Raw genomic sequence first — 288,358 nt, 5'->3', positions numbered from 1 at the left:
AGTTTTTCCCAGTCTCAAAAATGGTCCTAGAAGTAGTTCATTTGTGCAACAGGGATGAACGTCTTGCTACTACTGAAGGGCAAGTACGAAGTTTCCATGAGAATTTGGATATTGACTAATAAGAGCCGCTTTAGTTTCAAAACTAATAGGTAAATATCTTTAGTTTGAAAGATATGCCACAACTCTTGAAACTTTGATTCAAAAACAATTTCTGCCAACTCCTTTCAGCAAATTAGAAGCATAAATAAATTCACTTTCTTCACTATTCAAATTTACATGTTCATGTTTGTTGCATAAACCTCTCCTAATATTATTTGTTGGCCTCCCTTTAATTTGCTTCCTCATTATCAACATTTATCAAGTAATGCCATTACATGAATATTATGGGATTTATAACACTTTTATATTCATTCATTCATTCACCCACCCATTGTAAGGTATTGTAGATGCTGAAAAATTTACAGGCAGTCCCACATAAAATCACAAAAGGCTTCATCTTCTACTCTTCCAATACTGCTTTTCATTAGGAATATTATATCTTTTCTCTGAGATTTCCTTGCAAATAGAGAAGTTTATTTGTAGCTTAATCTGGTAAGGTTACTCAGAACCAATGAAGTCTTGTAATTGTGTATTTAGCAAGTGATTTTTGCTTACCAGCAGAGCAACACCCGCTCCCTTCACCAGCCATTGTTCCTGGACACCTCCTGGGAGGATTTTCATGGGCTTTCCTAAAGTGGGAAACAGACCAAGAATACAGACAGTTTATTTGTTAGTTTTTCATTCTGGCTACAGAAGCATAGACATTAAACAAACAAACAACAAAATCTTTAGATTTTCTAATTGCGACACTTCTCTTAAATACCTTACCCAATTTGCCACTTTTCTTACATCACTAGTCCCACAATTATTCATGCCCATTCCTATCTCAGAATAGCCAGGATATTTCAACACTCACACATGACTTCCTCTACATTCAATAGTAATGCAGATTGTTATTAGGCTGATATTACAATCCCATCATGAACACAGTCTTGATTGCATGAATGTTTGCAGTGTGTGAATAATATATGTTGTGAATCAAAGTGGATGTGTTGTTTTACTTCAAAGTAACATTTGCAAACACTTTCAGCATTATTTATTCATCTTTGCCTATAACATTTGGTAAATGTTGACTTCTAATATGCAACTACTGTAAATATTGATTTTTTTCTCACCTTCTTTAATAGTTTAAATTTACAAGGCAATGAGTAAAGTTACGTGGTTAACCTGAAAATCTGGTGTTGTTCTTAATTTCTTTTTACATTTTCTCTGGAAGATGCTTTTCTTGAGAATGAAGATCACAGAATCATAGAACCATAAAGGTTGGAAATACCTCCAAGATTATCAAGTCCAGCCATTGACCAAATACTTCTATGCCAACTAAATCATAGCACTAAGTGCATGTACTGCTGCTTCTTCAACACTTTCAGGGATGGTGGCTCCACCATCTCCCTGGACAAGATGCGTCAAAACAGTGGTGCTTACTTGTCCCAGTTTTTGGTGCTGTGTTTTATACTCTCTAAAGGAAAAAGGAAGACTAATAGAAAGCTAATTCATAGAAGTAATCAATTCAGCATTTTTCTTTTCCTATATCCATGGTATTTTGGAATATGGGACTTAATTTTTTCAAGAGAACCTAACTTTTCTACAACAATTGCTTAAGTGTGATACAGTCTTTTTTCCTGGTAGCTGTAGCTGGCAAAAAAAGGTTTTCTTCCATCTTCCTCTATTCCTTTCCACGCAAACAGGGGAGTGTCTGAGTTTGTCACTGAGATAGTACTGACTGCATGGGCTATATAAAATAATTCTTGTGCTCTCTCCTACTTCTAATTATGTTTTTTTCTTAAAACCTCCTTTGAGAATAAATTATTTAACCCCCCAAGCGACCTAGTGCCTCATGAATTGTGTTCACGCCTCACTTTTTGATTATGGTAATGCCACAGATAGCATCAGCACAATAATTAATAGCAGGTTTTGTCAATTTTCTGCTTGACAAATTCCTCCCCAAGCCTTACCTACATCTTACCACATCATACAGGATTACATTTCTTTCCTTCTCCTTTCAACCTCCTTTCACTTTTCTGGTCTGTAAGTGCATATCTTGAACTTGATTTTCAGTACTGTTTATTTCCTTCATCTTCAAGTGAAATAAAATGCGTATTCAGGGCTCCAGGTTGTTTCTGTTTTCTCATTCTCAGTGTTTAATAATGCCTTACTAGCAAATTCTTCTCAAAAGAAATAAGGATACCCTGAAACAGTTTGGTTCTCAGCTGCACCTTAAAACAGCCAGAGCACAATAGGTTAAACATAACTATTGACAATTTCAATTTACAGCTGGCAATAGAGAAATTATTAATAGAGAAAAACAGGAAATATCCACAGCAAGACCCCCATTATCTAGCAAATTATTTGCTTTCAAAATATATTAAAATCATGCAGATCTTAGCAGGACTGGCTGCAGCACAACACTTACCTGCCTCCTGGAAACACAGTTAAAAAGGAGAAGTGTGTCTCATTCCACTTGTGATTTTATAATGAGATGTGAGTCTACATTAAAGAGTAACATGTTTGTTTTCTGACTGAAATTCCCCAGGTATTCTGGGATGCCAGGCAGCCTTTCTATCTGTTTGTGCTACTGTTAACATGTTTCATAAATCTAATTCAAATGCAGCTGAATCTTTTCCATTGCAAAGAATCAGGTTTTGAAGCTAGACAGACATCACATGCATGAAGTGGTTAATTATGCTGTGGCTTTCAAAGGCAATCTTAGTCTAAATTATTTGCTGCTCTGTGAGAGAAGGGTCACCTATGCACCATAACTAGAAAGGAAAGAAGGCATTTCTGCTGCCTGTTCTGTCTCCATTTTGAGTGCAGGCTGCCTGCTGATTATTCTGCATTCACTTCACTAAAAAGCTTATTAATATGGTCTAGAGGGAGACTGTCAGAAATGGCAGACTGAATCAAGGGATTTTCCTTCAACATCCAAGTGACATGCCGCAGCAAGAGAATTAAACAGATGACTAACCAGTGCCCTTTTGTCTGCAGATGAAGATGGGTTTGCCAACTTGTAAACCAGCGACTGACATTTGGGTGGATTAAATCGTCCTGCTATTGTACTGCTAGTTTCTAATCACTGGTGCTTTCTTGATCTCAAGTGCCTCCTCTGAAAGCCTTCTCAGTTCTCTGAGACTTGTTTGCTGAAACCCTAGGCAGAGTTTTTGCTGTAAACATTTATCCATAGAGATGTACTGCTCTGACACTGACTGAGGAGAAGAGTTGGCTTATAGGTATTTAATTAAAACATTAAGCAGGAAAAAGCATTAGTGTCAACATTCACAAGTACTTTAGCATAGCTGTGGGTTGTAATAATTGAGTTTTCCTGCAAATGCTTTTCCCACCCCCCTTCCCCTCTCTAAGAGCTGGAATAGCTTGAGGTTCGCTTTGCCTCATGCTGTTAGTTGTGGCTTTGAGACTGTGCCCCATGCTGTCAGTCTCTGTTTCCTTTCAATCTGGTTGTTAGCTTTAATTTCTAAAATCAAGATTGGATAGCAAAAAAGACCTCTAATGAAAAGTGGGGGGAAAAATATCATTTGTTAAACAGCCTTAAAAATTCTTATGTGCAACAGGGTAGAATGTGGTCAAGTTGATTGTGTTCTGATTTTGTAAACTGTCAAATGCTTCTTACCTTGCAATTAATATTAAAAAAGAGAATACTCTGTTCAGGAGCCAAATGTACCATGACACCCGTAGAAGTTCTGTCCACTTTTCTATTTGTCACCATTATGATGTTTCTAATTAAAAAAAAAAAAAAAACTTCATAGGCTTCACTATTCCACAAACACTGATGTTACAATTTGTATTACGAAAGTAGGGGTGTCACACATTTATTTGCTCTCAGTCATTTCAACAGGATAATACTTACAAAAGTACTGCTTTATTTAAAATAATATAAACCTGTATCTCCTAGCTTGAAACTAATAAAACAGTACGAAACAATGCCCTTCAGAATACTTTACTGAATGAGATCTCTAAAAAACATGCTTTGCTTTCCACTCTCTGGGAAATCTGCCATTTCCACATTGCCTCTGGCATTCTGGACACGAAACTAGAGAAGGTGGCAGCTACCTAAATGACAGAAAATTTGTAAAAAAAACATTCTGGTCTCTTACATCTGTAATTATTATGGATTTATAATTTTAGCCTCACTGCCCTGCCTTTGACAAACAGAAGTTAAAGGGGAAATATCTAGTAGGATGTACTTAGAAAGTCAGCTATCTTAACTAAAAAAATATGTTTTAATATGGTATTTCCTCCAACTTTGCATGCCCTTCTTAGAAAGAAAATTCACATTTGTGCTAACACACAGCCATTGTGTGAAGATGCACTTGAGCATTTGGTTTCTTGGCCTCACCTTGGCCTCTCCTTCCCATCCATCAGCATGCCATGGACAGCTGCAGTCAAGAAACTCAGGCATTGCAGTTGGTACCAGATCCTCCTTGTTGCTGTTAGATGTTTCCTCTTGCTGCTCTTAATATAGGAAGACAAAGGATTTATTTATACTTCTTTCCAAAGTACTTGCAAGACACCCTGTACAGAGCACTGCTCTAATAAGAGGCACAGAGCTGTTATATAGATATGACATGAATGAGCATGAAAAATTAGAGCCCAAACTCAATTCCATGTGACCTTGAGCACTTTGTCACTTTGCTGCAGTGGTAGGGGTAGACAAATACAGGAATATCAGCAACTGTGCTACTCCCTCTGAAGTCAGGAGGTTATCCCTTTTCCATTGTATAATCACAACATCTGCCTTTCAAAATCAGTAGGGATGAATCTTTTCTTCTTGCTACTGTATTTAGGATGGGAATAACCACATTTCCCCAGTATCCCAAGCCTTTACTAGTCTGATTTGCATACCTGTGCAAAACATTGTAGATACTTTTTGAGCTTGTTTAAATAAGCTTTTGAAGTATTATTAGGAGATGAAAGTCACATGTACAGCTCAAACAAGAGCAAGCTTAGCATTACTGTTTAATTCTGTAAAAAAGCCCAAACCAAACTAGATGCCAATAATAGAATAGCTTGAGAGAAAAATATCTGAAACCTTTGAAAAGGTTTCTTCAGATGGTGAAAGAAAAAAACAAAAAACAACTCAATAGAACGAGTTTAATTACATTAATTCTATTTAACTTTATTTTTTCTCCCCTATCTGCGCACACACACACACACAGAGTTTATGCACATTGTATTTTCAGCAAAACATGCATCCTTTTGTGTATTAAGTCATTACCTAGCTTATTAAGATAGAAATCACTGAATAAACATTTCTTTTACCCTCCTCAGACATTCTAAGAAACTTTGTTTCTTTGGGGATTTTTTGGTCAAAGACTTAAAAGGGAAAAAGAAGGACACTTTAAGTAAAGACTGCATTTTTATTTTTTGTTGACTATATACTGTTTTTATTGACTATATATTGATATATTTTTTTAATAAAACCAAAAGTGTTCCACCTGTTATATGTACTTGAATATTTCTGCTCAAAAACATGAAGAGAAAATTCTGAAAAATCCTAATTCACATTATAATTTTTTTTCTACAATTTATTTTTCATTTAAGTGTTGAAATAATTAGGTGTGAAAATGTATTGGGCATTCCTAACACAATTTTTAAAGAAGTTATAATAATTTAAAAAACTTATGAGATGTTAATTGTTTTTTGATGAAAAGCTGTGGACTTACACACCAGTGACTAGTTTAATTAGGAAAGATACTTTAATTAGGAAGGAAATTGTTCTGATGTCATGTTCTCACCGCTTTCATTACAAGGTAATGCCTAAACTGTGGTAAAGCTATTAGAAATCTGTTAATGCAAAAGGATGATATCTCTTTAAAAATTGCATTAGCAAGCTGGGGAAGTCATTAGTATACAGCTGTAACCCTAAGAGTGTAAACTTGAAAGAACTGTTTATTTTCTGCCTTGCAGCTGTGTGTAAAACCCACTGAGAGAAACTTGTTACCAATTACTGGTTTAGAGGCTTCAAGTAAAGACAGCAGGTACCAAGAGAGTAAAACAGTCTAGCTCACAAATAACTATACAACAGTGAAATTCCTTAAGAACAGCTGTTAAAAGAAAGGAAATATAACTGCTGAGAATGGGGGAAAAAAAAAAAAAGAAAAAAGAAAAAAAGGAAAAAAAAAAAAAAAAAGAGTTCGTAAGTCAGGAATTAACTAAAGCAAAGCAAGATGTAGGGAAAAAAATTAGGTAGCTGAGAGAAGAAAGGTTTTTCACCATAAGATTCCAGTAACAAAGTTAGATCAATAGTTGCAATCCAGGAAACCAATCTATTTCAGTGTCTGAATACTTGTAGTATGGAATTGGAAAGTCACTTCTGTACATCATGTACTTTGAAGAAAATAATGCAAAAGGCAAGGACATTTTATAAGTGTAAGAGAAGCCATCAATATGAACCTGCAAACAAGAAATCTATCTCTGTATTGGAAGAAAGTCAGGTCAATCAGTGAAAAAAAATTGATGGCATTAAATGGGGAAAAAAAAATGAAGCATTTGGGTCATATCAAGAAAATAAGAAAATGAGCTCATAAATAAGTGACAATCCTTAGGTGAAAAGGCAAAAACCCCTAAACTCACCGAAGTATGGGTTATCTGCTGTACTCTGGAAGAAGGGCTTGAATACTAGGGACTTCCCTCACCCATAACCCCTTTCACACTGTAGTTCCTGAGTCATCAGCATCTCAGTACATTTCCCTCTCACTCTTTTCCCACTGAGTTCATGGCCCCATTGGAGGTGAGAGAAGAAAAACTCTTCCCTCACCCAAGCCCATCTCTGCCTGCATCCTGAGAAAAGGAGAGAGTGAGCACACGACCAGGTGCTGCACAGCCAGACTGGAGGGATTTATAGCACAAATACACTTTTGTACTGTCCAAAATCTTTACCACTCTCAGCTACGCAGAGCTTGTGTGAGTGCTTCTTATTTTTTCCCCTGCAAAATAAAACAGCTTAAGTAGAATTTGTGCGCTGAATTTCCTTCTAAAGCTGATCAAGAAATTTTCACAAAATCTATGGCCTTGGTTAGCTGTGTGAATAGTACTTCATGCAACAAGAGTAGCTTCTTTAACTACCTGTGTCGATTCACAGATGAACCTCAGACTTTCTTCTTAATATTTCGGTCTACTTCTTTCTTTGTTGTCACTGTCAAAATGGCTGGATGGCTACCACTTTAGTATAATCCTTGTATCCAGAGTAAGCAGAAGATAGATATTGCACTCAGAATTGGTACAATAGGGAGCTTGGTGGACATTCTCATGCTTCTTTTACATCCTCTCATCAGCAGGATGAAGTCCAGTTCATTGTGCTTTATGCTTTTACAGCATTTTTCAACAGAACTCAAAGTGCTGAACAAATATAAACCTGATAATAGCCCAGGGGGGAAAAAATGGGTTTGTGGTACTTTTGCTTTACTGAAAATAAGAAAAGGAAAGAAGTTTAAAGATAAAGTCTAATTCAGACAAATACTAAGGAGAAAGCGTGAAGAATGAGAACCAATAAAGACCTTAATCTCCTATAAATTGGGTACTAGAATGTCCATTCTTCAACTTGGAACCTCTGAATGCCTTAGAGTAGAATCTACAAAAGACAGTTATACATTTTATTCTCCACTATATTGTATAAGAAAATTACTTACATCAAAAGAATTGTCCCCAAAAATGGCATAGAGCTGTAAGCTTCCTAAAGGAAACAATAACCCCTGTCTGCCAGTGGTATTTGCTGGGCTAGTATTTAAAAAAATCTCAGAAGTGTGAGCATCACAGTCAAGACAAAAGAGACAACTATGGTAGGAGTGTTAGAAACTGAACACAGAATGGGATTAAATAAGAATCAGGTCAGATTCTTTAAAAGAGGTAGGGACACATAGGGCTTTGCATTAAAGCATAATGCTACAATAAGATTTTGGACAAGGCCAAAAGCTTCATTGCTAATAAAATGTCTGAAATTTTGTATCTACTGAAATCAGCAGCTAGGTATTCTAAGTAAAAACTAGCTTGAGCAAATAGAAAACTAACCCCCTGTCCTTTGGCATTGGTGGGCTTCCATCAAGCTCATTAAATGAAAATGTGACAGACTAAAAAACGTCTGTGTTCCTACTTTGGGTTTGTGTGGCCTGGTTTTTGGTAGTGGGGAAGCCAGAGAGGTGGCTTCTGTGAAAAGCTGCTGGAGGCTTCCACAACATCCAGCAGAGCCAATCCCTGATGGCTCTGATGATGAATGTGCCACTCGCCAAAGCTGCGCCAATTAGAAATGGTGGTAGCAACTCAGTGGTAACACATTTAAGAGGAAACCAAAACAAAGGTTGTGGCACAACTTTAATTCCAGCTAGCAAAGAGGTGAGAACATGTGAGTAGAGCAGCCCTGCAGACACCAAGGTCATTGCAGAAGGAGAGCAGGAGGTGCTCTAGGCATCAGAGCTGAGATTCCTCTGCAGCCCATGGTGCAGCCCATGGTGCAGCCCATGGTGAGGCAGCTGTGTCCCACAGTCCATGGGGATCCATGGGGATGCAGAGATCCACCCACAGCCCCTGGAGGAGGTGGCCACACCAGAGCATGTGGATGCCTGGAGGAGGCTGTGACCCTGTGGGGGACCCATGGGGAGAGGGGCCCTGCTCCCAGGCTGGAGCAGTCTGTCCTTGGAGGACTGCATCCTGTGGAGGAGTGACCAAAACCCAGCAGTTTGGGGAGCACTGATCCCATGGGATGGACTCACACTGCAGCAGTTTGGGGAGGGCTGTTCCCATGGGATGGACTCACACTGCAGCAGTTTGGGGAGGACTAATCCCATGGGATGGACTCACACTGCAGCAGTTTGGGGAGGACTAATCCCATGGGATGGACTCACACTGCAGCAGGTCACAGGGGGCTGTTGCTCCTGAGATGAGCTCACATTGCAGAAGTTCACAGAACTGTCTCCCATGGGATGAACCCCATGGTGCAGCAGGGGAATGACTCCTCTCCCTGAGCAGTGGGAGAAGCCTTGGGTGATGAACTGACCATAATCCCCATTCCCTGTCCCCTGGCACTGCTGGGGTAGGAGGTAGAACTGGAAGGAGGGAAGGTGGGGGGAAGGTGTTTATAAGGGCTTATTTTACTTCTCATTATCCTGCTCTGATTTTGTTAGCAATAAATTAACTTTGTATCTCTAAATTGAGCCTGTTTTGCCCTTGATGTTTTTTAATGTGAGATCTCTCTCCTGGCCCTAATCTCGACCCAGGAACCCTTCCTTTTATTCTCTCTCCTCTCTACAGTTGGGAAGGGCAGAGAGTGAGCTGCTTGGGTGGGTGCTTGGCATCTGGCCAGGGTCAACCCATGACACTACTACAACAGCACAGTGTTAAATTTCTGTTCTTATTGAGTCTTTGTTTTTTATAAAAATAAATTTATTTCTATAAAAATAAAAAGTTATTTTTTATGTATAATCCTTTAATGGCAAAAATTAGGCAATTACTGGATGGCAAATGGAAGTCGTCGTTGGGTTGTGCTATTAAAATATAGGTCACTGGTTACAGTATATCATAAGTACACATACACTCTCTTAACCATGAGTTAGTATTAATCTGACAGGAGGATATTACACCTGATTATGCATTGTAATGATTGTAATAGTAATTGAATTATTTCCAATTTTAAAGCAGTTTTCTGAAGATAGCTGTTGCTTACTCTAAGTGGTTTTTGTATGTTTTTCTTTGAAGTGACAATCGTGACTGCATTGGTTTTAAATGCACACTAAAAGGATATTCTAGCAAAAATTCCTTGTTTATTTGAGAGACACTGCTTAAATGTTTAATGACATTAGCTTCTTGCAAACCGTATTCATTTCCTGTATATGCAAATTTTCTTAATGTGAAACCCCCATAACAGGTAGAATGTAGAAAGTTAATGAAGCCATGTAATTACAATCACTATAGTGACTGCAGTCCCTGGAGAACAATAAAGTGATAATATACATGGGGTTTGACTTTCTTTGGAAACAACAGCTTATAATTTGAAAATAGATAGTAAAATATTTTCATTATCTTCTGCTGTCTCCTAAGGCAGATGGCAGGTACAAATAGATTATGCTTTTATTAACTTCAAAAATGGGAGATAATGCAATTAGGAAAAATTTAATTGTTTTGCATTTTCCAGGGCTGAAAGTGGACTAGGTTTAAATCCTTATTTTAACCATAGGGTAAAGCCAGGGTCAGTCTGGCTTTAGCCTACAACTTGTTTTAGTTCTAACATTGGAGAGCTTACATTTAAAGATAGCCAAGTATATGTCATGTTTATGATCACTTTAAAGATTATACAGAGAAATCAAAAGCTAGTTAGAAGCTTTGAATTCCTTTTAAGGGAAATATTTCAAAGGACCTACTTTGAATTTCAAAGATTTAAGTACAATTTTTAAAGTATTTTTGAAAAAAGTAGAAAACAATAGAAAAAGTATTTAATGCTTGTTCTTACATGGGTTTTTTATTGTTATTACTGTGAGCACTATGCAGAGAAGAGGGCACAGAGAAGCTCTCTTCTCCAGCAGCGCTCTGCTGTGGTGCAGCAGGACAAATTCTCCAGCATCAGGAAATCTGCCTGGCAGCTCTGGGCAAATCAAAACTGTGTCAGAGGCAGGCTTTCTACACTCTCACCTCTTACCCAACAGAAGCACCTAACCAAGGAACCTGGTCAGTCTGAGATCTCTGTAGGGTAAGCAAAAAGAAATAAATGGCATTAATCTCTGCTGGCAGTATGCAAAATTTTTTGTAAAGGTGCTTTTTTCTTTCTATTGAGTTGACCTTTAACTTGGGTTAAAGGCTGACAGAAAGACAACCAAGATTTGCTAGTATTCTTGTATTTTCACTTTACTTTTGCAATTAAGTTACTCCTGTGCTGTGGAGAAACCACAAAATTTTCCTGTCTGCATTCATTTTCTACTCTAAAGCACGCTTGTTTCTCATAATGCAAATTTTATATTTGGCTATTACAGAAGGTGGACTATTGCAGGGAGGTGTCCTTTTCTCCACCACAGAATGGAGAACTCTTCCTTAAATGATGAAATGCTCTCTTTAGCAAAATCTCATAGTATTACAATATTTCTACAGGTTCCACTGCAATATTCCCATTGTCCACAATGTAATTTTGTGGCAAGGAGCACAGAAGTTCTCATGACAAATTTATGAGCTGCCATGTACCCTTCCTACTTTACTTTACTCCATATATAACTCACCTGCTGTTTAAAGTGCTAGAAAAATGTATTATTTTTATGTTCTGTCAGCAGTGTGTTGCCTCCTTGGTTTTTTTTCTGACATTAACTTTTAAAATGGTAGTGCCAAACAAGCAGGAATAAGCTGAGTCAAAGCAGAGCAAGCAGCTGTAAATTACGTAGGTTGCTGTCAGCTGGGGCTCTCATGCAGCGTGTAACAGTCTGTAGCTGCAGTTCACGACATATAACCAGCAGCAGTAGCAGGAACAGCAGGTTTAAAAAGCATGGGCATCTCATCTTATTGATGAGGCTACAAATATTGAATACCAGCTGCTACCAGAGAATTTCCATGAGTGTTAAATCTGAGAGCTGTTAAATTGGGTGCTGTTCATTGCATATTGACTGAGGGTGAGCTGCACACCATGATGTGTTCTGGGTGAAAGTTTCCCAATCCTTCACACCCAAGACCAACTGGAAGTTTGTCACTGCTCCAATCCAAAGGTCTTTGTTCATTACTGAGGACCAGGCATGTATAAGATGTGTGTGGGGAGGCTGGGAGTGTTGCTGGTTCAAAAGCAGTGCAAATCAGACAGTTAATTTTGTGAAGCTTCTACATCAAACTCAACCATATTAAATAATTCCATTGATTGAATTACATTTGCATAAAATTTTAACTCAACTTTTATGAAGTACAAATGAGTGAGTAAAACTCCCTGTCTGTTCTTGAACACTTCACACCAAGGAAAATATATTTCCTAGATAAATCAATTGTTGTGAATTCTTCATCCACCTTAATTTATCAGCCACCTCATTGTGAGGATTAAGTAATATCAGCAAAGTACTTATGAAGATGAAAAATGCTGTAAAAGTATTTAGAAAGTATACGTATCTGTTCTGAATAAAATATTACTCTCATCAAAACATTTCGCATTCTGTCTCAGAAATACTCTGGTCTTATATGTATTCCAGCACTTTGGAAAGCATGGCTAGTTTGGGTTTTCTTCCACTAGGGATGTTCTCCATATATCTTTGATAGTGAAAGCAGAGATTCCTGATGGTACTTTTATGCCAGGATTTCAGTGTGTTTTGGATTTTTAAACTTCTTTAGTAACTCAAATTTTAGTTTGCAGGCATTGACAGGCACCCAACTGTCTCAGACACAGAGGTGTAATCACTGACTGTAAGGCAGCAAATCTCCAGTGTCCAGAACCAAATCACACTTTTTCATGAAGAACTTTAGAGAGAAACCCTAAGTTTAAAAGAGGTGCACGTAATATATTACTCGAACACACTTGGATACAGCAGTTTCCATCAAACTACTACCAATATTCTGAAATAAATTAATGTGGAAAATAGAAGAATACTTTCTGAGCAAATTTGTGATGTGCTAAATACTTCTTTTGAGAGAACTATCCACACAAATATTTTTCAGGTGATTTCAACATTTAGAGAGAATGTTGTTCTGCATTGATTTTTCTTTTGTCAAAGGGACAGAACAAAAATAGACTGTTTCTAGTAGTTACACTGAAAATCTTGTTTATCTTAGGCTATTCAGGAAGCTGCTTTTGCATAGACACAGCTCCAAATTGTATTGCAGGTGTTGCTTCTAAAAAGTGAACAGTTTCAAAATGTTTTGCAGTTGTATCTCAGAAGAAAGCACGCTCACCAGACAATCCAAGATTTCTTACAGGATTGTGATCAAATTATATTTATGACTATGCTAAAGTATAGCCATAGTCTTCACCCACCTGTGACAGCTGAATCTAAACTCCCCTGAAGATATCAGAGACATGCCCATGGATTTCAGTGAGATTTGGATTTTTGTGCACATATATTTTATTTTTCATGGATAACCCAGCTGACTACATTTCCATGCCTGGAAATATGTGAGGATTAATTTATACATAATAATATAAGTATCAGGCCACTATGATAAAATGGGAAAGCAAGGTCTCTATATTTGGACTTTTAAGAGAGGAAAATAATTTAGAAATGTGTAATTTCAAATTTGCAATGTTACAACCATTCATCTGCACAGCTAGAGATAATTAATGTTTAGCTTGTCATTTAAAAGATATTTTAAGTGCATATAATGATAATATAGACTATACTAACTTCTCCAAGCCCTGTAGAGAGATCCACAGAGATTTTACTTTGGAGACTAGCACCAAGAAGTTAGGTAGCACCAAACTTATGACCTTACTTGATGGATTTGACTATTAATCTAAAACCTGTAAGGCAGCCTCAGAACATCATTGGAAAAAAACAGAAAAAGAGTCAAGAGCAAAAAACCAAAATGGTTTTCATCTAAATGCTAAGCCATGTGTGAAAATTTCCTTCTAATTCTATGGACACTTGTTGTAGCACCTTTATTTATAACTATATGAGGCTGATTTGTCCCATGTGAAGTGTCTCACAAAAGAGCAATATAAAAGAATTAAAATTCATGCAGGGCTCATTTTGGTCACTACAGTCAGAAATATATGTTTTATTTTAGCAGTTTATTACTTTAAAATATAATTTGCAATATCCAAGTGATTGTCAACACCATCACTCTTCAATTTCACTGGCATAGGATGGGACAGAAGGTGAGGGCTTTTTGCAGTGCTTAGACAGTAACACAGGGGACTTACACCTGTGATTAATGCTGTGTTTTACCACTTCCATGGCATAATTCCTGTTTTACATGTAGAGTAAATGAGAGAAGAATGCGCAGTGAAAACTAACAGCTACTTACTAAAAGAAGGTTAACATTCACTGACTTTATTAAGGATTCATTTTTTGCATTTTTAAACCTTTTTTTAAACTAATTTTTGCCTATTTCTATATGAACAAAACCTGGAAACTTACGTATTAGAAAAGAGCAAAGAATAATTCTGTGGTTGATGCTGTTTTAAGGAAGAAAGCATTATTTTGTGTTGAGTTATATATGATGCATGACATCACATGGAAGATATTCAGATAATTTGGTAATACTGTCTTAGAACTGTAGTACAGGTAGTAAGCTCACATTTCAACACTCAATGTTCTGTTTAAATAGATTGTCCTGGGCTTAAATGGAGTCCAGCATCTTGAATAGGATTTATTGATACCAGAAGTTTTTGCCTGCTGTATCCTTGGGCAGCTCACTTAAACTCAGGTTTTTATTCTGCACACTGTTTGTAGTAATTCTTCCTTCTTAGAAGCCTGATGTTTTGTAAATTGTGCTTGAACAGTGTTTTAAGAAGTGAGAGCTGCTGGTACTGATTAGGTGGCAGGTTTAATATTAAAACAAATGCAAGCTGTTCATGTAATAAAAGAGTTCTAGGAGATTTTGGTCAAGTAGAGCTGTATTATCCAATAGTTTAAATTACATGTTGTTTTTAGTCAGAATTTTACAGATGTGTAAGGCAAGTGAAAGGATGCTACTCATTAAATATTTTATTTCTTAATTTTCCCTGAAAAGATTAATTTTGAGCATTTAAAGTAAAAGCCAATTCTGAAGCTGACATAAAGATTATTTTTTAAATCTGGAGTAGTAAATTTACATCAAACCTCCATAACAATAAATTACATTTTAAAATAATTATATATGTTAAACTGGCTTTGCTTTGAAGATTTTTGTCTGTGTTTGCAATGAGATCTGCTAATAAAATGCATAAGAATGTTACAGCCCTGTCTGTAAGAGCACCACTGTACATTAGATATACCCTGGTGTGAACAAATTAGGAAGAGCAAAGGATAGCAAAATATACTATACTGATAATCTTCTAGAAGATTACATTTATATATTAAGTATAGCATGAAACTTCAGGAATGTTTAAAGCAGCCAGTGTGAACTTTCACAGCATGATTTAATAAAATTGCAATATACGAGTGTACAAACTACTGGAAGAGTCATTACTTTCATTAAGAATATTACAGTGAATAAATTAACCTAAAACAATAAAAACCTGAGAAGCAGATATATGTAAGTCATTTACATCTTGTAGTAGACTCATTTGGTGTAAAAAAGAATGAATGTGTTATGGTAGAGGTTTCATTAGCACTTGCATTTCAATTGGCTTAGAAGCACACCATAAGAATACAAAGGCAATAAATATCATCTATAAACAAGAATACTGTAAAGGGCTTTTTCTATTTTTAAACAAGATGTTCTGTGCCATTACACTTTAATAGTCATTTTGCATTTTCAGTATGAAGAAGCTAAGAAAGCTTGTGTTGGTGTCATCAGTGGAACCAATGTTCATATTTTATATGACTATATTACACAACTCTCCATTAACCCTCTGAATGCATTGCCATTCAATGAGACAAGATTAGAAAGCAGATTATACCATATTCTGTTAAAGTCACAGTAACTTCACCTCTTCTAGATTAATTCTCCCTGTGTTTGCAAAGCATTTTATGCAGTGTAACTGAAATATCCCAAGAAGTCTAATTGTTTATGAGTACTGTTATTCACTGGCAACAGAAGACATTTTAGCATGATTTTATTAAAATTTTGGTAATACCTAGATAAGAAGGCTATGACAACTCTCTTGATCTCATTCTCAACAGGACAAGAAGACTGAAAGGATTTCCAGACACTTGACCCGGTGTCTGAATTGTTTCACACAGTGTCATTTTAAGGAATAAAATTCAGTATAGACTTAGCTATCAGTTTGAATGAGTTTTATTTTATTCTGCATCATAAATGATTGAGGAACCAGTATTATACCCTGTGCCTGCGTTTGATGCTCATCATCTGTGATCTATTGAAATATGTGAGGCATAATACCAGACAAGCAAAAAACCTCAGCTAGCTTCTGCCATCATATATGTATGACTGTACTGCATCTCAAAAAGAGAATTTTCATAAAAACAGCTAAACCGTTCAATGACTGTGAAAATATTTATACCTTTTCATACTCAAAAAAGGAATACAAACAGCCATTTTAAGTCAAAATAGTCTTTTTTAGCCACAAGTGACACTTGAAGAGAGGGTAGTAGTAATTCCTATAGAGAAATTATGTTTAAAAATGATAATCACTTTGATAAACCCACTCACTTTCCAAGGTTCATAAGTAATAGTTCATGACTGGTTCTAGTTTCCCTTAATACAATTATATTTTTGGCATCCAAAATCCTTTGATACAATATTTGAAACTTAATGAAATAGTTCATTACAAGTTTTCTATCAAATACCTCACCTTGTCCTGTCTCCTTTTCAAGTTGATTTCTAATTTGCTTCATCACTTCCCATGCAGCGATCATTCAATAACTCTAAATATACAGATTATACTTCTTTTTAAGGTATCAAATTCAATTATACTGCTTTTGAGAAGGGATTGACTAAAATATCATAATATTCATGCTAGCAGTTCATTACTAATTTCTTGAGTTTAAGAATTTCTGTTCCAGTCTCTGTAATTTCTTTTATGAACAGTAATATATATTTCTCTGTTGGAAAGAAAAATTCAGATGCACTCTGTGATGTGTTTAGCAAAAAAGAAGGTGAAGTCCACCATAATTCATGCATGTTCAGCATTCTGTTCTGCTTCAAGGTGATTGTTCTGCATTCAATAAATAAATTTTCTTCCATATTGGGACTCAGACATGCACAAGATTTTAATATTTGAAACTGGTGTTATATACCTGAAGAAACTGCATTGTTAACAAATTTCACCTTTTTTTTTTTTCAGATCACTTATGACTGTACTTAATATACAGTAGTTTCACGAATACAAGCCGCACGGATTATAAGCCGCACTTCCGGTGCCTCAACAATGTTGCTGTCTTTGTCAATAGATAAGCCGCACCCTGAATATTAGCCGCACTTTCGTTCGTCGCGAGAATCTGTGCGCAGCTTTCACAAATTGGCCAATTAGTAACAGGATCGCGGCATAGAGGGCTTTACTGGCTCGGGGCGGGGCCAGGAAGGCTCGGCCCGCTCATGGTTGCCGACGGGGCCGGCCGGGTGGTGCTGCAGCCACCGCCGGGCTCACTGGCCCCCCTCTCCCGTCAGCACCGCCTCGCCGCTGCGTTTACGTACTCGCCCTGCCGGCGGGCCGGCCACTGCCGCCGCCGCCGGGCTCGCTGGCCCCCCTCTCCCGTCAGCACCGCCCTGCTGCCGCGTTCCCTAGCCCTGCCGGCGGGCTGCCGCCGCCCGGCTCGCCGGCCACGCCGCGCCGCGTTCCCTAGCCCTGCCGGCAGGCTGCCGCCGCCCGGCTCGCCGGCCGCGCCGCGCCGCATTCCCTAGCCCTGCCCGCTGCCGCCCGGCTCGCCGGCCGCGCCGTGCCGCGTTCCCTAGCCCTGCCGGCGGGCTGCCGCCGCCCGGCTCGCCGGCCGCACCGCGTCCCCTAGCCCTGCCGGCGGGCTGCCGCCGCCCGGCTCGCCGGCCGCGCCGCGTTCCCTAGCCCTGCCGGCGGGCTGCCGCCGCCCGGCTTGCCGGCCGCGCCGCGTTCCCTAGCCCTGCCCGCCGCCACCCGGCTCGCCGGCCGCGCTGCGTTCCCTAGCCCTGCCGGCGGGCTGCCGCCGCCCGGCTCGCCGGTCGCGCCACGCCGCGTTCCCTAGCCCTGCCCGCCGCCGCCCGGCTCGCCGGTCGCGCCGCGCCGCGTTCCCTAGCCCTGCCGGCGGGCTGCCGCCGCCGCCGCCCGGCTCACCGGCCGCGCCGCGCCGCGTTCCCTAGCCCTGCCGGCGGGCTGCCGCCGCCGGGCTCGCCGGCCGCCCCCTCCCGTCTGCACCGCCGCCGCGTTTCCTCGCCCTGGCCGGCACTGCAGGCCCCCGCACCGCCGGGCTCCCCCATGCTGCTGGCCCCGATTCTGCTGGGCTTCCCCCGCTGCCAGGCAGCCCCACCCGCCGGCCTTCCTGCTTCTGCCATGCTCCCCTGCACTGCTAGCCCCAGTTCTCCCAGGCTTCCCCGCCCTACTGACCCGGCTCTGCCGCCCCCCTGCCCCGCCCTGCTGGCTCAGGCTCTGCCGCCCGCCCCCCACACTGCTGGCCCCGCCTCTGCCAGGCTTTCCCACCTCTGCCGGGGCCGGCCAGGCTCCAGCTTGGCTTGGGGCTGCCGCGGGCTCTCACTTCCGTGTTGGCAGCTTTTAGAATTTTGTTAATGTATTAGCCGCCCCGGAATATTAGCCGCACTTCCGGGTTTCCACCAAAATTTTGGTCAAATTGGTGCGGCTTGTATTCGTGAAATTACTGTAACTTGATCCAAAACATCTCTCTTTGGGATTCCTCTAATATTCTTCTTTCCCCAAAGCAAATGAAAATCCCCTCTTCTATATTTTGTTAATCCCTTGGAGCATTGCTTTTGTTCATGGCTGGTTAAGATTTGTTGCTAAGAAACATGTTAAGATTACTGAATATGAGTAAAACCAAATATTCTATTATGTGTTTTTTCATTTTTCAATGAACTCTTGGAGATTAATAAGTTTTTTTTTCCCTCTAGAAAAGCCATCTGATTCTTTATCACTATGTGAAGTATCTACTGGACCTATTTTTTACTGTAGTTTCAACTAATTTACTCATTAAAAGCTTCAGACTTACTAGCCTGCAGTTCCCTAAATTTTCCCATGAAACCTTTTAATCTGTTGCTGTTTTTGCAGCCTTGCTTCTTTTCTAGTGCAAAGTGGATATTCAGTAGATAAATTACCACATCTCATATTCTGGCATTTTTCACTTGATTTCTTCATAAAAAATATCTAGTTGTGGAGATATTGATGCTCATTCCATCAGTTCTTTCTAAAAGTTTAAATGGTGGCACCACAAGCTAAAATAATTCACCTGTCCTATCCCACCCAGAGGATAGGATCTAGATTGTCATAAGCCCCTCTAAACAGAACACTAAGTGAAAGAATTCATTCTTTTTTTCTGTGGTGTCCTCATTCTCCTTGAGAACTCATTTATCTTGATCTGTATATAAGTGCTACAGATTCTCTGGCAGTCTGCCAGGATTTCTTTTCTGTATTTGAAAAAACTTAAGGAACTTGGTTTTCAAAATCTCTTTTTATTTTGCCTTGTTATTGTTTACATCTATCTTTTCTATTTAATTTATTTTTTTTCTAGCCACAAGTTCTGCTTTTAGATTTTATAATCTAAAAGAACTTTTCTGTAATCTGTCATGTTTTTGGACCTGTTTTATATATATATCTATACACACACACATGCTTAAAGAGTACTTAAAGAATTTGTACCATGACCTTTGACAAAATTCATTCTCCCTCTCTTTATTTTATTCTTTTATCTGTTTAGCTTTTTTTTCCTAAATTGTGTTACATGCTGTCACAATATCATCTGAATTCCAAGACTAAGGGACTGAAACTGTATAAAAATTACTTCAGAGGCTTGTCATATTGTCTCAGTTTTGAAACACTGAGATTTTTATGTACCAATTTAAATATTTTGAAAGAATATTTCTCAAAATTTTAAGCAACTATAAATCAGAGCATTTGAGTACAGCACCAAAATTTTATTGGAGAGCATCATACCTTACTTATACTTTTTTGAAATGATGCTTCTATTCATAAGGGATGATCTTCAGCTCTTTATAACAATGGGTTTCCTTTCCAAGCAAAAACTAAGTATGGGTGATCACTGTCTTTCAGGCAATAAGTTGTCACTTTTAGAAGGGATCAGGAAAAATACACACCTTTTCTATTATAGGAGAGAAAGATGTTTCAAATTTTTTATACAGATACAGCATTTACTAGTTTGCTGAAGATTATTCTAATTCTTCAAAGTTAGTGGATTTTCAAAACAATGGACAGAGTAACTTTGCAATTAGCCTGGCAGTGCTCTACTGTTAATACACACCTACATGAAAGAAAGATGTATGTACACTATATGATATGTTTTCCATGACAAGGATTTATTTGTTCTTAATCAAAAAGTCTCCTAAGGAAATTTGCTTTTGGGTTTCTTGGGTTTTTTTTTTTTGTTTGGTTTGGTTTTGTGTTTGTTCTGGGCTTTTCTGCTTGTTTTTGTTTGGGTTTTGTTTGTTCATTTGCTTTATTTATTGCTTGGTTTGGGTTTAGGGTTTTTTGGTTTTTTTTTTACATTGGACTGTTAAAACAGATTGGCAGGCTAGTAACATTTAGGGAGAAGTCTGAGTAGGACTCTGGTTCACCTCACGTATCAGCAAGTGTAGAGTTATATCTCTAGATGTCCAGAATTCTGTCTATTTTGATCTTCTTTTAAGCAGAAGTTAATTCAAAAAGATAAATATATTTTAAATATTATTTTCTAGGGTTTTATAGCTCCAAAGTATTTTAACATTTTAACCATATATAGTCAAATCTCCATCCACTATAATATGAAATACACACATACATAGAGTGAGAGAATAACCTTGTACTTTGAGAAGGATCTATTGGTCTGACATCAACCCCAGACTCCACTTAACCATCCAGTTACACTTTGTAAGTATGACTGAAATTTCTTAAATTAAAAAGAAAGTACATAAAATAGATAACATGTTCTGGTTACAAAACAGAGAGTCAGCTTACAAATCATTCATTCTGAAACATAGAACCAGCCTAGGAGTAATAGGGAAAGGTCATTAAGCTGCAAAGATGTAAGTGGAGTCAACTCAAGAGTGTTTGGCAATTTAAATGTGTGTATTCATGGGAAAGTCTTTCTGCTTTGTCATAAAAAATATGAGTAAGAATTGCAACCAGTAAATCCACTGATGTGAAGGATATGAATTTTACTTCATACATCTCCCCAGTTATTTTATACTTAGGAATATTGTTAAGGTTTACGCCTGCCAGCATTAAAAATTCTGACGTAATTATATGAGTCTTCAAGGTTTCAGAAAGTGAAAAGATACTATAAAGCTCTAACCCAGCTTCAAATTATTAATGAGACCCCTCATAGACTCAACAAATTGGCTTGTATAAAGTACAGATTAAAATTAAATTGAGGCTTTTAGAAAAGCTTTTTCTTTGCATCCATGGTAGCTCCTCCTCATACAAAATAGAAAAGACCACATAGTGTAACAAGAGCTAAGGTTCCAAGTCTTTCATTTGTATTAATTGCATGGGCAGTCTGAGGCAGGGCTTTCCAGAATGAGAAGATGGAATGATCACCTAGTCTGAGACTTATCATCTCAGGTAACTTGTCAGTGTCTCATGAATTCTGGATAGGAGGATGAATACAAAGCCAGATATTCAGGCTAGAGAGACTCCAATTCTTCCATAGATTGGCAGTGGGATATATGAATCTAGTACAGCAGATACTTTTTACAGATTCTTACATTATTTTACCCTGTTTACACCATGACTTCCTTTATGATGACCAAGATAGCTGAAGACTATGTTTCTGATGGGTTGTCAATAAATAATTCTCCATCTGTCCTATAAATTTCTTCTTGTGTTTTCAAGAGGTAATTTCAAAAGGTTTTGCAGATACTATATTGAGTAGTCAGGGATTTATGATTGTCATCAAACAATTTCACAACTAAGATGCAGGGAAAACGTGCCATGAATTTTGAATTAAGAGATGAAACAAGAGGTAAAAAACTTCAGATGAAAGTCTTTCAGCAAAGGAGTACTGTGGAGTACTCCAAACTCGTGGAGTTTGTATTAGTTGTATATGTTTTTGTCATGGAATTACACACTTTTTTCCATTAACAAGGCAAATAATACATTTTATTTCAAAATCTGAGCTATATTTAAGCACTTTTGGGTTTGTTTTTTTTTATTACAAAATAAAAAGTTAGGACAAAGTTCATCAAAGAATGTGCAATTATTAAATAGACTCAGTTTGTCCCTGAAGTAAATTCATGTTTATTTATAGACTTACTGTCTGTGTTATGTACTATGCTGCAATTTTGACTGTTTCACTTTCCATGCTTTGATTGATTCAAATGCAAATCAAAAGCAGCAAACAGATTATATACTTCAGAAAAAAAAAAAAAAAAAAGCGACTTTGATAACTTTTGGTTGAACTGAAACATTCTGGAAAAATTTTACCTTGGATTTGATTTCCATTGGCTTCTCTAGACAATAAATTTGCTTTTGCCAGAGTTTTATCTAATCTTGTCAGTAGGATGCTTATATATAGTGAATATTAATGCAATGTTATCTCATGAGAGAAATTATATTATAAATATTTATATTTTTTTTTATAGCCTAGCATAATTTTCTTGGCCAAAACTCATGGTAGCAAACAGATTTCTAACTCACTGATACAGAATATGTTAAGCCAAAACCCACTGAAAGACTCCCATTAACTTCAGGGGAGCTCTTCAGTAGATTCAGTGCATATTTTTGACCTCCACATCTGCTGCCAGCAAATATGTTCTAAGCCATGACAAAGGCATCTAAAAGGCAGCCAGATAAACTGCCTGGAGCATGTTTCACTCTGCAGCCATTCCACAGCACCCTTCTGTTTCCCCATGGTCTGCTGGACCAGACAGCAACAATCCTTTGTGCCTCGTACCTACTGCTAAGAACCAATTGTTAGAGAGAGGTGTCCCTGCCTAAATTGAGGTGTAAACAAGGCCATATGACAAAGTCAAATGTACAGATTTTATTTAGCAGTAGATGTGAGGTAGAGAGAAAGAAGAAAAAATAGAGGAAATGGGGAGAGAGAAAGAGATTGACAGACACGTTAAGTAGAAAGATAATCACCAGCCATGGATCTAGACTTCATCCTGTTCATTCTCTTTATTCTCAGTAATGGGGATCCCACAAAACAAAGAATTCAGTGAGTTAATATATGTTCAGGTATACATGGGAATACCCAAGCACCTTCCTTGCAGGCACACATACTGAACAAATAGCCTGCTGATAAGCTGTTATCTGAAGCCCAGGTGGCTTGGCAGGGTAGGAGTAACATCCTCTAAAGGCTGACTTGGCCAGGGCCCCTCCTGGCTGACACAGCAGCTGGGGCAGCCTCCTGAGCTTTTTTCCCTCTTCTGACCCCACAACCAATGCTGGCTGGGGGGAGCTGATGAGGCACTTACCCATTACAAGAATCTTAGTGCATGAGATTTAACCAGCCTGTTAAATCTAGCTAATCTTACTGAGTTAGATAGAAAGGGATATATTTAAAGGGCTTTTTATTGCTTTAACTTTGGAGACTGAAAAAGAAGAAAAACAAGACCTTTTTCTAATATTCTGTCATTTCCGTGCTTACAGAAATACTGCAAATAATCTGCAACTGCTATAGTTTCAATGGCCTGCTGCAATTTGCCATTTGTGACAAAGTTCAATAAATAGAAAGTGTAAAGTGCATCAAAATTATATTTAAGGATCCTCTTCATCTGCAGAAGACCTGCTTATTAGCTATATTGCACATTTAGCTCCAAGGGTTCTGATTATAATCAATAACTAATCAGAAAGTAACTTACACAAATGAAGTCCTGAATAATATACAACTGAGTCATAACCTTCCCAAGTACATAAATACTAACCCTTTTATTGAAAATATATGCAGTTAGCACTTTTCCTCTTTTTATTCTGGCATCTGTTTCAGAAAAACAAATTTAAAAAGTGAATTTGCAGCAGTAGCCTCTGCTTTCAAGAGCTCTGTATCTACAGTAGTGTATCCACTTTAATCAGAAAAGTTGGAAAAGTGCCCTCTCAAAGACATGGTGCAGGAGAGAACATGCAGATGGAGCTGATTGGAATGGAAGATCCAGGGGTAGAAAACTTTTCTAAATAGGCAACCTCTGAAGTGGACAAAAAATGAAGCAAAAATCCATCCTCAGAACAAGCAAGCTAACACTTGTCTCAACTTGGGAACATAACTCAAATACTGTGGGAGAAAGTGTGGTGAATAGAGTTATTTATGGATGTCCAGGGATGAAAGCTTTGCCTGTAAAGAAAACCCACAGACAGACTAGTGAGGTAAGTACCAACAGTGTAATAAGATTTAATGTGACCATCAAAAGGGAAATAAAATGGAAAACTTTTTGATCACACTTTCTATAGAGAGGGCAAACTGCAGGAATGACCTTTACTGCTAATGCCAAAATATTGAGCCAAATTCACTCCTGGTGTGACAGTGCTGAATTCCAGTAAATTATGGCAGGGATGACCTTGGTCTATTCTGTTTACATACCTTAGCTATAGGCACCCAACAGCAGTCAGAGTATATTGTTTGAAGCAATGACTTTTAACAGTCCGGGGGTGAATTAAAAAAACCAAAACCCTAAAAACACAACCAGTTTTACTGACACCTCCATTCAGCTTAGGTTTAATTGAAATGACAGCAACAAACTGGGGGCAATTCCTGCTCAAAAAATGGCTTCAGTATCCACCCACAACACAATAGTATGAATCAAACATTTCACTACCAGAGAACAAAGCAAACCAGAAATATTTCTAATTTCTTATGAGTATCCTGAAGGTAAAATTCTACTACCTAACACCTTCTGAAATCTGCCTGGTTTATTTTTTTAGCACTTCCATGGAACAGCTTTTATTCCATTGCTTATTCAGCTTTTATCAGTGGATGTCTTGGTAGGAGAGATGGAAATTTGCAATTCATCAAAGTATCAAGACAGAGCAGATTTACCTCATTACCTGGTTCAAACTAACAGTAATGTACTGGTAGCAGGGCACATGTGGCAACTACTCAACCATTCTTTCCCTATATTGAACCAAAAAAATCAAAGGGGACCTACAAAAGGCAGCAGAAAAACATATTTTAGTTCACATATAAGTATACCATAGTACTTTACAAGGTTTTTGCCAGGATGAATGACTTCATCAAAGACAGACAGTGGCTTCAGTAAAGCAGCGTATGACTTGAGACGGTGCCAAATTGAAAACAAAATAGCTACAGTCACGCAGATTGTTGATCAGAATACTTCGTTAGTATTTTAGATAAGGCTCCCACTTTTCTAGCCTTTTCCTTCATCTGAGAAAGAAAACTTAGCTTGATGGCTTTCTAGTCAAAGTAAGAAGTTTGTCTGTTTGCTTTTTTGTTTGTTTTTAAATTCAGATAAACTGATTCTGCCTTATTTCTCCAAGAACCAAAAAACCTATATCAGTGAATGATCCATGGTATCTGGCTCCCCAGGAGCTAAAATGTGTGGTACAAATTTTTCCCTGGGGAGTCACAGGACCCAGCAGCAGCTCACAGTACTCTCACAGACCTACCAAGACCCCAATATTAGGAACAAGGTTCTGGGCAGCAATTCAAACCATAGTTCTCTGATACTCAGTGACTACAAAGCAGAAGGCAGAGAGCCAAGAAGCAACAAACACACCTGCTTCAAATTGCCCAGACTTTCAAGTCCTTCCTTTAGCAGGTTTCCTGTTCTTGTTCTGTAGGCACTCAGACACCAAAGGCTGTCCATAGAATAAGGCCACCACAGTGTTTTGGATCCCTTAGGAACCAGGAAAACCCTGTAAAAAAAGACCATGCAGGCTACTTCAAGGTTGGCCTATAACTTGCTGTGACTTCACCAAAGTCTTCCATAAGGTACTTGGACTTCATCAAAAATAAACCTTCTTATTCCAGAATAAACTTTTTTAATAGTCTATTAAATAAAATTCCAGTAATCACAACATAACACTAATGGCAAAGGAATGCATTTATCAGAAGTCTATTTCATCCAGTTTGTAGATAAGAAACCCCAAATAGGACCATTTTTAAGCATAATTTGTCTAGTAGTGTTCATTACTCTTATAGTACTGGATCCTTAGGTGCCAATACCTTATGCACAGTCTCCTCATTTAAGAAACATTTCAGTGTAAAATATGAGTTCTGTATTTATCCTACCCTTTTTACACACTAATGGTATCATTCTTAAAGGAATAATAAGAAAATAGTATTTCCAGAGGTTCTACAATCAGAACACAGGAACTCTGAGCTCCTAAACACCTTTGGTTTATATTTTTCAGCTGTCTTAAGTGCTGTGGTTTTGATCCACCAGTTTCAGCCTGTGATCCTACTTCTGCTTGTACATTATGATGTGAAATCATCACCTACTGAAGAGCGCGCACATCAAAAGAATCCTCAGGAAATGTACATAATTGTGTCAGGCAGAATATGTAATAGGGCAGAATGGAAAACTGATATCTCTGAAAGCAGTTTTCTGGATATTGAGTTTACTGAGATGTAAAACACAGATCTGTGAAAGGACAACACAAACTCTGCTCCCTGCTGTTTTATCTCATTTCACAAAGACATGTCTATCAAAAACCTCAGTAATTTATTAGATGTTCTGGTTAGAATGCAACAAAGATGTGTTAGACTTTATTACAATAGCAATTTCTGTGATAAAAGCAAACATCCACTAATAAAACAGGTCAAAACTACTTATAAAGGAAAAAATAATATCATTTCTGTTAGACAAATGATAAAAAGTGAAAGGAAAGGGTAAAAGGAACGTAAATTTTTCATCTTGTGAACACCATAAAATTTATAATAAAGCTAATCTAGAATTATGGTATGATAAACCAAAACTAATAATGGGTCATCTTCTTTGGATTTATTTCTGTTTAAAATTAAAGTTGTATAGGACTGTAAAGGTGTCCTTCCAAATAAGAATAGAATGCAAAAACCTCACCAAGGAGAGTAGCAAAACCAGACAGAGAATGTATGAGATGTCCCATTCACTTCCATAAAGAGTTAACACTGTAACCTGGAAGTGATGATATAAATACCAGTGGTGTTAATTGTTCCATTTTGACTGCATTGCTTCACACTAATCTCACTGGTGATGTTGTTATTTCATAAATGTATTTTCTCTGGCAGTTCCCATTGAGGTCAAATACCCCAGCCCTTACTCCAAAACAGGAACTGTTTGTTGGAGCCTGGTGTCTGCTCTGGCCTTCATGGTGTTGAGGCTAAGCTTAGCCCTAGTACAGAATCTCTGAATGTGGAAAACTGAAAGCATAGTCACAGAGCCAAAGTAGATGGTCGCCATAAAATAAATGTGGCAGGGATTCTCTATTATATATATATTTATTTCTGCAGAGCCATCAAATACGTGATTAAAAGAAGTTATAAACAAATGTTAAGGTGCTGGCAAAGTTTAACAGAAAATCAAAGAAACGTGTAGGAGGCTGTAAGATTTTCTTCATATTCTATTCCCAAAATATTTTCTGAAATATTTCTGGCCATGATTTGAATTAAAATTTCTCTTGATTTGAAACACATAATATTATATCTGAATTTTTCAGTGAGGCAAATTTCAGGTAATTGCATGGGAACAAAAAAGTTACCCATAAAAAATAAAGAGATCTTCCATTAAAAAATATATATAAAAATTGATGGTTCTATCAAGACTTTTGCACATAAATAACTAAGAATATCCTGTGAATTGGTAACAGAGGAAAAAGTCACCTTCAAAAGAATAATTAGCATGGAATTAGACACAGGATAAGAAAATAGAAAGGATTCTAAGCAATTACTTAAGCCCATCCTGTATAAATTAAATCAATGAACATTTGCTTACGTCAGAAATTAAGTTTAATGGGACAAAAAGAGAAGAAAATAGAAAGCATCTTGATAACAGAATTAATTATTATTAAAAGGTTTGAAATTTGCACAATTCTGTCACTCTAAGAGCAGAGTGTATACATTCAAGTCCAAGATCACTAAGAAGAGTTAGAAAACAGAATTTAGTGGATATTTTTATGAGTTTATTAAACCCAAGAGAGAAAACAAGAAAGGCTGAAATTTAGCCAACATCATTACTTACAGAAGTGCAGCATTACACTAGGAATTTTCACAAGTCCTGTCCCTAGATACATTTGTTTTAACAGATAATATAAAATAACTTAATTTTATGTTATTTAATTTCCTATGGAAACCTAAGTATTCAGTATGGCCAGAAACAGGAGGATTCACTTTCCTCAGGGTGGCAGTCTTTGTTGGTGCACATCAAATCATTACTACTGGCAAGCCACTCTGTTTTTCACATTCTTCAAGAAAGGGCATGGGAAAAGCATTCAGGAAGAAAATGAGAACTGCTGATTCCTGAAATAAGACTGGTTCTGGTATTGCAGCAAATTAACTAGTTGAGCTAACATGACTCCTCATTTACTAGTAGAATTTATTCCTTTCAAACTAACTGGTCCACAGCAGTTTGAGGTGAAACATCAGAGTTTTCACCAGGGTAGATATAAATTATGTTAGTGCTAACTTAGTGGTGGCATTTGCTTTTGTTAAATTCTTTATCTAAATATTCAGAACAAACTTGTGTGGGGGACTACAAATAACTCACCCTATCAATAACCAGCATTTTCAACCTTTCTACATTGCAAACTACAGAAATCTGAACCAGATTTTCGCAGGCTTATTCATACATGCAGAAGCAGAGTAGCTGCAACAGTGCAGAGTTCATTTGCAGTGAAGTCTGATCTACTGAAAAACTGCCTGAGAAGAAGGGTAATTTAGCCTCTGTGGTGTTCCCTGTTACCATGCCTAGACAGCTGCCAGTGCCATGGTAATTAACTTAAAAATGTCTCACCAGAGGTGTGTCTGCACTGCATGCTGGAGGAGAAGCATGCTAGTAACAATGTGCAAAACCCCTTTGCCGAATTAAAATGTGACTTGAGACAGTCTTGCACTTATGCTAAAGGAGCGTCTTCAAAAAGGAAAAATCATTTATCTTTCCTGATGTGAATTCTAACTACACATTAAAGCAAGTTGAAGAAAAGACTGTAGGTAAAACCTTGTCATGCTTAAAATTCATGAGCATACCAAAAGATTCATTTGATAAAAGCTATGCAACTATACATAAACAGAAACACAGCCTTTTTCCTATACTTTTTTTTTTTTCAGTGTTCAATAAAAGCCTGGATTGTGAGTGTAGAAAAATCTTCACAGAAATTTCCTATAGCAGTATTACTTTTATATGCAGATGTTTTGCTCTAGCAAAATGCAGACTCTGTTACCACAGATTAGAAATAGGAACCAGGAATGACACAAAATGTACTAGAAACCTATGGAAGACTGACTCTACAATTGATGAGACAGAGTAGAGATCAAAACTGAAAGCCATTTTCTACTCCAATGCCCAAAATACAAAAAGCAGAAGAAATATACTTCCACAAAATATCAGAACTAATGAAAGCTCTCATACAAAGAAGAAACAGGTGTAGAAGGATTAGGCTGAGTCTTAGAAAAATTATAGATGGCAGAAAAATAAATGAAAGGCATTGCAAGCAGCTCTGTGTTTGGAAATAAATAAGAATTCCAAATATATGTGCCAAAGAGGACAAACTTTATTTTTTTTAAATTTTTTTCTTATTCAGATATTGATTTGTTTGCTTGCTTACTGACTGTTCTATTTAGTCATGTCAAATATCCGGGCATGAAAATGTAATGAATTGTAATAATGGTGATGAGACTGATGAGACTGCAAATAAATAACCTTAAATACACTAAAATGAATCCTTAAATAAAGCAAAATACCTGGGCATATATAATGCTAATGTTTTTATATCGACACATGTACATTAGTAATTTCTTGAGAACTGTTTTTTTTCAGTAGACTTACATACTATAATTCAGCTTTGTCTCTGTGATTCATCATAAGGGATTATCAGGTGGTCATTGAAGTTTGCAGCTTCTTGATTTTTGTTGTATTTCACTGATTAATTTCATATATATATACTAATATAGTAAATAATTTAAGAAACTTGTATTTACAAATAATTTATAGCCATTATATAAAAATGTTTATTTTGTCAAGGTGATATTATAAATATTATATTAATTTTTTATATCAGATATTTACATTTTATGGTACTCATTGTGTAAAAGATATTTCTTTGGGCAAGAAAATTAAGGTTACAAGAACATATCTTACTATCTGCATATGTATTGTAACTGAACTATTTTATGTCAAAAGAAATTAATTCAACATATTCTGGCCTATATGAACACACAGGAAATTAAATATGAAGTCTCTAGTGATTTGGAAAAGATGGTATTAATTGGAAGAGGAGACAGGAAACAATGTATTAGGGGTCTAAAGGAATAAAGCTAGGTTATTTTTTTATCTTGTGTAAGGTCTAGTATGGTTGATTGTGTAAGATAGCCTGCCCATAAAGAAGAACAGTAGCTAATGAGGATGGATGTATCACCTAAGCATATCAGAAATGGCTGCAGCAAGAAGAGAATTGTGATGCATGTGGAGAGCTCTTTTTTGTTCAGCTCCCTCTTATATGACTGGCTTTGAAAACAGAGGAAATTCATTCTATATTTGCTGAAATGACATTACAGAAACAAATGTTAACCCGATTTAAATACTTATATTTCACAGCCTCTTTGTTTTCCAAAGGAAGTATTTCAAATAATATTCCCGCAATGCAGGCAGAAAATAAATCCTTCAGAAGAGAGTGAACTAGGCTTAGTGAATGAAGATGAGGTAAGATAAGGAAAGTATTATTTAAAGGGATACAGATTTACTTACAATTTAGGTGATGGTATTAGTCACACTGATAGTCAAAGTATATATGTTGTTCTAAGTATGAGATGAAAAAAACTAATTGAATTAAAAAATCATGTCTGTTTTTCCCTTGGAGAAATCAAAATATGCTAGTTAAATATTGAAAGAATTTTCTCAGTGTTGTTTCTATACAATCAACAACATAAAAGAATAGACAATTTGGCAATTGTTGCAGGCGTTTAGCTTGATATTTACTAAAAAATTACACATTCTAACGAGGCTAGCATTTTTATCTGGGAACATCAAAGCTGAGAAGGACTGGGATGCTAACCAACTCAAGGTGTTTCAGGACTGTAGAAGGATTCTTATCAGTCAGAGGATTTATTTATTTACTTACTTTAATGATGTGAAGAAACTGTCTTAACATAAAAACATAGAATATTCTGAGTTGGAAGGGACACATAAGGGTCATTGAGAGAAAGTCTTAGCAGAGCACAGAATGTCCTCAAAAGTCATACCATGTGTCTCAGAGCATTGCCTAAACCCTTCTTGAACTCTGTCAGGCTTGGTGCTGTGATCACTTCCCTGGGGAGCCTGATCCAGTGCACAAACACCCTCTGGGTGAAGAACCTTTTTCCTGATATCCAACCAAAATCTTGGCTGACTCAGCTTCCTGCTGTTTTCTTGGGTCCTGTCTCTGGTCACCACAGAGAAGAGATCAGTGCCTGCCCCTCCTGCTCTCTCAAGGAAGCTGTGACTGCAATGAGGTCCCTCTCAATGTCTTCCAGGCTGAACAAACAAAGTGACCTCAGTCGCATAAGATTTCTCCTCAAGGCTCTTCCTGTTAGAAAGAATACAAGAAAAAAAAGTAAATATAGGAAATAGGAGTTTTAGAGTCTGCTGTAACTTTAAATACAACATGCCACAGTACCTACACTCATCTGTGTCCTTGGTTACACTTTATTAGTTTTTGCAGTTATTTTCATTGCTAGTGTTCAATAGCAAAGTTAGTTTTATATAAAAATATAATCTACAACAATCTGTTTAGTCACTGGTAGTGTTTAAGTAAAGCCTAACACATCAATTGCCAAAACCAGTTTTAAGACCCATACAAATTAATTAGGTGCAAATTTTTAACTAGAAATATCCTTTTAGGCTAAAGGCCTAAATTTCAGCTGTTATAGGGGCTTTTATTCTCTACTCTTCTTGTACCTAAACAATATGGTTAATGTTAGAATTGGTTTTGATATATTTATAATCAAGATTAACACTACAGTTGATACTGTTGATTAAAAGAAAGCGACAAAATTGATGTGGCAGTGAAGGGAGTAATACAACTTTATAAACTTCAGACATTGTCAGGATGGGAGTAATTTTAAAAATGCAAACCATGGGCTCCTGGATTTTGTCCTTCAAAACTGTCAAAGAAGTTAAGAGAAGTTAACACTGGTTCAGTCTTTCACCCATAGCAATATTTTTTTACATTCAGAATGCTTTTAGTGACGATTCAATGTATTTGTTATAAAGAACTCTAGCTGTTCATTTTGAAGTGCTGTAGAGTATTGAAATATTGTACTATATTTAGGGGAAAAAAAGTGGGGAGCTGGTGCCTAACAAAAAATAGAAGTGAAGGCTCAAATGCACAACTACTCATGTTCTGGAGATTTAAATCTGGAGCTTCATGATAAAGCTGTTCCAGTAACCTTATCTACTGCTTCCATGAGCCTATCCTAAATACATCAGTGCATTTTTAAGAAACAGGAACAGATCAGCATCTCTACAAAAGACCAAAGCATACATAATCCCTCTGGGAAAACCAGGCATATAAGAGAAGTGCCTATTTCCACCCTTGCTTTATTGCTGTTTTCATCCTCTGTTGTGTGTCGGCATCATGTTATTTGTTTCCCAGTGTTAGAAAGCACTGTGAACATGGTACAAAATATGGCTGGGCGACTGTCAGACAGTATCCATCCAAGTAGAGTGCTCATTAATCTTGTGCTGTTCAGAGAGGCCATATCTTTTGTATTTTTCAATTTTGTGCCATACATAGGCATCAGAGCTATGTTGATTTTTAACAGACTAAAGTTAATAATTATTTGTAATATTAATTTCTGTTACCGCTGCTTTTAGTGCAAGAGCTTCTTTCAAGGCCCCTATATTTGTAATTAATTTCTGAGACCATCATGCATTCAAGATTAGTTTACTGCGTATGTAAACATATGCAACACATGTAACATATAATGTTACTTTAAAATAGATAAGATAAAGTACTAAAAGATGACACATATAAGACACAAATTTCTTTATTTTCTGATAAGATTGTGTTACTACTGTGTTTTTGAAAAAGACCATTCATTCTATCTACTCTTTAAAGTTTTTAGAAAAATGAAGCTTCATTTGGTTCAGGCCACCACCACTGTAAACATAATTAATGAAAATAATAAATGAATATTGCTCAAGAACTTCAAATATGGCTTTTTTGTTTGGGTACATTCTCATGGGTCCATTCTTTATGGCCATTATCTGCAAGTAATTCTTCTCACAAAGGAGAGGCCTATGGTTGAAAATTATTCAGTTGCCAATTGTGAAAAATTAATTCATAGCCTATAATTATGATGATAATGACACCATCAGTAATCATAAATCATCATTAAAACTCCATGATCACTGATTATCATAGCACTGGGCTTTTGCTTAGTACCCCATGATATTTTAGGAGCTACAAGGCAAACTGAAAACATTGGCAAAGTAAACTTTACTACAATGAGGCTGCTAATTTGCAAAGCAATGCTTCTTAAAATATTTTGTTTTCATCTGTTTTATCTGTTTTTTTATTAAAGTGTAGTCACACAGGCTGCTTGCAAATAATTCACTCTAAATTATTTAAATGTGATAGCATCATACATTCTAAGACGAAACTAATTATAAGGATGGACTGGAGTCTTCTATAATCTGGAATATTGTTTTTTAATCTAATTCTGCTCTGAGATAATTACTCAGAATCAATCACTGTCAGGATTACAGCAATAATCAGATTGGAGTTAGAAGCTGTTGATAATATCTCAGAGTCCAATTTCTCCCCACGATAAGGAGATCAAATCAATCCAGCAACTGAAAATTACATTATGATTATTCTAAACATAGCTTGTATGTTATCATTTTGCATTTTTTGGTCTTGGGCTTATGTTTACTTTATTTGGAATAAATATGTCCATACCAAACTTTAGACAGTATTTTTAAAATAAATCAGTCACAATTTATCAGAATAGCGGCTTTCAATGCAAGAACTACTGTATTCTTCCAATTCCAGTGCTGATTTATGGTTCAAAAGGAGGATAACCAAATATGCTTCAGTTGTTTGTTTCTTTTTGACTCCTGAAAGAGCACTAAGAAATCTGTTAAACCAGTCTGTCTGTTACACTGACTGTGTCAATGTAATTGATAATCCACTAAGACTATAACAACTATGTATCTAGTTATCTTCGTTTTAAAAAATGGCAAGGAGTATTCTATCTGAAACAGAATAAAAACATTTATTTGGCTTTGAATTTTAAGAAAAGGATCTATTTGGACTGCATTTTCCAATGAGAATAACAATTTATGTATTTGGAAGTCCAAGTTTTTCAGGAGAAAAATAATTAAACTGAGTGAACAGAATTGTATTAATGACATCACATTACTGAAATCAGTCTACAAAATTTGTTTCATATATTTTTCTCTGCTTTATTGGTAATGACTTGCACTTATTTACTGGACTCAGAAGTTATTTCTTCAGTCTCTTTATGTACTTTTCCAATGACTTTGTATCTCCCATTGCCCTACAAGAAATGAGTTAGCAATTCACTGCTGCATTATATACAGTCTTGAAAAGACAAGGAAGATATCTGGCCAATTGCAAATCTGCCTGAATATTGCAGGTTTATTTTTTTGACCAGGAACATTATTATTGGCAATCTTGCTGACCTTCACCTATGTCAATCATTTACTCTACATTGTCTCCTCAACAAATGTTTTCTTTTCACACAGAAAAGGAGACATAAAAAGAGGGTTGGGAAAGAAAAGGGAAAGTAAACAAAATATATAGATGTTCCAAGGGAGAGGGAGAGGGAGAGGGAGAGGGAGAGGGAGAGGGAGAGGGAGAGGGAGAGGGAGAGATCAAATATGCAGTCGCAGAGAAGAAACTTATGCCAGTGAGGCAAAAAGTCTAAAAACATACAAAAGACATCTCAGAAGCATATAAGCACAAAAAAATAGCCCATGCTATGTCAATTTTCACAACCCTCTGTGCTGTTTATAGGAGGTGTAGGAGCCCCATTATGCACATTAACATCTTGTCAGGTACCTGTCTCCCTTTTATGAATGCAAAGCCTTTGAAAATCCTGTCTAATAATATACTTCTGCATTTTTTATATTCAGAAAATCATGGAAAATTGCAAAATTATTTAGATCATATGTCAGCCCTTGTTGTATAAAATTCTTCTGATTGATCACCATCAGTATATTTTAAATCTGAATTTTAACATAAATAATTTAAAATATAAATTAAAATAACTTAAAAGAAAATATCATATTTCTTTCAAACAAAAAAATTGTTTAAACTTAAAATTCCCCTTTACATTTTATTGTTAAGAAAATTTGCTGCATTCTTGATAAAACCCACAATTCATTTTCCCCAGACATGCCACCAAAAATATATATATATAATAAAGGCATATTTAAATGAGTATATAAATATTACTGCTATTATTAGCATTAATTTATAGATGCAAGATTCTGAAGTAATACCTATATGACAGTACAATATTCTTACATTTTTAAGGAACGTTAAATTGGAAATAAATTACATTACATTTACCTCATTTGATGCTATGTTATATGGGCAGAGACATGTAAAAGGAGAAATAGGACTTCAATATAAAGAGATTTGGACTTTTAATATCTATCTAGTTATAAACCCTAGAACTGTTTGAAAGTCTGAGATGATGTAAAGTGAGAATACAGAATAACTTAGAAGTTGTTAGACTTTAAGCTTTCCAGCTTGTCTTCTGACATTCATTAATTATTAGATCATATCACATTTATGAGAGAAATTTCATATCCCACATAAAACCATTACACGTCTTTTCTCAAGGCAAGCAGACTTTCACAGACAGGAGGCTGAATGAATACACAAACAGCAGATGAATTCTTGGGGTTATTTTAACAAGTGTATTCCTAAAAGCAGCAAATATAAAATCTCCAGAATTGACTGGGAAAATATAATGAGGCTGAAGGCCATTTTTCCTTATGGACAATCATCAAACCACCTGAGACAAGGGTCTTGGACTTCATAATATATTTTATGGCTAGCACAAGCCATATACAAACAGAAAGTTCCCCACTGAAATCAATGAGAATTTTCTTGCAGACCTCATGAGAGCAACAAGAAGCTGTGATGTTTGACACATCTTTTTTTCACTTTTCTTCTCCACTTTCTGTATAAGCAAGGATTATTGGTAAAAGTCCCCAGGTACAATTTGCATAAAATTTATTCCTCATGCATGCTATAACTGGGACATTTTTCCTCTGGACCCCCACGTCAGATATCCTGACATGCAGTCAGCAAGGACACAAGCAGAGCCACAGATGCAGGGATTCATCCTGCTGCATCATGGCAGCAGTGATTCTGTCTGCCACAGCTGCCATTACTTCAAGGCTTGTGGGATTTTCTTTTGATAAAAGATCTTTTTGTGATCTTACGGACCCAGAAAACAAACTTCAGAAAAATTACTTTTATGTAGATTCAGACAGGTGTTAAAAGTCTCCAAGACTGAGCAAAATGAACAAAATTCAGCACCACACAGCAGCCATGAGTGGTGAGTAATAATGAGGCAGCATGTGAAAGAGAAATATATTCCTTGCATCCTGTAGTACCAGCACCCTGTAATGCTACTGTACCCACTCAAGGTGTAGGCCCTTGGAATTCACTGGGACATAGGACTTTTTGATGACACCATAGTTACACATAGTTTTTGCAAGTGTAAACTGAAGCCTCAACTCATCACCAGCTCATCTTGGTCTGTCCACCTTCCCACATTAGCAGCACCAGAGAGTTTTCAGCAGGGCATGTACAGCTCAGTTGTGCATCTGCACCTGTTGTGGCTGTAGACCAAGGCCTGAGCCCTGACCCAGTCAGCATTTTTCACTGCAATAGAACCACATTCCCTGAAAGCATATCTCCCTAGGTAGCTGGAAATCACCTCCAGCTGGCTGCAGTCTCCCTGAGCCTGCTGTAAAGCAGTACATTATCTGCTTGTCTTCTTACACTGCCTCCTCACCGGCCTCTTACAAAGCAGAAAATTGAAGGACTACAAAGAGCAATCAGAGTCTGGTTTAACCCCATTTTCTGCCCCAGGGGATTTACTGAAGCACACCTGGGGAGGCTGACAGTCAAGAGTACTGCTTGGCCCAGTGGGTCTAATTGTCTGCTCCAGGGACTTAGGCTAAAACAGTTAAGAAAGCTCTTAAATTCCCACATGCAAACTGTGAGTGTCATCATTTTGTGCCTTAATTCTCAGAAAATCAGCATTGCTACTAAGCAAAATGAGAAATCCATCACACATTTAAGGCAACAGCATCTCAAAATGCCAGTTCGTAAGTCCAATAATGTTTCTGTGGTTTTTGTTTTCTTTAAACATGGCACTCCAGCCATTTTCTTCCATCTCAGATGGAAAGGACACTAGAAAGGTTTTATATCAGTTCAAGTGAAATAAACATCTTTCTAATGACACTATAGATTTGACATATAGCTTTACCCTATTCAGTCACAGTGAAGGTAGAGCTATATTCAGACTAGGAGCATTTTGAAGATGACAAGATGAGATATATCAAAGATGTATATGGATATATTCTCAGAATTTGCCAAGAAGGTACTAATGAAGATTATATTGCTTCTCTCCTTGCCTTTAAAAGTGTTGCATACACCCTCCAAGTTACAGTAAACAGTAGTTTTCTCACTACGATGAGTATTGCCCCACAAATCGTAGCCCAGGGCCCACTTTCTGCAGTGGGTAGCACTTAATCAGGCAGCTGCTTCTGCTGACATCACATGTTACCCGTAATGTGCAGGGTTACACATGGCTGAGTAGAAATTACAAAGACAGGAGGGAAAGAACTGGCTCCACAGTCACTGTTCCCTTAGAGCATTCATTTATTCCTTGAGTAGCAGAGCAGGTCAAGCAGAATTTCTCATAAACAATTTGGTCTAGTTGGCTCCCCAAACTGGGATAAAATTAAAAAGTGGCCAATTCCTTCTCCTATAAATATGTTCAAACAAATGCTGCTTAAGGAAAGCTCCAGCATTCTTTTCAAGTTCACCTTATCACTTTCTATATATTGTGGCCCACTTCAGAAAAGAATTAACTGTTGAAGTGTCATACAATAAACCAATGAGATCACTCTAATCACATCAAAGCTAAAATCTTTGATTATTTTCTGGAATGATTGGCCAGTGAAATTGATATAGATATGTCAATTTTATTGAAAACATGACAGTTTTCCTACTGTCAAATTGTTCCATTAGAGGACTTTCTAACAATTGTTTAAAAACAGTTTTCTCTAGAAACACAGTACTTCAGCAAGTAGTAGTTCAGGGCAAGGAATGTGCTTCAAAACCTTGTGATGCAGTCTTAACCTTTTGCAGTTTAAAATGGGAATAATCCTTAAAACAGACAACATTAAAATATGTAACCCACTAGCTCTGTCCTATATATATAATTTCATTAGCTTTTCTGTATTGATTACATTAAACACAGATAAGTCTCTGAACACTGGGAGTACTGGATGGCTGGAGAGCATAAAAGAACTTTGCAATAGGTCAATACTGCATATGCAGCACATGCACTAAGTGCTGAGCTCATAAGGCAGTATTCAGAAGAACCAATAAGTTTGCATAGACAAACTGTGTTTCCACACTGTCACATCTCAGTGAAAAAGATCCTCTGAGACAATTATTCGTTTCAATCACTGCTTGTGGACCCAGGCTGGCTGACATGTCAGTTCCAGCACAAGAGTATCTCTGCTCTTCACTCATCTTCACAGGATTTTTTTTTTTCTGGTATCTGCATGGTCATGCTGTAGATACATTCTCTGCTAATTAATTTTTCTTTGATTTCTGATACCTGAGTGGCTGCTACCCAGGAACTCAAAAGCCATTCAGACTTGGCAATCTGCACATCTGTGATTGACACTTTCTTACTTTAATCTTCTGCATGTAGGAATGAAACCAAGTTTTAAAAGACACGGTGGGCTCTGTAATGCAGTAGACCATCTGTGTAAGCCATGAGAGCTGCCAACAACAGAGTACCCCTCCTGTGCTCTGCTTTTTAAATAGGCTCCTTGGGGAATAGCAGCTGAGTTTTACATTGTCTCAAAGCAGTCTGAGAATGAAAGAAATGGGATGCCCAATACTGTGATGGCAAATCCCTCAGGCTTTGTTGTTAGGTAGGATGGAGATGATGATGATGGTGACAGTACACTAATGAGGACAATGATGCTGTAGGCTGGGTAAGTTTCCCAGGATTCCTTAATTAGATGTGTCTAAAGCATATGACTAGCTCTTTTTTCTGCTTTCTGATAGTTCATATGCAGCTATTTACTTTATCTAAGACTTTTTGTCCCTAACCTTATCTAGACTCTTGAAAATCCATGTTAACTCTAATCTTAGCTCGAAATTATTTCATGTCCATGTTTTCTACAACCTTGACCCTTCCTTACAACAACAAAAATCACAAGATATTTGCAAGTTAAACTAGATTGTCTTCCGACTTTTAGTCATTTTCTGAAGTGAAAATTCATCTTTTTATAAAACATTCCTCAGAGCAGATGAGTTTTGTGTCTGGAAAAACCATGTGATGCCTTTGTAATTTATCAAATTTTTAGACTTTCCTGGACATCCAATGAAACTGAGGGAGTTTCAGACAGCAGTTCTAAAAGAATTTTCCTAAGACTGCAGAAAAAAAAAATTAAATCAGCAGATGTTATTCTAAGTGTACCAAAACCAAATAAATGTTTATATGGACCCCTACAAAGCAAAACTGTCAAACTGAACATTATTTCAAGGCAATAGAGTTGCTGTAATAAAAAACACAGTTAATACTTTCATATTTCCAAGACCCATATTACCATATGTTCAAAGATATATTCATCTTATCCTAATAGTTTTACATTTTCAAAGGACATGGTAACATATTTTCCTCTAAATAATGGCAAAATTATACTGCTTCTTTCAGATGAAAGAAAGTGTATTCAGACGGACAAAAGACAAAAGCCCAACAAAGAAGCCTAAATGAGCCTGTTTGTATTTCCATATGTTTTTTATCAGTGGTATTCTAGATCTCAGTGTCAATGTGGTACCATTAGCAAAATCTCGTTTGGACATGAAAATAAGACAAGACTCCTTCTGTTAGCAAACATCTAACTGATTCTCAGTGCAAATATGATGGGCGATATTATGGGTATTTACCGCTTATCACTCAGAGGTTGCTTATTTTATTGACAGGATGTAGCCTGTCGTAGTGTTGCAAGTGGTTTTGCCATTATTAAGATTTGTTTAAAAGCTTTTTATTTAGCACTGTCAGCTCTAATAGGGGACAGAATTGATCAGCTTATCTGACAGAAGTCTCCTCTTCAAAATTGTACCAAAGGTTCAAACATGGTGACAATCCATTCACTTATGCATTGAATTGCATATAAGGACTCAACCCAATTATGAAATTGCGGTCAAAGTTGTATTTTAAAAAATAAATATTCAGCTTATATTGTTTACACATTGCAAGTGCATGCATAGCAAGACACCGTGATACAAATTAAAGTCCCCAACCCGAAAGGAATGCAGAAAAGGTGAACCAATCTGATTTCAGTTATGTCCTCATGAATCCCCTGATCAGGATTCAATGCTCACTGATTACTTTGCAAACACTATTGTTTCTTCCTCTTTATGTTGGGGACAATTTTATTCTTAGGTGAATTACCACATTTTCTCCCTTCCTCCTTTGTTTTTTTCCTCCAGAGAACATTTGTAATAGGTCAATATCAAAAAATATTGACTTTGTATTTATGCAGTCATTGATTTGTATATTATTTTATCTATCTCATTAAAAGAACATTGGGCACATTAAAAAACTAAAACTTTATCAAACAAGATACAAATCATCCAGTATCTGATTTTGAGCAGTGGAACTTAGATGATCTTTAATGCTTATAGCCAAAATTTGGATAAAATATCCATTTACTTCTGAATGATATTCCCATATTACTTATGTTTCTTCTGATGGTTATGTCTAAATGCTTTGGAATGTTCAACTTGTAGGACTCAAAAGGGTTCCTCAATGGTACCCACAACCTAGGCATTCCTAACCTATCTCCTCTGAAGTATTTGTATACCTAAGTATGTTCATTGCATGATTGTCTCAACTTTGTCCTATTTAGCTCACTCACAACGTTATCTTGCTGTCCTTTTACAGTTTGTGGATCTAAAAATATTAGTTTGGATCTCTACACTTATAAACAGCCATTACTCTGGGCAGTCATAAATACAAGTCAGGACTGGAATGGACACTCTTTCATAGTCATCTCTCAGGGTATTCATTTGGGTTGTTTGACTTTTCCTATCTTCCCTTATCAAAACAAGCCATGCAAAAGGGTGTCCTGGTATCACTGAAACAGTTTCCCAAATCCTTCAATTTCCCCTTGCAAGTAAGTACCAGACCATGATACTATTTTTTTTTTTTTTTTTTAATCTAAACAGTATTCTCTATTTTGAAGCTTTATTAACCTGTATATCTGATAATCAGTGGAGAATGGTCAATATTATGCCGGTAACACATGAGGATTGAGGGTGGACAGAAATACTAAAAAGTAAATAAGGAAATAAAGGCATTTAAAAGAAAACCCTGAAAAACAAATGCATGCTGACATTCAGACACATCCACATTTTATTTCAAAAGCTAATTAGAATTATATTCTTTCTTATATCTACTATTCAGAGATGACAAGATGGAACAACTTTTTAGGACAGCTTTGAAAGTGGAAGAAGAAATTACTTTACATTACTTCACTCGAGTTTTGTTGAGTTTTTTTCACTGAAACTACTACAATGGAATGCATGGAATAAAAGCATTTTGAGTGAAGCAAGACTAATGAAAAAAAGCCAGACAAAAGAGTTCTTTGCATTTTACATCAGAATCCTTCCTGTCATATTGCAAATACCTTCCATGAACTCATCTGCTTCATCAAGTTTAGAAGCAATTTAGATTCCTCCATTGCTAAGCCTATCCAAATCTTTCCTTGTTGATTAGGAAACTATTTCTAATTTCTAGTTTAAATTTATATATTTGTATCCATTTAATTTTCTGTAAGTATGACCCTTCAGTATTTATGCCTTTGCAGCTATTTCCTGAATGTATTTATGAAAAATAATCATACCCTTCTCAACTTTTATTTTGCTAGGCTGAACAAATCAATTCCCTTTAATCTCTTTATATATGATAAGTCTTCCATTTCCCCTAGTTATACAAGGAGTCCTCCTTTGCTCCTGTTCCAGTCTCAGAGGATTTTGGTAGTTTTTTCTAAACACAGATTGCTTAACGGAGTATTACCGTATTTTAAACGTGCTCCTACTAATAGCTTTGTAAAGCAACAATGCAGTGCCTGGAATACTTCTCCTGAAAATATTCCACAAAACACATTGCAAGATTACCACCTTTTCCCATGGCTGAAATTTATCCATCATTTTTTTCATTTAGGTTTGTCCTTCCATCACATTAAGCTGATTAACAACTTTTGTTTATAAGAAGTATTATGCTATCCATTCCAAAATGCATCATCTTGACCATATGATAACCATCTGGTTCCTCATGCTAGTAGAAAGTTTTGGATTGGTATAAACTTGGCTTTTCTAAAACATCAAGACCATTAAGTAAAATATTGAACAGAGGTTTTAAAAACATCCAGCACCCAAAGAAAACAAGAAGTGATTGATCCACTTCCTTTGTAATTAGTATCAAGTAATTATCATCTTTTCTTACCCTACTTTTTATTCACCATACAACAAACTCCACGCACCCCATTGTCTTCATTACAATAATTACTTGGGGGCATTAAATCAAAAGAACTTCCTTAAACACAACTAAAGAAAGTTAATAAATATACCATTTTTTTTAAAAAAATCAGTTATCTTAGCAGTAATTAATTTATTAGAAATTACCCTTCATAAAAATATTGTAATTTTTAATTTACTTTCCGTTTATCCCTGCTTCTTACACATAACATTCTCAACAGGGAGCAGGTATTTCCTGACCACCTCCCCACTACTTCCTTTTTCAAAAGTAGATACTGTGTTTGTTATCTTATGTGTAGCTTTCTACATCTTAAGTTCAATTCACTAGAATAAATCTAACTGAAATAATCACTATTCGATTTGCAAATTATTTTTCCAATTGTTTTAGCGTTTTTAAGAGTTGGCGAGATTTTAAGCAATCAGTAGCCCAAATGTTGTCACAGAACCACAGAATCTTTTATTTGAAAGGACCTCCAAGATCATCAAGTCCAACTTTAGATTGATTAACCACTAGACCACGGCACTAAGTGCCCCATCCAATTGTTTCTTGGACAGTTCCAGGGACAGTGACTCCACAATCTCCATGGGCAATCCCTTCCAGTGCTTAATAACCCATTCCATGAAGAAAGTCCTCCTAATATTAAACCTAAACCTTGAGGCTTTGTCCACCTGCCTTGTTGGGATTAGAGGCTGACCCCTACCTGGCTAGAACCTACTTTCAGGCAGTTGTAGGAGGATGATGAGGCCTCCCCTGAGCTTCCTCTTCTCCAGGCTAAACACCCCCAGCTCCCTCAGACACTCCTCATATGAATTACTCTCCAGACTCTCTAGATGCATATTTTCATCCCAAGTTTGGCAGTTTTCATTATTCAATGTGCTGTTTCATGAGTACATACATATATACATTACATATATACATTATATACATTGTATACATTATATACATACATATCTATATTAAATATATACATTACATGTCTGCATTAAAACTGTAATTAAACTATTCATTTCCACTCTGGTTCACAGACTTGTTTTAGTCTTATACAAATCCCTTATATTATCATGTGTTGCATAGGCCTCCACATTTTATCTCATTATTTGTGTAACTGAAAGCTGTAGTTCTATTTTTATTTACAAAGTGAAAAAAATCCTCATCTTTTAGCTATTTTCACTGTATTCTTTATTTCCCTTAGTTTTGAGAATTAACTCTTTCGTTCATCATTCTTTTTCCCTGTACTTGGATATACCTGTCTTCTGGATGCCTGTGTGAGTTGTTTATTCTATACTCTTTATCCCTTATCACTATTATTTTCTGTCTGAAATATAAACTCTGTAAAATATTTGCATTTACTTAATGTAAAGTAAATAAATTCTCGGATGTTGAAATTCTTTGTGTCTTTACAGTAACTCACATTAGCAAGTTTCTTCTATTTTTTATGCTTTGATCTTCCCCCCAGGTCTACTTTCCTATAAGTAACATTTTCAGAAGTACTGAAGGAGCTCTAGAATTGTTCACTCCCAAGTTCTTTTTCTATGATCTCTTCCCAGTAAGATGGATGCCTCCATTAATTCTAAATAACTAATTAATAAATAAATTAAAATTTTGATCCTCAGTAATTTTACTACCTGTCTCCATGAAAGACATGAGCCTGTGACAGGAAGAATGAACTGGAAAGGACAAGAGGACAAGATGGTACATAAAAAAAAAAATACAAGATTTAGAAATGTGGACAGGACACAAAGGGGAAAAAAACCAAAATTCAGACTAATACAATTAGATGGGGACAAAATAACATAAACTATAAATTTTCCAGGCACAAAGAAACCTAGACAGTCTAGACAGGAGAGATAGTAGAAAGCAATTTAGACAGCAGTATGAAATACAGCAACAAAAGCAAGCCAATGCAATTTCAGTCTCTCTATGCGTTGATAACATAACATAGTGCAGCACTCCATCATCTGGGAAAAGGAAAAGTAACTCAAGAACTTAAGGATGCTTCTATTGCATACCTTATACAAGGAAAAGTGATTGCATCTTATACTACAAGCACCATAGAATCTCCTTCCAAACAACATAAGGGCTCAGACTACATTCAGTTGTCCAAATGCTGACTTTGTTGAAATATTATTTTTAGATGCACGGTGCGGATTCTGTACTGACTACAACATTGCTGGCCGCAGTACTCACAAATGGGAAAGCTGAGAAATGTAGTGCCTAGGTTCAGTCCTTCAAAAACATTATATTTGCATTGTTAATAAACTAAAACGAGTCATGAGCACTTCTCCGCCTGGGCTCTTAATTCAGCCCAGGAAGGCCATCAACTGCTTCTATAGACAGTGTTAATATTTTATTATTCTACCATTCCGTTCTTGTCATACAAAAGTCAGACTAATTTCAGTATGTTTGGGTCAGTCCTCCTTCCTATTTTCTAGGATTTCAATGTTACCACCTGCACTGATGTTTGAAAAACATGATTTGTCCAGTATCTCACCACTGCTCATCCCTCCTCATCTCAAGTTGTTGCCTTGGCCAATCATGTTTTAAAACATAAACACAATTTCTGTATTGTTTTAAAGCATTTTTTGTTATCATGGAGCAGAAAGCTAGTCTTCATGGTATGTACAAAGCAATGAGGTTGTTTTGTATACTTTACTAATTACTAAAGGAGATGACAGCATTGAACACATAATCATTAGTATTCCCTAAGTAAAAAATGTTATGTTGTGTAGTCTCAAAATCCTCCTCTCATCTTTTTCTCCAGCTTCCTCTGAATGACGATCAGCCTTTTGTTTACTGCAGAATCTCTCAGTAGTTTGTTAGCTCAGCCACCTAAGACAGCAAGCACAGAGTGACTTTGTGGCAGAGCACTAATACCATTTATCAGGTACTTGTAAATCGCTCTGTAAATACCTGCTCTGGTTTCCTCTCTTCCTTTTTTCTTTCAAGGAGACCTGCACCCACAAGTCCATTACAGGGAAATTCTGAGAGCTCTGGTTCAAGTTACATATGCAGTTTAAACACACCCAGAGCAGCAAACTGATATACCAAGTTGCCCCAACCACTGCAGTGCTGAAAGCCCTCGGTAAGATTGCTCTTTATACTCTGCTAGACATGAAATCTTATATGAAACAGACATGAAAATTGCAATTTGGCTGGAAACTTTTATGACAGGGATAGTATATGCTAGTGTTTCCTAGAATCGAAGAAAAAAACATATCTGGTATCAACCTACAGCTAGGAGAAATGCTTTGCATTTCATTTAATAGAGTCAACTGGCCTTTCTTGAGATATGAAAGTATTTTGAATTTGATTTGAGTCCAAGGTGAGAATGTGAATGGAGAATTTATCTTCGATAACAGGGACCAGAGGACATATCTGTTTGTTATTCCTATTTGCAAATCCTAAAATGATAGTTTTTGTTACAATAATATTTTTTACTGTTAGAACAGAGGATATTCCTATCACTTGCCTGCTTACAAATTAGGCAGCACATTTCTCTTCTTCTATATCCCTCCCCTATCATTTGTGTCATCAGCACATTTTAGTTACTTTGAAAATGTATTTTATTTCAATAACTGACTTCCTTCAACTACGCCCTACATGCTCAATTTCCAGATTAATCTTGAGTGGAATGCCCTGTGAATTCTAATCACTGAAATTATATTCAAACTCTGCTTCCACATTTATACCAAAGTCAATCTTAGGCCCACCTGTTTTAAGGATTAATTTTGAACTGCTGTGCTAGAATCTATAGATGTTTGAGTTCATATATTACTGAAGGATTTGGTAGAAAGAGAGATACAAAGGTTTAGTAACTTAAATCATCATCTGACCTGTACTTGGCGTTTCATTCCCACATCAACTATGTCTATAATCTCTAAAGCAAACATGGATTACAGCAGACTTAAATGAAAATTGATATTATAGTGTATATTGTCAGAGGAACTATTTCAGCAGCTCATTGGATTTTCAAGAAGTGTGATAGCATTAAAGACATCCCTTGTTTATCTTGATGTAATGTAAACAAAATTTTACCTTAGAAATTAATATTTATAGCCATTTAATGCCTAAGTACTATCATAAACTTAGAACTTTTTACTGTCTTGAGCTTTGAATCAACTTCATCTATTATGCAAAAATTAGTTTTCATTCAAGTGGTTGCTTTACATTAATCTCTAGAAAATGTAGTATTTATCTAGCTGGGAAAACAAAATGTCACCAGAAAACACATCCCTTGTATCCCTTTACACAGGGCCATGCAAATTTGGGTAGAGGTTGTATATAACCTTCTGCATCTACAAGGTGGAGACAACAAACATTTTTCTGAGATTTGGCAAAAATTAATCAGAAAATACTTCAGCCTTAGTTGCCTGAGATCTTAATATAAAGCATAGTTTTAATGGGTAATTGAACATGCAAGTATTCCTATAGTGAGTGTAGTGAAAGAGTGATTTTACTTTCCTCTTGGTGATACGGAAGCAAGGTCAGAATCTTGTCCTGCTTTTACTGACAAATCTGAATTTTAAATGAATTCCTAATCTTTTAGAGTGGCTTGCAAGTATTAGACTTGTCACTCTCTTTTTCACTACTGTGGAACTTTGTGTGTTTTAGCATACCCTCATTGAAGCTCTGCTGCTTAAAATGTGTTGGTCTGGGTGTTTCCTTACATACAAATAATAATTCTGGTAGAAATATCAGAAATAAGGTGCACAATAGGGATTTCTGAATCTGACTCTTTTGTTCCCAGACACCTGTACAAATTAGATTATTCTTGAAGAGATATAGCCATTCACATCAACTACATCCAACAGTTAGCAATGTAATAGTATGAGTAAAAAGGAGTTATTGCTTTTAAAGTATATTTTATAGTAAAATTTGTGAAGTCATTAAATTTCCTCTGAGATTTTTTTACTTTTATTTCTAAAGGCTTTAAATGTTTATTTGGAGATTTTTTTTTTAATTATTAATTTTTTTAAATCTACTTTTTCTCTGCAGTTGCTGTGAGGTGAGGATTTGCACTCACTCTTAAATCAAAGGAGATATACCTATACAAATCACCCATGATTAAAGCTCCATCATTTTACCATCCTTTTCAGATGTATTTACTGTTTGCAAGGTCTGTGTATTTTTAATATTCAAGTAGTGAAGCAACGTATTGCCTTAATTAAAAAAAGTCACATTAATTTATCAATCTCTGTTTGAAATTTGTCAAATAGTGATTAAGGTGTAATAGAAAGATGCAATCATAGCTACCAGGAATTCAGCAGTTGTCTCACAGTGAGAAACTCTTGACCTTACAACTCATTTACTCTTCGGCTTGGCCTGATAATCTCCAGAAAGAAACGATGTGGAACACATGAGGATTCAGGTCAGAACCTTGTTAGAATCAGTGTGAAAGAGCAAAATATTATTAGGATTCTCAATAAATTATGACTGAAAATTATTTAAAAGTCAAATTATGCTAGGATCCAAAAGGAGCAAGCAGAAATATAGCTAAACAATAAGCCTTTATTCTACTGAAATCGCATCAAACCTGATAATATATTGACACTATACCACTGTAGAAGATGCCTACCTATGTAGACTGATTTTCTCTGTTATATTGTAAATATTTTTGTTTTCAAAAATCTATTGTTATTTATGTTAATGAATGTCAAGAAATAGATACACAATTCTATTATGTGTATGTAGGTTTTTCCTATTTACTCTACTTCTTACACTGATAAAATCTTGTAGTAATTTATGCAAAAATATTTGGACAATAAACACAGTTTATTGTTCTCTCTAAAAATGCAATTAAACTCCCTTCACTCCCACATTCAGATACTGTCTTCATTCACAATTTTCTTTACTCCATATACCTGCAAACTTGTACACAAATTGGAAGCAGAACAATGTGTCCAAAAATATTTATTCAGCCTAAAATCATAACTGACAATATCTGAACAAACTATGTTCTTTGGCAGGTTGCAGTTATGTGGTTTTTCTTTCTGAATGTTTAGTACTACTCCCTGTCTGAGAGTGGTTAAATGTTATTTAGCATCATCTCATCATTATTTTCCCACTGCTTAGCTTCTGCCTTGAATCCAGATTTTACCTGAACTCCCCCAGCATGGAGAGGGCTATCGCACACTGTCCCATTCACATCTGTCTTACTGTTATTCCAAGCCTCTAACCTCAATGGTTAGTCCTTTGCATCCCCTGCAGGTTTCCAATAATACTAGATAAAGGCCTATTCTTGTTACATTGATTGTAAATCAATGATCTAGCTATGGCTTATCAGTTTTGTCCTCTAGTTACTGGCTACTAATGAACAATCCTCTTCAAGATCTCAGTCTTTCCTGAAGGATTTAAGGTCCAGTAAAATATTCAACTAAAGATTATGCTTTGGTTTTTAAATTACATATCAAGGCCTGACAACCTGCCCATATTGAAACAAGGATTTTCAATGGACCTTTGGCTTCATCATGTTCTTGAAGACTAGAAATGTGCCTGTCCTTTTCAATACCAACAGAGAAGGTAATCTCCACCAACAAAAGTCCTTCCTGCTCCCACGACACTTCCTGACAAAAGAGGAAAGGCTGTGCACTGTTATCCAGAAAGTAAATATAAGGGAATTGATCTTAACCAAACATCAACACTGAAAAAACCCCAAAAAACCCAGAAAAATATCTCCATAAAATGAAGGGGGCGGGGGAGGAAGGTAAGTAATATATTGAAACATTTTTCAAAGTCAGGCTTGTAAGAAGACTACGCTCTCTCAGATAGTAGTGAATATGCTGCGATTCCTCTATTGCTGCCACGTGTTTAACAGGAGAGAAATTCTAAGTGAGAACAACATCTTTGTTATAGATACATTAAAAAACACATTTTAGGATCGGTAGGTAGATGTTATTCTTTCATGTCTAGGACATACTCATGTCATGTTGGGATGCCAGTGAAATGCTCAAACCAATGCTCCTGACATTAGAACTGCCATTAAGAGATTCCTTTCCAAATTACTTGTCGTTGTACAGGAAACCACCAGATGGCGACTGGAAATGCAGATCATCATTTCCTGAGACTGAATAATGTTCTGTCTTCAGACATGGTTTGCTGGTGGCCTCAAAGGGCAGTCAACTTAGAGTCAATGAAAGGAAAGCATTTATCACCTTCTGCAGTTTACACCTGCCTGCCAGCCAAAATTTTTAGAGAGCTGCAAACAACTTAAACATGCACAGAGCTATTCATAATGTTTTTAATCATTTCAGCTATAAAATTTATTCTACAAGCTCTCCTTTGCCCCCAGCTTAGCAACACATACAGTCTCTGAATGTGGCAGAGATAAATCTTCTATTTCACTCAAGAAATTCTAGGTGACCTACCAGTTCAGTGTCTCGGAGCAAGTAATATTGTAACAGAGAACTGGAGCCCAATTGTTCTGAAAGATAAAGTATATTAACTACAGAAGAAAACCGAAATAAAAGGAAAAAGGCTGAGGGCAGAAGGGGGAAAGTTTTTCCACTATTATAATAATGCACATCTATTAATCTGTCTTAGTGTTCCTTTAGCCCTAAACTTCTGTGTATCAAATGAATGAGAATCTTCTTGTTGCCAATGTGTCAGCTTAACTGGGTTTATGATTTTCTTTGTTGCATCTGCTTCATTAATTTGCTTAAAATGACCTGAGAAACTGCTGGGAACATATTTTATTGCTAAATAATTTATGTGGACAGTAATAATATGTAGATCTTAGTGTGCAGTTGCCTTCCCTTGTACATGTTACAGTCCACTCTTCCAGACAACAAAGCTAATTACAAAACATCTATAGTTCTTGAATCTTCTAGTCTGACTCACTATGAACCTTCAGTAGCTAGTGGCACTCACATTTGCTCATGTTGCATTGTGAGTTCTCTCTGTCTTGCTCAAAAGAACATGTTTACCATACTTGCATTGTGTACATTGAATATTTGAATATGCAAACTATGGGTTAGAAGAATTTAAATTAATCTTTAGGCTCAACCTCTTAAGTTTATATGAGGGAAAATATAGCTCTGAATGGATCAGAATATTTTGATATATTCAGGAGCTAATCTTTCTTCTTTCACTTTTGGAATAAAGTGTTAAAGAGTTCTGGGTGTTTTAGTGGATGGGGGGTTTGTTTGTTTGTTTTGATACTTCCACATATCCTGAACATCTTTATCAAGGAACAAAGTAGGAATTCTTTTCAACTATCTCTTGATAAAAATGACAATGACTACTTTAAATTCAGTGGGAGAAGCGAATTGTCTTTTGTTAATATATTTTTTCAGTTTCAATCTGATTACAGTAATTTCACAATTATAAGCCACACCTGATTATAAGCCGCACTTTCGTTGGCAGCAAACTTTCACAGTTGTCAATTAGTAACACAGTCGTGGAATCGCAGGGTTTACTGGCAGGTGCCAACCTTGGAAACATTATTTCCAAGCGAAAAAAGATACAGACAGTAACTGCGGCAGTGTACCCTGCAAGTTTTATTTACAAGCGGAAAAAAGATATGAACAATAGTGTGGTCATTTTGCAAGCATTTCCAACAGATCCACGTTGCCTTTAAACAGCCACTCAGCCGCACGGGTGGCTGAGCTCCGAGTGGAGCCGCTCATCCACACGAGCATGGCCACCTGCTCATCCGTGCAAGCACGACCAACTGCGCAGTCGCATAAGACTGAAAACACCGAAAAAAATACAGAGAAATATCACACACTTTGATCAAACTTTTAAACAGTTTCATTTTTCATTCATCAGCTGCTTCATCAGCGGCTTCATCTTCCATGAAACCTTCAAACTCTTTGTCCTCCATACTGAAAATCAGCAGTTGGGCTATGGGGGCATCCAGCAAACCCGAACCCGTATCGCCCGTATCTTCACCATCAGAGTCATCAGTTTCAGTACTCTCAATGCTGTTGCTGGTCAGTCTAGGAATGATGTCGGCCTTTGTGAACCCTCGGATGATAGTTGTGGCTGTTACTTTACTCCAGGCATCCAGTATCCACTGGCAGACAGTAGTATAACTTGCTGGCACAGCCTTCCGGTGTTTGTGTAGGAGTGCTCTCCTTCCACCATCCAGTTTTCCCACAGAAGTCACAATTTCACCTTGAAGGAACGAATAATGCTTATGTCCAGAGGTTGCACTTCTTTGATCAGACCACTTGGTATCACATCAAGCTCTGAGTTCATCTTTTTCACCATGGCTTTCACGCTTTCAGTTTTGTGGGCACACATGGAATTGAAAATCAGCAGTCCCGGCAACAGATGAAAGAAGCCATCTGGTCTGCGAGCATAAACTTCCATTAGACAAGTCCGCATTTTGTGTTCATCCATCCAGCCTTTTGGATTCTCTGCAACAACTATTCCCTTTGGAAATTTGTCTTTAGGCAACACTTTTCTTTTAAAGATTACCAGTGGGGGTAATTTCTGCCCATTTGAAGAAACACCAAGGACGACTGTAAACGATGTCTTTTCCTTCCCTGTGGTTCTTATTGGAACCGTCAATGTTCTGGTTTTCTCCATGGTTCACATCAGTGGCATATCGAATGTCAGGGGGACTTTGTCCATGTTGATTATGCAATGTGGCTGTATTTTTTTTCAGAGATCTTTTCTTTTGCAGTAACTCCTGAAGGTGGCTAACTTTTCCTCATAGTCTGCCGGCAACTGCTGAGACACTGTCGTCCTTGTACGGATAGAGAACTGCTGTAGTTTCATGAAACGAAAGCACCAAGACAGTTCTGCTTTAAATTCTTTGATATGCAATTCATTTGCAATTGCTTTGGCTTGTATCCGAACAACGACAGTAGATAAGCTTCGACCACCTGCCTTTTGTTCAGAAATCCAGCAGTGAAGTCTATCTTCCAGCCCTGGCCACCTTGCTTTTCTACTGCGGAAACTCTTCTTTGTCTTTCTTGTAAGACGAAGTTCATTCTCCTGCTTTCTCCATCTATGTACCATGGATTCATTAATGCCGAATCGTCTAGCTGCAGATCTATTCCCATATTCTTTTGCATAGTTGATTGCTTTCAATTTAAACTCAGCATCGTAAGCTAGTCTCCTTTCCGTAGCCATACCAAGGTAACTCACCCCGATAATAACCCTCGCCCCACCAGTAACGCCTTCATCCACAAGCAGGTAAGAAGCTGTTCTCTGATTAGTTTATCGTCTGAACAATGGGAAATCATTGATTTCAACCCATTTTTGCTCAGGATAGGACTGGTGCAGTACAAGGTAAGGGCAGATCTCAGAATTTTGTTCATATATTGGCCACTCCGAATTACTAGCCGCACTTCCAGGTTGCAACCAAAGCTTTAGTCAAAATGGTGCGGCTTATAATCGTGAAATTACTGCAATTGGTTATGACCAAGAATATTCTTTCTTTTATCATCTTAAGAATTTTGCTTTAAATAAAGCCATCAAAATATTAAGCTAACATGTAAAAAGAGCTTGGAGAAGTTGAGGATTCACCACAAGTGGAACAAAACTTGCAATCAAGAAATGTTTTCTTTTGCAAATTTTGCCTTGCAATGAATAGGAAGGGGACTACTACTTCACCAAAGAACTAGATTCAGTACAGTTATGGTATCAAATATCAAGAATAGTTATAGTACCAAATAAAACATGTTTAATAGTTGAGGAATTAAACAAGGATTAACTACAGGTGTAGTTTGCAATGTATTACTACCATCCAGAAAACTCTCTTTGCCCTCCTCTTCAACAGGGAAGATTGTTCAATTGATTTAAATTTGAACTTGTCTTTTAGAAGTGCTAGAACCTGAGGATGTGCTTCTTGATGATAAGTGGAATTTGAGTTGTCAATTTCTTTGGTTTTCAGTCACCTTTTCAAATAAATGTTTGGAGCTGGACCTGGAGAGGATATCTAAAGCTGAAGGTACAGAAGTGTTCTGCATTGGAAAGTGGCCTAAACAGGTACATCATCTCAGGGACATCACTGAAATGAAAGGACTTCCAGAAAATATCCTGCTATTGTTACTAGTCCTTGCTACTCGTTTTGGTACTACAACATATATTCCCCACTCTTCCAGCAGCTCCACATGAGGTGTGTAAAGATGCAAAGGAACAAAGTAATTTCCCATTTTCTTAAATCATGCTTTAACATCAGCTCTATCATTCTCTTCAGATCCTTACAGTGGTTTCCAGGTGCCTTATAGCTTCCATGGAAAAATGAGATGACAACTAAAAATGTAGTGTTCTTACAACACCAGTCTAGCTCTTACTGTTCTGCAGGTGTTTACTATTGTCTGAATATATTTATTCAGTTACCTGAATTTGATGTTGAACATTCTGTATTCCATAATTTATAAAAATTATATTAGTGTATGTGTTATGTGTGTACATGATATATTATCCAGAATGTCAAATATATATTTTATAATATATTAATACTCTGAGCTTTGTCTTATCCCAAAATACTCATTTACCTGACCCTGACAACCAAAAAATGGTTTGACTGCAAAGTTTTATTTCTAATTTTTATAGATCACATGCAATAAGCATTCCCATTACAATTTAATTGAATTTAATCTCTTTAAGCACTGGTAAAAAACTACATATACCACAGTCTGTGATATAAAATATTGTTTTTTAAATGCAGTAGAAATGTACTAATACAAAGAAATTTTAAAAATTAAAGAAATAGAAATGTTCTTTAGAGTTCTTGTTAATAAACCTTTAACATGTATGTGTTCTGCCAATAAGATTTCACTTACTGTAGGTTTCATTTCATAAATAGGTAGAAAGCATGCATGAAAGTAATTTTTATACACCACCTATTTCCTTCAAAACCATAGCATATTCCAACTACTCTGGGTTTTTTTATATCTAGTAAATGGGAGTTGTGAGCAACAAAACAAGAAGCTAAAATAAAACTTGGGCATGCTTTTCTTACACTGTTCATTAATAAATCAAAAAAACCTATCAAAAATTCCACATGACCCTTTGCAGGACTATTACTCAGTCACCCAAATTTTGGTTGAACTCAGAAAGAGCTTTTTGCTTTTCTGTTGATATATGAGATGTACAAACAGCTGTGAGAACAAACATAAACTTCTGAAAACAGCCCTCTTCCCCTAACATTATTCTCGGGAAAAAGCCACCATCTGCTCCAACATACAGTGCTGAGTGCACTAGGCCATCCCTTCTTTGCAACATAAGATCAGATAAAGCCCCAATAAATTTAAAAGAAAACACCTCCATTAATAATGGAATCAAAGTACTTAACCAAAAAGCAAATTATTTTAATATTAAAACTTACCCTGATGCTGACTTTTTAGATTAGAACCAAAATGAGGACATCATAAGGAGCGAATGTACTACTTCAGGGGTGTTCTTTCTAGTCTGACTTTTCACTGAGCAGGGCAGGTCAGAAGATGGTAATTTCAAAGCCACATATTCACAATTCTTGTCCTTCACTGTATGTCAGAAATTTCAGGATCTGATAAGTTTTAAGAGGCATCAATGCTTGGTGTGATACAAGCAAAATATTTTAACACCTATCACAGGTGAGATTAGTGTAACTAAATGAAAAGTTTGTTTAAAAAATATATGAAAAAAGAGGATTTTGCTATAGAGACTCTTGTCTCTATACTTGTTCAACCAACATTTAACTGTAATGACAGTTGTAAGCAGTTTTTCACCTCCGATCACTTGCTATTTTCTATTGTAAACTTCCATGTTTACTTGCACAATTTATAGTAATATTTTCTATGTGAGGGAAAGTGTAGTCTCACACTACATTGAGGCAAAAGCATGGAGTTTCATTCTATAAATTTATTGTTTCTACCCGAAAGTCTTGTATCTACATTATCTGTGTAGTGTGGCAGGTTGTTCCTCATGAAAAAAATTATTTTAAAATCAGACACAAGAGGATTTCACACAATTTTCAGTGAGGCAGATTTCCTTTTATACTCGATTTATGAGCTTCATTCTACTTTGACACCAAGACAGTCAAGATGTCTGATTGGTAAATCTGAAATCTTTGAATACGCAATTGGAAAGTCCCAAATCCAGACTGAGTGGGAAAGTCTACTAATGCCCACTATTGTGGCTTCCAAAGTGTTTTGAGGTAAGGACATTTTCTCTGTTTTTAAAAACAACAATAATAAAGGTGTAGATGGGATGCCTAGAGAAGCTGTGAAATCCCTGTCTTTGGAGATTCCAGAAACCTGACAGTACAAGTTATCCTTATTTGGTTCACGGGTCACTAAGTTACAGTTCTCTACAGCTGACAAAGTTGATTGTCCAACCTTGGTCTCCCTATGACTGAGCAGCAGAAAGCCAAGAGACTAAGTAGTCTCTGCTACTTCTCCCACTGCTAGAATGGTAGCTGAAGGTTGCTTTGGACATTCAGCTCTGGCAAGACTGTGGGAGATTACGCTGTCCTGTCTTTCCATCAAACAACAGACATTTCTAGCCCTCAGTTCCTGGGTCATTCACTGTCAGAGTTTCTGATTTCTCAGATCTCAGCAAACAATCTTTTTTTACCTGCTCTCACCTTCTGTCCTCCTCCTCTACTACCCCTTCTTCTGTCCAAGCCTATGGATTAACCAAGAAAAGGAGGCATCATAGCCCATTATGGTCTTCACATTGTTATTACCTTAGAGGAAACAACAAATCTTTGAAGCCTGCCCCCTAAGTCTTTTCATTTAAAAACCACATCATCAAGTTGGACATCCCAGTGCCAAAGATTCTGTTGTCCCCTCTAGACAGAAATAACCCATTCCTGTCTGATAGGTTACATTAAACAAAAAATATCCTGTTGTTGTAAAAGCCAGTATACTCAAGACAGCACCAGCCACTAAGCCAGAGGTTTGTTTTTCTGACTGCACACTTCTATCTAACTGGTAAAATGCAAAAAAAGATAACTTGGATACCAATACTTTGGTTGTACATCCAGAGCTTTGTCCAGGTTCTGGCTTGCAGTGTCATTTATTCCCACATGAAAGGGTTTCAATGGACAGAAATCTGTGCTCTTGACAAGCTGTAGCACCCTCTTGACAACATCTTGGACCTTAACTCCCAAAAAGCACACACCTCTCATTACTCCCTATCTGATTGTTACATGGGCTCCTGAGTGCCCCTTAGCAGAGAATTGCCCCCTTATTGTTTCTTTTTGTGGTGTATACATCTGAAATATCTGCAAGGTAAGAAGCATTTTTGTCCCCATTTCTGAGCAGAGAACTGAAGCAGTGGGAGATTAAATGAATTGCCCAAATGATACAGGTAGTAAGGAATAAATCCTAGTCTCTGACACCAACTCAGTGCTTTAGTAATCCTCTCAGTTGCAGTTGCTATAAGAAAATAAGCCTGATCCCTTGTAAATATTGCCTAGACCTCCAGATGTGTAATCCTGCTTGAATGTGTAATGTCTATTTCATTGGCTGGAGAACAGAAAGCCAACTAACTACATGAAGACATCATTATAACACTTTAGGAGAGCCCATGACCGCATCAGATAGTACTCACACTCTGCTGCTGCTGCCCTGTACAGCCACAGTAAAGCCAGGTCAGAATCTGCCAAGATGTAATGTTATAAATTCTTCTTCTATCAAAATGTTAAATAATGGCTTTGAAATTTAATACACATATGAAAGATTGCTTTGTACATATACTAAACACAGTGCTCAGGGGTTTTTAATATTTTGAAATGACTACTTATTACACCTTAAAACACTGCCTTCATGAGCTAAAGGCAAAGGCCTGCACATTGGTCTGAACTTCTAGCAGGTCATGGATACCAGAGAAAAGCAAAAAATAATCAATTTTGCATAACTAAAATGTACATCTGGTATTCAAATTTGAGGTAAAGTAATTTCACGATCATACGGCGCACCGGACTATAAGGCGCACTTTTTTTTGCAGCGAGGATCCGTGCCGTGTGCAGCAAAGTAACTAATTAGTAACAGAATCCCACGATCATGGAGTTTACTGGCATGTGCTCAAATTGGAAATATTTTAACAGATTGGTGTAGCCTTTAAACGCAGTCCCAAGCATCCTCCCCATGCATGGGGCCCGGCACTGCCACCCGTCCCCGGTGCCAGCTGCCGAGGCGAGGTTCGGGGTTGCTGCAGTTCGAGGCAGCTCGGAGTGGCCGGGGCTTGCCGTGGCGCAGAGCAGGCATGGTGCGCTGCGGTACGAAGTGGGCGCAGCTTGGAGCGGCTCAGAGTGGACACGGCTCGGAGCAACCGGGGCTAGTGGCAGCACAGAGCAGGCACAGCGCACAGTGGTACAGAGTGGTCGGAGATCGCAGCGGCACGGAGCAGATGTGGTGTGCCGTGGCACGGAGTAGTCGGGGCTCGCCACGGCACGGAGCAGCTGGGGCTCACCACGGCACAGAGCAGGCGCATCTCACAACGGCATGGAGTGGCAGCGGCTCGGAGCAGCCGGGGCTCACGGCTTCTGTGGCAGCCCACTCCCTCCCTCCCCATGCTGCTCCGGCAGCACCGTGCAGCTCCAGGAGCCCCAGTCACCCCCGGATTTTTCCCCTGTGCCATCGCAGCCCTGATGCCACTGCCGGGTGGGCTCTGCTCGGCTCAGGACTGTTGCGGGCTCGCACTTCCAGGTTGGTGAATTTCGTAACTTTGTACATTATATAAGGCGCACCAGACTATAAGGCGCACTTCCGGTTTCAGGGGAAAATTTTAGTCAAAAGGGTGCACCTTATAGTAGTGAAATTACTGTATATAAATACACAGAGAATGCCCAAATTTTGTTCAGGTTATCACAGTAGAGACCACAAAAATACAGTAATTTCACAATTATAAGCCACACCTGATTATAAGCCGCACTTTTGTTCACAGCGAGGATCCACGTGCAACTTTCACAAAGTTGCCAATTAGTAAAAGAATTGTGGGATCGCGGGGTTTACTGCCGCCAGGGCCGGACGGGATCCGGCTTGGCTCGGGGCTGCTGAGGGCTCGCACTTCCAGGTTGGCAAATTTCTGAACTTCATCCATATGTTGGCTGCATCTGATTATAAGCCACACTTCTGGATTCGGACCAAAATTTTAGTCAAAATGGTGTGGCTTATAATCGTGAAATTACTATACTAATGAAGGTGAAATCAACAAAAGAAGAATTTTTTAAGTGCACCCACAAAGGAAATAAAAATACAAAACAAAAATAAGATAAGATTCAGTTAATACTTACAGGTATGTTCATGCATTTTGAGAATAGTGACAAAAGGAAAAAGTACCACAAATTTGAAAAGACTTTAAGTTTTTTTGAGTTTGATGTTTATAAGTGTTATTCAGTGGTAATGTTAGTTATTTGATCTCTAAGCTTTGCTAAACAGTTCACATTTAGCCAACCAGAATAAATCTCCAGTGGTTCAGAAAGGTTAACTATTCAATCCACTGTGACAGGATGTTTCACCACATATAAATAAAATCTCACTGTTTGCTTTCTCTTCCACCAAGTATTTTCATTTTAATTTCCAAAAGCTTCTGCTGTTTCTTTGTTGTTCCTTTTATCTCTGATTTACTCTGGAACACATCCTCAGTTTTAAGATGGGTTATTACAGCCACTGTTTTGCCCCCTAAGACGGGAGGAACACCATGCCAATGAACCTCTTCATGTCCTTCCTCCACATTTTATTGATTCAGATAAAATAGTGGAAAGTCACACAGCACAAAAACTCTTCTCATGATAAATAGGGGTTGCAAGGGTCTCAATGTCTTGCATTCCATACCGCTTTTTTTTTGCTGTTACACTCAATCTCTGCACGCCTTCTGTCCCACAGCTCACCACCACTATTGAAAGCTGAGCTCTTTATACATCCTCATTACCAATACTCCTTTCTCACATCTTCTCACCAAAAGCAGATAGCTGAACATGCCTGCCCCAGCTCCTTCAGACTGTCACAACCAACCCCACCTCATTACCAGCACAAACCAATAAATATTGAAGACTCAGGTGTGATTTTTGTCTGCTCCAGAGGAGTCCATCGGCCTGCTCAGAACTGCTCATATAGAATGAAAACAGAACAGACATATGAAAAGGTGAAACTAGGGGTAAAGAGAAGGCAAACCAAGGCAAATTTTAGGATAAAATAAGCAGTAGAATTACTGCTTTTTTAGGGCCATATACCAAAACAGACTAACTTCAAATATGCTAAGATTACCTGTAATCATGGAAAATATTAAACTGACTAGCAATTGAAATTTATCTTGAAATTTCTCTGGAAACTATTTCGTGATTCACTTTTCCACCAGTCATGCTGAAGGGTTGTCTTAGTTTGGAGGACAGGTGTCTGCTAAGAAAGGCAGGAGCCTCTCTTTGAAAATGGAATATGTAAATCCCCACCCTCCAAATTATTATAATTTGGAAATCAAGCAGGTCTCAGGCAAAGATATGGGAAATAGGAATAATAGTTCTTTTCTAGGGAAATTAAAATAGAAATACAGTACTACAAAGAAACAGACCCCAAGCCTTGACAGAGTACAACCTGACATCCCGTTAGGCAGGGTGTTGGCAACAGTTCGATTAAATGGTGGTTGCAGATGTGATTCAGTTGAAGCAGTGCTCCTGTAGAAGGTGCAGTTTCCTTCCGGAGGTCCAGTGGTGGTGTGGAGAAATCCAGTTTCCCTCTGGAGTCCAGTGGAGAAAGGGGCTCCCTTAGTGTCCCAAAACCTCTGTTTTATACTTGGTGAGGAATGTTGGGCCCTTCCCCCTGGCTGGAGCAACTTTCAATGGAATGCAGTAATTTTATCAGTCACACAGTGGGACTCAATGGGCCATTAGCAGAAAATGACTCGCTGGAGGAAGGATGGGTTGTGAAAAAGATAAAGAACAATGCCCTGCCTGGTTTCAATGGATGGCCCATTAGCAGAATATCTGCCTTGGAGATAAGGATCACTGCCCCCACCCTCAACAGATGGTGATAGAATAGATACCTTTTATCACACCCTGTATTGTAACCCAAGACAAGGGTTTAATATCTACCCTTTTTTACAAAGAGTTTAAGAATCGCTTAAAGATTTTCTCATTAAACCAAACCTTTGGAATAATAGAAATCTCTACCTGGGACTGCGTTACAGCAGAGAACCAAAATTAAAATGTTAAATACTGTTCTTTCAAAATCAACATAAACTGCAAAGTTAGAAAATATTCATTTTCATGGGAGAGAAAATTCCAAAAGATCCTAGAACTTTGTATGATAAGGTGTTAGAACTGACAGATAACTTTCCAGGTTTCGGTGCAGCAGACACAACTCTGCATTTAGCCTAATCTACTCAGTAGCATTTCCCTGAGCATGATGACCATGAAAGGTCATAGGCCTGGTCACAGGAGGTCAGTGCTGACTTGCTGACCCTGCACCTTTATAAGGGTCGGTCCAAAGGCTCCCTGATCTGCCTCACGAATATCATCAGAGACCCTGAGACCTGAGACCCTTGAGACCCCAGGACCACACCTCTCACTTTGGATGGGGGTTGCCGGGCCTGGTCGAGTGGATGCTTGCCAAGGGACTTTGTACAGGTGTGCTTGCCAGAGCTTGTTGCTTCCATGGTACACTCCTCTCAAGCAGAGTACTGGTTGTAGTGTTCTGTCTGTCCTGTACCTGTTTTGGAGCAACAATCTTCACACACAGGAGTCCACAAATCTCCCCACCTTTTGACCAGAGGCCACTCGCCTTGAAAAAAGGACTATAAAATGTTCACTTTCTGAAGTGACTCGAGATCTCTTTCTCCCCATGGATGGAAGACATCGACAGATGACCCGAGGACGTCCCATCTGCTGGTAGCTATTCCCCCCCATCCTCTCTCTCTCTCTCTCTCTCGCTTTCTCTCTCCCCTTTTATTTAGTTTCCTTTATCTCTCTCTCTTCCCCCCTCTGTCGCAAAACTGAGTTGCTGGCACTCCATAAACTGCATTGCTGCTTGTAGCTGAATAAAACTTTAGTCCCTTCTCATTTGTCTTTTGCACGCTGGGGTCAAACGAACCATCACGACCCCCGCTCAGGTTGTGCAGATCGTGACAACCTCCCTTTGCTGTATCTCCTCACAGCCAGGAATGTGACTAGGTACTTTTGTGATTAATTTTTTTTGTGCTTCTTTTGTTTCCACTGAATGGAAGTCTACAGTGTCCCTTCTCTCAGGGGTACTCCACTGGCAGGCAGGTTTTAACAAGGCAACATGGGGAAAAAGCTGGCAGGGAGATAAAATGTAGCTACCCTCTCCCATGGAGTTCTCTATGAAAAAAAATCTGAAAAGCTACCACCATTTATTCCCTTAAATCTCCATGATATGTAATTCTATGGCACTTTGCAAAGTGATGCCTGGACATTGAAGAAGCTGCATGTATTTATGCAAAATAAAATATGGCATAGAAACATGATATATATTTGAACATAATTGCACATGCTTTAGCATACTGCTGTCCTTGTGGGTTTGTGAATCTTCTGTCTGCTCACATTGGAAGTGTTCCGAAGAAAAGGGTGGCACCGTATCTTTATATAGTGCCTGTATCAGCACTTAACTGTATGAAAATTTTCAATAGGAGTTTTGAATATTAAGCTTTTCCCCAAAAGCAAAAATATCAATATGCCTTGAAAAATTTGGGACAGGAAAGCATTTGAAAATAAGTTGGCATTAGGACTTTGATCACAAATTTCTCTTCTGATATTCAGCTGAGAAGCAACTATCTTGAATTTAGTTTAAAGGAAGAGTAGAATCATTTTGCAATTGGAAATAGAAAAATTCCAGAAGCAAGGAATTAAGAATTTAGAGGAAATGTTTTCTATTTCTGAGAGAAGTGACTATAAAATAACAAACAAGACATTCTGCCTTCATCTGCTTCCTTACACCTGCTGTGAGGAGAAACGAGACCAAGAAAATAACAGAACAGTGGGAATTTTCTCTATGTAAAGAGGGGATTGTTATCATCAGCTATAGCTTGAAAGCAACAGGTTGAAAATTTTTCAACAGCCATCCTTCTGGGAGAAAATTATATTTCCCCTAAACTAAAATTTTCAAAATGAACACAACAGTAACTTGGCATTGAAAAGAGTGTTTAGGTTTATCGATTTTTTATCCACAACAGAAGAAAAGAGACCTCACCCAGAGCAGTCATAGCTCAGTAGTTGTGCAGTTACCTGCACAAATGGGTCCTTATTTTAAGGTCCTTTTTTTGCCAACTCAGAAAAGGACATTTTTACATCCCAGGTGAATATCTTGGCGATGGAAAAAGCCCTTGCTTCAGCATGGTGATATTCTATATAAATAATCCATTGGGCCAACTATTTAAAGACTGACCCATTGGTAGATGCATTTCCTTGAGAAGCAAGAAACAGAGACCCAAGACATCTATCTGATGTCTTAGTTCCACTAAGACAGCCTGGAAAAGAACACTATACTCTGCCAGTTACCATACATATCTAGTCAGCAGGTAAGACCTTATTTATCTTATTCCATCTATAGTTATACACCGAAGAAAGAAAAACATGGTAATGGACACCTTTTGCTTCTAGCATATTGCTTTGATCACCATAAAGGCTAAAAAGATTCCTATGGGAAATAAGGGGGAGGGTTTTAGCTAGAACTGTTTATTGATGACAGTGATAGATGCTTTTTCAACAATTTTTAAATTAAGATGTGGTCTAAGTTCAAGCAATTGTTATTCAGGGAACTCTCATGGTCAAGTCTGCCAGGAAGGCTTATTAGGTGGTTACAGTAATTTTTTGGGGCTCTGTAAATTTAGAGCTTATGAAGACGACACAATACAAGAAGACAAGTCAGCAGTGAAGGAAAATTAAGTAGTTGTGAGTGGCCTATTGAGCTGGTTGCATGGTTAGGCCATCAGTTCTGAACAAGACACATAGCAAACATTTGGACAGTGGCCACAGTACCTCCAGATTTCAGGATAAACATCTACAATGAACAATTATATGAGATTTTGGACAGAAAAGGATCTTGTGGGCTCCTCCACAAATCCAAAAGAGCAAATAGAAATCAATTCTTTTCTTCCAAGGATTTTTGCTATCTAGGCAGCCAGAGCTGCAATATAAAGTTCTACTCCTCTATGAAGTTTTTTGTAACCTGAATATTATTCTTAAATTGAAATTCTTAAATTGAAATTGACTCAATACTGTCGAGTCTCCAGTATTTCAACCAGATTTCATAGCAGAGAACAACAGCAGAGAGCATGAAATCCTTACTCTAGATATCTACCATCTAGCCTGTCCTAAGCAGACTTACTGTCTGAACTCCATTATATTCTTGTGGAGATAATCAATATAGTTAATGGAGTTTAAAGAAAAATTCATCTAATCAAATTTAGGACAAGATGAACTGCTCTCTAGATGCCATTGACTCTATTGGCTATATCTTCATTGACACTAATGGGATTTATATAATTAATTCAAATATGGCCAGGTGCATTACCTGTAACCAAGGCAAGATGAATCTTAGCTAGACCCTTTCCATTATGTGGGTAATGAAAATACGCACAGTTGCATTAGACAGTGTACATGATATGGCTGCACAAGATAGTTTTATGTTTAAATCTCTTTGTTTCATCTGAAATTGAACTGAAGACTGCCCTTACCCTTTATCATGGCTAAAAAGTTGAAAGCAAGCGGACATATTGCTAATAGTACTGTTCCCTGTGTGACGTGGTGTAAAATAACTGCTGTATCTTAGCAATGCTATGCTGGCTGGCCATCTTGGTTTGAGCAGATTACTGCCTTTGATCTGTGTGTGAATATGAATAAGTATGTATCCCTAGAAATTAAACTGTATACTTGTCTGCTTATAGCAATACGCCCAACTCAGTAACACAAGGGATAACTGGACTTCAGGATTGAAATTTTCAAACATTTGACTGTTCTAACCTACACAGATTAGAAATGAGAATTTTGGATCTTCAGTATTCTACTCTTACTTGCCTTAGATTATAAAATATGTTTAGTTATGTATGACATAACACAATTATTTCAACATAAATTCAAATCCAAATAGACGAGTACAAGAATCCAAATATAGAAAAAAAACCCCAGAAATAAAAACCTTATGGATCTTTTTAAAAGATCTACATGCCAAAATATTTTAAAGAATGCTAGAAGGTGAAAAGTTTATTGTAATAACTGTTCTCATAAAGTATATGCAAATGTTCACTATAATGAATAAAAGATTATTAAATTCTTTTGTACCCTGAATCCATGTTTGGCTCGACCTTATCTCATTAAGAACTTGGTGCTGAAATAATATCTGCCAGATGGCATTATAATTCTGGGTCCAAGGAGCATGGGCTAATTCCTTCAGGTGAAATGTTTTCAGCCAGGACATAACAGAAGTGGTCTCCTGCTACCTTTAAAATTTGTTTAACAGAGCCTCATAGCTTGTCTAAAAATACAGTCATAAAGTTCAGTCTAATTTCAATACTTTAACTGATAGGAACACAATTTCAAATTACCAGTTGGGACCTTCAGTTCCTGTGTGAGATGGTAGCAAGGAGATTCTTTGTAGCTTTACAATTGAATATATGGAACTTGTATATTCAGAGTATAAGATATGTCAGTTGGAAAGGGATTTATGTCGTTCTGGGCATGTAGTTATGAACCAGCACAGCTGCTGTAGGTCAATATGCAAACTAGAAGCGAAAGGATAAAGAAACTCCACTTGAGCTTTCAAAATCATAGGGAAGTAAAAAAAGTACGTACATCAAGCTATTAAAAATGATAAGATACAAAATTACAGACCTCATCAGTTTAATCTTTATTTGAGTCATGATACAGAGTTGTCATTGGTTTAGGAATGGTTTAGAGATTATATTCCCCAACTTGGTGCTCTAACTGCAAAGAAAACTACAAGCCCTCTCCCACTCTGGTGGGAGACAAAAGGCAGAGATAACAAGTTGAGATAAGAACGACTTACTGGAAAAAGCAATGAGATAAGAAAATGAACAGCAGCAGCAACAATACTAATAACAGAAAGTGTACGAAAGAGAAGGTGATTTACACAAAAAATGCTCACTCAGCCTGACCCAAGGCAGTTTGACTCAAGACAATGAACTGGGCTAAAGGGTTCCCAACCTTCCACACTGTTCCACCCCAAGCTATGCCCCTCTCCCCAGAGGAAGACTCCTTTCCTTCTGCCCCAGCGGTGATGGATCTGCTGTGGAATAACAAACCCAGAGATGCCCACAAGGCTCAAAGGCTCAGCCCACTCAGGCTAATGTGAAAAAAATTAACCCTGTCCTGGTTGAATCCAGAACAAGAAAAACAGAGACTGTCCTGAATAACGAAATTATGGAAAGAATTTAATTAAAAATAAAAATTAAATAAAAATAAAGGTAGACATGTAATTTTAAAAGTCCGTGTGGAAAGAAAAGTTGCCAAAAAAGTCCTGTATGAGCAACAATGGCAGTTGTGTTATCCCAGACAAACTCTTCTGCTTAAGAGTCAGCCCAAGGACACGAACACTGAAAACAGTTCCATGCAAATGCCAGGAAAGACTGAAGATGAAGACCTTTTTCTGGATGTCAACTCAGACACAGGGGCGAGTTGTGCAAGACTATAACTTGAACCAAGCCCTTGCTTATAGAAAGCATGTGTTTTAATATGGCAATAGGACTGTACAATATTTAGTGAAGGTATGGTCATCCTGAATGACTCACTCCAAACTTAGGCTTTTAAACAGTCTCGGGGACTGTTTAAAATGGACTGCATCCATTTTGACTCAGCAAAATTATTTTTGTTGTCAGACATCAGGTTCTCAGACAGAATGAAAATGCTCAGAAAGGAGCTTCACAGATTTGCTTTAAATACCAGAGAAACCCTGTAGCTTGATGTGGACTGAAATCACCACAAACTGAATTTATCTAGTAGTAGAGTATACAAACACTGCTACACAAATGATCCTGAATATCAGTGGAGCTTTACAGGATCAAAAACTAAACACGATAAATTCATTCAGGTCTTCTAAAGAATTATAGCCTACATTATCATGGTCAGGAAATAGGAGCAGTCAGACCATAGTCATTGGCTATAAAGATACATCAGCATCTTGTGTATTGTGGCTCCACGAGGTAAAACTATGCTGCTGTCCACATGTATGATCATGTAACACACACAAGCTCAACATCTCAATAATAGTAAGAGATTTGCACAAGTGCTTTATTTTCTCCTTTTTCTTTTTTGTAGTTGTCTGTCTGTATGTGTTTAACAGCATTGTGTTGCCTTTCAGTTTCATTCTTCATGCTTTGGGAGTAACACAAAGTAACCAGAACTGATAGTCAGCAAACAGCAGGGAAATGTTTTCAAAGCAGGAGAAACAGAGAAGATATTTTTGATCATGTTTTTGACCTGTCCCAGTGACCCTGTGGAGCACAGCACAAAATTTCATGAAAGGAAATATTTGTTTAAAAAAGTCTCTGAATCCCAGGATGTCACAGTAGAAATTGTAGGCTGTTTTTTTTTTTAACAAGTCTTTTTGTGATGTAAACTGTAGTCAAAATCTAGAGTTTAATCTTAGCATCAGTGTTTTATACTGATCTTAAGCATTATACTAATTTTAGTGCCTCACAGATCTTACCTACCAAAACTTAATTTTCAGCATGGTCACACAGAATTTGGTCAGCTTAGCATGTGGATGTTCTCTTAGTTTGATGATATTTCTTTAACGTTAGCTACATTACCAGAAAGTGCTGTGCATTTCTAAATGTTACGTTTCCACAGTTGTAAATGCCAAAATAATCAATTCCATGTGCAGAATTGCAGATTGAATAGTGGTATTAAATCACATTAATCCCTCTGCATTGATGTACACCTTCTTTATCCAGCAACAACAATCACACTAGCAAGGAAGACAGTAATAGCAGATCTTCTGACACTCAGAGGGTTCAGCCACAATCTATGAGGTTTAGCAGAGATCAACCCTTAAATCTCTGAAGCCAAATTAGAACATAAGACAAACTAGTTTTGTTTCAACTCTCAGCTTCCTGAGTTTTTCTCAGTTTTCTTTACAGCACTTATAGACACAGTCTTCCTGTGCCTAAGACCTTTCAATTCCATAATCCTCCCTCTAGCTGTGTGCTCTGTAACCTCTGAATGCAAATCAAGGGACCTCAGCTGGTGATTCTGGCTGGCTGCTAAATGGTCTTCTCACACTCCTGTTAAAGTCCAAATGTGTTACATAGAAAATGTTCCCTAATTCACTTACAGCTACCTTACACTTTAGAAAAAAACATGGTCCAAAGAATTTCCACAAAACCACTTCAGACTTGTCTATGTCTGCAGACATATTTAGGTTTGAATATATAAATAGCAATTTTATACATGGAGAAGAGCAAAGAGGAGTTCCATAGGACTTTGGATGTGATTCCTACCAGTTCATCTGATAGGCAAGAGAACACTCTCACGTCTGCCCCTCATTCCTGACCTCATATATGAGCATAGTCCAGCAGTAAATTTGAAAACTATTTTTAATTTTATGTGAAAAATTTTAGATTTGGTTCATTTTCACAAATCAAGCATAAATCCTCCACAATATCAGTTAATAAAGAAAAAGAACCAAGTAGAAACATTCAACAGCTGAGAGGACAGCTAATGGAATGCATCTATTGTGTAAGTCAAACCTTTACTGTAAAAAAATTCTGTATTCTGTGTTCTGTTAGTTTTGTTTGCAATTTTTCTCTCCTCTTTCTTGCATTTACTTGAGTCATATCCCTAGGGCAACAAAAAAGTTGATGAACATCAGTAATCTGAGTCCACACAGGCCATTTTGGAATAGCTCTCAGAAGACTAGGAAGAAGCAGATCCTAAGACTGGCTATGGACAGGGGAATTTGCACAGATGCCTATTTGCCAGAGGTGATTTTTCCAGTCTGAGTTTTCTGCTGCAAATGCTAAATGCTGTACTCAGCAGTTTATTGAAGTCAGAAGTTAGCAAGTTCTTTGCAGATCCTGCAAAATATTTTGAGCTTCTCTGGATAGTGCCATAGAATCCCTACAGAATGGATCTCTAGGTATTATTGATGACTGGCCTCATGCACTGTCAGAATGAAAGTGCAAAAACTACAGCTGAATATAGTTATCATATGATTGATTGGTTGGTTTGTTGGTGTGGGTTTTTTTCTTCCATATTCTATAAGATCTAAGACATTTTCCTCATTGAGGATTGTTGAGCCATTTTTAGTGCAATGTGAACAACGAAGCAGAGACATATTCCTCCCCAGAAGGAGGAAGTGTCATTTTCTTGAAGGTTAGAGGAGGTCAAATTTATGCCTTCACCAAGTATAATACAAGGTGGGGTTTATGGATATTTGAATACCTAAAAATTTTTCACAGAAGTGCCCATATTCTTTATGAACAAGTTGGTTTTGGAAATGATGACACTGTCTGTTGGGAGGTCTAGCTTGCAGACTACTAACCTCCACTCTTGGAGAAGGGAGATAATGCTACTCAGGGCTCTTTTGGTCTGTTGTCCCTGAATGATGGTGTCCAGATGAAGCCCCACCATGTAAAATCAGAACATAAATCAACATAATTCTGATAGGATGTCAAGAGCATTAATTTTTTGAGGGTGGTTTTCTGACTTGTTCCAGTGGGGGATGAGAAAGAGTGAACATCCCTGTCCAGTTGATCTTTATGGAAGGTCACCAAATTTCTTATTCTCAGCCTATTCTGCAGTGACTGCCTTTCCAGCTATCCTGGAGGGCAAAACAGTTACTTCTCATGGACATAAATGTCTTTAGAACTACCCCAAACTGAGTAGTCAAAGGACCCAAAAGCTATAAAAGACTATTGATAGGCAAAGGGATCATAGACACACATTTACACAATCCACACACAAGATACGAAGTATGAACACCTGAATTTTATTCTCATACAAGATCAGACTGAAATATATTAATATAAAATGTGTGGAGATATTTATTTAGTAACTAGCAAGCAGAATATTTTGATCTGCCTCATGTAGTCATTAGGACACACCAACTATACAGGTTGACATTCCCACAGGCAGCGAGAAAAGAGCTGCCCTTGTCAACAGCTTACATACATATGTCTTTTTGCATAGATGCATGGCTTTGTTTGTGGTGGGACCAAAAGGATGTGGAAGAAAAAGAGTGCATATATTTCAGAAGATTAAAGCAATGTATCCAAGTTCAACAACTATCTGCTTCTGATTTTTAAAAAATATTATCTTGATGTTTTCCTATGTCACCAAACAGCTCTTCATCCTTGCTTTTCTTCTGCTGCTTGCAAGACAAAACATCTCTTTTCTTACAGAGGTAAAGAAACAAGAATTTCACTGGTTTTAACCAGGGGAAAGGATGGACAAGTTATTGTATACTTGAAATTTCCAGTGAGAATTTTAGGAGAAAGAAGGAGAGGGTTAATTTCTCTGTATTGTCAGCAGGTTTCCTTCACCCCACAGTGAAAATTCCAGAAAAGAACAGTAAGACCCAAATAACAAGGCAAATCATAATAATGATAGCAGATAAATAACAGTGTTAAGACATATTCCAGTCATCCCTTCTGCCTTTTATTTTGCTAGAGGCATTCTACTTTTTTCTATTAAAATAAAACAAATAAAAAGCATCAACATTTTTTATCAGCTTTGAAAATACTACTTTAAAAAAATGGATTCCTCTCAGCAATTTTATTAAAACAAAGTAGAATATCTCCTGCTTTTAAAAGTGGAAATGATTCTGTGCTTTTAATTTCTTTCTGAAGTAACGAATTGCACAGCACCAGAATGCTGCTTACCATTACTGGTTCTGGCCTTAGGGAATGTTACTTTATTACCTTTCCAAACCATACTTCAGAGGAATTAATTAATTGATGCTCTTAGCAGCCTCATCCTGACAAAAACATATGATACTCAAATGTTAAACATGGAAGCTAAGATGAAACTGTCAGGAGAAGGCTGAAAGTGGTTATTAATATGGGTTTTGATAAATATCTTCTCAGGCTCACACTGTGCCTCGTCTACTTTCATCTTGGAAAGTAGTTAATCTGATTGATGAAGATCCTGTTTCAGATTGTCTCCATGCTGAGTTTAATAACTGCTTCTTTTTTTTCTCAAAAATAAAAAGTCCCTTATTGCAAGGCAAAAAAGCTTTGCACTGGCATGTTTTGCAATCATGTAAGAAGCCTAACAGTGAAACCCTTGGGTTTTTTCACATTCCATGCTTGAACAGTGTTACTTAATTACCACACCATTCCATACATGACAGTCCACTCCCTCCTCCCTGAGTGCTTTGCAAAGCAGTCTCTGATAAGAAAACTGTCAAATGCTGCTAATGTTAAGCCTTTAGGCTTAAAAGAGTAAGCTCATCATGGTATCCTATCAGGCCTCCAGCACAAAGGGGCAACACAGCAAGCCAGTTTTGTGTCATTACTAACATCCCAGTGTTGAAAACGAGCAAGCAGGGGGTTTTGTTATTATTTAAATTGTTCTGTTTTAAACACATAGTCAGAGTTATGGTTGCCAAGTGGAATAGAAAAGTGCACAGATTAGCATCTGCAGATGTATTGCAATACAGAAACAAAACTTCAAAATACAGTATATATTTTAGAAGAGAATTTCAAATATTTTCTAAGCAACTAATTCTACAGATAAACTTGGATAATACTGAGGACTAGTGAAATACTGAGGAACAGGTTGTATCCACAGTCTAGCCAAGTCTAGCCAAGTGTACAGCCCTTCAGGAAATTGCCTGGGAAATGTTATTTTGGGTGAAAATACTGGGTCATCAGAAAATAAATTTAGAAAGGTTCAGTTTCTGCTGCCTTTTGTTCCAAAAACTGTATAACATAATATTTTTCTTTTTGTGTGTGGGGTTTTTTTTTTTATGAAAGAGTTCTTTATTTATGATTTTAATTGCTTTTCCTAACTAAACACATGAAGGGAAAATATATCTAAGCAAATGTAAAAAAAAGTTCCAATTCACTGAAACTTCATTTTTATACTGGTACCATGCAAATATTTCTGAAAAGGCAGCAAAAATGTTTTCATTCTGTAAAGAATTACAATATATTAGGGCAGAGTTCCCTGAAGTCTTCTCTTAGCAATGTAGGCAAACTCAATTTTGTTTCTGCAAGACCAAGACCAGCAGCTGAGGCTGTAGCAGACTTCTGAGGAGGTAGAGAGTGTGTGAATCTGGTTTTCCAGGGCCTAAATACCAATAAAGGAAATAGGAAAGATACAACATCTACTGTTTGTCAGTTCCCCAACTCCAACAGAGCACTAAAACATAGAACTACCTGAATGCTTTATCAAAAATTAAAGAATGGAGGGGAGGGAGAAAGAAAAAGACTCACTTTCCTAAAAGTTAATGTCTTGATAGGCATATAATACAACATGGCTAAATGGTACTTTTATAGTATTATTTTACTAGATTATGCTGCTCATAACAATTTTAGATATCACACAAGTGCCTTGAGTGTTGCATCATTTTAGGTGTACTTTCCCAGGGGAACAGCATGCTGAGCCAACTGCCAGCAAATCTAGAACACAAACTGGTAATGCTCAGCTGACTATCTTCCTAGGACCAGCTGGAGGATTTTCACTTCAGATTGGTGTGGCTTGTTTTGTTTTGTTTTCTTTTGAGATAAGTTACAGACACTGCAAGAAAGAGAAGTCAACTGATCCCTAAAGCCAGAGACTATTTCATGTCAAAATGGAAATAAAATCACACTTGATTTTAAAAAAAGAAAAATGTCATAAAACAGTATTTTTATAATTATGCTGACTCCAATTTTCTCTTGCACTCTGACTTTTTTTATGGAGGACAATAAGAAATTGTATATCTGCCACTGGGAATTATGTTTGCATGGGTGTCCCAGTAGGAGAAAAGCAGATGTGGATTTTGTCATAATGGGTATTGTCACTCATTCCCATAGCAGGACTGATCCATTGTGTATCAATAGAGCAGCAGGAGAATTGAAATGATAGCCTCATTCATCCATAATTGTAAAGATGAATTGCTAAATAACAACATTTCATCCCCAAAAGTATACCCCAGAAACAACTGATTACATTATCTGAACTTTGCTCCCCAAAATCTTCATGGTCATCCTATTTTTGTTGACTACAAAACCAAATTTATTTTTCAGAAGGCTATTTAATAATCTGTACATAGTAAATATGCCCTGCTTGTCTGAGGTCTCCTCAGACATGCTGGAGTTAAGTCTCTCATTTTTAAGCATTCTTTAAAAAAAGAAGTAATTTAACTGTCTTTTGGTGGGAGTTTGATATCATCAAAAACAAAGATATGGTTTCTTCTATTGAAAAGCAGAACTATGAGTACTGTGAGTATTGAAGAGCATGCGAATAAGTGAGATTTCTCAGTAAGGCAGAGGCAGAAATCAGGGCTAAGTGAGAAAGGAAGGGGGAGGAAAAGGGAACTTCTAGGTGAGAAAGGAATTTTTGGTGGATGGAGATAATAAATTCCTTGGTAGAGCAAATCCAGGAAAAACTAGCAAAATAAGATATTCTGCATGCAAAATTAAACATTTTTATCTTTCATGGGTATAGAAGGTTTCTGTAGTTTCATTGAAATTTTCCTTCAAATTATGAACATTGTCTTTTGTGTGATGATGAGGAGGGGGAAGGAGAAATGGCAGAGGAATGCTGATTCTAGTCATGATGGTTCATAGTAAAGAAATTAGTACAAACATCTCTTTCTCCCCATTAGTTACCAGCATTGTTCTATCTCTTCCTATAGCATTAAAGGACATGTAGCAGAAGAAAGTTCAGTGGAGGAGATCTTAAAATTTCTTAACAATCCATATCACCAGTTGACTAGGTCTTCTCACTCCATCCACTTATCTCCTGATTTATGTATAATTCACTAGTTTTCCTCCCATACCAAGGCTGGTGGGTCTTATTGAACCTGGGAAAGTCATACAATGTGACTTAACTCCTCATCTTAAAATATAGTCTTTATCTGACAGGCCAGTGCTGAAGGGGCAAATTTGCATCCAGTTCTGGGCCCCCCAATTTAGGAAGGATTTTGAAATACTCAAAGGCGTCCATAGAAAGGCCACAAAGGCTGATGTCTAGACAAACAAGGGTCTAGAGCACAAGCCCTATAAGGAAGGATTGAGGGAGCTGGGGTTGTTTAGCCTGGAGAGGAGGATGCTCAGGGGAAACCTTTTCCCTCTCTACAACAGCCTGCAAGGAGGCTGTAGAGAGGTAAGGATTGATCTCTTCTCCCAGGCAACCACTGCCAGGACAGAAGGACGCCGTTTGAAGCTGCACCATGGGAAGTTTAGGCTGGACATGAAGAAAAAATTCTTCACAGAAAGAGTGATTGGACAGTGGAATGGGCTGCCCAGGAAGGTGGTGGAGTCACTGACCCTGGAGGTGTTTATAAAAAGACTGGATGTGGTACTCAGTGCCTTGGTCTAGTTGAAAAGGTGGTGCTACGTCATAGGTTGGACTTGATGATCTCAAATATCTTTCCCAACCTAATTAATTCTGTGATTCTTTGATTCTTTTGTAAATGAGCACATTTTATTAACATGGTTAAAACTTGTCTACCAACAGGAAATCTCAATTGGCTCATCAGTTTGTAGGGGGAGCGAGCAGGAGGGGACGGTCGTACCAAACGCTGTTCTTTTTTTTCTTTGCTATTACTATGTTTTAATACAAAGAAAACAATTACAGTAATTTCACGATTACAAGTCGCACTGACTATAAGCCACATCTCCGGGTGTTGGCAAACATTTCTTTCTTTGTCCGTACACAAGCCACACCCAATTATAAGCTGCTCTGTCGTTTGCAGCAAGGACCCACGTGCAACAAAGTTGCCAAATAGTAACAGAATCGCGGGGTGGCGGGGTTTACTGGCTCGGCCCTGCTCAGGGCAGCCACCAGGGAGCGGCTCCGGCCCCACTTGCCGCAACTGGCAGGAAGCGGGAGAGTGGCGTGCCCGGCCGCCACTGCCACCACGCTTGTCGGGGCTGGGCAGCACTGCTGCGCTTGTGGGGGCGAGTGGCTCTGCCGTGCTTGTCGGGAGCGGGCAGCACCACCGCACTTGCAGGCTCTCAACTTCCGGGTTTGGAAATTTCCTAAATTTGTTAATATATTAGCCGCTCCGGAGTGTACGCCACACTTCCAGGTTGGGAGCTAAATTTAAGTCAAAATGATGCGGCTGGTAATCATGAAATTACTGCAGTATTCTGGAAAAATGATAGCTGAGGTTTAATTTATTTGAGAGGAGAGAGGTGAAATTTCTACACCAACACAGTAGCTTAACAAAAAATACAGTATGTTGTTGGCAAATAATTGTTAAGAAATGCAGTTTTAAGCATGCAAATTGGTATCAGACTGGTGGCGGTTCTGAGAAGCTGTGAGGATACACATTAGTTACTTTAGCAGCTATGGAAGAAATTCTAGGCCCTAAGTGTCTTGCTTTTGTTTGTATCAATCTCTGTGACTGTTAAAGCACTAAGTATGTCTGACATGTTTCATTTCAAAGAAACCTCTTTGTGACTAACAATGAGTTGATCTCATTACCTGCTTCTTGTATCAGTCTGGTGAAAGAGTAAATCTGAAGTTCAATTTGTCAGTCTTTCTTCTTAATCAGTCTGGAAAAAAAGTCTTTAAACTAAAGTGACTAATTCAGAAAAAAAGAAATGGAAAACTAAATGTTCTTATCTTTTGAAATCTGGGCTCTAGCTGGAAGCTACATTTTTTTATTAAAATACCTTTTATAAGCCTAAGATATTAACTAGTCTAGAAAGAACATTTATCAAAGCTGCAGTTAGTCTCTGAAAAGCAGTTAGGCTTGAGGAAAATGAAATTTAATAAGAAAATTCAGTGCTGCTGTGGAACGATCCCAAAAACTGTGCATAGTAATATGAAAGTGCTGGTATCTTTTATAGTAGTTTAGCACATACCACACAGAACAAGTCATTACACAATTATAATTAAAGTTTTTTTAATTGTACTGCCAAGAATCAAGAAACCTTGACTCACATATGTGAGTCTCCTTCACTATGGCTTATTACCCTTGGGAATATAGGCAGCCACAGGAGAGAGAATATGAGCACCAGATACTCTCTTGGTTTGCTGCTATGTCCTCCCTATAATTCCACTTCATAAAATATGACCGTTTAAGAATGCAGTGTACACGAGCTAAACTTATTGTAAAGAATTTCAGCTTTAAATAAGAGAACAACAGTAATTTCACAACTATAAGCCGCACCATTTTGACTAAAATTTTGGTCCGAACCCAAAGTGCGGCTTATAATCAGGTGTGGCTTATATATGGACAAAGAACAAAAAGTTGCTGTTTTAGTTTGGAGGACAGGTGTCTGCTGAGCAAGGCAGGAGCTTCTCTTTGAAATGGAGAATGTAAACTCCCTCCCTCCAAATTATTATAAGTTTGAAATCAAGGGGCTTTCAGGCAAAGATATGGGAATTAGGAATAACACATACAGTACTACAAAGAAACAAACCCCAAGCCCTGACAAAGTCAGAGTACAACCTGACACCCCGTCAGGCAGGGTGTTGGTAGCAGTCCCATTAAATGGTGGTTGCAGTCCTCTTGCAGTGACAGATGTGATTCAGTTGAAGCAGTGTTCCTGTAGAAGGTGTAGTTTACTTCTAAAGGTCCAGTGGTGATGTGGAGAAATCTGGTTTTCCTCTGGAGTCCAGTGGAAAAAGGGACTCCCTTAGTGTCCCAAAACCTCTGTTTTTATCTTGGTAAGAAATGTCGGGCTCTTCCCCCTGGCTGGAGCAACTTCCAATGGGATGAAGTAATTTTATCAGTCACACAGTGGGATTCAATGGGCCATTAGCAGAAAATGACTCGCTGGAGGAAAGATGGATTGTGAAAAGATAAGGAACAATGACCCGCCTGGTTTCAATGGATGGCTCATTAGCAGAATATCTGCCATGGAGATCAGGATCACTGCCCCCACCCTCAACAGATGGTGATAGAATAGATACCTTTACCACACTCTGTATTGTAACGTGCGGCTTATAATCAGGTGTGGCTTATATACAGACAAAGAACGAAAAGTTGCCGACACTCGGAAGTGCGGCTTACAATCAGGTGCGGCTTATAATCGTGAAATTACCGCTCTCAAGACTAGGACACTACTCAAGCAGGAGAATATACAGGTATTATCAAAATAGCAATATTCAAACTCAATCATTGAGTCAGGAACAGGGCAAGATGGAGTGACTTGAATGAATATAACAGCAAAAGATAGTAGACAAATTGAGAGGGGAAAAAAGGGGTACAGTAATTTCACGAATACAAGCCGCACCAATTTGACCAAAATTTTGGTGGAAACCCAGAAGTGCGGCTAATATTCCGGGGCGGCTAATCTATTAACAAAATTCTAAAAGCTGCCAACACGGAAGTGAGAGCCCGCGGCAGCCCCAAGCCAAGCTGGAGCCCGGCCAGCCCCGGCTGAGGTGGGAAAGCCTGGCAGAGGCGGGGCCAGCAGTGTGGGGGGCGGGCGGCAGAGCCCGGGCCAGCAGGGCGGGGGAGCCCGGGAGAACTGGGGCTAGCAGTGCAGGGGAGCATGGCAGAAGCAGGAAGGCCGGCGGGTGGGGCTGCCTGGCAGCAGGGGAAGCCCAGCAGAATCGGGGCCAGCAGCGTGGGGGAGCCCGGTGGTGCGGGGGCCTGCAGTGCTGGTCAGGGCGAGGAAACGCGGCGGCGGTGCAGATGGGAGGGGGCGGCCGGCGAGCCTGGCGGCGGCGGCAGCGGCTGGCCCGCCGGCAGGGCGACTACGTTAACGCAGCGGCGACGCGGCCGGCGTGCCTGCCAGCGGCGGCAGTGCCTGGGCCGCCGGCAGGGCGACTACGTTAACGCAGCGGCGACGCGGCCGGCGTGCCTGCCAGCGGCGGCAGTGCCTGGGCCGCCGGCAGGGCGACTACGTTAACGCAGCGGCGACGCGGCCGGCGTGCCTGCCAGCGGCGGCAGTGCCTGGGCCGCCGGCAGGGCGACTACGTTAACGCAGCGGCGACGCGGCCGGCGTGCCTGCCAGCGGCGGCAGTGCCTGGGCCGCCGGCAGGGCGACTACGTTAACGCAGCGGCGACGCGGCCGGCGTGCCTGCCAGCGGCGGCAGTGCCTGGGCCGCCGGCAGGGCGACTACGTTAACGCAGCGGCGACGCGGCCGGCGTGCCTGCCAGCGGCGGCAGTGCCTGGGCCGCCGGCAGGGCGACTACGTTAACGCAGCGGCGGGGCGGTGCTGACGGGAGAGGGGGGCCAGTGAGCCCGGCGGCGGCTGCAGCACCACCCGGCCGGCCCCGTCAGCAACCATGAGCGGGCCGAGCCTGCCTGGCCCCGCCCCGAGCCAGTAAAGCCCGCTATGCCGCGATCCTGTTACTAATTGGCCAATTTGTGAAAGCTGCGCACGGATTCTCGCGACGAACGAAAGTGCGGCTAATATTCGGGGTGCGGCTTATCTATTGACAAAGACAGCAACATTGTCGAGGCACTGGGGGTGCGGTTTATAATCCGTGCGGCTTGTATTCGTGAAACTACTGTAATTTATAGCATCTGTTGAAAGAAAAGAAAAGCCCAAGAGTCATCAAGATGACCTCAAAGACACTCAGTCAAGAAAGGACCTGAAATGGGAAGAGACTAAAAGTATCTAAGTACAAGAAGTCTCTCAAGGACTACCAAAGAGTTCAAGATGAGATTAATCAAACAATATGAGCTAGAAATAGAAAACACAATATTTAATATAGAAGTAAAATTTCAAGTGTTCAAACATGCTTATATAGAATTTAAGTTCAAGTTTTGACTAAAAGAAACAAATATACATTTTTTCCTACTTTATATTATTATATATAGGATATGTTTGAGTCAACTATTTACAGTAATTTCACGACTATAAGGCGCACCCTTTTGACTAAAATTTTTCACCGAACCCAGAAGTGCACCTTATAGTCCAGTGTACCTTATCTGATCTACAAAGTTGTGAAATTTGCCAAACCGGAAGTGTGAGCCACAATGAGGGGGCGGTGCCACGGGAGTGCCGAGTCGCAAGGAGGGGGCGGGAGCGGGCGGCCGCAGCCAGTAGAAGCCACGCAGAGAGGGAGGGAGGGAGGGAGGGGGCGCCGGCCCCGGCCCGGGTGGAACAAGAAACCGGGCGGCGCCACCCCAGGCACGGGGGGAACAAGAAGCCAGGCGGTGCTGGCCCCAGTCCGGGCGTGGGGGAAATGAGAAACTGGGCCGCCCCAGCCCGGTTGCGGGGGGAATGAGAATTGCAAGCCCGCAACAGCCCCAAGCTGAGCAGAGCCCACTGGGCGGTGGCATCGGGGCAGCGGAGGCGCGACTTGGGCGGCCGGGGGAGAGCGGCGGCGGTGCGGCCCCTGTGGCCGGGTGAAAGCGGCGGCGGCGCAGCCGCTGCAGCTGCCGGAGGGATGAGAAGGTGGACAGTGCCGGGCATGAGAGGAACGAGAAACCGGGCACCATCGGGCGAGGGTGGAACGGGAAGTCGGGCAGTGCCGAGCACGGGAGGAATGAGAAGCCGGGCAGCGCCGGGTGTGGGAGGAACGAGAAACTGGGCAGCACTGGGCGGGGGAGGGACAAGAAGCCGGGCAGCGCCATGCATGGGAGGAACGAGAAGCCCGCCGGCGCTGGGCGTGGGATGAATGAGAAACCAGACAGCGCCAGGCAGGGGAGGAATGAGAAGGCAGGCAGTGCCAGGCGGAACAAGAAGCCGGGCAGAACGAGAAGCCGGGCAGCACCGGGCACAGGCAGAATGAGAAGCTTGGGGGTGCCGGGCAGAAAGAGAAGCTGGGCGGAACGAGAAGCCGGTTGGCGCCAGTCCCGGCCCGGGCGCAGGAGGAAGAAGAAATCAAGCTGTGCTAGCCAGCGCCAGGCAGGAGTGCCTGGGCCCATGCCAGCTGCAGCCGTTGGGCAGGGGAAGCCAGGACCTGCGGCTGCGCAGTGGGAGCCAGGAGCCGCACCAGCCAGGGGCAGGCCAGAGTGCCGGGGCCCACAGCACTGGGAGGGCACCTGGGGCTGCGTTTAAAGGCTACACCAATCTGTGAAAAATGTTTGCAAACTGAGTATCTGCCAGTAATTTGTTACTTTGTTGCATGTGGTGCAGCTCCTCACTGCAAAAAAAAAGCGCGAGCCGTGAGCTGAGCTGTGAGGTGGGGCGGTGCCACAGGAGCGCCGAGCTGCGAGGGGGGGCGGGAGCGGGCAGCCCCCAGCCAGCAGTCGCCGCATAGGGAGAGAGGGAGCGGGCAGTGCCGTGCCGCCCCGAGCCACGGACAGTCCCGAGCCACCATGAACCACAGCAACCCCGAGATGTGAACCGTGGCCGCCTCAAACTGCGGCAGCCACAAGCCACTGCTGCCCCAAGTCCCGCCTTGCCAGCCAGGGGCGGGCGGGAGTGTCGGGCCCTGCGCACGGGGAGGGCGCTTGGGACTGCATTTAAAGGCTACACCAATCTAGTGTTTGAATGTTTCCAATCTAACACATGCCAGTAAACTCCACCATCGCGGGATTCCGTTACTAATTCGTTACTTTGTTGCACACGGCACGGATCTTCGCGGCAAAAAAAGTGCGCCTTATAGTGTGGTGTGCCTTATCTGATCTACAAAGTTGTGAATTTTGCCGACTCCCGGGGGGTGCGCCTTATAGTCCGATGTGCCTTATGGTCGTGAAATTACTGTAATCTTCACTTCACTGCCACGATCCACAAGAGAAGCTTTTCAGAAATGAAAGTTGAAATGCACATATTTTTATAAGAACTCAAAGGAAAATATCAGCTTATTCAATTTTTTAAAAAATTGTTTTTAAAAAATGGCTTTGCATTCTGTAATGATCTAAAGGAGCATAAGGAAGAAATCTGTGAAAATGAGTGATGAGTAAAAATTCCCTACAACAAAAAGAAGTCCACATTTGGTGAGAAAGGTTTGCTAAATACAGAATTGAACAGTACCCTTCTGCCCCCTGGCATGGCCACTGAGCTGGGTGGGGCTGTGTAGCACAGGATTCAACCTGGTACATTTGATATATCTCACTTGTCTTCAGTAAACCCTGCTTTCAGTTTCTGCCACCCCATCACTTCACTGCCTGTGCTTCACTTAGCAAGCAAATTTGGGCCCTGCCCATGGCATATGTCAGTGAGGAATTTCTTCTGGATTTGTTCTTTCCTGCCCTATCTTTGGCACTTTCCCCATCTTTTTTATGTTACATCCTGAGACCTGCTTGCAAAAAGTTATTAGGCATTTTGATTTGGATGCCAAATTATATTTTCTTCTAAAACTTTGGCTTATAGACCAAGTTTAGGATTTCCAGCATATTCCTGGAAATGAGGCAAGGATGAGGCTGGGATATAATAAGAGAAATGCAGCCTGTACAGCGAACTTAAACCATCAGAAAGAAAAGAAATAGAAAACCCTAGGACTGTAATTGGAGTGCAGTTATTGCTGTTCCAAAATAAAATTTCTTCATTGCATTTAAAAGAGAAGATATTCCAGTTCAGAACAGCTTTAATTGTGATATTCTTAAATTGGAAACAAAAATGTTCAAGCAGTATCCTATCTTCACACTGACAATATATTTTCATGTAGCTACCCTATGCCAGAAAGTATTTTGACAGAAAATTGCCTTTGAGGATAGAAATAAAAAACATCTACAACAAAACAAAAAGAATAATAATATCAATAGAAAACTGGTTTAAATGTATAATGTCACAATTTTACTAAAAATATGTTTACATCAAAGACATGAGATTGAGAGAGACCAGTGGAGGTCATTTAGTCCCGCCTCAAATTCAAACTCAAAGCAAAGCAAGTGGTGCTGGTTACAGAATTTCTTTCTTTGCCAGGACGAGAATGGTGTTGACTCTTTCTTCCCCCACATGGGGAAGATAGAGGATTCATTCTTCCCCTGTGTCTTAACATTTTCCAACATGCTTTCATGCACTCTCTCCATTGATCTTCAGTTCAATGTTACATGCAAACATAGTGGTGCAAACATGTACCAGAGTGCCAGAGATATGATGGATATTTTTTCTTTGTTTTATTTTTCATTAAAACTACTTTTTTCCTTGCTCACAAGGTTGCATTCCATCAAATGACCAGTGGTTTATGGAATTAATATGTTCATTATCAGCTCCTGCCACTGCAGGCAATGTGTGCATTCTTCTCTCCTTCACCCTGTCTTTATCTTACCTGCTCTTTGTCTTCAGATACCAGGTTCTTGCTAACTGGTGATAGCAGCTTCTTTAATTAGTATTATCATTATTATTATTATTATTATTATTATTATGACAATATAATTTTCCTGAGAATTGTAAACAATATCGTCATATAACTACCTAGTTTTCCTACACACCTTAAAAGGCTAGATGCTTGTATTTATTTTCTGACAGAATAATGGAAAATAAAAAAGAGTTTTTTTCAGTATTAGATCAGTAACCTGATCTCAGAGAAAAGGGAGGCTGAGTCATGATTTCTGAATGCTGAACTCCTGAGATTGGCCATACTGGTGATTAGGAGAAATGCTCCTCAAAGGCAATAGCAAAAAAGAAAAGAAATGATTGTATGTGGTTGATTTACAAGTCTGAGAATGAAACAAAGAGGCAGATGGTGGAGAAATATAAGGGCAGGAGAAACTGGATGAACATCAGTATTTACAGGAATGGTGATGAGGGAGAAAGAAACAAGGGCAGTAATGGTAAGTGAGGAACATTGTCTGTGACAGTCAATACTCAATGCGAGCGCTGTTCAATCAATATGCAAAGAAGCAGCTAAAGTGGCTGCAGCAAAAGGCTCTGGGAAGAAGTGAAAATGGCTGCAGCACATACAGTGCACATTTGTTAATCAACAAACAGCTGGAGTCGTGCCATCTACTGCAACATGCAAAAGAGCAAAAGAGGCAGGGAGCAGGCAAACAAAGGTTAAGTGACTAAAATGTGATTGATTATAACGAGGCCAGCAAGCAGGTGAGAAGCAAAGGCAGTTAAGACTGAAGAATGAAAGGCAGAGTTCTTTGTAACGACAACAGAAAATGCTTAACACACACACACACATACACACACACACGCACGCACACACGCATGCATATACACTCTCATCTGAAGTGCTGCTCTGCTCAGAACCCTTCCAGCCTCATGCACAGCAGAGGAGGTAGCTCTGGGAGGCTGGAAATTTCCCACAATACCCTATCTTTTTTGTCTCTAACTGCTAAAGAGAATTTCCTAGTGCAAATTCTGTCTTATTCCATGTGTAACCTCAACATTCAAACAACAACCCCATTCTAGTCCTATATTATAGTAAGTAGGAGCTATGATTGCTTGCTATCACCATATACATTTTATGCTGCTAGCAATAATGTACACCCCACTCTTTCCATTCCTTTCAATATTCAATGCTTTGCTATTTCTTTGGCCTTTTACCTGTCCAGATGTTTTCTTTCCATTGTTAAATTCACTCATGGAGCTTATTTTTATTGTAACATATGATGAAATAAATACAACTTGCCAATGGAACAGAGGACACATACAGACATCACATTGCAATCAGTCTAAAAACAGAGATGAGTATAAACATTTAGTTAAAACCTTTAGAGACAAGAAGGACAGACACTACTGTGACATTTTTCTCTTATGGTTTGTCTTTGTTTGTTTAGGTTTTTTTGCATATGGGGTAGAGTTAGGGTTTTTTCAGTTAATGAATATAGTGAAATGATACCCAAAGGAGATATGTTATAAGCAAAGGTGAACAGGTTCAATCAATTATGTCAGTATTCAGCAACAGGATCTATCAAGAAATGTGTGACCCATAAGTAATGTACCTTGTTTGTTTAACAAGACTGCCCAGAACGGCTGTTCAGGGGCAGTTTCTCAGCATAATCAGGACTTTGAATATTACCCTTATAGCAGCTGAACAGGTCATGAAATTATCCACTTTGAGAAGAAGGATATAGACTGTGATGGACATAGCTATTATGAGCTTACAGTACCATTGTCTGCCAGGATGATGAAATTCCACAGCACATTACACATCTTAGGTGAAAAATATTCAAAACTAATAAAAGGCTCTGAGTCCTTAGCAAATCTGGCTTAGGTTTCCCATAGTAATTTGAAGTGGAAGACTTTTAGCATAGGAAAAATACCATATGTATTTCTAAGAATGACTCATGCAAAACTTGCTGTCTCAGGCCTGAGATAATTTTACACCATGGTAGTATAGAGTTAGATATTATAATTACATGTCACTCTGCTTACACTCCTGTAAGAGTTAAACAGTAAAGGGCACAATACAGAATCACATATTTTTCACAGGTATGGTATGCTCGAAAATACGATTCAGGTGGAAACACTAGGACAATGCTTTCCAAGTTTCTTTTTTGATGATAAAACAATGAATTATTTTTGATTAAGAAATGAATATGAAACTATGTTTCTACAGACCCTCAAAATACATTATTTTCTTAAAATGCATAATTTGAAAAAAAATTCATTAAATCTACATGCAATCATGTTCTCAAGCACCTTTTCTGGAATTGGCATTTTCCTGGAGGAATCTCTGTGAAACATATAAACTACATCTTACTCTCAAAAAGCTTTTAGTATAAAGAAAGAAAAAATGAGCTGTTTTTCTGTGTTGTTTCGTACAGCTACTCTCAGATATCATTATCAACTAAAACAGTTATTCCACATAATAGATTTATCAATAGACATATGGAGTCTGCATACAGCTCCATGACTACCATAAAAAATAGACATCAACATTCAGACAGATCAACATTATTATATCCTCTTTCACCTGCAAATGAAGAAAAAAATAGAGTGTATAACTTAGAAGAATAAACATTAGCAATAATGTTCAGATACCACAAGTTTACCATTGAAATTTATATTTTCTATAATATAAACAGTGATAGTCTAAGCTTGTTCATAAATGAAGGGGGAACAGCACTCTATCACAATAGGTGCACATTGTGTTAAGTTAAGGGGAAAAAAACTTTTACAAATGACAAGGAAATTCACACATCTTAAGGAGCTGTTTAGCAGAGTTCCATACAGGTGTGTCTACATCTCCAGAAGTTTGGGAGCCCCGAGTAACGATTTTCAAATCTATTTGTTAATCTCACCCTGACTGGACAGACGGTAAAACCCTCTAAGATATCTAAGAGAAGAGAAAGACAGCATCAATGAATAGTGATGGAGGACTTAGGACTCTTTTGATGTTCAGCTGTTGCTGGTCGCTGGGATTTGGTTCATCTGATGGCTGTTACAAGCTTCACAATTGTAGAAAGGATACAGTACACATTTTCACCCTAGTAAACATCACAAAATACAACTGCTAAATCCAAACCCAAAGGAAATTGAATTGGATTATTCACACTTACAGAGCAAGTTTTCAAAGGAGATCACTACTTTTTCTTTGTCAACATAACTATGAATTTCTGCAGCCTGAGCAGAAGTAACTTCTTAAGTAATATGGTGCAGCAGCAGTGACTTTACAATGCCATGTGGAGGTGAAGAGATCTACACAGAGGATTTGTAGGACACTACCACAAAGGGGAGCCTTTCCCAAAGGAAATGTTACTGGAAAAGGACTCTGAGAAGGACAGATCACCTAGTCAATTTAACTCCCATAAGGTAAAGTTCTCAAGTGAATGGGAAATATAACATAGCCTCAGTGAGAAATCTTTACAGAAGGAAAAATGCTATTTACTGGAGGAGGATTTCCTTCATATAATTATACATATCTGCGTAATTGTAAATTCAGTTTACCTAGTTTCTCTGATATGTATTAAGGTACTGGAGTTTAAGGGTTTAGACTTTATTCAATATTAGACCACTGTGTTTCAACAGGGAAAAAGTTGTATGTTGGAAAGGGAGTGGGGAGAGGTAGTTTCATGCCAGCTGCTTTGATACAGAAAGGGCTGAGAGGGAGTTTCCCATGCTCATCTGCACAGGTCTGAACCTTCTATACAAAGTGAGAAGGTGACATTAAAAAGACATTTGTGTGGGCTGACAAGAATTACGAAAACAGACAGAGGTCTGGAGATATAATGCATGGATAGATAAGCAATAATCAGCTATGGCAAGCTGAGTTCATTACAGAAGACATAAATCAAAAAAACCTGATTCAGTCAGGACATATGGAGATGCCATGTAGTACAGGAAAAAGGCTAATGCTGTGACCTGTCATAATGTCAGATTTATTTTAAGGTAGAAAACATCGGGCTGACTTTGAAGAGTTCTTCATGACACATGCAGGTAGGTTTGCTAAATTCAGGCACTGAGGTATACAAAAGGAAGTCCTGTCAGAGCACCCCTAAGGACACTGCACTCATTATTGATCCTACGCAAAATTTACCTCTGTAACAATTTGAGAAACTTAATCTTGTCTTCCTTTCCCCACCTCTAACTTTCCCAAACACAAAATGCTTTGTAAATTATATTCTAACTACTCCAATTCAATAGTTCCTGAATGTTTTTTCCCAACATCGTGTTCTTGCAAGCATATAGTATATACATGTTGAAGAATGCTATATAGATAGGACAATATAATTTCCTCAGACTCTAAGGGGATTTGTCAGTTATCCCCAGAGCACCAATATTGAGAATGGGGAGGCATGTTTCCTTGCCATTCCCTTCCCCTAGGGAAGACTTAAGCATATTTCAGGTAGGATTTTCTGTGAAAGCCATATTTATATGTGCTATGTAGGCACCTAAAGAATAGTAAGAATCACAGTGAGGTTTATAAAAGCATCCAATTTAACGGTGGATTAAAATTTCAAACCTAGGGTGAAAAGAAAAAAAAAAAGAGAAAATAAGACTCACAGTATTTAAACACTAAAAATTCTCAACTAAATCAAATTTAAAAGCATGCAGCACATAAAAAACCCAATAGGCCTTCCTAAGTTACCTATGAGCTTATGAAAATTCCACCTTTAACAGCTGCCACTTTTTGATTTTGAGAAAAAATAAAAGCGTCTAAGTTCTAGAAATAAATGCAACGTCATCTTATGTTTTCTGTGTTAAGCACAAAAATAATTAGGCATATAACACTATTCATCTGGTCACTCAGGAGCAGTGGCTGCCAAACATTTTATGAAGTCAGTGAATTGACTGGACTGTTCCAATGATCATTGAGGGTTGCTACCTATTTCAATGTCTGTAGTTGCTGCAAAAATTATGAGTCTAACTAACACAAAAATAATGTTAATATCCCAGAATTCTGTTGCAAAGTAAAATGACTGAAGAGCCAGCTTTATGTTTGGATCCTATTTGAAGCGTTATTCATGACATTTTCCAACAAAAGTTGCAATTAGTGTCATGGACGTTGCTGTCATTACAATGCAAACACTTTGTTTCTTGTCTGTCAAAATCAGAGCAGCTGTCACAATTTAACTAACTTAAAAAGAATTGTAATTAGAAATCTCTACATTAAAAAATTTCTCCTATAGCTTAGCTAAAGTCAAAGTAGTAATTAGACAAATTCCAGTCAAAAATGCAATCTTCAAACTTTTAAAATAGAAAATATTGCCTTTTTTGCTTTTCCAAATGCCAAGAAAAATTAGAAAAAATGGAGGTTAACTGAAATTAAAATATTATATATCGTCAGTATGAGAAAGTAATACTGTGAAAAAACATTAAATTGCTTAGATTGTATATAATTATCTATCCTTTAAGTGTTTCCTGTATAGAAAATTGATGCACCCTAGAACTAATAACATGTAATGGACACAATATAGAGGCATTTAGAATTAAAGACTGAGTTTGCATAATATTTTTCATGTACCCAGAGAGACAGATTCCACCAGAAAGTTCTTGTTATTTAAAACTAGTAAATGATGCAGAAAAGTATCTGATGTATCTATAGCTCCAACACAGTTGCTGGCTTGGGCAGAATAAGAAGGGAGAGTTAGTTTTAAACATCTCATCCAACTCAGATCTCTACAGGACTGTTGTTATACTGAGGGTAGTGTGGTATCATACATTTATGAAAAACTTTGCAGTTGTGACTGGTTTTATTAATTCATTAAGAGGTATTTTAATTAGTCTAAACATCATTGTAACTGTACAGCCATTAATTCTTTAAAATAAAATGTTTCTCAGCAAATTCCTTTACTCTTTTTTGCAATAATTTGCAAATATTTCTACTTCTTAAAAATATTTTTAAAACTTACCCTTTGTTGTTCAATGGAGTCATTATTCAGACAATTTTTATTGCTATTTGCTTGCCTTTAATCTAAACAAATTCACCAGCATTTCTTAAAGAATAAGAAATAGACTCAGCAAAATAGTAACAGTCAGGCCTCTGTCCCAAAATTTCTGCAAGGATAACAAGGCAGCTGAATAATGAGGGAGTAAAACTTCTTCTTGAACAGACATAAATGTTTGAGTTTGTTGAATAAAATAATAGCTGCTAATCACTTTTTTTTATTTCCAGGTATCTTTGATTTATTTCCCATTTTAATGGCCATTTAATATTTTAAAATATATTTTTGTCTCCCTTTATGCAAAAGCCCATATTTTCAGAGTTAAGCATATGAAATAAGAGCACACTGAGCTATCAAAGTAAGTGACCTGATTTTTGGAAATGTTGAGACTCAGCTCCCAGTGTGATCAATACATATTGATTCTACATACTACATTCTCTTTATGCAGTTGAAAACACACCAATATTGCCATCCAGTATTTCATCAGGAAGCTATAAAAATTTCTTAGATATCTGTATTATTGACAAACTAACTGTCAAACTATAATTCCAGTGGTTTATAATCTTAGTAATGCTCAACATTGATTTGTAGAGTTTGAATTAGAGACCTCATTTATGTAGTCTCTGAAATGCAACAAAAGTTTTCAAACAAAATGCTTTTGAAAGTGCCTCTTACCTCTCGGACAGCTCACTTGAAATCTTTATTCTTAGAGATGTAGCTATTAACAGTATATATTCATATTCCACATTTTATGTAAGAACAGTTCTGTGAAGTCAAGCCACTGCTCCTAAAAGGTTTGTTATGTTTTGCTCATTCCATTCTTACCATCCTGAAAATGCCATAACTTCCCTTACCTTATAGCTCCTACTGGATTATAAACTGGAAAAATCGACATCCTATCTCTGTTAACCTTTGGCAAAGCTTGAGGAACTATTTCTTGCTCATGAAAAAGCCATCTAATTGCTAATCTATAATCCTTTTAATATGCTCTACGTTGTGGATTGATCTATTGCCAGCTGACCCAGCAGTGCCCATGGCTATATTAATCCTATTATTCACATGTTCCAATGGAACTCTTTAATGAAGTCTGAAAGGCTTGCATACTACTGATATTAAGGATGGTTACACTTGTATTGCACCTAATTATGGAACACTGTATTGTATCACCTAATTGTGCAAATTACTTTTTTTCCCAAGGCATAATTTATTTTGACAACGAGTTTTATCATATTGTTTTCATCTGTGTTCTTCTTTTTTGTTTTTTTTTTTGGAGGCAATGACTTATTTACAATTTCAATGGTATGTTTTTAATATCCTAATAAGTGTTACATTGCTTGACCAGACTGAAAATAAAATTAGCAAGGTAAAGAAAGATGTTTTGAAAAACAGGAGTCATAAATAGTAATAGTATCTTGCATAATTAGAATTTAACTAGAGGATTTAAAGCTACTCAAAAAACAATGACAAATTGTTAGACTTTAAAATACTCTCTTATGAAAACAGATTTAACAATATTATAAATCTGTAGAGAAAGAAATTAATGAAACTTTACTAGCAATCACACTCTACTGTCACCTGCCACAATACTTCAGTCTTGATTCTTTGACTTTGCTCCTCATAGAAAATACAGTAACAGTATGGTTTGTTTTGCCTTCTCCTTTAGGAGTTTGAAGCAATTCACAGCTGTTGTGGCTGATGTAATCACTTTCAGTGTCCCATACTAAAGAACAAATCTGTCTTTCCACTTCATGCATTACACAGCAACTAAGTACATCATCTGTAAGTACAGCATCAGGAAAAAGGTTTCTAATCCAGCCATCTGTAATCCAGTGCAACTTTGAAAATAAAGGTCCCTATTCCCTTCACTGATGCCCTTCACTGAGTCTTATTATGGTTTGGGTCATGTATCTCCACAAAACCTGCCCTGCAGTTACAAGAGAAATCACTTATCCTTCATGATGCCATAAGAAAAATAATAGCCTGCTCACTCAAAAAATCACTCAAACCAATTGTCACATGTTTCCCTGTCAACTGTCCCAAGAAATAAAAATATCAAGAACACAACCTGTGTATTCTAAACTGCATCTCTGGTATGTTATCTAGTCCCAACTTGGCAGTAGCCTTTATTTGCATTGTATTGGAAATTAACATTTTATTATTAACCCTTAATGATTACAGAATTGTAAGCATGCTGTAATGTCTCAGCTATTGAATGATCAGCAGAACACATATGCTCCTCACTTGGTAAAAGAGAAATATCAAAGCCTCAACTGAATAGCAACCCTCAGTTACCTGAGCTTTTTATCTTTGGTCTGTTTCAAAATATTAAATCTATCCCAAGCAATGTAACAGTGGAGTATTGATTACTTTCTTACACTTGATAAGGTTTATGTATTTATACACAAATACAGATTCACAACAAAATATACTTATGATAGCCAGCTTATACTACGCAATGTTGTGCAACTGCCTTTTGCTTGTGCTTCCTAACACCAGAAAAAATTAGGATGAATGCATGTTGTCTCTGAAACACTTCATTAAGATTGTCTAATTAGAATGCTACTTAATTATCCAATATAATGGCTACAAGTGCTTGTAAGACATGCAAATACTCATAGACACATCTAATTCACGATAATATTTTAAAATGCACTGCATTGGTGAATTTGGATGTCATAACTGCAAATAAAACTGCAGCAGTTGCACATTACTCAACATATATGAGTTTTCTTGACAAAATACTGGTCACACAAACCTCATTGTCATTCCATGGAACCTCTGAATAAGGTGAGATTCAGCATGGACAACAATGGAACAAGCTGGGAAAGAGAGTAGGTAAGGGAGATAAGTGAAAAAATAAGTAGTTCAGCTAAGGGAAATCAATACATTTTTCAACCCTTGGCAATACGTGTGATTAACATAAATGTGTTCATTAGACTGCTAATAGATTTACCAGCCAAAAGAATTCTTCCCTTTAGAAGCATGAACACCACAGAATAACGGTCTCTGATTCCTAAAAGAAGAGAACCATGCTCATGTTGGTTGTATTTCCTTTGACAAACACTAGCAAACACTCACCAAACTGGAAAAAAATACCAAAATAAAGCAACAAAAAATAAACCACCCCAAAATCAACAATCCAACCAACCAAAAAAACAAACAAAAAAATCCAACCAGTTATGCAGGACATCAACATTGCTCTGGTGATACCTTAGTTAGAAGTTGCTCACCCAACTGACACAGGCGACCATTAAAGCAGACAGTAAGAACCAAGTTAGGACAATGTTATCAGTCATGTAGGCTGAGAAAAAGGATATGAAAGGCCCAGAAGATCATGGATTGCATGCAGAAATTAAAATCATCTGGGAAAATATATGTATAAACTGATTATTTTTTTCTATTTCAGATTCCTGAGATCCTGCCCAAATCCTTTATGTTCTCTTTTATTACAATTTCAATTTGTTATCAGCTCATTTTTTAATATCTTATCTTTGGAAAAAGTAAACCAAGGTGGCTAAGATTTTAGTTTTGGAGGGAAGAAAAGGGAAGAAATTACGTGTGTTATCTTAGATTTTGACCGAATGACATTGATAGTCCCTATCAATTTGTTTCCACATTATTTCTAAGATATCTCTGATAGTTTATACTTAGTAGTTGTATGTGTGTATCACTTATCTGGTATATTCTCTAGGACCTGTTGAAGTAAATTGGCACAAATTAATTTGAGTCTAAAGGTACTAGGTTTTTGTTTTGATTTGGTTTTTTTTCAATAATTTTTTTCAACCCATTTTAATTGTCATTAAAAAATCTTCATTTACTTTCATAAAAAGTAGTAATATTTTCCTCATTTTTTAAAGTTAAAGATTAGATGATCTTTTCCTTCTGGAAATTAATTAATTTTCAACTCTGCATGTTGTCGATTTTTAGCTGGAATGCTGCTGACTTTGAACACCCTTGCAAGAAGGTTTCATAAAGTTTCTGTTGTTGATGATATAATTAGAGAATCTGAAAGAGTGAAAGCAATTGAGATACTTCTGCTAATATATTGATGAGCTCTCTTAAAACTATCAGAATCACAGGTGTGTTTGACATGCTATGCTATTTGGCTGACTTTGCGTTGGGAGCAGGCTAGTAGAGCTCAGCACAGCCATTAGCTCCTGGACTCCTACCTTGCAGTCTCTTTGAAATTTTGAAAGAAGTTTCACATATATAAGATTAGTAAATCGTTTATCTGTTGTTTGCTGGATTACATCTGTTATTTACTTTCTCCAGAAATATGTATTAGAATTAACATCTCACTGGTACATCACAAGGATTTAATTCATCATAAGAATTTGCAAGTGCCATATGTGATGCTTCTCTGTACAAAGTACAGCACAAATTAAGTTCCCAAAAATGAAACTGACTGGTCACTGTGTCTTTTTTCTGGTAGCATACTGTGTTCTTAATTTCTACCAAAATATCATGAAGAAGTCAATATTCAGAAAACGTGACAGTAAATTTACAGATTAAGCACCAATTACAAAGAACAGTTCAACTATATTTAAAAGTCCAATATAAAAGTTAACTGTAAATTGTCATAACTATCTGATTTGGGAGTTGATTGATCAAACAAACTTAAGCAACAATATATTTCAGGAAATTGTGAGAACCTTGTGGCTAAGACATCAAAGAGAAACAGCAATATTAATCAAAAATGGCTCACTGCAATAAGTGAAGGTTTATTAAGTATAAATTTACTGAAGCAAAACATATAGCTAACCCTACATGGTCTGCTGAATCAGCAGACTACACCACAGGTTGTTCTAGTAAAGCATGTTTGTGTCATAGAATAATTGAAGGGATCAGTTCCTGTGACACCACCAGTATTTGTGAAGAAAATTTTAGTGTGGAAGAAGAGAAAGTAGGAGACTGTTTATTTGCTGCAGATAAAAATAAATATTTTGTTTATGCTAAGTGAGTGGAAAATATATTACCTGAGAATAAATTAAAATATTTTCAGGAAAATGTTATATTTTTTCTTAAAATCTGACCAAAAAATGCAAATGCAGGTTCTAGGTAAATGCTGCCATAAAGGTTGAAAAACTTTAACTACAGTAATTTCACAACTATAAGGCGCACCCTTTTGACTAAGATTTAACCCAGAAGTGCGCCTTATAGTGCGGTGCGCCTTTTATGATATACAAAGTTCAGAAATTTGCAAACCCGGAAGTGAGAGCTGCAAGCCAAGGGGGGAGCCAGCAGGGCCACGACTGCCAGGTGGAGGCGGGGTGGCCCCCCCACAGGCATGCCCCGGCCCAGTGCAGGCGGGGCAGAGTGGCGGTGGCCATGCCCCGGCCCCTCTGGGTACAGCCGGGCCTGGGGGCCTACAGCACCCCTCCTGCCAGGTAGAGGAGGGCCTGGGGGCCAATGGCTGCCAGGTTGAGGCGGGGCCTTGGCCAGCAACCCCATGGGGGGAGCTGGGGGTGGAGCCTCGCTGCAAAAAACTTTGCGCCTTATAGTTCAGTGCACCTTATGGTCGTGAAATTACTGTATTTTTTGAGGGGATGTATTTTCATGTCCTTGTTTTACACTGATGCAGACTTGGTTTTTGTTTGGTTTTTTTCCCCCAGGCTAATTCTAGAGAATATTTCTAAACAGTCTAGTTATTCTGAAACACAGTTAGTGCTCTCAGTGGACTATAATGAGTTACGCTGTGCAAAATCTATCCATGAGTAAAAGTTCACACAGAGGAAAGAAAAAATCAACATCTTTAAAATGAGTCAGTTTGGAAGCTTATGTCTTTACTTCAAGACATACTTCATTAACTGAGTCAAGGGTTTTTTCCTCCTTCTGGTTACATTTAAGCTCCATATAACTCATCAAGAAAAAATATGGTACAATGGAAAAGAATTTTTCCCCACACAATAGTGATGCGTTTTCCCGGTCTCAGGAAATTGAAAGCCAGACACAATTAAGGGATAAGGGTATTTTAAATACCTCAGTATTTTAACAATAATCCTCATTGGTGTTGCACTTCACCAAGGTGGGAAGCACCCCGATGCACGCACACGATAGATCGGGTATACAATTTATAGACCTTACAAATTGGCATTTCTAGCAAGGATGCCCCAATGGAAGGCCTGGATGAATGGTGTGATATTCTCCCATTCAAGGAACTCCTCTCTGGATGATCCAAATCTCTAGATACAGGACATATTCTAGAGAGGACTTTGGTTTCCCAAGATAATGTAGGGTTTCCTGGCCTCCTGCTATGGGACCTTTAGGATGTTTGGTCTCCTGGCCTAACAGAATAATAGGACTATGCTGTTTTCAGACTTAAGGAATTGCAAGTATTGCAAGAATGCATGCTAAGAATACGGAGGATACATTAAAATTATATGAAAGGTATATAAAAGAAAAGGCAAAGAATCATCTTGGCATCGATAGAAATAGATAACATAAATTCAACCTCAAGAACAATTCCTTCAATGCCTTAATATAAACTTGATAAAGTCTGTGTACAGTTCAGCCTGTAATGCACACTGAACCAGGCAGAGGACATACAGCTAATCCAGGCCATGAAGTCTGTGATATTTTTCTTAAAGAACAATGGCTGAATAAACATAAGAGTTAAGATTATCAGAGTATCTGGAAGGACATCACGAAAATATGGATAATAAATTTAAAAATCTACTGAAGATGGACACTGGGTCTGGAGGGTTGCTACTCAGTCCAGAAAAAGTTGAGAAACAAAGGAGCTGTGCAAAGAGTGTGAGCTATGGAGAAAAGTGGAAAAATTTTTTCCATCTTCTAAGCTTCTGAAATAGCATCCAGAAGAACTTTTAAGCATGCACTATGCCAAAACCATGTACTGCAGTAAGGTATAGGCAATCCTCAGATGAATCTCCTCCCACTTCCAATTCATCCCACCAATTTCAGGGTCCTGTGGAGACTACTGCTGCTATGAGTTAAAACTTCTGGCACAGGGCATTGTCTCATTTCATTTCTACCCACAGGTTTTGAACAGCTCCCAATGCCAGCAACAGTGTGGGAGAAAAAGCCTTTTGACTCAGATAGTAATATAATAAATAATTTTTTTTCTTTTTTGTCTCTTCCTCTTCCACAGTAGGCTTCTATTAAACTCTTCAAAGTATTGCAAAGACAAATGATGCAAATACAGTTAGAAATTTACTTATTGGATCAAATATTTAAATCCTGGGAGACTTGAACTGAAACTATTTCAGAATTCAGAACAGGGACTTGCGTATCTTTTTTCATATTACAAGAGTACTCTGACAAATTGTCTGCTGGCTGGGATCCAACAGATGTTTCATGTTATCTCAATTTTGAATTGTTAGAGAGACAAAATAGCTTCCAGTACTTTAAAAACTCTGCATAATGCATATAATATACATATGTCAGGTAAGAATTTTAGAAGAAAGTGTATCGGATGAAGCAGATGGAAATAAAAGACTTAAAAATAAGTTAAAATAAGCAATTTCCTGATCCTTAACAAAATAGAGGCAAATTTTTAAAAATAAGAAAATATTTCAAACAACAAATTTACCCAAAACAATTATATTTAGTCATCTGCAAGGACGAGCTAGTTAGCTAGTTAAAAATCATGAATCATCAACCAGGGAAGAAAAGAGTCTGTAATATGTCTGAAAAGTAGTATTACAATTAAACACATAAACCTAAGTCAGAGTTCTAATTTTAATTGAAAGATTTACCTTTGCAGCTTTTTTGTACTTCTCTGATGAGTGCCAGAACTAACAGATTGGGAAATAGCCATTTTGTAGAAAATTTTCTCCCAGTCTGAGCTGACCAAGTGAATCCATTTTGACACAAAGTGATTGCTTTGCTTCACCTGCATAGTTTCAGTGTAGCATTGGGCACAGAAGTTCCACTGGAAGGATACCTATGAATTTTGATGTTCCCTTTGGGACTCTGGAGGAAGAGCTGGGGACTGTGCTGGCTCCAATGGACAGGTTTGTCAGCTGTTGCTCTGATAAGGTTGGTTATATATGATCTTAGCTTGGTGGATGTTTGGTTCTTGTGGAGAATTGGCAACCTCAGAATGTTCAAATCAACAGAATTTTCTGCATTAGAGGGAGATATTAAAGAAGATATTTTAAAATTCAGTGTTCCAGTACCAGTTGCTATCATTCAATGATTTTCATATAGATTAGTTTATGTGATACCATGTGTAAGCTAGAACTACAGAGTTTATGGTACTTGTAATGTGTTTGGTCTCTGCTTTCTGCTTTAAATTTGTACAAGATATTAAAGCATTGAGAAACTGGAAAATACATACATTAGAGCTGCTACCTAGTGTGATGCTTTGTGCTTTATGATAAAGTTCTTAATTGCTTGGTCTCAAATTTCTGTGAAATATGTAGTGATTCAGAATGTCTTTTTACTACATGCATATAAACACTTGTATTCACCAAATTTCTTCTGGAGAGAGATACCAAACTGAAAACTTTTTAATACTAATGAGAATTCTAATTAATTCTAATTCTAACTCTAATTCTATCATAAGAATTTATTGAAAGCTTTTGTTGGAAGATGCTAGACTGGACACTAAAATTCACTGTCTCAATGCCATGACATGAACCACAGTGTTAATTATTTTATAGAAGACCTGGAACAAAGTTCTCAAATCTTATTCCATTTTTTTATTCTATTTGTCATTGTGGCTTAAGTCTCTAATTTTTATTTACTACCATATTTAGATCCAAAGAATCTTTATGCACACTTGTAAACTTTTTACTGAGTAAGGTTTTACTGATCAAGACAGAAAGCTGTACGTACTTCTAACTGCACATTAATTGATCACTATTTGTAAACACTGCTTTATACTTTAAAGACTGTAAGTCGTACTCATGCATGAAAAATAAAACCTTATGTTTCTGCCAGTTCCTTGACAAATGTTTTATGGACTAGTCAAAGAAATTAATTAAATAGCTAAATATAAATTCTTGCATTTTCCTGTCTTTAATTCGGTCCATATTCCAAGAGTAGGTTAGGTTTTTTTTCAAAGTTGGTACAATAATAATAAATTTAAAAAGAAAACACATGCATATGCACACAGAGAAAAAACCTCAAAATAAAACCCTCAAAACCTCAAATACTTGAAACACAGAAACATTTCAAAATATCACAAGTACTTTCTCTCCTGCAATTTCTTACCTGTTAAAGGGCGTCAGCTTTATGACAGCACCTGCTAAATCACACTTATATGTGTAAACTTTGTGATAGAAAAATGCTTAATGGCAAAATACAGAATTTGGTTTGACATGGAAACAGAATATTGATTCCTCATAATACGGAGTACTTTGGCAACTGAAAGCAGATCAAGACCTAGTCCACTGAAGGAAAAAGATAATTGATTTCTTGTGTTTCACATATTTTAAATAAATACGTAAACATATTCTTTTGTAATTGTACCATAGGCATTTAAAGAAAGCTTCTGAATTAAATATAGAACTTTTGTTTAGGAAAAGCCAAGTATTCATCCTGCTATTTTCCAAGACAAACATTATTGCAAATAGTGAAAATTAGCAGAAAATATCATTTGAGCATGAAAACAACCTTAAATAGAAAAAAAAAGCCAAAACCTTTTCTATTTCAGAATATTTCTCATCTTCTTATTAAACATTATCCACCTTCTCTAATGCAGAATTCAATTTCCAGCACAAAAGAGATAAAACACTGATAATGTTAATGGATATTAATCTGAAATGGAATGAAGAAAAAAAAAAGAAGCATGCATTAATATATGCTAATGTTAGTGTTTGCAAAGTATCCATAATATCATGTTTTTTAATGTACTTAGGCAAACTGAAAGCAACTGACATTAACAGTGGATTACAAATCCCTTTATTTTGTACATCCTCATATAATTTACGTGCTGAGATCATTATGTTTCTTGACACACATTTGAAATTATAATAACAATTAAATAAATTGAATTGGCACTACTAAAGTGGGCAGTACAGTATCTCTCAGGTTTTGAGACTCAAGTATACCCCAAACATAGTAGGACATACAGTATCATATATCTTAGCTTACACCATAGAGTTCTCTTAACATACAGAGAAACTGCCAATATGCCCTTGTAAAATATATTGCATTAAACATGTCAATAGCAAACACTATCATCTTAATGAAACAGATGTTCAGGATTCCAAGCCAATTGAATGACACTGATAGCTTCATTCACAAGTAATAGTCAATATAAAATATGATTTTCTTAATAGAGCAGAGCACAGTATTGATAATTAAATAAACTTTTAATAATGAATCTGTCACAGAGCAAGAAGTGCCATGAATCATTCATAGTTATATGCTTGAGGCAAAAAGTGAAAAATGACTGATTTTTCTCACTTTTTTTTTCTGGACAGATTTGCTTTTCCAAATTAGTTGGCCAAACAAGCTGAATAATGAGGTCAAAATTTTTGACAGGGTTAAAACATCATGGGTTTACATATTTTAAATAAGGTGGCAGTACAGCTTTAATGTTCAGTAAATTATTCAAGATTATTTAAAACAAGAAGTTATGATAGAATTTACATGAAGTTTCCATTGCAAAGCTGTAGCAAACAATAGGTGTTCTTAATATTTCATTGTATTTACTTCATGTGAGTATGTCTTCAATCCAGTCTGGAAGTGTCTGACGTGACTTGGGGTAAGAACTGAAACACAGCACAGCTGTGTTTTACAAGGAAAGCTCTGAGGTTTCTAAAAAGGTGGCCTGCTAAAGAGCCCTCAGACAGGCACATCACACAAAGCTGTGTAAAGAGACAGAATTTACTTGAAAGAAAGAATACTGGAGGAAGATGAAAAGTTGTGTCAAGCTTGCAGATGACACCAAGTTGGAGAAGGCAGTCACCAGGCTCAGGAGCAGACCTGCCACCCAGAGGGACCTGCAGAGTCTGGAGGAATGGGCCACAGGAGCCTGATGAAATTCAAGGACAAATGCTGAGGTCCACACGTGGGAAGGGAAATTGCCTTGTAATGATATTGGCTGGGAAGAAGCTCTGCTTAAAGGTCCTAGAGCAGTTTGCAGAAAGTTAGGTGAGCATGAACTCAGTGGTAGTTATTGATACTGAAAAGTTACAAACTGGTCCCAGTATTTTTTGTTCAGTGCGACTCTAATGAGTTTTGTGTAGATGAAAACAGACCAGGCAGAATAAAACTACTCAGTTAAATAGTGAGTGAAGACTGGAAACAGTTCTAGGGACCTTCTTGGATAAGGCACTGCCCAAAGGATCTTGAATGCTCCAGACTCTTCAGTTATTCTGTTCTCATCGACATCTTCCTGAGGGTCAAACAACAGCACAAAACATTTCTATGCTGCAGACTATGTAGCATAGATTTATATCTGACATAAATTTAAAACTAATTATCTTAAATTACAAAATTAGATAAATTAGCTTGCATTTTGCTCCATTCTGCTGAGACTAGTTTTCTTCCATGTAACTCACTGACAACTTACTTTCCCATAGCGACACAATGCTGCAAACTGCAAGAGAAAAACAACTCAGGAGAGAAACTACCCAGCAGATAATTGGTGACCTCTAGTATCGGTTCATCAGTGATGTGTCAAACATCACTGCTGTGCAGCACAACTCTTTTTGTGTTCCTAGAGGACTGTACACTTTGTTTTCTGCAGGACTGCAAGGCGGGGTTAACAGCTTTGCAAAGACATTTTCTAGTTTGTCTCATATTCTTTGTCTGCTGTACCATATTTCTTCAGTTTCTTCATTCAAAAGGATTTCCTTCCTTACATATGGTGAGTAATGCAAGTAGCTCTGTATTATACCCACGTTCTCAATTAGTTCCTCCCTATTGAAGAAGTAGATCCAGGACAGTTTCTCCTCTGGTTGCATTTTCTGTTTTCTGGATCATAAAGCTGTCTTCTCAGTATTCTTAGAACTACTTTCATGTTTTATTGTCTTCATTACCTAATGGGTTTCAAAATGGTTATTGTTAAGTCCCTCATGAACATAGTAGCTTTTGCATTTTAACACTTCATGGGTTGATGTACGAATTTTCCATTCCGAGTCAGGTGATCTATAACACACACACACATTCTTATCTTCATCATATCCATTTATTTTTTCCAAAATATACATTATGTCTTGCTGCTTCTGGTTTTTTCCTCTTATTTTTTATTCAATTATTCAAATAGTTTACATTATATAGCTGTATGATCATATTTTTTTTAATTTTGTATATTAATTCTCCCCTAGGAATGTGTTGGTTTATATTTTCTCCTCTTTTGATGTCTTAGCACTTTTCTTGCCCTTACTTTCTCCTGACACATGTTGCATCTTTCTTTTCTACTGTTTAATCCAAATAGCCTAGAGCAACTAAAAAATTTCTTATTTCTTTCAACTCAAAATTAAGCATTTTACCCTATGGGCTTTGCCAGAAAAGATAAAGATCTTTGTAATCTATTTGTATACATTCCTTTAAGAAAGCATGTTCTGTATATCAGCTAACAGATACACTAAGGCACAGTAGTTGCTAGGAGAATTTTTCACTACAATAACAGAACAAATAGTGATTTGTCTGAATATAATTTATAGCTTCCCTAAGGCTGCAGTAAATTATGCATCTTCTTTTACTCACAGAATGTCTTACAAATGTCTACTGAAGACACCTCTTTTTTCTACCTGTGTTTTCTTCTTACAATGCTTCATATTTTTAATGCAGAACAATATGGTCATAAGAATGCATAACATTTTGTTGTTTTTTTTTTTTTTAAAGCTAACATCCACAATAAGTATGAGTTCCTAATAAGTATGCTCCCTAAAGTAGCCAGCTTCTAATGACATATAGCAATTGTTAATTTTGAATCATTATGGAACATAGAATTGGTAGAATGTCCACTCCTTCTTCCTTCTCACCAGAGGTATTAGAACATTTTGCAAGCAACTGAAGTATTTAGGAGAATCACAGAATGGCTCACGTTGAAAGGGGGTCATCTGATCTAATCTCCCTGCTCAAGCACAGCCATCCTAGAATATGGGTGCTAAGTTTTCAGCAATACTTCTAACTTCTTTGGGAAATTTTAAAACATGCCCTTTGAGATGCCGAAAACCAAGCCAGAGTAATTTCTTTTTTTTAAAATTGGTTTCCTTTTACAGAGAAGATTTCTAGACTTCCTAGAAAGAGAGCTCTAATTTTATGTTGTTCATCTTGGTCATAGAGTGCAGCATCAGCAACTGACACTTGCTTCTTTTTGTTTTTCAGAACTGACTTACTGACATCACATACCTCTACTAAAATTTCTGGGAAGTTTCCCATCCTTAAGATAACAGATTGCAAAATTATTTACAGAATAGTGTTATAATCCTCCTATGGAATAAATTTGTTCCAAAGGAACTGCTAATTACCTGAATTTAAATTAAGTCTTACATGAATCACAGTTACAGCTTCCAACAAGTGTTTTCAAAACAAAAGAGCATTGAGAAAGTAAACTCACAAATAAAGAAATGGAAGTTTGAGCTCTCTAGAATATAATTTGTTCAGTGTCCAAAAGTTAAGAATAGTCATATTCTTTAACTGGAATAATTTCAATATTTTTAATTATAGTTTGCTTTCATGGTATTCATTTTAAAGATGCAGGTAGTTGCATTCAATGAAAATGTAACTGCATGTTATACACTGAGACAATGTGGAGTCTGAAGGCAGTGGTATATTTGATGAACGTAAAATATAAAGTCTAAGAAGATGAGTGCCAAAAATTACATTAAAAACCATGATAAAAACTTACAGTAAGAAAATTTCTTCTTTAAATGATCAAAGAATTTGCTATTTATGGAAAAATGCACTTTTGACCTTATACTTCTAAGCTTACGTTATCCTCAACTCATGGCAAGGAATAAAAGGCTGAACAAATCCAAGAGCTTATGTGAATTAAATGATTCATTTCAGTCATAGAGCAAGTGCAGCATATTATGCTAAATGCAGAGCAAGACAGTAGACAAAGCAAATAGCTCAGGAAACTGACTCTTATTTAAGAAGGCAAAATGATCTTAAAATTGCACAGCAAATCTTGAAAAAAATTCATTACAATATTGTGATCGATATTATTCCTTTGTTTGACTCTGGCTGGATATTGGTGCCCACAAAGCTGTTCTACCACTCTCCATCTCAGCTAGGTAACAGAGAGAAAATATAAGGAATACCTCATGCATCAAAATAAGGACAGGATGAGTAACTCAGCAGTTACCATCTTGCAAAACAGACTGGACTTCAGGAAATTAGATATTTATTTTATGCATCAAAATCGGAATAAATTAATGAGAAAACAAAATCTAAATCTTAAAACACCATTCCTCTACTCCTCTCTTCTTCCTGGGCTCTACTGTACTCCAAATTTTGTCTGCCTCCTTCTGCTATGGAAAACCAAATCCTCATTTATCTTTTCAGGATATGTTTATTCTCTTAGGCCTGTGACATTTGGTTTTAAATTCAACAATATTCCAAATTACTCTGGGATTTTTTGACTTGCTATGCAAGAATTTTGCAAATATTAGCTAGCTTTTAAGGAAACATACTGACAAATATTACTCAAAGGTAAGGGCACTGAAGAACTGTGTAGAAAATAATTTCTTAGCCTATGGTAAGTCTGCATCAAGACAAAACTGAGACTTCTGAAGGGTTTTATGGGAAAAAAATAGAGAGCATCTGTTAAGAAGAGGCAGTAGCTCCCATGAGAGATGAGAACTGCAAATTCAAAACATTCATTTCAAATGAGTCAGGGCAAAGATGTAAAGTCTGTTTTTTCATACTATTGGTGAATGGCTATCTGTTTGCAATGACAGGATTGGGTGTTTTTTCTAGTTTTGACAGAAATCAAGTGCTGAATAAGAGAAATCTTTCCTTAATTAAAGAAAAATAAAAATTCTGTATATTCATGCGCATAGCTCCTTTCCAGTAGCTCAGTATTTTCTACTGAAAATGTCTCAACTTCTAGTATAATTTTATAAGCTCTGTTACCAAATTCCTGGCTTTTTCAGATTACTAAAATTTGGCATAGTACATTGCAAAGATCTTCTTTAACACAAGGGAAAAAAATAGCCTAGAGTTAGTGATAAAAGATACTTCAGCTGTAGCTGTGCAAACTAAACCATTGTAAGAGCTCAGTATTGCCAATAAATTTTAGCTTTTACTAAGCAAATCTGCCTGGTCTCTAGTTCTTTCTGCATTTCTAAGTTATAGCCAGTCTTTAATTCCTGAATTTGAGAGAGTGATATATTGTGCATAATTTGTCCTCTATTGTATCTCAAAGTTAATTTTCTACTATGATAATTTTTTTCATGTTTCCCACATTCAAGGAACTCAGGAGGTTCAGAAGAGTTTAGTGACAAATGTTTTAGAATATATGGGGGTTTGAAGTTTCTGCTGATTTGAAACCTATGATCTCATACTACAATGTCCAAGATGATTCAAGGGAAAAATTTCAGATATTTTCAAGCTTCCCAAGTTAGTGGTTGACCTGCCCTAGTGCATAGGAAAATTTTAAGCACAAACTGAGACACTTCACCTTGATCCCTGACTCAAGAAGAAGAAGGGGGAAGGATTTGACTGTCAGCTGCCAAGGAATGTAAATGAAGATTGCTGTTTTATTATTAACTTGATTGATATATTCCAGCTAAAAGCACTCCGGAGCACTCCTGTTAGGTAGTGATATTGGGTAAAATAGCTGTTTTGCATCTCCCCAGTTATCATTATGTTAATTAAGTTAATAAAGTTGCAGCCTCTAGCAGTAATATATTCTTATGTGTGAATCTTATTTGCCTGAGGTGTTTAAATCAACACACAGGTCTTATCAAGCTTGAAAAAAATCCATATTTTGTTACATGATTACCAGTTTAAAAAGAAATGTTGGGGGTTTGGGATGTATTCAGTTACTGGTACATTGACATTTTTCCATTTTTAGGAAATATACCAGGGGGATATATACATAACTTTCAAAGTACAACTGCATCGCACACATACAAGCTCAGGTTGCATCAATGAGAACTTTTAATGAGTCCAGGGTAGTGTAGATAATCATATTTCTTTTTTAACGCTATTTTTATAGGTCATTATGTCAAATGGATTAACCTCTACCTATTTAAATTCTTTGCATCTAATTGGATGAGATTTTTCCAAATATCCTAAAATTTCTAATTTCCACAGAGTTTTCAGAGCAATTTTTGAATTTATAATTAAGACAGCTGTTTTCTGATCTTGCTCTTAATAATGATAGTCTAATTCGATTTTAAACTAAAATAAAAGTGAGAGAAGAAAATTCACTTAAAATGAAGTCAAATAAACATTTATCATTCTTATCATTTAGCAGTTGTAAATTCACCTATGGTATCCAAAAGACATGATGCAAACCTAAGGATAAACCAACTTCATCACAGTTTGACTTGCTATAGCTTGAAAAAAATTGATAATGAAATAAAAACATCTGTATAAAAAAACAGAAACTATGTTTAGACATAAAAAAAAATTGAGACATCTGAAAGAAAAGACTTGATGAACAGGTTAAGCCTGATTATTTCTACAATGAACCACATCCACCCCATTGAGGAATCCAGTTTCAGCTGCTATCTGAGAAAACCTTTAAAGCAGATATTCCTTCGATTCTACTGAGGAATATCATTATTTGAGACCAACTGAATTAAAAGAATTTTGAACATTTAAGGATTACTTCCTGATTTGTTTTTTCACCCCACTATAACCGTCCAGTATAAATGCAAAATAGAAAAAAACAGCAGGAGATATCACAACCAGGAGTTGTGACAAGATGCACTCAGCACAAGGTTAATCTGTAGGCTTGCACACCATTCTGGAAGACTCTTCAGGCTTTTTAGTGTGGAAGGCAAGTGGATTGATGGGGTTGACACCCCTGAAGGATGGGATGCCATTCAAGTGGACCTGGACAGGCTTGAGAAGTGGCCCCTAGGAACTCAAGAGGACAAATTCCTGCACCTGGCTCAGGACAATCCCCATTATCAATACAGGTGGGGTATGGTGGGGCTGAGAGCAGCACTGCCCAGAAGAACCTTGGGATGCTGGTGGATGAAAGGTTGGACATGACCCAGAAATGTCCACTTGTATCCCAGAAAGCCTAATGTGTCCTGGGCTGCATCCAAAGCAGTGCAACCAGCAGAGCAAGGGAGGTTTTTCCTCTGCCCTGCTCTGGTGAGAGACCCCCACCTGCAGTGCTCCATCCAGCTCTGGGGTCCCCAGCTCAGAACGGACATGGACGTGTCAGAGCAATTCCAGGGGAAGCCAAGAAGATTATCAGAGGGATGGAGCATCTCACCTCTCCTAGGTATTTTTCAGCCAGCAGAAGACAAGGCTTATTAAGAGGAGATCTTATTTAAGCCTTTCAGGAAGCCTTGAAGGAAGCCTATAAGAAATATGGGGACAAACTTTTCAGCAGGGTCTGTAGTGACAGGACAAGGGGAAATGATTTCAAACTAAAGGACAGTCAATTTAGATTAGATATCAGAGAGAAGCTTTTTACAACAAGGGTTGTGAGACACTGGAACAGGTTGCCCAGAGGGGTGGTAGATGCCCCCTCCCTGGAAAAAAGCAGGTCAGACAGGGTTCTGATCCACCTGACCTAGTTGAAGATGTCCATTGCAGAGAGGTTGGAATAGGTGATCTTTAAAAGGTTTTCCCACTCAAACTATTCTATGATTCTATGATAAAGCAATGAAAAACTCTAAGTGAAAGTCTGGGTCAGAATGTGACTAGATGCTGCTTCAGGGTAAGGTCAGATATGGGAGTTTCTGTGGAACCCTTTGAGTCCAGAACTGATTTGGCAGTTTGGGGAAAGAATATAGAAAAGGAGTTATTGGTGAGAGGGACATTGTTTAAATAAGTTCTGGAAATTCAACAACATTAGGTACTTCATACCACAGCTGACAAAATTCAGAAACCAAAAGAAAAACACACTCAAAATGTATTCATTACAGAAAAATGGTCTTATTATTTTTGAACTAAAGTCAAACTCATGAGTCTCTGATTGGAAAACTTATGTTGGCTGGGGTTTTGGGTTTTTTCCATAGTGTCCAGTAGAATTTCTATGGTGATATTCAGTGAAGCTCTTCCATGTTCATATGTGAAACTGGTGAATACAACAGAACAATCAGTGGACAGACTTCCAGTTGCAATGAGACTTTCCCTTGCAATGAGATGAGGCGTCAGCCCCACTGATATCATAAATAAAAGTCTTTCTCTCTATAGAAACTGGCAAAGTAAGGAGAAATCTTACCTGATACAACACCCTGGCCTTGCCCCGCTGCTCAAATACTCTGCAGAGCTGGCCTGGGGTGCTATCATGTAGAACAGATGAGATATTAGAGGCTCTTAATCTCAGCAGTTTAATTCTTAGGCTTCCATGAGGGCAGAGCAGGAGAAAAAGAGAGAGAGATAAGGGGTTCAGGGGTTTTTCAAGGGTCAGGAAAGGGGAGGGGATATTTGGCTTCTTGCCAATCCCTCGCAGGGGTCAGTCCATAGATTTTGCAGGGGTTACAGGGTTAAAGGGACATACCATTCTTAAAGCATCAGGGTATAGGGTTACAACACTTACCGTCTTTGTTTAAAATACATTGGGTTCTAATAATTAATTTCAGACCTAATCTGAGATATCTTAAGGTCAATATAAAAGCTCCCAACATTTATCAGGGATTTTGACCATGTTTATGGTTTTAGGGTTCTTTTTGGAAAGGGAAATGACATAATACGTCATATAACTCTGAAAGGAGTTAAAATAAGATGGTTGTTACACTTGATTTGATGATGTCTGTAGAAGTTGGACAATGTCTTTTTCAAAGCTAGTGCCTTTTCCCCCCTCCTACAACTACAGCCAGTTCTAGTTCACCTATATTCAACAATGTAACGCCTATATCTTTCAAACTTTGCCCTGAAATTTCATTATCAAAAAACAAATCAAATCAAAACAAAACAAAACAACCAAAAAAAAAAAAAAACCCAAAAAACCAAACTAAAAAATCACAAAAACAAAACAAGAACAATGACAACAAAATCTGTCATATTCTAATGTATGATTAATATGATCATTTGATTAAACTGTGTGTGCTTAATTTCAATCAGCAATGCTAACATGTCAGGAAAGATTATCTCAGTCTAGCCCATTTTCAAAACTGTCACTGGTTCATAAATTGTTTATGTTGACACATGAAGTCAATGGGCATTTTCTCTTGAATGGCAGCTGGGACAGCCATCACATGCATAGTGTTGGTATCAGCGCTTCCATAGTGTGCAGTCTGTTCAGATTTTACTATAAATGCTTTTTCCTGCATCTGATTCACCTAAAACCCTCACATATCATCAAACAATATATGATAGCTATTTTTAGAGCCATAATTTTAAAAAATACTGATCAAAAATACCAATTTTACAGAGGCTGTATTCCCCTCTAGATTTAGAGAACATACTTACATCATGTTTGGATTTAGTTTTCACGTTTCTTTTTCTTTTGGTTGGAGAATTTAGAGTGGAGTTCTTTTCTGGTTCTCTCTAGTTCAGACAAATTTGCAATGCTGGTTCTAGTACAAATCTCAAAGTTTTGGTATTGATTTCACAGACACCTCAAACAAGATTTTGTAAAGGAAAACCTGTTAGGAAACTTAATCATTTGTAGTAAAATTATGTTAGCTACTACTTGGCAAGATTGCTTTAGAGCTAAGGCTTTGAAGCCTGTCACAGGTCTTAAAAATAAAATTGCTTGAGTAGTTGAGGAGAACTGTATTAAAATGCAAATTTCCAGCTGCTAATATTTCTTCAAAAACCAATAATCCCTCAAGGCCACCAATATGTCAAATACTTAATGGAAAAATATCCCTTAGGCAGAATGGCCTTTCTAAGTTGACTTTTGATTAAACTTAAAATACTATATAGCAAAAAAACTTAAAATCAAAAAGAGGATATAAATATACTACTAGACTAAAATGTCATAAAGAATGCAATTGGAGGGGCAAATTTAAGTTCTCTAATTTTTAAGTAATTTTCTACCCTTTCTGAGGATTAGTCAAGGAAATAATTATTAATATAAGGTATACCTTATAACACACACTCACAAAAGGACCTTGGAGGAGCAGAAACTAGTATTTTTTCAAAGTAGTATTGATGTAAACAAAAAGTTCTGACATAGTTGATGTGTATAGCACACAAGTCAAAGTCTCCTCTGCCAAATGCTTCTGCTTCTACTCTGTTGTACAAAACCTCAAACTTAAGGCTCAAAATTATCAATTGAGAATGCAATGGATCATATTTTCCCTGGCTACAGAATTTCAAGGCTCTGTGCATATCTGTCAAACACAGGAGAGAATTTTCCTTTGAGAAGGAATGACTCAATAAAAAACCGAACCTTGTTCCCAGTAAAAGCAGTGACAAAACATTCATGTGAGGAGAACTGGGATATTGGTTTGCTCAAGCTGCAGTACACTTTGACTGAGTACATCAAAATTTTGAGGAAATGAAATTGTTGTTTAACCATTAAATCAACCAATAGCTGCTAGCATATTAAATTCTATCATTCTTAAGTGTTGTCCAATAAAACAGATTTGTGGAAATCACAAGATGTCTGTTTACCGATTAGCATACTCTGGGAAAGTGTGCTGTTGCAATATCACCTTTTGCAATGAAAACTTTTTGGCAGCAAGATAAAAAACCATGTGATACATACAGTTTGTAATGTTACTGAGTGAAGAGACTATTTAGTAGCAAGAAAATGCAACACCAGTTGTCAGATGAATAATCCAGGCTCAGCTAATTTCTAATGTGCAGCACAATTGTTTTTTAGTAGGAATTGGACAAGTGTTTTGGCCAGATAAGAAAATCTTATGTGATCATGAGGAAACAGCAGCTGGATTCTCAGCTGGGGTGAAGCAGAATAGTCTGACTAAAGTATCTTGAACATACAAAGATCTGTATCAGTTAAAGACGTGATATTGCATTTGATCTTCAAAAGATGTGTTATGTTCTTAATCTGTAATAGAAATCCAACGAACATGTTTTCAGTACTAAAGGGATCTTCTAGTCCTTGGAAATATAGTAATCTGTATAGCTTCACTTTACCTTTTGAGGCTTCAGTCACCAATGCATTCATCTAGTGAATGTGAGCCAAGCAAAAGGAATGAAATTACCCTGAGGAAAAAGTGTGATGTGGAAGCAATATCAGGCCCCTGCTTTTAAATAGTTCTAGTTTTTTAGCAGCACAGATCCATAGCTTCCCTGAAGAGTTACAGAGGCACCCTGAAATCTGTATTCCTCTCAATCAGTTCCTTACATCTAAGAAAATGAACTGTCAGCTCTCACCTGCAGATGTCTGACCACCTTCCCGTATAACCTACACCTATGATACAGGATGATAAATTTTAACCTTTGAGTTAACAGAATAAAATGTTTTTTTCTCTCAGTAGTCAATAATCTGATCTAGTAACTTTTAAAGTCTCTTCAAAAGAAAAATACCCATCCTTTTGAAACCCCATGGGTTTAGTTTCTGGATGAGCAGATAAAGTAGAATCAGACATGGACACTTCATGCGATCAGCAGGTTTCCAGTTTACCAAGTACTCAGTTCTCTTTGTAAAAAGAAATTGAAATCTAAAGAAACTTTAATTTTTTTTTTCTCAATCACAAGGAGGTCACTTACTGAGTGTTGTGGACACCATGTTAAAGGCAATGACCAGTGATCACATTCAAATCTTGGCTGTGATCAATGATCAAAATATACTTGTTGATAAAATGTGTCACAGTAGCATTTCTCACAGGGTCAAAATAGCTATACAAACTGCTTCATTTACACTGGGTGGAGGATGAAGAGTAGTACTCTATATTTTCAGTGTGACAGTTATATGCTTAAGAGAGGGTGGAAAACAAAAATGAAGTATAGTTAGAAGTACAATAAACAAAGATCACTTACAGTATTTGGTGTCAACAACTTTAAATAAATAATATTTCAAGTGCATTTCAGTCTAACTCCCTGAACTTGACTTTAGAATTAATTGGTCTTGGCTGCATTTCCAGCCAAAGTACATGTCATCAAAACCATATAAGAACGGTCATTTTGCTATCCCAGATTTACATGGCATTTAACAATGCTTCATTCTAAACTCATTTCTGGTTGTTTTTGAGCAAGACTTCACAGCAAAAAGTAGTTGTGATGTGTATTGTTAAACCAAAGATGGAACCAGTGCTCTGTATGAAGTTCAGAGAGACCTAGACCCCTTTCTCTCAGTAACTGCAGGGAAGAAGAAATGAAATGTTCTTTCAGTCTTTTTGAGATTCAGAATTAAGTACTGTCAGGCTTTCACTTGTTTAATACTCTTTTGGGTTGCATTGTTAGCAATTCAAGCTCACAAACAAGTGATCTATGTGATAGGGTTATAGCTTTCTTTCAATATCAGCTATTTGGCCTTTGTTTATCTATCAGGATCTTCTGACAATCTTTTGAAAGTCAGCAGTCTTACCCTTTTATTTAGTCTATTTCCTGGTACTTGCCTCTATTGTCCCCCAGGTCCTTACGAGTTAAATTTTAGTTTTGAACAACTTCAAACGTCTTTATTTCTCTGTTCACTAAATAGGTGTTTTGTTTTGGGTTGTTTTTTGTTGGTTTTTTGTTTTTTTGGGTTTTTGTTGTTGTTGTTGTTTTGGGTTTTTTTGTTTTTGTTTTTCTTTTTCTTTTTTAAATCCAGTTATTCTTAAGGGGCATTTTTACATTTTAACTGAGACAATTGAGAAGGCATTTATTTTTCTTGTTTACCTTTCATCTTTGAAAGACTGTGGTGGGTTGACCTTGGCTGGTTGCCAGGTGGCCACTCCCAGCTGGACAAGGTAGAGAAGATAAGATGGAAAACAATTTATAGGTTGATATAAGGTACTTTACTAAAGTGAAAGCAAAAGTTTGCCCATGCATAAACAAAAAAGTCTTGTTCTCTACATCCCACGAGCAGGTGATGTTCAGCCACTTCCTGGGAAGCAGGATTTCAGCACATGTAGGGCTGGTCCAGAAGGCAAATACTGTAAACAATGAATACACCCCACTCCATTCCTCCTCCTTCCATTAGGTTTTATATCTGAGATGACATCATATGGTATGGAATATCCCTTTGGTAAATTTGGGTCAGCTGCCTGGTTGAGTCCTCTCCCAAGATCCACTTCCAGCCCCTTTGATGAGGGCAGGATGTTGAGGGAAAGAGCTAATGTCATGCCAGCACTTCCCAGCAGTAGCCAAAACTCTGGTGTGGTATCAACATCTTCCAAATTACCAATACACAACACAGCACTGTGAGGGCTGCTAAAGGAAAGTGAACTTAATCTCAGTCAGACCAAAACCAAAGACGTATTTTGTCTTTTAGTTTGGTAAGGAAGTTGCTTTAGCATTGTCAGATTTCTAATTAATTCCCCAAATGATAGTGGTTTTTTGTGACTCATTTTGGAGGTTTTGGTTTTTTACATTTAAATCGCTTTTTACTTTCTTATCCAGTTACAGCATCAGACAGCCTTGTTATATTGTAGGTAATTTTTTCAGTATTCACATAACAATGGAATCAGGAAGGGATTATGCAATGGTTTACATTTAGACACATGGTATTTTTAACTACAAATTTTAAAAGAGCCTTATCTTAAATAGTTGAGAAACAATTAAAGTTTCCATCAGAGAAAGAACATGAATAAGTTAAAAGTAATGAGTTTCTATAAAACATATCCCAACAATCAGTGTTGTCTAAAAATTAAATCCTTTGGCATTCTTATAAAAATTGCTTAAACTAAGAGCTATATTATGTTGTAAAATGAGGGTTTATCATCAAAGAAAGACAAAAGTAAGAAACAAAAAGTCTGATAACTGACTTGGATTTACTGCCCAGCAATAATGCTTATTCTGAATGGTCTCCTTGAATCACCATAAGTAATGGAATTTTCCCTGTTGCGTCTGTTGAGTAACTGTCATTTTGTTGGGTGGGCAAGATTAAACTTATCTGTAAGGTTGACTGGTATCTTCAAAGGTGAATTATTTTCCTTGTCATGAACGTATGATTTGCTTGTCTTTTGACCAAAATGGATGTATAACCTGTCATTTCCTACTATAGTGGCTTGAACTTGGCCAGGTGACAGATTCCCACCCAGCCCCTTCTTTTCACTCCTCTCACAAACCTGAGAGGCAAAAGATGAAAAGAGCTTGCAGGTTTGAACAACACCTTCCTTCTACCTCTCCTTCTTCCCAGGCTCAACCTCACTCCTTCATTCCCAACTTCTCTACTTTCTCCCCATTCCAAGCAGTGCAGGAGGATGAGGAATGATGGAGTCACAGTCAGTCCATAGCAGCTCCTTTCTGCTGCTTCATCCTGTTTCTCTTTTCCAGTGTGGGCATCTCCATGGACTGCATGTGAAAACCTGCTCCAACATAGGCTCTCCATGGACCACAAATCATTTAGGAAATATCCACTGCTCCATTGTAGAGTCCTCTCTGCACAGTGGATGTCTTCTTCAGCATGTTCCTCCCATGGGTTGCAAGACAATACCTGCTCAATCACAGCCTCTTCCACAGGTTGCAGAGGATTTTCTGCTTTGTTCCTCCTCCTCTTCCATTTAGGCTGCATATGTCAATAAACTGGCAAAGACGCACGATCATAATATATATCATTATATTCATGTTCTTTAAGTATTGTCTGTAGAGCCATGTCTCTTTAAGTCAGAAAGAACACAAGCAAAAGTTTAATAGCACAAATTCCCCACAAAAAATTTTGAATTATTTTACTGAAAAGTATTTTTGCGTCTCTATTAAGATTTACTTCCTATAATGTTTTTGCAAAAGCATTCAAAGCAAGCAGCAGTTTCTTGTTGTAAATGAAAATAGAGCAAATTATACCATATGGATGAGGAGAAAAGGGGTCAAATTAACCATAAACTCAACTGTCAGAAGAAATCTGATTAATTTTCAATTTGTGGGTAAATGAATAAGGCCCCATCATTCAATTTTCAGCCAAGACAGTGGCAGTAATACTGCAATACTACAGACAGGCAATCACTGCATTTTTCATTGGTATGTGGGCATTGTGACACTAAAGGTGCGAAGATGTGCGTGGTTTAATGTAGAAGGGATCCAGGTAAAAACAAATTAAAGAACAAAATAAGTACAAGAGCCTGAAAATAGGTAGAATATAATGCCAAAAACATTAGAAGGATACTCATATATGAAACAATTATTAAAACTAGCAGCCATGTAGATGCAGGGATGATAGCTAATAACTTGTGGAGGTTTTAATTAAGGAATTTGGTAATATACAGTAATTTCACGATTATAAGCCGCACTGATTATAAGCCGCACTTCTGGGTTTCAGCAACTTTTTGGTTTTTGTCCATATATAAGCCGCACCTGATTATAAGCCGCATGTTACAATACAGAGTGTGATCAAAGGTATCTGTTCTATCACCATCTGTTGAGGGTGGGGACAGTGATCCTTATCTCAATGGCAGATAATCTGCTAATGGGCCATCCATTGAAACCAGGTTGGGCATTGTTCTTTATCTTTTCACACCCCATCCTTCCTCCAGCGAGTCATTTTCTGCTAATGGCCCATTGAGTCCCACTGCGTGACTGATAAAATTACTGCATCCCATTGGGAGTTGCTCCAGCCAGGGGGAAGAGCCCAACATTTCTTACCAAGATAAAAACAGAGGCTTTGGGACACTAAGGTAGCCCCTTTCTCCACTGGATTCCAGAGGAAAACCGGATTTCTGCACATCACCACTGGACCTCCAGAGGGAAACTGCACCTTCTGCAGGAACACTGCTCCAACTGAGCCACATCTGTCACTGCAGGAGGATGCAACCACCATTTAATGGGACTGCTACCAACACCCTGCCTGACGGTGTCAGGTTGTACTCTGACTTTGTCAGGGTTTGGAGTTTGTTTCTTTGTAGTACTGTATTTCTATTTTAATTTCCCTAGAAAAGAACTGTTATTCCTAATTCCCATGTTTTTGCCTGAAAGCCCCTTGATTTCAAAATTATAATAATTTGGAGAGAGGGGGTTTGCATTCTCCATTTCAAAGAGAAACTCCTGCCTTTCTCAGCAGACACCTGTCCTCCAAACTAAAACAGCAACTTTTCGTTCTTTGTCCATATATAAGCCGCACCTGATTATAAGCCGCACTTTGGGTTCGGACCAAAATTTTAGTCAAAATGGTGCGGCTTATAATCGTGAAATTACTGTATTTTTTTAAACCTCAGAAAGCTGTTCTGATTTGTCAGTATCTTAAGCACCCCCATCAAATTAGTCTCCAACTCCCTAAATTTTATCTTTATCTACATATATCTGTGCATGTAATAAACTTGATGGCATTTCTCCATCAGCATTTTTACACATGAAAATTTTAAAATTTTCACATCCAACCATTTCCAAAATGCCAAAGAATTACCTAGTCATCACTGCACAAACTCATAACAAGTCTGCTGAGAGAGGAAAACCAAAATTATTTTAGAAGTATTTCCTTAAACACACTTGCCAAGAATATCTTTCAAGCTAAGCTAATCTACCAAGTCAGCAAAACCAAGTCAACAAAAGGAACTTAAACAAGGGATGTTTCTTTCTCTCTTTACCCTAAACTGGTGCACTAAATACCTGCACTACCAAATACTAGTTCCCCAGTGGCAGAGAAGCTTGAGATACCAAGTCTCCTCAGAGCTCCTTCTCTACTGGGAGAAGCAATGTACCTTGGATCCATCAAATGTGTAAAGTCTAAGGCATGAGGCAGGCAATAGGAAATCTGGGAGGGACGTGTGGTAAAAGTTTGATCACCAGCCTTAGTCTGCTCAGATCTCTCAGGGGCTACTGAAAAAACTCATTTATATAGGACACCTTGAGGAGTCTTCAAGAGCTGGTTTTGACACAAAATTCATCAATCCCTTTAATTTCTTTAATGACGTTGGCACTTACTGATGATGACAGAGATTGTCTGCATCCCATGTAAGGAGTTAGGGTTCGGTCTCCAGTAATCAAAAAGTTTCTGCATGACATTTTGGACTCTGTAGAAAACATTCCCTAGTAAACATATATAATGCACTCTTAATGTCTTCTCAATAGTCACCCCTTTCTGGGGAAAAAAATAATTGAACAACAAGATGACCATATTACAAATGCAATGAGTTTTGCTGTATGGGCCAGACAAGAAACCTGATACATCCTGGATTTTGAGATCTGTCCACAGAATGTATATCAGCCATACATCACTCCAAAAAGCAATCACAGGAGGGGGAGGCTGGGTGTCTTATTTACTATTATCCCCAAACCTAATGCATAGGTGGCTTTGTTAATCTATGTGTTGAGTAGTACTTGGAAGGAAAAAAAAATGGCAGCATAAGAATATACTTCTGCAGTATGTAGCTTGTTATGTAGAGAAACTTTCATGTAAGAAAGTTCTGTAACCTTAATTTTTCTTTTGAAATACCTTACTTTGATTTGCTGTTCATTCAAGTGACTGAAAGTTTCTTCTGAGAGCAGATTTAATAGAATGTGGAAAACAAAGTGTGGAAAAAAAAAAAAAAAAGAAGGAAAAGAGAAAGCTAATGAATATGATGTTTAGTATGCTGTCAGCTATTTAAGGCTTATGCTGCCACAACTCCAGTTAGCTGAGCACAGCGGTAGTTATGAGGAGTAATGAGTTTGCCAGACATTTTGAAATTCCTCTCCTGCTGTGTTCTGTCAGTTGAGAAAGAGGGAGACAGTGATGGCCAACAATTTAAACACAACGGATTGACCGTAACTGGCACCTAAAGAACAATAAAGCAAAGACCAAATGACAGGATCTGACCAGCTAAGTTTCCTGAATTGGTACATTTTTTGTTTTGCTTGAAAAGAAAAATGCAGTTATAGATTCAGTAGCCGGAAAACATTTAATTAGAAATAACCATATTCTATTGGAAAAACAAGATAATTTATGACATAATACTGACTATTAAAAATGGTTACACATCTTTTCTCCTTTTTTCTGCCCAATTTAAAGTAGGGATGCATTTCTTGATAATTTTGAGTAATAGATAAGAAAAAGATGCACACCCAATATATTTTTCCAGTAGTATTCTAGTAATGTGCCTGGGAAAGACCAGAGATTACTTTCCTTCTACATTTCTCCTCAGAAAGATTGAAGCCTGGATTTTAAAAAAAACAAAGCAGATCTTCATAGCTGTCACCATGCTGCACAGTTAGAGTATTCATTATTTTCTAGCAAAAGAGGATTTGGACATCAGATTTTCCACTCAAAAAGAATATGCTTCTGCTAAGTTATTTAGATCAGATATATATGAACAATTTTTCTTGCTAGAACTTTATTTCAGAAATAATATTTTAGCATTGATAAGAAATTGAAAAAAAAAAGAAAAAAAAAGAAGAAAAAGAAAAAAATCTCAAACTCACATCAAATGGCTTCTCAGTTCTATTATTTAGCTGGAGCAAGTCAATCTGGAGAGGGCTGTGAAGCTGTTCCCTCTTCCAGAATAAAATAGAAGGAGGGGGTTTTCAATTCTCCTGCTAAGGAACCCAGACCTTAGTTTATGGGGTTGAGCTAGTCACCCCATGATTCTGCTATCATGCTAGAGAAAATGGAAGGCACATCTAGACAATTATTTATCTCCCTAACATGACGGATCAGATTAATTGTATCTATTTTTGCTTATATTTTCTAGTAATGGAGTCTCAAGCATTTAATTCTGAATTAAATATCCAGTTTTTAAACACCTAAAATCTGTGCAAATCTCTTTTTGCCACCAATGTGGCTTATTTGGTTATTTTTCTATAAATATTCTATTTCACTACTTTTGAAATTAAAAAGACAAGGCTCTTTTCCCTAAAATCCAGTTCTTCACTATTCCAACAGTCCGTATTTTCAAAGGGCAAAACCTTCAGACTAAATATATGAAATTGGTATCATGTGATATCAATTAAGTTATGGAAAGTAAATAAAGGTAATATTGATCATGCCTGATAATGCATGTGACACAAGAAATAACAACCATTCATTTTTTTACAGACCACGGCAGTGACTTGTTGCGGGGCATGTTTGGACAACTGTAAGTTCACAGCATTACAAGCTGATCTGGGAGCCCCCAGTGCCTGAATCTATAATTGAGCCACTCTGGAGTTCATCAGAATACTGCTTAGTTCACAGATCATTAGTTTGATGGAATAGTTATCTTAAATGCCTAACTAATTTCCTTTTATTCTAAATATTTAAAAAATGATGGGATAGGTTTATTTCAAACTAAGAAAACAAAGATTGGGCATGCTAAGCTCAGAGCTTCATCTGCTTTGTCTCCATCAAGCATCCTGACTGTAGAAGAGTTATGTAAAGAAGCGTCTGGACTACCTGGATAGTGTATGGAGCTCTGCCATGTTTACTGAAGGAAGGTAGTGCTGGGTCACAGGGTTCAAATGTCTGTGTCCAAAAGAAGCACAGAGACACAGAGTCAATGTAATTACTAAAATTTTCAGTTCCACACCACTGGATGTAACTGTATTCTCGCCTTTGTCAAAAAAGGAGAATCATGGTTTTGTCACATTACCTGGCAGACACACAGCTTGGTGTCACATCACATTCCCAGGAGAGCTCGTTCTGGGCATGCAGCAGTGCTGCTTAGGTGTGCAGGAGGAAAGGAGCTGCAGCTGTGTATTGGCTACATGAAAGCTCTCAGCACTGAAGCAAACGCAGGCATTTGACTTCCCTAAATAATTCCCAGCCTGCTTAACACACTAAGCACCACGGAAGGACTGCTGCTTTTACCACTAGATAAGGAGAGCAGCTTACAGCAAGAATGGCAATAGGCTTAGGTACCATAATCCACAGCCATGGCTGTAGCCTTGACAGAGTGTTGTGAACTGCATATAAACCTATCCTGGTCTCACAGAGTGTTCGTGCTATTCAAAAACCATTTCAAAAATTGCTTTTACATGTAGCTCTGTCACCCACTGTAAGAGCTGAACTGTATCATCTTTTCTGCTACATGATTATTTTTCATCCAGGATTCCCAGTATACTTCCTGCTCCTTGGATGGACAACACAGAAGTTTAAGCAGGGAACTCACAAGTGAAAATAGAAAAGACTAACTCTCTTCAAATATAAAAAAGAATATTCCTGTTGAAATTTCTCCCAGTTTTTATATTTGGCAAGACTTTATGGGGAAAATATGATTTTTTAAATGATAATACTAAAAAACACAGTAGAGGGAAACAGACATAGCAACAATTCACAAAGATATTTCAAACCTATTTTTCATACAAAGGCAAATCTCTTTTTCACAACCTTATTTTATCATTCAGAGAATAGTATCTCTTATTAAACAAGGGAATCCAGGGTATTTCCAGCAAATGGAATCCAGGGTGCTTCCAGCAGCTGTAAGTCACAACTGAGTCCTTGAAATAATTTTCTCTATTTGGAACAATAAGAACAAAACACTGAGTGTTAGAAGGAGGCTCGATCTTAATGCTCCAGTTTTTGAAAGCAAGTATTTGTGAGGTTAATCAAATTTGAAATTAGTTAAGAATTTTACTGTTAAATGAATGTAATGTCCATACCCACATAGATGTCAGCAGCACAATAAACTCATATAGTCTGACTTAGCTGACAGGAGCTGTTGGTTTATTCTAGGCTGGGGACTCAGTTCCTGTTCTGACATTGATCCTAATCATGTTTTGAAAGCAGTAAAGCTTCGGGAAACTATTGTTTTCCACAACTGCCAGTGTAGGGCTGATATTTTATTCTTAAAGCTGAATAGGAAAGCAACATGGTCTGTGTTCTTACGGTCTTCAGAAGGGTCTGACTTTTACTCTGGTCTTACCTTTTTCTGGTATGTAACAAGATGCCTCTCACTTGTCTGTGCTGCCTTAGTCTGTCACAGATTCTAGCACTGTCAGGGAAATTCTTTTAACTATAAATTCACAGATTCATTCCAAATTTTCGTGCCTTGGGTGAGAGGCTAAATCTTAGAGCATATTGACTGCATAGTCAGTCATCGCACTACAGACACCTAATCTGAATCTTTATTCAGTTTGATCCATGGGAATTCTTTCCTGTGTTACAGAAATGTCTCCACACAATAAAAAGTGTTTATTAAAAATCTGTCTGAAAGTCAATAGCAATAATTTTGTTGTCTGAACCAGGTTATCATCTTCCACTTTAAAGCAGAGATACGGGAAGATTTCTGAAAGATGTACTCACTGTCACAAGATACAAGGCAATATCAAAGTTCAGAAAAAGGGCACAATCCATGTCAAGTAGGAGACATAGGAGTCAGTTTCTTCCTTTGTCACTAACTGTGTTTATGTCCTTAGACATAATAATCAGTTTTCATTTCTTTTTTCTGTGTAGGTCTTCCTAAAAGGGTTAATAATATCTCCCTATCGCACAATATTTGGCAGATAATCCACACAGAACTTTGAAGTGTTTGTAAACAAGGCTAACAGTACTAGTCTACAAAAGGGCATTCAATAGACATTTAACACCAGACTCCTACTATGGGCTCCTCTTCGACACCTTCACTTTTGGCTTTTCATTTCCATCAGCCCAATTCCGCCCTGCACAGCTGCACAAAGTGCAACCACCCAGTGATCAAGATCAAGACCAAGACCAGCTTCCAAACTTCAGTTCATACAACCAACTAGACCAGTGTTGAAACCTTATTATATTTTATTCTCAAATTTCTCTTATATGTTTTCATTTCTTTCCTTTGTTGTTCCTCCTCCCACATTTCTTTCCCATTTCTGATCCTGAATCACACTGAGTTACCTCTTGTAACAAGGGTTTCTCAGTCCTTTCCTAATTGGCAAAACCCTCCCGAGAGGATGACTTTTTAGCATTTCAACATCTCATATTATTGCTGTGATCTTTTGAGTAAGAGCTGCCAGACAAAAATTATTCCAAATGAGATGACTAATGGGAGTAGACAATGGATTTGCAGATGGACCTGTTTGTCTCATTCTACCCCATGAATGTGCAGATACATCACCATTTAGATGACTGACATTTTGGGGGGTTTGCAGGAGTTATTTATAACATCTTTACACATTCAAACTAGAAAATAATCCTCCTATTTTCAAAACCATTATCTCTTAGAGATTACATAGCCTCAAAGTCATATTAAATCCTAGTGTTGGATATAAAGACTTTTTCTAATTAATTCAATTTGGTTATGCAGATTTGGCTCTGTCTACATAATTTTTTCATATAGCATTTTTAATATTACCTCTTTTACAAAGAGATTAGACTTCAGAAATTAAAATAAAAATCTATGTGAAAACCAGGATGACATTGGTCTGCCTTTAACCCTAGCATCTACTTCTTCTGTAAGATAATGGCTGCTGAGCAGACTAAAGTTCTTAAGTTAAAATGTGACTGCATAAATCATGCAAAATAATTCAAAGTTTCTAGGCATGAAGAGGCTTGCAGACTTGAGGTGTGATTGAAGAGTAATAATGTGCATTTGTCAGTGAGTTAGCCTGTATCTGAAAAATAGACTAGCTGATTGAAGGACTTGACCTAATGATCTCATTCTTCCATCTCTACTCTGTCCTTGTTTCCAGTCCACTCTAGATTTTTGTTCCCCATTTCTTAGTAGACGAAAATCTTCCCCCCATTCCACTTATGCAAATGAATTTCACTGAGTCTGTTAGTTTTGGTGAGATGACTCTTTATGGTACCCTTACTATTTTCAGCTGATCTGACAGACTCAGCAATAAGTAATGACAATAACTGGCACAGAAATCACAGACTTTTTTCCCAGAAAATTCCACATTACCTAGACACAAATCTATTTAACTAGAATTGCACTTTAGGTAAATATAGGCAAGATTTAAAAAGAAAAAAAGGTTGGAAAAAATACCAAGAAGCATGAAAAAATATACCTACTTAAGTATGACTTTAGATTTACCTTGATTACATCTGTGTTGGTTTTGCAGGGCCTGGTTTTCGGTAGCAGGTTGGACCACAGAGATGGTTCCTGTGAGAAGCTGCTGGAAGCTTCCACCATGCCCAGCAGAGACAATCCCTGATGGTTCCAAAGATGGACATACTGCTGGTGAAGGGTGGGCCAATTAAAGATACTGATAATGCCTCTGTGATAACATATTTAAGAAAAATCAAAACTAGGAATCCTCCATTATATTCTCTCCTCTGTCTAGTTGCGGTGGGGAGTGAACAAGAGAGGGTATTTGGCATTTGGGCAGTGTCAAACCACAAAAACACCATTTGATATAAAGTTTAGTGTGCTTTATAGTCTTAAATCACTCGCCATCTAGACAAGATTGTTATGGGTTTACAGTACTTTTCCCAGATCATACCAATTATTTCACAAATAATACTATTATGTTAAATCTGTGCTAAAGGACTACCTGAGATTTTTTTTATTACCTACACGAGATTGTACTCACCTTGTTACAGCACAGAAAAAAAAACCTCCAAGTTTGAAACCTGAAATAAACAGTTTTCTTAATTTCACACAAAATTCTGTATATTTCCGATGCAGGAAAAGAATATTTAACATTCTAATAAATACTGGAAATAAAAGGTAATTTAAGGAACCAAAAATTCAGTTTGCATTTCTTACACCTTTCATAAGTTACCTTATCCATAGTTGTCATCTTTGTCATCAGAGCAGAATGATATCCACATTTTAATAAAATTTATGTGAATGGCGGTATAATAATTCACAGGTGATTTCAGATTTTGGTGTTCCTGAAGAAAAATGCAGGTTTAATTTTGAATGGTTAACAGGGAAATTAATGAAGATGCATGATTTAATTTAGATATAACTGAAAATGGCTGCTATTAGATGCTTTCCAAAAACACATTCCTTCTAAGCTGCTCTATCACAGAAAATAAAGAGATCACTTTAAGATATCTTTCCGTTATCTTGATCATCAATCATTTACCATGTGCTTCGGCTGTTTAAAAAAAAGAACAAAATCATTAAACTATTCTTGCTAAAGATAATTCTGCTTGAAATTAAAGAAATAGTTTTTCTTTGTGTTATAATTTTCAGAATGAAATGAACAACCAATTTATTTCAATATGTACTCATAAAGTAGTGCTGCACTTTCATAAACGCTATTTCTCTGTCTTATGCCAATATTATATCTGTGCCACTTCCCACACAAGAAGGCATCCATAATGGGAAAAAAAAAAGTTTCACTTTGCTTATTTTTATAGCTGATTTATTGTTTCTGGGGATTTAATCAAAGTTTCCCCTCACAAGCCTAATTTTTGAAACCAATTTACATCTTACCAGCTATTCTGAAATGCAACTAATCATCAGAAGACCCATTTTTATGTTTAATTCTTTAGCTGAGAGGAGGACTTTTAAAGGAAAATTCATCCAGTATGAAAAGGTTTGCAAAAGTTTTGCACTCATTTATGCACTCCGTTCAGGCTATATGTGAAACTCTCAGTGCTGCTTGCTCAGGAGAGTTTAACCCAATTAAAAAGCCCTTGACAAAATAGGCTACTGCATTTCAGGCTCAGTTAGCCTCAGGAGAAAACATCAGGGATAGGGACATGACAACATGGTCAATTAACATGACTTCAGATATGTTAGCCGAGCTCTGCAATGCCATTAACTAAAATCAAGTGCACTAATACAATTAAACAGAAGAAGCTCTTTATCCATCCAAATATGCCCCAAAGACTAACAAAGATGACCCAATGCCTGCCAGATCTTTTCAGGGAAGACACAGTTAAATTTCCGTCTGAAGCACCATTGCAACCTTAGGTACAGCCACATATTCAAGTCAAACTAGAGATTGGTCGCAAATTTTGCACTTATCCTCTGTCTCTCTTGTATAGACACCATTCAAATGCCTTTTAGAGGCAGTGAAGTATCATCTCTGTCCTTTTTTTCTTCTGTGATCCATCCACACTCAACAGGCTAGCACTGTTACAGAGCCTGCACAGCTTTGTGTTCCTCTACCTGTTATAATGACCCCTTCCAGGAAGGGCTTACATGGAGTTTTTTCCGACATTTACTCTGTCCATTATTGTAGTTTGATGGTAGGAATAGCCATCTTTTCTGATCAAATGTACATTTTCAGCTTTCTGATAAAGGGTGACATTGACGTACAAGCCAAAAATCTTATCACTACCTTTGGAAGTTTATTTGACCATGATTAGTCGTTCTACAAAAATTTCATTAAGATATAAAAGCAAAAGTGGAATATTATTTTTAAATGTATTGACAGAACAAAGATACAAAACTAATTTAATGTATCTTGAGTGTAAAAGTCTCATAAATTGCATAGACCATAAAGAATAAATCCTAGCAAATTTTAAATAGAAAAATAGAGACAAACCCAAGGACTGCATTGAGCTGTGACTTGACAGTGGGATACTGATATTAAAAATAAAGTTGTCCAACTTAACAGATGACTAAAATAATGCAGATGGAAAGAGAGAAAAATGCAAATAATTTCACAGCACTACATAAATTCTCTAGCTTCTATTAAATACTAACACTCAGAACTTCTACAGGGCTTCACTTAAGTCAGAATTTTATTGAAAAAAAACTGTAGTTGCACAGTTCATGTCAGGAAATACCTTTCTCACAGCTGCAGTCCAGAGCCTCTGGATCAACATATCACTTTTACCTGCACCGCTTTGTTTACATATTGACTTGAAATGAAGCTGCTAGTCAGGGACATAAAACAAAGCAAAACTTCTACATTATTTGCAACTACCAAGCCCTGTGCATGTCAGTGTGGCAGGTCATGAAAATATTACACCTTTTTTATCTCTATCCTTTCAATTTTTTTCTTCTCCCTGCCTTGTTGTTTAGTGCATTCATTGTGACCCATTTTCAATTTGATCCTGACTTCTTCAAGGGAGACATTTTTTCCTCTAGGTACTTTGCACAGTGATTTTTTTTTTTAAATCAAATAAACTGTTACAAATAATATTTGAAAGAACTATTAATGGGTTTAATTAATCAATTTTAGTTTTCTTGTTATTGAATCTGAAAAAAAACCCATATTTGCTGAATAATAATTTCAAATTAGAATCTAAAAATATTTGGAAAGTAATTTGACCAGCTTAAATATTCTGAAATTTGTCTCAAAATTCTCCTGGAGGACCCTCATAGACAAACAGTGGTAAATGTTGTCTGTTGTATCTAAGACTTTTTCCATCATAAAGTAGATTTTACAGACCTGTAATGGCTTTCAATCATACAGGCACGGATTACATCTCTTTCCTTTAAATATCCTTTTGTTGTTTCTGTGTGGTAATCATTGCTGTCAGTCATGATACTCTGTAATTTCATGGTTTTCATAACTATGAGAAACAATAAAGCAATAGTTCTCCATTCTCGCCATTCTAAATTTTTCCCTCAGGTCTCCTTTTAATTCAAAATAAAATTAAGATAAATATTTATTTTAGCAGTGTTTGACCTTCTAACACATTACGTTGAACGGGAGTATGAACCACACAGTGATCAGACAACACAGACTCAACAAAAACTGAAGTAGTATAAAAAATATATTGTCTGTGGGGATTTGTGCAAGATTGTCATGGCTATTCATAAAAATTTAGCTTACTGCCACAGAAGGAACTGGGTTTGCTCAGTCTGGAGAAGAGATAACTTCTCAGGGAACATGAATGCCAGAACCTGCAAGGAGGGCATCAGGAATGGCTCTTCACAGAGATGCACAGTTGGAGGATGACATGGACATAAGTTGAAGTAACAGAGGTTCAGACTAAAGGCAAGGAAAATAAAATTTTGCCGTGGAAACCACTTGAATGAAACAGTTTTCCTGAAGAGTTTAGGTAGTCTCTGTCCTTGGAGATTTTGAAGACTGGATGAAGCCATGAGTGTCTTGTGCTGAACTCATAGTTAACCAAGAACAGAAGACACCTTCCATTCTGAATTTTCCCATGATCCTTTAATCTTATATCTAACAGAAATGTGGAATATGATAATGAGTTATTTGTGTGGTTGTGTTGCACTTAGAATTGTATGGAGACACTAACACAGCACTCTTCTTTTTAGCCATGGAGAACCACTACTGTCAGTATACAGGCAGAATTCAGCTGGTTTCGTGGTTTGCACAATACTTAATACAGTAGGGTACAGGTTGGGGGAGTTCAAGTGCTCAGGTAGCACAGATCACAAATAATGATATTAAGCATACAGTACCAAGTATTTAAGCATTATGACTTACTTGTAATAAGTCAGGGCATTCATTCATTTTAAATATACTGCTAATCAAAAGTATTTCCATGTGTATTTACAAATATTTCTGTATGGTCTTATATACCTACACATATATAGCATATATAATACATATATAACACACAGCATATTATAAAAAATAAAAAAAGTAACTATATATAACTCACAATATAGTCACAGGATTATCCACATACACATGAAGCTAGAATTGCTTATAGATATAAATTTCAGCCTTGACTTCATTGGAGAGAATTAGCATAAACAGCATTTACAGAATGTGTCAGCACTGTTGAAAGCTATTTCATAAACCTGGTTATCATTTCTTTTCAGGCTGCAGAGAAAAACCTCTTCACCATCTTCCTCATATGCACTTGCCTAGGTTGCCCTGTTTCAGTGAAGAAAAAGGAATCACCCCTTCTCTGTGAGTGTGTGTGAATAATTTCTCTCGGTATCTATGCATGTGGTTAACAGAAATAATAACTGGAAAAAAGCAGACTGAAGAGATTAAAAGGACATAGCACGTGACAGTCTTCAAGGAACTGATATCCTCCAGGGACCAGATGTCCTACGGAATCTATATGAAATGAAGATCTGAAAAGCCAAGAGTTGGACAAATCTGTGCAAGGGCAGTAGCACGCAGGGAGATCAGCTACAGACTGTGCATCTTGGACCACTTCCACAGAGGTGATGACTGCAAAGACTAGAGGACTGTGCACAAACCTCATAAAAGAAGGGACCTTGAGGGACTTTCCAAACACCTAGCTACAAACCACTGGTCCAGCAGGTTGCAACATTTAAAATAGCTGGAATCTGGGATTCCAGCAGGAAGCTAAAATTACTTAACTTATCTCAAATAAAGGCAGCAATGAGAATTAAGTATCTTGAATCTACTGTGATTGGTAATGCCGAAGAACATACTTTAAGAAACGTTACTTTTGTTCTAGATTTCTTCATAGGTTTATTAAGTCTAACAGTACCCAAAAAAAAAAAAGGAAAACGTTCTTCAAGATCTTGATATTTAATGCACAATTTTGTCTTGCCCTGGGAGTCTTATTTTATTTACTGTTCCCATAAATAGGACCTGACCTCTCCTGTCAGTTAGAGACAAGCTATAACTTTTAAGTGCCAAGACAGGCACAAATTGCTATTTTGCTTTACTCTGATTTTGTATTATTTCTGTGATTTGTAATGTACTGCAATTTCATTTGCAGTCTATATTGTCTTTCTAGGGAGATCAATTAAAGATAACAAGACAAATTCTTGATTATATTCAGGGAGTCAATTTTAATATTACTTACAAGAGGGGATTGTAATCTTATCAAGGATGTAATCTCTCCAGTTTTGCTTTTGCTTACTGGGAGGTTTGAGCATAATAATTCAAACCAATATGATATGGAATACAAGCAAAGTCCAATTTAACAGTGCTCCATCACATAAGTTAAATAAATAACAGTGTAATGAAGAGAAATCAAAGCTAAAAAAAAACTGCCCAGAAATGTAGTAACATTTCTGATGGCAAATTCTAAGAGTCAGTGAATCTCAAAGCCACTGCAGAACGTGAGGGAAGTATCTAATACCAATTTCAGAGAAAAATACAACCTCTTACTATATTCAGAATTACTTTAGACCATCTTTGTATTCAAAAGATAGCATAGTATCCTTGAAAGAAAACAATGAGGTAGCTTGACTACACTAACTACTGCCTTCACTGAATATGGAAACGTCAGGTCCTGCTTTTCATGCAGGACTTCATTAATTGTTAATAACAGAACACTGATTATGAGGTGGGTGTGAGATCTCGTCTTATTGAAAATCAGAACTGATATCAGAACGTATCATTTTAGATATATAACTTGAGACTTCTGTAAACAAACTGTTGAGATACATAGATTATATTTCTATCAAACTTTCATTTTGCATGTATACCAGAGGCACTGAAAGTCCAAAGAGTTTGCTATTGAACAGATGTAGAATTTTAGCTGAAATGGGTCAAATATTTTGCAAACTAAAATATTGGTGTGAATAGGATTCAAATAATAATTTAACAACTATCAAAATACTTTCCTAGTCATTTGCTCATATGTGTAGGTAAAGACGCCCGAGAGAGGATGAAGTAATTTCATGTATTCTGGAGCCCTTATCCATACAAGGTTGATCCTATTTAAGTTAATGGAACTACCGTGACATATAAAGGTCCACCAGAGTGCAGTACCATCTCTGGTACAACACAGCTTTTGATTTCTGCTTGATCTTCACTGTGCAAGACCTAGTTCATCTCATTTGAAATTCAAAAATAAATTTATGCACAGCTATATTTAATTATTTGGGTTTGGAAGATTAGGCAAGAAATAAAAAACATATTATTTTGTGTTACTTTCATTACGTTTTTGTAACAATGTGATGGACCTTAAACCAAAGAAGGTAAGTGTCCTGAGCTTAGGAGGAGTATTGCATCATGCAGGTCGAGAAATGTGATCCTTCCCCTCTGCTCAGCACTGGTAAGGCCATACCTGGACTAATGAGTCCAGTTCTGGTTTCCGCAGAATAAGAAGACATGCTGGAGACCATCCACTGAAGGGTCACAGAGAACATTTAGGGGTTGGAGCATCCTTCGTATGAATGGAGCTGTATTGAGCTTGACTAGGGGGGCAACCCCGACAAAGTGCAGGAATGTCTGAATGGAGGCAGTAGGGAAGATGAAGCCAGGCTACTTTCAGTGGTGATCTGTGACAGAACAGGAGTCAGTGGACACTGAAGGTTTCATCTGAACTGTGAGGACAATGGAACATTGGCACAGGTTGCACACTCTACATCCTTGGAGATACTTAAAAGCCATCTGGGCCTGGTGCTGGAGTACTTGCCCTAGGTGACCCTGCTTGAAGATGACATGGAAAGGTCTCTTTCAACCTCAATAATTTGGTAAATCTGATTCTGTGGCTCTTGTATCTCACATTGCTTTTGGAAAGTATCAGAAATATGGTCTTGGGTTTGCTCTCACAGGAGCAGAGCCTAGACCTGTGTGGACGTGGCTGAATTTCTGTTCTATACCACCCACTGCATTGCTCAGGGCATGGCTTTGAGGGAATTAAAGACAACCTCAGGACAGAAGGGCAGTTTTGTTCCATTTCTTCCTTGGGGAAGCTGCAAGGACCAGCACTGAGGACTCTGTACCTCCCCTGCTGCTGCCCTTCCTGTCCCTCAGAGAATGCAGCTCCAGGCAGTGAGCACATCTGATCCATGGCACATCTCCAAAAAACAACAAACTCAGCCAAGACTCAGCTCTGAAGTGGCAGAGAGATGAGCCTGAGCTGAGCCCCAGCCGAGTACAGTGGAGCCAAGTAGACGTCCTAAGCAGCAGCACCACACAGAATTAAACCAGTGGAGTGGAGCAGTCTGGAGGTGGGCACTGCAGTGCTGTGCAGATGATTCAGTTTTTGGGGGGTTGTCCATCAGCATTTTTCACTGTGTTGGGCATAGAGATGGGGAACACTGGCTGTGGAGAACCTCTGCCAACTTGTCTTTGTCTTGGCAGCCATGTGGAATTGAGATGGTGAACATACTTTGTGTGTAAAGCACCTTTTGTTTTGTATACTTTTGTTTTTAATATTGTTGCTGTTACTGTGTATTTCTTATTCCGGTGCTATTTTTTTTTCAGTAAATTGTTATCTCAACCCATAGCTTCTGCTCTCTGTTTCTCTCACCGGAGAGGGACTGGGGGAAGGGGGGGTGGCTTATTTGGAGTTCAATTTCCAGCTGTTTTTTTTTTTAATCACCACAAGTATATAAGGGCTTTCAAGATCAGTTTTGGCAAATAGGGGTTTGTGAAACCAGGTGAGTATGAGAAATGAAAAAACAGCAGACACTAGGAACTGAACTCACAGTTCAGCACTACCATCCTTCTGCGGGCCTGCAAAGCCCAAATTCAGCTAGATTCTACAACACAGGCACAACTTGACTTCTTAGGACTTCGTGATGCTGCAAGGTCTGTATTCACTGTGCACCACTTCTACGAACTGAGCCAACCTGAAAGTCTAGCATGCCCTGCAGGCCACACATTTATCTGAAATGACATCCACAGGAACAGCTGGGGGCACATGCATCTACATCACCACGGCCCCATTTTAGAAGTGTTTCGGGGTCTTTTAGCTGATCAGACTCCTGGTGGTGCTAAGCAGATTTGAATGAGCTGCTGTGTGGGCATCTAGGATCCACCACAGTGGAGAGGCAGAGAAGAAAGTGGAAGGAGCTGGATTTGATAGCACCAAGTCTGATAACCTGTTCCACTGTGCATCTCACATGAAATTAGGCTCCCCAGTCTCTTTTCCCATTTATGGTACCTCTTTCAGACACAGCTGGTGTCACTTGACTGTTTATGCAGATGTTCCAGCTGTTAAGGACCTTAATCTGGCCCTTCTGCTGCAAGGTTTACAGGATAGAAAGTGTTAGGCACTTTGTGTGAATTATATATCATTTACAAACTAGATGATCCCAGCTTCTGTAATAGTCCATCTTCAAGGCCTCAAGGCTGGAGCTAGTGCTCCAAGCAGCTAATCAGTAGGGAAAGTTGCAGCAGTGCTTTAGATGCTGTGAAGCTGCCAGTTGCAAGAGACTGTACACATAACTGAATTGGACACCTGGGAGGTTGGGCTGTAGTTATAGCTGTGAAAACAGCAGCCTTGCCAATACTATGAATCTAAGCACCAATCTGTTGTTTTGGGAGCCTGAATTATTTTGAAAGACCTAGCAAATGACTGTCAAGGAGACTTAGAGCTACAGCCATAACTAGTGATGGGATGTTTCACAGGTATTAGGTCCTGAGGTAGTCACATCAGGCCAGGTCCACTACAGTATGTGTATTTACTTTCTCAAAATGGGATGATTGCTTGGACTAAGAACCCTGCAGAGACTAGTGCAGCTGGTGACTGGGAGAAAATTCAATTAGGTAAGAGCTACCTTTTCTGCTCACAGCAGTATAGGGTGGATATCCCAAAACTCCAACACCCCTCTGTGACTTATACTGGACTTCAAAATCCCAAGTCATTTTATACTGGCATTTCACATCTCTTTCTTAATTTCTAGAACAAAAATAATTACTATTTCACCAATGAGGAATAGAAGGCAATAGTGAAATTAAATATGGTGCATTCAGGGTTTATGTTCCCATGAAACATCTGTCTCATGAATATGTCTTTCAGTTTGCTGAGCAAAGACAGAAAAAATCTTTTTTAAAGTAGCACTGTTGAAGAAACAGATTTCTCATTACATAGAGTGTTGACCATTACCTTCTCATAGTTGCTTGTGTTCCTCCTAGTTTTAGTAAAACTAATTCTATAGTTGTAGCAGTATTTAATGAAAAAACAGTACAAAAATTTTCTAACACACAACAAAAAGAGTTCTGCCTACCTAATCACCCATTCCATTTGATGCATTTTAAACTATCTTTGAGATAACATTGAATGTTCTAAATATAGTTAGCAATGTTAAATACAAATTACAAGTCAACAGGGCTAGTTACAAAGCATAAGGCTTACTGACACATTTTTTTCCTTCATAAAATGAGACTTGTAATTCAATTATGCACTCATAGGGGGAGAAAATGGTGCATGTTCCAGCCAGCAGTTCCCATTGTCCACATGTGCATTCTCAGATCAAACAGATCTAATAATTCCTTGTTAAAGTCATCATTTCCTATTAGATGAGCAACTGTGACTGGTAAAAGGTAATGGTTACAGCGTGTTACACAATTAACACAGTGTGAAATGAACTGAAATATGTTTTCTAAAGAAGATTTTCAATGGAAATTGAGTATTTAGACTGTATATATCAAAAATACATACCCAAATGTGGATTGTACTGAATATTTTTACAAAACTGACATTGTGCTCAGTCACAGTAGCTCTTATACCATAAATAAAATTAGTATGCTGTCAAAAGCATAGCAAACATTCTTTAGGGATATGAAAGAGAAAACTTGCATTAGAAGAAAATCACTTCAAGTTGTCTGGAAATACATAAATGATGGAAATATTTCCAACCTTTGTAATGGTTTTTGCCACAAAAAGTACTGAAATTTCAGATAATCAGAGGAACTGCAATAGATAATAGACAGCAAGTTTAGCGTAAGTAGAATGAATTCAGAAAAGAAAATTATATGAGTCTGGTGATTAAAAAAAAAAAAACCAAAACAAAAAAAAAAAAACCCCGAAAAAAACCCCTAGCAAACTCATAAGTGAGCAGTTTATTGTGTTGTCTACATGATAGGTTTCAAACTACCCCAGAATAACTCATGTAGTCAGTGAACCACAATATCCAGCAGTTCTGAAGTTCTGAAGTTTCTTACCAATTCATGCAGTTTCTGCCTATCAATACAGGGAACAGGTTTCGTAGTAGATATCTGATCTGAATTTAAAAAAGTAAAAATCCATACATCCTTTCATGTTGTAGAACATTTTTACTACCTGCAGGCTAAATGCAATTCCATGGAATTTAGCACGATGACCCATTTTATATGTCACCTGGGTAGTGACATACTGCTGGATTTTGACAAAACGTGCTCCAGAAGACAATGATGTGAAATTTGTTTTTCAAGTGCTTAAATCATTACCAAAACTAACTGAGACCGTAGAGCCTTTTAGAGAGGTCTGCATGTGACTGTGTTCCTGCTAATAATTCTTGCTCCTCAAATGGGTTTATTGGTATAAGGCAGTCAGACCGGGTTAGAGCACTGAGCAGGTTAATGTACAAGTGGCAGCCTCTGACTATTTAGAAAATTCCTGGGGTATTGTTGTGCTCAACAAAGCAAATATCTAACCCTCAGGGGGCCCTTAGGAGCCTTTGGTGTTAAGAAGCCCCACATCAGAATTATAAGATCACAAAATTGCTTGGCCTAGAATAGAACTAGAATAATGGAATCATAAAATCATAGCATATGTTGAGATGGAAGAGATCTGTCAGGATCAACTCCTGACCCTACAAGGATCATGCACTGTCCAAATCCTTCTTGAACTTAGACAGTCTTGGTGCTGTGACCACTTCCCTGGGTAGCCTGTTCAATCACTCTAGGGGTAAAAACCTTTTCCTGATATTCAACCTAAACTTCCCCAGTTTAGCTTGATTATAGGAGCAGAAAATCCCAAGACACACCCAGTAGTGCTGTTATGGTGGAGATTCCTATCATAGAGTCATTGATTAATAGAATCATCACAGAACCATAAAATGGTTTGGGTTGGAAGTGTCCCTAAAGAGCATCTAGTTTCAAGCCTCCTGAAATGAGCACCAGACCAGTTATCTAAGAGCCCCATCCAACCTGGCCTGGAATGCTTCCAAGGATGGGACATGCACAACTCTGGCCAACCTGTTCCAGTGCTGTCACCACCTTCACAGTGAAAAAATTTCTTCCTAATATCTTATCTAAATGTATCCTTTTGACTTGAAGCCATTCCTCCTTGACCTGTCACTCCATGCTCTTTTGAATAGTCTCTTTCCATCTTTCTTGTAGGATCCCTTCAGATGGCAGAAGACTGCAATCAGGGCACCCTGAAGCCTTCTATTTCCAGGCTGAATAATCCCAGTTCTCTCAGCCTTTCCTCTTAGAAAAGGTGCTCTACCACTCTAATCATTTTCATGTTCCTCCTCTGGACTTTCTCCAACAGATCCCCATCCTTCCTGTGCTGGGACCCCAGAGCTGGATGCAGCACTGCAAATGGGATCTCTTTCCGCAGAGCAGAGCAGAGGAGAGGAGCAGAATCTATCCCTTGCCCTGCCACCCATGCTGCTCTTGATGCAGCCCAGTATATGGTTAGCCAGGTGCACAGATATGGGTAAGCATCTCAGAAAAGGATTTCAGAACACTGGAACATAATATATTAGAGAAAATCTGGCTGACTCTCAAACACAGGCAATATTCTGCAGGTCCCTTACTGCAAAAAGATAAAGTTCAGCTTCAGGATGAGATCAGGCCATTAGTAATTAAGTTACAGTAATTTCACGATTATAAGCCGCACTGAGTATAAGTCGCACTTCCAGGTGCCAGCAATTTTTCATTCTTTGTCCGTACATAAGCCGCACCTGATTATAAGCCTCACGTTACAATACAGAGTGTGAGAAAAGGTATCTATTCTATCACCATCTGTTGCGGGTGGGGGCTGTTATCCTTATCTCCACTGGAGATATTCTGCTAATGGGCCATCCATTGAAACCAGGCAGGGCATTGTTCTTTATCTTTTCACAACCCATCCTTCCTCCAGCGAGTCATTTTCTGCTAATGGCCATTGAGTCCCACTGTGTGACTGATAAAATTACTGCATCCCATTGGGAGTTGCTCCAGCCAGGGGGAAGGGCCCAACATTTCTTACCAAGATAAAAACAGAGGTTTTGGGACACTAAGGGAGCCCTTTCTCCACTGGACTCCAGAGGAAAACCAGATTTCTCCACATTACCACTGCACCTCCAGAGGGAAACTACACCTTCTGCAGGAGCACCAACTGAATCACATCTGTCACTGCAGGAGGATGCAACCACCATTTGATGAGACTGCTACCAACACCCTACCTGACAGGGTGTCAGGTTGTACTCTGACTTTGTCAGGGTTTGGAGTTTGTTTCTTTGTAGTACTGTATTTCTATTTTAATTTCCTTAGTAAAGAACTGTTATTCCTAATTCCCATATTTTTGCCTGAAAGCCTCTTGATTTCAAAATTATAATAATTTGGAGGGAGGGGGTTTACATTCTCCATTTCAAAGAGAAGTTCCTGCCTTTCTCAGCAGACACCTCTCCTCCAAACTAAAACAGCAACTTTTCATTCTTTGTCCATATATAAGCTGCGCCTGATTATAAGCCGCACTTTGGGTTCGGACCAAAATTTTAGTCAAAATGGTGCGGCTTATAATCATGAAATTACTGTACACAAAAAAAACCCAAAAACAAAAACAAAAAAACCCAAACCAAAACACAAACAAACAGAAAACCCCAAACTGATAGACTTATATGTGTCTTCCTTCTTTTGGGTCAGAAATATGTCTCAGGCGAAGAGATACAGAGACTAGATGTGGAAAAGAAATATACTTAAAACCAGGGGTCTATCTATACTACATGATAGAGCACAGTACAGCAATCCCACCTGTAACTACTGAAATAGCATGGCAGGTTTTATTATCAATTTTTCCTATGTTGCTCTCATGCTAGATTTCTTTTTCATTATTATTCTATTGCTCTTCTCTTGAGTGTTTCTTTACTCTATACCACCATACTTGTCCTTCAGGCTTTCATTTTACAAGACTACCAGGTATCAGGTGTTTGATGAGACCAGTTAAGAGAATAATTAGGAGATGGACATTTTATGCTATCAGTAGGATACAGTAGCACTAAGATAGTTTCGAGGCACCATGCAGTATCTCTTTTTCCTTGTCTTTATCCCTAACCTTCATTTTTATCCTCCATAATGTACGCCTTTAAACTCCCATCTCTGTTTAACTGGGTTTTGGGACGACAGTCTGTTTCTGGCTGCACAGTGGGATCACATACCCCATTATGCAAACAGTAAGTAATAAATAGCAAGCAATAAATAAATAATCATATGGCAAACAAAAAACCCCAATAGTTTTATTCTTCTGTTTGCAATCCTTTGAAGGGAGACAACTTTTTGTGGGATAACTCCCTTTGCAGTATCGAGATCACACTCTGGGAATGGGATGAAGGGGTGTTTCGTTTCAAAGATGAGAAAGAAAAGCCACCACCAAAACATCTACTGACTAGATCTTGTCTCTCAAAAATAGGGAAAGATTTATTCAGCTACCCTGTCTCATTGAGAAGATTCAGTTACATTAGTCTATGACACAATTACGACTTTATATATAGGCATGATGCCTTTGGTTGTAGTAGTATTAATTAAAATTATGGCAGAAAATCCAGAGACTCCAAACTGAATCTTGTCACAGATTTTGGTGGGTTTGAAGTTGTATATTACATGAACACTCTGATATGCATTTGAGACTGAGTACTTCAAATAATGTCAGTATTTTTGTATAAGCAAAGAACATCAGAAATTATAGACCAAAACTTGACCCAATAAAAATACTCAGAAGACTTGATTCTCTCATAGTGTAAATCTGACCTTGTAACTATGCCCTCTGTGAAAAGGGTGTAATGCAACTTGCCTGAACAGTGAAATGCTGGAGCATGATATCTCCTTCTGTAGTTGAAAATACACACAAAAGAATAAATCTGCTCTTAAACCAAACACATTGTACCCATTTTCAGATGATGTACAGATAGGTTACTTCAAATGATTGGCAGACAGAGTTTATAGCCAAATCTCTTAGAAACCAACCAGCAATTTATTTTCAGTCCACAGACCTTCAAAACTACTCTTCATGACTCAGATTGCCCCAACATGATTTTTTCAATACACTGAGGGCATTTGACAGTTCAAACTTACAAAGAAATTGGCAATAATGATGCTCTTCAATAGCTCTTTTCAGAAACTCCAAGACAATGACCTGTAATTGTAGGTGAAAAAAATATTGTCATGTCTCAGCAGAATAACTTTTGTTCAAGTGGAATATGTGCAATAAAAAGCCCTTACATAATTGTCTAGAGTAGTGAAGGGGACAGAGGGAAGTGTGAGGTCCTTCATGCAGGTCATGCAGAAATATTTTTAGGTAGGTAAAGGAGGCAGATGTATCTTCTTACTTCAAACAGCAGGAAACAGTTAGTGAGGAGAGACCACATGGATGCAAGACCTGATGCAGTTCCACATGGAAAAGCTGTTCCACAGTTGTAGCCTCCTCACAGAAGCAGAGTCCTTGGAAAATAGAGGTTTTCAACACTGTCTCTCCTATTTAGGATGATGTTATGCAGGAGTATTAACACCAGAAATATAACTAAGTGAAGAGTGGAAAGACCCTCTTCTGACAGAATTTCTGCAGGAAATGGGTTAATTTATGCCTATCGGGGTGTTAGGCAATTGAGAATAACTGGTATTTTAGTTCCAATAGTGAACAACACGGCAAATAAATTCTGAGTATATTGATTAATCAGTGAACAAGTAAATAGACAGATACTCTCCTCCACTAGAATGCAAATGGTCTTTCATTTGTTTTTTGATTAAGCTGTAGAGGTTAGATTCCTAGAAGGACAAACACACCTTGAAGCCCATCAAGCTTGTCCCTATGATACTGAACCCAAAATTTTTTGCTATTTTTTCCTAGCTGACTGAATATCTAGAATATCTGGATATTCTTCCCAAAAAAATGCAGGCCAAAATTGCCCTTCTTAAGTTGCTGTCTATCAGGAGAGAAGGTAAAGCCTACACTTCTTACAATTTCAAACAATAAAACTCCAGGATATTTGAAAGCTTCTATTCTGCTTAAGTGCTGAAAATGAATACCTAACATCTGTCTAAACCTTGCACTTTTCTCTTCTTGAAACCTTGGAGGTTGTTCAGAATGGTAGGTTTTTTCAGAGCATATAAAACAGAAAAGAAGAGAAATCATAGCTTTAGAGAATGCAGGTATAGTGGATAATTTTTCAGAGTAGGGAACACTGAATTTTGAACTAGAATTCATGGCTTCCCCTTTCTAGGCAAGTGATGTAACCAGATGGTTCTCATAGAAATGGTGAAGATGAAACCTGTATATTTTAAAAGGGAAACCTTTTTTCATTGCTCTGAATGAAATACGGGTCTGAGGACTGATTCGATATATACTGCAGGTGTTATGAGATTTGATTCAAACAAAAAGACAAGTCTGAATATTTGGAGACAATATCCCAGGAGAGGAAGAAACAGAAAAATTCTTTTACCAGCAAACTGCAGAAATTAGACTGGTGTTAAATGAAATCACTTCCTCAGTTTCAGTCCAGAATACACAAATTTGTTCATGCACTTTTTCACAGCTGGATGTGAGCTGACTTCACTTATCCTGTGAACTTACCCCTCTTCAGCCTGAAAGCTGTGCATATTTATCACCTCAGTGATATTCTCACGTTTAAACCCATCACAGAGGTCTATTAGCATAGGAGAGTGTGTTAACACAGCTTCTTCCTCACACTCATTTTGATCAGAGCACTGGCAAAGTCTCTGCCTGCAAGTAATCAAAGAGACCTGGACCTTTGTTTTCACACTCTATATGTTCTGATAACCGCTTTAGAACCAGAGGTAAACAGATAGCTGATGACTAATAGTAAAACAGCGCAAAGAGTAGACATAGGTAAGTTTTGTTTTGCAAATATTTGTAATTAAATTTTTACAAAGAAGGATCAAATTCAGGTTATAAATAAATGATGAAAATTTAGTGGTGAGAAAACTGAAATAATATTTATACACCTAAAGTCCCTGTTTTTATGAGAAGATACCATCAACATTTCTGAGACATCAGATGTCCATTAAAATGTGTGAGTTTGTCATGTAAAAGTCATTTTCCCAAACTATAACCTCTGATCTAGGCAAAGTTTTTATTTGTGACACATACATACTAACAGGCCAGAGGTAACAGGTACCTCTGCTTTATTTTAAAAAAGTCAGCATAAATCCCAAAGAAACTATGAATAGCATTCTCCAAGGAGCTATTTCACTCATTAATATGAGAAGGAATTAGCCTCTTATTAACTGCCACTGGTTCCAAGAGATTTATTTTTCTGCTTTGACTTTACGTGCAAGAATCTACTTAAAGTTTATGACCTTTCTTCTTTCCAAAAGCAGATAAATTATAAAAGTAGCTCATTCCCTCAACACATTAAAAGTATCTCTTCTGGTGAATACTTTTTTCAGTCTCCTGTTTAGTCCTCAGTTAATCATTGCTTTAAACTTGTGTGATTGTAGTCTAAAAACTGTAACTGTAAAAATGCCATCTTGGTTGCTCTCACAATGTTGACTTCACCTGTACCATCTTGCAATGATTTATAATATCATTAAAGACTACAAAGACTATGAAGAGTTGATGTAACTTTGAAAGGAAAAAAAGGGGGAGGAGAGAAGTACTTTATTGAATACCAAAGTTATCTTGATAAATGGGGGGATTGGTCTGAAATCAATAACAAGAAATTCAATAGAGACAAGTGCAGAGTACTACACTTGGGGCTTGTCTACACAAACAGATTAGTACAGCAAAGTAAAGCATGAATTTACAGTACACTTGCTACTGCATACTAACTTGTCATGCTGACACATTGCTGAGCAGTAAGTATAGCTCTCTGTGATGTCTTCTACTTCATGTTTTGCACAAAGACATCATTAGTGCAGGCTACAAGTACCCACAGGGGAATCTGGCATGGAGAAGCTAGTGTTCTGTAAATTTATGCCCTATCTTACTGAAATTTGGTAGTTTAAATTCTACCACAGGCAGGGGAAAAAAAAGAATGCACAAATAGAAAATGTGGAATTACAAGTTAGGTAACATTACTGCATAAGCAGGTTTTAGTCAGCATAACCAGCATAGTCAGTGATAAATGATGATAAGTAACTATGATATTGGTATTATATAGAGCACTGTTACAAGTAAATAGAAAGAAACAGAAGAGAATTATTCACGTTCTGCTTTTCTCACTCTTGTCAAGACATAAGCCAGAATAGTCTGTTTTCCTTGGAGTTCCACTTGAAAGGGTAGGCAGGTTTTATAGCAGTCAGAAGAATACAGTCAAACATGGTGCAAGAACCAGGACTGCTAAATCCAGAAAAACTATGAGTGATGACTGAGTATGGTAGCAGTCTTCAAAGACATAAAAGAGTGCTATAAGAGAACTTCCTGCTTTTTTTATCCAGTCCAAGAAGACTTGGAAGGGAATAATTGTTTCATTTGCAATTCCATATTTTGATTATTATTGATACTGATATTCCATACCAGCAGTTTGGAAGAGTTGATGTATACCATCCTGAAGGGAACAAGAACAGGGCAACAGTGGAAACAAGGATAAATGAGTCCATTACTCTCATTTCTAACATTGTGATATGTTCTAGGAATGAGTGCAAGAACAGCACTAAGAAAGTGACAGACTTCAAGATGAACTTTCTTTGAGGAAAGGGTACTAGAACATTCAGTTTGAGAACTACTGAGTTTGGAGACAATTTACCTAGAAAGAACAAGTAATTAAGCATGCTGGAGGGTCCTAAAAACTATTCACAGACAAACATGTTTCAATGAGATCTAAACATTCTCGAATGTTTCTCTGGGCAGCAGCTAAGAAGGAAACAGCTTTGTAGCTCCTTTTAAACCTGTAGCAGCCATGCTAAAATGTAGACCTGCTAGTGGTGTGTACTCGGCTCAAACATATTCTTTGCAATTAGCAGCACCTATTGAATGAAACCTGACAACATGTTAATGGGACTCTAATTTTATATCTAATCATTTACCACCCATTTTTCAGTTCCTTATCTAACTTATCTTCCTCATCTGTGCTATATGTAAAAAGAAATTTATACTTCTCATCATTGAAAAGAGAAATAAATATGTTAATTACAATATATCAAAATTATGCTTATATGTTTTCTTTTACTGTACCTCCCATTTATCCATATATAATTTTCATTTTGAATGTGTTCAATGCTGAATTTATAGCTTGCATGTTATAACCATTTTAACCGATCTTATATTAGGAACCAGCTAGCCTAAAAAATAAACTTTTGAGTTGTCTGCATTTCTCTTCCACAAAGACAGCACATAGAAATGATCTTAAACTGATTAACCAAAAATCAGTACCTGCTAGAAAAAGTGAAGAGTAAATTTAAAGAATGGCAATTGGATAAATTAAAATTCTGGAAATTTGCAAATTCAAAAGGTCGAAAGGGAAATTGCAGTTACAGAAAGTTAGTTGCCTTCTCTTGGCAACTGGCCATCAGATGGTCTAAGACATATAAGGGTAGGAAAAGGAATCCAGTGTAAAGCCTTTTTAAAATAATGTTAAAAATGTCTGGGGCAGAATAAGACAAAGTGAAAGGAATAGAATAAGCCTACAGGCTGGCAATTGCAATTGTAAATTCACCTTCTACCTAAAAAGAGACAAGAAATAGTGGGAAACTAAATGGAAATTGTATGTATTTCATAGGAATAATATGAAATTTTATTACTGATTTGTTCTATCACCAAGCTAATCACTTTGCCTTTAGTGATATTTAGACAAAGGCAACAATTTTTTTACATTTGTTCCCAGCACTATGAATAAAATAACTACTTATTTTTAATGGCATACCTAAATCTTTACCCAAGGATTAGTTGCAAGTACAACTACCCCTTGTTACTTAGTATTTCTAAAAGAGTTTACACAAGCACCTTATCAGATCAATTTTTAAGAGAAAATTATATAATTATATAATTATATATTTCATCCCTTCCTATGTGCAAACACATCAGTGAGGACCATTCATATCTGATCTGAAGCAGAAAAATGGATTCAACAGGGAAAAAGGCGGACCAGAAATCAATCAGAAAAGAACAATAAAATATTTCCTATCTTTATGACATCACAGCATTTAGCTAAAAGTCTAGCTAATGTGCTAATGAAGTTCATGGGTAATTCTTACATCTGTGACATTAGAAATGTATTAAAAATGCATCTAAAGAGGTAAACTTGTATAAAGTAGTGGTGAAGGAAAGTAGGCATGAATATCTCTGAAGACTGCTACTTCAAAACTCAAATGAGAAGGAACACTGGAAAGCAGTGCAATCAAAACTTGCTTCTTGTAGAAATAATGGTGGGGAGCTCATTAGCAGTAAATTTTTTGCAGTTTGGGACCTGAGAGAAACCACTGCAACTACAAATAGGAATGAAGGAGTTTCGTTAGAGAAAGGTGATGAGACCCTTCATCATTGGAATTCCATGTAAAATATTGCATTCATTTTGTAGTCTTTAATTTTATTAGAGGCTGATGATATGAGAGTTGTTCTGAAAAGACAGACACAGTTCTTTTGGAGGGTTTAATTAAAAACAATTTTACAGGTAATACTTGTGCAATTAGCAAAAGGAAGTAAATTGGCCAAACTTGTGTGATTCCCACAAATAAATGAAAGGGATGCTTTTACCTCCGTAGGAGTAAAAGCCTTCTTTTGGGAGCATACATTCAGTAACCGTATAGTCTGCAGGGCAAGACATTTGTAGAAAAATAGTACCAGAAGTTTTAGAAAAAAATACCTCAGTGAAAAATGGGAGATTACTTGCTAAAACATTTCTCAAAGTAATATCTTTAAAGAAATGGTAAGTCTCTGATATGCACAGGAGATATTACAATTCCATAAAATTGGATGAAACCAGAAAATATTGACAAGCTCTTGAGAAAAATACAGTTCAAAGTTTGTGCGCATTACTCCTGTTTTTTGAAGGGCTACAGCTAACTTACTTAAGTTCATCAACTAAAGGTTCCGGTAATATTTTTCTCAAGTCATAAAAGATTCGTTTGGGAATTCATTTGATACACAAGATGTCCTGCTAGTATCTGTTCACCTTATTAACTGGACATGATCTACAAGTCATTAGCAAAATAAAGACTAGAGCACCTAATGTCATACACCTATATATCAGTTTGTTTCATAGAGTTTATGAGTGAACTCCACACTTAGAGTGTCAAAGTGAATCATGGCTAAATAACTACCTTTCTTATGCTTCTACAAAAATACAAACACAAAACCAGAAACAGACAAACACAACAAAATTATCATGAACTCCACCAGGGACCAAGATCACCATGGTCCCTGCCATCCAAGTTCTACTATTTCTGGTTTGTTCACTGTCAGCAATCACAGTTCTGAATTCCACATGTAACCAGTTGAAAGGAGTTCAGAGTATTTGCCTCTGGAAAGAGTATGTTGCAATTGTAGAAACCTCCTTGCAAAACATTCCACTCTATGACTAATCAAAATACTTTACTTTCACAAGAGAAATTTTAAAATGTTTCATAAATACATCATAATAAATTTAACAATTATAGCTATTGAATACTGGAAGAACTAATATGGCTTTTTATTTACACTCCAGAAATTATTTGGGTTACCTAAGTATGTTTTTGCATCTCATCCTAGATTTTCTGTAACCCAGATGAGGCGCTAAAGATCTCATGTTATTTATGCCTTTGCCAAGTCTGGTTTTACTTATTTTCTGTGATGAACACGTCTGCAAGTACCTTGGGCTTTTCCCAGAAACTCAGTAGCCCTTTCATTAAATAGTGATCTACATTTTTGAATGACTAATTGCCACATCTTCACTGATGTGTATGAATTGCTTCAAAGATAAATTTTCTTTTGGTGCCTCTAAATTCTTATCAGCAACAGAAGTTCATTTCACACACCACTTAAGCCTTGCCTCATAGCAATAGCCCTACTTGATACATGACTGAGGTACAGTTTGAACTAGGAATAAATCCCAAACATGTCTCATCTTCTCAAATTCCTTCTTTGACAATGGGAGTATAGCTAATCTTAGAATTAAAGTTCAAGTGAGTCAGTGGCTTGCTCCTGATCTAAAGCACCTAAAAAAACTACAATTCTTTCTTTATTCCAAAAGCAAATTAAGATAAAGCATTCAAAATTATGTATATCATACACATGACATCAGTCCAAGCTCAAGCACAGATTCATCAGCTGTGTCCCTCAAACAGAATTAAAAAATTATATAGATATTTTCCAATGAGAAAATACTCCTGCAGAAAAAAAAGTAATCTGCTCGGTTTTTTGGGTATTTTAACTAATTAGCACAGAATACAGGAAATAATTTAATTTATATCTATAAGATGCATCAATGTTTTTGGAGAAATCGTGCTACAAGTATTAGATCATATTGCCAGGTGTGTACTACTCAAGGAAATATTCCCACAGTCCCACAATTTATTGTATCTTTACAAGTAACAGTTTATTTTTAATGAGTGTTCCTCTCACAAGCAGCAAAAAGTGTTAACCATATCCATAGATATTTATTTTGTCAAATTTACCCAGAAAATTATTTAATCTGCAAATTTTGTCATAATTTTATTAAGATACTCACTATTACCAAAAAAAGAAAAAAAAGGAAAAAATTCATATTACTTCTTTTATTATAAAATACTCTGTTCTTCCACTGTCAAAATATTTTTGGAAATAGTACTTGTATTCATAAATTAAAGAGATAACTGTAACTAATCAGAAGAACCAAGAATGCTTGTATTTAGTTAATGTAAGTATGAGATTTTAAAAATACTTATTTTTTGGGAACTCTGTATATTTAACAAAAGTATCATAAACAGTACGTTTCAAATTTATAAATACATGGTTCACAAGAACTCTGCAGTACACTTTCTTGAAAATTAGGAGTTCTTGGCATCAAAACCATTCCCAAATAGGTATTGTACACATAATATATTATGCAGCTCCTAGCACAACAGATCCTTGATGCAGCTATTTGAGGTCTCTGGTAGTCTTAAGACATGCAGTTAAGTATAAATCACTAGAGAATAGCCTTTCTTTCTTTCCTAGATGCAGTCAGATACAATTTTACTACCTCTGTCATGGAAGGGTATAGAAGGACCAAGATAGAAGATGCCAAGACTGACATTCACTGTCTTCTGTTGAAGAATAATTCTTCAGATCAGTTGTCTACACTTTAGGCTAATTTTACTGTAAGCTTAGCAGATATTTTTAATCCATTTTCTTCCACGATTCTCTAACACATAATTTTCAGAGTAGTTTATGATATTCTACTAGAATTGCAATTTAGAACACAGTGTTCAGAACTCATGAGGATTTTGTGATTTAATCACAGTAAAACTGCCCTCTGACCAAAAGACTCAAAGAACATATTTCAAATTTCTGTTCTAACATGTATCAGAACACTCTGAGACTTTCATTCTGCTCTCCTATAAATGGAGTTTGAATATTTCTAAGTTTACTGTAAATTACTGCAGTAATTTTCAACTGTTTCTGATATCATTACTTTTTAAATAAGGGCAAACTTTGAAAAGCAATGTCTGTGTAGAGATGAATTTATTAGTTTGCTTATTGTCAGTGTAAGAGAAAAAAGGAAGAAAGGGATAAAATTTTACAAGTGATTTCATGAGGAGCAAAAATAGTATATTTTCTGCCCCATGCTGAAATAATTTGATAAATTAACAAGTGAAAACCTTACAAGTTTCTGTCAGTGTTTTGACCTTTGATCAGTGATATTTGCAGGTTTTTTTGAAAACCACCCATTTCCTATATCTTGGATTCCTTTTTTTCAAAAGCACAGGAACTAACACACAAATAATATCACTGATCCATGCCAGGCAATTTTAATATACTGATACTTGATCAAGTGCATGATCCGTGTATTTTTCCATCAGAAATAATTAGTTTGTTAAAATATCTCTATCTGTGATTTCTCTATGAAGTGAAAATAAGAGCAAAAGAACGATTTAAAAGTTAAAAAAAAAAGGGTGAACAGAAACAGTCTCTTCACTTCTTAAAAATAAGTAACTTAATCTTCTTTAATCCTAAAAATATACCTTTAGAGATATACATCTTTATTACTTCTAGAATTAGTGAATTATAGTGTGGCAACATTTGCCTGGCCTAGCACTCCATTAAGGCATTGTTCATGTGCAAGACCCAGACACCCATACATACATTGTTTAACTGGCTTAACACGTTCATGTTCATTAAAATCCTTTTTCAAATGACAAAACCAAAAACATTATTTAACAAAGTTAGTCAACACAAAATATTTCCCAAATAGATTGAAGGAAATTCAATGGAGTAACACCCAAATAATACATTATCTATTCTGATATTAGATCACTGTTTCACAACTCAATCACCAAAAGAGCTCTTTCAAGTTCAAACTCAATAATGCTTGTGAAGAATAGCAAATTCTTCAAAGGATTAAGACTAATTAGTAGTGTGAATGACTGTGAAAGAGGCAGATAAAATACCAACAACCACAATTAATAGGATTAAAATCATTGCATGGTTAATAGTTCCTTTTTTATATGGATGCTACCTGAAAAGTGGACAAACATTTATATATGAACAGAATGTATATATTTCATATAATTATGGGAAGTTTTTAAAAAATATAGAAAAAAATGAAACTGTACCAGCAATAGTATTTCACATCCATTTTCCAGGAATATAAATGAACCATATAATGCTCAATTGTAATACAGATTGCTAAGATTGTTAAACATATTTAACACTCGAATTCTACATACTATTAAATGGAAATATATATTAAAATCAATAGCAAGATTCCCACTGATTTAATAGGTCCAAGATCTAACTATTGGTAACAACACAAATTTCTTTATATTCAAAACAATTACTTTTCATAGAGCATAAGGGATAAACACTATCAGTTTAATCATAATCCCTATCAAAGGAAAAAAATTTTGTTTATATCAGCATATTCCTGAATGAGATCAGAATATGAACTACATGACTTGGAAAATTTCTTTCTCCAAATCTACACATGGTCTGGGGTCACAGTTTTGTCCTGGGAAATGTCATACATAATGAAGAAATTCCCATAAGTATATCTATTCAAAGAAGCCAAAGCAATAATAATATGAAAGTCTCCTCTCCTACTGGTACATCAGGGGGAAAACATTTACTTTCAGTAATGTTATTCATTTGCTTTGTTCCATTCTTATTTAGGTGCTGCACATTTCAGCAAGAGAGGTCATCAGTTGGTAGTTTTTTGAACTTTTCAGTTCTGGAAACACCAGTGGAGTGTTTATTGGGGTTTTGGAGAAGCTATTCATAATGCTGCACATAGTTGGAATCTGACCTATATTTGCATTTGCAGCTGTGACCCAAGAACACAGAACATGGGGGAAAGGGTGGAAGGGGAAAGAAAGCATTTCCAGGAATGTTAATTCTGAAAGATACAATATGAAATATGAAGTTCTTCTTTGGGCAACCTTCTTTTAGGCATGGACTTCTTACAGTTGCTGGTTTTCTGGATGTTGGGGGTAAAGTATGCCACTATCCACAAAATATATATATATAAAAAAGCTATGAGCTTTTTCTTAAAGGAAGAAAATTCCCTAGTACCATAAAAAGGGATCTCTTCATTCCATAGAGATCAGTACCTCACAGGAGGCTAGAATTAAGGCAAAGACAGGCCTTTGTACACAGAGAGTCGCTCTATGTTTTTCCACTTGTAAATTATAATAACTCCTTTTAAACAAAGCCCTGCACCTGTAATTTCTTATGAGAGTGAGGACTTCTGCTTGAACTAGCAAGACCTTCAGTAATAAGATCTGCTTGTTAGGAAAAGGGTTCAAGGAAGTTTTATGTATTCAACATATGTATTTGCACACACTCACACACACACATGTACTTATACACACACAAATATGCACACACACAAATTCATAAATAGATGTCTATATATGTACATATGCAAAGAGACAATATTGAAAATCATATTAGACTTGGAGTATTACCCGCTTGTCAGAACTATTTAAACTACTATCTACACAGTACATAGTGAAACTCAACTTTAAGATTTTTATTTTTATGTACAGTTCATTTTTTCCTCTGGAAATAAAATATCTAAATACAGACAGACTGTAATGTTGTATATGTATAGCTTTCAACAATACTTTAGCTGAATAAATGCTTTGTACATAGTTCTGTCTTTTAATGGCGTTTACAGCTACATTGATAAAATGGATTCCTTATTTCCTTGATTGTTTTAACCAATAACAAGCAGAGAGACAATTACAAGTTAATATTAATAAGCAGCTCAAATAACACTGGTTAAATTATGTACAATACAAACCATTCATACAAATGAAGACTAGGATATTGAATTTGTTACAATATTTTGTAATAAAGATAAGACAGCCACTTATAACTTACATGTTCTCCGCCAGGCATTTTCGTCCTTAGAGATCAATTCCAGTTTATAAGTAGTTTAGCTGGCCTAAACTCAAACAAGTTTAAAGAATCAGAGCTTAAAGAGTCAGCGAATCATTAAACCAGAATGTCTGCTCACATGTAAATTCCAAATGTTTGCCCATCTTTACTAGAAACAGGCTTGCTCCATGGAAAAAGAGCCATCAACACCACCTTGAATGTGCCTACTGTGTGCTGGAAAAAGTCATGACACATTGCTGTGTTCATATAATACGGAATACTGAACTCTAAACACACTTTTTTTCCCATTTTAACAAATATTATTCCTACAGTATTATTTACCAGTACAGCTATTCCAAGCAGTAGAATGTATGAGTGACGATTATTGATTGGCATGTACTCAAAGGACATTCAAGCAGATTTCCATAACAGTCTGTGTTAGAAACCTTGTACTGTCTAGTTAATCCATTTTGCTTGATGATAGGTTATGCTGAATCCTTAGATATCAGACAATGAAAGATTTCTTAGCAGGAATCTCAATAATGTGCGCTGAAAAGTGTGTGTGTGTCTCTGTGTATGTATGTATGGTTTTATTTCAAATCCGTAGTGATTTACACCTAGATTGATACATGGAGCTGACTGGGCAAAAATTACATTAGATTGTTTTCCACTAACATATTTGCAGCCATTTGACATCAGCAGCAGCAGGTAGACACATTCCAGGCAATAGATGTGGCCTTCCTCCTTGAGGTTACAGCCCTGTCATTCGACCTCTTTTATTCCCCAGGCTTCAGTCTCAGACACAAGCTGGTCCTCACCCTGAAGGGAAGTAGGGTGTGTCACTGTGGTAGTTGTAATCAGGACACACCTTCTGTACTAGTTTATAATCTGTACTATAAAAGGAAATGTAAATACAGATTACTTTAAAGGGCTTGGAGCAGAGCCATGACACGTGGCTCTGGGTCTGCTCCTGATAACAGGTTTTTGAAGGGTCATAGTTGCAGAGTGTATTCTTGGTAGCCTTGTCAACCTTTTCATACTCAATTCGACAGTTAAAGGACTTGGAATCTTTGGCATCAATCACTGTCTGTTGTGCCAAGTCAAATTCCACTATTTTTGTAGGGGGCACTAGGCTCACAGATACATTCCCTTGACCAGTGGAGTTATGCCTGAAGTAAACACTAAACGTCCCATTGCCATGGTCAACGATTTTTCCTGTTATTAACAGATTTAGCTTCACAGTCTTGATGTTGGAATGAAAATCTCCCCAGCCAAACATTTTCTTAAATTTCCCAGTCTTGACGATGGGCCGTCTCTTTGCTCTGGGCCGAGGTTCTTGCAGATCTGTGGAGTTCCTCAGCCAGTCCCAGAGATCTTGCTCAGAATAAGTTTCTGGGGCATCGTATCGCAGGTCCAAATCTGTATCATTTTCCTTTCCACGAAAAGTCTGTGACAGCAGTCGGCTGATGGACAAGTCTTTGCTACTTTCTGTCCATATGTGCTTTAGTGTGGATTTGGAGCTTCCTGATTTTAGAAGTTCTGTTTTTCCTCCATTTGTTAAATTTGCACAGGTAACCTGAAAAAGAAAGGAAGAAGAAAGAAACAATATATTGAGATATGTCACACAAACCCCATCATTTCCACCTGAGACCAAAATGACCAGATTTCCTAATCATATAGAAATATTTTTTGAGAAATTAAATTGTACCTCTCTGCTCAGTAAACCAAAAGAGAAATGTCTGTTTTCCTCCACTTTCCAAGTGGTTGTTATTCAATTCTCCTTTGCCTGTTTTTTAATTGGCCTTCAGATTTAATTACAGACATTCGTGTTATTTGTCTGCTATGAGGTCTGTAAGTGATGAGTGTGTAATGAATTACTACAAAACCTGAGGTACACAGTCTTGTCATCCTTCAGCTTGTATGTGGCATCTCAGAGTGAAGTGTTCTTGCTTGAATGCTCACTCTGCCAAGTTTCCGTATCTTCCACCATCAGAGACACATTCATTTATTTTTGCTGCCCCTGGAGTCTGCTGTCAGGGTGCTGTCTTGGTGGTGCCAGCCTGACCATGCTTGGAGTCCATGTCATTATGAATCTAATAATAATAATACAATTTCCCTACTTCTTTTATGAATAGTCATAGGTCTATGTTCTTGACTGGGACCTTCAGTCACAACTACAATATAAATAACAGAATAATGAAAATTTTAATGAGTTTTGAGTCGACAGCTGTACATACAGTGTACTCCATGTCAGTTAATGCAGAAGGAGTCACAGCCTTTTCTAATAATCCCTTACAGACCAACTACTGATTTGCCTTGTCGGTATCTATGACAAGCATTTTTCCTTCCTCACTTCACTTCTTTTTTCACCATTTCCTCCCCAAATTAAATAGTGACCTATGTAAGACAGAAAGCCTTTTGTATATTAAAAAAAACAAAACAGAGGCACAAATTTAAAAGCAGTAATAAAAAAATTCTGCAAAATCATATTTTAAAAGAACAGAAAATCTTGCACCAAGTTCCTACAAAATCATATATTTAAGACATAGTTTTGCACAAAAATTTAGTGTCAGAGCAATTTGTCTTATTTATGTTTTTTCTCTTTGCTTTAATTGAGTGGAAAACAGAGAACAGATGCAGGCTCACAGCTGTCTAACATGCAGCACTGGCAGAGGGCTCTGACAGAGCATACCTGGGAGGGCTGGAATTCATGCAGGGAGGATCGAAAGGAACTGACAACACATGTAGTCCATTCCCCCTAAAATTTGCACCACACACACTGCCCAATTTTTAACATTTGCACTGCTCTGAAGAAGCCATCAAGTTTCTTATTTCCCTTTTCATATGGGATTCCAAAAATGCCCGTTTTATTCCTCTGTGTTCTGGCACTGATTTATGTGCTTCTATCATACTTGCAGTTATATCTTTCTCTTCACTTAAAAATGAATTAAGTGCATTCCATACCCAGGAAACCCATTGGAAACCTGATAGTATTTAAATCATGTCCCCTCCCTACTGGTACAACTGGAGGTATATGTCACAGAGGATATCTATCACAGCATGGCCTTTTCATTTCTTAACAATCATGAAATTGAAACACACTTTCATTAACTTCAGTAGTTTTTCAAGGTCATTTGAAGGCACATACATAAAATCAGTCTAAATTGTCTTAATACACTGATCAGACAGGAGATACGCCCCCAGCCTTTCACAGCAAATAAATAGGCAAATAAATCTGTCACATCCTACACTATACCTCCCCAATCCATTTCATGTGGGGCCAGTAACCATACTAGATAAAATATGGATTTAATTCAGGATTTTGCCAAAGAGATAACTTTCCCCTCTTTTGAATGGACAGAAGGATTAAAACACAGACTAGCATTTTGATAGCCAGTTCATAGCTACATCTTAGCAATAACACAGTAGGCCGGGAGAGAAGCAGTAATAAAATGCACTGATGGTGCACTGGTTAATGAAGCAGCAATGAAGATTTCACAGGGAGAAAGAGACTCAGAATATATTTTTTTCTATGGCATATGGGGAAGGAGGGCAAAATAAGAAAAGAATTGTGGCTAAAAAGAAAAATGTGCCTGAATGAGTCTGTCAATCTACAATAAATCTAAGCAGTTAGCTAGCAGAGCTAGTAAATCAGCAATCTGTAGGTAGGATACTGATTGCTTACCACTCTCATTTTCTTTGCTTATAGTTTGTTTTTCCTTTTTTTTCCCTTCTTCATCTAATGATTTACATTTCATGGGATTAGACAACCAGTTCCATGCAACAATAGGTAAGACTATAAAAACCTAAAAAGTCTCTCTTTTTTCTGGATATGTGAAACTGAAGACTCAGGAAAGGGAGGAGTTATTTCCCAAAATAATTGATGACTGATCCAATACATGGTTTTTTGAAAGCCAGCATATTTAATGGAACCAGATGATTTAGGCTACATTCATTCTATGCTGCTTCACACCCAATCTAACAGATACAACTGATTGTTGCTGCCATCGGTTTTGCAATATTTGAAAGATTTCTGGCTCTGCAGTTAGCCCTGAGACCTCTGTTTGTGGTTTCAGTGTGGGTAACTGGTTGCATCCATGAGAACCTGCCCTTCCTGGTCAAGAGTCTGTGTAAGCACTAAAAAAACAGCCCACAAAGTGTTAATAAAAAAGCTCTAGAATCCATAGTGCTTCACTAACATTTTCCATCCAACTGCTTTTTCATATACTGGTATACTAATATGCTACAGAAAGTATCCTCAGAGACTCACACACCCAATAACAGAGCATTGCTGTGCAATAGAATTTCTGTAAATGCAGCAGTCCTTTCACATGAACTGATTCAGTTTTCTTCAATCTCTCTTCTTTCCAAACACAAGCTTGCATTAATATAAGAAAGAGCATGAAAAAGCATGAGGTTTTGCACTTAGTATTGTGAAACTGATTGTGAAAGAACCAATTGAAAGTGGATAAGAAAACACAGAGCAGCCTAAATTCTATGGTGGTATTTTTGTCCTCTTCCTTGAGGATATCTACATATAATTCAGAAACTTACATATTCTATTTAATCAATTAGTTCACTATAACCAGTATTGCCTTCTTTTCCATAGCCAAGTGTCACTCCTAGATGAAACATTGAAATGTTTGGCTCAGTTTCAATGGCTCTGTCTAGGACAGAGTCCATTTTCTTCACAGCAGCTCATTTGGTACTGTGGTTTAGAATTTTAACCCAAATGCTGGTAACACACTAATGTCCTAGCTCGGGCTGAACAGTGTACAGCACCAAGGCCTTCTCTGTTTCTCTTTCAGACCCTCAAGTGAATCGACTGGGGAGGTGCATAATGGATTGGGAATGGACACAACTGAGCAGAGAACCTGAATTTAGCAATTTTAGCAATTTAAAGAGGTGGGGGTTTAGAGGAGGTAGCCATCTTTTTGGTCATCATTCTACCCATTGGAGTTGAGTTGAGTGTTGCCTTTGCATCACTTGGTTTGTTTTCTTTCTTCTTCTTCCATTTATCCTTCCGTTATTAAATTTTCTTTATCTCGACTCACAAGTTTTCTTCTTTTTATTCTTCCATTCCTCTTCCCTATCCCACTGGGGAAAGGGGGAAAGCAAACTAAGAACTGTGAGGTGCTTAGCTGCTCACCGGTGCTAACCCAAAACACCACTGCAGTGCAATAAATCAGTGTTGCTAAAGGGCTGAGTAGGGGGATTTCCTCCACGACTGCATAGCCAGAAGTGGTTCTGAATGATGATGATCGCAGAAATGTTTGTATAGCAAAATAGTAAGGAACAAAAATATTTAGAAGTGCTTATCTAGTGCTACAAGTGTGATTGGAAAAGCACTTATTAAGCATGGCAGTCTGACAGTTGGTTTTGGTCCTGCACTTTTACGAAAGTATGAATTTCCACTACCGAGTAAAGGCTACTGATATTGAAAAGGTACCAGGAGCTTTCTACTGCATGGCAATTCTTTTCCAACAAATGCTGACACAATTTTATTCCATTTCTTCTACTTCTTCTTTGAAGAAGAAAAGACAGTGGTTTCACTGGGCACAATATCCAAAAGCATAATTTAAAAGACACAGGAATTGATCTGTAATTATTTTTTTAATCTATTAAAATAGAATACTCCACTCATTTTGTATCCTATATTTTGATGGTGATAAATTTTCTAAATTTTTAGCTTCACTAAGCATATTTTAATTAATATATGCTGTTCTTTTAGGACTTTCTACAGGAATAGGCAGTTTATTTATCTCAGAAATTTAGGAGTTCTCTTTCAAGACACTGAGCCCTGAATGCTTTGCCTAGTCAAACCTTAACATTTGGAGCAGAGAAAATGAAGTTAAAAAGAATTTCATGAAACCATGAAGACTTGAAGTGGTGATTTAGGTCCTCTATGTAAAATCAACCATAGATATATTAACTTTAATTTTAGACTTCTTGATTTGAGATTTTAAAAAATAGCAATTCAAAAAGGTAAAGAATGCATCTCGATTTCTCACTCCTTTTTATTCTAGTTCTACTACAGTTCATTACCTATAATTACAGTATTGGCTTAGAAATTATGTATTTATTCCTCAAAATATATGACTACTTGAGAGCAAATGAAAATGCAAACAAACAATCTAATACTCAAGGTGGAAAAAATCTCTCTCTTCAGGTAAATAACTAATCAAAAACCAAGACTGTTTGTATTGGCATAGCACTGTAAGAATTTGGCAGCATTGTGTTTGCAAATGCTCTGAATAGAATTCAAAATTTTCTTTCCTCAATAAGATATCTCAGGGACAGAATAGGTAGGAGAGCATTGATGGACATTACAATAAGCTGGACCATTATCAAGGCAGGGCAGCACACAGAAAGCTGGCACTGAATCCAGTATCCTTATATTCATCCTGTTTATGCAGTGGGTGGAGGAATAACAAGACTGAGTTTACTCTTCCATTTAGATTCATTTTTTCTTCCTGCAGTTTTCTACACATTGTACAAAGTTACCAGTGGCATGGAAATATTTTATTCAGTGAATAATTTCCAGAAAATTAAAAGTCAATATTCTACAGGTATTTGGTAATAAACAAAGAAACTGAGAATGCAAATTGATGGAGATATTATTATAATGGGAGACAGTAAAACGCACTGAAGGACTTGTACCTCTTAAATGGACACTCTGGAAAGGAAGAACAAACAAAGAAAAACACATTCATGGATATTTCACAGAAACAGGGCTCTCTGGTTTTAATTTACAAACCTTTTTGCTTCATAACATGAAAAGAATAAGGATACATGTTGATCATTCATTCAAAATATCTGCAAACTCAGATGAGTCTGACAAACAGAACAGTAACTCATGATTTACTATATCAAATGAGAATTCAAAAGTGGCTATGCAGGATCAAAACAAAGACTCATTTAGAAAAATCATCTTGTCTCCAATAGTAACTGTAAGAGATGTCTAGAGATAGGTAAGAACATGAGAAGCATATTCTAGACCCCTAATTTCTTCCCAGCTATCCAACAATTCTAGTTTCTTTCCTCTGCTAGATATCATTTCTGTATATGTTTTCTGTTTCATCATTTCTCTTTCAATTTTAAGATATTATGCTGTCACTTACAGAAGTCTGTGAACTTAAGGACCAAATGAGCTTTCTGTTTCAGTAACTAAACAGACTGATCTTCTGTGCCTTTGTTAATTTTGACCCTCTTTAAACTTTAAACATTCATATGCTACGTCAGCAATGAGTTCCACAGCACTGTGTCCTCCTGTGGTTTGTTTTGAACCTGGTTCCTGACACCTGCTTTGGAGAACCCTTCAGATGGAAAATTCTGTCTCTATCCAAATTTCCTATGCTCCCCCTTACTTTTCTTTGCTGTTATGCTTCAAGTATTTTTTTCTACAAATTTGATGATTTTCTACAAATTTGATGAAAAATTTGATGATTCCTAGCTGCATGAGGAAGACTCCTAGCTCACTACTACATGCCTCAACTATACCCATTCGTAATAGTAAACAGATACTGATCTCTTCTCCAGCCCTAACAGCCTCCTAAATCATGCAAATAATCCTCATACATAAGTTATTCTATACCTATTCCGTTAAATTTCCTCTTTGTCCTTCGCCATTCCCTGTTCTGTCTTTAAAATGAGGAAACCAGAATGGTACACAGTATTCAGGATTTGGCAGAACCATATTCCTGTATGATGGCAAATATGGGCTGCCATTATTTATTCAGTCTTTTGTCTCTATTAATTCATAATATTTTAATTGGGTTTGGTCATAAAACAGTACTGAATTGATTACTGACCCTAGAAAAACAAGCATCTAAAGTTTTCAATAATATTTTCTAAAGTAATCACGGATCATAAAAATTGATAATTTGCTGTCACACGGAAAACAGAGAAAATGTAATTATTTTTTTTAATATCTTTAGGTTAAGAAATTGAATTTAACATACAATTGCTGCAATTTTTGTATAGAACATCCTTAGGAGCCACAAAATTCAGAATACTTCTATTAAGTGTGCTCAGCTCAGCTTTAAATTCTGCATTTTTCTGGTTTTAATCTATGAGCTATCATTCTTGCTTCAAATGGCCCTTGTTAAAACAAAAATGTAGCTACCTGAGCTTCTTTCATCATTCACACAACAGCAGTTATGCAAGACAAGAAGCTGATATAAATTCAGCTGAGAGTAGCTGATATAAATTCAGGGAAATTTAACATCATTGAAATTACATTGCCTGTATCAGTTGGTATCTCTTTGAGATCTGACTAAGAATCAAAGAATAATTAGAAAATTTGTACCCACAGAAAGATGAGGATACTAACAGTAGCAGCACAGCTTTGTTAGGTGCATTATCATTCTTAACAGTTGTTATCATAAAATATTAAGATATTGAAATGGCGGGCCTGCAAAAGAAAAAAGCTAGCAAAATGTACAATTTTACAGTGCTTTCTACACAGTGTAAGTTGCCTGTTATAAATAAAACTAGTTAGTCTCAAATAATTTTCAGGAAATGCCCAGATGTTAAAGTATCTTAAGTGTTTGGTCCCAGTAAAAACCCTTAAAAATTAGAGTTTCATTTCCTTTCCCTTGCATTCCTGGACTGTGGGCTAAGCTGTGACACTGCAGCAAGCCCTGTGAGTGGTAACAGACTGATGAAAAAAGCTGGTGGCCTGCCAGCTGTTACGTCCTGAATCGTATCATATTCTTTGCCTGTCCAGTCCATGATCCTGGGTGGGATTCACTGATCCATTCATTCACCTGGAATTCTAGACCTATTCCATGATCAAGAGAGAAACATAATGGATTGTGTCTTCTACCTCCATGAATTATTGATGAACTTTCCAAATTGAATAAATGATCTTCAGCTAGTCATCCAACAGAAACCAAGAATAATCTGACCTATGGCGCATCACTTGCCCTGGAGACAATTCTGTGGAGACAACCCAAAGGTTGTAGGCTGGAAGCAGGGCAATGAATGCTCTGTGTAAATGCCTTCTGAAATTCTCTAGTCCTGCTGAGGTGCACTTCTCCCTATACATCTGTAAGCATGCTGAAACTAATGAAGTGATGTGGTACTCATCAGACATGCTCACTTGCTAGTATTGCTCCTCCCTTTAAATATAGGAGATTCCCCATCTGGAGGTTCCCCGTAAGAAACAGTGTAGATTTCTACTATTCTGTTATCTTTTGAGTTTGATTTAATAACATGAAAAATTTTCACAAATATTTAGAATGTGACAAATTAATCTTCTTGATCCTGTTTTGTTCAATAGTGACTAAAAGAATTGTTTAGTAAGCAGGCTCTTTAAAAGTGTTTAGTCATCTAAGACAGATAGGTACTTTAAATCACTCAGACTTAGATTATAATTACAGAGACATTTCTTCTAGTAGCAGTGCCCTAATGGATATTTTTCTCTTCCTCCTTTTCTCTCCTTCATTCTGCCAGTGCTGCCTGTGACAGTCGGGCATATAGAAAGATTTTCTTTAATTCTTTTACAAACTTTCAGAGTGGAAATCAGACTAAAAATTAAATATCCAGGCCCCTCTATCTGCCTGGGTAAGACTGGGACCTTTGAACCAAGAACCAAAATCACAGAACCACAAGAGGAAGCGATGAAAAGAAGCCCTACAGTTTGTTCCACCCTTTTCTGGGAAAGCAGGAGCAAAGACAGGTACTTCTGTCACTTTTTTTTTCAAAGGAGAAAACTCATTGTTTTCTCTCCAGACATGTAACTTTTACAGGAGGAAAAAAAAAAAAAAAGGTAATTGTTGCCATTCTCTATTTTATTTAAGAGTTTGAAAGAATTAGCTAATCAAAATAAAAGTCCATCTGTCCTACACCATGCATTCAACAATAGTTAAATGTTGATTTTATCAAGGTATGCAAAATGAAGGAAGAATATACTATTTATACCAGAAAATCTTTTTCATTTTCAAGTCTTTGAGGATCAAAGACTGCTTAAGTTGGGAGTGTGGCTATGGGTTTATTAATTTTCAATAAATATCATTTACAAGCACTTGTCTGTTTCTGAATGAATCTTCTACCATATGAAACATTCTAACAGCTCATCTCTGCTTCACACTCTCAGAACTTTCTCATCCTGTTGTTTTGAACAAGTCACCTGTCATCTTTATCTGATGCCATCCAAAATCTGGTCCAGCATGACACAACAAAACCTAGCAAGGAGGTAACATTTTTTCTGTGGGGTTTAGGCAGAAATTTGGTGCCTGGATGATGAGGCCAGGCAAAGCTGTAAAAGCCTGTAGCTGGAACTAGGGGAGTTTCCTGGTTAAAGAAAATAAGATGTCTGAGTTACAGCTACTTCCAGAACTAAGCATCTCTGAAGGTATAATCAAGAAAGAGTGTAAAACTGTAGATTTCAAGTACATAGGAAATGCATGCACTTTTTCCAGTCAGTTTGTGGGCCAAATTTTCATCCACCAATAAAGTCAATTGTAAAAATCCTAGAGGAGCAGAAGGATGAAGATAGAGTGGTATTATGTATCTTAATTTCATTTTCATGCCCAGTTAAGACAGAATGGAAGGTCTTCAGTTTGTAAAATGCCATTTCTCTTTCAGTTTAGAAAATATTATGCTATCACATATAAAAGTCTGTGAACTGAAGGACCAAATGAGTTACAATATCCTGTGAAAATCTTCACATTAGAATTTTACAGCTTTCTGTTTTTTGCCTCTGACGGCAGAGATGCAAGTGAATATGTAAAGGTTTGGAAAAGGATTGAAATATAACTGTATGAAATATCCTATTAACTCTTGCCCTAAGTTTTACATTTTCAGAAATAATTTAAACTAAACTCTTGAAGCCTGCTGTCTATGTTGTCATTACAGATTTTTTACTTCAGTGGATTATGACTTTTGAAAATTCACCCCATCCGCATTCAGCAGGGGATTAAACTACCATGGAATAAATTAAAGTGGGTTAAAAATGTCTAACAGAGTTTTAAGACCCATGTATTATGCCAGTATCACAGAGTACTGCTAACTTTGAAATGAAAGTCTAGCTAGGTAAATAAATTTTGACAAGGATCTATTGTTCTTGTTCCACATTCCTGTAAGCCTTCTTTTATTAATATTAGCTTGCCATTTTCTGCATACATGTAGAAAGTAATATTAAATAAAATTAGATTTTATATGAAAGGCCACAGAGCAACATTTTAATCAAAATTTGCACTATAGTTTGCTTTTTGTGCAACACACTGAAGAAAATATTCAAATATTCATTATTATATGAGTAGTCATATGTTCTAAGGAAAGTGAAAAAGACTATAGCTTGACATATCCTGGTGCTTTATAATGGACAAGGCCACTGTGCACTATTAACATACTGTATTAATATTACTCTTTTTCTACATGATGTCTCCAATCATCCATTGTCAATGAAAAATGTAAATAAAATTAAATCCACACACATAGTTTATTGCTCCTGTGTCTGATGCTATATTTTTTCCAGAGAAAAGCATTAGAATGTTGATACAGCTAAGTCATTTTCTGCACAGATATTCATGAGTGCATCCTAGAAATCTGAATTTGAACAAAGATATCTTTTGAGGAGATTTAACTCCCACTGATCTTGGCAGAGTGCACATTGCCACACAAAGGAATTTTATATCTATATAAAATGATATATATAGATGTTTGTGAGGAAACAAAAAAAAAGGCCTCCCACAAGTACAAGAAATTCTATTGCAAAAATATAAATTCCTTTCATTAAAATGCCCTGTTCTTCAGCATGAGTTATTAATTTATTACAAACAGGTGAATACTTCAGGAAAGAAATTTTAAAAGCATAGAGGAAGCTCTTCCAATGTTCAGAGTTTGGCATATCCCTGCTAACTGTTATGCCTTCATCTTCACCTTATGCCATTGCTGAATACACATACTGACTTCTCAGGAGTGTTTTTTTGATTTCAAAGAAGGTTTTCTTCACTTTGAATTTTAATCTGATACAGCAATATATTGCCTTTCTAACTGGGTTTGTTTATTAGGCATTGATCATTCTTTTTTTGGTCAGTGGATATCAACCTCTATTAAAATTAATTTCTGAGGAAAGAGGTGTATTTCTTTAAAGTTGTTCTGGTAAGGAAGGGAAGCATTAGGTAGCTATTCTATCACAAGTGTATTCAATTATTTTTTATTGAGATTTTCTTGATGGTTTTGTCAAGGTCTGCTAATTCTTACAGGGGTATGCTCAGTGGTAAGCAGCATGTGGGCACCAGCTCTGCTAGGCAAGCCAAATGCTGAACATTGTTTTCCTGGCTATGACCTACACAAACATGTTGCAATGTTCCCAAAGTGCAAAGATGTCAAAGAAATATGGAATGGCCTGTTGGAAATCAGGAGACACCGCATGTTACAAATTTACGAGATCCAAGTAAATTTTAGTCTTGATCCAAACCTGAGCAGGACTCTCAGTGTACAAATGCTCAGTCAGAATGCAGGGAAACCAAGTAGCATCAGTAAAATTCCTAGCCACTTGCCCACAGAGCTGGTCTTTATGTGGCTCTGGACATGCATTACAAGAGACTTATTAGGCCACTAAGAGGAATAGAGCTACTGAGTACTGCAAGGGGATACCATAAACTGATTTCTCTACGTCCTATAAACTACTAATATTCTTTGTGCTGAATATCACTGAGCTTGCAAAGATCTGTTTTAAGGTCTGTGGTAACTTTCCGAGCTGATCTAAACAGACATTGTCAGGGAATTTACCACAGCCAAACAAAACAGAATAGAATACCCAATAGAAAATCAACATTGTCGCTGCCTAATAGTAGACTTGTATTTTCTCCTGCAACACTATCACACCTAATTAAAAATGAAAATTGATAGCCAGCAGGATTAATCAAATTCCATATGCAAATAGCTGGCTCATGAGAGCCATGGTCCAATTGCTAATACTATCACTAAGGTCATTAATTTAAATTGAGATGAGTTAAGAGTCCTTTGGGCATTGACACATAAGTTGAAGGAGGTTATTCACTGCTAAGTTTTTCACACTGGAACGAAAAACTTAGGAAGAGGATACGTGAATATTGCTCCAGCATGCCAGCTTCTAGGATGAGCAGCTCTGTGAACTTGTCTATGGGAGCCATGAGTCTTCTCCTGAGTAGTTCTGATATGTCCATTTAAATTCTTATTAAGATATACTGAAGCAAGTTAAATACAATACAGTTCAAGATCTAGTAAACTGACATCTTTGGGATTATTTTCTGCCTGCTGACTTTTGCTGAACACCTTCAGATAACAGAAACACTTATTTTTTTTAAACAAGACTTGAGTACCAGATTCATAAACCCTTCAGAGAGTTTCTCAGCCTTCAGCCTTCATAAAAAGTACAGACATTTCCAATTAGCAAATATTAACTCAGGTCATAAAGAGGAATACTGCAGTACTGGTTATTCTAATGCAAATACAATGCATTCTCAGTTTACCAGGTCACCTTAAAACTAGTTCCAGTGTCTTGATCTATCAGTGCATTTCTAGAGAGGTTGACTAGAAGAACTGTAGTCTTACAGGCAGATTATAATATAGTGCCACACACCTACGAGCTTTCTCCAAACTTTTATGGCCAAAATATTTTAAATTACATAGTAACAAAATGACTGCAGAGTAATAAAGTAGTGATGGAATTACATAACTTATCCTACATAAAGAATAAAAACATAACATTTATTACTCTGACCTTGTATCCCAAGAACTTCTCAGGTATGTAAAAAAATTCAATTGGTCTATCAAAACAGACTTAGACTAAAGTGAGACCTGCAAATCTTGGTTGCCAGGTGGCTTTTTCTAAATTTAAAGACTGGAGTCTGGAAAATTAAGCTGGAATCCTTAGAAGTTTGGGCTTCATGACTTACTCAAGATCCCGTTTTCATATTCGTAGAGTATAAAAAAATTCAGGTTTCAGGGACAATCAGGCATTATTTGTCAAAAATCTGCTCAAATTAGGCAATGAGGTGGCACAAAAAATGGGTAGACAAACACAAACTTTTCCCACCAAGTTTCAGAAAGGCTTCATCTTTTTTGACTGATACATGTAGCCCACTCTGCTTTGACCTCAGACAGTTCTAAACATCACCACCTTGACCATACTGAAATATTTGAGCCGATTCCATCTGCATTTCCACTCATGTAGCCTCCTGCATGAACAAGATTTCACTGGAGTGATTCAGACAGGAATTAAGTGCTTTGCCTTTCATAGAATAAACATTTCATCAAGGACAGGTCAAGACCACTGTTGCATTCATCTGTCTGCCCAAAAATCAAATAACTTTTTTCCGTTGTCTCATCCTTCTATATCATTGTGGCTGAGAAGCAGCACAAAACAATTTAACATTAGGAAGCAAATTTCCTTTGTTACTTGCCAAATGCTGATACAAAAGATAAAAATGAAAAAGCAATAATATCCTCATTCTAAGGCAGAAGGTAACATGTCTTCACTATAATATACTTGCTAAATAACATTCAATGAACTCATAAAATAATTTAATTTAAATATGAATGCTTAGCAGTTCTATTTTTCAGGGAGTAAATGACAGTCCTGCTTGTGTTTCTCTTAAATTTATTTTCAGAATAGACATCCTTTCATAACCTATAGTTAGTGTTATATATTATTATTATTACTACAATGCTCACAGACCTCCCTGTGGCCAGGGTTAAGGTGCACTAGAAGTTAAACACATATAGTCACTGACCTAGAAAGGTTTCTCATGAAACGGATTTGACAAAGCTAAAAGAATACTAGTGATGTCTGAACTCAATTGCAGGGCTAAGAGTTAGTACAAAAGTCTGGACTTCTCTTTTGCATGTTATATCCAGTATGTACCAATAAAAAGGCCAATTCCAATAATTGCTTATACATAATGCTATCAGCTGTTTTAAAAAGGATACAAGCTCAAGGAAACAAAGTCAGCTTAGAAGTGAGTTGTGTCAACAAGCCTGAAAACCATTTGCAGACCGTTAGGTGGTCCCAGTTTTCTACAGCAGCAGGGAAAACTGCCCTTGTTAATGAGAAATGTTTGATTTGTTCCTCTGCCAAAAAATGATAGTGAAAATAATCATACTCATGTCTACTATGAATATTGTGTTGCAATGTCATTGTAAAATAACAACCAAAAAAAAGAAAAATTTTATTCACAATTTGGTAGACATCATAAATGTGTTTCAAAATGTGAATCTCTCTGGTCCCCCTTTATCTTTCAGCAGTTAGTCAACGCCAGCTCTGGGCAGTACATAAGTTACCTAGCAAATAACAAGAATATTTTCCATTGTTTCAAAATTACTAAATAAAAATCTAACTATATAATTTTTATAAACTTAGACAAAACCAGAAGAATCTTACCTTATTCAAGTTATTAGTTTTTTAGAGTGCTTTCTTTCTTAGTTTTGTCTAAAGAAAACTAAGACACCGTAGAACAGTAAGAAAAGTCCAGTTGGTACTTTTTACAAGATGCTTTAAGCCTTTTATTCATCCATTGAAAATTTTGGATTTTAAGTTTAATTGAAAAAGATTTACAGTAAATTCACGAATACAAGCCGCACTGACTATAAGCCGCATCTCTGGGTGTTGGCAAATATTTTGGTTTTTGTCCATAGATAAGCCGCACACGAATATAAGCCGCTCTGTCGTTCGCAGCGAGGACCCGCGTGCAATTAATAACAGAACCGCAGGAGGGCGGGGTTTACTGGCTGAGCTAAGGCTGTGCAGGCTCGGCCCGCTAGGGGTCGCTGACGGGGCCAGGTGGTCCAGCACGGTGCTGCAGCTCGGGGCCGGCCGCCGCTGCCACTGGGCTCGGTCACCCCGGGTCGGCGCTGCCCCGCAGTGGCAGGCAGGGACGGAGCTTCCCCTGCTCCTACGGCAGCGGCGGCGGGCGGGGAGGGAGCTTTCCTGCGCCCGTGGCGCCGGCGGCGGGCAGGGACGGAGTTTCCCCGCTCCTGCCGGGGCGGCGGCGGGCGGGGACAAAGCACCCCGTCGGCTCCCCGAGCCGCGGCAATGGCTGCGCGGGGCTCCCGTCGGCTCCCCGGGCCGCAGCAATGGCGGCGCCGGCTTCCCCCCCCCTCCCCGGGCCGCAGCAATGGCGGCGCCGGCTTCCCCCCCCCTCCCCGGGCCGCAGCAATGGTGGTGCGGGCTTCCCCCCCCCTCCCCGGGCCGCGGTAGGGGCGGCCCGGGTCCCCCCTCTCCTCCCTGGGCCGTGGCAATGGCGGCGCCGGGCCCCCCCCGTCTCTCCCCTGGGCTGTGGCAGAGGAGGAAAGAGAGCTCTCCCGCCTCTCTCCCCGCCCCCCGTGCTGCCTACAGGGAGCCAGGCTCCACCCGCGGTGCAACAAAGTAGCGATTTGTAACAATCGCAAAATGCCGACTTTGCAGCTGCTCGGCTCAGCACTCTGGCAGGCACTTCTGAGGTTGTATTAGCCGCTCCTGATTATTAGCCGCATTTCCGGTTTAGGAGGAAAATCTTAGTCAAATTGGTGCGGCTTGTATTCGTGAAATTACTGTAATTGAAAAATCTTATGGATTTTATTGCTAAAATATGGAAGAGATTTCATCTAGTGTAATCCAGCAATATTCCTAGATTAATTAACAGAATAGATTTCCTGGTAATTTCAGAACAGCTTTTCCATGGAGCACAGCATGTACACAGATTTGGTCTAAAAGATATCATATTTACAAGAAAGGTATTCTATCACTCATGAGTTACAGGAGTATGAGAATACAAAGCTTTGGAATTTGAAGTTTTGCCATATCATGGTAGAAACCCCAGGCAAAAGCCTGAAGCCCCAGCCTCAATCCCTTACTCATTTCAAGCCCCCTAACATACAACCTCTCACCTAATCCTGAAATGGCTGATGGCAAGAAAAAGAAGGGCAGCCCCTGTATGTATAGTACACATAATTTTGGTACACTTTTTCTAAAACTACTTGTGCACCTTAAATATGACTTTTGAGTAATGCAGAATCAGATCTTTTTCCAGGTTCACTGACTATTACTTAACTAATTTTTCAGCAGACCCATGTCAGATTAATGCAGATGAGGATCAACCATATATATTTAAAATTATCAAATAAAACCTTCCAGAGTTATTATTCCAGGTTATTCGGCATTCAGAGCCCTTCAAATAATTTTCAGATTTATTTTAGATTCAAAATATTATTTGATATTACTCAGGATGAAGGATTTCCAAATAGAATACAAAAATCTCAGACAGAGAGACTGAAACTTTCAGTTTGTCCTTGAGACCAAAAATGGCAATAATTTTGGTTATGGGGAATGGCAGTAGAAGCTGCATGGCAGTTGTCTGTGCCTGTTCAATTACTGTCCATTCTAATCAGATTGCTAACAAGGGATCATTAGGAGTTTGGTGTCTATGATGTAAAATATCTATTAGGAATTGGATTTTGATCATCACTTCATTTTACATCTGTTTCCCACTAACCAATGGAACAAAAATTGTTAATCACTCTTGACCTTTGCTGGACTCAAACTAGTAATTTAATTGCTAATCTTCACTGAGGGACTCCAAAGTACACTATAGAGCCCCCGAGGCATGCAGCTTGACCCTCTCTGTTCAACACTGGCTTTAACCAACAACATCATCAAGAACACACTCAGATTTGACAATGTTAATTGCAACTTTGGCCATAGTTTCCAGCTGAAGTAGAAGAAACTGTCTAACTAGAAACATTAAAAAATATCTGCTGAGCTCTAGGTGATTCTACATGAATCAAAAAAAAATTCTCTCCAGCCAAGAAGACCTTGCAGCCAAGACAAATCTTGCAGACTCACACTACTGCACTGTCAATTTGCTCCTAAGAAATACCCAATTCCTGGCAATTAGAATTCTTAAGGGGTTGGTGAAAATCTGTTAGTTTTGGCTTGCTTCAAAATATTCCCCCAGATGGTAATATAATTCCAAACCAGCTGAGATTCACTTTGTGTTGAATTTCATTCTAAAAAAGGATCATACAGAAAAAAAGAGGAACAAATGCTTTTCCCCTCCTCAAATTTCAAGTTACAACATGGAGAACATTTTCTTTGAATCATTCTTCTGAGTAGGATTACGTTATTCTAAATTCTGCATCTCCAAATCTAAACTCTTTCCTTGATTATTTTCAAACCTACATTCAATTATATTTCAGAATAACATTTTCTAACTGAGAGAAGAAGCATAGAGGCAGTATGGTCTATCACACACTCAGCTCTTAATACAAAGCTTAAAACCAGAGGAACATAAGCTTCTACCTGCACATTTTCTGCCAGATTAAAATCACATTAAACTGATAATAATTTTCCTGTAAATACCAGTGCCTAATACTGTTATGATTTGTCACATAGTTTCATACTTCTTACGTGTGTTTGTCAATACAAAATGGTTTTTTTACAGGATTTAAGGTCATTTTTGTAGCTAAGATTAGAACCACATTTCTGTTTTAAACCTGACTGTTGAAGATTTCTGTACTGCATTGCATTTACTTTTCTGTAATACTTAGGGTGCATTGCCACTACAGACTGGAATGCAGTGTGTACTGCCCTGAGATTGTATTGATTAATATCTCAGACAGAAATACCAGCAAGGTCCCTCAAAGTAGACAAACTTGTGCACATGAAGTTGTGCAGCAGCTAATTAAATCCTCATATTAGTAGACCTTAACTGGGGCACTGTGCAGCTCTGTGCTTACTGATTCAGGAAACAGCTTGCACAGAGGTCTGCACTGAATTTTTTGTAGTGTCAGAGCCCTATTCTCTTCATTTTCATCCATTGAAAAATGTAGATCTTCCAAAGTAAATATGAATCACTGTAGTTGTTCACTGGAGGGAGTAATTTCCCATGTAAACTGAGCTCAGGCTTCAAGGAGGAACACATTAAAGGTACCTTTCAGTTTGATGGGCTACCAGCCACTTGGGTTGCAGCTCAAGGGATGAAAAGAATGCTGGTTTTCTAGTATAAAAATAGAATCATTGACTACACTTTACTGGAACTACTCCTGAACTATGCTGTCATAAACAGAAGTTCTAATATGTTCCACACAGTTACTGAATAGCCCAATCAATAGCAACTTTTTGTGAGTAATTAATATTTCTCAGGTGTGAGAACACTTCCCATTTTCTGCTGACTTGATCATACTAAGACAGGCCTACACAGGTAACAAAAATTATTTTTAAATAAATATTTTTCATAGTTTAAGCCAAAAATTTAAAAACTCCCTCTGCCCTAGGATCTTGGCAAGAGAGACAAGCAAGTCCTCACAGAAAGCTGAGAAAATGTGTTGTGTTGAAAATATTTCTTTGACTAAGAATTTTCAAACTTCCATTTAACAAATCACACACCAACTTCCTTAAGCATTTCAAAGAACCAGCAGAACACAAGAGCTATGAAAAGACTCAAGACTTTTGAACCATTCCCAGCCCTCTTTCTGTTGCTGCAGCTCTTCTGGGAAGGCAGCTTGCCAGCTTCCACAAACAAATCCGCAGCACAAGGGTACTGAGGTATTGGATGGAGGCAGTCAACAGGAACTTGTGGCCAGTGTGCCAGGCCACCTGCTCTAGGGGGGATCCAGCCATGGAGAAGGGTTGAATTCAATTTCCTTAGCAATTCTCTTTACACAGCTTCCCAGCATTTATCAAATCTCTGCCACCTGGAGAAGCTCTCTTTATGTCTGGCAGAGCGAGGGAACAATGAAACAGAATGTGTGTCCCCATCCCCTTACCAGAGTGACACTGGAAACCCCTAAGTAACTACTACAAATATTTCAATGGAAATACACATTTTTCATCTAAAGAATGAAGAAATTTCCGGCAAAGACAAAAAAAATAGCAAAAGAGTACTTATTAATTTCTGTGAAAATTAATTAAAACTTCAGGGAGTTGAATCAGTGAATCAGATGCAGTCCAGAGGGAAGTTTCTGTCCATTGTAGTCTCATGTTATTTACCACACAAAAGCTCAAAAGTTTGCAGGAACTTAAAATTATTCACCACAAGCTTAGTATTCAGTAACAAATCAACAGCAAATTATGACACAGACAAATACACACAAAAACCACTTTTTTCCTTTACTTCACAACATAGAGAACAATAAATGTTTTAATCCATACTGGATAAAAATATTTAAATTACCCAATGCTAGTACTGACCATTTATAAAATGTTACAAAAATTAGTTACAAAAATTAGTTACAAAAATTGTGAAACTTAATTGTGAATCTTACCTGAATCTTAATGTCTGTGGGAACACAATATAAAAATAATATTCTTTTGAAATACTGAACTTTTCACACTGGCCACAAGTTTTCCTAAAGATGTCTAAAAACTTTATAATAGAAGCAAAACTGTCAACTGGATCAGAACTATCAAGGTACTGAAAGTTACATAATTTTCTCACAGCAACCCAAATTTTTTTCTAAAAGTTTTGACTACAAAACTGTAGAAAGGCCAAAATGAATCCAAGAAGAATCAAGTTCAGTTGTGTTGGATTTTCAGTGAGAGTAGTAATTCAAATGTTGTCCTGGTAAAACACATAGAAAATAACAGGCAATAGAATTTTTTTAAAGTAGAACCCATTTGAAGTAAGTATCCACTTCAATTAGAAATTCAGGAAGTAATTGCAAGACTAAAAATAGAAAGTACATATAGGTACTAGCAGATTTTGAAAGGAAATGTGTACATTTAAATACTTTTTTTTTTTTGCCCCACTACATTACTGAATTTGGCATAACGAAAAAAAGAGACAAGACAGACAAGAAGGCAAAGCTTCCCAGTGCTAGTCCATCACTGGCAAAGTCTCAGAGAGGAATGAAGGTTTATACTTGGTGTGGACCCGAGTGACACTTTCTGGAGAAGCAAGCTTTTTATTCAGAAAAGGAACAGATGTTTTGGCAGATAGCATAGAAAGAATCCTGTCAGAGACTATAAACTAGGCTTGAAGAGGAAAAAAAGAGTCTGGAAAAAATGTGAAGTATAAAACAAAAGAAGCAAAATGACATGGATAAAATAGAAATACAGAAAAAAAAGACAAGGGCTTTGTTAAAATTGAAAAGAGAAAGTAAATGTGCTCAAGTCTTTGTAACTTTGGAAGAAGTTTTAAGGGAAAAAAAATGAAACTTATCTTTCTTCCACTGACACAGCCCATTGCAGCATGACACTGGGAGATTAATTTTATAGCTCCAGACAGAAATCAAATAAAAGGAAGAGTCAATGCCCTTTTTAAGCATCAGTAGAGAAAGATCACAAGTACACAGCCAATATTAAAATGCAGCCAAGGTTTATGGCCAACATTTAAGTAGATTTGTACTAGAAGAACAAAAAATAACCAACTGTGTAAATGGAGATGGGCATACTACCACCTCACCTGCTCTGCACCCAGAAGTTTTCCCTCTCATTTCTTGGCAATAAAGAAGCTCCTTCTGAACCAAACAAATATGTTTAAGAATACTTGAAACTCAAATTCACCAAGCCAATTCCTGTCAATACATTCGGTCTTCATAAAAAGAGCTTTGTCAAGAAATTCTCAGCCTTCTCCATTCTGAAATCTGCAGCTGCTGGACAACATTTTTTAAAATCCTCTATAACCTCCAATAATAGCCTTTTCTGAAAAAATATACACTGTTATCAAGGTATCCAAGCCAATTATGCACATCTGTGTCCTGCCATCTGCTAAGAATGAAGTACCAGCCAAAGACACTATGGCACATCTTGGTACAGGCATCTAAGTGGGAAAAAATGTGGCCATACAGCCAATAGCTGCACTCCCAGCTATTTGTGTATCCACTGTGATGCCACTGATACCCGAACAAGTAATCACAAAACATTCAGGCACTGTTTCACAGTTAGAGCCAACACACCTATCCTTACCATGATGCAAATTCAAGGCAGTTCAAGGCTTTTTGTGAATAAACAACAACAAAAAGTTATCACAGGAAAAAAGCAAGAGCATTGATTTTTTCATTGAAGTATACTCAAGTTTACATTTTAAATTCCACTGCAATAAGCTTCCTACATCCATAAAGGACACTACCTGGCCTGGAGGGATGCAACTTAAGGTGCAGTCCCTGAAAATATCTTAAAGACTAAATTTAATGTTTAGATGTTGTTCCAAATCACTGTTTCTATGAGGAAAGGCCCGTACAGTAACTCTGACTAAAGTAAGAATTAGAAATTTAATACTGTAATAAAAGTTACACTCTTTTGTCTTTTGGATTGTAACCCCTATATTAAGTCATTAAAGAGGTGCTGTTTCTCACACAGCAAGACATAGAATATCTCTGTAAAAACAAGAAACCATGAAAAAATTTACAGCCAGAAAAAGATACAGGGAAAAACTGCAAGGAAATGAATATAAAGTCCCAGTAAAACTGACAGAAAGAAATAAGAAGGTTCATCTAGATAGAAAATTGACCGTATAAACACTTCTTTGCATTCCATATATATTTCCATCAGAGGTTTCCATTTAAAATGTTCTCAGTCTGCAGTCAAAACCAGATTTTCCTGTCTGATGGACATGAAAGCTCAAATTCACCTCTGCAAATTAACTATGTTCTTTCCGCTTCATACATCAACTATTATGTGCAATGTTATTTCTGGAATTGTATCTTAGCTTACAATTTGATGATTATGGTACATCAGGGAGAAGAGAATGCACCTTGCTCTGCCACAGCTACATTTTTATTGACTCCACAGTACTGAATTGGGAAATTTCTTTTTGTCAGCAAACTGAGCAGGTCTGACTTGGAAGATTTAAAGGCTGCAGATCTGGCATCTGTGATCAGATGAGGCCTGCAATGACAATGGGATGGCAAAAAGAATCTGCTTAGTCTAGGAAGCTACTGCAACTATTTACAACAGAAACACTAAGGGATAATAGTGTACTGGACTTTTGCCATGATCTTCTCTAGGCAGAATATGTTTCTCCCTGAAAGGGGAGACTTTCTGAACTCTCACCTCCAACCCATCTCAGCATTTGCAGCCTGCTATTCAGTACTAACCAACAATGGAAAGTAATTTCCCCAGCGGTTCCCAGCAAGTCCATAGATTTTGGGTTTTGTGGTATATGATCCATCCTCCTTGGTAAAGTTTCTATCCTCCCAGTTTAGACCTTCAAACTCCAGAACCGTGAAACATAAGATCTCTGAGCTTGCTCTCTCACTGAGGCCTCTAGCAAGATCTTTCCTCATCCACCCCTAGACTTCTCAAAATCTTCTTTGACTCTGTAAACACTGGGTTTCTCTCTCCTGAGAAATAAATTCTTTGCTGGTGAGGTCTGATTAAAAGTAGATCTCCCTTTTTCTGTAAAGAGGAAAAAACAGAAATCATTTCTTACTGAAGGAAAAGGCATGAGTCCAAAATACCAGAGGACAGAGGGATTGATCAAAAGGACAATTAAGTCTTTCAATTAACTTTGATAGACTTTGGTCTTAGGTCGTCAATCAGCAGTGTTAAGAACTGTGGATCTTGTAAGAGGTATTGTAGTGGAAAAACAGAGAGAAAAAAATGCACTCTTTACAATCTTACAATATCTACGAAAGACAAGAAAAACCCAGGGCATGTACTCACAGCCATGCCACAGTTGCTAGATTATAATAACAAGTTTTATATTTAAATAGAGCAGGTTAATGACAACTTAAATATGGAACTAACGGCATTTTGTTCATCACTATGTTTTATGACTGATTGTTGCCATAACTGGAGGCATACACATTTTTATTTTCATTTTAGAAATAAGTGCTGCAGCTAAAATAAGCAGAGATCTCTATGTTTTCCTTTCCAGAATTATTAGCCCATATATTTTAACATGTCCATTCTCTGTATATCAAGATGTAACTAGAAGATTTAAAATTACATAGACAACAGAAATTTTAGTATCACAGATTTTGTGATTTTTTTTTTTATAGCAGGCTAAAATAATTTATATGCAATGCAGTATTTATTGAACTTTATTTTTCTTTGGGGTTTTTGCTGTTATTACATAAGTAATTATGTAAAAAAATAGTTTTATGCTTATAATTCTTTCATCTAGATCATCCTCCTGATTAATGTTAATTTGCATGTGACTTTGGGGTATTTTCTTTTTCGTGTTCCTTCTACAATTCTTATATTTTTCACCCAGTTTATCCAAACCAGTTTGCTGAACTTCCTTCCTGAGCTATCCCAAGTAAGTGTGAATTACTTTGCTTTATCAAAATGCCAAATTCTACACAAATTCTACTTTTCACTGTTTTACTCACTTATGCTCCCCATTTCTGTTACTCTTGTAAGTGAAAATTAGCATTATGCTGATCCTCACAAAATGGCTGAAGTAATTTGCTTTCATTTGTGTTTTTTACTACCTGATAACTCCAGAACTCCTTCATCTCCTGAAGATAATCACCTTCCCTTATCCAAATGAGATGGAGGTTTTGGTGGTTGCTGCAGCTGTCCCTGACCAATATTTAACCCAATCTGCCACCAATGCTACTGCGATGATGCTGCAGAGCCTTCCTGGTACCACTGAAGCCTCAGAGCACTGCAAGGAATCACCAGCTCTGAAAAGGAAGTCCCAGGAACTTATACATGCCAAGAGCTGCTGGCTGGCTAGAAAAGTTTTTAAAAATCTGGCCTGTGTTTTAGACTGTGTTATAGACAAAGCTTCTTAAAATCATCAGCACTTACATGCCTTTCTGCCTCTCCCTAGCTAGCTTTTAATCTGAGACCTCTACTTGAAACAATTAAATGTCTTCTTCTTTCTGAGTTCTGCCTGTAAACAAATACTTTTCTGAAAATGAATGTTTAGTTGTCACTGTCTTCAACAGCAGAAGTGATCCCTAATATCATTAATTTCCTGTCTCTCAGTTACTACTCACCAGTTTTAAATCTACCAGTATTTTCTATTATAATATGATGTTGACTCTACTTGCATAGGTTCTTGGGTTTCTCATCTCTGGGACAGACTCCATCTGCCCCTGGAGTTTTGCTAACCTTTAGACATTCTAATATCCTGATCATCTGTTCAGGTATGGTCTTGATTTCCCTCAGTATTTCTTCTTCCTCTCATAGGAAATTTGCAGCCATTTCCAGCATCTGTCACCCACTCACTTGTGAATGTTAAGGCAAATCATTAATTTAATGTTTAGAAGTTCTGTCCATTAATTATGTTAGTTTCTTACTCCAGCTACCTTTATGGATTTCCCATGCAAAGTACTTCAAAATTCCTTCACAAAACAGCTCAGCATGTCTTTTCTCATGTTGACTTTTCCATAGCATTAGGCTTCCCACAAAGAATATGTATTTGCCTTCCTCTTCTATAAAAGCTAAAATACAAATCTGTTGTGTGCACTGTTTTATTTTTTTCAAATCTCCCATTAATTACCTGCTCTCAATTGTGGCATGTACTAATTGCATTGATCATCTGTATTAAACTTCTGATTTTCATGGAATCTAACCTCTTTTTCTGTATTTTGATATAATCACTATTGAAACTGAACTTTTAATTGTGAGGATTATTTTAAAAATAAAAGAAACCAGACCTGAAGCTTTAAAAAAGTGTAAGAGGAGGGCATAAGTATGTCTCCAAGAAAACCAAACAGAAGTTTCTGTTGCTATGACTGCTCATTTTGTATTTTTGTATGTATCTATCTTTTCACTTTCTTTATTGCCTTCATTCAGACAAAATATTTTTAGTTCTCCATACTAGAAAAGAGGAACAATCTACATACTGACACAACTTTCAACAACAGACAGTGCTTCCCTTGTAAATATAAAGCTTATCACATGTTCCTCTAGAAAGTTAGATCACATCATCTGCTTTGTAAACAAGTCAATGTCCAATGCAACACACTTCAGCCTAAATTTTTTGGTTATTTCTGCATAGCACCTTTAATGAATGCCCCTGATGTTTGCCTGCAAAGATCTTGTCCACACTGTCATAATCCACTTCAAATCTCTACCATCATAACATCTGTTCCTCTGTTTAGCTCTGATCCCCTCACACAGAATCTAATGGAACAAAAGTGCCAGCCTTTTTGACCAATGTGTGTTCATGATTTTATGAATAATCACATAAAAGTTATTTGCCTTCATCTTCAAATTCTTCCTCATTTTCATCCTACCTATCACCGCCAATGAGCTCTGTCTCCAGTTACACCATAATGTTGGCTTCCATTACCCATTTGTCAGATATTTTTAAACAAGCTCCTCTGTGATTTTTTCCAAGCATCTGCCACACAACCTCATTATCTTTCTTCAAATCCCTCATTAAAACTCTCTTGCTGTGATGCCTATAAAAAAAGAGAAAATGTTTCAGCAATAATTCACTGAGACATTTTCTCTCATACTGACCAACATTGCCTCATTCTTTCCTTGTGCTACTTCAGCTGTCTCAATGCATGTGTTGTCTCTTACATTTGAATCAAACTTCCCCATGTGGTCCTGGCTTATGACTTAGAGCTCTTTGGTGTTGATAATATAAATAAGAACCAGAAGAAAAGGCTTTTCCCCTCATTATACTTTGTTAACTCCTGAAAACATGTTCACACTTCTCTTTTGTGTTAGTTTCTAGCAAGTAATTATAAAAAGCACCTCTAATACAATCTCAAACTCCTCTCTCCCTTTTCAGAGGGGAACACCCAACTGAAGGACTAATTTATTCTCTATTTAAAAAAATATATTTGAAACGGGGAGCTATGGGTAAGAGGGAAAAACTAGTCTTTCAGCACACTTTTTTCCATAGAGGATAGAGAAGTTCAACCCCATCTCCTCTCCATCTTGTTCCTGCCCCTTAGAACAATACAAATAGGATTCACTTCAAGGGAAGGATGAGGTGTTTCCTGGGGATTAGCAATTTCCTTTCTTCCTTCCCTGACTGCCATTGTTTGCTGTGTATAGCCCAAGTCCTGCTGCTTTTGAAGGCACAGACTCATGCTCCAGCACTTCTCATGGAAAGGATTTCCCTTCAGGAAGAGAAAGAATTATTTTTCCAGAGACAATGGAGAACAGAATGAAAAATGAATGTTTTTCACATCACATATTTCACAGTCTCTCAGTTCTGCATTATTTCCATTCTCAGATCTTAAAGTTATTTGTAATCTTCCCTAATATATGAACCCAAAGCAACTCTGCACCTGCACTAAAAGGAACTCTTCCTAAGAACTGAACCTCCTCTGCGTGGATCTCAGAGTTACGGTGAGGGCTGATGTTTCCACTTTGGTTTTTAAGTCCTCTATGTTTATCATATGTCCTTAGTCACTGATTTTTTTCCCTTTGCATGTTGTCTCTTTTTTTTTTGATTTTTACTAGATTAATATGACACTCATAGGAATGATTCCTGCTCACAAGAAGGATAGTTATTTCCCTCGTCTCACACATTATAATTGCAAACACTACAAGAAGTGTAGAAATTGTTTTACAATTCATACAATACATTAATGTGCTCAGTAAATATCTGTCTATCAGCTGGAGAATTTTAGCGTCTTCCTAACAAGAGATATACATGCAAGAAAATGCATCAATTCATACACCTACCAAGTTTCCCACAGATATCAGTAAATCATACAGCAACTGCTGGATTTTAAGATGTAAGCTGTCACTTTTGACATCTCTGTGTTCTATACAGACAAGAACACACGAAGTCATGGGATTTATATTGCTCAAATGCCTTAGGACTTTGGGAAAGCTTGATATGAAATCTTTTCTGCGTTTGAATTTTGTTAACAAAATACACATACAACATAAGAAATTATATCAGTTATATTCATGAATGACACAACTCTGCATCATGTCCTTTTATCCTTTTACTCAATCTGAGTTATGGGAAAACAATTTAATTATGAAAATTTAATCAGTCATAGAGTTCATTAATCTCATAGCACATCCACGAGTGGTGAGTATGGAGCTGCAGTGCAAGTACTGGCCAGAGTCAGAGACTATTCTAGCACAGAAACAGTTTGGAGACAACGTGGAGCAGGTGTAATCTTCACCTCTTCAGGAAGCATTTCATAACTGCAGCTGTGGAGCTTCTTTCTGCTCCTAGGGGAGTGAGACAGCTCCATGCTGTTAGCATAATCTCACTCTACAAAGGCAGCAAATGCAAATGTATTGTCCCCCCTTGATTTCATGTTGACAACATTGTGTCATGGCTGATCAACCAGTCTCCATTTAATTGTAATTTTCTATCTCAAGATAAATTCAACTCTACAGTTTTCACATCAGAAACCTGTTGGAAAAATAATAATAAAAAACGCAGCTGAACAGGAAACTCTGTTTTCTATGGTTAACCCCTGGCAGTGCCTTACTAGCAGCTATGCAGCTCTGATGGACACGTTACAAAAGAATGGACTTTCTCTCCATGCAACAAATACAAAGAGGTTTGCTTGTTATAAACACAGCAGAAGCTCAGCTTTGAGAATGCACAGTGTAAGGACTTTTTCTTCCACATGAACATGGTTAACAGACTTCTTGTCTTAGCCCATGAGAAAGCTGCTTGAAGCAGTGTCATCGTAAAATGCTGAACCACTTTAAGAAGAAACTCAAGTACTCCTGGGGAAAAGAAATGAAAAAAACCCACCAAAAAAAACCAAAACAAAAAAAAGAACCAAAAAAGGAAAAAAAGAAAAAAACCAAACCAAAACAAAATAAAACAAAAGGCAAAAAAACCCTGAGTACAGTAATTTCACGACCATAAGGCGCACCGGACTATAAGGCACACCCCCCGGGAGTTGACAACTTTCACAACTTTGTAGATCATACAAGGCCCACCGGACTATAAGGCACACTATTTTTTTGCAGTGAGGAGCAGCGCGACGCGCAACAAAGTAATGAATTACTGGCAGGTGCTCGATTTGCAAACATTTTTCAAAGATCAGTGTAGCCTTTAAATGCAGCCCCAGGTGCCCTCCCCATGCAGCGGGCCCCGGCACTCCAGCCCGCCCCCAGCGCCAGTAGCGCAGCGTCCCGGCTTCCCCCTGGCCGGTGGCAGTGTCACTTCTCAGCGCTTTTCTGCGGCGCTTTTTCGCCTCTTTTTGGTGCTTTCCCTGGGAGCTTTTTCACTGCTTTTCCGTGCTTTCCCACAGCACTTTCCAGCGGCGCTTTTTTGCCGCTTTTTTGCCACTTTTCAGCACTTTCCTGTGGCACTTTTTCACAGCGCTTTTTCGCCGCTCCTCGGCGCTTTCCCGCGGCGCTTCTTGGCACTTCCCCGCTGCCACGTCGCTTCCCCCTGTTTCTCCCCAGCTGGTGGCCGCGCAGGTTCCTGGTTTCCCCCGCCCGGTGGCTGTGGCTCCCGGGGTTCCCAACTCCCCCCGCACAGCCACAGCTCCCACGGGTCCCAGTTCAGCTCGCAGATCACATTTCTGGGTTCACAAATTTCCAAACTTTGCACATCAGATAAGGCGCACCGGACTATAAGGCGCACTTCCGGATTCAGACCAAAATTTTAGTCAAAAGGGTGCGCCTTATAGTTGTGAAATTACTGTACTTAATCCTCCAGAATTTCTCTACCTTTTTCTGGTTTTCTTCAGTGCGTTTTGGTCACTTTAATAATATCACTTCCAACACATGCCATACCAATATCAACTTCAATCTGTCTCCAAATTCAAGAAGAAATCTTTACCCAAAATCATGCTCTGATTTAGCAAGAAATGACCTTGCAGGACAGCATGATGGACAATTTAAGTGAGCAGAGGAAATTTTAATTAACAAGAGATTAAGATATTAGAACTTGATTTAGATTATTTGTGTAAGGCTATGAATAAAAAAACTTAATCAAAAAAGGAAAAGCAATAATGTGATCATGTAACAAATGAAATTAAGGAGGAGAATCAATTACCTGATCTACAGTCTATGGATCCAATTTGAAGTTATGCACCATTTACAAAGATCTTCTGAATAATTCACCCAGGAGAAAAAAAAGTTCTAAAAGTGCTGTCCAATAAAGCACAGAGCTTTACAGTTCATTTAAACTATGTTTCTTTATGCACAAGTACCCATATCTTCATTATGCATCCAAGGGTGCACAATCACAAAACAAGGTGGACTGTGACAGAAAGGGACATGACCTGTTCCAGCACACAGTGCTCATTTAGTTGAGGAAAAGTAAAATAGGTATAAAATGTCAAACTGCCTGATGTACCCTAACTTGAAATAAATGCTCACTGCCTTTGATGATTTTATTCCGAGTTTTGCTGCATTAGAAATAAAGGATGAAGTGGATAAGAAAAAATGTAACCACTTAGAGAAATTTCCCTAGAAAATATATTTATGCTGAAACTGAGACATGCAATTTGCAGATTTTGTGGGCCCACATATCTTACCAACATCTTCTATTGATTCGCAAGGTAACATAAATGATCATGATCATCAGTAAAGGCTTTTGATCACTCAGATTTCAAAAGAAGTAATAGTTGGCAAACCTATAGATAATTAGACAATACAAATCCAATAGGACAATTTAGTAAGTTAGACAAAAGCATCAGAATGGATTTTTTAATGCCTCCCAAAAACCAAAAATTTTATGAACAAGGAATTGTCAGAATCTTACACCACCCCATGATCTACAACACCTGAAACCACTGGGTAAAGAGGAGACTGAGTCAGCTGCAAGTTCCCATCATCTTGCATCTTTAGAAATTTTTAGTAAAAGGAAAATTTCATGGAAAAATGTAGTAATGTTGCTTCATATATTTGACAATGACCTAAGGACTGCAAGAACATGCTGTCCCAATCTTCTATCTACATTTCAAGAGAAATGTTGAGAAATTGTACTCAACTGTCAGAAGAACATTCACCATGTTTAGCAGATCAGAGGACCTGTTCATAGTTAAATACTCCAAGAGCTCAATACTTTTACAGAAGATTAAGAATTATTCCCTCTACAGCTTAAAAGAATGTATATGAGAAACAGAAATTTAATAATGGCTTCTCTGATCTACAGCAAAGAACAGTTTTAAGGAGACATCTCCAAAACTTAAAAAAAGCCATGAATAACAATGTGAATAAAAGCCATCAGCTTTAGAAAAAAGTAGGAATTAGAAATGTGGAACATCTGATCTTTCATAGGTCAAAAGTTCCCCAAACACTTATAGCACAAGAAAAGCAGAGTTGTGCACACATCACAGACTTCTCAGAGATAAGATACATAGAAATAGAGAAGGATCTCCATTCACAATGAAAGAAAGACTATGAAATGGGAACAGTTAAAATACATTATCAACAGAAATACCTTTGAAGTCATTAGTGGACAAACATTCAATTAAGATTAAAGGGAGATAGCTCAGTCTTGACTTCAGCAATATATCTACTTTCACTGAAGAAAAATAAAGATTATTAGATTATGAATGCACTGAATATCTTCAACAGCTGTAGGACAGCTTACAGTTTCTACCATTTTAGTACCTGAAATGAAGAAGTGAAAAAAAAAAAGGAAATAAGTGTTTTGTGGTATCGAAACTGGATTACTTTGAACAGATTTTATGAAGTGTCTTTACAGAGTACTGCATTTTCTGCTACAACTACTCACCAACATCAGAAAAGAGCACAGATGGAGTTACTATTAGCTAGACTGATCATGCACTTACTAAGTCAAAGACAGAAATCTTTGCCTCTTGGCATCAAAAACATAGAGGGAGGTAACAGTAACTTATATGACTGTCTCATAAGAGAGTCATAAAAAAAATTTACATAGTAGAGAAAACACAGAAGGTACGATCACATACAGAAGACATTCTCTTTACATAATTCAAATTATGCACACAAATGGGAAGTATGGATTCAGAAAAAATTCTGGAGTTTGGTATATTAAACGGAAGATATGTTGATAGAAAAAAGAAAGACATCAGGAAAACAAAGGGCAGCAAAAAAAGCAGAGCTCCCAGAAATACGTCCAAATGGAAATGAACAACTTTGACTTAATATGCAACATGGTCAGTGTGCCAGTGTAATCAGTAAAATATAATAATAAACTACAGAATGTGAAAAGGCAGAAGAAAAAACTGCAAGTGTACAAAGACAATACAAAACTTCAAGGAAAGAATGAATCAGAATAAATTTGCTAAAAAACATGAGTATCCTCCATGACTTCAGGACACATTTAACTGCATGAAGAGTACTATGTTCACTCTTGGATCTGTGGTACAGGGTCCAGCTAGCTGGGGGCCATCCCCTGAAATGCCATGAAAATGTCTGAGGTGCAAAAGCAGATGACATATGAGGTTAAAGAAACTCGGTTCAGTCTAGAGAAAAGTCTAAGGAAGGACCTTATTGTCAAATTTTTACTACCTAAAAGGGAGATATAGAGAAGATGGAGACAGGTTTTCCTAGGAAATTTTGTATGGAAACAAGAAATAAAGAGAAATTCCTTTTGAACATGATGAAAACATGAGTGTGATCAAACATGGTAACAGCTGCTTGAGGGACTGTAACACATTTATTTACAGCACTGGACTAAACGCAGCCCTGATCAATCCGACCACCTTGAAACTTAGCTCTGCTACAAGGAAAACACTCAGGTAGACAACTTCCAGAAAGGCAAAAATTAAATACAAAACTCCAGTTTATGTAAGTCCTCCCTCAGATCAAAATGAGTAACAAAATTCAAAGTTAAAGACAAGCTGAAAATAATTAGCTATATTTAAAAAACAGTTCCAAAAATCTGAGAAAGAAGAGTTAATTGATTGTGAGAAGTAGTAAAATTTTAATAAGACTTTAGGTGAAAAGTTGGGAGGCAGAGGCAATTATTGGCTGATTGTTAACAAAGAAATACAAGGAAGATGGTGTAAAAAGACTGACCATTACTGTTCCCTGAAGTCTGTAGCTACAAGGCCTAGCCTTTTAGTATCCAGTGAAGTAAGAAATTTTGCTTTCCAAGCTTTTCTTTTAAAGTTATTTCATACCTTTACTGCATTAGGCCAGAAAGTTCAGAGAGGGATGGAATATTTTCTGAAAAGCATTCCTCCACTGGAAAATGGATTTTATAGCCATTATTGTTTTCCTGTAGGGTTCATTCAAGTGTGAATTTGTTGTTTAATTATACCAGTTCCCCTCCCCAGTTTTCCTAAGGGGTCTTGGTGTGTTAGGTGAAATATAGTCTGGGAAATTCAAATACAAAATTCAGAGCTTTCAGTGCTTCCTTTGGAGGAGATACTTGCTATGGTGTGATGGTGAGCGTTGGCGAGTTGTACATTTGTTCCTCAGGCAAGAGTGGACCTATTCAGAGAATTATAGTTTGTAGAGAATTCGCTTCTGATGACTGAGTTTAAGGAGTCCGAGACTGTTCAAAAATTTTACAGGGGTATCAATGCATGAAGAAAAGAATATCAATAATAACATAGTCTGAAAAAATGTAAAAATAATCTTATTACAAGGAATGGAAGTAGAGAAATATGGTAAGAGTGCTTAGACAAGCTCAGTAAAGAAAATGAAATGACTAACAACAAATGACCACCTTCCAGGCAGCTGAGCCAAATTTTAAAGAGATTCAAGAGGCAATCAGAACCCTTAGGAATAACAAGTACCAGACATCAACAGTTGCTGCTGTAATCTTAGAGACCTTTTCTATTTTTTTATACTTTTTTTATATGGAGGTCTGTGAAAAAGATAAGAGAACTGAAGAAAGCAGACATATTTCTAATTTCAAAAAGGAAGACAAAATGTAAAGAGACAATCTGCTTTCTCTATTTATTAAGATTCATAGAATCCTAGCTTTAACACTTTTTATATATTTTGCCCTTAGAGGTAACAAACAATAGGAGAACACAAGTGTTTCCAGGCATATATAACATTTCATAAATCTCATCTCTATGTATCAGACATTTTCAATGCTTCAGTGGCAAAGAAAAATTGTTGTATGATCAGCATACATATTTAAATAGATTTTAAGGTCTGTGTGATAGCTTTCTCCAACATGGTCTTTGTACTGCAGTGAAAGAGACGTCTAATAAAATTATTAGGGTAGCCCAGTTGTCTCTACATAACTGAAATTTAGACTATGGAATAGGAAATTCCTATGCAATTTGTCAACCGTATAGGATTATGAAAGGTAAAACTGCATGTTGAAAAAAAACTGGCATGAACCTGTGGGAAGATTATTACATAATGTAGGAAAAAAATTAATACAGTCAGAATTCTGAGAAAATATTCCAGTTACAAATTTCAATATATTGGATAACACATAAAATACTGACGAAGGAGGAGGCAGAAAAATGTGGCAAGTGTTACTAAAAATCTGCAATGTCAGGGTGATGAAAAAGAAGAAATGAAAATCTGAACTCAGTTCATCAGAGTGATATAATAGTTTGTCTTCTTCACTGAAGTTGATAGTTTCATGAGTACAATTTCAATAGACTCTCAGGATGAGAATAAACTCAACAGTGAGTTGTGTTTATTCATGAGCAAGAGCTTCCTTTGTTATAGTGGCTATTTATGGCCTGTCCTTTACCACACCTTATTGAAGGTAAGTTTCTGAATGATTGTTAAATTTGAATTGATACTGTTGCATTAAAATTTTTCTGATGCCCCATTTTAATATTCAAATGCAAGATACAACAGTATTTTGTCTTTATTTTGTTTTAATTTAATAGAAGTTACCTACCTCAATCATTTCTGCTCTCCCTTTTGCTTTCAATGACCATTTCATGCCCTTCTTCTTTATCTAGTAGTTATTGCTCCAGGCAATTGCTAGATCCAGTTACAGTGAGTTCATTACTAGGTTTGATTTGAAGATTCACATTGTTTTTCAAAATCAGCAGCAGAAGAATCACCTTGTATCTTATTGGAGATTAGCATATCTTGCTACAGAATATATCTTATTATTGTCCCTATTTAATATACAATTTCTAATAGGAATAAAGCTGCATATTGGCATCTCTGAGCCAAAAGAATAAATAGGTCATTGACCTTGGAAAAGAATCCCATGCAGAATTCAGGGCTACCACGTAGCATTTCACTGTTATGAGATTTTATTCAAGAAGCAAAGTTTGCCCCTGCTCTCTTTTCATGGATCATTAATAGCTTTTTAATCAAGAAAAATTAGCTGAATATAGTGTGTCATTTAGTTAGAGTTATATAATGATCTTAATAAATGTCTCCTGAATACAGTGTCAAAACCAAAAAATCTCCCCACCAGTTCTTCTCTTTATTTGCTATTTCTGTCTACTTTAATGTCTGGCTACTGTGTTATGAAAATTACAGCTGAGGAAAGAATAAAAATATCTTTTGAAATAAGATAATAAAACTCAACTTCTTTTTTCTTAAAGCAAATATTGAATGTATAGATCAACTCATAAAATTCCATAAAGTTCAACTAATAGTTTTTATTGGGCCAAAATGAATAAATAGAATTCAATTATGTTGCCAATGAGGTTTTTCTAATCCTTCAGCATTCAAATCAGAAATCATTCAGTTAAATCTCTTCTTTTAAAGCTATATACTTTCAGAAATTTTGTTTTAAAATCACATCTACAACCATAAATTATATTACATAGCCAAAAATAGACTGTACCTGCAAATGAAGAGTGCCATTTATGTACAAAGACTAAATCTATTTCTTACAAAAATCAACCCAGAGGCACCAGGATTTTATATTTAAATTAGCCATTTCTGAATACAAATGTGATTTTGGGGGTATTTTTTCAAACACCCAGTGTATAGTAATGATGCTAAGACATAAAGCCTTCAAGCTTGAATCAAAATTCCTCTGTTCATCCAAACATTTGTTATTTTAATTTAAAGAGTAAAATTTCCCCTCCACCCAAATCTTCAAAATTCAAAGGTGTGATCCAAATTCACAAACACAACATAAATTATGCAGAGGTACTGTTAGATCACCTAAATAAATAGCATCATCACTGCACTATTAGTCTAATCTGAATTTTAGGAAAGATTACCTAATTTTCACAGCGTTTGGCACTAACAACTCGAATTTAAGAAAAAAAGCAAACCATGGTGATACTATATGTAGAATTTTTACACGTACTTTTATGACAGGATCTTATTTTATGATGTAACTTTGCAATTTCACTATATTGACAAATATTTATGTTTTAGTAGTACCTCTAGTTGTACCTAGTAACAATTCTACCTGAATTGCGAGGAATAACCACTTGTCTGTCACAGTTTGACTTTTAAGATCCTCCAATATGCTTCATAATATGTTTCTGTCTCTTAGTTGTTGTCTGTATTCTTTATTTACATCTATTTTTACTCATATCTCCACATCTTAAGATCAGATCACCTGAAGTTATGACTTCCCCAAAGACAGAGAAAAAGATTTCTTATTAATATACTTGCATAACAATGAGCACACACCTATGCATATGAAGACCAAATGAAATAGGTATAATGAACAGTATAGTTTGGTAAGAAATATTGCACCTAATGTCAAATAAATATACCCAAGAATAAATAATATCACTGGTCTGGTTACATGTAACAGGCTCTGCATTTTTGAGACACTGAGAAATTGGGATCACCTGCTTTGGAAAGGCTCCAAAGCCATTCTACTATGCAATGGTCTATCAGGGCACAACTCTTTTCTGCTTCTGAACCTGGTATGGAAGTCCTGATAATGAGGTTAAGTTTGTTGCATATCACATATGTGTGATGAAGTTATTCAGAGATGTATCTAGGACTGATTGCAACTAAACTCTACTGTTTTAATGTGTGTGTCCCTCTGCACAGTGTAGAGAAACCAAAACTTTCTGTATATTTATAGCCGGGAATGAAGGAACAAGTTTTTGAGGCTATTGAGACATCTAAAGAGGTAGGTTCTAGCTCCCCAGAACTTTTCAAAAGTATCTGTTCACCAAGGTACAACAAAGGTGTGTATTCAGAAAGAAAGAAAAAAGGCACCTACACTTCCAATAATCCTTAACCCTATTGCTATGCACATGAATGCCTATGTGCTTTCAGTTCTAAGTCATTTGTTCAAGACTTAATGGAAGAAAATTATCACTAAACAAAAGACACAATATAGGATATCTTGCATGGCTGATTTTCTGAGAGAAGTTTGCCATACAAAGGCATGTTCACTCAGGAACTCTATAACCAGGAATTCAGAACTTACTGAAGGCTATAAAATGTATCTGCAACACTACAAAAGCATCAAATCTACGTTATGTGTTTAAACATAGCCATCTAGAGCAATTTTAGATACACTAAGTTGTCCAAGCTATCAGATAGCCAATAAAAATAACTGTACAAAATCAAATTTTAGAAAGAGAAATCTATCTCAGGGTGACTTCCAATACAATAATCTCCATTTATCCCCATGATCTGGTTTATCCGGCATTTTATAAGGTCCTGGATTCTGCCACAATTGTAAATCAATTGTAAACAGAGTTCTATCAGTTTATGGCACCAGACAGCAGCACACTCTTCAACTTCCAGTTTGCAACTAGGCAGTTTACCTGGTAGAAATCATTTAAGGTAAAAAAAAAAAAGTACACAGACCTTCTATATATATATATATCTACCTTATATATATATATATATCTGCCAATGATGTATCCATGTTATGAACTCAAGAAAGGTTTTTTCTAGATGATATCAAGATCAAACTCCAGTGTGGAGCCTTTAACAGCTAAAGGTAAACCACAGTAGTGTGTTGAACCTGAAGTAAGCCCTAGAAGTTCATGCAAGCCACTGCCCCCAAGAGGCCAGCAGTAGGGTGTCATCACATCCCCTAGGAATTTTGGGTTTGCACAGAGACAGTGCACCCGTGTAATATAAACGAAAGACTCTAACCTTGGGGTTAATGCTGTCATCACTTTGCTTTTTAACTCACCCTGAAGAGGCAGCACAGAAAAGGACAGATTGGATTTATCTCCTGCATAACTCGGTGTATAGCTTTAAGTAACCCCCACAGACCTATTATTAAAGGAAGGAATGTTCTTTTCTGAAACAAGGAGAGAGTGTTTGAATTGCTGTCTAGATTAGAGAAGATCTTGGTCAATGGCAGCTCCCAGAAAGAATTCTCCACTGGCACAGCCTGCCTTGGATCTCGGATGACCTAAACAAAGGTGGTACCGGAAGAGAAGGGTCTCAGGTTTCAAGATTGCAGCCTGTGTGAAAGGAAAGGCCTATTGTCATTGCAACAATTGAAGTAAAGATAGATTGAAATTTCACATCAACATATAAACTGAGAGGAAATGATAGGGGAAATGCAGAAGATTCATGTTGTGGCAGAGCCACTCTCCCCAGAATTCTTCTCCCCTTTCCCTGTTTTACAGCTAAGTGACACTGGCCCAAAAAGAAGGGACTCCATGCAGAGCACTGCTCTCACCTGGATAGACTCACTTGAATTCCCCATGTAGGCTTTCTGCACCCACTTGCTTTCGCCCTAAATCACTTCATTAGTTCAGATGCCTGTAGCAGTAATTTGTAAAATTCCTTTTGAGTTTGGAACATACATAAGAAACAGATTTCTAAGAACATTGTCCAATACATGGATGTCCCACACGGATTTGTCTCCTTCTAGGAGGAAGGAGAATGAAACTTACTGGCTATTCCATGTCCTGTTCTGATCAGAAACTAAAGAACATCAGTAACAACAAAAACAAAAAACAAAAAAAAACCTGACACTATAGCTTATTCTTCTAATGGATTATCTACAGTGTATTTTCTGGAAAACATCAACAAATACCAAATTTACCTGACTTATTATTCCCCATGCACTCATACAGGATCAAGAACAACTGGGTAGATGGACAATGATAACAGTCTGCAGAAAATCAAGGCGGCAGCAAGATACAATGGGGCAAATTCAGTAGAAGAGGGAAGGTACAAAGAGTGATCAAAATAAGTAATAAATATCAAGAAATCTAAAGCAACTGACTGTCCTATATAACAGGTGATTTCTGAATGTGGAGAGGGGGACCATCTCAAAGGAAACGAAGACTGCTGTCACATCTTACACAGAGGAGCAGTGACGGGGGTATCAGAGGTTGGTTGTTGTACTGAGAGGTGGGTTGGAAGTCAAAAGGGTCAGATAAGAAGAGAAGATACTTGCTCCAGGTAAAGCTCCAGGGTGGCTTTGGAGAGACCTACCTGATCATAGCAGCTCTGCTGCTAACTTTCTGCCCTCAGGCAATTAATTTTGTTTCTTTGAGATTCTGTTTTTCTTCTGCCTTCCCTGACATCTATTTTGAACTGTATATTGTTTAGGATAGCAGCTGTTCTTACACAATTCTTTGAACAATGGGGGTCTGATCTCACAGGAATCATCTAGATGCTCCTAGAATACAAATAATAAATAATCTTAATTTAGCAAATATTTATTGATTTCTCTCAGGTATTAGAACTAATTACTGCCACTTTCCCTTAAAGAAATAATCTATCACTCTGCTGTTGATAAAAGAGCTTTTTGAACAATGGATTTAAAATCTATCTATTCATATAAATAATTTGTTCTTATTTCTTTCCTATCACTTTATGCAAATTGTTTGCTTTCCTGTGGGACAACTCTAAACTCTCTAAATAGTGTGAATTAAACCAGTATTGAGCAAGTTGAGATTTTGTACAATGTAAAGATGCAGAGATAGTTTCTATTTCCAAGGAAACAGAAGAACTGTGTACACACAAAATTTGCATTCCACTCATAAGTAGTAAATAGAAGACTAGGACTATGTGGCAGATGACTGCCTAGCCATCTAATTTGATAATTGTGTATTAAAAGTAGCATTTTTCTACTTATGAGATTTGTGATTACACTATAATAATTCTAAGTAATCCATTTCTACCCAATCTTATAGTGGTAGATCATATAGCTTAACTACACCAATGGTAGGCACATATTCAGGAGTAGACATTTCTTTCAAATGGATCAGTTTAAGAGCTTAAATTCAAATTTTCAAAGACTTCTTTTCATAATTAAATGAGACCTCATAATCTAGTCTCAAGAAAAAAATAGAAATTTCAAAAATTTGACATCTTGCATGGGACGTTTGCCTACCTAGAGAGTGTTCACTTCAGCTATTTAGAAAGAACTTCCTCTATTTATTAGTGGAAATAGTCCCATTAATTTCAGCAGAACTCACCACAGGGGGATGGCTAAAAAGTGGAAAATCTCCTTTCTAGTAGAACAAGGAAAAATGTTTTCTATTTTGTCTATGTATGTCAAAATATGGACTTCATCAATACCAAACTATCATAAGTTTCATCTCGACAAATGTAATGTGAAATGATATAACTGAAGAAGAAATGCTGTAAATTAATTCTTTCATTACTAATTAATTTTTGAAATCCCATTCTATCTATGTGCAACAGTTTGAGCTACATGGTATTCTGAAATTAGGCTTCTGGTTTACCTGCTGTAACTGGAATGGAAATTCTGGCTCGTTTTCCTAAATTTTTTCAGGATAAAGGTTTAAGGAAAAAGTCTTACTATAAAAAAGGCTAATGGCATTTCTACTTGGTATTTTAGGATTTTATCTGCCTTTAAAAGAAAGCTCTATTATGGTCCCAGATGGTAAACCAGATCAATCTAGAGAGGATGCTAAAAAGAGAAAGATATTGATAAGATAAATGAAGTACTTCTTCATTTACCCTATTCCATAGGTATCATTAGTCTCAGTGAGCAAAAGTGGATACTAATCTAGTGACAGAGGACTAAAAAACATGAGATATACTGTGGTGAGTGTGAGTCATGGGTCAGGTGATAAGATATGTGGTTTCACTGATTGTCTCAGTCCCTGGACTATCAAGAAACTGATGGTCCCTAAAGCTATATCCATTCATCCCACCTGAGAGTATTCCTGGTGTTCAAGGCACAGTCTAGCAGTGGACTGAATTTTAAGGATTAGGAGGCTAATTTAAATTTGGTTACTCTATACGAGTTGTATAACCTTCCTCATTCCACTGTGTGACTGACTTTTCTCTTTAGTCCCTATACTGTTTAAGCTTCAAGCTTTGTGTGGCAGGTGCTGTCTCTTACTATTTATGTACACAGCTCCTAGTACAAGATGGCCTCAACCTCATTCAAAATCTCTGTATATTTCTAAAACTAAAATCAGAATCAGAAGCAACTCATGATACTTCCAAAGGCATATACACAGACCTGGGGACCTCATTTGCTTCCCAAGTCCCAAGGAGGTAAACCGCCAAAAATGTGTTTAAACGTCATCCAACCACTGGAAGAAGAATCTGGTTCAGTCACAACTTTTTCTCACCACTACTACAGACATGAAGAAGATTAAAGGAAGAAAAAACAAACTGGAGAAAGAAAGACAATGGACATGGAGATTGGAGGGATGAGGCAGTGGAGATCTTTCACTGTCCAGAACTAAGGGCACTGGAATGCCATGACTCTATGATTTTTCTTGATAAACAAGTTCAAGTAACATCACCACAAAATATCAGGGTTGCAATACTGCTCATGCAAGACTTTCTTTGGCTTCATGAGGTATCTGACAGCCCAGACTTCTGCACTATAATATTGCCTTAGGAAGATGATGTTCTTATGCACTGCCTCTGTATTAGTTTGCTTTCTGCTGATAAGTTTCTGAAATAAGCTCAGAATCAAATTGCATCAAATTAACCAGTTCCACAACAGCGCTCCAATCTCCTGAACGTCTGTTGATTGTGGAGAGCCTGCAAGCATCATACAAGGACTTGGACCTTTTAATCAGCTCTGAGATTCTCAGCTGATTCCTCTCTACAAGTTTAGCTTGGTTCCCACATACTCATTCTGAAGATAAAATTGATTTTATCCTATTCAAAAACACAAATTAAAAGAACAGAGACAGATTTCCACTTTCAGCCTTCAGCTTCCAGTATCAGCACAACAATTACTTGTACATTTAATTTTGTACCTGCTATTAGAGTAAGCAAATCTGCAATCATGGTCAATCTATTCAAAATCTGAACTAAAGGTCAGCAAGTTTTCCATAATAACGGTAATATTAAAGTTTGCATACATTTGAAATTCTTATGTTTCTTTCCAAGTAGCACAAAACCATTCAGTTTTACAACAACTGATACCAATAGATAGATTCTTAGTAGCCTAACAACAATTTTTAATTTCTTTTGGGCCCATACAGTATAAAACTCAATTTCTGAAGTCATGCAAGACTAGCAAGGTATTAAATAAACAAACAAAAAACAAAAAAACCCACAAAAATAACCCCTACCATTTGAGCAAGAAGTTTGCTTAAAATGTCCTTTTCTCTCATTTGTAAAAACGCCGTCACCAGATGGAATGCGTTCTCGACTGCAATGCTCAAACGTACTCATTAAGTCCAGGGAAAAAATATATTTCAGACAAAATTTTTACATAACCTTTGCCCACAACACTTTTCAGGTTCAGACCTATTCCAATAAGCTGGGAGTAGTGTTTGTTTGAATGGCTGGCTGGTGCTTTTGTGATTGCGCTGTGTCAGGTTTGTTGGCAGGCTGGCTCTTTATTTAACACAGTTCCCTAGTAGTCAAGCATTTTGCAATGATTTGTTTGTCCTGAGAATATTTTAAAATTACATGAGTGTCATTTATGCTATTTATTGCACAGCTAGAGGACAGAGGCAGTCACAACTCGAGTTTAACTTGTTTTTGGTACAGACTTACAGCTTTTTATTGCCCCTGGATGCAGGATCACAGAGCATCATTATTGGGACCACCCAGAATTAGAAAAGGTGGCGGAATTGCATCCAGATTATTAAGATTAAAACTTGGAATGTAGATTTCCACAGTGTTTTAAGGGAAGAAAGAACATTCCTCATAACCTTGGGTGAATTGCGTCAAGTAAGGAGAGCAGTTTTAGTCCTCTCACTAAAACCCCTTCAGACCTGGTCTAGTTGGGTCTTTGTACTGTGTTCTGCAGCAGGTATTCAAATTTTCCCATTAGCAAAATATTTCTCTGTCTACCCCTGAAGCAGACAGGGACTGTGAGAAGCTAGACTGTGTTTCCAATGCACAGCATCTCATCCTGGATCGGTGCAGGTACTTAAAGTTATAATCTAAAACAAAATTAATTTCTCAGTGTATGAAGAACATCACAGAGGCAAAGCCTAACTCCCTGACTCCCAATTCTGGACCTTTGGCTATGATATCATCTTTCCTGATTGGCTGTAAATCAGTTTGAAAGGCTGGTGTCAGATGATGTCCAGCTTAATTCTGCAGGCAGCTTAAAATTAAAGGAATCTGATCTAAGATACTCTGCAAACACTGGGAGTGATTTTCTAAAGATATCACTGGTTTTGATATTGCAGATCAAGTATGCAAACACAGACTGCTTGCAAAAATAAGGAAATCCTTGCCAGATCCATGTTCTCCATATGCCTTTCAAGGATTTTTCAAAATGGAAAAAAAAAGTCAAAACACCAACCTCTCTCATTTTATAAGGACATTTGTAAAAGTCTTGTTATAATTTCAATTTCCCGGTCAGGCTGATTTATGGATTTCCCCCCTTGTTTATGGTTTTTTCAATGCTCCAATTTATAGAAGCCATGAATACATCAGGATTTGCACCAAGGACCTCAAATAAGTAGCTCAATATCAGCTGACAAAGCAGCAGACTGATTTAATAAGATTTTTTTTGCTCCAGGTTCTCTCAATCTGCTTTGCACCAATTACAGAAGGTAGGGTCAGAAAGAAGGCTTAACCTAGAATTTTTTTCAGAGATTTTAGCAATTCCATGTTCAGAACAGTTTTCTTGATCTCTATTATGTTGTTAGCCCAGCTGAGGGAAGAAATATGTCACAGTAGGAGTTGTCTTAATATTAAGTATTAGATCCCTGATGGTAGGTGTGAAATATTCTGGCTTTGTTGTAGTGTGAGAAAGCTTGTGCAGAATTACTAAATAAAGAAATATGATTTTACTTTCTTTTTCTTTTTTTAGAAAAATAAAATAAACATGAAGGAATCACTCCATGACCCTGTTAATACAAATTGAGTCAAAGTCTGTGAATGTATCATGACTATAGATGCTGCAATGAATAGCTCAGAAAAAGACCTGCTTTACTGGACTTCTTTTAAAATTGGGTCAGGGTAGGTCACTCCTAAATCTCCTGGAAACTAAAAAGAGCTATTTTTTCCCAAATGCAAAGTAGGTCTATGAATATTCAAATATGATCTAATTAATTTTCTAAAAGCCAATGTCTTTTTCTGCCAGAACATAGATTATCATAATTTTATCCTTCAAATTTGAGAAAGAAAAATTATAAAATTTTAAACAATTTTTAAAGCCTTCAAATTATTTTATGGAAGTTCTGTATGTACAGGATCATAACAAACAGTTCACAGGTTTCTTAAGCTGGAGGAAGAAAAATACCTTTAACCTTGTAAAACTTCAAGGCAGAATCATCTAACGCTTTTATTCACATAAATTAGTATGATTTTTATCTGGACTAATCAGACAAGCTTGTGATTTTTTTTTTTAATTCTTTAAGCTTTCACAGCAAACTTTTTCTGTTTTTTCATGCTTTGATCTTCATGTTGAAAAATATGAAAAATAATATATCACTATAAATGTGATAATATACAGACATATCAGCAATATTGAATTATTTCCCCTCATACAAAAAAAAGCCAATTTTTATGTTTTGTTCCTGGTTACTACAGAAGGGAGAATGCTAACCTTGTATATGATAGCAAACAGTGTGGCTTCCAGTCCTCAGTAATAAATATACCTGGAATATGGACAACAGTGGCATTCAGCCTGAACATCCGTCACCATTTTATGAGTTTGAAGTGCATCTGGTCCTTCAGAGTGTAATTCCTGTGATTACCCAGTTCAAGTCTTTCCCCACTATTGTATGTGTCATCAAATGACAGTAATGAAAATAACTGCAGCCATTATTATAGGGTTTAGGACTTTGCCATCTGTTGAATATTAGCCTCTGGCTTCCCCCAACTGGCATGCTGCTATGCCAAAATCGAGGCATCAGAAGTGTCACCATACTGCATTTGTATACATTTGTATAGCTCTTTTGTTTACACACATCCCACAGAATTCCACGCAGCACTGTTAATAGAGCCAGTAATCACCAATAAAAGAGGCCACATAGAGCAAAGGTAGTTCAAGTACTGGCACCCAAATACCATGGTGTGGAGAGGCAGGGACTGCAGCTGAGATTCTCTATTGCAAGAGATGCATGCTTAAAAAGCTAATAGAACTGTGTTAGGCATATGTTAAGATCTGGTAGTGTCAAACCCTGATCCCAATAGATCTTTATGCTTTGCAATCAGCACCTATTAAAAGTGTTATGTGGAAGGGAACATAAGGCACTAACATAATACCCTAGAGAAAAATTGATATATGCATAGAGCTCTCCTATAAAATATCACAATTTGTTGTCATGTATAACAAAGCATTGGAAGTGTATTAGCTGCTGAATGCAAGAAATTACTCCCCAGGCTTTAGACTATAAATTTATCTCTTGTTTTCTGAAGATTCACGTCTTTGAAAGATAAAAATAGATATAAGTAGTCTCATATCAGAAATTCCCTGAATTTAGAGAGTTCATCAGTCACAAGACTGCATCATCATCTATGACACATACATTCACATTGCACCTGCAAGAGACCATTCTAACCAAAAGTCTCACAGTTGCATTCTCACTTGCTGCTTCGCAGATGACTAAGATGACTTGTAAAATTCACATGCTGGCAAATGCTAGATTTTATTGTGACTACTTCAAAGACAGTATGCCACCATTATCTGGGAAAAAAAGGTCAAGAGAAAGCAATGCACTGAATAATTTCAACAGGAAATACAGTCAGTGCAAAAGAACTATAGTAGATATAGCAACACCAAAAACCCTGTGAGCATTCATTGTGTTGACTAAGAATGTAAATTAAGAAATAAAGATTGTTATATGAAGATGGAAAGTTCTTAGGGAACATTCATACTAATTTTATCTTTCATGCTTTTATGCCTGGAATGTACCATCGTCAATAGATTTTCGGTCTGATGCTACTGTTTTGGAAAAATTGTGACACTATGGTTTCATTCTCCAACCCATGGAAACAAGCTGAACAGAGAAAAATATGTCAATCTATTGTCTTCAGTCAATAAGGATGTCTCAATAGTGAATTTGACTGAGAAATCAAGTGTGAAGGAGGTTCTTAGTAATTTTTTAATAGCCAAAGCTATTCTTACTTCTGAAAATTCATGTGAGTCATGTACATGGATAGCAAAAAAAAAAGTATTACCTACAACAACAAATAATACTAAGAAAAACAAACAGAATTGTCCAGATGGACTGCAGGACAGAAAAAGCAGCTCGTATTTCCTGAGAAACTATCTCCAGTGCCATACTCAACCAATCAGAATTGTTGGTGTTAAAATAAAATTGTAGTAATTAAGAATTCACAGCTTTATCAAGAACCTACTGGCATGGTACTTTGGTAACCAGTCTAACCATTAAAAACTTAGTATTGCTCCTTCAGACACAAACCAAGGCTTACTATCAGTGCTACAACAAACTATAACTGCCGACTGTGTTTCTGGAGATTGCTGATTTAGCAGCATGAGAACAAAGAGATTTAGAGTAACAAAAATCAGCTTCAGTAAATCTAATTAAGTTTGCTTAATTCAAGACTCTAGATGACTCTCATGTCGTCTTCATAATCTTAAGTTCTTAAATTACATAAACTGAGCAACAGAGGAAAGATGCATTAAAACATGTGGAACCATGGCCAGAATTTTCTTATTCTGGGATTTTCTTCACATCTCCTTCTCAGCTTGCCAATATGTCTGTACAGTTCACTAGTATTTTCCTTATTATCATTGACTAACTTTTTTATTATTGAAATAGATTAAAAGTGAAGAAGATGGGACAGAGCAACTTGCTTATTTCAACCCCACCATTTTTGGAACACATGATTTTCCAAAATACAGATGGTGATTCCTCTGTCAGAGAAGTTATAAATTAAAATAAATGAGCACAGAACATCCAGAAGAGTTGATGTATTGAGGAGTAAAGTGATCAGCCACCAATATGGTGCAGATTCATTTTTGGTTTCTTTTCATACTTTCCCCACATTAATGCACTAAGAGATAGCAGCTCTCTTGGGTTTCAGCTCTCTCTCCGCCTATCTCACTGTTTTTAATCAGAAGTTCAACTCTTAGAGGATAGAAATCTTTTCAATTAGGCTTACTGAAATGCTTACATTACTGTGAAAAATTTTGGCTTTCGTAAATTGGTATATTTTTAAGACATACCATTTCATCAAAATCTGCCTGAACAATGTCAGGCTTCAGAATCAACTGGATCAGAAAAAAAATGCAGGACAAACTCAGATCCTGTTATAGAAACAGAGCTACATGCGAGTCACATTTCAACATAGCTCTGTGGGAACTGTAATCAGGCTAAGTGCTGTAAAATGTAGCTGCAATTATTTGCAGATTAAAAATTCCAGCCACAGTTACTTCTTGATTCAAAATTGAGGATGAAGAATTGGAGGTCACTCTGTTACAATAAGAACATTATAGTGTAATGTTAGTCAAGGTTGTCTTGGTTAGGTTTTTGTAGTTGGTTTTGTACCATAGTGTAAAAATAAATTCTATAAATGTGCACACAAATTCTAAATATTCAAATGCAAACCCATGGACTATTCAAAATACTGCCAAGCAAAATAATGCTACAGGTCATTTTCAGTGATAGAAGCACAGCTGTATTGAGAACCTTCACTGAGATCTCCACTAGAGCATGGGAGTAGAAAGATTGGAGAAATGGCCCTGTAAATATGCAGTGGGCAATCTGCTGTGATTTTTAAAGACACAAAATTGGACCAAATTAGAGAAAATTATAAATCCAGACTATTTAGCCATCTCTGGAGTCAAAATGCAAAGTATTGGACAAAAAGTCGAATAGTGTCATTAGACTATGAAACTGATTTACAGTTCATTATATCCCCAACCATCTGGGAATAACCTGGAGACAAAAGCCTTTATATCATGTAGAAGGACACTAAGCTATATCATCCACAGCTCTAAGTACAGAGAGCATGTTAGGTGAAGGGGAAATGTGATAGAAGCTACAAAGAAGATAACAGAAGTCAACTAGAGGGAAGTCTGTCTGGGGAATACATGGGGAAAAAAAAAAGGTTATTTATACTGCTGTGCTGGAGAGACACATATTTCATGTTTTCAGGAGTACTGCATAAACATATGTACAAAATTCAGCTTAGTGTTAGTTTCAACTCTCTGCTGACTACTAGCCGTAAGATTAATCCGTTCTTACATTGACAGACCTTCTGAAGAACACAAATTGATGCTGTTAGCTGAGCCTGATTGGCATCCAGTCCCTCATTCTGATGTGATATAGAAGTACAAGTTTCTTATTTCATACTAAAACCAATTTTAAAAACAGAAAAAAAAGATTAAATTATGACTTAACTATTACTTCTGAAACTGAAACTAAGCTTCTACAAAAAGCAATTACTGTGATCCCCATGTGTTAAAGGTTAGGCAAAAGCCTCTAAAAGAAGTTGCATCCAACAAATTTGCCATACAGTAGGACTATGTGACACAAAAAAACCCTGAAAAGTATATAAGCAGCAACAGCTTCAAAAACCATCCAGAATTTTTTATTAAATGCTAAAAAATGTTTTAAGTATTTTTAAAAAGAGAGGCATGTTGCTTTCTTAACTCTGTGAAAGATCCAGAGTCGCTAATAGACACAGTGATTCAATCAATACATCTATATAGTAAGGAGATATGGTAGTTATTACTCATTCATTATGAAGCATTCTCTAAAGCCATATTAAAACAAGTGAGATATTAAGAAATGGCTGGCTAGTAGATTGACACATGCTATTGTGCTCTATTTGATCAATTAAACCATCCAGATAGTCCTTTGAGGATAAATGAGTAGATGCTCAAAGAACATATCCGAGCAATCTGATGAAGACATTGAAACAGCAATTCATCATTGCTTCAACATGAATGGTAATAAAGACTAACCAAATGACAGATGTTCTATACAAAGTCAGACGCTGCAGACAAATGTAAGAGATAAGACACTTTAACTCTTTCCAGTAATGACTGAAAAAACATCAAGCCAAAATTCCATGTTTTAGTTTGCCCGGTTAGCTCAGTCGGTAGAGCATGGGACTCTTAATCCCAGGGTCGTGGGTTCGTGCCCCACGTTGGGCGCCAACTAAAACTGCACCCTAGGGCCTCGCCCCCCAAATACCTTGCAGAGCTGGCCTTGGATGCTGTTTCATGTAGAACATAAGATATTAAAGGCTCTTATCCCAGGGTTGGTATTCTGCTTTATTCTTAGGCTTCCATGTGGTCAGAGCGAGAGATGGGGATAAAGACAGAGCCCACACGTGGGCTTAGGGTTTTTCTCTGGGTCAGGAAAGGGGAGGGGTCAGCCTTGGCCTCTGGCCAATCCCACCGCAGGGGCCAGTCCACCGGTCCTGCAGGGGTCACAGAGCTAAAGGGACATACCATCCCCAAAACAGTAGAGTATTGGGTTACAACAACCTTTGTTCCTTTCTCTTTCCCAACTGTGCTCTAGAACCGTGAGTCTTTTGTCCCTTGAGAACTTAGAAATTATTCATAAGGGATCAAAATGTCTGAAGGGCTCATTGGCTCATTTCGTGATGGTTTAAGCCAATACAAGGTTCCCCTGCTGCCAAAAAGAAGGATCCACTTTCATATGGCCTCAGATTGCAATTTCCTCCTTTTCATCAGCTCTAACACTAAATGGAGCCATGAAATGAGTCACATCAGTTTACTGATATCTGATTTCTGGAGAGTTACTTTTGGTGTAAGACATCACACAATCAAAAAGTGCCAGCACAACTAAGCTGTAGGAAGGGGAAGGACCAACCTTTTATTCATGCTGGCCATGGGCTAGCTTAACCTGAACATAGCACCACTGCTTTAGGAGGACTGATATTTAGCAGCAGTTCCATTTGCCACAGAGCAGGGAAGTGAAAAGCTACTGCAAATTAGTAGCTGCAAGTGTCTACACTAGCCAGGGGACTACTAAAAGCTCGTAATTTCTGGCATAATCTCAGATCCTCCAGGACCAAGTGCATATTTACAGCATCAGCCAATAATTAGAATTGATTGCCATTCCCCAACCTCCAGGAAGCGAGCTGCTGCCAAATGCTCAGATCAGACAGGTGCTGAGGAGTCCAAAAGGATCTCACAATTCAGAAAGAGGTTCAAATATGGGTTCTTCCATCAGAAGAATAGCTCTTCTTCCCAGGCATTAGGGCCCAGAAAAATGCAGAAGTTGAGTTCTCCCACAGACTCTTGAATATCTAGCAATTTTCTACTTGCAGATGGCTCTGGTAAAAGATGCTAATGGATTGCATGTAAAGGTTTGATGTTGTTTCAGCAGTCAGTACTACCTCAGAGAAAACTTAGACAGCCTGCTCTGCACTCAGACAACACTCAGAGCAATCAAAAACATTCTAAAAGACAGAGACGATCACACTTTCTAGCAGGGGAAAATGTGTCAGCTCTGCAATGGGAAGATATATACCTTGGCTCACCATAAGGCTTTCAACCTTTTCACACAGCTATGGACTGATTTTCCATGCAGTATCGCAGGGCTTCAAGGAAAATTAGTTTCACAGGTGTGGCAAACAATTGATCTTTACATGTTTCACTGAAGATGGCAAATTCCCAAGTCTTGACTATGGAAAAGATTGTTGGTACTAAGTCAGGGAAGAAATTAAACACAATATATAGAATCAGTGCATGTTTGTACAGGCTTGAATGCCACCAAACCAGTGTCAAGAAAACTTTCTGTGCATTGGTGTTGGCATTTTCTCATTTATGCAAAAAAATTAACATCTTCCAAACCAAACTTGCCTTCTACTTACCAAAGAACATGAAAATGTTTCTCTCCCTTAATTATCCTAGAAATTAAAAGGTAGAATAATGAAATAAGCTAGAGAATATTTTGTGCACTCTCTTTTTCTAAATATTTATTACTTTCTCATTTATTTAGCTCTTTTTTTCATAGAGATGTAAGTTAATTGTTCAAAGGTGCCCATCAGCAAAGACCCTTTCAAGTGCCAAGGTTCCCAGGTTGATAGGTTTGCATCATAACATTTGCCACTACTATCTCAGATGAGCATTTTTATAAAGATGGACCTTAACTAATATTTAACTGGAGTATTACACAGTGAAGGTGTTGGTTTTAGCCTACAAAGCATTCTGCAATAGTTGGGTTTTACCAGAGAGTAATTGCTTTTAGTAGCCAAGCCAGCAGCTGACATTTCCGTGTTCCAGATTTCTCCTAACTGTGTGCTGTGTTGGCAGGAGGACAGCCTAACTGTAGTACTATCATCAACACAGAATACAAAAGGACAGTCAGCTTGATATACTACATAGACAACCAAAAGAAAGAAATAACAGCAATTAATTTTGGGGTGTTCTGTTCCTTAAGTATAAAATTATTGTGCTTTTTCTCTTTTCAAAAACTGATTGGCTAAGGAAAGTCTCTGTAACTGTTGTTAGTTTATTTCTCTTTAGCATGCATAACAGCAGTGACAATGCGAAATTCAGAATTTTCATTATATTTAATCTCACTGTATAGGAAATTAATAGCTTTGAAGTCATGTTTTTGTTCAGTTGGTCAGCATTCCTATTATCCATCAGGAATATTAAGCCCCCTGACTTGTCCTACCTCTGTCCATGTATCATAACAGTGTTATTCTGCACCCTCAGCCACAGGCAGTCCTTGAGCTGTAAATTGTTGGAGAGTGAAGATGCATGATGGATCCCTGCTTTCCTCGACATAGCTGAAAATCTGTCTGTCCAGAAAGTGATGGCGAATTAATTCCTTTGTATTGCTTTGCTAAGCTTTTGCTTTGCCTATTAAACTGTCTTTATTTCAACCCATGAGTTGTCTCAGTTTACCATTCCAGTTCTCTGCCCATCCCACTGGGGGAAGGTGTGTAAGCAAGTGGTTGTGTGGGGTTTGGTTAAACCAGGACAAAGAGGAAAGCTCTCATGTGTCCCCAGTCGTAAGTGCTACAGAGAATTTCTCCATAAAGCTTTCTTTCTCGTATTTTACATTTGGATAAATGACATTGGCATGGACACTTATTTTTACTTCTGTTCACCGTTAGTTGACTTCAAAGGTATTTTATAAATGAGAAGATTCTGACAGTCAAAACGTCTATTCCTTTATGATCTGTTTTTATTTGCTGGAAGATTTTCTTATGAAAACTCCATTTCAAGATTTTCTTACATTTCTGGTTTTGTAAATGTGAAAAGAAAAGCATACATGGAATATTAATCAAGTCCTACTTCTGTCTTTAAGGTCAAACAGAATTTTTGAAGTTGATATATCTGACAAAGGATTATAACTACAAGAGTCATATCTGCATCTTAAAAGCAAATACCAAATGATTCCAGTTCTAACTGCAAAGCCAAGAGAAAACACTTTTCCACAGAACATTCCAGCTGTTTTCACTAATTTACTCAAGCATTAGCTTCCCAGGATAGATAGCAAGTATACAAGTATACCAGTTTCAACAATGTTGTCACAAGTGTTGTGTTACCATAAATTAGGTCACCTATTAGGCAGCAACATCTGAGACCGTGCAGAAGATTACCAGCAAACACTAACAAAGATGTTTTTCTGTCCTCTTTTAATACAATATATGAATACAACACATTTCTCATCTGCATGTGTCCTTCAGCAACTTAAGAGTTATATCACAGTGCATTAGTATTTCACTATCTCCTTTTGCTTTTATACAGGGTGATAAGGGTTAGGGGTGGAGGGTAGAGGGGCAGAAATATGCATGGGCTTACCCTGTATTTTATTGTTGCAGATGTACTTTGCATGACTGCACAGCACTGGGTTGTCCTTCTTCAGGGTAAGAGAGGCACCTCATTAAAGCAGAATATCACTGAGCAGCCTATTCATCTTGTATGTCAAAGTCCTCTCAGAAACAAGAGTGTCCAACAACAACTGATACTTGGAAATAAAGAACATTGTCTTCTCTAAGCCCTAGAGAAACAGTTCAAAAAAATGTGGTGGCCAACGCACACTTGAGAAATTAAATAATTATGCCTTTGCAGTGTATTGATGTAGGCTCTGTAGTAAACTTCTGTGTTCTTCATTGAGATTATTGTCCTGGAGAGCAGAGAATAGACTTGTTCTCTGAGTCCAGGTGATGGCATGGTACCATACTCTTTAGTCAAGAAAGAAATCATGTTTTGTCCTGCTTTTGTCTTCTTTTAGGGAGAGAATGCATTAGTATTAATGCTCTAATCTCCTCTGGAAAGGAAACTCAAGATAAGACCCTCCTCCCAAGGAGAAAATATTGAAAAGGTCATATTTTTATAGCAAACTGAAGAGCAAATATAAGCATAGAGGCAATTTTGTGCCAAATCCTATTTTGAGAGCTTCTTTTTTGTTTTTCAGAAGCAAAAATATCATCTGAACTGATATTTTTCATTTTTGTGCTCAGTCTGCAGTTTATCACCTTTCATGATGAATAAAGTAAAATGTGGTTATTTTTCATTAAAAATTGCCTTTTATACTTTAAAGAAAATGTCCTTGTCATTTTTTGCATACTGCTCAGTCCAGAAAAGAGTTATTTGGCAAGTTTCAAATTCTGTGTGTATATAGTCAAAGGGGAAGATTTCATACTTGACTGAGTTTGGAGGCAGCAGATAAGAAACAAATGCATTTACACATAAAAAACAACACATTCTAGAACATCTATTGGCCTTTGTAGAACAGGATATTTATGAAAATCCTGACTCAATGCTCCAATGCAAATAGATTACAAGTATGCTTAAGGTACTGTAAGGTCAAGGCTTCAGGTACTGATCCAGTTCTGTAAAGTCAAAAACGAGTCTCTGGGTATTGCATTGGATATTAAACACATAGAAAATGCATCCTGGCATTCTGGGAAGTGTTGAAATGCATATAGCATAATCAAAACAATTTCCTTGTCTGTTCAGCACTTTACCATTATGCAGACACAGGTATTGTTAGGCTACTGATTACATGGTCAACTAGTTGTCGAAAACTTCCACACCGTGTAATTTTCTTTACAATACTACATATCATTTTTAAAATTTACTGCTTTTTCTTTTTACATGTCTGTACTTTTAAAGCGTGGAAAGCACTCACTCTTGAAAAGGAAAAAAATAAAGCCTTTAAAATAATATTTTTGTGACATTAAGTTAAGAAATTGACACTCATCAAAATATCAAACAAACCAAAGTTATGATTTCCTGGATAAACACAACATCCACACTGCACGTAGACCTAGAAATAGCTGCCAAAGAAAGTGTTAGAAAATTCTCTGAAAGGTGGAAGAGGACTAAGTTAAAATTCCTGTGAGAATCATCACTTCAAGTTTCTTGACTCCTCTGCGCGTGTACACTCTTATCATGACATGGCACAGACATACTTTTTTGCATTTTATACTACACTTCCACTACATTTGTAACACCATAATATCTCACTGTGAATTTTAAGCACTAGGATTCTAATACCTTGTTCTTATGGAAAGGGCTTACCAGAGCAGAAGATGAGCTGCATTAATTTATTGTCATGATGAAAGGGATAGTGAGAATCAGAACTGACACTAACTCTTTCTATTTTCTCCACTACTTTTTGATTGCAATCATTGTGGTCTCCATGGATGTCATATCCATAACAGGCACACCAGCATTTGAAGCAGTTTACTGAGGCTGGAAAACAGTTCTGATAAAAAATGTGCTGCTGCCAGAACTTGGCATATTAGAGTGTCTGAAAAGATTGCCAAGGCTGGCATTTTGCCTCTGCTGCCCAGGGCCATAGAAGATTGACACAAACTAAAAATAGTTGTAAAGATCAAAAGAGTGTGTTTTTATGAGGCGCTTTTCTTTTCTTTTAAAACACAACTTGCCTGACAGACCCCAAGCACCTAATACAACAAGGTACTGATGGTTTCAGGGGTGGTCCTGGGGATCATATGAGCTTTGTTTAATTTGAGAGCACTCTACAGAACCGGATCTACAGCATATGGTAAAGTGCAAAATATTATGTGCAAGGCAGAATTTTAAAAAAGCCAAAGGAGACAGAAAAGCAAATGTCAGTAAAAATCATGCAAATCATGTACAAGTTGATGGACAAAACTAAAAACAAATAGGGGATTAGTATTTGATCAAGTTTTTGATCAAGCATTAAGTTCTGTGACCTTTCTATGCCCACAGAAAATTCAAGCCTCAAGACACACACAATCTGAGTAATAGTACATGGTACATGATTCTCCCTGGTTTAACAACACCTTTAGATTTTTGAAAACTTGAAATTTTGTCCGGTTTCTTACGGAATCATTTGGATTGATGCAGACACACACACACAATTATTTATTTATTTCCTTTTGGTTTTTTTACATAATTTTGCCTCTTTTTTTTGTGATTTTTCCCTGTAAGTCATCATGAGGAGAAGTTGTACAGGCAAAAATGTGTGCAGCATGCTAATTTCCAAATCAATTATAATTGACTAATAGGTCACATGTAGCAATCTCACAGCCAATATCCAACTTCTTCAGAGGATTTTCCAGAATGTAAAGATTACATTTTCAGTTGATTATTCTAGGATATGAAGGAAAGATAAGCATGGGACAGCATTATATTGAACATTTTATAAATAGAAATATATGTTCACAAAGTTCAAGTAATTACTAATTGTAGTTACTATTTGCAAACCTCAGAACTTCTTGCAGTCTTGGAGAAAAAAGAGCGTAAGACCAGATTGGACGTGGCTCTGAGCAACCTGATCTAGTAGGTGGCATCCCAGTCTGTGTCAGTGGGGCTGTAACAAGATGACCTTAAAGTCCAAACCATTATATTCCAATTCAAACCATTCTATGATTCTATCATAGACTCTACACAGGAAGCAATAGGTTGGACAATTTTCCAACACTTACTGCCTCTGTTGGACCACACCTTTCCTAGAATGCCTTTGAAATAGGAGAACTTCATAACATATAAATTTGTATTGCATAACTGCAAAAACTCTGTGGAATTTTAAGTTTCTTCTACCACATTTTCATAAAGCTGCTGGAAGCTCCTTTCAGGTTTTGCACATGCAAATTGTATAAAAAATTCACACTAAAGTCTCTGGCACCTGAAGGAACTGAAAGGATAGCAAACCTTTCCATGGTTTCAGAGAGGTAGAACCAAGACCAAATTTCCAATCAAATCAATTAATTTTACATTAATACAAAATGAGCTCTGTTTACTTTACAATTTGTCGCTGTGGAATGATATTGTGTTTCTCTCACTAGAAAGCTGTTTCTAGTGACTAGTTACAACAGGAGCAGTACTGTATCTGAGGAACATTATGACTTTCAAAGCCACTGTCTTTCAGCTATGGAAGATTGCAGGTTCAATTTCTTCTTGGATCTTATAAAAAATACCTATTTTCTCAAGAAAAGTAAATAAAGACATTGTGGCGTGATGACTTTCTCTGAAGAGCTAATAAAACTTCATTTCACAAACTTCTCTCAAATGCTGATCCATACATTTCTAGTTACTCGTTGTTGGGTGGCTGCCGAGTCATCAGAGTGACTGACACACTTTTGACTTTAAAAAATGCTTATTTGGTGCATCAGTAGCAGTTTTCAATACACTGGTTGCTGTGCCCTGCAGACCTCTGAGTGGAATTAGACTGTTTTGACCCACAGAGGCAAATTCTCCAATTATAATTTCTGCAGTATCGTCTCTCCCTGCCACTTCAACAACAGCAATGGTGGTGAAGGTTACAAAGTACAGATTCCATTGGATTTCACACTTACAGCTCACATCCATGTTACTTGCAGTTATTGTGGCATAGATTAATAATAAATACTGCCTCTTAATTCTGTAGCACAAACACTTCACCAAAACTCCTTGTTCGTTCGTTCAGCCTTCTTTGTTTTTCCTTTCCTCATAAGAAGGAATATGTGTTTTTCTGAGGAACACATTTGATATGTTCATCAAGTTTGCTTCTTCATTATGCTGCTAGTAGTGGAGCTTGTCTCTGCTGGTGGCTGTGATTGCATCTGCATGTTATTGGCCTATTACTTATAGAGATTACTTACAGAGATTGTGGATGACTTTCACTACTGGAAGTTTCATACCGAAAGTTGGTCATATGGGAAATATCTCCACAATTACTGGGAAAGAGGTTAAAAGTATCAATGCAATTCTGTTGTTTTCATTGAGGGACTCATGGATTGTAAATTTCCTCTTTTGTCTCGGTATCTACACAGCTAGAAATATATGTTAACAGAGCAGCTATCGCCAGTCTCAAGCATTCAGAGACATCCTGATTCAATTAGATTGTCACTGATTAATTCATATTTATAATACATTTTGGTCCTTAATTTGTACTCTGGGCAAAAAAATAATTCCTGCTTTCTATAGTCCTACTTTCTCTAGTCCTGCTCTTCATTTCACTGAATCTTCATAAATAAAAGCATAAAAGCACAACAAATGAATGCTATTAGTGAACAGTAGTACTTTTAACTTCTTCCAAATTATGGTGCAGATACCACTAAAATAAGAGGCTATTTCAAGGGACCTTCATTTACATTTTTCCTATGCTAAAAAAAAGGTATTAAAATGTTCTCTGTCATGAAAATTTGTAATTTGTAATGTGATTTTACCATCCCTTTAAATATTGAAGAGTTTTTATACTAAACCAGGGGTAACTTGAAAAAAATATTTGTGTCATGTCACGATCACTAGCAGCACTTAGCACGAAGACAGACCTTGACTAATTGTAGAACAGCTCAATTGCCAAGGATTATGAAGTTCAACAAGAGACAGTGTCAGATTCTGAACCTGGAATGGGGCAACCTTGGATATATGGACAGACTGGGGAATGAGAGGCTGGAAAGCAGCACTGTGGAAAGGGACCTGGGGGTCCTGGTTGACAGAAAGTTAAATGTGAGTCTGCAGTGCCCTGGCAGCCAGGAGGGCAAACCATGTCCTGGGGGGCATCAGGCACAGCACTGACAGGTGGGCAGGGGAGGGAATTGTCCTGCTCTGCTCTGAGCTGGGGCAGCCCCACCTCGAGTGCTGGAAGCAGCTTTGGGTGCCACAATATAAAAAAAAAAAAAAAATTAAACTGCCAGAGAGTGTCCAAAGGAGGGCAACAAAGATTGTGAAGGGCCTTGAGGGGAAGCCGTGTGAGGGGTGGTTGAGGTCACTTGGTCTGTTCAGCCTGGAGGAGAGACTGAGAGGAGACCTCACTGCGGTCACAACTTCCTCATGAGGGCAAGAGGAGTGGGAGAGGAAGGATCTCTTCTCTGTGATGACCAGTGACAGGACCTGAGGGAATTGCCTGAAGTAGTGCCAGGAGAGGTTTAGGTTGGATATTAGAAAAAGGTTTTTCACTCAGAGGCTGGCTGTGCACTGAAGCGGGCTCCCCAGGGAAGCACCAAGTCTGCCAGAGCACAAGAAGCATTTGGACAATGCTCTCAGGTACATGGTGTGACTCTTGGGGATGGTCCTGTGCAGGGCCAGGAGAGGGACTTGATGATCCTTGTAGGTCTCTTTCAGCTCAGCATATTCTGTGATTCTGTTTCCAGAGCTGAGGTCTTTGCTTTCAGTCAAAATACATACACAAATGCACAGCAGATCTTCTTAGTAGCGACACATTTTCACAAGCAGCAAAGTGATCTACCTACTCTTACATGGAACTCTAGACAAGCATGACATCTACCTTTGAGTCAATTACAAAAACTTACTGAAGCAAAGGGTTCTGATCCAAAATCCACAAAAGTTTTATTGACTTAACAACTACCACCCAAATTGTCATAACACTCAATGTGCACACCCTAAGACTGCCTCAAATCCAATATAATGACACTTAGCTTAGCCTTTCCTTTGAGTTTTAATGCAAATCCCATTATCTTGCAACTGGACTAGATTAAAGACATATTCACTTGTTGTGCTTGTTGATCAGATGACTTTTATGACTTTTTATCAGTAAAGCATATAGGATCAGGACCAGGTCCCCAGGACCCCATAGAGTGCCTGAATATAATTGTTGAAGCTTCGCTGTTAAATGACATAGGACTTAACTGGGTAAGCCTAATTAAGCTCAAAATTAACATGACCTGTTTTTTTAAATGAAAAGATTTTTTCTGGTTTGTTCTTTTCTCGTATTAAAAGCAATAGCAGCCACTCAAATTCAAAAAGTTATAATGTGCATATAACTCACAAATTACATCTGGGTCAGATCTTACATGCTGAGATTCCTGCATCCTCTTGTGTTAACAGTCTGTAACACTAGCACAGGCTCAGGTACTCTTTCCTCTCCATTATACTATGCCTTCAAGAGTGTTCTCTGAGCTGTCAGACTCACCCAGGGTGATTTTCCATGGGATTTTTGAAGGTTTTTGTGAAGGCTTGAGACCTTCATAGGAAAATATTTTGGTGTTGTTGAAAAAACTAATGTGTACTCCCATAGCTGCAGGCACCAAAGGTAAAACTTGATCTAACCATGAAAGCAGTCAGGTGTGTCTATTAGAACACATTTTTTGCTGAATTCAGCATGAGTAAAGTAGTTACTTGATCTTCTGAGAGCAGTTGTTTGGTCTCTTGAGAAAGGGCCAGTTTATAGGGATACTTTTCAAAGTGTTAAGCAATGCAACTCTTCTCCCTATAAATTGTTTTTCCTGTTGCAGCAACTTCTTAGCTCTTTGCTCTTGTAAACAATTAATACAGTCATTCATTAATGCTCTACTTAACTGGGTTCTTTGTAAATCTCTGTTCTGTAATAGAAAGAAAAGAAAATATGAGAGCACTTTCTCATGGTTTATTATGGCCCTTTAACAGCACTGGAAATATTCCATCAAGAAATTTTAGTCATATTTGCTGTAGGATGGATTAATCAAAAAAAAGAAAATTCCTTTAAAGGCATTAACCTTTGCTAAAAATTGCAGATGGCTGTAATGACAATTTTTATGCCTTGGGTATTAGATGATTTACAAAGTGCCTGATCCAGCAAAAAATATTCATATCCTTATGGACCACGCAAGCACTGGATGCTGGTTCCACAGCAGGTGAGTTGACATATTCAGATGAAAGGTCAAACTGCAACAGCAAGCAAATACCTCAAGTACAAGTAGTGAATGGATTCCCTGTGTCCATCTGTCACCACCCCTGGCCTCCAGACAGTTTTCCCACCGAGAGTCATGTGAATTACAAGGCTCCCATTCCCCTGCTCCACTTCTTTCCTCTCTCATTCCTTTCTTCTGTTCCCCAGTACTGTGAACAGCACACTGTTCCTTCACTACTTATCTTCACAAGTACCTTCTGCTTCCTTGCTCCTTAGACTTGTATAGCCAAGTATTAACAGTAATTATTATTACTGTTCCAATTATTATTAACTGGAACAGTAATGACATGGCTTTGAAAGGCAGATCACCAGTTCAGAATATTCATGCTGGTTCCTGTTTGTCCCAGCTGACAATAACTGCAAACTTCTCCACACCAAATAAATTTTCAATGTCTGGACTTTCTGTTGTCATTATTCAGATAATCAGAAGAGATAAATTTAAGTGCTCACTTTAACACCTTTGCGAGACAACTGACAAAACCTTTATCCTCATATCACATATCCTGTACGGTACCAATACCAGCAGCTTGTTCTTATTTAGGAGTAAAAAGCAGGAACTTTGAAAAGGTTTAAGAGGAGTTCATATTGGCTAATAGAATTGCCCACTATACCCACATTCACCTGTGTGTGAATGAATAATCCAAACCTACTGTACCTCTAAGAGTGGGCTGAAAAATAATGCTCAGGGCACACCTTAAGATGAATTAGACTTATTCTAAAAATTGTGTATTTTTGTGATATTCCTGTTCTGTCCTGGGTGAAATTAAAAAAAGAAAAGGAAAAAGAAGGCAGTAAAAAGTGAAGAAATACAAAGCACAGCTCTTGAGAAATATTAAATATTTACCCTAGGTTCAAATGCAATTTTTGGTGGAGGTTCATATCTAGCTCTGTTTGTCAAAGCTTGATTCCTACAGGAAGGATTTCTAAAAATAGATGCAAAATATATATTACTTTTCCTCTCTCTAAATACCCACAAACATTTAAATTATGTGTTCTTACTGCACACTGTTCATGTACTTGCCTCATTATTGCAATCTATCATATCTGTACAGGTAACATTAAAAATCTGGTCATGTACATGAGACGCTTTAAATCAAACAATTAATTACTTTTAGAAGTAGGGTTCTTTTTCAAAGATGAAGGAAAATATTTTAGTTAGTCAAGATATCTTATTACTTCTCCATAATATACAGAGCTTTAGGGAAAGATTAGGTTTATTAAGTCAGATTCACAATGCAGTCTTTCAACACTGCCATTTCCAATAAGTACACATTTGTTTAATATTAAAGTTCCCTTTCAAAACAAAGTAGTTAAGCCTACCCTCACATTTATACATCTGCAGTTTGTTTGATAACTTACAACATAATTACAGGCTGTCCTCCCACTAAATGCTGCATTCAGACTTATGAAACAAGGTGGTAAAATATGCACTGGAGTCTGTGTACTAAGCCCATAATTTACCACAAGCACTAGGAAGAAAAGAAACTGAGGGGAACCCTGCTATTTAAACTGCTCAGTTATCACGTTTTCCTCCCCCACACATGCAGTAGCATATAACCCATTCATATTTCAATTTTATATTTCCCAAACTGTCATCTTGTGTTTCAAGTTCATTTGAGATCCAATCTGCTTATCAGAGCAGCAGTGAACGCCATTGCAGATCGAAAGAGAGCTGTCACTCCCCACTAACAAATAGGTCTGTGGCACATGGGTTGGTGAAATAAAAAGCAGGCCTTGTGGGGTTAAGAAAAGTGCCCAGAGTGCTATGGAGGGAAGGGACATCCAGCCCCTTTCTGACCTCCCACATCCAAGCAATGAGAGAGTATCCTCCCTCTCTGTTGGAGCTGCAGCTAAAATAGCTAAGTAAATTCTCAGGTAGAACCAGGGAATGTGAAAAAATGAGAGCCTGACCTCATTTCAGCCCTTTCAGCCAAGTTTCTCACAGAGGGTGGGCCAGCCCAGGGGAGGCAGAGAAGAGGCCAGCACTGCCCACTGTCCTGCAGTGCTCTCTGCAGGATGCCTCATCACCCCGATCCTTTCTCCGGAGCTGCTTGCTCACAGAGAAAACAAGGCTCACATGGCACCTGGGCTCTGTCCAGCCTTTCCTTCCAGCCTGGCTTCCCCTGAGTAGGAAGCTCCTGTGTGCCCGTTTCCTCAGAGACTGCAAGCCATTAGCCAGAAACAATGCTTTCAGGTAGTCACATTCTCTTTCTTTTTTACTTTTTTGTTGTTGTTGTTGTTTTTACTCTCCCATCATATTTAAACAGCAATCACAGGTTCTGAATCATGATTTTCTGTGATATGTATGTAAATCTTGCCTTGCAGCATGTTCTCAGAACAGCTCCACTCTTCAAATATGCCGGTTCGCTTGGTGTGCTCCAGACAGGATTTGTCTCAGACACTGCCTACAGTTGTAGCAAATTACCCAAGTTTTAGATTTTAAAAAGTGAAAGCCACATCTTCACATGTAATATCCACTAAACATCCTGTAGTATTAAAAATAGCAACTAGTAAAGGCATATTTATTTTCTACTATGTTTTTTCTACCTTTTTGCTGCCTCTCAAATGTGCACCTTAAGTATCAATGAAAACACAGTCACTCTTAATTCCATTTTAAAATCTCTAAGCTACATTTGGCACATTGTACCATGAGAGCTCATTTGCTGTGAGAAAACAAGTGGCACTAGAATAACATCTTAAATGTAGGTATATGACTTTCATAACAGTGAAAGGTTTATTAGGGAAAGGAAGGAAATAATATACTGAAAGCTGAGTGTTTTGGAGTCCTTTATTTGCTAAAGCATCTCCATAATGTGATCCTGAGAAACCTAGGTCCATCCCCACTCTTTCTGAATTATTTTGAAATGCCAAGACAATTAGAAAATCGTATTCCACACCATTTGCTCACTAAGATTCCCCTTAGTTCTAATATCTGTTTTGTTCAAGGACACCCATCTCAGATTTTGTCTGGGCTTTCAAAAAAAATAAAGGATGTTTTCCTCATGCCAAAATCCATACTGTCTTTTTCAGTGTACTCAACAAGCAGACAAAACTGGCAAAGACACAAACTACGAAGAAGCTATTGAAATCTGTTGAAATTTTGTCTCCTCCAATTACATCCAAAGTTGCAGCCTCTCGGGATTCTACCTTCTATGTGAACTAAAACAAAGAGGTATCTGACTGTGTCTGAAATAGTACAGGAATCTTTAAAGCACAATTTGAAAAGGTAAAAGCTTTTCTGACCTGTATGGGTGCAACATATAAAACATGGCTAGGACATGAGGCTTCCAATGAGGATCCCTACTTCTCTACAGTCCTTTAAATTGAGTCAGGGCTGGTTAGAACACTCAAGTCCCATCACCTGCTCCAGAAAAAAATATTAAAAGGAGTTAGTGGAAGAGACAGACAGATAAAGAGGAAAATCCAATGGGCCTCTTCCATTATTCTTGCAAGCTCTTTTTCAAACTGTGTTGAAGAGCTAAGAAATTCAGTGTAACTGTTGCAATATCAGCAGACAAAATATGGCACTACTGTAAAAGAAAGGATGTGAGGCAACATGTCAAGGTGTTTGATTCTTAAATAATAAATCAGACTAATGTTTGAAATAAAGTTCCTATATAAAACAAATTACAATTTCTGTTCTTATCTGTCAAAGCTGGCTACTTGCATGTCTGAGTGCCTATATAATCTGAATCATAGCAGGTATCATTTATGCTTTTTTCCCTAAACCTTTCTCCAGAAAAACATTTCCTTGGACATATTTTCCAAAACTCCAGTTTGTCATTCTCTTCTTTCCCCATCTATCAGTTAGTCAGACAATATTCTTCAGTGCACAGGTGAAACATGAGCACGTTGTGATATGTCCACCTAGAAGAGACACATCCTCTGTGATACAGACTGGTATCTGGCATGTAATTCCTTTGGGATTTGAATCATTGCTTAATTAACATCCATCTATAGTTCAAATAGTATCAATTAAAGCATGAATGTGATGATGTCCACAAAAAGAAAAAACACAGATTATAAGTGACTTCTGAAAAGGCATTTCACATCTGTGAACTGGCATGAAAACAAGAACAGGAAGGCACACACAAGACATTTTTTATGATCTGCCTAATTTTCCAACTATACCTTTTGTCCCACGTAATTAAGCCTGCAGTGAGGGAAGGAATGGTGCTTATGGCTGGATTCATGAAAAGGTCTACTGAACAGTGTATTTTGATGATGGGCAGTGTTTTTATTTTTCTGTGATTCCTGCCAGTTATGGGAATCAACTGCTGACAGATGTACTACAATTCAGAGTTAAATTGCTAGGTGGCTGGGCTCTGGATTGCCTGTTACTTCTTTAAAGTTCAACAGCAATGATCTTTGGCAGCAGAGCTCTCTTGTTTCCACAGCTAATGCACTGATTTGGGATTTACTCACACTACTCTGTTTCATGATAGCATCTTAAGTGCTCCATCATGGCGAGCTCCATGAAAAATTGTGATATAACAACGAAAGTGCAGCTAAAATGCTTTTGCAGCTCTTTGATCTGGAAGCCTGAAGTGAAAGGTCTGCTCTTCCTCTAACACTCCTCACCACCTGCAGACTAAAGCACAGGTTGCAGCACCCATTTGAGGCCTGGGCTCCAGTTACATCCCTTCTCTTTGCCAGAGAATGTAACAGAGTGGTAATGTGGTTACCCCTCTGCACCCTGGGTCCACCTTTTGAGCCAGAACAGGTCAGACAGCCAAGCTCCCATGTGGTCTCTGCTGTGAGGAAAGTCTGCTGCAGCACTGGAGAGAGAAAAGGATTGAAACTATAGGCAGTCAAGGTTCAACTCAGTAATTTGCAGACACTCTGGCAAACCTGATTCAAGCCTAGGAAAACCTCATTGCCAGGAAAATATATATCCCTTTTCCTATATCATCTTTGGCCTTTAGGAAATATCTCCTTTTAATGTTATTATTATAAATAAATCTATAGATTCTGCAGAGTGGGAACAAGTTTATAAAAGAAGTATTTTTGCACTGTCACTTATCAGGACACAATTGCAGTAGACTAGAGATCCTATGGTTATGTATTCACACTAATAAAAAGCAAAATTTTCCATGCCACCTACTGATTTGCATGCTCTTGGAGTGCAGCTCAATAAGAATTGACTTGCGTTAAGAAACATAAAATAGAATAGTGAGTTTTCAATAATTTCAGTCTCTATCAGTTCCAGTAGAAGTCCAAACATGCTACTAGACCTACAAAAATACATTCACAGGCTACATCCAGTAGTACTGATGTTTTCCATTCACCATTATATAAATTATGCCTGAGGACAGAATATGCTTAGTAGCTGTTAGGGAAGGTGACACTACCACAAAGTACCCATATTGAAAGCAAACTTTAAAATGGACTGCAACAAGTATGAGATATAGTAGAACACAGCAGTCAACAAGCCAAGGATAAAGACAGTAATCTACATCCCGAATGGTCCTTCAAAACAAAGCTAATCATTGCCAGTACTTAACAACCAAACTATTTCAGACAGTGTCAGTTTCCCAGACAGTCACTAATGCTGACTGACATGAAAAGTGAATGTGGAAATATCAAACAATAGTCCAATTCCTGAGGTTCTTACTCATACATTTAACGCAGTTGTTACTAGGGCAATTTTTTTTTATTGAAGTCAATCCATTCTGACACCCTGTTCTGAAAGCTTGTTGGACTTGGCAATAATAATTCCTTCTGCTTCTTTTCATGTGTTATCCCTTCAGCCTTGATCCTTTCATCTGTGTCCCCTGTAGGAATAATGTGCAATCCCTACTCTATGTCCAATTATTGAGACATCTGGAGATGAGAGTAAGGAGGCATGACAACCGAAATATAGCAAAGGACCCTAAATTTAAAAAACAAATTGACCTTCGCGTTGCAGAGAGAAAAGATTGCTATGAATATAAACATACATTATAAACATCTGACAATCTACTCACTATCTGAAGTATGTTTAATTCAATTGGATGAAATATCATTTCTCTTGCAGACTTTTTGGATTTGAGTAAAAATAATTAAATTGTGAGGAAAGATGAAAAGGATGAAAACTCAGACTTTTTTGTTGAAAACAACTCTACCAGTTGAGAAACAAGAAAATTAAAAACCCAAGTCTGTACCAAACTGCTGCTGCAGAAACTTCTGCTTCTGCAGTTTGAAATTTCAGCCAAGTAAAAATGGTGTACAAAACTACAAACTTTTTTTTCCTGCAAAGAAAGACTATCTGATTATTTTAAACAACTTCTATAAACAGACAATGCCACATAGATAAAAGAAACAAAGCTGGAGATATTAGATGATGTTTAAATTCAGGATGACAAAGAAATACTGGCAACAAATATTTTGATGCTTTGCTTCATGGTGAAGGCATGTTAGCAACTCAGTAGAACATCAATGTTATGTCTGCCAAACAGGCAGAATCAAAAACATTTTGTCATGCCTCCAAGGCAAACTCTCTCTAAATTAGTCTACAAGCCAGATTGACTTCTACCAGCGGAATAGGATATCCTGAATATTGATGCATTTTAGGCAGCCCCTTGTAACCTCCAGCCCACAAGGTCTCACTCAACCACATGTGCTACAACATCAGTGCTCTGCTTTTCCACTTGTCAGACACAAGCTCACAGGCATGCCAGGCACCCTGCCTGAATTCTCAGCAACTATCTCCTTTCAGAGTGACTGATTTGAAGGTTCCTGTATGGACAGAGGAAAGCCTGTTTTATAAGCCTGTGTCATGCTGTGAGACCAGCTCCTAGCTTTGTGTCATGCAAACCCTAATCTCTTCACAACCTGTCTAGTTTCATCTCAGTCTGGTGTGAATATCACTTCTCTGCTGAGGGATCTGGATTGCTCATGATCTAATCATATCTCCTGTCATCTCAATGCAGGTTATTTGTCCTACATGTTTATCATAGACGCATACTTCCAAATGTCAGCTAAAAACAATGTGACAATACCAGCAAAATGTTTTTCTTTACCAGTGCAAGCCAGCCTGTTGGGCATTTGAGCAAAATGGCACCATCTCCTTTTCTAACTTTTAATCCTAATGCTTGCCTTTTCAATGTGACTAGTTGCTTCCTCCTTGCTTGCCCTCTGAATCAGACAGTGACAGTATGTTTTCACACTGTACTGCATTTTTGTTACTCATGTAACCTGAAAAGTTGTTTCTCTGTCATATTTTTTTCTGTCATTGACTACTTTAAATGTAAGTCTTCATCCACTGATACTCGCAAAGCATTTCTGTGAATATCCCTGAATATACCTTCAAAAGCAATCATTCCCTCTTGCACAGAAATGTAAGGGACTTTCAAGTACATGACCAAAAGAGTGCACATCCTTGGGCTTTTTGTGTGGGTCCTTCTTTACTTTCACTGTGTCTTTATTTTGATATTTAGTGAAATTTTTACCCCCAGATCCAAACCCATAAAAACAGGGAAAATCCTCTTGTAAGTGACAGAAAAGGAAAAGGGCAGCAAAAGCCCATGCCAAAATCTGAAAGTTGAAGGAAGGATCCCAGTGAGATGATACAGCTCTGTGTATGCAGGGCAATAAAGAGGAGAGCGAGCCTTCCTTGGATTTAACCCTAGCTGCTGGAGTAGGAGAAAGGGCAGCAAACTCAGGTCTTCCCAGGAAATGAAGAAGCAGAGGGAAGGAGGACCAGACAAAATCAGGCACATCACTGGGAGTAAACTGTCTCCTGAGGAACAAAAAAAAATTTAAAAGCATCCTTTTCCCCAACAGGGAGGGAAGCAGGTAAGACGCTGCCCTAAGGTCTGTTTGAGGAGGGGTGCCTTTAAATCCTCTTATTTCACTACCTCAAAGGCACCTCAGTGTGTCCTAGTCAAAGTGGCTGCACAATTTATCAATAGCAGCGGCAGCTGCTGACACATCTTGCAGTTACTTGGAACAGTAGCAATCCACCTGTAAGGAAACAGTGAGAAAAAATCAGCATCTGAGATATGCATGGGTAACAAAGGCAGGGCAGTGGTTTCACGAGGCCTACAGCAGGCTCCAATATGGCAAATTTAAATGAATGCAACATTGATTTCTCCTGTAGCTCGATTCAGTAATTAAAGCAATAACCAAAGGCTCTTTTCATTTTTCACTCAGGCAAATTCTCACTGCAGTCAAAAGAATCTATCCAATGAAAGTCCGGGAAAACCTCAGTAGTAGTCCAAAGATTTAACACTACTTGCTTTATTTCTAATCACTCTCTTCTGGAAGGGTAATTAAAGCCACTTGACATGTGAGATGCTGTATACGTGCTCTGACCTAGTATGAGAAAGTAACAAGATAGCCTTCTTTGTTAGAAAATAAAAAGCATGAACCAGAAGCAATAATCTCCTCTGGGTTTTCTGCAGCATGCCCTGATTAAAAAGGAAATCTTTCTCCTGTCTACAAATCAAGATAGATGAAGTCTACGTTGCAGCATTCAGACTCCAAAAGTTACAGTGGTGCAGTGTGAGGCAGTTGAAGGCAATCCCAGAGCCAGGACTTTCCCATCCTCTCTGCTGTACCCCAGCCTCACCCTTTGTCAGCTGTACTGCCCTCCCATGTACCTGCAGGTGCCCCTCGCCTGTGCTGCCTCACCTGCCCTCACTGTCCCTCCCCTGCCTCCCTGCACACAGGCAGGTGTTTCCCCCACTCCTGAGAACTGGATTGATGCCCCTATTCATTTGGTTCCCTTTTTTCTAATCGCTGGAGATGACCACGTGGGGTTGTCTTTGTCACATCATTACTGCTGCCTTTTATAATTACAAGACACTGGTTTTCCTGTGTATTTTCAAATGCAGTGTAAGGATTAATGCTATTGCATATCCTTTTCTTCTGACAGGGCTAGGCTGTTTTCTCCCTACTGTTACACATTTACAATAATCTCTTAAATTTCATCTGTGGAAGGTACAGAACCACCAGACGTGATCAGTAATTAACAGCATTAATACACTGTGATATCAAAGTGTCTTCTAAATAATGTTTAAATTTTATGAGTTTTTTTTAACATTCAGAGGTTATTTAACACAGTTTAAAAATAGTGGAATAGGTCACTTGGAGGCAAAACAGTTTGAGAAGCTATCTGCCTCTACAAAGTGCTAATGACCTTTGAAATACAAAGGTGAGGAAGTTGTTCTATTTATTGTTTAGTGTTTCGCACATTTACAGACCAGGTCCAGAAGTATTTATTTTTCATCTCAAAATCTGATTGCTATGCTAATGCCATTTAAAACTAAATGGAAGAAAATTATATTCCCCACAAGAATTCAATTGTTTCCTTTCTTTGGATAGAAAAGGAAATAATAGTAATTTTTATTCCTACAAATTCCTGTATAGAAGTCTTTGTACATAAATCACATTGGACCTCCATAATTTGTTATTAACTATTGGTTATAGTTGGGATAAATGCATGGGAACACTGTTCATGTAATTGTAAGCAATGCCACTTTTAGATTTGGGTCTCAGACCTCCTGTAGTTTTATACAAACCATTCTCTAGTTTTTTTCTTTTCTTGCAAATCTTTGAGTTTAAGCCAAACAGGAATGCTGTTCCCAGTCACAGGAAGAGCCAAATTAGTTCCCAGAGTGAGCAAAAAAACCAAAGGGAACTCACTATGTAGTTGTATCAACCATGTACATAATGTTTAAAGTGGCATTTGAGGAATTAAATGGGCTGAAATATTTGAGAATCGTTCAAGTTTTCAGTGACCCATATGATGTTTAGGTCAGTATCATTGCAGATTCTTACAGAGAAGTCCAGTGTGTTTTCCTGACTCCTGGCATGGTGCAGTCCAAAGCAAATGGCTTAATATCACATACCATGCTAATTCTCCATATCTTTTCCCTTCATATTCTGTCTTGTGATCTTCCCTGTCATACTGATAGTGTGAGACGTAACACACAACAGAACCAACTTACTGATTCACAGGTGTGGAAGCCTTCAATTGGAAGTGCTAATTTGGGTGGGATATTTGGATATCACCTTCCCAGATGAGGAAGGAAAACAGTTCAGTATAAAAATCTCATCCTTTTGTGCCCTTTCAATGATTATTGTTAGTGCTTCTAGAAACCCACTAAGAAATTTACAATGTGTTTGTTCAGAATACCATCAAAATAAATAATTTAAGAATATTTTAAATTTTAGCACTTTACAGAAATACAAAGCTGTACTTGCTTTGCATGAAATAGGGGTCTACAACAATAAGTTTTATATGCATATGCAAGTACTACAAATGTGTGTTCAGATAGCTTATATGTAGACAGCAAGCTGAACACCCACTTATGGGTTAAGTTTACATGCCCCAGTTACAGGTATTCTGCGTTTAAATTAGGTACTTAATTGCATTCTCAAAGCCTTGATTTCTGTTTGTAAATCTGAGTTTTATTGAATTTTCCCTCTATAAAAGGTTCCCAAAGCACCTTCACCACTCTGTTGCAAGGATTTTCTTTCTCTTCCTAATCTTTAAATTTTATAACAGATTCCTTGGGACAAATACATTGCTTGCTATATGAAAGCATGTTGCAGCTCACCTGGTATTTCTTTTAGCAAAAGTACAAGAACAGTACTGTAGATCTCCCAACCAACAGTGCAAAAACAGACCCTCACAGGAAAGAAGTTAGAGCCTGCCCTCATGCCCACAGTCTGTAAAGCAGAGAGTGTATTTGGAGAGAGGTTCCTTCCTCCCTCACCTTCTGAATATATGTGCAAACATCAGGCATAGTGCAAGCTGCAACAAATTTATTTCAAAGCTACAGATGTCCAGTCTCAGTCTGGACCACAACATAAAGTTCCAATTCTCCTCACACAAAAGAAGACAATACCTCTCTAGACTCATTACTTTACATACTCATTCAGATTTGGGCCCTCAGAACTAGGAATATCAAGCTGTCTTACATATTTTTCCATCTTATGATGTATGCTACAGTCCACTAGGAACAGATCTGAAATAATTATATTTCATTTCATCTCACGTCAGACAACAAATTAGCTTAGCACGTTTTAATGGAGTGGTGCACAGTGCCTCTTTCACTTAATGAGACCACATTTTGATGAGGGACTCTAGTGGGTTAAGGAATCATAACCATAATGAAATACAAGGTTTGGGGTTTGGTTCATTAGGTAACAAGGAGAGCTCTTCAGAATACTTGCTTCCAAAAAGAAATACTTATGCCAGGATGTTATATCCCTCTGGAGAGTTTTTCTGTGAACTGCCATTACTGAAGAAATGTACTTGGAGGGAGAGTAATGGGAAGAGGGATTAAAGAATTCAGCTGTGCCACAACACATTTATCCATCAAAAGAGGATAAAAAGTTGATTTCTCAGTCATGAAAAGAAAAAAAAATAGTTCATTAATCTGGTTTGATAATCAATTTTATTCTGGAAAAAGAACCATTTCTATTTCCAGAATACCAGTTATCTTGCATACATCCAAGGTATGCATGACAACTGGCAGTTATATGTTATCTCTTTTCACTATGTATGTAAAAAAATACAAGCAGAAGATATGGGCAGTATGCATGTCTCCAAATTCTGGAGGATATTTTCCTAGAAAAAATTAGTATGGTGACGACACTAGCAGCAGACAGCAAGAAAAAGGGGACAAATGAACAATTTCACACTATTTAAACCTACAGAAACTGCATTTCCACTTCACAATGAAAATATGCTCAAGCAAAAGTTGTAAGTTACTTTTGGGATATGTGATGTGTTTTCATACCAATTCTCCTTATAATTTTCATAAATTAGCAAACATATTGGTAATAGAGAAAGAGGGAAAAGTTATGGATTACCTTGCCCAGAGATGGTCCCTCTGGAAAGGTAAGCCAAGAAGTTGTACAATTTTATGAAAGATTGAAGAAAACCAGATAAAGGAGAGTGGAGTTTATCCTTTGGTACACATGTATCCCAGAAGCTAAACCATACACCTGTAGCACCAAGTAATTGTGTGCATTTTAAAATTTGAACAGAAGAAGATAAGAGAGGACTCTAACTACTGAAAAATAATCAATATGCCTTTCATTAGCAGTAAAGGAACACTGAAATCTGAGCAGAGAACTGAAAGCCCTGAACATTTCTTCTCCATAAAAAATGTTAGAAGTCTGAATCTGGAGACTGGAAGAGGATTTGTGGGGCCTCTGTTCCTCTTTACATGTACATGTTCCTCTTGACATATGTATGCCACAGACCACACAAAATCTCACAGAAAACAGTCTGATAATACCTTCCATGGCTGATCTACTGAAAACAAAGTACAGTGGATAGAGTAGAAGCATTCTTTTCAAAGGTTAACGTGCAGACTGTATTAGTCCTCCCAGGCATAATCATTCAGCAAAAATTATAATTAAAAGTCATAATACATGCTTTTTTCCCCCAAATCCCACATTTGACTTTGATCATAATATCAGATTACAAGGCACACATAATCAACAATATTGTAATTAAATCATATCAAAGCTTGCTGACCTTTTGGTGCAATCTTTTGGGTAAAATTCACAGTACACAAATATGTTTTCATCTATGTGAAACATTTAACATGCATAAAGAAAGGTAACTTTTGACATCAACATAATTAGCCCTGGCATATTTACTCTAGATGTCAGCCCTTGGCTGTGAGCTAACTTGTGTGAGATCTTGACATAATCATGTTAAGTGCTGCCAGTTTGCGTAGCTGCCATAGATTAAACAAGAAAAATGGTATCAACGATGTAGGCGTATGTTCTCTGCTGCATGCTAATGAAGCCATTTGCACTAAAATTGTTGATATTTAGAATTTCCTTTATTTTAATTATGAAAGCAATCAATAGTATAGAATCTTAGTACTTTTTGAAATAGGCTATTAATTAACCTATTGATTATTTTGGAGAGTGAGATAAATAATCTTCCTGAAAAACATATTCCCTTTTTCAAGGTCTTCTCTGTGCCTTCTAGGATGCTGAGATCTACTGACAGAATAATGTTGCCTTTTTACTGTGTGAATAAATAGCCATAATAGCTACAGCATAATTTACAGATTATTTCTGTTCTCCTTGAACCAAGGTCTGAAAGCTGCTAAAACCACTCAATAAGGGAAACTTGCCATCAGATGAAATTTGGATTTATATCCACAGAAAGCACTGCATTTAATTTCTCTCAACTTTATCTGGAAGTTGCATACTGAGAGCAGGGACCTCTGAAGACTTTTCAACTTGGCCTGTCTTTGCATACTTGTTATCCTGCAATCACCTTCTGAGATCTTAGAGCAGTGTCATTTCTCCTAGCAATGAGAGATAAGAAGATGTACTTTGCACATTCCTTAAGCTTGATAACATTAAAATATTGTATCTTGGCATCAGTCAAAATTTCACTGCAAATGTAACTCTGTGGATTTTAATACATGCAAGGTTAAAACTATCCAATTTTGATCTTTTTCTATTATTTTAGGCAACCTGATACTAATGCTTATTTCAACATAAGCCTTGGCCCTTTAATGATCGGGGGCAAGGCAGCAAATTTTACCACATGTACAAAATAATCATGAGACTACATTTTAAATCCCTTGCAGTGGGTAGGTGCTGCTGATCCAAATCCAGCTATAACCCCTAATACTGACTGAATTTGTGCCATTCTGGTTACAGACCTCACCTGGAGCTAAATCCTATTAGAGTGATTGTTTTCAAAGTCCTTTTTTGTACAAACTTAAAAATTTCAGCTTTACAAAGTATTCATATTAGTACATTAATTTTCTTCTTTTAAAAATAGACCTGAAAGCTAATTAAATCTTTTAACAAAACTGATTGTTTTTAAAAGGAGAATTGGAGCATCCTAATAACCAGGCTCCATTCTGGAAGATTTTTAAGGTTCTTGCTAACCTTTTATTCTGATCTTTGCAGACAAAACAATATTTATTTGCCTAGAAATGAGTATTTAGTATCATTGGGACCACCTAGAATTGCCTGCCTTGTATCCAGCTATCACTCCAGAAAGGCATGGGTACCCTGTAGGTCCTGTGCCATCCCTGCCAAAGCCACATTGCTATCACAGATGCTTGCAGTGTCTCCAGTGGCAGGGGCATCTTGGTGTGTGAAATTGAACTTGAGTCCCTAAGCACTGCTCCAGCCACATGGGGTAGAATTTAGCATGGAATTAAAAGGCATGTTTAGGTGTCAACATAAAAAGCAGGTGTCCAACCTCCTACTATAGGCAATGGACAGCTAGTAAAAAAACAGTGGAGACTAGGATTCTTACCAATCTGCTCAACATATCTTAGGGTCCAGTAACTGTGCTTACTGCAGATTCAATTCAGTTACCTAAAATTGGTCCTTTCAGCTATTACAATACACAAATATTATAAATGTGGCATAAGGCATGAGAAATAAAGGCCTTTCTGGAAATGTTTGAAGCAGGAAAGTCTGAGTTTCAAATGGCACCAGATAACTATGTTTCAGCAACTGAATCAAGCCCTGCTGTTATACTACAAATTTAGACTCCCAGATGATGTGCAGACCCTTATTTTTATGTATCTGATCTGGAACTAAATCCATTGGACACCAAAAATTATGTCCAATGACAAATTCTCTTCTAGAGCCCAGTTATCCTGTAACCCTCCTAAGTCTGTATCAGAAACAGCACAAAACGTAAATTGAATTAGTTTGTTGCACAACTGAGAGCAGATCCACCTGTTTGGTTTCTTTTTCTATTACACCAGTACGAGTATAGATTTTACAATTCTGCAAATCATGGGCTTAGTCTTGCCACTCTAAGCATCAAATCAAAACCTATTCCGGATTAAGACATGAACATCAAAGAGATACTTCTACTGCTCCTCCTCCTTCCCTCACAGTATCTTGCTCAGCCATTTAGGGAATTAACTGCACAGTCCATGTGCACCAAATCAAATATCTGAGGATATTTTTCTATTCTGCTTATTCCTTAATAGGAATGAAACTTTCCAAAAGAGTTCTTGGTGTACTATCCTTTTCTGCATTATTTTTATAAAAAAGCACTTTATAAGCAACCTTGACAGTACCAATATTTAGTGAAATGGTTTTCTTTTACTTTTTGCATTGCCACACAGGTTATTGGTTCTGGAAATTTAGTTAAATTTATTTCCAAGTATCTCAGAATTTCACATGTAGTTTTAGTATCCCTTTCTCTTATCATGAGCACTAGACATATTAATACCTTCAAGGCTCTCGATACATCTTGGACATAAAGGACGGGTATTCTTTCTACTGCACAGAGAGAATTTAATGCTCAAAAATATTCCTCTGTGAAAATTTTTATTCATTTTGTCTGTACAGATGCTAATTTTACATGCATACTCTCAGGTATAAATGAATGTAAATTGTCGGTTTTCTCTGGGGAACTGTATTTGTTTCTGAGTCCTTAATACATCAATGCTTTATATCCTCTGATGGGACATGTATGTAATCCCCTGCTGTTCCTTCTCAGTACTTCAAGGAGTCCTGGACAACAAAATAGCTGCTACCAACAGCAGGTGGACACATCAAAAACAAGTCTAGGAAATCCATGAATTTTTTTCTGGCAATATATTCTGCAGCAACATAAAAGGCGTTACTACTGAACAGAAGCTTAGAATTTCTCTTCATTTGTCAACTCCCAAAAGATCATTTGAGAACTGGTGCCAAAATGTACTTTACAGGATTCCTAGAACTTTCAGAATTTCTCAAGCAGCAATACCTGAATCCTGTGAAATATAATAACATGATAAAGATTTCCAAATGGTGTTTTACCCAATCCTCTTTTATTCCCCAGTTCCTTTGTTTAACTGGAAAATGCTGAAAGTTCAAGAAAACTCTAAGTCCCCTCTGTATTAAGTCTATTTTCACTTAATTTTTTTATGTGCACTGAAAAACAGTATCAACATTGGGAACAACATTCCAGAGCAGTACATGGTTCATATCTGTTATTCCAGATTAGATTTTATTCCCTAACAGATTATTTTCATATGTGACTTCAAAATATTCTTCATCAGTTGCTGAGTCCTTTCTCCCTATCATTGCTTAAGCTCCTTGTTGTCTTCTTTTTAGAAAGGTAACATATGTCCAAATTATTTTTGGCTGTGTTTTGTTACCTTTCAATCATCTATAATTTCTGCTACTTTTGTTCAAATAAAGAGAAATATGCAACATAAAATTTCACTTCCCAGAAATCTCATTTGCACTCTGGACATCAGAGTGATCAAGGAGAGTTTTTCCCATAGAGTAGTTCTTTAGAAATTTGGAAAAGTTTTGAACGTTCTTTCCAAATCAGTTTGCCCATACAGGTCTTGTGTTTGAGGTTAAGCCTTGGAGTCATTGATATAATTAGGATCGAAATCTTTTCCTACAACACAGTATTTGATGCTTAATAAAAGGCATTGATTAAACTGTTGTTTGCACCCAAATGTATACACTTAACATTTTTATATAGATAATTATAGAGATTATATTCTTTTATATTGACATTTACATGCATTTTTATACATATACAGATATATGTATATATACATCTATATATTTATACACGATTCAATAATTACTGGTACCTTGCACGTACTTATTCTATCAAAATTATTATTCAGATATTTAAACCCTTTTTTAAAATTGGATTTTTCTCAGCTTCTATATATATGCAGACTTTATGATGTTTATTATAATCTAAGTTCTACCGTAACCTGGATCAGATTTCCCAAAATGTCATGCCTCTTACCCTTTCCTATCCTGACTTTTCCAAGAAAGGTGTTTCACTTTGGCTCAAGTATGCTAGCAATGTGTTGTGTATTATACATTATCTTACTTATGATGCTCTACTAAAAGCTTGTCAGGAATGCAGTAAACAACATGTATGGCCACATCATTATCTATAGATTCAGCAACTCACTGAAGAAGACAGACATTTCAGCTGTTTTCCTTTTCATAATCATTTCTAACCACCTCTTTTAGACTGTGAATCCTTCCAAACATTTCAGCCTGCTTTCAGCATGCCTGCTACTCTCTTTTGGAAGCTTATGATTAAGCCCTCCATAGCAACTGCTCCCTATATACTTCCTCACTGTCAGGAGGTTAACTGCCAGATCTTTATTTGCCACATTTTCCCCCAGGCCTGAAGCCCTCGTTCCCTCTGCCATGATAAAGAGAGACCCCACGAGCCCCGCTCCAAGTACACACGACTCTCACTTCCATCTCTGCATGAGATTTCTGTTGACTATTCCCTAACCACTACATGCAGCAAAGCCACAAATGTTTTGCTATTATCCAGGCACTGTATGCCTCCTGAGGGGATGGAAATGCCTGGGTCTTCTTTATAATAGTTATTGTCAGAGCAAAGCCCACTGGACAAAGCACAGTAATTTCACCTTATAAAGAATAAACACTACTATTTATGTAGCATAAGGAAATGCAGCTAAGCCTTGAATGCCATTGGCATTCAAAATTCATAGCAATCCTTGTACCCAAAAATTGTATCAAGTCTGAGATTTCTTATAACTAACTCTGGTTTCATGAGGATTTCACTCATTCGTCTCAACCTCCAGAAAATTGGAGTTCCTATGCTTATTTTTAGACATGAAGGAAAAGAGGATTTAATTTTAACAAGCTTTAAAGAATAACTTGTGAAGCCAAAAATAGTTTCTAGTGATAATATGCTGAAACTTCAAAATGCTTAATGCCAAATCCTGAAAGTACTAGACAGCAAGTTTTACTGTTTTAGTTACATGAAGGGTTTATATCTGCATGAAGGTGCTGTGTTCTTTATGAGCATATCATTGCCAAAGTCAGTTTCCAGCTAACCATGAAATTTCACAACAGGAAATCACCTTATTGTATATATTAAATTTGTTTACTACTTTACCAATAAGTCACTATTTCTAGAGACCATATTATAAGATCTCCATTTGCTTCATTATGCTGGTGGGCAGTAAAGCTTCCCATGTGCAGAAATAATTCTGGTGTCCTTTTTTTTTAATAGATTATTTATATATCTGAAATTATTTTCTCATTAATAATTTTTATGTTTCAAAAAATCTTTTATTCAGATCAAATTTGAATCATCCATGACTGAAAATTTTATTTCTAAGTCTCAGTGTGTCATGACAAGTGAAAAAACACACCTGGAAATATAGTCAATTTGCCAAGAGTTTTAGTATAATAGTTTCGGATTAGAGTGTTAGCAAACTTAGTTCCTCAACAGCAGTCTTCAAAACTGACATGTTCCTTCCAGTAGATTTCCAGTGAAACTAAGAAAGCAAGTTTTCTCTTTCTACACTGAACAGTTAACTTTTTCCCTACTGAAGAATAAAAGGAAAGTGTAAAAAAATGGTTAGCAGTGAAACTTTTGCAATTGAGTATCATTAATTTCGACATGGTCTCCAAAACCACAGACAGCTTTTGTAACCACTAAAATGACTCTGAAGGTCAATCCAGGATATTTTTGTATGTGGTGAGTTTTAAAGTTTGAATTATCATTTTTCTTTGAGCATGTCTCATTTTGCCATCTCAGTAAAGGAATTTCAAACTGATGACCATCTACAATGTATCAGCATATTCTACCACAATTTATTGAAACGTATCATAAAGATTGAAGGTCTTTGGAAGCGTATGCACAATCTGGTATTTTCTACCAGTCTGAAGGGTTTATTTTTCAACTTTAATAATCCTTGATAAGCATCATTTCTCCAGAATGCATGAAAAGAGATCCTTTTTATACCAATACTTAATATCTTCCATATAAAGATTTATAAACATTCTTCTAAAGTAATATCTTATTTCACACTCATAAACTAATGTTTCTCTTCCAAATAATATATGATTAGTAGATATTATGCCAAGAATAAATCTACTGCACAGTAATATAATGAATCTGTAACCTTCAATACTTGCACAGTACTCTACCAGAATAACTTGTAGCAATCAATAATACATTTCACACTATCAATGAATAGCATAAAACAGTGAAAGATGCATGGAAGTCTTTGCTATATCAAATAAATGTTTCTTCTTAGCCAGATTTTGTTTGAGAATAGGATGCATTACAAACAACTCGTGGGAACCATAAGTTCAGGATCATTTCTAGAATGCCTGCAGAAATATTTATGTCAAATCTGGAACATAAGTTTCCAAACTGATTTGATACCTAAGCAAATTGGAACAAATGCTATTTCAAGGGCTTTTTTTTCATTAATAAACCTGACATACAGCACACCACAGAGCTATGCTAACATATATTTTCAAGGATGAACCTAACTGCAGGTAATAGAAAATATCTTGAATATAGATGTTTTTATGCAGCAGTAACAGCAAACTTAAAGCCCATTCTATGACATTTATACTCTCTAGTCAAGGTAGATATAACTTTTGCCAAACTTTCTCTGACTAAAAGTGACAAGGTTGCTTTATACCCTAAGTTAACAAAACGCTTGTAGCTGTACAGGTACTTCAGATGAGAAACAGCACTTCTCTAAGCTATTCATACCACATCTAAGTCACCATGCCTCCCTCTCTTGAGGAGTTGTAAAACACCTCGTGTTATAAGAGCCTGTTAAATTTTTTCAGCTGTTTCCCTCTACTTCCAGAGGGCAATTGTATTTACAACAGAGAAATAGGTTAGTGACAACAATTTAAAAAAAAAAAGAAAAGAAAGAAAAAAGGAAAACAAGGAAAACAAAAATTTTTCCATGGAGGAAATATTTCAAAAGCTAATATTTCAGATCTACAAGAGGAAATAACCACCATGAGCCCAAACATCTACTTTTTGGCTGCTCTTCCGCAGACCAAAGGAACTTTATGAAGAAGCAAAAGATGCACGTTTGAGAACAACAGTAACCAAAATTCTGAGCCCCAGATTCCCATGGTCTTGGTACATTCCATAGATGAATAATGAATCTATGAGGACTCTGTTTTGAAGGATCTGACAGAGTCTTTCAGGTAAAATAGACAAATTAATACCTATTGTAAGTATGAGTTTTGTATTCAGTGTTAATTTAGGGCTCAAACATTTAGATCTGAAAGCAGCTTTATTTGTCTCTTAGAGACAGAGGTGTCATCGCTCAGATTTAGTGAAAATTTGAGGGAAGGGAAAGAGAAATGGTGATTTAAGAGGCACAAGGTAAGTGATCTTGTGAACTCTATCTCTCAATACACAAGGATACCAATTTTCAAAATTGCTGTAGTAATTCAAATAAATACCAAAAAACAAAACAAACAAAAAAAAATTAAAACCCCCTGTGCTGAAATTCACTGAAATTTCCATTCAGAAATGGACAATCCCTATGGCATAAAACTGGTCATTACCTATCTATTTACTTTTTTGACAGCAAAGTGCTGGAAACACAAGATGTTGCTGAAGGACAAGTGAGACTGCATGAGGCAATACTCTTGGTTGGTAGAAGAGGCTCCACCAACTCAAGATTGCAGCAAGATTGATAAACCAAGCTCACTGTAGCTCAACAATCTGTGTAGTGCAACCTCCCTCATGCTCTGGCCCTTCTCCCCGATTCACTGTTCCCCTCATTCTTGCACAACACTGGGACAGAGTCAGAGTTCCAGGACTGATGCAGAAAAACTCTCAGTTCTACCTAGGTCTCTCATAACTCTGTATTCACACTCCCTTGTCATGTGTCTTTCCTGAGACACTATGTGATAGCTGGAACATGGAGCATGGCCAGATTTTCTTCAAACTCAAAATACAACACAGTTAAAACCTGACTAACTCAAATCAGGAAAGCAATTGAAGAAAACCCTATCTAACCCACTTAGGTGTCAGGGATATATCTCCCTGATAATTATAGATGTATTACTGAGGAAACTCTGTGGTATCTTTCTCTTTACTGAGCTGGCTGCCTAGATAAATTACCTTTCATTAACAGTTCAGAAAGATGCACTGATGTCTGAGACCTCAGAGGAGCCTAGATTTCTAGCCATTCTCTGACCAAACTTAACTCAGACTGCTTTGTGTGAAAAGCTGTGGTATGAATGGTACTCACTTCTGACATTGCAGCAGTGTTTGAAGCATTTGCCTCAAAAGAAGGAGCCGCACTTCAACAGAAGGGGCATAGACTACTTTGATCCAAAAAGGTGGTGTTGAAGGCACTGCCTAGAATGCAAAACTCATTAGGATAATGCAAGTGAGAGCTCTCATGACTCCATAACATCATAGGAGCACTGCATAATTTATAAGGGACCATCCTGCAAATGAGAGGTCAACATTTTGCCTCACAAAGACGCTCAGCAGCTCCAAGTTCTGATGCCTGGCTTGATACAAGAGCATAGCCCCTTTTTTGGTGCTAACCTACTGAGAAACTTTGACACATGAGCTTTTGGGACTCTAGACTAGGTACCAAGCCTGCCCCACCCCATGTGTTTGAGGAACTTCGGCGTTATGAATTCAACTTGCTCAGCAAAGGTCAAGTACGAAGGGAATTTAGAAGCTAGGGTTTGGATAACAAGCATGTTTGCATGGATAGAAAACCTACATAGTCTCAGAATTGTTTGCGGCATGTAACCTATATATTGGTCTCTTGCTACATCGTTGAATGGAGGAAGAGCATTCCCTGACAAAAGAGAATAGCTGATAAAAATGTTGCACTGTACATTTGCTTCTCTACCAAAATGTAGTATTTGTCTGAGCATATTTATTGTACATCTAATTCCATCTTTGTTTGCACTTTATAGACACTGCGTACCAGCACAGATGTCCTATGTTGAAAAATATGACAATTTTGAAATGAAATTACTCGGCATGTATAATGTCAACAGATGTTTTGGAAATATGGAAATATGTCTTGTTTCCACACAGCAGACTTCTGCTGCTTTTTCCTACAAAACATCCAAGGTAACAGAAATGTCGTGAGGCTAGTGGCTTTGGAGCAGCCATCAGTCATCTTGGAGGATCACTGATTGTGAATTGTTGTGGCAGGCTCAAACAGGTTCAGGGGAATCCCTTTGGCTACCAGGCTTCCCATGCCAATTGCCAACTAGGCAGTTTCATTTCAGATTCCAATATCATTTCAGATTCCAGCCACTGTTTAAAACCACTCTACCGTAATTGCTACAAGAATTTGTGTCCACTAAAATCCATTCAATCACTTACCCAGGGAGGTTTGACTCATTTACATGAGGCCTCTTTATGTTAGCTTAGCAACGTGGAGCAGTCATAAAATGGATGCAAATGCAAAATAAGCCTTTCTCCATGCTGTGTCCATATCATCTCTGCATAATCTTCCTAGCCTTAGTGCCCTGATGCTCCCCATCACACTCTTTTGTTGTCCCTCTTAGAGCACCCTGTGTGAAAGTAAATCATTAGCTGCTTAGAGCAGGGACATGTAATTATAGGTATTGAAAGCATGCAGAGAATGCACTGAAAAAAAATGTTTTCATAAGAAAAATACTCTCTTTGCTAATAAATAACTGAGAATTTCCTCTCATTGTCAGTGGATGGGAAAATCTTGGCTACTTTATTTCCACTACAGTGCTGCCTAAGGATCACAGCTCCCTTTCTAAGCCCTTTTCCATCTCAGGGATGACAGTTTTCAGCATATGCAGATTACTGTTTCCCCTCTCCTCCCTCACCACACGTATCTCCTGTCAGTTATACTTTGTAAACTGGTTTTATCTGAGGAAAAACTAAGGCTTCCCCACCTCCAAATAGTTCATTCCCAGATAGTAGACCCCAGTGCTTGCCACTGCAAAATACCTAAGGTGGACATGAGTTCCTCTACTTTCCTCATCTTCTGAGTACCCTCACAGAGCCAAATGATGACCTACATTGATTTGATTTTAAGGTGCATTATGTCTGATCTCTGAAATAAGTTTTCAGAGTGTGAACAAAATCTGAAAGAACTGCTATATATATATATATCTCCATGAAAAAAGCAAACTGGTTTTGGATATGGAAAATTAACATGGTCTTTTAAAACAACTTATGTAAAATGCAATCTTAACCTAAATGTCCTTAAGAGATATGCAAATAAGCCATTGTCAGCAGGTAACCTGAGGAGGTTACCAGGGAATTCATTATGGGGCACAAAAGCAGAGTAGTTAGAGTGTCCTGGTGTTGCACTTGAAATGAGTCTGCTCCCTGATGGACTTCTGCTGTAATCACATACTTTCCCAGCCAGTCTATATGAATGCAGACAAGGTCACAAGCATGGGGGATTCAAGGACAGACAGATAAGATACTAATCACATCACCTTCCTGCCTCTTATTGGTATGCTTCAACCACACCAGCCCAGCAAGCCATCCTAATCAGGAGCCGAAGCCTCAAAACCTCACACAATGCTCAGATTCAGGGAAGATGGTTCAGGGCCATCACTTCCTCTCTTTGTCATGTTGGCCCATTTCCCAAACAAATAACAAAATGCACATAAGATTTTCTGTTTTCATTCCATCCCTCACTCACATATACAAATTATGAAAATAGATACAAGCCTATAGATACTACCTATTGTTACAGTCCCTTACTTTGGGACAGAAAATTATTTCCTTTTTCTAAATAAAAAAAATTATACAAAAATAAATGTTAATTCTCCCATAATGTTTTAGAAGGGTTTTTAAAATATTCCATCTACAAGATTTGAAATCTGAGATTTCAGAGAGCATCTGGAAAGTCAAAGTACTTACTGCCACTTTTGCAAGGGGTATTTTTGAATCTATCTTTTCACCTCTAACCTAGACAGTAACCAGTGCATGAGAGAAAGTGAAAAACCAAACTAATAAGTGCTATTTTTTTTTTAAATAACCTGCTCACAGATATTTTTTCTTTCCAGGTTGGCAAACATGCTGAAATCTAAGGATTTAAGTTACTGATTATTTTTTTGTTTGTTGTTACCTGTTTAATGTCCTGAGGACATTTGCATTGTCTACATAAATGCCACAGGTTAATTGTTATCTTTAAATGTATTTCCTTTTATCAGTTTTAATTGCGGAGGCTTTCAACTTCAAACCTAAGTCCCTTTTTGATGTAAACCTCAGAAACTAAACAGAAGCTTCAGATTTAGCATCTTATTAATAGTCCCTATCTTGTATACCTTCATTGTGTCTTTTTTTCTTTTCTAAAATTCATTACTTCATCTCTTTCTTCTGATCAAAATTGCTTCATGCTTCTGTGTTTTTGCCATGTACCTGTTGGCCTCTTCTCATTTATATGTATATGGCTTCAGCTGGAGTATGGAGTTAATAAAGTGATGGTACTATATCTTTCCATTTTTTCTGTGTTACACTATTGCTCTTTGCAAATTACTTCAGAGATTTATAGCGAGCTGTCCAAAGTAGCCTCCAATACTGTACTTCCAACTCCACGGTCACTTAATAGAGAGGGCTTAATTATATCAATGTCACATCTGGCATTTCAGCTGTTTCCAATTGGACTGCCTTGTATGTTACAAAAAGAGTATTATTTATTCATTGTAGCTTAGAGACAGATACTCAGTCACCCCTTTTGGAGTCTTTAACCAGATGATATCTTATATCTTATTGATCTCCTTAGGGTTTTTTCATGGAAAATAGTTTGGTCAGGACACTGGTAATGAAATAAATGTCACAATCTGTGAAATACATACAGTACTCCTGTAGGCATTTCCATGTATTAAGAAAGTGTACCTCTTTGAGGAATATAAAAGGTTCACTACTCAACCATTCAATAACTTAAATCTACTCATGAATGGTCAATAGTCTATCTTTTCTTCTTCCAGTTTATAGAAGGTTTCTAGACACATTATCAAATAATCAAGTTCACCTTCCTAACCTTTTTAGCCTTTCACTGAGACATACAAGTTTTGTTTAATATTTGGCCTTTTTATTTAGCTTTGTGTTTTGATATGCCATTAAGTTTTCAGGATACTCCTTTGTGAGCAGCTCCTGCTCCTCCTGCAGTTCAATTGTAATTTTCCTCATCTTGTATGACTGATATCTTTGGCAGATGTCTTTGTCTGACCTGAATTCTCTTTAGCACCTGTCAGCCTTCTCCTGCTCTTGCTTTATATAATTTCCCTAAATATTTTCAGTTCTCTGGGGTAGCTGTTTTGCCCTGTTAGAAAAAGGAAGAATCACTTTCTGTAGAGGACATTTTTTCTGCAAAACTTACTCAAATTTCTAAGTATATTTTAATTTCTTGTCTTTACTTGTGTTTTCCTACTACAATTCTGAGATTTTGAGTACTCATCCTGTGCTTCACATGTAAGTTGGAGTACAGTAAATTCACGAATACAAGCCGCACTGAGTATAAACCGCATCTCTGGGTGTTGGCAAATATTTCGTTTTTTGTCCATAAATAAGCCGCACCTGAATATAAGCCGCTCTGTCGTTCGCAGCGAGGACCCACGTGCAACAAAGTTGCCAAATAGTAACAGAACGGCGGCAGGGCGGGGTTTACTGGCTCAGCTAAGGTTGTGCAGGCTCGGCCCGCTAGGGGTCGCTCGGCGGCGCCACTGGGGGCCAGCCGGCGCTGCCACTGGGCTCAGTCACCACGGTCCGGCGCTGCCCTGTGGTGGCAGGCAGGGACGGAGCCCCCCGCCGCCTCCCTGAGTCACGGCAATGGCGGCCCGGGTCCCCCGCCACCTCCCAGAGCCACGGCAGTGGCGGCCCGGGTCCCCCCTCTCCTCTCTGGGCCATGGCAATGGCAGCGCGGGGCCCCCCCGTCTCTCCCCCGGGCTGTGGTAGAGGAGGGAAGGAAAGCGCTCTCCTGCCTCTCTCCCCGTCCCCGTGCTGCCTGCAGGCAGTCAGGCTCCACCCACAGTGCAACAGAGTAGCAATTTGTAACAATCGCAAAATGCCGACTTTGCAGCAGCTCGGCTCGGCACTCTGGCTGGCACTTCTGAGGTTGTAAATGTCAGAAAATTATTCACATATTAGCCGCTCCTGAGTATTAGCCGCATTTCTGGTTTAGGAGCAAAATCTTAGTCAAATTGGTGCGGCTTGTATTAGTGAAATTACTGTACATTTCATGAAGCGGTTTCTTAGAGGGGCATCTTTTTCCTGATAATATAATTTTTATTTGTTAAAGATTCATTTCCCTTCCCACTGCCAAATTCATAGGTAAAAGTTCAGAATCAGGCCAGAAGGGTCTCTCAACCCTCACCAGAACTTTACTGATATCTCAGGAAACAACCCACCCTCACACCTGTTGCACATACCTTCCCATCCATCACCTACCCAGGAAAAGACTTATTCAGACTAATAACTGAATTTCCCACTGACACTCCAGCTCCTGGTGTTTGAGTTCTTCTGAACTGCCAAAATCATGGAATATTTCCACAGAAAACAAATTACAGTGAACGAGCAAACAGAATGTGTAAATTATTTTCCCAAAATCTTTCTTTTAGGAAGTTGCAATACATTATCGCTGGTATGGTTTGCAATTTTAATTTTTTTAATATATTTTTGCATATAGAAATGGTTTTGCATTCTCTGAAAACATCACAGACAAGGAATTGAATTTTAAGTGGTAGTGGCACAGTTCTCCATTGACATCCATTTTTCATATTATTTTCCCTTGTGGCAGTTTCCCTCAGGCTAGAGCATAGGCAGTTAATCGTTCCAGGAACAAAACTTCGGATTAAAAGATTTCAAGTCCATGTCAGAACTCCTAATGAAAGTGCTTACCTTCAAAGTCATATTTAACAATCAAACACAGTTCCCACTCAGGCTGAAGTAAGTCTTAGAAGTAAGCCAATGACTGACTTTAGAACATAAAGCAAATATTCTGCAAAAGTGTTCTGTACATTGAAACTTCAGAGCAGTTTCTCCAGTTGCAAGCCTGAGTTAAAGGCTAGCCAGATAGCATCTTACAGCCTCTCATGGTGACTGTTCGGGAATATCTTTTAAAAAGCAGGAAAAATGGGCAAGTTCCTCTGACTCAAAGGCACCATTAAAGATAGAATGAACTGGCATACTATTGCCATAGGAAAGGCTGACATTTTAAAATGTAATTTGGAAAAATGAGAGAAGGGGTATTATTGACAGGAAAAAGGATGAAGGAAATGATAAAGAAAGAAAAGGGTAAAGCGACGCTGAGACAAAAAGACTGTGAAAGGTAAAATGAAGAGATTTCCCATTTACCAGTAATCTTCTAAAATATTTGTTTCTCTCCTGTAGAGATAATCCTGAATTTTTCCTTCCTTTGTAAAGGCAATGTAAAGATTCAATAAAAACATCTCTTATGTAAACTGAAAGTTGTTTTCTTTACAGGTCATCTTTTTAAATTTTCAGTTTCTGAATCTTTTCAATTTCTGCCAATTGTAAATAGAAAAAGACCAGATATCAGCTGTTATAAATATCATAGACTAAAGAGACATCATCAGTTAAATATAGTTAAAAGAAACCACCCTTGGATATCCCATAGATGCCATTCATCTGTTCTTGCACTGGTTTTTGATACTGCAGCAGTGATAAGCTTGCCCTATGCGTGTTCTGAAAAGCTTACTCCATCACTTCAGAATTAGATCATGAGGTTGCAAAGAGCTGAGGACCCTCTGCAGTCCACATGAACTAAGGGTTTTCAGCATCATGAGGGACTGGCATTTTTAATTATCAAAGCTAGAGTCCTTGGGCAACATCATTCCCTATCTCAGAGCTATTATTTCCAGCAGTTCTTCTGATGAAGTATAAGCAAACAGCTCTGGAGTCTTCTACACAGTAGGAAATTTAGAAGTAGTTTCACTGCAAATTATTTCCTACAAATAAAAAGACACCAATAAACACAAAACCGTGATTTTCGATTTTCAAAAATGACCTAATGAACTGAGACAGTGAAGCTAATGTGCCCCAATTATGTCAGGGAGGAGAGAGGGAAAGAAGACGAAATGAAAAAACAAAGAAAGAACCTGGATTATAAATGGTTCTGATTTCACCTTTCTGAACACCCCATTTTAATTCACAGTGAACCAGTCAGCAACTGAAAATAGACCGCAATTTTCTGAAGTGGAGAGTTTTAAAGGTGCACAGAAGGAGTATGTTTTGAACTCAGCATGGAAGAGCACCACAGCAAGTGTTCCTGAAGGCAGTGTCCTTGGAGCAGGTAAAAAATACAGTTGTTTCATCGTCCTCTTCCAGTCTACAGGATGCATTTCTTTTGTGAGGGGCCTGCTGCACAATGACAGACATGTCACTCAATGTGGAATGTAGCTTCAAAAGTGCCACCTCTTCTCTTAGCACTTTTCTGAACTGTGCTCGAGACACACCCTTGTAACCACACAGAGAATCTTGACAAAAAACTTCTTCCCATTTCTCTGCATGCTCCTTTCCTACTCTATGGTTCTAAAGACAAATGCTAGTGTTTGTTCAGCTAGAGATGGGACAGCAACAAAATGGTGACCTCTTGGAAGACAGACTATGCAGTACAGTTTAGTTTGGAATTTCTTGGCTTGTCTTTGACTCTTTTGTACAGACTTCTCCCAGAATCTTCTCCTTTTAGCTTCATTCCCACTACATTGCCCTTAGCATGCTGGGTCCCCTTCATTTAACATAACTTCAGTGTACAGTTCCCCTACATTTTTGCATTCCATTTCTCTCATCAACACGACTAAAACCTTTCCTAGAAAGTGCCAAAAATTAACATACAATTTCCCAACTTTCCATTTCCTGCTAAAGCCTTGCCTCTAGTTTCTTGGGCCCGGGTTACAAACTTGGGAGCAGGAATCATTTACTGATTCACTTGAATGCGGTGCCTAAAACAAAGTTCCTCCTGCTGAGGAATTAGAGTATATTTTACTCCCTCTTCTTTTTAATACATGTGATGGAATGAGGATCATTATGTGAAGCATTGGAAAACACTTGCTAATGGTAGGATAAATTTGTCTTACCTTAAGGCTCCACGGCAACAAAGAATGTTTATTTCTTCTTATCCCAAAGCTTAGACTCACTCAGCAGAGTTGTGGCCATTGTGCCTTGCCACCCAGTAAGAATGAAAGCAGAGGAAAACCTGTGATCCTTTCCTGTGTTACCATAACGAACACAGACAGGTTCTTAGGTAGGAGACCTCATTTTTTTCACCATTAAAAATGAACTTGGTGATTTGAAGAAGTGGTTTGAAATCAATAGGATGCAATTCTGTAAGGACAAGTGAAAGTGCTGCAGTTATGTAGAGTAATCAACTATACAAATAGAAGGTAGAAAATTAGTCTGTAGGAAATAGTTTGTGGCTTATGGGGGATCACAAGCTGAACAGAAATAAATAATCTCACCTCCCTGCAAAAACTATTGCAGAAGTTATATGGGCAGTATCATGTGTAAGATTTGCCTGCCGTTACTCCAGTATCAGTAAGCAGATAAAGTACTGTATGCACCTTCAGGCACTCTGCTTTAAAAGAGATGTGAACTTCTTGCAGAAGTCCAGGGAAAGAAACAAGGTGGATTAGAGGACTGGGAAAAAATGAGCTGCAGGTAAAGATTGAACAAAACTGGAGTTGTTCAGTTTGGAGAGTGAAACACTTAAGAGGAAATGTCATAACAGACTTGCACAGTACCCTGCTGAGGAATTGGAATCAATTGTTCTCCATGTCCACAGGGATTAGAACAAGAAATAATGGAATGTGGAAACTTTAGACTAGGCATTAGAAAAACTTTCTAACTTGATGAGAGTAAAGCATTGGAACAGATTGCCTGGAAAGACTGCAAAATCCATATCATTGGATTTTTTAAGAATAGGTTCCAGACATGTTTTATCAGATTCTGCGATAATATTTGTAATAATAACACCTTATGCCTCTCTTCTGTGTTTTATAGCAAAGAACCCCAGGGTGCAGCTACCCTCTAAGTAAAACATACAGACAGGAAAAATTTGCACTCCACTATTTCAGACAATGAGAAAAATGTCTCAAAGTAGCTAAGTCTCCTGCTTACTGAGCTGTAGGCATGCCCTAAGAAGTGACTGTGCTGATAATTTGGGGTCTCAGCTTCAGTCCCATAAAGCTATAATGACTCAATTGAGTCTGAGTCACCTGACCATCCTACAGATATCTATAAAGTAAACATCTATAACAACTCATCATAGTGCTCTCCCTTTGTAGTCAATGAAATGAAGCAGGTATGTTTAGGCAGTGAACCACCTGCCCTCCTAAGGTGTACAACATAAGCTGTATTTCATTGTTGCCCAGGCTGGGAGTGGTTGCATCAGATAGGAATCTGAGTTTTCCTACTCCTCCCTTTGTAACCCAGGATTTGAAACTAAGTACCTTGAAGCTACATATTTGCATATAGGAAAGTTGGCTGCAACTCAGTACATGGTTGAGGTCACTATGGTGTAAATTCTATATTTAGGAGCAGAAACAGGAAACATTCCCCTTCTACATTTTAGCATGTTAAGATGATGGCTCAATTGTAAGAAGATGAACTGCCTGACAAAACTTGCGTGATAGACGAAGATGGCCATAGGAATATTATCTGTTTAGCTCTCATGTTATTCTATAATTTACCACATAGTCCATCCTGCATTTATAAAGTGAAAAGGATCTCTCCAAATGTGCTAGAATAAAAGTCAATTCTAGTAACAGCTTTCATACTACCTTTCCCCCAGAAATCAATCTCCTTTCACACTAGATTTGTTTTGCAAATATGAAACCTTTCTCCTGGTCTGCTTCCCAGAGGTTTTCTTCCTTACTTCAAAAATACCATCTCTTTAGCTTCAAATGTCTCTCTTTCTTTCCATCTCTTTTTGCCCTCATCCCTAGCATGAGGTCTCACCCTTAACTGTGTTATGAGCTCTTAGAGAGACCTGACAAATCCTGAGAAAGGATGGCTTGTTTAGGTGGCAGAATCAATATTCTCTTTGGGACCACAACACATTTTCAGGAGTGTATTAGCTAGGCATTCTATAGCAGAGGTGATCAGACTGAGGGCCTCTGCCCTTGACTTCCTGTGCTGCAGGTGAGGGAGGTCGCTCTGCAGCACAGCGTGGAAGGCTGCCAGGTCAGCTGTGGGCACCAGGCACAGCAGCAGACCAAAAGGAGCTTAGCAAGAATTAGCAGTGCTTTATATGAACTCCAGGCAGGTGCTGAGCCATCACCATTTTCTTCTGAACAACTCCTACCTTAGGCTGGGCAACAACAAGTGGGCCCCCTATTAAAGGGGGTGGCCCATCCTTCCAGAGCCCCACTGACTTACACACAAGGCTGACTACTAATTTGAAAAGCATTTTACTTCCATGGATCATGACATTTGGAGAAGGGGCTGCAGTGTCTATTTTTAATTTGGCATTGCCCTGGACTGGGATGGAGTCAGAAAAGTGGGGGGAAGATTCCATTTTGCTCATAATTTAATCTATTTAATTGCAGATCCTCCAGGATGTGGATGCAACAAAAGAAAATATCTGAATTGGGATTCCGCTGACAGTGCCTCTTATTCTGAAAAGACCACTACAATCACAGTACTTATTTGGCTTTGTTTCAGTCCTGCAGTTGGAGAATTGCCACTAACTGGTCCCTTTGGCCACTTTCTGTCATCTCTTCCAAAAAAAGCCAACTAGCTTGGCTACTCTGAGGGCTAGTTTGGCAGCTGTTAACTTCCAGATTATATTTCTTGAGCACTGGCATCTGCAGCAGTGACTGGCCCTTCCTCTGGCCTCTGCCCTGGCTTTGATCCCAGCAACACAGCAGCCTCAGGTTGGTGCAGGACCAGTCTGCTGCTGGAATCCCTTCACATCCTGCCCTCCCTTGAGCCCACCTTGAAAACAGAAAATACGCTTCATAGTAGCTGCCACACTTGCAAACAAACCCAATGGGCTGTACCTTGTATTCAAGATAACCACAGGGCTAATACCATTCTAAACATACCTGTAAATTTGTTGTTGCCACAATATGGCTGGAAGAGGTGTAAATCACTTGTGTTTGAGCCTTTTCTGCATAAACAAGGCAAAGATTTTATGCCTGCCTTATTTTCTGATCCAATTTTCACAGAAGATTTCTTGTATACAGTCACACAATTGAAAGCAATAAAATTTAATTATCACCCATCAGCAGATGCATAACAACTAACAGACTATGTCAGTACCCTAAGCCTGGAAGAACCAATATAAGAAGGCAGCCCAAATTTTTATAAAGCACTAGAAAACTCTGTAATTCCAGAGTCTGCACTTGAACTAGGAGATGGAAATGGATAGGATATAAATTAATATGAATACTAATTTGGCAGATAAGTATCATGAAAGCTCAAGAAATCTTGCAAAGGACTAAATTCTACATCAAATGTGCAGCCTATGGAATTTTAAAAATAAATGTTCAAATCAGGTTCCAGGTGCTTCTTAGATCACTAAGCTAAGTCCTGTCTGAGACCAAGATTTCAAATGAATTAACCTTAGTATGTTTTTATAGCAGAAATCTAACTCCCAAAAACATGCATGAGGAAACATGGTAGGACTTGCAACCAGTGAAGCAGGCAGAGTACACCCTATGTCTTTTTCGTCTCTATGTAATATTTTGCATGCAAATATAGGGTTAATTTTTTTTTTTTTAGGTAAGTTCAAGATGCAGAGTTCATTCAAAGCCTCCCAAGAGCTTCCCATTACCTACAGTCACTGCACAGGAAGAAATCATGTCAGACAACAGACTTGCAAAGGCTGCTACCCTGTCTCCTGGGACAATTCCCAGCACTGTCATTCAAATCCTTTGCCAGAATGCAACTAATAGTTAAGAAGCAGGAAAATGGAAAAAAGAGGGACTGAGACTGTCTGAGGGACAGACCAAACAACAATCTATCCCCTGTTTCTGAGAAGATTTGATATGCTGTAGGTAAAATATTACTTCCCATGAGATATAATTTCCTAGGCAGGAATTGTATTTATCTGCTCAAGACCAGGCACTGGTCAGATGTGAAGGTTCATTCTCCCAGTGTCATGGCCCTGTAGATCACATTGAATTCCTGTAGCAACACATTGAACCTCAGTTGTAGACAAGACAGTGTGCCAGTGACTAGGCAGAGTCTGATAAGTTCAAATTGATGATACACAGCATCTGTGTTGTCTGATCCATTCTGGGACATTCAAGCTACAACAAACTTTGCTTTGGAATCACAGCAAGCTAGGCTACAGCTGATATTTACTGAACTCAGATACAAATGAAAACTCAGAGCAAATTTCTCAAGTATATAAAGTGTGTTCAGCATTTACTGTGCAATAATAGAACCTTTCGTTTAGCAAACTAGAATTTACATGTCATGTACAAGAAGTTTGGGTTCATTACAAAAGCTGGAAAGGTGGCAGAGGCAACCAGGCACCTGATAATTCTTCCATTAAATAGGAAATTTCCAAATAGGGTATCACTACTTACCCTGCATTCTGTCTTCTCTTGCACTCCTTGGGCAGTGTGTGTAACAAGGAAAAAGTTGCAAAATGACTGAATTTTGTCATGCTCTGGTTCATCTAATGATCTTAAGAGATTTCAGCTTCAAACTATTCTAGCTGAATTTCTGGCTTCAGAAAAATCACAGACCCCTGACCCCTTTCTTAGCCTTCACTAATGAGAGTGAGTTCATATGAATTTACTAGCCATGGTTGTAATTAGGATATTTAAAAATTGCCTATATTGTCTACAAAGCATAGTTGGCATTTCGAATGTAAAGTATTGCTGCACTTAATACCACTCTGCAATCAAAGTCAGTAGTATCCCATCTTTTTCTGTGGATGGATTTAGTTCGTACATGTTAAAAGGTATAGTTGCAAAAGAAGGATCCTGATAAGCTACTACAGGCACCACATCCCATCATGTCTTCCAGAACTGCTCAAAATCCATATTAATACTAATTAACATCTTAATTTAGCTCTCCCAGCTGGTCAAATGCTCCAGAATTCACTTCTCTGATTGCTAGGTGATTTCTAGCCTGAACTTGGTTATGGGCAATCACAACACATTGATTCTTATGGCAAAGTTGTTGTCAGCAGAAGGAAGTGTTTTTACTTCCTTTGCTCTTACCCCAGGATATATTAAACAGAGCAGTTATATTAAACATAACCCCTTTCTCCTAGATCTAACAAGCCATCTTTTAGTCTCCTCTAAAAAAAAAAAAAAAAATAAAAAATAGCCTGGCATTTCCCAGAGTCATTTATTTCTTCCTTGAATTTGAGTTACTAGAATTGCACATAATTTTCCTGAAAAGATACCAATAATATAATTTTCCACCTTACCTGACTTGCCTTAGGAACATTTGATCTTTTTCATGGCTAAATCATATTGAGATATGTTGGTCAATCTGTGACCATTTGATTCAACCAAGCTTCCTTACTTCCTTAGTAATTTCCAAAACTTGATTTCTCCAGCTTACCAAATTCATAGATGCAGTGACTGAGCTCTAAAAATGTTCACTTCACTATTCTTCCTCTCTGTTTTTCAAATGAAAAGTCAAGCTCACTCATGGTGTAAGAACTTTGCAGTTGGATTTGTCTGGACTTCCATTCCATATGGGCTGGGCTACCACTATGTGTCAGGCATTTTACTCATTATTCACATCATCTCAATAGCAAAAGGACATTTTTCTTGCCAGAGCGTATAAAACTCGACAAAATACATTGCAGGAAAAACAACTGAAGTCAGCAAAGAAATTAGAAGAGTTGCTTACCACTGTAGTGATGGCTCTTTTATCTCTTATTAAATACACAGTCAAGCTTCATAGTCTCAACAGATACTTTTCAAAGCAATTTTATCTTTTATCTTTATGCAGAGATAAAAAGCATCTCATAAATGGAAAAACCCATGCAGAAGGCCATGAAGAGATTTTGCCCAAGCAGGTAACACTGCTGACTGTACAACTCTCAGCTATAATCCTTGCTTGAAGGAATGCACAAAGACACTGGCATTTGCTTAACTGAGACTAGGTTTTAACAATAATATGATTGGTAAAATAAAAAGCATTGTAAAATTAAATTCAGTTTCTGGTTTTGATTTCTTAACCCAAGTTTTGGGGGTTTTTGGTGGTTTTGGGGTGTTTTTCTGTATGTGTAATGAAGTTTAGTTTACTTTTCATTCAGTTGCTACTCAAGCACCACTTCAAGTTTTCCAGAACCGATGATATGAGCTTATGTTTGTTGAAAACTCCACCAATAAATAGATGAAGAGAAAAATGCCCCTTATCATATGTGTTTCTACTTTGATTTTGTTTAGGTCAATCTGGGCCAGAAATATGCTTTGAGAATTACTTAATAGGCAATTTCTCTGATTTTCAATAGATATTATTTCGTCATGCCCCATTGTAATACTCAACAACTACAATGTAATCATAATAGATGATTAACTTCTGTCAAATCACAAACCAGGACATTTATGTCAGAATAAGGTTGAACTGTTTACTGTAATCGTATAATAGAGAAGCTTACCTCCTACCCAGGTCTCTGCTCAAAGTGAATTAAACTCTCCTGATCACTCATTCTATGAATTCACATGGTTTTTCATACAGCAAATTGCTTACATTCATGTAGCATATCAAGGAACATGAACTTTGAAATGGAAGTTGTTTCAGAGACACCACTCAACAACTCTTTATTTGGGGAATTTACCTGAGACAAGGGGCTGGGGCTCTGAGTAACAGAGGTTTGTTCTTGCAGAAGTGTTTTTTTCTCATTATTTTCCTACGCAAATATTACCCAACACCAGAACACTGAAAGGTTTACACAAATTCCCCTCACTTTCTGTTTTATATCATTCTTGAAGGGTTTTCCTGACGTTTCATTGCTTGCATGGGTGCACTGTTCACTATGCAATAAAGAGGCTCAGCCCAAAGAGTGATGGTGAATGGAGTTAAATCCAGGTGGCAACCAGCCACTAGTGATGTTAGCCAGGGCTCAATGTTAGGGCCAGTACTGTTTAATGTCTTTATCAAAGATCTGGGCAAGGAGATCAAGTTTGCCTCCAGATTGTTTCCAGGTGACATCAAGCTGGGTAGGAATGCTGATCTGCTGGAAGGCAGGAAGGCTCTGCAAAGTGATCTGGACAGGCTGGATTGATGTGTCAAGGATTAATGGTAAGACATTCAACAAGGAAACTTTCCGGGTCCTGCACTTGGGTCACAACAACCCCATGGAGCACTACAGGCTTTGGGCAGAGTGGCTGTAAAGACACCTGAGGACCTGGTCTGCTGCCAGTTGAACATGAGGCAGCACGATGCCCAGGAGGACAAGAATCATCTTGGCTTGTAGCAGAATTAGGATGGGCAGCAGCACCAAGGCAGTGATCATCCCCTGTGCTTGACGCCAGTGAGGCTGAACCTCGAAACCCATGTTCGGTTTTGGGTCCTGCACCAGAAGACACTGAGCTGCTGGAGTGTGTCCAGAGAAGGGCAACAGAGCTGGTGAAGGATCTGAAACATGAGTATGATGAGGAGCAGCTGAGAGAGTTCATGGTGTTGAGGCTGGAGAAGAGAAGACCCAGGGAAAACCTTATCATTGTCTACAACTACCTGAAAGGAGGTGAAGCCAGGTGGTCTCCCGAGTAATAAGGGACAGAACAAGAGAAAATGGTCTTAGGTTGTGTCAGGGGAGGTTTATGTAGGATTTTAGGAAAAAAACTTTTCCACTGGGGATATCATTGAGCATTGGAACAGGCTGCCCAAGGAAGCAGCTAAGTCACTATCCCTGAGGGTATTTAAAAGACAGATGTGGCATTTAACGGATGTTTTAGTGGTGGACTTGGCAGTGTTAAGGTAGTGGTTGGACGTGATGATCTTAATGGTCTTTTCTAACCTAAATTATTCTAGAATTCTATCATTTATATGTTAGATTTCAGGTCTCAAAACCATGAGTTTAATTAAGTTATTGAGTTGTTACTATATTGGAGAATTCCTGCTGTACTCTGTTCAGAATTGCTTTCCCTCCCTATACACAGCAGGAAACTAAGAACTGGACCCCATCCCAGAATGGGTGAAGCCTGTGCTGGACAACCACCACTTTCAAGGTTAGGAAAGATTGCAAGTTATTTAAAATATAAAAACTAAATCTGTCAGGTCACTTCAGCTTTTTCCTATGGATCCTTTGGTATGGATCACAGAGACCACCATGCTTCTGAGGGACAGCAAGCAAGGGTGGGCCTCTGGAGGGGATCAGCAGGGACAATGTTCAAGAATAAAAGGTTCAGTCACAGAAAACAGTGCAGTAAGGAACAGAGTTCAAGAATTAGGTCATTATTAATCAAATTACAGATCAGTCCCAATAACCACGTATTTCCTTGAGCCTGCATTCAACAGCCCTTTTGTAAGATATTCACAGAGTAGGATCAATACCTCTCTGGAGGCAAGTGGCATAAATTATGTCTCAACATATACACCACAGGAGCTTTACTGTGTGTTGTATACAGTAATTGCATTTATAGATGACTGTGGAAGGTTTCAGCTTTCATTGATTTTTATCATAAACTAAAAGGCAGCAAGAAGAAAAGAACAGCAGTTTATATGAAGAAGCCAGTCAGCTGAAGCTGCAAAAGAAAATGAAAATTTGGCAACGTACATGCGATCAATCCATGTTTCATGCAGAAATGAATGCAGATATTTGAGCCTTTCCACTCAGAGTAGCAAAAATCTTGAGAGTGCCACAGAAATCCCAGTTCATCTAATAGCAATCAATTGTACTATCCATCAGCAGGGTTTAAGACTATAAGAAGTCGTTCTAATTACAGCACTTTTAACATTTCTTATACTATAAATGCAATCTGAATCATTTATGAAACAAGGTAACAGGTTGTGTTTTCATTATCACACATAATGTGACCACATTCACATTCTAATTGAGGTGAGGGACATAAATTAAGATCATCATCCTATCCAATATTTATAACTTTCAAAAGTGTATTTTTAAAACGTTGCTTTTCTGATTTCCTTCTTTTTCATGTCCTTCACAGCAAGCAATTCATAAGAGATGTTAATGCAGCATAACAACTCTTTACCCTTTTTCAAGGCCAATTTTGCAATATGGGCAAAGTGATTGGAAATGTAGTCCTGAAAAAGCCTAAACCATCTGTCAGGGACTCAGTTAAGAAGATCCACAATGTTTCACAGCCAAAGATGTGGATAAATTATGCCTGGCTGGAAGTGTCCAAGGCATGTGAGTTACCATTCAAGCTTATTAGGGTGAATTACAATTTTTTTTATTGTTCATTACCCTGGTAGCATAATCTTTTCAAATTATAATATGCAATAAACCATGCAGACTGGAAAGCAAGCAAGTGGTAAACATGGATACTAATGATTATAAAAGCTCCCTGTCTTGTTATGTCAAAAAGCCATGTTATGTGTATGCACCCAAAAGCCTATTTGTTTGTCTCTGTTGGCATAGCTTTGTCTATATTTTTGTGCTCCATATATATTTATTTACGTTACTGATCATGTTTAATCACATGCCATAAATCACTTGTCTGAAATTTATTCCTGAAATGTATTTCACCAAAAATAAACCAAAAAAATAAAAACAATGTAGAGAATGAGAGATTGGGATTGCTTTGGTTAAGTTTTATGACTTAGGCTAAAAGACACAAAAACAATATTAATGTTATGCTGTTGTTTTAGTATGAGTATTGGTTGGTTTAATGGACAACTGTTAACCCAACATTTCTAAACAAGGATTTTTGCAATATATTTCATAAACTCTCTCAGTCTAAAACCCTTTAAAGACCATAAATACTGTATGAAGCTTTTATCAGAAATATGAAATTGATTATTACTTGAGGGAAGGCCTCTGGAGAATATACAAAATAAAAATAAATCCAATTTTCCCATCTAAATTACTGTGCTATGATTTTTAAAACCCCCATAGACACTGTAAATGCTAAAAGGTATGTGAAGATCTATGCTTATCATGTATGGGAGAGTTATGAGAATTATTTGATAAACAATAGTAATTTTGTGCACAAAGGCCATAACTAGTACTTAGCTATCTGAGATTTTCTCCTCCATAGCTATTAAAAAATTCTTCCAAGTCCTAAAATTCATCCATTGCCTGCTTCAGAAATTACCACTAATTTCACCTGGGAAGGTGTATGATCTGTTAACCAAGTCTGTCCAACCCTTAATATCTTTCACATTTATGAGTATTTTTTCTGATTAGTCTCTTAAAGGTCAAAATAATATAATATTTGATTTTCTCACACTACTTTCACTGTCCAGGAATAATTATATCTGAGAAAGTCCATTGAGGAGGTGAAAGCAAACAAAAAAGATTATCTGAAATGCTGAAGCAAATGAAAATCTCATACTTTTCTCTTTCTTTCATCTTACCACAAAATTTTTTTCGCATGTTTGAAACCAGTCTTTCTTGTGGAAAGGAAGATAGGATTAAGAGAGGCATTGGATGACTGTTCAGGGTGGTGGTAGCAATTCAGCAGAGTACCTGCTGTAAAGTGATGCAGTGTATAGTGTACAGGTACACTTACAAAACTCAGAGTGGATCCCTCATGACCACTCAAAGCACTTAACAGGCCACATATTGTACAGGTGTAATCAAGTGAAAATATATGATGATCACCAATTCCAAAAATGGATGCTATGCAGCCAAATTTTTCCACAAAACCACATTGGCATCCACACAACCTGAATGGTCTTTTTTATATATTTTCACTGGATAATAAAAGTGAGGTAAAATCCATTAATACAGCAAGAAACAAACAAACAAACAAAGCAAAACAAAGCAGCAGCTGGCACATTAGGTGCTGTTCAGGTGCCAACACAGCAGTCTGCAACTAACAAGATTATTTTGTGTTTGTTTTGCTGATTATATTCAGTGGAAAATAGATTGCAAGCAGGAATAGCAGGTTTATCAGTGAGGCTGACTGAAGACTCTGGTAGGCTTTCTGCAAAAAGCCACCTGAACTGCTTTTTACTCACATCCCTTTGGTTTTTGTCTCTGTCTCCATTTTTATGCTGGCAAAGCTTGTGTTTCCTCTTACGGTTACTGAGTATATGACAGTAGTCCTAGTCAAGCGCATCTAATTTACAGAAGATTGGGCCAAGTGACATCCTGGACCAAATTTGAACAGATAACCTAGATAATGGAAAATCAAATGACTTTACAGTACCGTGGTAGCTAGAGCATGAGTTAGTTTCAGACACTAGGAAAAAAAAAACCTAAGGAAAAATATGGTGCCCTTTCCTGATGTTATTTATTTGAGCAAATTTGTGCATCCCTGAAAGGTTATCCTCTTATATCTTTAAGTTTCCTCCTCCACTATAACGATGAGCCAGTTGAGTTATCATTTATCACAGTAGGCTAAAATCGTCACAGCCTTTTCTGACTGTTCAGGGAAAGGGAGGAAAGGAAACTCCTGAGGAAACCATAGGTTCTTGCCTGGTTCTGCTCAGAATATAAATTTTTCTGCTGTGAGAAGAGCAAGAAGGCTTCATCCAAGTAATTGGAAAAGGAAAATTAAGAGACGTACAGCCGATGTCCAGACTTACCAAGGATATGAGAAGTAATCTAATCAGTAAAACATGGAGAAGCAACTTATTCTCTAAAAAAAAAATTAAATGCGGGAGGAAGAGAAGGATTAAGGTAGAAATCTTACTGGCAACACCATAACATACATGACAGCACACGCTCCCACCTTCTTAACTGCAAGCTTAGACTGTCCTTTGGCTTATTCCTGCAATAGGGCAAGTACAGCTGTCCTGTCTGTTCTCCACCACCCTGGGGCAGATTGTAAAGCCTCAACACAGAAAAGAAACCCTTCCTTTTCTTTCTGCCCTCACAGATGTCTGAATAGTATATTTGTCAAATTACTAGATATAACCACTACTGTGAAAGGCCTGTAAAATATCTTCTAAGCACAGGAGAACTGTATTTGGGGTCCTTTAGCTTAGCTTTGTTTATCTATTATGTAGAACAAATTTCATTTGCCCAAAGTCAATCTCTGAACCCTACCAACAGCAAAGCATTTTTTAGAGGAGAGCTTCTCTGAATAACCCAACACCTGGAAGTCTAATACACCTTCTATTCTTCTATTCTCCATTTAATGCTACTTACAGTAGGTTACAGAATTTATTTATGGAGTTTGGTTTGTTGGTTTGTTTATTAAAAAAGAAATAAAGAATAGAGGGCAGAACTTCACATTCAGAGATCACCAAAGGAAAGACAGAAAACATCCAGTGAGAGAATAATTGTTAGAGGATAAAAAAAAAAAAAAAAGCCCATTTTTGATTTAGCCTTTCATATAGTTGGCAGTATTTAAATGTTGACTGGTTTATGATCTCATGTTTTGAAGTTCAAAACAAACCCTGAATGCAATGCAAATGAGCTCATTATCTCACCTCTCATCTTTATGTATCTAATTTCTTGATGACCTGTTTTACTTTTCCTCTGCCTTAAAAAGCATGAAATAATTCAGAGACAGAGGACTACTTTTACTTCTTTTTTTGTGTCTCTTACCCAGATCTCATTACTAATCAGAATGAATAAATCATTCTTAAATGAATAGTGGGTAGACACAAATGACTGACTAGTCAGTGTTCTCAAAACAACAAGGTATTTTTATGTGGAATAGAAAAATAAAGTAACCCTCTGGTAAATTTTGAGATGTTAATAAAGATAAACATCTGTGGAATTAAAATTATGTTTTCCCAGTTCACCTGACAAAATGACAAATGTTAATCAAAATAACCTTTTCATTTAATCTATATAGCAAGTTAGTTAGCAGAATGCTGGTTTTAGGCACTGAATTATGAACTTCAGAAGTCTGTGCCAATGTGAATGGATCAGTCTGCTGTTTCTCATTAAACTCTTCACAGCACCCATGTTCATCTCCTCATTGTGTGGGGATTTACAAATGAAACACTTCTACTGAAAGCACTCACGTGCTGGCTTTGTCACTAATTGAAGTATGCTAAAGATGAAAGAAGCTGACCATGAAACATCAAAAATATTGAAGCAGCAACCATGTTGCCAACATCTAAATGTAAGGATCTTGAATTACACACACTTAAAAACTGTCAGAGGGGAAAAAAGCTTGAATCCCAAACAGATTGGGAAAAGCTTACAAATCGTCTACAGTCTCTGGCAAATCTTTTCTGTTCCTTTACCTCTCCCTGTACAATGCACAGGCTGAAGTGAACGCTCAAGTTCACACACTGAGTGGGTGGATTAAAGATCTGCAATACTACTGAAGTTTACATCAGATATTAGCAGCTTTTCACTGAAATATAAGGAATTTATATGCCAGAAAGGGCTGTGACTTAGCCCACTTGGATTCATTGCTGACCTGCCTGACATTCAACTGCTGTGGATCTTTTTGGAGCCAAATACACAGGCATGTCTACATGCAGTTCAAAGACACAAAACAGAATTCACTGGTATACTGAAGCTCAGCTTCAGGGAGAAAAGGAATCTCATGCATGGCTTACAAAGCCCTTTCATGATGACCAAGGACTCACCTACAGGTGAGTGAGGTCAAATGCTGCCCTTGAATTTTACAGAAACAGACTTGTAGAGTCCTAAATTTCCCCAATCTACACCAGCTAGCAGAGATCACTGGCAATGGAAGTATATCGTACCTCCTCTTCATGTTCTTACTGGGGGTGTGGGGGACTTTTCAGACTCATAAAATATTTCAACCAGCAAAATTGATGATTGCTTTTGAAAGACTCCCCTCTCCTGCCCTCTCCCTTGTTCCAGCACTGAAATTTGCTTCATATAAATCAAGGAATGTTTATGGAGCTAAACCATTAGAAAAAATTATCTTTAGTTTGTTTCTTGGAGAATGGGGGAGAGGGTAGATATGAAACTAAACACAACTTCCTAATTCTTTGCTTTGGCTCTGATGTAATTCAGAGTACACCTACATTTGTGGAAGCTTTATGTTACTTCAGTAGAGCTGTATAATCTTATATAGTCTGAAGTATTAGCAAATACATTCTATAATTTCTATGCATAATGAGTAACAAAATAAATGTAGAGACTTAGACCATGATTTTGTTGGATAAATTAACATTCTGGCTTTTAAACAATTGACTAAAGCCAGAAACTAATGTCAGTAAAGAACACTGCTAAAAAGTAGTCTAATACTGAAGATCAATTGAACGCCTTTGGAAATGTATCAACCGACCTTCTGATATTCAGTGTTAGATGCATTGGCTCTCTGCACCTTAATTTACCTATAAGTCTCATCTCTGAAAAGCCAGTTTAAGTGATGTTTTATGACATAAGGGATATATTTCAGGGGTCTCTCTGTGGTTTTTCACATCCCAGAAACAACCACACCATCTGGCACAATAACCTCTGCACATATAGTCAAAGTACACAACTTTGCAGCAGCTGAGCAGAACAGTATAGGAAAGGTTGCCTGACAATTTCTTTAAGCAGAGCTTGAAATAAGAACATTAGTTTCTCACATGCTGGAGCACATCATTAACATGAGTAATTGGAAATGAAATAAAAGGAAAAAAACCAAGCTACATGACAACATCACTGCTACAATGTATGAAAATACATTTACTTTTTAATTGGACTTTTACTGTCAATTTGAATTGTGGATATGTGATCCAAAATAGTCACAGCATGCCTACGTGAATTGGCTAATGAGATGTCCGCTGACTGCTGAGCCCTTCAATTAATCAAATAGCTGAACACACTGAAGGTAGCTAAATATTCTTCTCTCTGGTACTCTATTAAAACTCAGCATTATATCAGACATTTTCACAAGAGACTGAAATCTGAGTTCATGTTGGGATAGCCTTCAAACAAAAAATGACACTCATTTAGTGATTCGAACATCTGCTTAATTATCTTTATTACCCTGCTACTTCTTAGGAGTAATACACCAAGAATTTGACTTTAAAAATAAATTACCTTTAAGACAAAGAATGGAAGATTAGTTCTGTGTTAAGACACCTGGGAGAGAAGTGGGTTTAAATCCCAATTCTACCATTCTTTTCTGTTTGACCTTGGCCATGACATTTCATTTTCTAGCCTCATTTTCTGTATCTATTGATGCTACAAGTGATGGTTAGCTCTTCCTTCCCTACAGCAATTTGGAATCCCTGTAAAAATGGTGCTATACAATAAAGAGCTAAAAGATACCCAACATTTCAGAAATGTTTAATGAGAAGCTACTGCAAAGATGCAACTTTTCCATATTCCTACACAAAACCTTTATTCACATGTAGAAGAACAGTTCAGGGAATTTCCCGGACTCTCTGTCTTAAGGACACAGAATACTACTGAGTATATTGTATATCTTGTGTTTTTCAGAGACTTGTGTTCATTTGCCTTTTGAATCCAAGCCTAGCCTCTCTCTGTATGTTGTGAGCAAAAAGAGATAGACTATGTCCTCACATATCTTCTCTTTTCAGTTCTACTGAGATACCAAACCAGCTTCCAGAAACAACTGCACATTAGTGGCTACCATTACCTTTATAACAGTCATCTCTGTAAATTCTAGTGATCAAAGGGAAAGGCAGTTTTCCCCAAAAGATACTATTAGCTACACTCCATATTCATTCCCAGTTTGCAGCTTACAATTTCAGCATTTCTCCAGCACGCGGTTAAGCTTACGCTGTGGTCCATTTCCTGGACCATTCTACAGTGGGGTCCTTCTGGACACCTCTCTTAGGCAAGTGAAAATCTTATAGCTGAGAATCTTCTTTTTCCAACAGTAGAGGTTCCTAGTCCCTCTCCAACATTACACACAGTTGAGGAAGTGAGTTGTTGCAGAATATGCAAATTAAAAAGCAGAATTTATAAATAAGTACATTCAGATAACAGTGCTCACATCTCATTTAATATTTATCAGCAATCCTACCTAACTAGAAATTGTGATGGGATGGTCCCATGTGGTAGTTAAGTTTCCACCCAGTCAGTCAGCCACCCACTGTCTCCCCAGAAGGACGAAGGGCATAATCAGAAGGGGTAAAGCAAGAAAAATCTTGTGGGTCACAATTAAGACTTTTTTAATAGAGTCAGAAAAAAAAAAATAAAATAAATCAGGTGATGCAAAGGCAATTCCCACCACCTCCCACAAACAGACCAATCTCCAACTAGTCTGAACAATGTCAGCTTTGGAAAAACCACTCTTCAGATTTATTGCTGAACATGACTTTATATGACACTGTGCAAGCACTTTTCAGCAATAGCTAAAACATTTCTGTGTTATCAGCAATGTTTTCATCACAAATCCAAAATGCAGTACCATACAGGCTGCTTTAAAGAACATTGATTCTATCCCAACCACATCCAGCAGAGAAATTAGACATTCCCATGGGTTTTGGGAAGCCCCACAAAAGTCACATCCTGTTTCCAGTCATACATTGAAAACTCTCCATTATGTTCCTCAGCATAATTTCCAGGTATGGAACGTGACTGTTTGAATATTTGACTAATGCCAGAAACTTGTCAAGATAACAGCTTCTCCTTAGGCACAGTCACAAAAACACTGCCTTGGTCTCAATGGCGAAACAAATCAACAAACCTTTGCTGTTCCAGCACCCTTCCAACAAGGAAATTCAAGATTCCTAAGAGAAAATTTATTCCAGCCTAAAGGCTGAAAATATTCCAGGTCCCAATTCTTAAAAATTCTGGAACCACAATAACAATTAGAATTTCTGAAAATCTTGCTTGTCTTCTCTGTCAGTTCCTCAGCAAGTGTGAAGTACAGTAATTTCATGATTACAAGTCGCACCATTTTGACTTAAGTTTTGCTCCATACCCGGAAGTACGTCTTGTATTTGGGAGCGGCTAATACATGAAAAAAATTCAGAAATTTGCCAACTGGAAATGCGAGTACACAGTAGCCTCAAGCCGGGCCAGCTCCGTGGCGGGGGAGAGGGAGCCAGGCTGAGCCCGCACAGCCCCGAGCCAGTAAACGCCATGTTCCCACGATTTTGTTACTAATTGGCCACTTTGTGAATATTGCAGGGGGATCCTTGCTGCGAAAGACAGAGCGGTTTATAATTGGGTGTGGCTTGTGTATGAACAAAGAACAAAATGTTGCCAACACCCGGAGGATGCGGCTTATAGTCAGTGCAGCTTGTAATCGTGAAATTACTGTACTATTGCTTAGTTAGTTAGACCAAATTAAGTCATAATACATAAAGTATACTTCAGCTGGAAAACTGAACTTATCTGATTTTTCCTACTTCAATAGCAAGGTGGACATGAAATATTGCATCACTTGTTCTGATGTGACATCAGACAAAGTTCCCCAGTTGTTCACCTTCCCTAACAGTCTAAAGAAAATCACCAGAAGGCAAAAAAAAAAAAGAAAAACATTCCTTCTATACAAGCAATGACAAAATTAAACGGTATATCAAATGCTCACAAGAATCTTTCCTAATGTGTACAATATTGAGCTAAATTTAGGTGTCTACACATAGGTCTGTACACATGAACCAGGTGTCTAAGATTTCATTGTGGTTGATAGAGATTTAGTCTACAGGATCATTGGAGCCTCAAGAAATTTTCCCCAAACTGAAATAGACACAGAATTATTTGTGTAAGCCTAGTCGCTTTAGCCAAAACTCTAGAAAACAGACCCATATTTCCTATTCCATGCTCCCACAATATTCTGCTATAAGAATATTTTAGGTAACCAAAATGAGAGATAAATGTGGGATTTTCCTACTGTTTCCTACTCCTGTCTCTAGATATCAGACATGAAGTAGAACCCCTGTAATGCATGGGCCACTCTACAACAGTGTAGGAAAGACAAGGGCAATAAACCTTGAAGAATGTTTGGGCAAATGACTAGTGAAAAGACAGAAATACAAGTTTAGGAATATAATCTGTGGTTCAGTTTAGGTTTATGAGGCAAGTTGTTCACCTAGTTTGTCTAGTCCATCTATTTTCTAGTAGACCATTTCCTTTGATCTGTTAGTAATATTAAAGTCTTATTCTGCAGTGCTGCTTTGAACTTGTCCATTTTTCCTTTTAATTCCACTCTGGCAGGAAGGGCTATTGTCTTGATCTTCTTTGAAGATAGATTTGTTTGTTGTCACAGCTGATTTAGAGATTCCCATGACATTCAGTTCCCCTCTTGTTTCCCATATTGCAGATGAGCAAAGCTTTCCCTTTGGAGGCACTGACAGGTAGAGCTAATTTGCAGTTCCCAGTAATTGACCATTTCTTAAAGACTAATGATGCAGTTCTTGCACCTAACCAGCCTTACAAAAAATGCAAGAGAGACAAAGCAATTCAGAAAAATGTATATTTCAAACCTCATTAAAGTGCATTCATTGGCAATTCTTCCTCAATCTTGACAAATTTTCACTCTCTTTTATGTTGATGCAATTTGTAAACCTAAATAATTGGCTCAAGCTAATCCTATGTATTGGATGTTTTAATACAAAATTACTATACTTTCTAAGGATTAACAGATGTATATTACCAAAAATAATTACTTTGTTAAACAGAATAAAAATTCCATATCATATCTATCTGTTTTCCTTTTATCACTGTAATGTAAGAAATCTATTACTTGTAGTCTTGAAATATATGGACTCTCATAAAAAAATGTGTTTAATCATGTGTTCAGTGATTACTATATGTTACTTTTCTGCAATTTCCTATACACCTTTAATGCAACATAGGATAAAAGCCATAGAGAATACAATGGCATAAGTAAGAAAGCATGAGTAAAAGAGATAGGCAAGGGTTAAACAGTAACAGAAACTAAGAAAAATACATAGATGTGTAACAAGAACCCTACGAAAAAAGAGAACAATAATAAACCTTGAATAGAGAAATACTACAAAAAAAATTAAATAAGGAGAAAAAGTCTTGGAAAAGAGTTCTAGAGGAATAAAAAGAGATTGGAGCAGAAAGAAATAAATTAACCTAACATAATATAAAACACTGGTAAAATTCCCTGGAAAAAATGGTCACATTCCAAGTGAAAATGGTGAAACAAAGGAAGGAAAAAATACTAATAATATTAAAATATTGTTGTTTTACTAATTTCTAATCTGTAAGAGGCTCATGCTATCTATCATGTTTGATTTCACAGAAATTAATGAGCATACACATTCTATATACTATGTCATTAATTTTAATAGCATTTCAGCATGTGCAGGTTGTTATAGATATTTGTAGTACCAATATTTCAATCTCCTCCATATTTAATGGGCCATACTCATGTGGAAGAACTATTTCTGTTGATGTGAATTGTTCTAATAGTTTCTTATTGAGCAGAAAATAAATCAACACCTGCGATCCATCTTACATTGCTGCAATATGCACATTCCACCCCAGAATCTCATCATCTCCTGGAAGCCTTCTTGGTGACACACACATCTAAATTATAAGGAAAACATTTCATCCAGCTGTATTTATCCAATGTTAGGTAGACAGTCACAACACAAAACTTTATCTGCATATAGATTTTGAACTCGTCTCAACTAACTTGCTGGCAGTCGTTTCAAAATGCAGGCACCAAGAGTTTATTTTGCTTAGCAGCTGCATAATAAGATTATTTACTCATGACTACCTTCAGACTGTATATTTCTCTTTCCTTTACGAAGGAGAAAAAAGATTTTTTGTCAGAAGAGGGAGAGTTCTCCCATAATTCCAGATTTGGTAAGAAGAAATCATGTTGACTGGGTATATATTAGTCATAAAATCATTATTTTAATCAAAATTGTTAGTGATGTTGACTTTGGGGTTATCCCAGGATGGGTGGTAATGTTGAATATGAGAATATGACACCATGGTTTCCCTGATCAAAGAGTTTGCCTTCTATATATGTCAGAAGAGAAACTTCTGAAGTGGAAACTTCTCAGTCATGGGGTCTTTACAATATTAGACACCATCTATCTTTGTGTCAACAGCACTTCAGGTAGCTAAAGTACGAGTTCTCCCCTTCTGATCTACTGATGAGTTACACTGCAGCCTAAAACAAGGTATTCAAGAGTAAGCAAACTTCTTTACAGAAATTAATATTCCAAGAAAGCTGTTTCAGGCATCTCTTCACCAGAGGCAAGCAACCAGCAAAAATGTCACAGCTGTTGGATACTGAGCACTTGATATGATACCAGCACAGAGTCATCTAAAGTAAGTTTTAAAGCATTCTTAAATTAAAAGGCAAATACTTTTGAAAGCAAGTGCATACTGAGTCATTTAATGCTCCATGATTTATTTATGAGGATTTTCGCCATAGTAAGGAAAAAACATCGTTGAAAAAATAAATGAAAACCAGTATGATATTAATATGACCAGAGAGTACCTCTCCCTCTTGCCTTTGGGATATCATCAAAGGACTCACTTCTGTCAGTATAGTTCTGAAAAATAACCATGTCTGACAGCCAGCACATGGCCCCAGTCCTCAGTTGTACTCGAGCAGCATTTGCCACACCACCAGTGCAAAGAAAGCCTAAAGACAACACAGGCTTCAGCCTAAAGACAACACAGGCCTCTCCTGTAGCAGCTGTGCAAAACGGGGAACTTCCAGAAACACAAAGGAAAGCACCTTGCTTATTCTCATAGCCTAGATGAAGCTATCCTCAGAGACTAGATAAAGGAAATGCATGAGGAAAGACCAGGATAGGAGGTCATCCCTTAACTAAACAACAAAACAATGGCTTTTGTCCACAGACAGGGAAGTCAAAAGAACTTGCAATCTCCAAAACTTTGGAACCACTGCCCTTCCTCTCAGAGTTGTGCTGCTCATCCCAGTGACACAGCTGAAAAGCAAGGGCTTCCTCCCCCAGACTGTACACACACTGCAATGAATGCTCTCTGCCATGAAGTGTGCAGTCCCTGTTCACAGCTATTCAGCTTGGGATCTACCCAAACCTGACTGAAGTTCCCCCAAAGCTCATGTGACCCTTTCTCCTAGGAAAGTGAAAGTGTAGGAATAGACAGGAAGAATAAAACTGGTGGGGGAAAAAAATTAAATAAAAATCAAGAAATGCACAGGTGACACTCACAAATCTAAGAGCTGGGGAGTAATTTTGCAGATTTTATACAGAGTATAAGAGTAAGGAAAACATGATATACATTTCCATTAATACTTCAGACCATTTGCCCTTTTCCAATGAATAGTTTTGTCCTTTGCTGCTCCTCCTTGGCAGATCCTTGTTTCAATTCTCCCGGTAATCAGGTCAGCAGAAAGATATGTGAAAGGAAGGTCTCTGATTCAATGCCCACCATAATACTCTTCAAAACAGTCTATCACATTCACGGTAGGTGTCTAGAAGGTGCAGCTGAAGCCAGACATTCCAGTAAAAATCTCTTGCTCTTCTCTTACAGAGCTCTTCCTCACTATAAACAAACTCGTTCAAAAACCACTTGATCACCTGAAATTACACCTCACTCTGCCTGTCTCTTCCCATTGCTACAACAAGAATTGGCTTCCTTCTCACCATGAACAATAAATTTCTAGATTTGACCCCAAAATTCACATCTCTTTTCAGCACCCTGTGAAAATGCCTGAACTGTGATTTTTTTTTTGTCACTGAGGATAAATAAGAACTTGGACTATTGCACAATCTAGGTAATTCTGCATTTTATTTCTCAAGACCTGTTACTCTCCCTAACAGAGTTAAATTAATGGAGTATAAATAAGTTTGTCACATCTTCAATAATTTTCACAAAGTGTTTTTACTTTAATTTGTGAAAATATAATTTGTGCATATTATTAAAAAATCAATATTTCACTTCCCATATCTTTTCATTTACATATAGAAAGACAGAGGAAGAGAAGAAAAGTTTTTCCACTTCAGTTTCTTCATCTGAGACAATGAAAGGGGGATAACATTTATTGAGGGAACCAACACCAAAATTTTCAAAATTCCTGAAGTGAATTTAGTACATTTAGTGCATCAGTTTCCCACACACATTAGCATAGTTTTGTTTTCACTTCTGTACTCCCACAAACATGAATATTGTGATTGCTCAACATGCCCTGATACCAACACATCCTGATATCAAGTCTTGAGCATTTTTATGCATACACTCTTCATGTTTTAAAGTTCCCTTTAATAATTAGAAGTGAAGGAAGCAAACCTGGATGAAATAGCCTGCAAGTGATACTTATGTTCACAAATGGTGCATGCTGCAGAAATCATCACATCCAAAGATGTTATTCTGTTCACTTTTAGAGTGGCTGTAATCCTTTTTTGTACTGTTTTCAACATCATTTCCAGTATACATCTACAAATGCAGAGAAATGCAAATATACGCTGCATTTAGAATTCCATAATAAATGTGAAAAGTAAGCTTTTTCTTTTCTTTGTAAAATAAAAAATTGGAATCTAGGGCTATTTTTTATTTGCAAGGAGTACTAAAATACCAAAATAGATTAGGAAGTTAGACATCCCTAGGGAGGCACTTTACACTTATAAGTATCTGTTGTACAAAACAGGAAATAGTGGATTTTCACTGCCTCTTACAACTTGAACTGTTTAAACACAGACTGAAGAATCTCATTTTAGGTTCGATTGTGGTGACCAGCTGCTCCTTAGTCTTCTATTTGCAAGATAAGCTCTGACCTTGATTTGTCATTCTTGGCTTCAGATAGTCATTTATGCTCACAGAAAGTGTAATACTCTAGTGTTTTTCTAGTCATTGTTCTGGTCAACAAATGGATATGTCAACATTTGTGTGAACAGTAGAAAATGAGATCCATCTATTTTAATGTATTTAAAACCACATTTCAAATAAACCTGTAACACACTGTATAGAAAAAAAATCGAGTTCTTTCATTACATATATTTTCTATTTTGTACCATTTCCTCTAAGACATGTCATCTCTGAAAATGAAAATGCAAAGAGTCACATATGGAGTTAAACACCAACACTTCTACATAGACAAAACTGACTGAAACCTCAATTAAAGCTTTTAAATACAGATACTATTTTATGTAAACCAAAATTTTTAAAAATTCAAATGAACTTTTTACATTTGAGAATACACATAGTGATTTTAGAAACCCACAGAGATTGTCAATACCATACAGATCTAGTAGATGAACAACATATCATATCAGATCTAGAAATGGTATGAAAACAGAGTACATAATTTTGAGTCAGGGAATACATAATACTCCCTGGGGACATACATATTTTATAAATATACATATTTTATAAACATTTTTAATGAAAAGAAGCTGCCTGAACAGCAAAAGAACAAAGTAAATTAAAATTAAGCCCCAATGAGCTTCTCATTTTTCAGGTGGCCAATCTCAAGTTCAAGTTTGTCATAGAAAAATGTTAATTTTTTAAGAGTTTGCCAATTTTATCTTTTATCAGTTGAACCAGAATATTTAATCTCAGGAGTAGAGGCAGATGTTTCTTAGATAACACACCTGTTCCCTTTAAGTTGGAAAGTTTAGTCAAATTGCATTAGATTATCCACCTGCATGAGCATATTTTCACTGTAGAAAAGAGAATTGTCTGCAAAGAGTTGATTATAGCTAGCTTGCAGCAGTTCAGATACTTGTTTCTGCTTCAAGGGCTGGATTCAGACATCAGAAGACTCAGACTCAGCAGCTGCACTCTGTCTCAGGGTGTGGCACAGAAAACCATTTTCCTTCCTCTGCTGCTCAGAGGAAACCATTACCACATGAGGCAAATTCCCCACCACCCTTAGAAGCAACACAAGAACAAACACACACAGCTGGGACCAAAGGTCTGTTAGCAACACCAGTTAACAAAAAGTACAGTAATTTTACGATTATAAGCCTCACGTTACAATACAGAGTGTGATAAAAGGTATCTATCACCATCTGTTGAAGGTGGGGGCAGTGATAGTCTGCTAATGGGCCATCCATTGAAACCAGGCAGGGCATTGTTCTTTATCTTTTCACAACTCATCCTTCCTCCAGAGAGTCATTTTCTGCTAATGGTCCATTGAGTCCCACTGTGGGACTGATAAAATTACTGCATCCCATTAGAAGTTGCTCCAGCCAGGGGGAAGAGCCCAACATTTCTTACCAAGATAAAAACAGAGGTTTTGGGACACTAAGGGAGCCCCTTTCTCCACTGGACTCCAGAGGAAAACCGGATTTCTCCACATCACCACAGGACCTCCGGAGGGAAACTGCACCTTCTGCAGGAGCACTGCTTCAACTGAATCACATCTGTCACTGCAGGAGGATGCAGCCACCATTTAATGGGACTGCTACCAACACCCTGGCTGACGGGGTGTCAGGTTGTACTCTGACTTTGTCAGGGTTTGGAGTTTGTTTCTTTGTAGTACTGTATTTCTATTTTAATTTCCCTAGTAAAGAACTGTTATTCCTAATTCCCATATTTTTGCCTGAAAGCCCCTTGATTTCAAAATTCTAATAATTTGGAGGGAGGGAGTTTACATTCTCCATTTCAAAGAGAAGCTCCTGCTTTTCTTCGCAGACACCTGTCCTCCAAACTAAAACAGCAACTTTTCGTTCTTTGTCCATATATAAGTCGCACCTGATTATAAGCCGCACTTTGCGTTCGGACCAAAATTTTAGTCAAAATGGTGCGGCTTATAATTGTGATATTACTGTACTTAGTGTAGAGTACAAGAGCAAGGTAAGTCTTTAATGTTTCCCCATAATATCCTTCCAGCATCTAGCCATTTGTGTCTCAGAGAGTTCCTCAAGTCACAACATATTTTTTCTTGAAATCACCACTCACTACCTTACCTCAAGCAATTTAAGGTCCAGAAAACCAAAAGCTATGTCTATTCCACAAATCAGAAAAAAAAAAGAGAGAGAGAGGGAGGAATAAAATTTTTAAAATGGGGTTGTTTTAGTCCTAAAAAACTCCTTTCCTTTACACTGGTGTAAGCCATCAGTAACTCTACTTACGTTGCACCCTTCTAAAATTACTATTAAAGGCAAATCAGGCCTAGCTAAAAACCTGTCTCAGTGATCATTGCAGGGGAAATTGAAGCCATCCTCTCTTTTCTCTCTTTTTTCCATTATAGAATTACCAACATTTCTGGCTAGATAAGCAGAGGGTTCCTACAAATCTCTCCTTTCCAAACCTTGTACTCCAATCTCTGATTCTCCTTCACAGGACTAGGGACCGCTGAGCAATCCCTCTATATGAAGAAAGCCAAGAATTCCAGTTACATTTTTTGTTCCACACTCCACATAATGGTAGTATTAAAAACTATAATAGACATTGTCTTCCCTGTGCACCGAGAACATGCACCCTTTGTGCTGTAATGCAACATATGCACTCCAGAAATCTACAAAAGAAATAACTTGACATTTCAATAATAAAGATACCCACTATTCTCCTACAAGCCTCTATGCAGACAGAGGAAATAGTGACTATTGATAAGAAGTAGGTAATTTCCTCTGGATTCCTATTCATAAACTCCTTATGAATGTTAACACTAGGTCTTGTATACGATTGAAATTAAGATTTCTGCCTGGCAATACCTGCATTCTTGCAATGCTTGGCCAACAAAGGTTTTCAAATTTTTAAAATTGTTTGCATATGAGAAGATTCACTTTATTGTGAGCCATGGCAGTTTGGTAGGCAGATAAAGCTTTACGTGAGACTGGTATGTTAACTCTTTTAGATTTCTGATCTCCCCATTCATTTGCTTTTTAAACAGCAGAGAGAAAAGTGGACCAGATAGAAAATGGATGTAACTGCAAATTATGCATCTATCATGCTTACTGCCTAGTGGCAATCTCCCTTTGACTTTCAAAAGAGTGAGATGGGGCTTTTTCAACATTACAAAATGTAGAAAAGTAAAATACAAGTTCTGCTTAGTGGTGGCATTGTGAAGTGATGTTTATTGAAAAACAGTAAACAACACCAACCAAAAAATCCCTACCTAATGAATTGGACTTCCATGGTCCAAAGGTCAAATTCTGGGCAAAATCCACAGAAATATTTCATAGATAAGGGTTAGTATATTCCTGTGGGTTTTGTCAATAAGATGCACTTTCCAATGGGTATTAAACTTCTCCAGTCCAGACCACATGCAAATTAATTACTTTCATAAAATTATTTTCATGTTCTGTAGTGATATTCTGGCTACACAACAACTAAACCTCTGAACATCACCATGCTATCTTCATAATTCATTTAGGTTTCTCCCACCAAGGGATATCTATACCACAGCCCTGTAGCAACTATCCACATTCCTGACCACACTCTATGAGCTCAAACACCACTTCCTGACCTCAGGCTGTCGTGCCAGGATTCTCCACATCTCTGACAATTGCATCCTGAGACCAACCACAACTTAACTGGCTCTGGCTGAGTCTCAGTCTTTGATTATTTTATCAAAGGAAAAGTATACCAAAAACTGGACTTGTCTATCAGCCTTTCATTGGGAATACATGCACATGGTATCCGGTAGCCCAAAAGGGCCATGTATCAAACAAGTACCTGTTTCGTCAAGGCGCCAGGCCAGAGCACACCAAAGGTATTATGTCCTGCTTACATCTTCTTTCAGGATATAACTCATGCTGTAATGTACTGGAGAATTCTTCCCCACTGAGAAGATTCCAAATCATCAAAAGTCACCAAGATATAGAAATACAGCACACAGGACAGAACATACAGCAGTGGATGCAACATTCTCAGGTTCACATGAGGAGGTAGGGAGGTAGTGGGAGAACAGAACTAAGGCCAGGGTTCTCTTCTCAAGTCATACAGACAGCAGATTAATTACATGCCAACAAGTCACACTATTTTTAATCCTCCCGAAACCTTTGTTGCTGTTCAAGACAAATTACTTTAATTCACCTTACTCCACCCTTTACTCACTTCACAAAGAATGAATTCTAACAGCTCTGCTTCAAGGAACAGCACCCTGAGTGCTTTTCTGTGTTCTTGGTTCATCTGGAAGGCAAGTACATCCCTTTCACAAAGGACCCTGTCTTTAGCACACCCTGTAATATTTTAAAACATGGAGTTTGATGAGGAGCCACACATCAGCTGTTCACGCCCTAAACTGAAAACTCCATCTAGGCAATGCTAAGAATTCTCTGCTAGCATGGACTTCCACAAAAGCAGGTCAAGTTGATTGTCACATACACATACATATATCTATATTTATCAATATGTGTTCATGTATGTCTTCTTTATACCAAATAAATATTGATCTTCACTCACAGGACCCTACACTTTGTCCTCCCTGGCAGTTTACCACCTGTCCAAGCAACCCTGCATAGTAACCTGGATTAAAATAAATACAAGGAAATCCACTTTTTAAGAATAAAGTCCTTGATAAAAACAGCACATGAAAACATATTCTTTAAGAGACGCAGCCTTTCCTTACCAGCCTTTGCACTCAACCACCATGTTCTTCCAACACTCAACAACTGAGCCACTTCACGACTGTGCTTGAGACACCTTAACAGACAGTCCTCCCATTTTGTCTTCTGCCTGAGTATTTATGCTAAAGCAAACAGAATAATATGGGTCTTTGTACAAATATGCATACATGGAATGTATTCAATCCCTACACATCTTGTACTGTACCAAATAAAAGTACTTTGTATTCCTGAAAGCCCTTGGAAAGGAGCAGAGAAACCATGTGGAGGGAGCTGGGCAGGCTTCACACAAGGAGGGTACAGCTGAACTCCTGATTGAATATTACTTAAGCAAGGGCACAGACTGCCAATGGACAGCACCAGTACCTGCATAAATAAAGCTAGAACTTGTTCCACTGGTCATCACTGTAAATGTCAGGTGTCAAGGGTTTCCAAGAACTGATTGAAAAATCTGGGCTACATTTTTCTCCACGTTTGGGTCACTATCACCAGCAACAGCATGTAAAGCAGAAAGACCTGTTTTCTGACCTACCCAAGAACCCCAGCCACAACTTGTACAACCATGGGAATAAGGTAGGCTCTTGCTGCACCAGATGAGAATCTGAGTTGAGACTCTGGGTGGTGTAACCAAGGTCACTTCCCATTATCTCCCTCTGAGTAGTGGACAATAATCTTTTTCTAGAACCGAGTTGAGTTATTTTGCAATATGCACCAGAAATTATATTAGAAAATTAACAGCTAAACAAAACTCTGACCAAAAAGCAAGTTAAATAGACCTCTTGCTTTCACCAATGTGTAATGGTAGTGGGGTTACACAGGGCTTCATCCTCTGCCCTATGCTCTTCAACTTCTTCAATAAACAACTTGTGCACAGGTCTGGAAGGATTCTGGGCAAATTCACAGACAATACAAAAGTGGGAGGAGCTGCTGATCTCTCAAAGGCCAGGAGGCCCTGCAGAAAGACTTCAACAAATTACAGAACAGGGCAACCACCAACTGTATGAAATTTAACAAGGAAAAGTGTCAGATTCTGCACCTGGGATGGTGCAACCCAGATGCACAGACAAACTGGAGAATGAGAGGCTGGAAAGCAATGTGACAGAAAGAGACCTGGGAGTCCTGGTTGACAGAAAGTTAAATGTGAGTCTGCAGTGCCCTGGCAGCCAGGAGGGCAAACCATGTCCTGGGGAGCATCAGGCACAGCACTGACAGCTGGGAAAAGGGGATTGTCCTGCTCTGCTCTGAGCTGGGGCAGCCCCACCTCGAGTGCTGGGGGCAGTTTTGGGTGCCACAATATAAGAAGACATTAAACTGTTAGAGAGTGTACAAAGGAGGAAGACAAGAATGGCAAAAGGCCTTGAGGGGAAACCGTGTGAGGAGTGGCTGAGGTCACTTGGTCTGTTCAGCCTGAAGGACACTGAAGGGACACCTCATTGCAGTCACAACTTCCTCATGAGGGGACAAGGAGGGGCAGGCACTGAATCCTTCTCTGTGGCAACCAGTGATAGGACCAGTGAAAGAATGGCCTGAAGTTGTGTCAGGGGGAGTTTAGGTTGGATATTAGAAAAAGGGTTTTCACCCAGAGGGTATTTGGGCACTGGATCAGGCTCCCCAGGGAAGTGGTGACAGCATGAAGCCTGACAGAGTTCAAGAAGCATTTGGACCATGCTCTTGGGCACTTGGTGTGACTCTTGGGGATGGTCCTGTGCAGGCATACAAGTTGCACTCGATGATCCTTGTGGGTCCCTTCCAACTCAGCATATTCAGTGATTCTGTTATATGCCTCTATTCAGCAGGGGATGGAAACAAATGTTTATATATATGAAGAGTCTCACTGCAACCCGTGTTACGTATTTAGAGTTTAGAACATGTTTTGTTGTTTCACTTGATTGGAACTAACAGCTTTTCCACATCAGAAAAAAAGTGACATCAAGTAATTCCCCTTTCATCATTGTAGGGAAAAATTTACCAACACTAAAACTCTGTCTGGATTTATTTGCAGCAATACAATGGACAAGCGCAAATATCCTTTGGTTTATCTGCTATTATCTTCAAAGTAATATAGAAAGCACATAAATAATGTGTAAAAACTTGCAGGGAGCTCAGACCAACAATTCACCTTAGGTCAAACATAGCAAAACCTTTTGGCTTCTAAAGATTGTTGCGCAGCTCTGCTAATACCAAGAAAAGAGACTGTTTACCATTCTTCTGCAAGGCCTCTCATTGACAATGAGCTATGAATAGATTTCTGAGGTATTGGATTTGTTTGGTGCTTTTAAATCCTTTTCTGAGTCATATTTCTGTTCATGTCCTTTTATTACAGATGAGTTAGTTGCAAAAGCACATAATATCCCAAAACATCAATCTGAGATGGCATAATGAGACCAGGATTCATGGGGTGGTTTTTTGATTTTTTTTTAATCAATTACTGACAAATCGATATATTTTATACTATTTCTGCCTCCCAGTTTTATTATTTCATGAGGTCTGCAGCTTCAATTAAAGATTAAATGTGTTGAGTTATCATATCATTAATTGTTCTGAACTGGTGAATTGTTCCTGGTTAAATATGAATGTCCTTGTTTATGACAGATAGGACAATTGCCTCCCACAGAGACACTGTAGCTGTAGTGTGGTGTCCCACTGAGTATCCAGCATTGCTGTTGCTGGGGAGTGTGTGTGGTTAGTGCGACTTGCAGGGAACTGCTTTGCACCTCCAACTTCCCCGCCAGTGTCCTCGTGTTAGCCAGCCAGACAAGTGATGCAGCTGATTGGAGAAGAACATCTAAAATTAACCCAAGATAAGTACCACCTTCCACTCCTCAGCACTTCTGATTTATCTTTCTTGTGAGGTTTCTTGGGTTTTGTTTTGTTTTGTTTTGTTTTTCTGGGGGAATGGAGTTGAAGTGTTTGTTTGTAAGGGGTTTTGTACTTTTTACAAAGCTCTAAAATCTTTTTTATGGAAAACTTTGCTAAACTTGTCTAGAGGTAGTGCGGAAAAATGTCCATTTATTTAATTGATGGGCTTTAGATCAGACTACACCTAGCAAAGACTATTGGCAAACATTATACTTTTCTTCACACATTTGCTGCTTTTTATAACATATTGAGAGTACATTTTATAACCCCTAGGGCTCTCTGCTGCTTGTACTTTTCCTCAAAAAAGATGGTATAAAAAGGTAAAAGGAAAAATAAATCAACATAAAACCCTTAAGCTTTACTTCTCCAAAACATGTAGTAATCTTGGTTATAGTCAGCACATATTCTTAGATCTCATTGAGCTTAATGGGAGACTTATTTTAAACACATCCATTCTGAAAAATATTCCCTCTTGGTTAATAAACAAAAGAACCATTTCCTTTAGACTTCCAGGCTTGCTTTCACTTCAAGCTGAGTTTTGTTGTGAATATTGCAAATAGAGACTGACCTCATAGCCCTTATTTAGCCTAGAAATAACTTTGTAAGCAAAGGTTAAGTAAAGTAGTCAACAGGAGGAAGAACAAGGCAATTTCTGGAAGATAGATCTTTACTCCTGTGCCTCAGTTGTAATATTCATCTTGTTCATTTATGCTGAGGCTCAGGACAGAATTCAACAATGTATCTGAATGGTCGAACACAGAGTTTTTCTTTTCCAGTCTGTGAGTAATTTCCAAGATGAAGGCAATTAGGTTTGTGCACAGTTACACCCATACTCACCTAAGAGGAAGGTGCTCTTTTACTGCTCAAACACTTTGCTTTCCTAACTAAGCTGCATATGTTCAGGATTAGGGATACTTCCTGCTCCCGTAGCTCAAAAGACAGCCTAGCCAAATACCTAAGCTGTCTGCATCTGGCTATGCAGTTATGTTATAAGAAAGAGCCCCTGGCATGTTATCAACAATAATTTTTACAGACACCTACTTCATGAAAGGTGCTGTGTTCCCCAGTACCAGCCATTGGGACAACTCCTTCTGTTCCTAACATTAGAACCTATATGAAATCCCACCATAGAAAATTAAGAATATATTTGTAAAAATTTAATTCACAGTATCTTTGCTTCATACTGCAAGACATCTTTTTAGAGATCCACGGATATCTAGGGGGAGTTGGGGAAGTGTGTTCCATAAAATTCTGTTGCTGTAAAGTGTTTATTAAGTCTTACAGTGGTTAGTTTATACCAGTTCCTCTCAAATCAGTTGAGATAATCTCATGGTAGTGTATTCAGTGCATTCCACAGGACACAGAAACGAAGTTATGGCCAAATCAGTTCACTCAATCTAGTGTCCTGGTCCTACCTATGGCAATTATCAGGTGCTTCTAATGAAGCTGTAAATAATGCAGCACATAAATATTTAAGAAAAAGATGTTCACATTCTGGAGAAAAAAAATCTATTGTTTCTATTGAGCAAATGTAGAATTAGTTCCATGTAGGAAAGTCTCATGCCAGCATTAAGCATTTAAGGGTTTGTTTCTGTTTCAAAGCTTAACAGTTTACACACTTTCAGAACAATTGTCACATATAGCCAGATCAGGGGAACCATCCGGACTTAATACTGGCTGAAACCCTGGCCAAAAAATGTTCCAGAAATCCAGAGAGAAGTCTGTGGGCACTTGGGTAGTCTGTATTGTGGCAAAAATAAACTTCACACTTATACCAGATCTTGCATTATCAAAATTAGAAAAATCCCATTTAATTAAAACTGTGGTTTTATCCATCCCACGTCTAAACTGCGTACACAGTAGCTTTTATTTGTTTTTAATTTTAGAAGAATGCAATTTACGCCAAACCTGCTGCAAAGATCTGAGAGAATTGTGTGAGATTTAGCACATAAAAGTTTGAAGTAAATTTATCAGAGAGCCCTTGAACTCCTTTGCTAGTCATTCCTACTAACTTTTATAATACTCAGCCTTGTTACAAGCTGCAATACAACATGTCCTGGCACTCTAAAATCTTCTCATTTGATACACAGACATTCTGTAAATAAATCTGTGATGAAATTCTTAAAGGTTTATTTCTTACTTTTTATCAACTAGGCATAAAATGACGGGCCATAAAGTGTTTGCAAATTAGATTACTGGAAGGGAATGGAATGCATTGTTATCTACTGAACCAATGATGGGTCAAACGGCACTTTGAATTCTTGTGGTGACTATGACTGCGACCTTCACATAGTCCATAGACAGAAAGCAATTTTATTTACATTTTTAAATCCACATAAAGGTGAAAGATGTACCACTACAAAATGAAATATTAAGTTTTTTGTCCCAAGGCATAACTGAGATCCCCCAAGGTCATATATAGTCTGAAAATGAAGCAAGACTTTCCTAATCCTGCTACCAGTATGTTTCACCCAGACATTGTAGTACTGGTGATCTATTTCTGTTTGCCAGTCAAAAATTCTGCTAATTTTAAGATGGAGAAATAAGAAATAATGAGAGACTGTTTCTTTGTCCCTTAACTGTTCTGCACAAACAGATCATTAATTATGTTTGAGTCGCTATAATAAGCTAGTTTCATCTGTACAGATAAATAAAAAGGTCTACTCATAAAGAGATGGTAGGTTGAGAAAGCCTTACTCAAAATGAAATTTATCACATCCTCCTAAGCCAACAGCACCATAACATCTATACTTTTAGAACAGAGTCTTTAGGAAATAATTAAAGCTATGTATAATTGGATACAATCTGCACGTTAAGACACTTAACGGCATATTTTTCCTATGTATACCAAATGTGCCTGTCACTTTCAATTAAAAGAAAAAATAAAATCTGTCCATTACATCACAATATTCCCTCTGCACTTTCTAAGAACATCATGACGAAAAAGTTATTACTAGAAGTCTTGTTTGTAGCACCATACAGTGGTGTATAAAGAAATTATAGATATCAGCCATAACTGCATTCTTCTAATCATTCTGCTTAACCATGAAGCTAGTCCAAAGTATAACATTAAAAAAAAAGTTATTCACAGAATAGCACCATATTGCAAAGTACTGTCACACAGAGCACCTAGGAGGATACCTATGTTTATAAACAATAGACGGTTCTGGTAGCAATGGCTATGATTAAGGCTGCCTGAAACTTCATGTAATAGGACCCTTTTTTTCAGTTGCTTGTAACTTTGCTTAACTCCAACTACAGTAATTTCATTATTATAAGTCGCACCATTTTGACTAAAATTTTTCTCCCACCCCAGAAATGCAGCTTACACTCAGGAGCGGCTAATATGTGAAAAATTTTCTGAAATTTCCAACCCCAGAAGTGCAGCCGAGGTGCCGAGCCGAGCACCTGCCAGTAAAAATCCAGCATTGCACGATTGTTACAAATTGGTTACTCTGTTGCACGGCGGGTGCAGGCGGGCTCCGTGCCGGCAGCACAGGAAGGAGAGGGAGGTGGGGGCTCAGTGCTGCCATCCCCACAGCCCGGGGCAGAGGCAGGGGACTCCGTGCTGCCATCCCCGTGGCCCAGGGGAAAAGCAGGGGGCTCCCGCTCCTGCCTGCTGCCGCAGGAGCAGGCAGGCTCCACCCCCACCTGCCACCACCACCGCAGGAGCGGGGGGGCTCCTTCCGCTCCTGCCGCCACCGCTGCGGGTGCCGGTAGGCTCTATCCCCACCTGCCACTGCGGGACAGCACCGGGTCAGGGTGAGCCAGCCCGGCGGCAGCGGTCAGCCACGAGTGGTCCCACCGAGCAGCCCCACCGAGCTGGGCTACCTGGCCCTGTCAGCAACCCCAAGCAGGCCAAGCCCGCCCAGCCTGAGCCGAGCCAGTAAACTCCGCCATCCCACGATTCTGTTACTATTTGGCAACTTTTTTGCACATGGGTCGCTGCGAACGACAGAGTAGCTTATAATCAGGTGCGGCTTATGTATGGACAAAGAATGAAATTTGCCGACACCTGGAGATGTGGCTTATAATCAGTGCGTCTTGTAATCATGAAATTACTGTACTTGGAGCAAAATTTTTCCCTCCAAGATATCTACCTGAGTATATCCATATGAAACGGTTTACAGGAAGACTACAGGAAAATATCCCTGACTTTGGAAAAATAAAACAAGACCACGTTTTCTTTGACAAGTTGTAATGTTGCATTTCTGGAGAAATGTGTTATAAAATGTTAAGGCATAGTTTTTTTGTCGAGCATATAATTTTTATGATTCCTGGAATGCCCATTCAAAAACAGGCTGGTTTTTTGAGTGTTTTCAATATCAAGCCTTAACTACTTCTCAGAATCACCTCAGTTTCTACAGCTAAAAATCATTAGTATTCTTTACATGTTTTAACACTCAGGGCTGTATTTGCAGAATGGCCTATACATGTTTCAGATCCGGAAAACAGAGTTTGCTTTCTTCAGCCCATAGAGCTAGTTGCACCAAGCAAGAACACTCCTTCAATCCTTGCTCTATATATCCTAGACCAACAAAATAAGATTCTGGAGCCAGGTTCTCCTATCCTTTCCTGGCAGTTCCTGCAGGTGCACTGAGAATGAAAAAGCAACAAGACAGCTTGAAATCCAGTAATTTGTTACAGCTTTTTATTCATGGATGATAGATACAAATCATGAAACAAAGGAAATTATAAGTTTAAAAATAATGGATGGGGAGTGAGGATAGTGGCCTGCAAATTGGTAACTTGTTGCAAGCTAACAGTATGCATCCACAGCTAACTGTGAGTATGGCTCTTCAGGAAGAAAAATAAAGCTTTCAGGATCTTGGGCACATAAACAGCTTTCTAAAAGCAATTAGTTACTAATTAGTTACTGTGTTATGACAGACTGACAGAGTTTCCTAAAATGTAAGACAAGAACTGTACTTGCTCAGTTCAACTGTGAAGCAAGCAGATTAAAATCAGGACTGCTTATGCTTACCATTAGCAACCTTGGCAGGTCCTTCAGGCTTGATCCAGAAGGTACCTATAATTACTACAGTGAAAGACTTACTCTCTTTGTCCAAGGGACCTGTTAATGTTCATAACCTGGAATTAGTTGCCTACATATTTCTGTTGGGAAGTGTTTCCTGAAAGCATAATTCACAAGAGCTACTAAACTGTCCGAACTAAGGAACCAGAGAAAGAAAAGGAATTAACTTAAACACTTTCTGACATTTCTGATGTATAAATGCTCCTAGAATTAGGTACCTTATTTTCCTGTGGCTAGAATGTCCAATGAATAGAATTGGCAAGGCCACATATTTTCAACTTTCTGGTTCCAGAATTTCTTACATGTGAGAATAAAGCTTTTTTCTGATATGGGGCTCTCAAAATATGAAGTGCTTCCATTTGAGTGAACTCAAATATATAAGGTCAAAGAGCAAGGAAAAGAGACTTAATTGCACCAATGTCTCAGAATTCACCTACAATGAGATCCTGTTTCAGATTAAAGCAGTCCCTGACTGTATTAAACCAAGCAGAATAAAATGAACAAGCAAAATCAAGAAAACTCCACAGATTATTCCACCAGGCAGTAATTAAAAGAATTACCTCAAACTGTAAGGTTTGGCTTCACATTTCCTGAAGAAGTAAAGAAACTGAATATCTTGAATCCCTGACAGAAGCTTTAGTCACTGGGCTGATGAGAAAAGTATGAACAAGAGACAGAGAAAATGAGAGTGGAAAAGTCCTGCCACCCTTTCAAACCTTTTTTAAATCTAGGGTCTTGCTCACCCAGCTAGAATGGTTTCCTGATGGTCAGCACTATATTTTTTGGTTTTTCATTTGAGGATTTGGGGGATTTTCTGTTTACTTTTTTTGTTTTCATGTGCCTATGTGAGTCAACAGAATGAATAGCAGAGAAGTTATGGTATTTTAGGCTGAAGTGGTGGCATTTATGTTAAATAACTCAGAAATCTAACTATCACAGCTGACATTAATTCTGTCATAAGTCATAGTTGAATGTGAGGTGCAGTCATTTATTTGGGAGCAAAGCTTTCCTATATGTTGTTAGTTTCTTACCACTGAATAATAGGATACTTGAAAGTGTGAATGCAGCTGACAACTAAGCCTGGGATGGTCAGGTCTGACTTATACCAACCATGGGAAAGGCACTGTTCAGTGAGGACATGCACACTGAAAAATGTCCAAAGAATATATTCAGACTGTCATGAGTCAGAGCTTGAGTGCATGGTTTATGTGAATTAATTATGAAGCAATATAAAGTAGTTTAAAAATTAAATCTAGAAGCTGTGATACAAGAGATGAAAAATCAAAATTATTGCATGTAAGAATAGCTTTCTGCGCAGTAATTTTGTTGGACACTTGAGAGGGTTTTTTCTGTGTTCAATGGCAGTAAAATTGTATGAGAAAACAAAAAAAAAATCCCTAGATGAGGAGTTCAGCCTTGAACCAAGCCTGTGAACGAAATCAGAGTTTCAGGTTTGTGGGTAACATTGACTCAGACACTAAAAATGCAAGATGTAAACAATTCTTAAGTAGTCAAGAATTAAATTGAGGTCCAGGCTCAGAGATGGAGACAGACTCTTGTAAAAACAAACATCAAAGTTAAGCAATTGGGACAGGATGAATCTTTATTCAGATTCTGGGTTTTTGAGATTTTGTTTTGATTTCTAAGAAGGGATTTGTGTTGGGATTGCGTTTTGATTACTGTGCTTTTCTCTATTCAACTACGGTGATTCATTCATATTTTAGAGCTAAGTGTACACCATGAAAGACTAACCTCCTCTTTCTTCAGGCATGAGAGGTAATAACATGCATTCCCTACCATTTCCAATGAGTCTTCTAGGAAAAGTAGAGGTCACTTTTATGCTGGTATTTCTGCTAAGAATTCTCTGCCTAAGTAGTAATACATTTAACATAATATTAAGTACCTTGAAATTTCTTCCACTGTCAAAGAGAAGTATGTCAATTTAAAAAATAGTTGTGTCTATTTTCTGTCAGGCTATCTTTATGACAGCTTTTCTTTCCTAAATACATACTCAGAAAGCATTGGAAACTAGGATAAATTCATCAATGTAATTTCAGTTGTGTAGATTTTCCATCCCCACTAGGCATATTTATTGGAATCTTACTGTAGCTGGTCACATTATTAATAGCAAACAATTTATTTGATTAATTTACCCTATACGTCTGTTCATTTAAAAGCCTCTCCCATTTTGATTTCTGCTTATTTTATTCATAAGCATTCAGTAAATGTTTTCAGCATATTTTAGTCTGGAGTTTGTTTAGAAGCTCTTTGCTTCATCTAATCATAATGATTATTTCTTTGCTGGAGTTTCTGTGACTTGAAATCTTCAGTTAGTATTGTCTTTGTTCCCCTCATTGACCTTGCCACTGTAAGTGCAGCATCAGGAACATTTCTGACATGAACAGTGAACATCTAGCATCATATTTGAAGCACTGACTTACCAAAGGATGCACAAATCCATAAGAAAACAACCTTTCTCTAAACATTCATCAGACAAAACAAGTTTACACAGGGGTATGTTGAAAAATGAATACAAAAATATGAGAATACAGAAAATTGAAATCTTTGGAGAAGCAAGAACTTCTATAGATAGATCCTCACACTATTATCCCAACTTATTTCAAGCCGTTCCCTCATTGTGTTATATTTTCCCAACAGGGTGGTCCTTCATTCATTCCAACCACCAACTGATCAGCTCCAGCTAAATCAAGGCAATAAAGGGCCCATAGGAGTTGTAAGTAGTCTATGAAATGAAAACTTCAGCATGTATGAGCAATGATAATAAAATAAATGTTATTAGTATAGCTCATATAAATGTTATTAATATAACTCCACTGGAACTTGTTTCCTCTAAACATGCTGAAGGCAGAATTATTCCAAACATCTCTACAGTCTTTGAGAATCTAACAAAATACAGGTCACAAAAAATCAGTCATGCAAGGTGGACCTTGCTCAAAGAGGACTAAATGGAAATACCATCTTAGACTCCATCTAATTTCTCCGTTATTACAGGAAGCTGGGGGAAACAAAACTCCCATAGAAGCTCCCTAGAACCACCACATTCCCATGAACTAAGAACTGTTCTTGATGAATACAGAGGCATATATGCCTCATTATCTGAAATATTTTATAGGTCAAGAGGTTAAAAACTTTCCATCTGCAATGGAAATGTAGGTACAAATTTAGAAAGTAAAACACCTGAACAAAATTGAGTCAGGGATCTGTCCAGGGAGATGAATTTTAGCCTGAATCAAGAGGCTAGCGAAGTCACAGCTCCACCTGTTGAGCTAAATCATCCACCTGTAGCAGCTGGCAGCACAGGTTTGTTTCTGTGCCAGACATAGATGACTAAGGCTGTTCTGCTTGGATAAAGTAAAACATGAAAGTTTAGGGACAAACCATGCAGTCATTACTCTAGGTGAAGGACTACTGCAACCATGGAGCCATTCTGCCAGGGAACAAAAGGACTTGGATCTACAGGAAAGATCTCATGGTGACATTCTTCTGGGTAAATTTACTAAAGAATAAAACAATGACAGAAACAATGCTAGAAATAAAAGTATATAGCCTGCTCAGCTCTTTTTGACATCACAGAAGACAAAGTTGCTCAGACCAGAGGCTATGAATACCACATAGCCATACATGCACATTCTTTCACATTCATTAGAAATGGTTACTACTTCTTTCATGTGTTAGCTATCAGTAGCCAGTTCTTACAAAGAAAATCAAGCCAAAATGTAATGAAATATCTTTCCCAACCACCTTATAAAAATTGAAGTATTTATCAAGCTAAAGATCCCATTTTACAGCCAAAGAAATCAATGGCAAAGTTCTTCTGAGCCTGAATGGTCTTGAATCAACATGCAAGTTCCTTGTGGAAGAATAAATAACACTACATTTTTTGCTTTACATGGTCATTGTTCCAGTACATTTTTCTTCTGAAAGAAAAAAAAAATAAAATCTGCAGTCATCTGCAAAAAAAAAAATGTACATCAATAGTGCAGTTAGACTTCTACTTTAGTCCTCAAATATAGCTCTCCAAAACAGCCACACATGGCTTTCTGAGGTATAGCCACCATTTGCATCTCTTTGTAATTCTAGACAGTAATAAAGGTGCTGTCTGAATGCTTCAAAAACACATTTACAAGAAGAAAAGAAGACACATGAATTATCTTTTTGAAAATCCTGACTTAAGTTTAATTTCATAGATAAAGGTGGTTTTGCATACTATTTCTTCAGAAGCTGGAGCAGTAGTCAGAATGAGTCACAAATCATGACTCAAAAAATTCAAAAGTAATCAAAATATAATTATTATCCCATAATTATAGGATTTTTGATCATTTAATTAAATATTATCCAATAATAATAAAGACAATATTTTAGGATAAGAGATAGACAAAAGTGTAATGCTTGGTTATAGAAAAATACTTTAATAATTTCTAAGTAGTCTAGAGGTAAATTCAGCAGATTCTTGGCAAAAACTCTGCAATATATTTGAAGACATGGATGCGTTATCTTTTTCTTCATTGAAGAATTTTTTTATCCCCAAAAAAAAAGCAAAAACCATACTGTGTTCACTTTCTCCTAACTCAGTAAAGCACTGAAGCGTATGTGAACAAGTGTCCTGACTTCTGTTGAGATTGTTTTAGTTCTAAAAAGTAGTTGCAAGCTATTGGCCTTCACTCTGAAGTATGTGCTACAACACTGCAATTTCAGAATATTCTATAAACTGTGGAGAACAAAAACAGCACCTCCTCTAATGTACTTAGTCATACATTTCCATATTCATTTGGGTTGCATTCTACTGGAAGACTGAACCATATAGCAATCTGCTAATCCACATAATAACTTTTCCAAGACTCACAGTCTACTCTAGCTAGCAAATATTCAGTGCATTTAAGATGCAAACACAAGCTATATACCAATACATTTATAATTCTGTCACATCTCTATAGTCTTTCTTATCTTCCTGATCCTTAAAGATCTGTTCACTCAGCAACTGTCCTCCACAGAGCTACAGTTTTATTGATATGTTTTACCTATCAATATTTCTTATAAAATCATCTCAAGGTGCAAAGCATTCCCCATATAAATGTTAAGAAAAATCTCTGTATGTAGTACAGACTAGTTGCAGTAAGTGACAGTAGAAATTACACCAAATTAGAGTCAAATTACAAACTAACATTCTGATTTTAAGCACACAAATATTTTACAGTACTGTTATTGACAGTGCAATAAACATGAGGACACTGTCTTAACATTATTCTAACTTCAAGTCCATCCCTTTTTTTGCAAGACATCAAATGCAATGGATGAGACTGTAAATATAAAAAGCATGCCATTAATTTTATATGAGCAGTTTTATATACCTGAAGTCCTATGACAACATTTCTTAACAAAATAGCCTAGCAGAAGGACCATTTTTCTAAAGCTCAGTCAAGAAGAGTTTATAAAAATGACTGTGCAGATTAATATTATGGTACAGGTGGTCTGAACTACCCATAACAGAAATTCCATTAGCTAATTTTTTTAAGAGCTGCCAATTACACTTTCAATTTGAAGTGGTATCTGAATAGTGACAAGCAATTCTCAGAAATAGAAATGGTCTACTTAATCTTCAACATAAACAGAAGCTGTCCTCCTCATACAAGTAAACAAACCATCAATTTACATGGAATCCTATCTTGTATTACACTGCAGGATCAGGGCACAGGATCTGCTGCAGAGGAGTCGTTGTTTATCCACAATGTTCTCAATACATGGCCAGAATGTTTCTCCTTCTCTATTTTTACTTTTACCCAGTAGCTCACATGCACCTCTAAAACAAGTGTAGGAAATATTGTGCCTGCTGAAAGTTAACTCACACATAATGCAAGGCTGACATAGGGCAGGGGAAGGGGAAAGAGGATCATAAAATACACAGGTCACTAATCATTGGTAATGTTACTTCAGTTATTTCAAAGCATGTTCCAACTAGGAAGGTAAGTGGATCTTTAATTTTTCAGCTGAGCTGTACTGGTTAGATTTAAGTGAATCAGTACTTTTCTTTCTAAATAAATTAATATAATTCTAATGTATCATATATTACTATGAGATTAATAATTTATATATAATAGTATATATTATAATTTAATTTCATGCATTATTTCCAAGAACTAAGGTTATTAGATCACTTGTTTCCTAGTATTATTTTGGCTGTCAGCTCTGCTTCTAAAACAAGTCTGCTGCACAGCTATCATCAAATTTTAAGTAAATATACAAAGAAATAACATAGACATATCTGACTTGTCAGTTTTCAAAAGGCCAGCAAAATAAGAGCATTCACAAATGCTCTTGTGCACACAATAACCAGGTTACTCACACGAAGAAACAACCAGGCTCTTTGTTCTTTTGCTTTTTGTGTCAAGTCTGAGTTAGAAGATGAAATGTGAGGAAAAGAGGGCACTAATATCATAATCATTTCATAGGCCTTATTTCTCCCCCTTCAACAACCTGCAGATTTGGAAAGAGCAGATCATCTTTGCCTGCACTGCTCAACCTGTCATCAAAGCGATCAAATAATTAAACAGGAGAGGTGATAACACAGAGGACGCTGGCAAAACTAACTTGTGAATGGACAGGACAGAGACCAACTAGTGGACAAAACTCTTTTGAGCAGAGGCAGGGGACAAGGAAGAAAATATTACTAAATCTCTCCTCAGAGAAGAAAAGACAAGGCGGCGGGAGAGATGATGCAGTGTGCAAGGCAGGTGAACGTCTCTGAGACATTTGTCACTAGCTGGACGGTGAGACATTGACATTAATGAGGGTGGCATTTGGAAGATAAAAGCAGTATCTCTGCAGCAGACAATGCAGTTTTGAGACACCACATACAGGGATATGGTGTAATCAAAAGGAACAAGAGAATGTTCACATCCAGCAAAAACATCACAATCACTACTGATATTCATGGGAGAATATGGATCAGGACTAAATGGCTTATGGTTTTGTCTGGAAGGCTGGTGGAGATTGTGGGTTATTTTACCTCTTAGCCCAGTCAATTCCCATCACATTCCTTTATTGAAGGACTCTTCATCAGTCATTCACTTACACCTGCCTTGCCAAAAGTCACTGTTTCATTGACAAGTGCTTTTCAAGCAGCAGAGCTCTAGAGGATAGCACTGTCGATAGTAAATGGGGATTTATAGGGGTGGAGGCAGTTGCCTGTGATTATCTCCTCGTGAAAGCAAGGGGAAGGCTGGGAGATACCCTGAGCACTGTCTGCCAGGACACAGGCAATCAACGGAAGGCAACAAGATCTGGCTGCCCCTCACAGATGCCTCAGAGTGCCACTACCCCAAAAATGACGTCAGTTGTGTCTGAGACACTCCTGCTCCGACCAATGGGATAAAAAGTGTCATTGTTAATTACAATTCCCTGTTCTCATGTCTCAGTGTCAGTCATGTCTCAGACCTCATTTTTTATTTCAATGCTCTTGGATACCTCTGGTCTCGCTCCAAAAAGAGGATGCTGTGGTCCTGGGGTGGAATGAGACAAACTTGAATATCTCAGAGCAGCTTTCCTATCCCCAGATTCACTCTACAGCCCTGTTCCACCCCATACTCACATATTGTCCCTGTGACCAGCTTTTCCCCAGAAAATAAAGCTACCATTCAGCCTTTGAGAGAAAGCCAGTCAGCAGCAACAGTAAACAAATACATTGATTTGCTGGTCCACCCGTCTCATTTCTTCCTTCAGGAAAACCGGCACAGAGCACCAAGCCCCAAGTCCAGAGCGTGTTGGGGATGAAGTCTAACAAGTAGCAGCCCGAAATCTTGACTAGCCCGGGACGGGGTGCCCACTAGCGAGCAGTGGGCGGTGCCGGCCGGGGCCGGGCGCTGTCCGCGGTGCTGCCCTGCCTGGGGCGCTGTCCGCGGTGCTGCCCTGCCTGGGGCGCTGTCCGCGGTGCTGCCCTGCCTGTGGCGCTGTCCAGGGTACTGCTGCACGGCGCTGCCGGCCAGGTGCCCAGCGGGACACTCAGCGCCAGCCTCTTCTCGGCCCCATTGCCAGAGCCTGCCCGCTCTCCCCGCAGCGCTTGCACTCGCCGTCAGCGGCTGGGAACACTCAGCACCTCCGACAGAGGTTGGAGGGAGAGGGGGAACATACTTTTTAAAAATAAATAAACAAACAAACAATTAAATAAATAGATAGCACGTGGACTAATCGTGCTCTGAAGAAAGTTTTAGATGCGGATCCAGCAACAAACGGGAAAATAGGAAGCCAGACTAACCCGATATGTGCTGAGAAGCTCTTTCTGCTTCCTCATTAATGCTTCATGCAAGGAGTGCAGCCCTGCACGTGAAAGAAAACATGTCCCCGTCCTGCTGCAGAGTTTCGAGAGTCCCCCTGCTATCTTTCAGTACCGTCTCTCTGCTTTGATACAAAAGATCGAAAGAGTATGGGGAAGCGACAGAAGAAATCTGACTGAATCTCTCACAAACAAGCTCAACAAGACGGATTATGGGAAAAGAAGCTGTATTCTTGAGTAACGACCGGCGTCACAGTAGTTAAATAGAACAGAAAAGCCTCTCGAAAAGTCAGTTCTTATGTAGATGAGATGACATAAGAGCTTTTCTCTCCCTTCGAGGGCTTAGCGAATTCCTAATTTGCCCCTAGAAGCCCTAGAGGAATGAGAGAGAAAGGGCGGGAATATTGAGATTGCTAGTCGTAACAAATATTACGGTGGTCTGGATTGTTGCCATTGACTCAGCGGAGCTATTTGTCTTGACCTTCGGCTTTGTCCATCCAGGCTGAACAAACTTCCTGCAATGAGCGTCACCCCCGCTGTCTGCTAGTCACACAACTTTGATCTCTCTGGGTCACGAAAACGGAAAGAGGATGAGAGGCAGTTTCCCCTCCGAAAGAAGAGTACTCGCAGAAGTTTATACAACAGTCAGAAAAGCGTAGGGTTAAGCAATAAACTGGGAAATGTGCTGTCCTGTTGAACAGAGAGTAGTTTGCACAGCATTGAGAACCCGCCAATATATATCATATCAATAAAAAGGAGCTCTTCGAAAGCTTGCATAGTAATTGAGATTGGAGATCTTTTTTGATATGGGTTGGCATTTCCTCATATCAATCTGACAGAGCCAACTCAGGAAATTGCTGGTAATATTCATCTGGGGAGCACTTTCATTAAATGTAATTCATTCGACTTTCACAATAAATTGAGTGACATCCTTACAGCAGAACCTTTTTATCCTTGATGAAGTGCTTGCCAGCCTTTGGTTTTCCACTTTATTGTCACATTCCTTAAAGCAGAATCGTCAACATGTCAATCTGCTTCATGAAAAAAATGCTAAAGCTGTATTTACAAAGCACCCAGGAGGGTGGTTTAATGCTGACTTACAAGAAGAGCGAGCTGGGTGTTAAACTATCTGCTAAATCACAGCAAAACTTCACCCAAACCTAGTCGGGAGAACAGAAGCCAATCCTAGGGAGGGGTAGGTTGTCTCATACATTCATTTTCTCCAAGTGCTGGCCATTCTGAGCAATTGGTTTCTTAACCTGCTTCACCGCACTTTCCAAGACGATTAGGAAATTGGCTTTTTGTTAATTAAAATGGTGGTTTAGAAATGAAGGGAAATATTAAAGAGGTTAAAATGGATACCTCTAGGTACCATACTGACTTGGAAGATTTGTCTAGTCGAAGAGAGACAGGGATATTGGATTATATTCAGGTGCCTCCCAAGAAGGTGAAATCCATTTTAGACTGCTTTCTCCAACTATATAGAAAATTAAAATAGTGTGTACTAAGCATCAGGAAAAAGAAATTTCAGTGTGGGAAAACCCCTTCTTAAACTAGCACAGGTCCCTGGTGGTTAGGAAGCAAGGAAGCCTGGAAAAGAATACACTATCCTCCACTTGGGGAAAAAAATAAAAATAAAAATTTAAAAATCAAGAGCTCAGATAAGTTTGTTTCACCTACACGAGTTCGGGGTCCCGCTGTTATTCCCGTGTCTTACCTTCCTTTTTTCCCCCTTACATCTCCGCTACAGCGTCTCTCAAACTCGTTTAGAATGAGGGAGCAGGAGCATCTCAAGGCTACGTAAACTCCCCCGCACAAAAAGCCGCTATTGTCCCTGCTCGCCAAGCGCTATCCCCCGCCCTCCCTGCCTTACACGTCAATTTGAAAACTAAAAGAGAACATTTATTTGGGGGCAAAAAAGCAATACCCGAATGCATTCACCACCAAATGCCTCTGAGAAAATACTGTGGGTAGTGATTACGGTAGCACAATGCCTCCCCTCTCTTTTGTTTTCTGCCTATAGAAGTGTGTGTTTGTTTGTTGTTTTGTTGGGTTTTTTTTTCTTCCATGACAAAGTAGGACACAATCAGCACAATCTCTAAAAAGAAAGAAGAAAAAAAATCATCTTATCTTTTCCGGCACGTGATATTTCCTCACGTTCACCACAGCTTTCATTAACCGGGTGAAATGACCGCAAACAGTGCGACACACAGCGAAATTAAATGTACACAAACTCTGGAACCACTAACCTCCTGTTTACCCCCTCAGCAAATACTGTACCAAGTGTGCCATCGCTGAGGACAATTTTAAACCTCTATTATTCACAACAGTTTTGCAGAAAAGCTCTCCTCGGCTGTCAGAAGGCCTCCAAGCTACAGTGACGGTGTGAAACAGACCTTAAATTCCCAGCCCACACGGGGAGAAGGTTAGCAGGCTGTTTCCAAACCCCTGTGCCAAAGCCATCGCCCTGTTTAACAAGGTGCCCCGTGAGCCCCGTAGTTTCACTCCTCCGGCAAAACACGGGGCAGGAAAGCTCCCCCCGCGAAACAGCCTTCACCGCGGGGTGAAAAACCACCCCTCCTTTTGCTCTTGAGATGCTTAAGTTCTGCACAGAGTTGGAGCACTCTGCTACCCGGAGCGTATCCCAGTTAAACCCACCGATGAATAAACACTTTGCTGGGAGAAGACGACAAGCCGGGCGGGGGATGAAGCGGAGGAATTACCCTAGCAGCATGCCACGCAAAATTCCGACTGATTTTAGTTCCGTACCCGCTACTCCGGTTAAGGAACACCTAAGAAGTTTCTTCGAGCCGGGATGGTCCCAGCAAATACCCACTCCACGTTTGTACGGTGCGGGAAGGTCTCCCCGGGGAGAATAAAGAGAGTTTGCGGGGGTAAAGTCCTCGACCGTGAAGGGGATGAAATCCCACCGTGTGCGAGCCCTTTGCCGCCCGGCTCCTGCCTTGGTCGGGGGTGCGTAGGGCCCGGGTGGCGGCCGAGACGGGACAGGACGGGATGGAGCGGGACAGGACGGGACGGGACGGACCGGGACCGGACGGGACGGGGCGAGCTCCCGTCGCTGCCGGGAGCTGCCGGCCACAGCCCGCCGGGCCCCGCCGCACGGAGCGGCTCCGCAGCTGCCGGCACGGAAACGATCTGCCTCCTCCTCCGGGGGCCTGCTTGACCTGTCCCTCTGAGAAATAATACTTAGGATGCTTGCCGTCCTTCATAACTGCCCGCGCTTTCTGTGGTCACTTCTACAGCTTGCTGCTTCCACACAGGGGGGGAAAAATAAGGAAGAAATTAAAAGAAACAGCCGGGCCTATTACTGTCCTGTGGTGTCGGACTGGAAGTTCACCCAGCAACTAGGTAGGAGGTACAATGAGAAGGTTTCCATTAAAGGAATGGTGTAAAATCCCAGCGTCCTTATAAACAGAACTAAATTCTATGAGAGTCTGTGATCTCCGGGTGTTATTTTGGGTTTTTTCTTTATTCTTCACGTGCTTCCTCACTGACGATTTTGAGCTCAGCACAGCACTGTTAGTTAAGGAAACATCATCCATTAGAATCAGACTAAGATGTTTTTGAAAGAACAGCGGTGATGTGGAGTGTCGTGGTAAATAAGACCCAGTAAGTGTTTAAACACTTTCTGCACCTTTCTAAAAGTAGAGAAAGAAAACAACTCCAAAACTTTAGAGGTTACCTCCTAATTCTGCCAAATAAGTCCTAAGTTATCCATTTAGGCCAAAGGAAATTTACTACCACTGCAAATCAAATATAACATTTTCAATACACTGCACAGCTCAAAACAAGGAGAAAATGCACACCTTGCAATGCACAACTTCTGTTCTTTTCAATAAACACAATGTGGTGAACCCTCCCTACCGCAGCAAAATTCCTACTCCTTCAGATTGGTCATGATCTCTATAAATTTCAGGCAATAAGGTTGGATAGCATATGGCTCTATTAAATGGGGAAGAAAAACAGAAGCACTATTTTTTTCCTTAAGATTATAGGGGAAAATAAAAAAAAAAAAAAAAAGAAAGAAAAAGAGCAGTGGTTTGTTGAATGAAGAGAAATTACAAAGCAGAAGACAGTGTCTGTAAATGAGTGACTTCAAGGCAGCCCAGCCTCGCTGCAGCTGTTCACTCTCCATGAACACCTCCTAATTCAGGCGAAGGGGAAACAGGCTATTTTCCCTCTCACCTATATTATTAACCTCTCTCGAAAAGAATTTATTTTTTTAACAAACTCGATAGGAAGCTGTTTGTGCTGCCATTTCATTTACCCTTCCTAACAGTTTGAGCACTGAAAATTTAATTCCTAATTGAAACTGCTTTTGTCCACGCGGAGCGACGTGCACATACGGATAGGCACAACAAAGTGCTGCACCTTGCTGCTTTGTGGCACCGCATTAAAGCTTTAATCAAAACTTCATGCTTCGGTGCTAATAAACAGTTTGCTATCATGAGATGGCCTAATGCAAACTTTCAGAATTACTCCTGAAATACAGAGAATAGGAAGAGATTGGCATGAACGTGGAAGTATCGAGTTAGAAAGAAGAATCCTGCTAGGGAAATCCTTTTGGATCCTCCCCGAGTGTTTTGGCAGAAGACACAGACCAGTAGAAGGGCGCATTGCCTCCCCCCAGCTTGTCTTTTATTCCCGAGGTTTTTTTTCCTTTTTTTTTTGTTTTACTTCTTTTTTTTAAAATCATATTTTGCATTGTTTCGAGGGAAACTTGAAAATCGTCTCCTTCACTCTGCAATGCCAAACCCTCGGAAAAAAAAAAATAGTATTCAGGTAATGAAGTCTGTAACTAAACGGTAATTGAATCAGCATAATTTGCACACTGAATGGTTTTCAAATGCTCCCAGTTTACAATTAAAGGAGAATTAATGCGCTTGTTGTTCAGACTGCAGCGCATTAGAATAAATCCAGCACTGTTGTTGTAATGAGTCGAGAGCAGTTTAACTGCCAGCAAACACATTTAAAATTTAACACGACGTATCGATCTCGCTCCGGCTTTTTGATGGATTATTTGCCACGCACTTTTCTCCCCATTTCCCCCCACCCCTCCACCCCCATCTTGGCTATAAAATTCGCAGGGAGGAGAGACGCCCGCGGCAGACGTGGCACCGCCCGGCGAGGGCAGGAGCCCCGATGAGGGAGCCAGGTCGGGCGGGCACGGGAAGGGCCGGGAGGTGCCGGACCGGGCCGGGCCGGGCCGGGCGCTGCGCGGGCGCGGGAGGAGCGCGCGCGGCCCCGCCTGCCCCCCCCCGCCCGCGCCCGATTGGCTGCCCCGTGCGGGGCCGCGCGCGCTGCCCCGCAGCGCCCCCGGGTGGCGCGGCCGCCACAGCGCACGGAGCGGCGGAGCGGGCAGCGCCCGAGCCCGAGGAGCCCGAACTGGAGCCCGAACCGGAGCCCGAACGGGAGCCCGAACCGGAGCCCGAGCCGGAACAGGAGCCGGGCCGTCCCCGTCACCACCCCCAGCACGGGAGCCGGTGTGCTTCCCTCGGCAACGCCCCTGGAAAAATTCCCTTCCCCGTAGCCACGGGGATGAGCTGCCGCCAAGCGTTTGCCTGCTTAACGCATCGCAAGCGAGAGAGGATGCGGACTGCAAAGGGGCAGTCTGTCTGGGTTTTGTTCCTTGCAATCGTAGTGGGAATAAAGTGTGTGTGTGTGTGAAAGGAGATAACGCCGATGTTTACTCGTGTTCCCGCGGTAATCTTAAAGGAGATTTACTACGAAAGTCAATGACACTTCTCGCTGAAAATGCTCGCCGCCGAGTGCCCTCCCGCCTGTGCCGCACCCCCCGTAGTGGCACACAGGGGGGTTCCCTTCCGGAGGGGCTCCCACTCTCAGGAGGGACCAGAGGGTAGAAAGTTGCCTCCATCCCACAGCCTGGCCGGGGACCCCGCGGCGGGGCTCTGGTGCCCATGCAGACACCCAGGGACCCGGTTCGGGAGGTAGCGCAGGGGGACACGGCCCGGGAGACCCCGACCTTGCTCTGGCCCGGCGGAGCATCCCTTCCCCGCGGAGAAGTCACAGGTCTGCGCCCCCACTCCTCGCGCCCCGCCGGGATTTCCCGGCCGGGACCCGGGGGGACAGGGCAGGGCTGGTTGCGGGGTGCAAGTAGTTGCCGTGAGTTTGTTCGTTCTCCGCCAGCCTGGCGCCCTCCTCCCCGACGAGCTTCCCCATGCCCGGCCCGTGAGAGGGGCCGGCGACACTCACCAGGTACAGAGTGGGCTGCAGCAGAAGGACCGCGTACCAGTACACAGCCTGCATCCTCGCCGCTCAAACTTCCCCCGCGCTGCTTTCGCTGCCTCTTTGTTCCTTCCAGAACATAGATCCACCTGACATCCACTTTACAGAACAAGCAGAGCTCTCACCAGCCTAGACAAAAACGAAATTATAGATCCCATGACCACAAGACGAGGTTAGGCTTAGCACAAGGGGGGAAGAGAGGTGTGTAGGGAAAGGAGAGGAGGGCGGGGGGGCCGGCGGGAGAGGAGGAGATGGGGTGTGTGAATGGGGGTGGGGGAAACAAAAAACGATTAAAATCGAGTTAATCCAGCGTCAAAGCAAAGTGATGGCACGGTCGGAGGTGGCGGCGGGCCGCCTATAGGCAGTGCTCCCCGGCGCTCAGTCCTTTCACTGGGTGGGAGAGCCCCGTGGTGTGGGCTGGGACGGCCCGGGGGTGCCACTGCCAGCCCTGCCTGTCTGTGTGCCCTCGGCGGGGACCGGGCGGCAGCCGCTCGCCAGCTGGCTGCGGAGCCCCGGCAGCGAGCTAGGGAGCGGAGTGGTGCCGGAGCGCCGAGGAGGCGACAGCAGACGCTGGGATCGTGGCTCCGGAGCTTCTGGGCGCTCAAAGCCGAGGCAGAGAGCTTTGCCTTCGGGACGCCCGAGCAGGCTCTGCTTACCCCTGCAAACGCCCACCTCTCTCTGCCGCTCCTAAAGGCGCGCAGTGTCTTGGCCCGGGCCGGGACCGCGCCCCGGGGCGCCCCGACGGGCGAGGACCCCCATCCCCGGTCCCAGCCCCTCTCCGCCCCCGCGGCCCGGGGACAGCCTCGCCGCCGCGGGGGGGCCGCGGTGGGGATACGTACGGCGTGGGGGATCCGACGGCGGACGGGGCTCCGCGGGACGCTCCATGGGCCAGCCTAGAGGGGCTGAGTGCCGCGGCGCAGCCCACCACCCCTGCGCATCTCCTTGCCGCGCTCCGCGCCGAGGTGTCCCGCGGCCGCTGTGCATCCAGCGCAGGCACTGTCAGGGCGGCGGGGCGGCTGGCAGGCTCTCCCCCCCTTGCCTCCCCTTCTCCGCACACGGCCGCCCTCTGGATCCGCCGAGCAGGACACTTACGGGAGGAGGGAGCTGCCCGGGCTGCCCGCTCGCCTTCGGCGGGGGGCGCGGGCAGGAGCGGCGGCACCGGCGCTCCGGGGCGTCCAGAGCGATTTGTCTCTATTAAAAATGACTTATTGGCGAGTGAGCGGAGAGCGCCTGCTATTTAACTTCAGATAAAATCTATCTGCAAAGACCTTGGCCGATCATCTTAAAATAAAGCGCTGGAGCCGAGCACTGTCCGAGGCTCACTGCTTGGGGAAAGAGAAAGAGCAGCGGAGGGGGGAGGAGGAGCGGGGGCTTGCTTGGCGAAGGGGGAAGGGAGGAGGGAGGAAGGGGAGTTTAGCGGCGTCCCATCCTCTCCGCTGAACGGGGTGATGAATTAGAGCCCTCCCCGGGCGGTGCGAGCTGCCCTGCGCTGCCCGCCCTGCCCACCCTGCCCGCGCTGCTGCCTGCCGTGTGTCCTGCCCTGCTGTGTGTCCTGCCCTGTCCCTGCTGCCTGCCCTGCCGTGTGTCCTGCCCCGCCGTGTGTCCTGCCCTGTCCCTGCTGCCTGCCCAATCCGCCCTGCTGCTTGCCCAATCCGCCCTGCTGCTTGCCCAATCCGCCCTGCTGCTTGCCATGTGTCCTGCCCTGTCCGTGCTGCTTTCCCTGTCCCTGCTGCCTGTCCTATCCGTCCTGCTGCCTGCCTCTGCCCGGGAGCGGGCGCTGCCCGCACTGCCCTCCCTGCTGCCCGCACTGCTGTCTGGGCACAGCCCTTTCCCTCTCTGCCTGCCCGCGGGAGCCGGCTGACTGCCTTAAAGAGAGTGGGAGAGAGCCTTCTTTCTCTTTCTTCCCTTTCATTCTAGTTTTTCCACCTCCCTCAGCGGCGTCCCGTGCACCGACAGCGCTGCTCCGCCTGGGAAGCCAGCGGGCGCCCGCCAGTCAGGCACGGATGTGGCAGGATCGCGGAGCCCAGATAGGTGACGGCTGCGGGAGCCAGGCTCCAGGATGGAAGGGTTGCTTCTGCCTCGCTAGCAGGAACCTGTAGCTGGACAGCCCCTCGGAGTGAAGCTGGAAAGCTCACCCCTGTAGGGTGCTGTGGCTTGTCCTGCCAACTGTCATAGAAATGGAAAGGTCTCACTGACCTGTTTTTCCTTCCACTTTACAAATAATTCTATGGATGTTTTTCATACTCTTTCATCCCCTAAACGGTGTTATTACTAGTGTGACATTGGGACAGGGTGAAGGAGGGGGGTACCAGCAGCACAGAAGCAGCAGCCTTACCAGATGCCCAAACTCAATAGCGAACCTCAGATTTATCACTTCCCAAAGCCAAAGCAAGGAGCATGCCAGTAAGCTGTACACAGAGCGAAACGAGAAAGAAAAGGAAGACTTCAGTTGTCCTCTCAAATTCTTGCTTCTCTCAGAGCACATAGGGGTAACTAATATCTGTGATCTGAGGCTTCAGTATCAAGCTGCAAAATACGGTTTTAATTTGGGGGTCTGAGTTTGGAACACTATAATAAAAGCGGAGCAGGGAAAGAACAGGGAAGGCAATGAGTATTCTTTGAAAGAGCTCCTCCAGAGCCCTCCCCCACAGCCGTTTCTGCTCCAAACACCTGGAAGATGGACACCTCCATATGCTTCCAGCACCATCACTCTGCTAGACATGCAGAATGCTCATGTCACAGCTTTGAACAGAAGTGTGCAGCCTGTGAGGAATCATACTGTCATCCAGTCCCTCCAGACAGCCTCTGTGTTGCAGTGCAGGCTAAAGCTGCCTAGGGACTTCTTGTTTCAAAAGGATAACAAAAAATTGCAGCTGACTTTTCCCTTGCAACTCCTTCCTTCCTATCTCTCCCACTCTCACTTTTTCGT

At 38.1% G+C, this 288,358-nt stretch overlaps 1 protein-coding gene and 1 non-coding gene across 5 annotated transcripts; one reads left to right on the top strand and one right to left on the bottom strand.

Annotated features, from left to right (window-relative positions):
- Nucleotides 1-146,500: 146,500 nt before the first annotated feature.
- On the bottom strand, nucleotides 146,501-286,910 carry NXPH1 (neurexophilin 1). 4 transcript variants are annotated; one of them, XM_033062994.2, is made up of 3 exons: nucleotides 286,522-286,910; nucleotides 285,397-285,558; nucleotides 146,501-148,450 (listed from the first exon to the last, which is right to left on the bottom strand). In XM_033062994.2, exons 2-3 carry the CDS (start codon nucleotides 285,448-285,450, stop codon nucleotides 147,689-147,691), a joined length of 816 nt encoding a protein of 271 aa, XP_032918885.1. In that variant the 5' UTR covers nucleotides 285,451-285,558; nucleotides 286,522-286,910; the 3' UTR covers nucleotides 146,501-147,688. The 4 variants fall into 4 exon arrangements, with proteins under 4 accessions (XP_032918885.1, XP_032918875.1, XP_032918895.1 ...); XM_033062984.2 differs by lacking the exon at nucleotides 286,522-286,910 and adding an exon at nucleotides 286,269-286,514; XM_033063004.2 differs by lacking the exon at nucleotides 286,522-286,910 and adding an exon at nucleotides 286,102-286,189.
- TRNAK-CUU lies at nucleotides 195,872-195,944 on the top strand. The gene has a single exon. It is a non-coding gene; the product is annotated as a tRNA-Lys (tRNA).
- Nucleotides 286,911-288,358: the final 1,448 nt, after the last annotated feature.

The sequence above is a fragment of the Catharus ustulatus genome, chromosome 1 (genome assembly GCF_009819885.2).
Source record: "Catharus ustulatus isolate bCatUst1 chromosome 1, bCatUst1.pri.v2, whole genome shotgun sequence".
Classification (NCBI taxonomy): domain Eukaryota; kingdom Metazoa; phylum Chordata; class Aves; order Passeriformes; family Turdidae; genus Catharus; species Catharus ustulatus.
Note: the sequence above shows the minus strand (reverse complement) of the source record. Positions and strands in the feature narration are given on the sequence as shown.

Coding starts and splice junctions, on each gene's coding strand:
- NXPH1 (XM_033062994.2), bottom strand. CDS start 285,450: ATGCAGGCTGTGTACTGGTACGCGGTCCTTCTGCTGCAGCCCACTCTG. Junction 148,451..285,396: donor TGCAGCCCACTCTGTACCTG/GTGAGTGTCGCC, acceptor TTTCTTTTTCAG/GTTACCTGTGCAAATTTAAC.